The 243,793-nt window shown below is 50.6% G+C and overlaps 4 protein-coding genes and 1 non-coding gene across 13 annotated transcripts; 2 read left to right on the plus strand and 3 right to left on the minus strand.

The window, feature by feature from the left end:
- The first annotated feature begins 8,876 nt into the window (after positions 1 to 8,876).
- On the plus strand, positions 8,877 to 8,949 carry TRNAR-CCG (transfer RNA arginine (anticodon CCG)). The gene has a single exon. It is a non-coding gene; the product is annotated as a tRNA-Arg (tRNA).
- Positions 8,950 to 37,640: 28,691 nt separating this feature from the next.
- On the plus strand, positions 37,641 to 56,452 carry CUNH17orf58 (chromosome unknown C17orf58 homolog). Of its 3 annotated transcripts, XM_073579804.1 has the most exons (5): positions 37,650 to 37,838; positions 46,695 to 47,048; positions 47,250 to 47,327; positions 50,448 to 50,621; positions 51,556 to 56,452. In XM_073579804.1, exons 1-5 carry the CDS (start codon positions 37,733 to 37,735, stop codon positions 51,744 to 51,746), a joined length of 903 nt encoding a protein of 300 aa, XP_073435905.1. In that variant the 5' UTR covers positions 37,650 to 37,732; the 3' UTR covers positions 51,747 to 56,452. The 3 variants fall into 3 exon arrangements, with proteins under 3 accessions (XP_073435904.1, XP_073435905.1, XP_073435906.1); XM_073579803.1 differs by lacking the exons at positions 50,448 to 50,621; positions 51,556 to 56,452 and having other exon boundaries at positions 37,641 to 37,838; positions 47,250 to 48,731; XM_073579805.1 differs by lacking the exons at positions 37,650 to 37,838; positions 50,448 to 50,621; positions 51,556 to 56,452 and adding an exon at positions 41,629 to 43,099 and having other exon boundaries at positions 47,250 to 48,731.
- A 3,696-nt stretch (positions 56,453 to 60,148) lies between these two features.
- BPTF (bromodomain PHD finger transcription factor) lies at positions 60,149 to 108,545 on the minus strand. Of its 7 annotated transcripts, none has more exons than XM_073579797.1 (32): positions 107,948 to 108,545; positions 84,668 to 85,490; positions 84,229 to 84,446; positions 84,017 to 84,136; positions 83,816 to 83,944; positions 81,287 to 81,391; positions 81,025 to 81,209; positions 80,405 to 80,760; positions 79,844 to 79,975; positions 79,635 to 79,764; positions 79,414 to 79,546; positions 79,175 to 79,327; positions 77,464 to 78,976; positions 77,144 to 77,268; positions 76,938 to 77,066; positions 76,698 to 76,848; positions 76,508 to 76,625; positions 76,026 to 76,263; positions 75,738 to 75,899; positions 75,517 to 75,650; positions 75,312 to 75,441; positions 75,027 to 75,241; positions 74,752 to 74,953; positions 73,524 to 74,347; positions 72,191 to 72,273; positions 71,732 to 71,957; positions 70,702 to 71,009; positions 66,067 to 66,240; positions 65,486 to 65,678; positions 62,846 to 62,930; positions 61,016 to 61,202; positions 60,149 to 60,940 (listed from the first exon to the last, which is right to left on the minus strand). In XM_073579797.1, exons 1-32 carry the CDS (start codon positions 108,363 to 108,365, stop codon positions 60,907 to 60,909), a joined length of 8,133 nt encoding a protein of 2,710 aa, XP_073435898.1. In that variant the 5' UTR covers positions 108,366 to 108,545; the 3' UTR covers positions 60,149 to 60,906. The 7 variants fall into 7 exon arrangements, with proteins under 7 accessions (XP_073435898.1, XP_073435897.1, XP_073435899.1 ...); XM_073579796.1 differs by having other exon boundaries at positions 76,011 to 76,263; XM_073579798.1 differs by having other exon boundaries at positions 76,011 to 76,263; positions 81,100 to 81,209; positions 107,948 to 108,544.
- A 10,046-nt stretch (positions 108,546 to 118,591) lies between these two features.
- On the minus strand, positions 118,592 to 127,819 carry NOL11 (nucleolar protein 11). Its single transcript, XM_073579806.1, has 18 exons — positions 126,646 to 127,819; positions 125,435 to 125,548; positions 125,281 to 125,337; positions 124,980 to 125,128; positions 122,397 to 122,454; positions 122,181 to 122,322; positions 121,919 to 122,098; positions 121,622 to 121,698; positions 121,416 to 121,527; positions 120,940 to 121,022; positions 120,731 to 120,793; positions 120,452 to 120,636; positions 120,227 to 120,352; positions 119,844 to 120,062; positions 119,621 to 119,699; positions 119,452 to 119,544; positions 119,207 to 119,314; positions 118,592 to 119,117 (listed from the first exon to the last, which is right to left on the minus strand). Exons 1-18 carry the CDS (start codon positions 126,808 to 126,810, stop codon positions 119,001 to 119,003), a joined length of 2,127 nt encoding a protein of 708 aa, XP_073435907.1. The 5' UTR covers positions 126,811 to 127,819; the 3' UTR covers positions 118,592 to 119,000.
- A 16,818-nt stretch (positions 127,820 to 144,637) lies between these two features.
- Positions 144,638 to 233,464, minus strand: PITPNC1 (phosphatidylinositol transfer protein cytoplasmic 1). The gene is made up of 10 exons (XM_073579807.1): positions 233,216 to 233,464; positions 177,842 to 177,990; positions 164,495 to 164,583; positions 162,324 to 162,331; positions 158,779 to 158,850; positions 158,414 to 158,509; positions 154,417 to 154,572; positions 154,275 to 154,338; positions 149,886 to 150,008; positions 144,638 to 148,530 (listed from the first exon to the last, which is right to left on the minus strand). The coding sequence occupies exons 1-10, from the start codon at positions 233,261 to 233,263 to the stop codon at positions 148,229 to 148,231; spliced, it is 1,107 nt and encodes a 368-aa protein (XP_073435908.1). The 5' UTR covers positions 233,264 to 233,464; the 3' UTR covers positions 144,638 to 148,228.
- Between the last annotated feature and the right edge of the window lie 10,329 nt (positions 233,465 to 243,793).

Here is a 243,793-nt window from a genome sequence, read left to right on the forward strand (position 1 = left end):
TTCCTCCGGCCCTGATCACACGTGAGGTCTGACCTTCCTCCGGCCCTGATCACACGTGAGGTCTGACCTTCCTCCGGCCCTGATCACACGTGAGGTCTGACCTTCCTCCGGCCCTGATCACACGTGAGGTCTGACCTTCCTCCGGCCCTGATCACACGTGAGGTCTGACCTTCCTCCGGCCCTGATCACACGTGAGGTCTGATCTTCCTCCGGCCCTGATCACACGTGAGGTCTGACCTTCCTCCGGCCCTGATCACACGTGAGGTCTGACCTTCCTCCGGCCCTGATCACACGTGAGGTCTGATCTTCCTCCGGCCCTGATCACACGTGAGGTCTGACCTTCCTCCGGCCCTGATCACACGTGAAGTCTGACCTTCCTCCGGCCCTGATCACACGTGAGGTCTGACCTTCCTCCGGCCCTGATCACACGTGAGGTCTGATCTTCCTCCGGCCCTGATCACACGTGAGGTCTGACCTTCCTCCGGCCCTGATCACACGTGAGGTCTGACCTTCCTCCGGCCCTGATCACACGTGAGGTCTGACCTTCCTCCGGCCCTGATCACACGTGAGGTCTGATCTTCCTCCGGCCCTGATCACACGTGAGGTCTGACCTTCCTCCGGCCCTGATCACACGTGAGGTCTGACCTTCCTCCGGCCCTGATCACACGTGAGGTCTGATCTTCCTCCGGCCCTGATCACACGTGAAGTCTGACCTTCCTCCGGCCCTGATCACACGTGAAGTCTGACCTTCCTCCGGCCCTGATCACACGTGAGGTCTGACCTTCCTCCGGCCCTGATCACACGTGAGGTCTGACCTTCCTCCGGCCCTGATCACACGTGAGGTCTGATCTTCCTCCGGCCCTGATCACACGTGAGGTCTGACCTTCCTCCGGCCCTGATCACACGTGAGGTCTGACCTTCCTCCGGCCCTGATCACACGTGAGGTCTGACCATCCTCCGGCCCTGATCACACGTGAGGTCTGACCTTCCTCCGGCCCTGATCACACGTGAGGTCTGACCTTCCTCCGGCCCTGATCACACGTGAGGTCTGATCTTCCTCCGGCCCTGATCACAAGTGAGGTCTGACCTTCCTCCGGCCCTGATCACACGTGAGGTCTGACCTTCCTCCGGCCCTGATCACACGTGAAGTCTGACCTTCCTCCGGCCCTGATCACACGTGAGGTCTGACCTTCCTCCGGCCCTGATCACACGTGAGGTCTGACCTTCCTCCGGCCCTGATCACACGTGAGGTCTGACCATCCTCCGGCCCTGATCACACGTGAGGTCTGACCTTCCTCCGGCCCTGATCACACGTGAGGTCTGACCTTCCTCCGGCCCTGATCACACGTGAGGTCTGATCTTCCTCCGGCCCTGATCACACGTGAGGTCTGACCTTCCTCCGGCCCTGATCACACGTGAGGTCTGATCTTCCTCCGGCCCTGATCACACGTGAGGTCTGACCTTCCTCCGGCCCTGATCACACGTGAGGTCTGATCTTCCTCCGGCCCTGATCACACGTGAGGTCTGATCTTCCTCCGGCCCTGATCACACGTGAGGTCTGACCATCCTCCGGCCCTGATCACACGTGAGGTCTGACCATCCTCCGGCCCTGATCACACGTGAGGTCTGACCATCCTCCGGCCCTGATCACACGTGAGGTCTGACCTTCCTCCGGCCGTGATCACACGTGAGGTCTGACCTTCCTCCGGCCGTGATCACACGTGAGGTCTGACCTTCCTCCGGCCCTGATCACACGTGAAGTCTGACTATCCTCCAACCGTGATCACACGTGAGGTCTGACCTTCCTCCGGCCCTGATCACACGTGAGGTCTGATCTTCCTCCGGCCCTGATCACACGTGAGGTCTGACCTTCCTCCGGCCCTGATCACACGTGAGGTCTGATCTTCCTCCGGCCCTGATCACACGTGAGGTCTGACCTTCCTCCGGCCCTGATCACACGTGAGGTCTGACCTTCCTCCGGCCCTGATCACACGTGAGGTCTGATCTTCCTCCGGCCCTGATCACACGTGAGGTCTGACCTTCCTCCGGCCCTGATCACACGTGAGGTCTGACCTTCCTCCGGCCCTGATCACACGTGAGGTCTGACCTTCCTCCGGCCCTGATCACACTTGAGGTCTGACCTTCCTCCGGCCCTGATCACACGTGAGGTCTGACCTTCCTCCGGCCCTGATCACACGTGAGGTCTGACCTTCCTCCGGCCCTGATCACACGTGAGGTCTGACCTTCCTCCGGCCCTGATCACACGTGAGGTCTGACCTTCCTCCGGCCCTGATCACACGTGAGGTCTGATCTTCCTCCGGCCCTGATCACACGTGAGGTCTGACCTTCCTCCGGCCCTGATCACACGTGAGGTCTGACCTTCCTCCGGCCCTGATCACACGTGAGGTCTGACCTTCCTCCGGCCCTGATCACACGTGAGGTCTGACCTTCCTCCGGCCCTGATCACACGTGATGTCTGACCTTCCTCCGGCCCTGATCACACGTGAGGTCTGACCTTCCTCCGGCCCTGATCACACGTGAGGTCTGACCTTCCTCCGGCCCTGATCACACGTGAGGTCTGACCTTCCTCCGGCCCTGATCACACGTGAGGTCTGATCTTCCTCCGGCCCTGATCACACGTGAGGTCTGACCTTCCTCCGGCCCTGATCACACGTGAGGTCTGATCTTCCTCCGGCCCTGATCACACGTGAGGTCTGACCTTCCTCCGGCCCTGATCACACGTGAGGTCTGACCTTCCTCCGGCCCTGATCACACGTGAGGTCTGACCATCCTCCGGCCCTGATCACACGTGAGGTCTGACCATCCTCCGGCCCTGATCACACGTGAGGTCTGACCTTCCTCCGGCCGTGATCACACGTGAGGTCTGACCTTCCTCCGGCCGTGATCACACGTGAGGTCTGACCTTCCTCCGGCCCTGATCACACGTGAGGTCTGACCATCCTCCATCACACGTGAGGTCTGACCTTCCTCCGGCCCTGATCACACGTGAGGTCTGACCTTCCTCCGGCCCTGATCACACGTGAGGTCTGATCTTCCTCCGGCCCTGATCACACGTGAGGTCTGACCTTCCTCCGGCCCTGATCACACGTGAGGTCTGACCTTCCTCCGGCCCTGATCACACGTGAGGTCTGACCATCCTCCGGCCCTGATCACACGTGAGGTCTGACCATCCTCCGGCCCTGATCACACGTGAGGTCTGACCTTCCTCCGGCCGTGATCACACGTGAGGTCTGACCTTCCTCCGGCCGTGATCACACGTGAGGTCTGACCTTCCTCCGGCCCTGATCACACGTGAGGTCTGACCATCCTCCATCACACGTGAGGTCTGACCTTCCTCCGGCCCTGATCACACGTGAGGTCTGACCATCCTCCGGCCCTGATCACACGTGAGGTCTGACCATCCTCCGGCCCTGATCACACGTGAGGTCTGACCTTCCTCCGGCCCTGATCACACGTGAGGTCTGACCTTCCTCCGGCCGTGATCACACGTGAGGTCTGACCTTCCTCCGGCCCTGATCACACGTGAGGTCTGACCATCCTCCATCACACGTGAGGTCTGACCTTCCTCCGGCCCTGATCACACGTGAGGTCTGACCTTCCTCCGGCCCTGATCACACGTGAGGTCTGATCTTCCTCCGGCCCTGATCACACGTGAGGTCTGACCTTCCTCCGGCCCTGATCACACGTGAGGTCTGACCTTCCTCCGGCCCTGATCACACGTGAGGTCTGATCTTCCTCCGGCCCTGATCACACGTGAGGTCTGACCTTCCTCCGGCCCTGATCACACGTGAGGTCTGACCTTCCTCCGGCCCTGATCACACGTGAGGTCTGACCTTCCTCCGGCCCTGATCACACGTGAGGTCTGACCTTCCTCCGGCCCTGATCACACGTGAGGTCTGACCTTCCTCCGGCCCTGATCACACGTGAGGTCTGACCTTCCTCCGGCCCTGATCACACGTGAGGTCTGACCTTCCTCCGGCCCTGATCACACGTGATGTCTGACCTTCCTCCGGCCCTGATCACACGTGAGGTCTGACCTTCCTCCGGCCCTGATCACACGTGAGGTCTGACCTTCCTCCGGCCCTGATCACACGTGAGGTCTGACCTTCCTCCGGCCCTGATCACACGTGAGGTCTGATCTTCCTCCGGCCCTGATCACACGTGAGGTCTGACCTTCCTCCGGCCCTGATCACACGTGAGGTCTGATCTTCCTCCGGCCCTGATCACACGTGAGGTCTGACCTTCCTCCGGCCCTGATCACACGTGAGGTCTGACCTTCCTCCGGCCCTGATCACACGTGAGGTCTGACCATCCTCCGGCCCTGATCACACGTGAGGTCTGACCATCCTCCGGCCCTGATCACACGTGAGGTCTGACCTTCCTCCGGCCGTGATCACACGTGAGGTCTGACCTTCCTCCGGCCGTGATCACACGTGAGGTCTGACCTTCCTCCGGCCGTGATCACACGTGAGGTCTGACCTTCCTCCGGCCGTGATCACACGTGAGGTCTGACCTTCCTCCGGCCCTGATCACACGTGAGGTCTGACCTTCCTCCGGCCCTGATCACACGTGAGGTCTGACCTTCCTCCGGCCCTGATCACACGTGAGGTCTGACCATCCTCCGGCCCTGATCACACGTGAGGTCTGACCATCCTCCGGCCCTGATCACACGTGAGGTCTGACCTTCCTCCGGCCGTGATCACACGTGAGGTCTGACCTTCCTCCGGCCCTGATCACACGTGAGGTCTGACCTTCCTCCGGCCCTGATCACACGTGAGGTCTGACCTTCCTCCGGCCCTGATCACACGTGAGGTCTGATCTTCCTCCGGCCCTGATCACACGTGAGGTCTGACCTTCCTCCGGCCCTGATCACACGTGAGGTCTGATCTTCCTCCGGCCCTGATCACACGTGAGGTCTGACCTTCCTCCGGCCCTGATCACACGTGAGGTCTGACCTTCCTCCGGCCCTGATCACACGTGAGGTCTGACCATCCTCCGGCCCTGATCACACGTGAGGTCTGACCATCCTCCGGCCCTGATCACACGTGAGGTCTGACCTTCCTCCGGCCGTGATCACACGTGAGGTCTGACCTTCCTCCGGCCGTGATCACACGTGAGGTCTGACCTTCCTCCGGCCCTGATCACACGTGAGGTCTGACCATCCTCCATCACACGTGAGGTCTGACCTTCCTCCGGCCCTGATCACACGTGAGGTCTGACCATCCTCCGGCCCTGATCACACGTGAGGTCTGACCATCCTCCGGCCCTGATCACACGTGAGGTCTGACCTTCCTCCGGCCCTGATCACACGTGAGGTCTGACCTTCCTCCGGCCCTGATCACACGTGAGGTCTGACCATCCTCCGGCCCTGATCACACGTGAGGTCTGACCTTCCTCCGGCCCTGATCACACGTGAGGTCTGACCTTCCTCCGGCCCTGATCACACGTGAGGTCTGACCTTCCTCCGGCCCTGATCACACGTGAGGTCTGACCATCCTCCGGCCCTGATCACACGTGAGGTCTGACCTTCCTCCGGCCGTGATCACACGTGAGGTCTGACCTTCCTCCGGCCGTGATCACACGTGAGGTCTGACCATCCTCCGGCCGTGATCACACGTGAGGTCTGACCTTCCTCCGGCCGTGATCACACGTGAGGTCTGACCTTCCTCCGGCCGTGATCACACGTGAGGTCTGACCTTCCTCCGGCCGTGATCACACGTGAGGTCTGACCTTCCTCCGGCCCTGATCACACGTGAGGTCTGACCTTCCTCCGGCCCTGATCACACGTGAGGTCTGACCTTCCTCCGGCCCTGATCACACGTGAGGTCTGACCATCCTCCGGCCCTGATCACACGTGAGGTCTGACCATCCTCCGGCCCTGATCACACGTGAGGTCTGACCTTCCTCCGGCCGTGATCACACGTGAGGTCTGACCTTCCTCCGGCCCTGATCACACGTGAGGTCTGACCTTCCTCCGGCCCTGATCACACGTGAGGTCTGACCTTCCTCCGGCCCTGATCACACGTGAGGTCTGATCTTCCTCCGGCCCTGATCACACGTGAGGTCTGACCTTCCTCCGGCCCTGATCACACGTGAGGTCTGATCTTCCTCCGGCCCTGATCACACGTGAGGTCTGACCTTCCTCCGGCCCTGATCACACGTGAGGTCTGACCTTCCTCCGGCCCTGATCACACGTGAGGTCTGACCATCCTCCGGCCCTGATCACACGTGAGGTCTGACCATCCTCCGGCCCTGATCACACGTGAGGTCTGACCTTCCTCCGGCCGTGATCACACGTGAGGTCTGACCTTCCTCCGGCCGTGATCACACGTGAGGTCTGACCTTCCTCCGGCCCTGATCACACGTGAGGTCTGACCATCCTCCATCACACGTGAGGTCTGACCTTCCTCCGGCCCTGATCACACGTGAGGTCTGACCATCCTCCGGCCCTGATCACACGTGAGGTCTGACCATCCTCCGGCCCTGATCACACGTGAGGTCTGACCTTCCTCCGGCCCTGATCACACGTGAGGTCTGACCTTCCTCCGGCCCTGATCACACGTGAGGTCTGACCATCCTCCGGCCCTGATCACACGTGATGTCTGACCTTCCTCCGGCCCTGATCACACGTGAGGTCTGACCTTCCTCCGGCCCTGATCACACGTGAGGTCTGACCTTCCTCCGGCCCTGATCACACGTGAGGTCTGACCATCCTCCGGCCCTGATCACACGTGAGGTCTGACCTTCCTCCGGCCGTGATCACACGTGAGGTCTGACCTTCCTCCGGCCGTGATCACACGTGAGGTCTGACCATCCTCCGGCCGTGATCACACGTGAGGTCTGACCTTCCTCCGGCCGTGATCACACGTGAGGTCTGACCTTCCTCCGGCCGTGATCACACGTGAGGTCTGACCTTCCTCCGGCCGTGATCACACGTGAGGTCTGACCTTCCTCCGGCCCTGATCACACGTGAGGTCTGACCTTCCTCCGGCCCTGATCACACGTGAGGTCTGACCTTCCTCCGGCCCTGATCACACGTGAGGTCTGACCATCCTCCGGCCCTGATCACACGTGAGGTCTGACCATCCTCCGGCCCTGATCACACGTGAGGTCTGACCTTCCTCCGGCCGTGATCACACGTGAGGTCTGACCTTCCTCCGGCCCTGATCACACGTGAGGTCTGACCTTCCTCCGGCCCTGATCACACGTGAGGTCTGACCTTCCTCCGGCCCTGATCACACGTGAGGTCTGATCTTCCTCCGGCCCTGATCACACGTGAGGTCTGACCTTCCTCCGGCCCTGATCACACGTGAGGTCTGATCTTCCTCCGGCCCTGATCACACGTGAGGTCTGACCTTCCTCCGGCCCTGATCACACGTGAGGTCTGACCTTCCTCCGGCCCTGATCACACGTGAGGTCTGACCATCCTCCGGCCCTGATCACACGTGAGGTCTGACCATCCTCCGGCCCTGATCACACGTGAGGTCTGACCTTCCTCCGGCCGTGATCACACGTGAGGTCTGACCTTCCTCCGGCCGTGATCACACGTGAGGTCTGACCTTCCTCCGGCCCTGATCACACGTGAGGTCTGACCATCCTCCATCACACGTGAGGTCTGACCTTCCTCCGGCCCTGATCACACGTGAGGTCTGACCATCCTCCGGCCCTGATCACACGTGAGGTCTGACCATCCTCCGGCCCTGATCACACGTGAGGTCTGACCATCCTCCGGCCCTGATCACACGTGAGGTCTGACCATCCTCCGGCCCTGATCACATGTGAGGTCTGACCTTCCTCCGGCCGTGATCACACGTGAGGTCTGACCTTCCTCCGGCCGTGATCACACGTGAGGTCTGACCTTCCTCCGGCCCTGATCACACGTGAGGTCTGACCATCCTCCATCACACGTGAGGTCTGACCTTCCTCCGGCCCTGATCACACGTGAGGTCTGACCATCCTCCGGCCCTGATCACACGTGAGGTCTGACCATCCTCCGGCCCTGATCACACGTGAGGTCTGACCATCCTCCGGCCCTGATCACATGTGAGGTCTGACCTTCCTCCGGCCGTGATCACACGTGAGGTCTGACCTTCCTCCGGCCGTGATCACACGTGAGGTCTGACCTTCCTCCGGCCCTGATCACACGTGAGGTCTGACCATCCTCCATCACACGTGAGGTCTGACCTTCCTCCGGCCCTGATCACACGTGAGGTCTGACCATCCTCCGGCCCTGATCACACGTGAGGTCTGACCATCCTCCGGCCCTGATCACACGTGAGGTCTGACCTTCCTCCGGCCCTGATCACACGTGAGGTCTGACCTTCCTCCGGCCCTGATCACACGTGAAGTCTGACCATCCTCCGGCCCTGATCACACGTGAGGTCTGACCTTCCTCCGGCCCTGATCACACGTGAGGTCTGTGTTGCGTTGCCCATTGTCCTGTGGACACGGTCACACATGATGGCTCCCCTTCTCCTCTTCTGTCTCTTTTCCTCTCATGCACAGGTGACGCGCTCTGTTCTGTGTAGTTGCTTTCTGTCACTTTCCTCTTTTTACACCATGCGTTTTGTTGCAGCATTTTGTTCTTAAGTATAAACGCATTGTGTGAACACGGTGTAGAGCGCAGGACTTTGCCTTGTCTGCCTGCGCCGTCTATGGTCCTCTTTACATGTGTGTCTGCTAGATGTCGCCGCACTCCCAGCTTTGCAACGTTCACTCTGTTGTGAGGTAAACCATGTCATGGCTCCGCCTTCTCCTGGTGATGCTCCGCTGTGATTGGTGTCAGTCACCACAGGGGCGGGAGTTCTGCTGTCGTCAGACGTAAGAAACGTGTGTGAGGCTGGCAGACGAGTAGTGACCCAGTGGCCTAATGGATAAGGCATCAGCCTCCGGAGCTGGGGATTGTGGGTTCGAGTCCCATCTGGGTCGCTCCAGAATCACGTTTTGACTAAAAAAAATAAAAACAGAAGAAAACTCATTGTGCGGAAGAAGCTGCGACCTGCTGCGGTGTGAGGTGATCAGCGACCCCTCCGCGCCGCCGCCTCACAGGAGAAGTTTTACCTCAGCGCCCGGCGGTCAGTAGTGCGCATGTGCAGCCGTGAGCAGCGCCGGTAACACGGGAGCATTAACCCCTCACTCTAGCGAGCCTCTAGTGGTCAACTACAGCACGGAAATTACAACCATTACCACAAAAAGATGCCTGATTACAGTCCATATCCCCAGACCCCCCACTGCTGTGCTGTAGGCAGCCCCCAAATCTAAGAAGCCTCATTGTCAGAAGCCCCCTGCCCTCCCCACAGCTGCAGGAACCTCTCTCTGTCCGCCCTTCAGGTGTTGTATTCTTCCGTGCCTGGTGAAGAGACCTGGAGTCTGGGAAGCTTACAGGCCGACACACAGCGTAGAGGAATACGCTCCATGTTACACGGACCCGAATCGCAGCAATGTTCCCTGATCAGTGCTCCGTGTGACAGCCGTGAGGTGAGAGATTCTCCCCGGCGTGTAAAATGGACATATAATGGGTCCATGGCCTGAAATATCCGTGAAAACACATATACAGCCTCTCTCTATATGTCTTTATATTTCATACAGAGCTAGATAGCAGAATAGCCGATAATTCAATTGTCGGCTTCTGTAAAATCATTACAGAACCCGACAGGATATGAGACATGGTTACATACAGTGAAACATTACATATCCGTTAGATTTACACTAGCTATGAACCCGTTCTACGCCCGGGTGGCGGGCAGTTTTATTGGTATATGGTCTCCCATCCTGGCATGTGCTGCCCTCTCCTATCCTGGTATGCATGGCACCCCTCATCCCTATAATGGTATGCATGGTCCCCTCACCCCCCAATCCTGGTATGCCTGGCACCCCATTCTGGAATGTAAGGTCCTCTCACCCCCCCTATCCTGGTATGCATGCTACCCCTCACCCCCCTACCCTGCTATGCATGGTCCCCTCACCCCCCTTTCATGGTATGCATGGTCCCCTCACCCCCCTACCCTGCTAGGCATGGTCCCCTCACCCCCTATACTGGTATGCATGGTCTTCTCACCCCCCCAATCTTGGTATGCATGGTCCCCTCACCCCCCTTTCATGGTATGCATGGTCCTCTCACCCCCCCTCCCAATCCTGGTATGCATGGTCTCCTCACCCCCCAATCCTGGTATGCCTGGCACCCCATTCTGGAATGTAAGGTCCTCTCACCCCCCCTATCCTGGTATGCATGCTACCCCTCACCCCCCTACCCTGCTATGCATGGTCCCCTCACCCCCCTTTCATGGTATGCATGGTCCCCTCACCCCCCTTTCATGGTATGCATGGTCCCCTCACCCCCCTACCCTGCTATGCATGGTCCCCTCACCCCCTATACTGGTATGCATGGTCTTCTCACCCCCCCAATCTTGGTATGCATGGTCCCCTCACCCCCCTTTCATGGTATGCATGGTCCTCTCACCCCCCCTCCCAATCCTGGTATGCATGGTCTCCTCACCCCCCAATCCTGGTATGCCTGGCACCCCATTCTGGAATGTAAGGTCCTCTCACCCCCCCTATCCTGGTATGCATGCTACCCCTCACCCCCCTACCCTGCTATGCATGGTCCCCTCACCCCCCTTTCATGGTATGCATGGTCCCCTCACCCCCCTACCCTGCTATGCATGGTCCCCTCACCCCCTATACTGGTATGCATGGTCTTCTCACCCCCCCCAATCTTGGTATGCATGGTCCCCTCACCCCCTATACTGGTATGCATGGTCTTCTCACCCCCCCAATCTTGGTATGCATGGTCCCCTCACCCCCCTTTCATGGTATGCATGGTCCTCTCTCCCCCCCAATCCTGGTATGCATGGTCCTCTTACCCCCCTTTTGGGGTATGCATGGTCCTCTCACCCCCCAATCCTGGTATGCATGGTCCTCTCATCCCCCAATCCTGGTATGCATGGTCCCCTCACCCCCCCAATCTTGGTATGCATGGTCCCCTCACCCCCCTTTCATGGTATGCATGGTCCTCTCACCCCCCCTCCCAATCCTGGTATGCATGGTCTCCTCACCCCCCTACCCTGCTATGCATGGTCCCCTCACCCCCTATACTGGTATGCATGGTCTTCTCACCCCCCCCAATCTTGGTATGCATGGTCCCCTCACCCCCTATACTGGTATGCATGGTCTTCTCACCCCCCCAATCTTGGTATGCATGGTCCCCTAACCCCCCTTTCATGGTATGCATGGTCCTCTCTCCCCCCCAATCCTGGTATGCATGGTCCTCTCACCCCCCAATCCTGGTATGCATGGTCCTCTCATCCCCCAATCCTGGTATGCATGGTCCCCTCACCCCCCCAATCTTGGTATGCATGGTCCCCTCACCCCCCTTTCATGGTATGCATGGTCCTCTCACCCCCCCTCCCAATCCTGGTATGCATGGTCTCCTCACCCCCCAATCCTGGCATGCATGGTCCCCTCACCCCCTAATCCTGGTATGCATGGCCTTCTCACCCCCCTATCCTGGTATGTATGGTCCCCCTCATCCCCTATCCTGGTATGTATGGTCCCCCTCATCCCCCTATCCTGGTATGTATGGTCCCCCTCATCCCCCTATCCTGGTATGTATGGTCCCCCTCATCCCCCTATCCTGGTATGTATGGTCCCCCTCATCCCCCTATCCTGGTATGTATGGTCCCCCTCACCCCCAATCCTGGTATGCATGGCCCTCTCACCCCCCAATCCTGGTATGCATGGCCCTCTCACCCCCCTATCCTGGCATGTATGGTCCCCCTCATCCCCCTATCCTGGTATGTATGGTCCCCCTCATCCCCCTATCCTGGTATGCATGGTCCCCTCACCCCCAATCCTGGTATGCATGGTCCCCTCACCCCCCAATCCTGGCATGCATGGTCCTCTCACCCCCCTATCCTGGCATGTATGGTCCCCCTCATCCCCCTATCCTGGCATGTATGGTCCCCCTCATCCCCCTATCCTGGCATGTATGGTCCCCCTCATCCCCCTATCCTGGCATGTATGGTCCCCCTCACCCCCCTATCCTGGTATGCATGGTCCCCTCACCCCCCAATCCTGGTATGCATGGTCCCCTCACCCCCCAATCCTGGTATGCATGGTCCCCTCACCCCCCAATCCTGGTATGCATGGTCCTCTCACCCCCCTATCCTGGCATGTATGGTCCCCCTCATCCCCCTATCCTGGCATGTATGGTCCCCCTCATCCCCCTATCCTGGCATGTATGGTCCCCCTCATCCCCCTATCCTGGTATGCATGGTCCCTCACCCCCAATCCTGGTATGCATGGTCCCCTCACCCCCCAATCCTGGTATGCATGGCCCTCTCACCCCCCTATCCTGGTATGCATGGTCCCCTCACCCCCCTTTCCTGGTATGCATGATCCCCCTCACCCCCCAATCCTGGTATGCATGGCCCTTTCACCCCTCTTTCCTGGTATGCATGGTCCCCTCACCCCCTTTTCCTGGTATGCATGGTCCCCTCACCCCCTTTTCCTGGTATGCTTGGTCCCCTCACCCCTCTTTCGTGGTATGCATGGTCTCCTCACCCCCCAATCCTGATATGAATGGTTCCCCTCACCCCTATTAAACTGCACACATTAAAAGAAAAAAACATTTATACTCACCTTTCTTCCCTGTGTCCAGCGCTGTCCTGTTCTGGGCGTGTTGTGGTGCCGGACTCGGCGCCTGCGCAGTCCTTGCTTTCCTCCGCCATGTTCTTGAAGACACACTGCAGTGTGTGTTCAACAAAATGGCGGCGGTAAGCGCGGACTGCGCAGGCGCTGATTCTGGCGCTACAACACGCCCACTCCAGACACCTGAAGACGCAAGACCCCACCGGCAACAGCAACACCGGGTTTGGTAAGGTGTTGCGGAGATGGCGGTATGCGTTCAGTGCTTACGCATACCGCGATCTCTTGGGGGAATGCGTCACTCTGTGGGATGCGTCACTCTGGGTCCAGACTGCGCAGGCGTGTCGCGCTTGCGCAGTCTATAAAGGCTTCAGACAGAGTGACGCTCCCCCGGTTATATTATAGACATGTCTCTCACTAATAATGCTAGTAGTGTGTGTGTAAAATATTGGAGCTGTAGGTGTTAAATTAAAGAATTCACGGAAAAAACTGGCCTGTGCTCCCGCTCTATTTTCTCCGCCAGAGTGGGCAAGCCAGTGACTAAGGGCAGATATTAATAGCCTAGAGAGGGACCATGGCTATTGACCCCCCTGGTTAAAAACATCTGCCCCACAACAACCCAGAAAAGGCACATCTGTTAAATGCCCAATTTCAGCACTTACCCTCTTTCTTCCGATTGCCCTGTAGCGGGTGGCGTATGGGCTAATAAAGGGTTAATGTCACCTTGCTATTGTAAGGTGACATTAAGCCTGGTTAATAATGGAGAGGTGTCAATAAGACACATCCATTATTAATCCAATAGTATGAAAGGGTTAAAAAAAACCCACACAGATATTAATAATAAAGACTTTTAATGAAATAAATAAACACACATTTTTTCATCTTTATTGCACACCCAATCCAATCAAAGCCATCGTTCTCCTGTAAAAAATCCAAAATAAAAAAGCAACAATATCCCATACCTGTCTGCCGTACTGTCATGTCCCAATCCATCTCAAGGGGTTAAATAGTTTACAACCAGGACCGGTGCTAATGCAACCGGCCCAGCTGTAAACCACGGAGGAATGAAGGAAAAGCTGCCTGCGCAGCCTCCCCGCCTGACCGGAGATGAACTGATTAGCGTGGGAACGTTTCTGAACATTTTCCCACCGTGTCAGTTCACCGTGGGTCAGGCGGGGAGTCTGTGCAGCCTAAATAATGTCAGCGGTAGTCACTGAGGCTGCACAGACTCCCCGCCTGACCTGAGGTGAACTCACCAGCCTGGGAAAATGTTCAGAAGCTTAAATAACAAAAATCACCTGTAAAGGCTTCCTTAGAGTTTAACCCCTTAACACCCAGAGCTATTTTTGCTTTTGCGTTTTTCGCTCCCCTTCTTCCCAGAGCCATATCTTTTTTATTTTTCCACCAATATGGCCATGTGAGGGCTTGTTTTTTTTTGTGGGACGAATTGTACTTTTGAATGACACCATTGGTTTTACCATGTCCGTGTAACAAAAAACGGGAAAAAAAATTCCAAGTGCGGTGAAATTGCAAAATTAGTGCATTCCCACACTTTATTTTTTGTTTGGCTTTTTTTACTAGGTTCACTGAACAATAAAACTGAGCTGCCATTATATATCCCCCTGCGCCCAGCGAGAAAAATAGCTCTCTGGACTTGGTGTATATACAGTATGTCCCCCTCACTATAGAACATTGCTCTCTGGACGCAGTGTATATATGTCCCCCCCGCGCTCAATATAGAACATTGCTCTCTGGACTTGTTATATATACAGTTAGGTCCATATATATTTGGACAGAGACAACATTTTTCTAATTTTGGTTCTAGACATTACCACAATGAATTTTAAACAAAACAATTCAGATGCAGTTGAAGTTCAGACTTTCAGCTTTTATTTGAGGGTATCCACATTAACATTGGATGAAGGGTTTAGGAGTTTCAGCTCCTTAACATGTGCCACCCTATTTTTAAAGGGACCAAAAGTAATTGGACAATTGACTCCAAGGCTATTTCATGGACAGGTGTGGGCAATCCCTTCATTATGTCATTCTCAGTTAAGCAGATAAGAGGCCTGGAGTTGATTTGAGGTGTGGTGCTTGCATTTGGAAGGTTTTGCTGTGAAGGAAACATCGGTCAAAGGAGCTCTCCATGCAGGTGAAACAAGCCATCCTTAAGATGCAAGAACAGAAAAAACCCATCCGAGAAATTGCTACAACATTAGGAGTGGCAAAATCTACAGTTTGGTACATTCTGAGAAAGAAAGCACTGGTGAACTCATCAATGCCAAAAGACCTGGGCGCCCACGGAAGACAACAGTGGTGGATGATCGCAGAATAATCTCCATGGTGAAGAGAAACCAAGTGACCAACACTCTCCAGGAGGTAGGCATATCAATATCCAAATCTACCATAAAGAGAAGACTGCATGAAAGTAAATACAGAGGGTTCACTACACGGTGCAAGCCACTCATAAGCATCAAGAATCAAAAGGCTAGACTGGACTTTGCTAAAAAACATCTAAAAAAGCCAGCACAGTTCTGGAAGAACATTCTTTGGACAGATGAAACCAAGATCAACCTCTACCAGAACGATGGAAAGAGAAAGTATGGCGAAGGCGTGGTACAGCTCATGATCCAAAGCATACCACATCATCTGTAAAACACGGCGGAGGCAGTGTGATGGCTTGGGCATGCATGGCTGCCAGTGGCACTGGGTCACTAGTGTTTATTGATGATGTGACACAGGACAGAAGCAGCCGAATGAATTCTGAGGTATTCAGAGCCATACTGTGTGCTCAGATCCAGCCAAATGCAGCCAAACTGATTGGTCGTCGTTTCATACTACAGATGGACAATGACCCAAAACATAAAGCCAAAGCAACCCAGGAGTTTATTAAAGCAAAGAAGTGGAATATTCTTGAATGGCCAAGTCTGTCACCTGATCTCAGCCCAATTGAGCATGCATTTCACTTGTTAAAGACTAAACTTCAGACAGAAAGGCCCAAAACAAACAGCAACTGAAAACCACCGCAGTGAAGGCCTGAAAACCACCGCAGTGAAGGCCTGGCAGAGCATCAAAAAGGAGGAAACACAGCGTCTGGTGATGTCCATGAGTTCAAGACTTCAGGCAGTCATTGCCAACAAAGGGTTTTCAACCAAGCACAAGAAATGAACATTTTATTTACAATAATTGAATCTGTCCAATTACTTTTGGTCCCTTTAAAAACAGGGGGGCACATGTTAAGGAGCTGAAACTCCTAAACCCTTCATCCAATTTTAATGTGGATACCCTCAAATGAAAGCTGAAAGACTGAACTTTTGAAAACTGAATTGTTTTGTTTAAAATTCATTGTGGTAATGTCTAGAACCAAAAATAGAAAATTGTTGTCTCTGTCCAAATATATATGGACCTAACTGTATATTTCCCTCCGCACTCAGTATAGAACATTGCTCTCTGGACTCAGTGTATATATGTCCCCCCAGTGCTCAGTATTGAACATTGCGCCCTGGACTCAGTGGATCATCGCTGCATTGTACTGATCGCAGGTAGATCCACTGTGATCACCGACCCATTACCAGATCCATTACATCCTATTGGTGACATTTCTGTTGCAGGCCCTGGCACCTGCTCTGCAGATAATGGACGCTCCGCATGTCAGTGTCCGCATGTCATTGTCTGGGTAGTCCGCATGTCAGTGTCCGGGTGGTCCTCATGTCAGTGTCCGGTGGTCCTCATGTTAGTGTCCGGGTGGTAAGCATGTCAGTGTCCGGGTGGTCCGCATTTCAGTGTCCGGGTGGTCCTCATGTCAGTGTCCGGGTGGTCCTCATGTCAGTGTCCGGGTGGTCCGCATGTCAGTGTCCGGGTGGTCCGCATGTCAGTGTCCGGGTGGTCCGCATGTCAGTGTCCGGGTGGTCCGCAGGCGCACCCATCGTGGACATTACTAGAAATCCCATGCACTACTCTGTAACATTCGGCCGCTGCATACTGTAAATACGCAGCAATTTCTGACAGAGGCTGCAGACCCTCACTTGCATAGGCGGACATATCGCCTGTGCAGCCTATGAGGCTGCATCGGGGCCCAGAGGCTCCAGGGGCCCCTGCAGGATGGCTAATGAGGGCAATCTGGCCTGTTTATCCGGGCCGCGAGGCTCCGGGGGGGGCCCTGGCCAGATTGCCCTCGTGCAGTGGGCAGGGAGCAATCCCAGCAGCTCCGCTGCCTACAAGAGAAAATTGCAGCAGAATGGAGCTGCAGGGATCCATCTTGCCCAGCGCCCGTACTTCCTGTCTCTGACACAGACAGCAGCGCCGCTGGATGACGTCGTTGGATAACGTCATTGTTCAGCGGCCGGCTGTGCCAGAGAGAGGAAGCAGCCCAAGGCGGTGATGTTGAGGCTGCGTGATAGCGTGCAGACAGGTGTGAGGTGCTGTGTGTGTGTTTTTGTTTTTTTTTAATGTACGGCAATGATGGGGGTGATGGGGAGAAGGCAGTGATGGGGGTGATGGGGAGAAGGCAATGATGGGGGTGATGGGGAGAAGGCAATGATGGGGTGATGGGGAGAAGGCAATGATAGGGGTGATGGAGAAGGCAATGATGGGGGTGATGGGGAGAAGGCAATAATGGGGGTGATGGGGAGAAGGCAATAATGGGGGTGATGGGGAGAAGGCAATGATGGGGGTGATGGAGAGAAGGCAATAATGGGGGTGATGGGGAGAAGGCAATGATGGGGGTGATGGGGAGAAGGCAATGATGGGGGTGATGAGGAGAAGGCAATGATAGGGTGATGGAGAGGGCAATGATGGGGGTGATGGGGAGAAGGCAATGATGGGGGTGATGAGGAGAAGGCAATGATAGGGTGATGGAGAAGGCAATGATGGGGGTGATGGGGAGAAGGCAATGATGGGGTGATCGGGAGAAAGCAATGATGGGGATGATGAGGAGAAGGCAATGATGGGGATGGTGGAGGAGGAAATGATGGAAGTGGTGGAATGGGCAACGATGGGGATGTGGGGGAGGAGGAAATGATGGAGGTGGTGGAAAGGGCAATGAAGATGGTAGTGGAAAAGACAATGATGGGAGTGGTAGGGAAGGAGGCAATGATGGGGGTGGAGGAGGAGAAGGCAATGATGGAGGTGGTGAAAAGGGCAATGATGGGGGTGATGGAGAGGGCAATGATGGGGTGGTAGGGGAGACGGCAATTATGGAGGTGGTGGAAAGGGCAATGATGGGGGTGGGGGAGAAGGCAATGATGGAGATGGGGAGAAGGGAATGATGGTGGTAGTGGAAAAGACAATGATGGGAGTGGTGGGGAAGGAGGCAATGATGGGGATGGAGGAGGAGAAGGCAATGATGGAGGTGGTGGAAAGGGCAATGATGGGGTGGTAGGGGAGACGGCAGTGATGGAGGTGGTGGAAAGGGCAATAATGGGGGTGGGTGGGGGAGGAGGAAATTATGGAGGTGGTGGAATGGGCAATGATGGGAGTGTTGGAGGAAGAGACAATGATGGGGGTGGTGGTGGAATAGGCAATGATGGGGTGGCAGGGGAGAAAGCAATGATAGTGGTGGGGGAGAAGGCAATGATGGAGGTGGTGAAGAGATCAATGATGGGTTGGGGAGAAGACAATAATGGGAGGTGGTGGGAGGAGGACAATGAGGGGTGTGGGGGATTAGGATGGGAGGAAGGGGGACTTATAATGGACTTAGGAACAGGGGGAGGTGGAGGAAGACTTAATTATCGCTTATTATGTCTAACACAGTCCCTTAGTATATAGTGTACATACTTATTATGTACAGTGCCTTGCGAAAGTATTCAGCCCCCTGGAACTTTTCAACCTTTTCCCACATATCATGCTTCAAACATAAAGATACCAAATGTAAATTTTTGGTGAAGAATCAACAACAAGTGGGACACAATTGTGAAGTTGAACTAAATTTATTGGTTGTTTTGCATTTTTTGTGGAAATTCAAAACTGAAAAGTGGGGCGTGCAATATTATTCGGCCCCTTTACTTTCAGTGCAGCAAACTCACTCCAAAAGTTCATTGTGGATCTCTGAATGATCCAATGTTGTCCTAAATGACTAATGATGATAAATATAATCCACCTGTGTGTAATCAAGTCTCCGTATAAATGCACCTGCTCTGTGATAGTCTCAGGGTTCTGTTTGAAGCACAGAGAGCATCATGAAGACCAAGGAACACAACAGGCAGGTCCGTGATACTGTTGTGGAGAAGTTCAAAGCCAGATTTGGATACAAAATTATTTCCAAAACTTTAAACATCCCAAGGAGCACTGTGCAAGCGATCATATTGAAATGGGAGTATCATACCACTGCAAATCTACCAAGACCCGGCCGTCCCTCTAAACTTTCATCTCAAACAAGGAGAAGACTGATCAGAGATGCAGCCAAGAGGCCCATGATCACTCTGGATGAACTGCAGAGATCTACAGCTGAGGTGGGACAGTCTGTCCATAGGACAACAATCAGTCGTACACTGCACAAATCTGGCCTTTATGGAAGAGTGGCAAGAAGAAAGCCATTTCTCAAAGATATCCATAAAAAGTGTCGTTTAAAGTTTGCAACAAGCCACCTGGGAGACACACCAAACATGTGGAAGAAGGTGCTCTGGTCAGATGAAACCAAAATTGAACTTTTTGGCAACGATGCCAAACGATATGTTTGGCGTAAAGGCAACACAGCTCATCACCCTGAACACACCATCCCCACTGTCAAACATGGTGGTGGCAGCATCATGGTTTGGGCCTGCTTTTCTTCAGCAGGGACAGGGAAGATGGTTAAAATTGATGGGAAGATGGATGGAGCCAAATACAGGACCATTCTTGAAGAAAACCTGTTGGAGTCTGCAAAAGACCTGAGACTGGGACAGAGATTTGTCTTCCAACAAGACAATGATCCCAAACATAAAGCAAAATCTATAATGGAATGATTCACAAATAAACGTATCCAGGTGTTAGAATGGCCAAGTCACAGTCCAGACCTGAATCCAATCGAGAATCTGTGGAAAGAGCTGAAAACTGCTGTTCACAAACGATCTCCATCCAACCTCACTGAGCTCGAGCTGTTTGCCAAGGAAGAATGGGCAAGAATTTCAGTCTCTCGATGTGCAAAACTGATAGAGACATACCCCAAGTGACTGCATCTGTAATCGCAGCAAAAGGTGGCACAACAAAGTATTAAGCTACAGGGGCCGAATAATATTGCACGCCCCACTTTTCAGTTTTTGAATTTCAGCAAAAATTTAAAATAACCAATAAATTTCGTTCAACTTCACAATTGTGTCCCACTTGTTGTTGATTCTTCACCAAAAATTTACATTTGGTATCTTTATGATTGAAGCATGATATGTGGGGAAAGGTTGAAAATTTCCAGGGGGCCGAATACTTTCACAAGGCACTGTATAACACAGTCCCTTAGCATATAGTATATGTACTTATTATGTATAACACAGCCCCTTACTATATAGTGTACTCACTAATTCTGTATAACACCATCCTTAGTTACATAGTTTCCTCTTTTATTATGTACTAGCTGAAGAGCCCGGCGCTGCCCGGGCATAGTAACTAACTGTGGTTAGTTACAGCAAATTATAATTATCCTCCATCCCATAGTCCCGTGCCCATATACCCATCATACATATCCTCCATCCCATAGTCGAGTGCCCATATACCCATCACACATCCTCCATCCCATAGCCCCGTGCCCATATACCCGCTATACATATCCTCCATCCCATAGTCCCGTGCCCATATACCCATCATACATATCCTCCATCCCATAGTCCAGTGCCCATATACCCGTCATACATATCCTCCATCCCATAGTCCAGTGCCCATATACCCATCATACATCCTTCATCTCATAGTCCCATGCCCATATACCCATCACACATCCTCCATCCCATAGTCCCGTGCCCATATACCCGTCATATATATCCTCCATCCCATAGTCCCGTGCCCATATACCCATCATACATATCCTCCATCCCATAGTCCCGTGCCCTTATACCCATCATACATATCCTCCATCCCATAGTCCCGGGCCCATATACCCATCATACATATCCTCCATCCCATAGTCGAGTGCCCATATACCCCTCATACATATCCTCCATCCCATAGTCCCGTACCCATATACCCATCATACATATCCTCCATCCCATAGTCCCGTGCCCATATACCCATCATACATATCCTCCATCCCATAATCCCGTGCCCATATACCCATCATACATATCCTCCATCTCATAGTCCCGTGCCCATATACCCATCATACATATCCTCCATCCCATGGTCCAGTGCCCATATACCCATCACACATCCTCCATCCCATAGTCCTGTGCCCATATACCCATCATACATCCTTCATCTCATAGTCCCATGCCCATATACCCATCATACATATCCTCCATCCCATAGTCCAGTGCCCATATACCCATCATACATCCTTCATCTCATAGTCCCATGCCCATATACCCACCATGCATATCCTCCATCCCATAGTCCAGTGCCCATATACCCATCACACATCCTCCATCCCATAGTCCTGTGCCCATATACCCATCATACATCCTTCATCCCATAGTCCCGTGCCCATATACCCATCATACATATCCTCCGTCCCATAGTCCCATGCCCATATACCCACCATGCATATCCTCCATCCCATAGTCAACCATTATGACATCATAATGTGCGGCGGGGCTTGCAACCTATGATGACATCAGCGTCGCCATGGCAACCATTATGACATCATAATGAGGGGCGGGGCTTGACACACACACACTTTTTCCCTATTATGTAGATAGGGGCAAAATTGTTTGGTGAATTGGAATGCGCGGGGTTAAAATTTTGCCTCACAACATAGCTTAGGACGCTCTCGGGGTCCAGACGTGTGACTGTGCCAAATTTTATGGCTGTAGCTGCGACGGTGCAGATGCCTATCCCGGACATACACACACTTGAGCTTTATATACAGTCATATGTTAAAGTTTGGGCACCCCTATTAATGTTAACCTTTTTTCTTTATAACAATTTTGGTTTTTGCAACAGCTATTTCAGTTTCATATATCTAATAACGGATGGACTCAGTTATATTTCTGGATTCAAATGAGGTTTATTGTACTACCAGAAAATGTGCAATCTGCATTTATACAAAATTTGACCGGTGCAAAAGTATGGGCACCTCAACATAAAAGTGACATTAATATTTCGTAGATCCTCCTTTTGCAAAAATAACAGCCTCTAGTCGCTTCCTGTAGCTATTAATGAGTTCCTGGATCCTGGATGAAGGTATTTGTGACCATTCCTGTTTACAAAACAATTCCAGTTCAGTTTAGTTTGATGGCCGCCGAGCATGGACAGCCCGCTTCAAATCATCCCACAGATGTTCAGTGATATTCAGGTCTGGGGACTGGGATGGCCATTCCAGAACATTGTAATTGTTCCTCTGCATGAATGCCGGAGTAGATTTGGAGCGGTGTTTTGGATCATTGTCTTGCTGAAATATCCATCCCCTGCGTAACTTCAACTTCGTCACTGATTCTTGCACATTATTGTCAAGAATCTGCTGATACTGAGTTGAATCCATGCGACCCTCAACTTTATCAAGATTCCCGGTGCCGGCATTGGCCACACAGCCCCAAAGCATGATGGAACCTCCACCAAATTTTACTGTGGGTAGCAAGTGTTTTTCTTGGAATGCTGTGTTTTTTAGCCTCCATGCATAACGCCTTTTTGTATGACCAAACAACTCAATCTTTGTTTCATCAGTCCACAGGACCTTCTTCCAAAATGTAACTGGCTTGTCCAAATGTGCTTTTGCAGACCTCAGGCGACTCTGTTTGTGGCGTGCTTGCAGAAACGGCTTCTTTCGCATCACTCTCCCATACAGCTTCTCCTTGTGCAAAGTGCGCTGTATTGTTGACGGATGCACAGTGACACCATCTGCAGCAAGATGATGCTGCAGGTCTTTGGAGGTGGTCTGTGGATTGTCCTTGACTGTTCTCACCATTCTTCTTCTCTGCCTTTCTGATATTTTTCTTGGCCTGCCACTTCTGGGCTTAACAAGAACTGTACCTGTGTTCTTCCATTTCCTTACTATGTTCCTCACAGTGGAAACTGACAGGTTAAATCTCTGAGACAACTTTTTGTATCCTTCCCCTGAAAAGCTATGTTGAATAATCTTTGTTTTCAGATCATTTGAGAGTTGTTTTGAGGAGCCCATGATGCCACTCTTCATAGGAGAATCAAATAGGAGAACTACTTGCAAGTGGCCACCTTAAATACCTTTTCTCATGATTTGATACACCTGGCTATGAAGTTCAAAGCTCAATGAGGTCACAAAACCAATTTAGTGCTTCAGGAAGTCAGTAAAAAGTAGTTAGGAGTGTTCAAATCAAGAAAATGATAAGGGTGCCCATACTTTTGCACCGGTCACATTTTGTTTAAATGCAGATTGCACATTTTCAGTTAATACAATAAACCTCATTTGAATCCAGAAATATAACTGAGTCCATCAGTTATTAGATATATGAAACTGAAATAGCTGTTGCAAAAACCAAAATTGTTATAAAGAAAAAAGGTTAACATTAATAGGGGTGCCCAAACTTTTACATAAGACTGTAATAGATAACACCGTCCCTTATTACGTACCATCCTCTCTAGTTATATATGGTGCCGTCACTTATTATATAGCTTCCTCTGCTATGTACAGTGCTGTCTCTTGCATAGTGTATTCTTGTTATTTTTGGTCTTCACAGCCCCCTCTTTTATTACATAGTCCCCTCTCTTTTTTTAGATATAAAATGACTGATGATCGAGGAGCCGGTGACCAAACTACCAGCCCATCAGCTCCTCCATTAGAAAGGAAGCTTTCCCATGCTCCATCAGCCATCACTGCATTATGCAGCTAACAAGACAGGACGGTATGTAATAAGAAACAGGGCTCTATATAATCCAATATGTAAGGGACGGTACTGTACATAACAAGAGAGGGCACTGTATAATAGGGAATGGCAATATACATAATAAAGGAGACTATGTAATATATATACATGTATGTGTGTGTGGATATATATATATATATATATATATATATATATAGCTTTGTCACCAAAAAAGGAAGGGGGCCCCGACACATTTCTTGCACAGGGGCCCCAAGCTGTCAGTGCCCGCCCCTGCTCACGTGTATCTTTACGACTGACCGCCTGTACAATAATAATAGCTGCAAATGATGAGTTATTGTCCAATCCTCCCGCTGTTATCTGCCATCATCTAGGATAGCTACTGTTACGTGTTACAGAACCACTTAGCACCCAGAATATGTTGTGCAGTTATATGTATGTATAATAGGTTCTATGTAAGATGCATGTCCCTAATGCATCAGCATTCCCCTTTTGTCCGCCCTCCCCCACCTTTGTAATTTCCACAGTAAACATCGGCAGGCTCCGCCCACCTGCGGCTTTTGTAATGCATGTCTGTCCTGCCGCTTTTCTATTGGCCTGCCCTCTGTGTGATATATTCTGTGTCCGGTGAGTAAAGTGTGGTCAGACTGGAAATACGTGGAGAAGCAGTGATCTTTTATATGCGCCCACGTAACCCAGGGATTCCAGCCAGCGTCATTCATTCAGACTCCAGCCAACGCAGAGCGGACCTCCGAAAACACGGGGTGGTACTGAAAGAGGTACCCCAGCTTGGTAGACCCCGTTACACTGGTGGCAGACAGCGGGATTTGATACCCCTTCTACAGGAGGAAAGGAATGAATGGAAAACAACTACCAGAAGTTAAAGAGGACTACATTAAAAGATCTGGTGGAAGCCTGAGGGTTGATCGCAAGCAACAAAACAAAAGCGGATTTGATAGCAGCCATCATGGAACACGACAGTGCAGCGCCCCCCAATGTGAACATGGAGGAGACCGAATTCCAGAGGGAGATAAAGAACAGACTGGCGTTCTATGGCCCAAACCCTGCGGTAGAGATCATACGAGAGGTGATGGCTGATGTGTGTACTGATCTGAAGGAAAAGATGGCCGAGCGGACCAGGATAGAGCTAGCCAAGATGGAGATGGCAGAGCAGACCAAAGTGGAGCTGGCCAAGATGGAGATGGCAGAGTGGAGAGAGGAGAGTCAGTGAGCAGGGGGAGCTCTAGCCTTCAATCAGGTACCTTCAACAGTAAGCCACAAAAAGATCCAGTATAATGCCTTCCGACAGTTGGGGGAGGCAGAGGAAGACATTGATGGCTTTCTGCAGGACTTTGAGCGGCAGTGTGCCCTTCATCAAGTGAAGCCGGAGGAACGGGTTCAGATTCTGGCCAGCAAGCTGACAGGCCGGGCAGCGGACGCCTATCGCACGGTACCTGATGAGGACTGTATGGACTATAAGCAGATCAAAGAAGTGATCTTGGCCCGGTATGCGCTGACACCAGAGGCCTATCGCCAAAAGTTCCGCGGACTTATAAAACGCGTAACCGATACCCACGCTGAATGGGTGTTGTGAGTTCATTTTCTCCTTCACCATTGAGGTCTGATGAACTCCCTCTTCTGGTGAAGGAAGGTAGTGAGGCTGATTACCAAGCACCTGGGTATGATGATGATGACTGGGTGACGGGAATTGCTGACTGGATATAAGGCAGCCGACGCCCTTCTGCCTTGCTGGTGATCTCTCGGAGGGATTCTAGGAGACCAGTCTGATTCCTGCTCCTCAAAAGCTAAGTTTTCTGCACTGCTTTTTGCATTTGTGTTTTGTTTTGCCTTGTTTTTCTGAATTTCTGCCATTCCCTGCTGGGGTGAGTTGAATTCCTTTTTGCTCTGTCTTCAGAAAATACCTGAGTGCTGATATAGTCTTTTTGAAGCCTAGCGTCTTCAGGGCCTTTTTCCCTATCAGCCTGTTGGCCCGTTTTTTGATAGGGTTTTTGGCGGATTGCAGACAGCAGCTTTCCTATCCTGTCCTATTTAGTTAGCTTGGGCCCCATCATTTGCTCAGCCTATCTTTCTATCTGTGTGAGTGTTTTTTCATCTTGCTTCACCGTCATATGTTGGGGGCTGCCTATTGCTTTGGGGTCTGCTCTGGGGCAGTTTAGATTTCCCTTTCTGTCTTTAGGCTATGTAGTTCTCCGGCTGTGATCGAGGGGTCTAGGGCACCGTAGGAACCCCCCACGGCTACTGCTAGTTGCTGTTGATAGGTTCAGGGGTCTGCAATCCGATAGCTGCCAACTTCTCTGGTTTTCTGGACTTAGCTAGCATATCTGTTTTTGCCTCCTACGGTGACTCATTCATAACAGAATCACCAGCCATACCGCAGATCCTAGGGTACTCAATAGCAGGAAAGAATTGTAAAAAAAAAAAAAAAAAAAAAACCAGTGTGTATATTCTTTCCTCTATATCTCTGAGGCCGTAGGGGGAATTTTTTTTTTCTCTCAATGGAGATAAAGCAATTGTCTGATCGTGTGGAGCAGCTCGCTGCGGAAGTGCGGGGAATTTCCGCCTACCTTGCTCATTCACATGCTGCTGAACCAAAGATCCCTACTCCTGATGTGTTTTTTGGGGATCGGTCTAAATTTTTGAATTTCAAAAATAATTGTAAATTATTTTTTGCCTTGAAGCCCAACTCGTCAGGGAGCTCCGCGCAGCAGGTTAAAATTGTCATCTCTTTGCTGCGTGGCGATCCCCAGGATTGGGCGTTTTCTTTGAAACCAGATGTTCCTATTCTGACTAATGTGAACGCTTTTTTTCAAGCCTTGGGGTTGTTGTATGACGGACCTAATGCTATTGATCAGGCTGAAAAGACTCTGTTGGCATTGAGCCAGGGTCGAGATTCTGCAGAATTGTACTGTCAAAAATTCTGAAAGTGGGTGGTCCTTACTACCTGGAATGATAATGCCTTTGCAGCTCTCTTTCGGAAGGGTTTGTCAGAAGCTGTAAAAGATACTATGGTGGGATTTCCTGTTCCCTCTGGTCTGGACGATTCTATGTCATTAGCCATTCAGGTTGATCGGCGTTTACGTGAACGCAGGACTGCACGAGAGGTGTTGCCACCTGTTGAACTAGTGTCTGAACCTATGCAATGTGATAGAGTTTTGTCCAGGGAGCAACGTCAGGAGTTCAGAAGGCGTAATAAGCTGTGTTTTTTTTGTGGAGATGCCTCGCATATTATTTCTGTCTGTCCTATACAAGAGAAACGTTTTGCACACACGTTTTCTGTGGGTGGTGTTCAACCTAAGTTTCTTCTGGCAATTACTCTGATCTGCTCCCTGTCTACATTTTCCACCAAGGCTTTTGTGGATTCGGGAGCAGCCCTGAACCTAATGGACTTGGATTTTGCTAAACGTTGTGGATTTCCGATGACACCTCTGCGGATGCCTATCCCTTTGAGAGGAATTGATGCCACTCCTTTGGCGAAAAATAAACGTCAGTTTTGGACCAAGGTGGTAATGCGGGTCGCCCCAGACCATCAAGAGAATTGCAGATTTTTGGTGTTGCATAATTTGCATGATACCATTGTTCTGGGGTTTCCCTGGTTGCAAATTCATAATCCAGTTTTGGATTGGAAATCTGTGTCTGTGGTGAGTTGGGGTTGTCGGTGTGCCCTTAGTGAGGCTCCGGTTTTTTCCACCTCTCCTCAGTCACATGATGTTCCTGACTATTTGGCGGACTTTTATGATGTATTTAGTGAGAATGAGTCTGCGTCTTTGCCTCCTCATAGGAGTTATGACTGTGCAATTGAACTGAGCCCGGGGTGTAAATTTCCCAAGGGTCAGCTCTTCAATTTATCTGTACCCGAGCACGAGGCTATGCGATCCTATATTAGGGAGGCGTTGGAGAAGGGTCATATTAGACCATCCTCTTCACCCTTAGGTGCTGTTTTTTTTTTCGTGGCCAAAAAGGATGGTTCATTAAGGCCTTGTATTGATTATCGTGCCCTCAACAAAATTACTGTTAAATATCAGTGTCCGTTACCCCTGATTTCGGATCTATTCTCCAGAGTTAAAGGTGCTTGCTGGTTTACCAAGCTTGACCTCAGAGGGGCGTATAATCTTATCCGCATTAAACATGGGGATGAATGGAAGACGGCGTTTAATACTCCGGAGGGACATTTTGAGTACCTGGTGATGCCTTTTGGGCTCACTAATGCCCCTTCTGTCTTCCAGTGCTTCATGAACGACATTTTCCGAGACTTTGTGGATAAATTTTTGATTATCTATCTGGATGATATTTTGATCTTCTCCAAGGATTGGCATTCTCATGTGGAACATGTTCGGACTGTGTTCCGGATCTTGAGGGAGAATTCCCTGTATGTCAAAGGATCGAAATGCCTTTTTGGGGTATAGAGGATTTCTTTTTTGGGATTTATTTTGTCTCCGTCAACTATTGAAATGGACCCGGCCAAGGTACAGGCCATTTATGATTGGGTTCAGCCCACTTCTTTGAAGGCCCTCCAGAAGTTTTTGGGTTTTGCTAATTTTTATCGGAAATTTAAAGCAAAATTTTCTAGTATTGCCAAGCTATTGACTGATCTGACTAAGAAGGGTGCTGATGTGCTGAATTGGTCTCCGGAGGCTGTTTCTTCCTTTCAGGAGCTGAAGCGAAGATTCACTTCTGCCCCGGTTTTGCGGCAACCTGATGTCTCACTCCCGTTCCAGGTAGAGGTGGACGCTTCTGAGATTGGTGCAGGAGCTGTTTTGTCCCAAAAGGATCCTGTAACATCTAAAATGAATCCCTGTGCTTTCTTTTCCCGAAAGTTCTCTCCATCTGAACGTAACTATGATGTGGGAAATCGGGAACTGTTAGCCATGAAATGGGCATTTGAGGAGTGGAGACATTGGTTGGAGGGAGCTAAACATCAAGTCGTGGTCCTCACTGACCACAAGAATTTGATTTACCTGGAGTCGGCCAAACGCTTGAACCCTAGACAGGCTAGGTGGGCCTTGTTTTTTACACGTTTTGATTTTGTGGTCTCTTTTCTTCCTGGCACTAAGAATGTCAAGGCTGACGCTCTCTCTAGGAGCTTCTTTGCTGATTCTCCTGTGGTGACCAAGCCTGCTACCATCTTAGGCGAAGGGGTAGTTCTTTTTGCCATCTCGCCCGATTTGAGACGTGCTCTGGAAGAGTTCCAGGAGGACAAACCTGAGCATTGTCCCAGGGGAAAGTTGTATGTTCCTGACCAGTGGAAGAAGAGGGTGATGTCTGAAGTTCATTGCTCTGCATTGGCTGGTCATCCAGGTATTTTTGGTACTAGAGATCTGGTGAGTCGGTCTTTTTGGTGGCCCGCCTTGTCTCGTGATGTCAGGAATTTTGTGCAGTCCTGTGGGACTTGCTCCCGGTCTAAACCTTGTTCTCGCTCTAGTGGGTTGTTGATGCCTTTGCAGGTCCCCAGGAGGCCATGGACCCATATTTCAATGGATTTCATCTCTGATATGCCTGTCTCTCAGAGAATGACTGTTATTTGGGTGATTTGTGATAGGTTCTCTAAGATGGTTCATCTTGTACCACTCCCTAAGTTGCCATCTTCCTCTGAGTTGGTGCCCTTGTTTTTGCAACAGGTGGTTCGCTTGCACGGGATTCCTGAGAACATTGTATCTGACAGAGGAGTTCAGTTTGTGTCTAGATTTTGGAGGACTTTCTGGTCCAAGCTGGGAATTCAGTTGTCCTTCTCCTCTGCTTTTCACCCTCAGACCAATGGGCAGACAGAGAGAACAAACCAGACCTTGGAGTCGTATTTGAGATGTTTTATTTCTGCTGATCAGGATGATTGGGTTTCATTTTTGCCCTTGCCCGAATTTGCTTTATATAATAGAGCTAGTTCTGCCACTTTGATGTCACCTTTTTTTTGTAACTTTGGGTTTCATCCTCGATTTTCCTCAGGGCAGGTGGAGCCTTCTGCCTGCCCAGGTGTTGACACTGTGGTGGAGAGAATGCACCAGATCTGGGAGCAAGTGGTGGATAAGTTATCTCTCTCCCAGGAAAAGGCCCAGCGGTTTTCCAACCGACATAGGACCATTGGTCCCCAATTTAAGGTTGGTGATATGGTTTGGTTATCATCAAAAAATATCGCTATGAAGGTGGCTTCTCCTAAGTTTAAGCCTAGATTTATTGGACCTTACAAGATTTTGGAGAGTATTAATCTGGTCTCTTTTCGTTTGGCTCTTCCTGTCACATTTAAAATCCATAATGTGTTTCATAAGTCCTTGTTGAAGAGGTTTGTTGAACCAGTAGTTCCTGGGGTGGCACCTCCGGACCCTGTATTGGTTGAAGGTAACATGGAATATGAGGTAGAGAAGATACTGGATTCCCGTCTGGCTAGACGGAGACTCCAGTATTTGGTTAAGTGGAAGGGTTATGGTCAGGAGGATAATTCCTGGGTCTGTGCCTCTGATATTCATGCCAAAAGATTGGTGCGTGCCTTTCATCGGGCTCACCCTGATCGCCCTGGTGGCGTGGATGAGGGTTCGGTGACCCCTCCTCAAGGGGGAGGTACTGTTGTGAGTTCATTTTCCCCTTCACCATTGAGGTCTGATGAACTCCCTCTTCTGGTGAAGGAAGGTAGTGAGGCTGATTACCAAGCACCTGGGTATGATGATGATGACTGGGTGACGGGAATTGCTGACTGGATATAAGGCAGCCGACGCCCTTCTGCCTTGCTGGTGATCTCTCGGAGGGATTCTAGGAGACCAGTCTGATTCCTGCTCCTCAAAAGCTACGTTTTCTGCACTGCTTTTTGCATTTGTTTTGTTTTGCCTTTTTTTCTGACTTTCTGCCATTCCCTGCTGGGGTGAGTTGAATTCCTTTTTGCTCTGTCTTCAGAAAATACCTGAGTGCTGATATAGTCTTTTTGAAGCCTAGCGTCTTCAGGGCCTTTTTCCCTATCAGCCTGTTGGCCCTTTTTTTGATAGGGTTTTTGGCGGATGGCAGACAGCAGCTTTCCTATCCTGTCCTATTTAGTTAGCTTGGGCCCCATCATTTGCTCAGCCTATCTTTCTATCTGTGTGAGTGTTTTTTCATCTTGCTTCACCGTCATTATATGTTGGGGGCTGCCTATTGCTTTGGGGTCTGCTCTGGGGCAGTTTAGATTTCCCTTTCTGTCTTTAGGCTATGTAGTTCTCCGGCTGTGATCGAGGGGTCTAGGGCACCGTAGGAACCCCCCACGGCTACTGCTAGTTGTTGTAGATAGGTTCAGGGGTCTGCAATCCGATAGCTGCCAACTTCTCTGGTTTTCTGGACTTAGCTAGTATTTCTGTTTTTGCCTCCTACGGTGACTCATTCATAACAATGGGCCTGTAAATTACGGCGGTCACTGCTACAGTGGGTACAAGGGAGCCAAGCAACCACTAAGGAGGACGTCCTCCAGCTCTTCCTGTTAGAACGATTCTTTAATGGACTAAACCCCGAGACACAGGAATGGCTTCGGGACAGGCGGCCAACGACTCTTGAGGAAGCCACTCATCTGGCCGATGAACATCATGATGCCAGGAGGCCGCAGTTCTCCGGATCAAAGGTGGTCACTAGGGGCCCGCCCATGGACCTGGAGGGCTACGACTAACCAAGGGGTGGAAGAGATGGAGGAAGTGCTGCATGAAGTAGACCCCGTGCAGGCAGCCTGGGCAGATAATCGACAACAGCATCGACAGGTCGTGTGGGTTAATGGGAAATGTATGCAGGGACTAAGAGATTCCGGAGCAACTTTGACCCATGTAAAGCCTCATCTCGTCCGGGACCAAGAGAAGACGGACCGGACAGTGGCAGTCCGTGTAGCAGGGGGAGCTATACATCGACTACCCACTGCCAGGATTCACCTGAACTGGGGAGTCGGGGATGGCCTTGTTGAGGTCGGCTTGATGGAGGATTTGCCTGCAGACGTCTTGCTGGGAAATGACTTGGGGCCCATGTTGTCTGCATTCTCCGTTGCCCCTCTGGCTGAGACATATCCTGTGACCACCCAGAGACAAGCTCGAGCTGCGGAGGCGGAATCACACTCAGAGGAGGCCCAGGTAAGACATCCCAGGCCTACACGTATTCCCATAGCCAGACACATTTCTTGGGCCACCCCATATGAATTTAAGAGGGAGTTACTTGAGGATCCTTCATTAGAGGGATATCGTGGGAAGGCACAGGAGGGGAGAGGAGTACTGGAAGGGGAACAGTTTGTATGGAAGCAGGGACTCCTCTACCGGATGACAGAGCAGCACCACACAGGGACGAGCCCCACTATAAAACAACAGCTGGTAGTTCCCAAGAAGTATAGGCAGGAGCTACTGCGAATCTCTCATGATATACCCTTGGCCGGGCACTTCGGCGTCAGTCGCACCAGGCATCGTCTGACACAAAGCTTCTTTTGGCCGGGGTAACCTATGCTGTTCGTCAGTACTGCCAGACCTGTGACAGTTGCCGGCGCATTGGCAAGAGGGGGGATCGATGCAAAGCCAAATTACGCCCCCTCCCCATTGTGGAGGAACCATTTAGCCGAGTAGCGGTCGATCTGATAGGGCCGTTAGCCAAACCCAGTCAAAAGTATATATTGACAGTGGTAGATTATGCCACACGGTATCCAGAAGCGGTTGCGTTACCTAACATACTGGCAGAGACGGTGGCGGCCGCCCTACTCCAGGTTTTCTCACGGGTTGGATTTCCCCGGGAGATTATCTCGGACCAGGGTACCCAGTTTACAGCAGAGGTGACCAACCAACTGTGGAAGCTGTGCGGCGTAAAGTCCATTAGAAGCGCCCGTACCACCCGCAAACCAATGGGTTGTGTGAAAGCTTTAACGGGACATTAAAACAGCTCATTGGGACTTTTACCAGGACCTACAGGGACTGGGAGAAATTCTTGCCACACCTCCTGTTTGCCTATTGGGAGGTGCCCCAAGAATCCACGGGGTTCTCCCCGTTCGAGCTGGTTTACGGGAGACGGGTAAGGGGACCACTAGACTTAGTGCTGGAACACTGGGAAGGGGAGGGCCTCATAGAAGGGATACCTATTGTACCCTATGTGCTGGAATTCCGGGAACGCCTACAGGAGCTGACTCAGGCTGTACGTGAGAACATGCAGGCGACCCAGCGGCACCAGCGCATATGGTACGATCGGAGGGCCAGAGAGCGCACCATGGAAATTGGACAGAAGGTCCTGGTGTTAGAGCCCACTAAGCAGAACAAGTTCCAAGCTGCATGGCAGGGGCCCTACCAGGTAGTGGGGAAAATAGCCGACACAACCTATAATGTCGCCGATTGTGAGGACCCCAGGGTTATCCGCATGTTCCACGTGAATATGCTGAAGCCCTACCGGGAGTGCCCTGGAGGTAGTGGCCATCTGTGCACCTGAAGCAGAGGATTTATCTGGACTTCCCTTGCCGGATGTCTTAGGGGAAAGGACTCAGTCTAAAACATGGGACCAGGTACACTTGGGTGAAGACCTAGGCCCCCGGGAGAGACAGCAGGCGGAGGCGTTGTTGAGGCTGCGACAGAGGATGTTTTCAGAGAGACCAGGGTACACTCGCCTGGCACAACACAAGGTTGAGACCCAGGATCAGACCCCCCTGCGACAAAACCCCTTCCGCGTCCCTGAGTCTGTACGAGAGGGGATGCGACAAGAGATACAAGAGATGCTGAGTTTAGGGGTCATTGAAGAGTCAGATAGTCCGTAGTGTTAGTGCCCAAGAAGGATGGGACTACACGGTTTTGTGTAGACTATCGTAAGCTCAATGAGAAAACAGTGACGGATGCATACCCCATGCCGCGTGTGGATGAGTTGTTAGACCGGCTGGCGGGGGCAAAGTATTTGACCACCATCGATCTATGCAAAGGCTACTGGCAGATTCCCCTTAGTCCTGATGCTATTCCCAAGTCGGCATTTGTCACCCCGTTCGGCTTATTCCAGTTTCGAGTTATGCCATTCGGGATGAAGAATGCTCCGGCGACCTTCCAAAGGCTGGCTGACCGGCTTCTGGATGGTCTCCAGGACTATGCTTGTGCCTACCTGGACGACATCGCCATCTACAGTGCGACATAGGAAGAGCATCTAAATCACCTAGAGACAGTATTGGACAGGATCCATCAGGCCGGAATCACCCTGAACCCAAACAAGTGTCACGTGGGCAAAGCAGAGGTTCAGTATTTAGGGCATTGGGTGGGAAGTGGGAAACAGCCAAGATTGAGGCCATAGCCAAATGGCCCATCCCACGCACTAAAACCCAGGTCATGGCGTTTCTATGGGCAGCGGGGTATTACAGGAAATTCGTTCCCAATCACAGCAGCGTAGCCAAGCCCCTCACTGATCTGACCCATAAGAACCAACCACGCCAGGAAACCTGGACCCCAGAGTGTGAGGAAGCCTTCCACCAACTAAAGGACGCCCTCACCAATACCCCTGTATTGGCCGCACCTGATCCAACTAAACGTTTCCTGGTTCACACAGACGCTTCTATGTTTGGATTGGGGGCAGTACTGAGCCAAGTCGGGCCGGGCGGCCAAGAACACCCGGTAGCTTACCTGAGTCGGAAACTACTGCCCCGTGAAGTAAGCTATGCGGCCATCGAGAAGGAGTGCCTGGCGGTAGTATGGGCACTCAAGAAGTTGCAACCATATTTGTATGGACGACAGTTTTCCCTCCTAATGGACCATAATCCCCTAGTCTGGCTTCATCGGGTCTCCGGAGACAACGCCAGATTGCTGCCGTGGAGTTTAGCCCTACAACCTCTGGACTTCACCATCCCCCACAGACCCGGCAAACAAAATGGTCACGCCGATGGACAAACGGAACTTGTACCAACCCCATAAACTTCGGTCATCCCTAAACTGTGTATGCCGATCGCGTCGCTGAAAAGGGGGAGCCGTGTTACGTGTTACAGAACCACTTAGCACCCAGAATATATTGTGCAGTTATATGTATGGAGAATAGGTTCCATGTGAGATGCATGTCCCTAATGTATCAGCAGTGTCCGCCCTCCCCCCACCTTTGTAATTCCCACAGTAAACATTGGCAGGCTCCGGCCACCTGTGGCTTTTGTAATGCATATCTGGCCTGACACTTGTCTATTGGCCTGCCCTCTGTATCTGTGCGATATATTCTGTGTCCTGTGAGTAAAGTGTTGTGAGACTGGAAATACATGGAGAAGCAGTGATCTTTTATATGCGCCCATGTAACCCAGGGATTCCAGCCAGCGTCATTCATTCAGACTCCAGCCAACGCAGAGCGGACCTCCGAAAACACGGGGTGGTACTGAAAGAGGTACCCCAGCTTGGTAGACCCCGTTACAGCTACCAATCCCCAAATTGTCACCCTACCCAGAGTATAACGAGCCCCCCCATAATATAATGCCCACTAATAATATAACGCCCCCCAGATTATATCGCTTCCCCCATAGTATAAACCCCCACTGGAGTATGGGATCAGGGAGAGCGGGGATGTAGCCAGCAAGAGCGGGGGAAGGATGGGGTCAGACATAGTGGGGGCAGGATGAGGGGGGAGGGTGCAGGGTCAGGATGGGGCCGGGGGAGTGGTGGCAAGATGGGGGGTGCAGGGCCAGGATGAGGCTGAAGGGAGTGGGGGCAGGATGGGGGGTGCAGGGACAGAATGGGGCAGGTGGAGAGTTGAGGCAGGATGGGGGGTGCAGGTCCAGGGGGAGCGAGGCAGGATGGGGGGGTGCAGGTCCAGGATGGGGCTGGGAGGAACAGGCACTGGATGGGGTCGGGGAGAGCGGTGGGGTCAGGATGGGGCTAGGGAGAGCAAGGGCAGGATGGGGGAGGTCCAGGGTCAGGATGCGGCCGGGGTGAGTGGGGCAGAATGTGGCCAGGGTAGAGTGGGGGGGCAGGATGGAGCCAGGGGGAGCGGGGACAGGATGGGGGAGGGTGAAGGGTCAGGATGGGGGTGGAGTGAGTAGGGGCAGGATGGGGCCTGGGGGCTGGAGCAGGCTGAGGGGGGCGTGATGGGGCTGGGGGGGGCAGGATGGAGCCAGGGAGAGTGGCAGGGGCAGGATGAGGCAAGGGGGAGTGAGAGCAGGATGGAGATCGGGGAGAGCGGCGGGGGCAGGATGGATCCGGGGAGAGCGGCGGGGGCAGGATGGGGCCGGGGAAGCGGGGGCAGGATGGAGTCGGGGAGAGCGGCGGGGGCAGGATGGAGCCGGGGAGAGCGGCGGGGGCAGGATGGAGCCGCGGAGAGCGGCGGGGGCAGGATGGAGCCAGGGAGAGCGGCGGGGGCAGGAAGGAGTCGCGGAGAGCGGCGAGGGCAGGATGGAGCCGGGGAGAGCGGCGGGGGCAGGATGGAGATCGGGGAGAGCGGCGGGGGCAGGAAGGAGTCGGGGAGAGCGGCGGGGGCAGGATGGAGCCGGGGAGAGCGGCGGGGGCAGGATGGAGATCGGGGAGAGCGGCGGGGGCAGGATGGAGCCGGGGAGAGCGGCGGGGGCAGGATGGAGATCGGGGAGAGCGGCGGGGGCAGGATGGAGCCGGGGAGAGCGACGGGGGCAGGATGGAGCCGGGGAGAGCGGCGGGGGCAGGATGGAGCCGGGGAGAGCGGCGGGGGCAGGATGGAGCCGGGGAGAGCGGCAGGGGCAGGAAGGAGTCGGGGAGAGCTGCGGGGGCAGGAAGGAGTCGGGGAGAGCTGCGAGGGCAGGATGGAGCCGGGGAGAGCGGTGGGGGCAGGATGGAGCCGGAGAGAGCGGCGGGGGCAGGATGGAGCCGGGGAGAGCGGCGGGGGCAGGATGGAGCCGGGGAGAGCGGCGGGGGCAGGATGGAGCCGGGGAGAGCGGCGGGGGCAGGAAGGAGTCGGGGAGAGCTGCGGGGGCAGGATGGAGCCGGGGAGAGCGGTGGGGGCAGGATGGAGCCGGAGAGAGCGGCGGGGGCAGGATGGAGCCGGGGAGAGCGGCGGGGGCAGGATGGAGCCGGAGAGAGCGGCGGGGGCAGGATGGAGCCGGGGAGAGCGGCGGGGGCAGGATGGAGATCGGGGAGAGCGGCGGGGGCAGGATGGAGCCAGGGGGAGCGGGGACAGGATGGGGGAGGGTGAAGGGTCAGGATGGGGGTGGAGTGAGTAGGGGCAGGATGGGGCCTGGGGGCTGGAGCAGGCTGAGGGGGGCGTGATGGGGCTGGGGGGGCAGGATGGAGCCGGGGAGAGCGGCGGGGGCAGGATGGAGCCGGGGAGAGCGGCAGGGGCAGGAAGGAGTCGGGGAGAGCTGCGGGGGCAGGATGGAGCCGGGGAGAGCGGTGGGGGCAGGATGGAGCCGGGGAGAGCGGCGGGGGCAGGATGGAGCCGGGGAGAGCGGCGGGGGCAGGATGGAGCCGGGGAGAGCGGCGGGGGCAGGATGGAGCCGGGGAGAGCGGCGGGGGCAGGAAGGAGTCGGGGAGAGCTGCGGGGGCAGGATGGAGCCGGAGAGAGCGGCGGGGGCAGGATGGAGCCGGAGAGAGCGGCGGGGGCAGGATGGAGCCAGAGAGAGCTGCGGGGGCAGGATGGAGCCGGAGAGAGCGGCGGGGGCAGGATGGAGCCGGGGAGAGCGGCGGGGGCAGGATGGAGATCGGGGAGAGCGGCGGGGGCAGGATGGAGCCAGGGGGAGCGGGGACAGGATGGGGGAGGGTGAAGGGTCAGGATGGGGGTGGAGTGAGTAGGGGCAGGATGGGGCCTGGAGCAGGCTGAGGGGGGCGTGATGGGGCTGGGGGGGCAGGATGGAGCCAGGGAGAGTGGCAGGGGCAGGATGAGGCAAGGGGGAGTGAGAGCAGGATGGATCCGGGGAGAGCGGCGGGGGCAGGAAGGAGTCGGGGAGAGCGGCGGGGGGGCAGGATGGGAATGGGGGCAGGATGGAGCCGGGGGAGTGGGGGCAGGATGGGGCCGGGGGAGTGGGGGCAGGATGGGGCCGGGGGAGTGGGGGCAGGATGGGGCCGGGGGAGTGAGAGCAGGATGGAGCCGGGGAGAGCGGCGGGGGCAGGAAGGAGTCGGGGAGAGCGGCGGGGGGGCAGGATGGGAATGGGGGCAGGATGGAGCCGGGGGAGTGGGGGCAGGATGGGGCCGGGGGAGTGGGGGCAGGATGGGTGCAGGACTGTGGTCTCTGTGTCCGCCCCCCATGGACGCCCCTCATTAGCATGAGGCTTCAGGCGGCAGAGCAGCAGCACAGGATGACCCCCGGGGCCGGCGGGCGCACTCGTCCCATCCTCCTCCTCCTCCTCATCACGTCTGGCGCCCGCAGAGGTGAGTGTCGCCCCACAGATCTGTAGCGATGCCCGGGGCTGGGGTGAGCCCCCCACGCCTCTGCCCACCGATAGGAAGACCCCAAACCTGATGTCCATTGATGGAGAGAAATTTGTGATAGAATCTCTGATTTGGTTGATATTTCGAGGTTCGTGTGCTGCGGAGATCACAACCACAGCATGTGAGGGGGCAGCGAGAGCGGGGGAGATGCTCTGCAGCACATCACTATCTGCGGGGGGAGATGCTCTGCAGCACATCACTATCTGCGGGGGGAGATGCTCTGCAGCACATCACTATCTGCGGGGGGGAGATGCTCTGCAGCACATCACTATCTGCGGGGGGAGATGCTCTGCAGCACATCACTATCTGCGGGGGGAGATGCTCTGCAGCACATCACTATCTGCGGGGGGAGATGCTCTGCAGCACGTCACTATCTGCGGGGGGAGATGCTCTGCAGCACATCACTATCTGCGGGGGGGAGATGCTCTGCAGCACATCACTATCTGCGGGGGAGATGCTCTGCAGCACATCTCTATCTGCGGGGGGAGATGCTCTGCAGCACATCACTATCTGCGGGGGGAGATGCTCTGCAGCACATCACTATCTGCGGGGGGAGATGCTCTGCAGCACATCACTATCTGCGGGGGGAGATGCTCTGCAGCACGTCACTATCTGCGGGGGGAGATGCTCTGCAGCACATCACTATCTGCGGGGGGGAGATGCTCTGCAGCACATCACTATCTGCGGGGGGAGATGCTCTGCAGCACATCACTATCTGCGGGGGGAGATGCTCTGCAGCACATCACTATCTGCGGGGGGGAGATGCTCTGCAGCACGTCACTATCTGCGGGGGGAGATGCTCTGCAGCACATCACTATCTGCGGGGGGAGATGCTCTGCAGCACATCACTATCTGCGGGGGGGAGATGCTCTGCAGCACGTCACTATCTGCGGGGGGAGATGCTCTGCAGCACATCACTATCTGCGGGGGGAGATGCTCTGCAGCACATCACTATCTGTGGGGGGAGATGCTCTGCAGCACATTACTATCTGGGGGGGAGATGCTCTGCAGCACATCACTATCTGCGGGGGGAGATGCTCTGCAGCACATCACTATCTGCGGGGGGAGATGCTCTGCAGCACATCACTATCTGCGGGGGGAGATGCTCTGCAGCACATCACTATCTGCGGGGGGAGATGCTCTGCAGCACATCACTATCTGTGGGGGGAGATGCTCTGCAGCACATCACTATCTGCGGGGGGAGATGCTCTGCAGCACATTACTATCTGGGGGGGGAGATGCTCTGCAGCACATCACTATCTGCCGGGGAGATGCTCTGCAGCACATTACTATCTGCGGGGGAGATGCTCTGCAGAACATCACTATCTGTGGGGGGAGATGCTCTGCAGCACATCACTATCTGTGGGGGGAGATGCTCTGCAGCACATCACTATCTGCTGGGGTAGATGCTCTGCAGCACATCACTATCTGCGGGGGGAGATGCTCTGCAGCACATCACTATCTGCGGGGGGAGATGCTCTGCAGAACATCACTATCTGCGGGGGGAGATGCTCTGCAGCACATTACTATCTGGGGGGGAGATGCTCTGCAGCACATCACTATCTGTGGGGGGAGATGCTCTGCAGCACATCACTATCTGCCGGGGAGATGCTCTGCAGCACATCACTATCTGCGGGGGTAGATGCTCTGCAGCACATCACTATCTGCGGGGGAGATGCTCTGCAGAACATCACTATCTGTGGGGGGAGATGCTCTGCAGCACATCACTATCTGTGGGGGGAGATGCTCTGCAGCACATCACTATCTGCTGGGGTAGATGCTCTGCAGCACATCACTATCTGTGGGGGAGATGCTCTGCAGAACATCACTATCTGTGGGGGGAGATGCTCTGCAGCACATCACTATCTGCGGGGGAGATGCTCTGCAGCACAACCCTATCTGCGGGGGAGATGCTCTGCAGAACATCACTATCTGTGGGGGGAGATGCTCTGCAGCACATCACTATCTGCGGGGGAGATGCTCTGCAGAACATCACTATCTGTGGGGGGAGATGCTCTGCAGTACATCACTATCTGCGGGGGGAGATGCTCTGCAGCACATCACTATCTGGGGGGAGATGCTCTGCAGCACATCACTATCTGCGGGGGAGATGCTCTGCAGAACATCACTATCTGTGGGGGGAGATGCTCTGCAGCACATCACTATCTGCGGGGGAGATGCTCTGCAGCACATCACTATCTGCGGGGGTAGATCCTCTGCAGCACATCACTATCTGCGGGGGGAGATGCTCTGCAGCACATCACTATCTGCGGGGGAGATGATCTGCAGAACATCACTATCTGTGGGGGGAGATGCTCTGCAGCACATCACTATCTGTGGGGGGAGATGCTCTGCAGCACATCACTATCTGCGGGGGAGATGCTCTGCAGAACATCACTCTGTGGGGGAGATGCTCTGCAGCACATCACTATCTGCGGGGGAGATGCTCTGCAGGACATCACTATCTGCGGGGGTAGATGCTCTGCAGCACATCACTATCTGCGGGGGGAGATGCTCTGCAGCACATCACTATCTGCGGGGGTAGATGCTCTGCAGCACATCACTATCTGCGGGGGAGATGCTCTGCAGAACATCACTATCTGTGGGGGGAGATGCTCTGCAGCACATCACTATCTGTGGGGGGAGATGCTCTGCAGCACATCACTATCTGCGGGGGTAGATGCTCTGCAGCACATCACTATCTGCGGGGGAGATGCTCTGCAGAACATCACTATCTGTGCGGGAAGATGCTCTGCAGCACATCACTATCTGCGGGGGGAGATGCTCTGCAGCACATCACTATCTGCGGGGGTAGATGCTCTGCAGCACATCACTATCTGCGGGGGAGATGCTCTGCAGAACATCACTATCTGTGGGGGGAGATGCTCTGCAGCACATCACTATCTGCGAGAGAGATGCTCTGCAGCACATCACTATCTGCGGGGGAGATGCTCTGCAGCACATCACTATCTGTGGGGGAGATGCTCTGCAGCACATCACTATCTACGGGGGAGATGCTCTGCAGCACATCACTATCTGCGGGGGGAGATGCTCTGCAGCACATCACTATCTGCCGGGGAGATGCTCTGCAGCACATCACTATCTGCGGGGGGAGATGCTCTGCAGCAGATCACTATCTGCCGGGGATATGCTCTGCAGCACATCATTATCTGCCGGGGAGATGCTCTGCAGCACATCACTATCTACGGGGGAGATGCTCTGCAGCACATCACTATCTGCCGGGGAGATGCTCTGCAGCACATCACTATCTGCGGGGGGAGATGCTCTGCAGCACATCACTATCTGCGGGGGAGATGCTCTGCAGCACAACCCTATCTGTGGGGGCGATACTCTGCAGCACATCACGATCTGCGGGGAGATGATCTGCAGCACATCACTATCTGCCGGGGAGATGCTCTGCAGCACATCACTATCTGCCGGGGAGATGCTCTGCAGCACATCACTATCTGCCGGGGAGATGCTCTGCAGCACATCACTATCTGCGGGGGAGATGCTCTGCAGCACATCACTATCTACGGGGGAGATGCTCTGCAGCACATCACTATCTGCGGGGGGAGATGCTCTGCAGCAAATCACTATCTGCGGGGGGAGATGCTCTGCAGCACATCACTATCTGCCGGGAGAGATGCTCTGCAGCACATCACTATCTGCGGGGGAGATGCTCTGCAGCACATCACTATCTGCGGGGGGAGATGCTCTGCAGCACATCACTATCTGCGGGGGGAGATGCTCTGCAGCACATCACTATCTGCCGGGAGAGATGCTCTGCAGCACATCACTATCTGCGGGGAGATACTCTGCAGCACATCACGATCTGCGGGGAGATGCTCTGCAGCACATCACTATCTGCGGGGGGAGATGCTCTGCAGCACATCACTATCTGCCGGGGAGATGCTCTGCAGCACATCACTATCTGCGGGGGGAGATGCTCTGCAGCACATCACTATCTGCCGGGGAGATGCTCTGCAGCACATCACTATCTGCCGGGGAGATGCTCTGCAGCACATCACTATCTGCCGGGAGAGATGCTCTGCAACACTCACTATCTGCCGGGGAGATGCTCTGCAGCACATCACTATCTGCCGGGGAGATGCTCTGCAGCACATCACTATCTGCCGGGAGAGATGCTCTGCAGCACATCACTATCTGCGGGGGAGATGCTCTGCAGCACATCTCTATCTGCGGGGGGAGATGCTCTGCAGCACATCACTATCTGCCGGGGAAATGCTCTGCAGCACATCACTATCTGCGGGGGGAGATGCTCTGCAGCACATCACTATCTGCGGGGGGAGATGCTCTGCAGCACATCACTATCTGCCGGGGAGATGCTCTGCAGCACATCACTATCTGCCGGGGAAATGCTCTGCAGCACATCACTATCTGCTGGGGGAGATGCTCTGCAGCACATCACTGTCTGCGGGGGGAGATGCTCTGCAGCAAATCACTATCTGCGGGGGGAGATGCTCTGCAGCACATCACTATCTGCGGGGGGAGATGCTCTGCAGCACATCACTATCTGCCGGGGAGATGCTCTGCAGCACATCACTATCTGCCGGGAGAGATGCTCTGCAGCACATCACTATCTGCGGGGGGAGATGCTCTGCAGCACATCACTATCTGCCGGGAGAGATGCTCTGCAGCACATCACTATCTGCGGGGGAGATGCTCTGCAGCACATCACTATCTGCGGGGGGAGATGCTCTGCAGCACATCACTATCTGCCGGGAGAGATGCTCTGCAGAACATCACTATCTGCGGGGGAGATGCTCTGCAGCACATCACTATCTGCAGGAGAGATGCTCTGCAGCACATCACTATCTGCGGGAGAGATGCTCTGCAGCACATCACTATCTGCGGGAGAGATGCTCTGCAGCACATCACTATCTGTGGGGGGAGATGCTCTGCAGCACATCACTATCTGCGGGGGAGATGCTCTGCAGCACATCACTATCTGCGGGGGAGATGCTGCAGCACATCACTATGTGCGGGGGTAGATGCTCTGCAGCACATCACTATCTGCGGGGGGAGATGCTCTGCAGCACATCACTATCTGCCGGGAGAGATGCTCTGCAGTGAGGGTCAGAGTTATATTTCGGGGCTCCCGTGACCCAGGAGATTCCTGCGCATAACTGCCTGATAACAGAGAGCACTAGCATGTTACATCTCACCTGCCCTGCCAGGTAATTAATAGTGCAGCTCTGGATGTGACTGGAGTATAATCCTCGGTGGTGCAGCTCTGGATGTGACTGGAGTATAATCCTCGGTGGTGCAGCTCTGGATGTGACTGGAGTATAATCCTCGGTGGTGCAGGTCTGGATGTGGATGGAGTATAATCCTTGGTGCAGCTATGGATGTGACTGGAGTATAATCCTTGGTGATGCAGCTCTGGGTGTGACTGGAGTATAAATATTGGTGATGCAGCTCTGGATGTGACTGGAGTATAATCCTCAGTGCAGCTCTGGATGTGACTGGAGTATATTCCTCGGTGGTGCAGCTCTGGATGTGACTGGTTGTTTAATCCTCGGTGGTGCAGCTCTGGATGTGATTGGAGTATAATCTTCGGTGGTGCAGGTCTGGATGTGACTGGAGTATAATCCTCGGTGGTGCAACTCTGGATGTGACTGGAGTATAATCCTTGGTGATGCAGGTCTGGATGTGACGGGAGTATTATCCTTGGTGATGCAGCTCTGAATGTGACTGGAGTATAATCCTCAGTGGTGCAGGTCTGGATGTGACTGGAGTATAATCCTCGGTGGTGCAGGTCTGGATGTGACTGGAGTATAATCCTCGGTGGGGCAGCTCGGGATGTGACTGGAGTATAATCCTCGGTGGTGCAGCTCTAGATGTGGCTGGAGTATAATCCTCGGTGGTGCAAGTCTGGATGTGACTGGAATATAATCCTCGGTGGTGCAGCTCTGGATCTGACTGGAGTATAAATCCTCGCTGATGCAGGTCTGGATGTGACTGGAGTATAATCCTCGGTGGTGCAGCTCTGGATCTGACTGGAGTATAAATCCTCGCTGATGCAGCTCTGGATGTGACTGGAGTATAATACTCGGTGGTGTAGGTCTGGAAGTGAATGGAGTATAATCCTCGGTGGTGCAGGTCTGGATGTGACTGGAGTATAATCCTCGGTGGTGTAGGTCTGGCTGTGACTGGAGTATAAATCCTCGCTGGTGCAGGTCTGGATGTGACTGGAGTATAATCCTCGGTGGTGCAGGTCTGGATGTGGCTGGAGTTTAATCCTCTGTGGTGCAGCTCTGGATGTGACTGGAGTATAAATCCTCGCTGGTGCAGGTCTGGATGTGACTGGAGTATAATCCTCGGTGGTGCAGGTCTGGATGTGGCTGGAGTATAATCCTCGGTGGTGCAGCTCTGGATGTGACTGGAGTTTAATCCTCGGTGGTGCAGGTCTGGATGTGACTGGAGTATAATCCTCGATGGTGCAGGTCTGGATGTGACTGGAGTATAATCCTCGGTGGTGCAGGTCTGCATGTGACTGGAGTATAATCCTCGGTGTTGCAGCTCAGGATGAGACTGCAGTATAACCCTCGGTGATGCAGCTCTGGATGTGACTGGAGTATAATCCTCCGTGGTGCAGCTCTGGATGTGACTGGAGTATAATCCTCGGTGGTGCAGCTCTGGATGTCAATGGCGTATAATCCTCGGTGGTGCAGCTCTGGATGTGAATGGAGTATAATCCTCAGTGGTACAGTTCTGGATGTGACTGGAGTATAATCCTCTGTGGTGCAGCTCTGCATGTGACTGGAGTATAATCCTCCGTGGTGCTGGTCTGGATATGAATGGAGTATGATCCTTGGTGGTGCAGCTCTGGATGTGAATGGAGTATAATCCTCGGTGGTGCAGCTCTGGATGTGACTGAAGTATAATCCTCGGTGGTGCAGGTCTGGATATGAATAGAATCATAGAATCATAGAATCGTAGAGTTGGAAGGGACCTCCTGGGCCATCTGGTCCAACCCCCTGCTCAAAGCAGGATTCGCTAAATCATCCCAGTCAGATGTCTGTCCAGCCTCTGTTTGAAGACTTCCATTGAAGGAGAACTCACCACTTCTCGTGGCAGCCTGTTCCACTCATTGATCACTCTAACTGTCAAAAAGTTTTTTCTAATATCTAATCTGTGTCTCCTCCCATTCAGTTTCATCCCATTGCTTCTAGTCTTTCCTTGTGCAAATGAGAATAAAGTTGATCCTTCTACAATGTGACAGCCCTTTAGATATTTGTAGACAGCTATTAAGTCTCCTCTCAGTCTTCTCTTTTGCAAACTAAACATTCCCAAATCCTGCAACCTTTCCTCATAAGACAGGGTTTGCAGACCGGTCACCATTCTGGTCGCTCTTTTCTGAACTTGCTCCAGTTTGTTGATGTCTTTTTTAAAATGTGGTGCCCAAAACTGGACACAATATTCCAGATGAGGTCTGACCAAAGAGGAGTAGAGGGAAATAATGACTTCACGTGATCTAGACTGTATGCTTCTGTTAATACATCCTAGAATTGCATTTGCCTTTTTTGCTGCTGCATCACACTGTTGACTCATATTCAGTCTGTGATCTATTAGTATACCCAAGTCTTTTTCACATGTGCTGTCACTTAGCCCTATTCCTCCCATTCTATATATGCTTTTTTCATTTTTATTGCCCAGATGTAGTACTTTGCATTTTTCCCTGTTAAAAACCATACTGTTAGTTGCTGCCCACTTCTCCAGTTTATTTAAATCTTTTTGAATCCTCTCTCTCTCTTCTCTAGTATTAGCTATCCCTCCTAGCTTTGTGTCATCAGCAAATTTAATCAGTTTACCCTCAATTCCTTCATCTAAATCGTTGATAAAGATGTTGAACAATACAGGGCCCAGGACAGAGCCCTGTGGTACCCCACTTGAGACATTCTTCCAACTGGATGTGCAGCCATTTACGACCACTCTTTGGGTTCGATCACTAAGCCAGCTATGAATCCACCTAACAGTTGCCTTGTCCATTCCATACTTAGTCATTTTTTCAATAAGGATTGTATGAGAGACTTTGTCAAATGCTTTGCTGAAGTCAAGATATACTATATCTACAGCATTTCCTTGATCCACCCAATCAGTGATACCGTCATAGAAGGAAATTAAGTTAGTCTGACATGACTTATTAGTTACAAACCCATGCTGACTCTGTTTGATCACTTCATTCTTATCCAGGTATTGACTTAAATGTTGTTTAATAATTTGTTCAAAGATCTTTCCTGGTATAGAAGTCAGACTCACCGGCCTATAGTTGCCTGGGTCCACCTTCTTCCCCTTTTTGAAGATAGGAACAACATTTGCTCTTCTCCAGTCTTCTGGCACTTCTCCTGTTCTCCAAGAATTTTCAAAGATTATGGAGAGTGGTTCAGAAATTTCTTCTGCTATCTCCTTCAGTACTCTGGGGTGTAATTCATCTGGACCTGGAGACTTGAATTCATTTAGGTTAGCTAAGTGTTTCCTCACTATCTTTCTGTTTATAGATATCCTGGATTCTTCTATTCCCTTAATAGGACAGTGAATAACAGTTGGTGTTACATTTCCTTTCTGAGAGAAAACAGATGCAAAATAGGAATTTAAAAGTTCAGCCTTCTCAACATCCTGTGTGAATGGAGTATTTTCCTCGGTGGTGCAGGTCTGGATGTGAATGGAGTATAATCCTTGGTGGTGCAGTTCTGGATGTGACTGGAGTATAATCCTTGGTGATGCAGCTCTGGATGTGACTGGAGGATACAGTAGTGTTTGATTCCTCAGATGGTGTGGACGGTCGGACCCTGGACCCATATCTAGAGGTGAGAGTCCGTCCTGCCAGCGCACTCCGGTCTGGTTTCTCCATGTCGAAGGGTGGAAAGATGATGACATCTAAGCTGCCGCTGGACAATCACACTGGCCTGAGGAAGGCGGACCCCCGGCACCATGACAGCCCCACTGCCCACCGGAACTACCAGCTGGACTCCGTCCTCACGGCCCCCCATAATCACACCAAAGGGGTCCCACACCACGAGAGCAATCGGCCCGGGAAAAGCCGTCCACAAGCCTGGGAGGCCACCCAGCTGACTAACCGGCACCCGATGGGCCCGCTCCCCCACCGCAGGGTCTTCAGGAAAGGTATGGGCCTCCTGACAGAGCACCTCTCACAGCAGCGGCCTCGTCACAATGTATCAGGGCAGGCAATCTGTCAGGACGGGATACAATTGTAACAACCCCTCAGCTGTGAGACAGAGATAGAAATAATGGATGTTCACTGACAGTAAACAGTGATCTTTACCGTACAACGCTGCACTACATCCCACTCCTTCTGTCTTCTAGATGGTGCCGAGAGGACGTGTGCTGCGGAGTGTCACCGAGAGCGCGAGGAGCGGGAGGTGTTCTGCCACAGCGACTTCGGTGAGTACCTGCCTGGACTAAGGCACAGCTACCGGTACCAAGACCACCCGGTACCAAGACCACCCATTACCAAGACCACCCAAGACCGCTCAATGCCAAAACCTTCCAGTACCATTAACTCCCGGTACCAAGACCTCAGGTACCTTGACCTCCCAGTACCAAGACGTCCTGGTACCAAGACCGCCCAATACCAAGACCATCTAACACCAACCCCGCCCAATATCAAGGCTTCCCAGTACCAAGACCGCCCAATACCAAGACCATCCAATACCAAGACTTCCCGGTACCAAGACCGCCCAATACCAAGACCATCTAATACCAATCCCGCCCAATACCAAGGCTTCCCAGTACCAAGACCGCCCAATACGAAGACTTCACGGTACCAAGACCAACCAATACCAAGACTTCTCGGTACCAAGACCGCACGGTACGAAGACTGCCCAATACCAAGACCACCCGGTACAAAGGTTTCCCAGTACCTAGACTTCCCTGTACCAAGACCGCCCAATACCAAGACCTCTCGGTAACAAGACCGCCCAATACCAAGACTGCCCGATACCAAGACCACCCCTTAACAATACCACCAAATAATAAGACCTCCTGGTACCAAGACCGCCCATTACCTTGACCTCCCAGTACAAAGGCTGCCCAATACCATGACCACCTGGTACCAAGACCGCCTGGTGCCAAGACTGCCCAATACCAAAACCACCCAATACTAAGCCTGCCCAGTACCAAGACTGCCCAATTCCAGGACCGCCCGGTACCAAGATTTCCCAATACCAAGACCGCCCAATACGAAGACCTCCCGGTACCAAGACCGCCCAATACCAACACCACCTGGTACCAAGACTTCTCAGTACCAGGACCGCCCAATACCAAGACCACCCGGTACCAAGCCCACCCAATACCAGGCGTCAGGGAAATAACCCAAACTTTTGTTTCCACTTTCAGTTCCGGTTAGGAACTTGCAGCTCTCTGGCGCCCTCCTTACCCTTAGGTCAGTCAGGGAACTGCACCTAGGATAAGTAGTTGCCGGAAAGGCTGCCTTGTAACCTACTGGCTATCGGGCACTCTGTAGTGAGGTTGGTGTATATATCACCAGTCTCAGGCAGGAAATACACACATAAACCTCCGATCCATCACTGCCAGGGTTCTCCAATACCACCAGGACACCACGCTGCCAGCAGTTCCTCATTTGATACTAAAGCCTATATTGGGTCAGGAACCCACCAACCGGTCGCGTGGTTTGGCGCGGGAGTACATGTCGGTTCGGTCATAGAGCAAGAAGAACGAAACTAGTAAATTTATAAGTTTACTCCAGAAAATATCGGCAGTGTTTACAAAAATACAAAAGATATTACAAAAGGAGACAAAACACAGTAGGTACAAACAGTTACAAATAAAAGGGATTAAAATAAGAAACTTACTCTGTCAGTCACCGGTATGAAGTGTCGATAAAGGGGAGGAGCGCCGTCCCAAGGACAATATTCAGTCCACAGCATGGATGGCAGCTATCTTCCCCAGGTCTGAACGGCTCTGAAAATGGTTGCTCCGGTTCTATGGTTTGCCCATAAACTTAGGCTCTCCCACCTTTGTTGACCTCACATGTGGGCTGTCCCCTGGAGGACCACCTATATTAAAAGCTTGTGCTTACCATATCTTTGGCTGGGAAGCTCACAGGGTGACGACAGGGACATTATATTGTCCCCTGCGAATTTACCTTTCTTTTGAGACCAAACATGGCCTGTCTGCGTGTTACTGGGGGGCAGAAACTCATTTCCCAAGTTTCTGATGGCCCTATGGGCTGCCGGGCGTAGCCCCAATTATCCTGATCCTGGAAATCTACTCCTGTTTCTAGGTTTAGCGGGAGTTATTACATTTGAGTCTGAGCATTTTAGGATTAGGACAATGGAAATCTTGAAGGGAAAGAGAACCCACACTTAACTGGCCAGTAAAAGTGACCCTCTGCTGAAGAGAGGGGGGAGTGGATAGAATTTCACAGAGGCAGACTGAGGGGGCTCGAAGCTGTGTGTCTGGACATGGAGCTTAGTGTAACACAAACCAAATGGGGGATGGAAGGACAGTGATTCCGCTCTGGTGGGGTAGCTCGGACATTAGAAAATGATTCATATTTTCCTGACACCAGGATCGCCCAATACCAAGACTGCCTGGTACCAAAACCACCCAATACCAAGAACTCCCGGTACTATTACTTCAAAGTACCAAGACAGCCCAATACCTGTCACGGGTGTGTCAGATGCTGCAGACTGTCGCTCTGCATCTGGCTGCAGAACGTCTCTGCGTTTGGCATTACAGACTCATTAATCCTTCTGACTCTTAGACCCAGTGGTAACCTCCCTCTGGCTCTAATTGACACACCTGGACCTGGGTGTTTATAGACTCCCAGCCTGCTGCAGAGAGTTGCTGGTGATTGTCACATTTTCCTTTGTGAAGGCTTAGGGCTATAGCAGTCGGCTTACTTCCTCTCTCGAGCTGTTTGAGGACGTTTGGTGTTCCCTCTCTGAGTCTGCTCAAGCTAAGTTCATTTTGACTGTCTGTCTACCTTTTTGTCTTTAGTTTACAGGGGGAATGACCAGTGCTCATCCCACCTCCCTATACAGGGCCTAGCTCTAGGGATATACAGGTTCCTGCTTGGCAATTGGTGAAGAGCCAATTTAGGGACAGTAGGGGAGGCAGGGTACTATTAGATCAACCTAGTGGGTTTCCTTCCCCTCATTCCTTCGAGTTGTACTTCCCACACTGTGCGTGACTATACCATGACTGCCCGGAACCAAGACTGCCAAATACCTGGACTGCCCAATACGAAGACCAACCAGTACCAGGACCACCCAATACCAAGACCGTCCGGTACCAAGACTGCCCAATACCACAACCGCCCGGTACTAAGGCCGCCTGGTACCAAGACTGACGAATACCAAGACCGCCCGGTACCAAAACCGCCCGGTACCAAGACTGAGCAATACCATAACCGCCCGGTACCAAGACCGCAAAATACCAGGACTGCTCAGTACAAAGACCACCCAGTACCAGGACCACCCAATACCAAGACTGCCCGGTACCAAGACTGACGAATACCACGACCTTCCTCCCTCACAGCTGTGAACGGGATCATCCATGATGTGGAAGTGGTTGGTGGAGGAGCCCGGATCTTGACTGTCCTGGTGAGCAGTGGAGGATCGTACAAGACAGGACAACTGTACCTCACCCCCGACAGCGGAGTCTTCTCCAGAGTCACTGTCCTCGCCCTGCACACCCCACACCTCCAGCTAGGTGAGTAGTGAACCGCCACCAAGGATTACATACACAGCTCAGCAGTCAGTATCACACAGGATAGGATTAGATACAGGGCTCAGCAGTCAGCATCACACAGGATAGGATTAGATACACGGCTCAGCAGTCAGTATCACACAGGATAGGATTAGATACACAGCTCAGCAGACAGTATCACACAGGAGGATTAGATACACGGCTCAGCAGTCAGTGTCACACAGGATAGGATTAGATACACGGCTCAGCAGTCAGTATCACACAGGATAGGATTAGATATATGGCTCAGCAGTCAGTATCACACAGGAGAGGATTAGATACAGGGCTCAGCAGTCAGCATCACACAGGATAGGATTAGATACACGGCTCAGCAGTCAGTATCACACAGGAGAGGATTAGATACACAGCTCAGCAGTCAGTATCACACAGGAGAGGATTAGATACACAGCTCAGCAGTCAGTATCGCACAGGATAGGATTAGATACACACCTCAGCAGTCAGTATCGCACAGGATAGGATTAGATACACAGCTCAGCAGTCCGTATCACACAGAATAGGATTAGATACACACCTCAGCAGACAGTATCACACAGGATAGGATTAGATACACGGCTCAGCAGTCAGTATCACACAGGAGGGGATTAGATACACGTATCAGCAGTCAGTATCACACAGGAGAGGATTAGATACACACCTCAGCAGACAGTATCACACAGGAGAGGATTAGATACATGGATCAGCAGTCAGTATCACACAGGAGAGGATTAGATACACACGTCAGCAGACAGTATCACACAGGAGAGGATTAGATACACGGATCAGCAGACAGTATCACACAGGAGAGGATTGGATACACGGCTCAGCAGTCAGTATCAGACAGGAGAGGATTGGATACACTGTACCACACTGCTCAGTCCTGACTTTTCTCCCGCTGTAGGGGGCCGTTACATTATGATGGGGCAGATCTACCGTCGGGGGATGCAGTTACCGCCGGCGGTGCTGCGCGTTGTCAGCGGCCGGTTGCGCGCTGGTGACGGGTTGGTGACGAGTGGCAGCAGCATCATCAGGAGATTCAACCGGAGGAAGGATGGCCGGGGACTGTGGGCCGCCCTCTCCAAGTGTACATAACCCCGAGACCCCAGATCTGGGACACAGAACAGCCTTAGGGCCGGGACACAACGTGCACAAATCTCCCCAACACTGTGACATGAGGGGAAAAAAGGTATTGGGGTCCCGGACCATCCTCCGGCAGATGACGTCTGGAGCTGATGTGACAGGATAAACCAGAGGTGGGCAGATACTTTTACGAGGGGCCACGAGACTGACTGCTGTGGAGCCCATCCGAACTCTGCCCATTATTATATCACTGAATATTGAGCAGAATCAGGTCTATAGTCTTCCCTACAGCATAAGATGGCCCCCCGCACAATGTAATGGCATCACGGAAGAAGAAATGATCCATCATCTTCTCGCCCAACCACTTGCACCAGTGACCCATTTCCGTCACATCTCCTCCAGTCCCTTTCCCCTGCTGTCACCACTCACCTAACAAAAATATTCAACCTCCCTCTCTCTTCCAGTATCTTTCCTTCCTCATTTAAGCATGCCATCATACATCCATTACCTAAAAAACCGTCCCTCGACCAAAACTGTGCCGCTAACGATAGACCTGTCTCTAATCTTCCCTTCATCTCTAAACTCCTGGAACGCCTGGTCCACTTTTGTCTTATCCGCTATCTCTCTGATAACTCTCTTCTCGACCCTCTACAATCGGGTTTCCGCTCTTTACACTCTACTGAAACTGCCCTCACTAAAGTCTCTAATGATCTACTAACAGCTAAATCAAATGGTCATTACTCCATGGTAATTCTCTTGGATCTCTCTGCAGCATCTGACACTGTGGATCATCAGCTCCTCCTCACTATGCTCCGCTCTATCGGGCTCAATAACATCGTTCTCTCCTTGTTTTCCTAACTCTCTGACAACTTCTTCACTGTGTCTTTTGCTGGCTCTACTTCCTCTCCTTACTGTCGGGGTTCCTCAAGGAACAGACCTAGGTCCCCTCCCCTTACTGTTGGGGTTCCTCAAGGATCAGTCCTAGGCCCCCTCCTCTTCTTTGTACACTGCCCGTATTGAACAAACAATCAGTAGATTTGGTTTCCAGTACCATCTCTATGCTGATGACACCCAATTATACGCTTCCTCTCCTGACATCACGTCAGCCTTTCTAGAAAACACCGGCGATTGTCTAAACGCTGTGTCTAACATCATGTCCTCACTATATCTGAAACTGAACCAGTCAAAAACTGAACTTGCGTTTCCTCCCTCCGCTAAGCTACCTATGCCCGACATTGCCATCTCCATGTGTGATTTTATCATTACTCCCCAGCAGCATGCCCACTGTCTTGTGGTCAAACTTCATTCAGATCTTTCCTTCACTCCCCCCCCATCCGATCACTGGCTCGCTCTTGTTATCTGCACCTCAAAAACATTTCTAGAATTCGACCCTTTCTTACTTTCGACTCTGAAAGACCTCTTACTGTTTCTCTTATTTATTCTCGTCTGGACTATTGTAACTCTCTACTAATCGGTCTCCCTCTTACCAAACTCTCATCTCTCCAATCCGTCCTGAATGCTGCAGCCACGATCATATTTCTCACCAACCGTTACACCGATGCCTCTACCCTGTGCCAGTCATTACACTAGTTACCCATCCGATACAAAGTTCAATATAAACTTATCACTCTCACCTACAAAGCGCTCCATGGCTCAGCACCCCCCTACCTCTCCTCCCTCGCCTCAGTCTACCACCCTACATCTCCCACGCCTCAGTCTACCACCCTTACCCGTCCTCTCCACTGCTCAGCACCACTCTACATCACCCTTGTCTCGTCTACCACCCTTCCCGTCCTCTCCATGGCTCATCACCACTCTACATCTCACTCGTCTCAATCAACCACCCTACCTCTGCTCTCCATTCTGCCAATGACCTGAGGTTAACATCCTCAATAACCAGAACTTCCCACTCCTGTCTCCAGGACTTGACCAGTTCAGCCGATGGCTGAGTGGTTAAGCTATTGGCTTATGGAATAGAAAGCTTGAGTTTGAGCCCAGTGAAAGTATAAACTTTGTTTTTAACTTATTTCTTGAGAAGAAATTTGACGTGCACCTGAAGAAACTGAGGAACTGAAGCATGTGACCCAGGGAAGCAAGAGCATTGGGAGGCAGTCAGCACCCAAACTGCTCAGGAATCAGAAAACAAGGGGAACTGCTACCTTGGATCTAATCCCTATAAACAGGAAGGAAATAGTTGAGGAGGTAAAAGTGGCTGGGACCCTAGGAGGTAGCGACCATGCTATTTTAGAATTTTGGATAACTAGAGGAGGAAGACCTGTGAAGACTCAGACGTCAAGGTTAGATTTCAGAAAGGCAGATTTTAAGGGATTCAGAAAGAGAATTGGAGGGATCCAATGGCTGGATATCCTTAAAGACAAAAATGTCCAGGAAGGATGGGAAATCTTGAAAAATGAAATTCTCAAAGCACAATTGTTAACAATTCCGAAAAGAGGGAAGAATAGGAAGCATTTAAGGAGGCCAGGATGGATGAACACAGAACTTAAGCACATGCTAAAAAGGAAGAAAGAAATGTTTATAAATTGGAAAGAGGGAGGCATATCTAAAGAAGAATATAATGCTGTCTGCAGAACCTGCAGGGCACAAATCAGATTATCTAAAGCTGACAATAAATTGAGGCTTGCAAGAGACATCAAAAGCAATGCAGTAATAAAGGATTTTGGGGATATGTCAAAAGTAAAAGAAAAGTAAAAGATGCTATAGGATTTTTACAGGATGAAAATGATGAAATGGTAAGACCGGATGTTGAGAAGGCCGAACTTTTAAATTCCTATTTTGCATCTATTTTCTCTCAGAAAGGAAATGTAACAAACTGTTCTTCACTGTCCTATTAAAGGAATAGAAGAATCCAGGATATCTATAAACAGAAAGATAGTGAGGAAACACTTAGCTAAACTAAACAAATTCAAGTCTCCAGGTCCAGATGAATTACACCCCAAAGTATTGAAGGAGATAGCAGAAGAAATTTTTGAACCGCTCTCCATAATCTTTGAAAATTCTTGGAGAACAGGAGAAGTCCCAGAAGACTGGAGAAGAGCAAATGTTGTTCCTATCTTCAAAAAGGGGAAGGTGGACCCAGGCAACTATAGGCCGGTGAGTCTGACTTTAATACCAGGAAAGATCTTTGAACAAATTATTAAACAACATGTATGTCAGTACCTGGATAAGAATGAAGTGATTAAACAGAGTCAGCATGGGTTTGTAACTAATAAGTCATGTCAGACTAACTTAATTTCCTTCTATGACGGAATCACTGACTGGGTGGATCAGGGAAATGCTGTAGATATAGTATATCTTGACTTCAGCAAAGCATTTGACAAAGTATCTCATACAATCCTTATTGAAAAAATGACTAGGTATGGAATGGACAAAGCAACTGTTAGGTGGATTCATAACTGGCTTAGTGATCGGACCCAAAGAGTGGTCGTAAATGGCTGCACATCCAGTTGGAAGAATGTCTCAAGTGGGGTACCACAGGGCTCTGTCCTGGGCCCTGTATTGTTCATCATCCTTATCAACGATTTAGATGAAGGAATTGAGGGTAAACTGATTAAATTTGCTGATGACACAAAGCTAGGAGGGATAGCTAATACTAGAGAAGAGAGAGAGAGAGGATTCAAAAAGATATAAATAAACTGGAGAAGTGGGCAGCAACTAACAGAATGGTTTTTAACAGGGAGAAGTGCAAAGTACTACATCTGGGCAATAAAAATGAAACAAACATATACAGAATGGGAGGAATAGGGCTAAGCAACAGCACATGTGAAAAAGACTTGGGTATACTAATAGATCACAGACTGAATATGAGTCAACAGTGTGATGCAGCAAAAAAAAAAAGGCAAATGCAATTCTGGGATGTATTAACAGATGCAAGTTGAGAAAAGAGCGACCAGAATGGTGACCGGTCTGCAAACCCTGTCTTATGAGGAAAGGTTGCAGGATTTGGGATTGTTTAGTTTGCAAAAGAGAAGACTGAGAGGAGACTTAATAGCTGTCTACAAATATCTAAAGGGCTGTCACATTGTAGAAGGATCAACTTTATTCTCATTTGCACAAGGAAAGACTAGAAGCAATGGGATGAAACTGAATGGGCGGAGACACAGATTAGATATTAGAAAAAACTTTTTGAGAGGGTGATCAATGAGTGGATTGACCAGATGGCCCAGGAGGTCCCTTCCAACTCTACCATTCTATGATTTCTCACGTGTTGTGCCAATTCTTTGGAATGCACTACCCAGGATAATTCAATTAATCCCCAATCAGCAGTTTTAAGTTTGCCCTAAAAACGCATTTCTTCAGACTGGCCTGCCGCCTCAACACATTTATCTATCCCTGTGTTGCCCATTCAAAATTTTCTTCTTAATCAGGTTCCTGGCATCATGTTCCCACATGCTTTATGCATTGAATAGCCCTCTGTGTCTGTACTGTTACATACCTAGGCTGATAACCAGCTCATGCAGCATCACATGAACACCTGATTTATTACATTGATGGTCGGACCGTACAATGAAAGCAATGGTTACCATCCACCTCTCGAGTCTCCCCATTTCCTCATAGATTGTAAGCTCTTGTGGTCAGGTCCCTCACGGCTCCTGTATCTGGTGATTTATGTCTTTTATTGTCTGTACATGTCCCCTCCAAAATGTAAAGTGCTGCGGAATGTGTTGGTGCTATAGAAATAAATTATTAGATCCCCCCCACAGCATAATGCAGACCATGCAGTGCACCCCCCCAGCACGCCATCTAGTGGCATTATCACACACCTGCTGTGCTGAGACTCAAGACACAATCTCAGGACAGCAGGAGGACGACGAGAGGGGAGAGCCCAGAGGGAGGAGGATGACGACGACAGAGGGGAGAGCCCAGAGGGAGGAGGACGACGACAGAGGGGAGAACCCAGAGGGAGGAGGACGACGACAGAGGGGAGAACCCAGAGGGAGGAGGACGACGACAGAGGGGAGAACCCAGAGGGAGGAGGACGACGACAGAGGGGAGAACCCAGAGGGAGGAGGACGACGACAGAGGGGAGAGCCCAGAGGGAGGAGGTCGACGACAGAGGGGAGAGAGCCCAGAGGACGACAGAGGGGAGAACCCAAAGGAAGGACGACGACGACAGAGGGGAGAACCCAGAGGGAGAACGACAGAGGGGAGAACCCAGAGGGAGGAGAACGACAGAGGGGAGAACCCAGAGGGAGGAGAACGACAGAGGGGAGAGCCCAGAGGGAGAACGACAGAGGGGAGAGCCCAGAGGGAGGAGAACGACAAAGGGGAGAGCCTAGAGGGAGAACGACAGAGGGGAGAGCCCAGAGGGAGGAGAACGACAGAGGGGAGAGCCCAGAGGGAGGAGAACGACAGAGGGGAGAGCCCAGAGGGAGGAGAACGACAGAGGGGAGAGCCCAGAGGGAGGACGACGACAGAGGGGAGAACCCAGAGGGAGGACGACGACGACAGAGGGGAGAACCCAGAGGGAGGACGACGACGACAGAGGGGAGAACCCAGAGGGAGGACGACGACGACAGAGGGGAGAACCCAGAGGGAGGACGACGACGACAGAGGGGAGAACCCAGAGGGAGGACGACGACGACAGAGGGGAGAGCCCAGAGGGAGGACGACGACAGAGGGGAGAGCCCAGAGGGAGGATGACGACGACAGAGGGAGGAGAACGACAGAGGGGAGAGCCCAGAGGGAGGAGAACGACAGAGGGGAGAGCCCAGAGGGAGAACGACAGAGGGGAGAGCCCAGAGGGAGGAGAACGACAGAGGGGAGAGCCCAGAGGGAGAACGACAGAGGGGAGAGCCCAGAGGGAGGAGAACGACAGAGGGGAGAGCCCAGAGGGAGAACGACAGAGGGGAGAGCCCAGAGGGAGGAGAACGACAGAGGGGAGAGCCCAGAGGGAGGAGAACGACAGAGGGGAGAGCCCAGAGGGAGGAGAATGACAGAGGGGAGAGCCCAGAGGGAGGACGACGACAGAGGGGAGAGCCCAGAGGGAGGACGACGACAGAGGGGAGAGCCCAGAGGGAGGACGACGACAGGGGAGAGCCCAGAGGGAGGACGACGACGACGACAGAGGGGAGAGCCCAGAGGGAGGACGACGACGACAGAGGGGAGAGCCCAGAGGGAGGACGACGACGACAGAGGGGAGAGCCCAGAGGGAGGACGACGACGACAGAGGACGACGACGACAGAAGGGAGAGCCCAGAGGGAGGACGACGACGACAGAGGGGAGAGCCCAGAGGGAGGACGACGACGACGACAGAGGGGAGAGCCCAGAGGGAGGACGACGACGACGACAGAGGGGAGAGCCCAGAGGGAGGACGACGACAGATGGGAGAGCCCAGAGGGAGGACGACGACGACAGATGGGAGAGCCCAGAGGGAGGACGACAGTGGGGAGAGCCCAGAGGGAGGACGACGACGACAGAGGGGAGAGCCCAGAGGGAGGACGACGACGACAGAGGGGAGAGCCCAGAGGGAGGAGGACGACGACGACGACAGAGGGGAGAGCCCAGAGGGAGGAGGACGACGACGACGACAGAGGGGAGAGCCCAGAGGGAGGAGGACGACGACAAAGGGGAGAGCCCAGAGGGAGGACGACGACAGAGGGGAGAGCCCAGAGGGAGGACGACGACAGAGGGGAGAGCCCAGAGGGAGGACGACGACGACAGAGGGGAGAGCCCAGAGGGAGGACGACAGAGGGGAGAGCCCAGAGGGAGGACGACGACGACAGAGGGGAGAGCCCAGAGGGAGCACGACGACAGAGGGGAGAGCCCAGAGGGAGCGGAGGACGACGACAGAGGGGAGAGCCCAGAGGGAGCGGAGGACGACGACAGAGGGGAGAGCCCAGAGGGAGGACGACAGAGGGGAGAGCCCAGAGGGAGGACGACGACGACAGAGGGGAGAGCCCAGAGGGAGGACGACGACGACGACAGAGGGGAGAGCCCAGAGGGAGGACGACGACGACAGAGGGGAGAGCCCAGAGGGAGGACGACAGAGGGGAGAGCCCAGAGGGAGGACGACAGAGGGGAGAGCCCAGAGGGAGGACGACAGAGGGGAGAGCCCAGAGGGAGGACGACGACGACAGAGGGGAGAGCCCAGAGGGAGGACGACGACGACGACAGAGGGGAGAGCCCAGAGGGAGGACGACGACGACGACAGAGGGGAGAGCCCAGAGGGAGGACGACGACGACAGAGGGGAGAGCCCAGAGGGAGGACGACGACGACAGAGGGGAGAGCCCAGAGGGAGGACGACGACGACAGAGGGGAGAGCCCAGAGGGAGGACGACGACGACAGAGGGGAGAGCCCAGAGGGAGCGGAGGACGACGACAGAGGGGAGAGCCCAGAGGGAGCGGAGGACGACGACAGAGGGGAGAGCCCAGAGGGAGCGGAGGACGACGACAGAGGGGAGAGCCCAGAGGGAGGAGGTCGACGACAGAGGGGAGAGCCCAGAGGGAGGAGGTCGACGACAGAGGGGAGAGCCCAGAGGGAGGAGGTCGACGACAGAGGGGAGAGCCCAGAGGGAGGTCGACGACGACAGAGGGGAGAGCCCAGAGGGAGGAGGAGGACGACGACAGAGGGGAGAGCCCAGAGGGAGCAGGAGGACGACGACAGAGGGGAGAGCCCAGAGGGAGCAGGAGGACGACGACAGAGGGGAGAGCCCAGAGGGAGCAGGAGGACGACGACAGAGGGGAGAGCCCAGAGGGAGCAGGAGGACGACGACGACAGAGGGGAGAGCCCAGAGGGAGCAGGAGGACGACGACAGAGGGGAGAGCCCAGAGGGAGCAGGAGGACGACGACAGGGGAGAGCCCAGAGGGAGCAGGAGGACGACAGACAGAGGGGAGAGCCCAGAGGGAGGAGGAGGACGACAGAGGGGAGAGCCCAGAGGGAGCAGGAGGACGACGACAGAGGGGAGAGCCCAGAGGGAGCAGGAGGATGACGACAGAGGGGAGAGCCCAGAGGGAGCAGGAGGACGACAGACAGAGGGGAGAGCCCAGAGGGAGGAGGACGACGACAAAGGGGAGAGCCCAGAGGGAGCAGGAGGACGACAGACAGAGGGGAGAGCCCAGAGGGAGGACGACAGACAGAGGGGAGAGCCCAGAGGGAGGAGGACGACGACAAAGGGGAGAGCCCAGAGGAAGGAGGACGACGACAGAGGGGAGAGCCCAGAGGAAGGACAACAGATTGAAGAGCCCAGAGGGAAGAGGATGCCAACAGAGGTGAGAGTCCGGAGGGAGGAGAATAGAGGAGTCCAGGCGGTCCAGCACTGATGCCCCCTGTAATTGTCTTTTCAAGTAGTGGAGATTTCGGAGTAGCGTGGCACAGATGAGGGGTTTAGACTCCACGCCGTGTGTTTCGTGACACCAGGCTGTGACGGTCACTCAGCACAGACAATGCGGGCGATGATCGAGGAGATGTGTTGTCCCCATTTATTGTGTCATTTACATCCAGGACTTTTAATTTTACATAGAAAACAAATGAAAATTCAAATTGACAATTTACAAAGAATCCCGAAAATGAATATTCCAGAGTGGGGCAGGGGACCCCCGCCTCGCCCACCCAACAGTCACCAGTCCTAACAGTCCACCCGGCGGTGCTCAGTGTCTGGTCGCTGCAGTCACACGTCCGGTAGCCTCTCCTTTCATAGAAAGAAACGACTTTTTTAGGATTTTATGGTTTTTGCTTTTTTTTTCCATTTAATTACAGGAATCGTGTTAAAACACAGAACAGGTTTAACGCGTCGGGTCCGAACTGCGTCCGTCCGGAGCGGCTGGGATGTTGTTGTTTTCTTTCTGTTTTAGAAAAAAAAATTTTCTGTTTTAGAAATTTTTTTTTTTTTTTTCAATTTTGTAAGAAAAAATAATTAGTCAACAAATGAGCAGGAATAAAAAAAGGTCTCTGAGCAATAAATAAATACGTCAAAGAGTCTCTGAACGCTAAACCGCTTCTTCACTGAAGAACATGCGACGTGATGCACGGAGCGAGCGCTGCTCCATCGCGGGAAACTCCAGGTCCACCGCCCCAATCCCGGCAGACTTCTCCGGTGAGGACGCAGTCCGGCCTCCTCTGTCCGCTCGCCATTTCTCGGCTTCTGTCGCTGTTGTCCTTTGGACAAATTAATTAGACTCCTCAGAGTTCTGCGCCTTCCTGCGCCGCGGTCTAGGAGGAGGACTGCAGCTTGTTGTTATGGGACCTGCGCGGTACAGAAAACAGGTGACACCCCCAGTACAAGTAATATGTGGAGGATGGGGGTCCGGCTGAGGCTCACCTGCTCGCCTTGAAAGCCTTTAGCTTCTGCACGAAGAAGGACTCAAGGACCTCGGCGCTCTGGCAGAACGTGGACTCGCTAGGGTTGTAGTAGCGGCAGTTGTCAAATATTTTGGTCATGTCGGCCACGAACTCCGTCAGCTTCTTGTAGCATCGGCCGCGAATTCTGTCCTCCATGGTGGCCAGGTCTGCGAGACGGAAGAGAGGGGGTGAGACAGCGGCGGCACAGAGGGGGTGAGACAGCGGCGGCACAGAGGGGCTGAGACAGCGGCGGCACAGAGGGGCTGAGACAGCGGCGGCACAGAGGGGCTGAGACAGCGGCGGCACAGAGGGGCTGAGACAGCGGCGGCACAGAGGGGCTGAGACAGCGGCGGCACAGAGGGGCTGAGACAGCGGCGGCACAGAGGGGCTGAGACAGCGGCGGCACAGAGGGGCTGAGACAGCGGCGGCACAGAGGGGCTGAGACAGCGGCGGCACAGAGGGGCTGAGACAGCGGCGGCACAGAGGGGTTGAGACAGCGGCGGCACAGAGGGGCTGAGACAGCGGCGGCACAGAGGGGCTGAGACAGCGGCGGCACAGAGGGGCTGAGACAGCGGCGGCACAGAGGGGCTGAGACAGCGGCGGAAGAGAGGGGCTGAGACAGCGGCGGAAGAGAGGGGCTGAGACAGCGGCGGAAGAGGGGGTGAGACAGCGGCAGAAGAGAGGGGGTGAGACAGCGGCAGAAGAGAGGGGGGTGAGACAGCGGCAGATGAGAGGGGGGTGAGACAGCAGCAGATGAGAGGGGGTGAGAGTGGCAGAGTGAGGCAGATGAGACAGCGGCGGCACAGAGGGGGTGAGACAGCGGCGGCACAGAGGGGGTGAGACAGCGGCGGCACAGAGGGGCTGAGACAGCGGCGGCACAGAGGGGCTGAGACAGCGGCGGCACAGAGGGGCTGAGACAGCGGCGGCACAGAGGGGCTGAGACAGCGGCGGCACAGAGGGGCTGAGACAGCGGCGGCACAGAGGGGCTGAGACAGCGGCGGCACAGAGGGGCTGAGACAGCGGCGGCACAGAGGGGCTGAGACAGCGGCGGCACAGAGGGGCTGAGACAGCGGCGGCACAGAGGGGCTGAGACAGCGGCGGCACAGAGGGGCTGAGACAGCGGCGGCACAGAGGGGCTGAGACAGCGGCGGCACAGAGGGGCTGAGACAGCGGCGGAAGAGAGGGGGTGAGACAGTGGCAGAAGAGAGGAAGTGACAAAGCGGTAGAAGAGAGGGGGTGAGACAGCGGCAGAAGAGAGGGGGTGAGACAGTGGCAGAGCGTGGCAGATGAGACAGCGGCGGAATGCAGTGAATGGCGCCTGGGAAACCTCTGCAGAAAACCAGGATCAGAATTGCTTCGTCCTGACGTTTTGTCACAATGTATCAAGAGATAAGCCTCGGATGGATACACTGTAACAAAGCCTCAGCTGTGAGTAAGATGAGACAGGCACACGATTGTGAGGATTGTCTCCGCTGCCTCGTTATTTACGCTCAGTGGATGATGAGGGCGTCAGTGACTGGTGCCAAATGGTTTCTCTCACCGGGGAGAACCGCAGCTCTGGAGAACAAAACCCTTCAAGAGGCCAATGGTGAAATCAGTAACCGTGGCAGCAGTGCGGGAACCTTCTGTCTCCTGATTCTCCACCGTTTTCAGCTTCCCTCCCCCACCAAGTCCCTGTGATGTGAAGTGCTGGACCGTGACAGCAGCTCTCGGACCCCAGCGGGGTCCTGGACCCTCACTATTCACAGTGTTACCCCGGAGCAAGAACTGACATCACACAAAGGATCACAACCCTCATCATCTCACTCACCCATTGGCTCCTTGATCACCGCATAATAATCCGGAGCGTCCCCTGGGTCCACGGCTTCAAGGAACGGCCACGCCATCTTATGTGCCTGCACGAGACAGAAGCGTCAGTGAACCCCCCTGTACAACAGTGAGCGCAGCTCCGAAGCATAATACTGGAGAAGTCATGCATGTCCATAGTGACTGTACCAGCAGAATAGTGAGGGCAGCTCTGGAGTATAATACAGGATGTAACTCAGGATCAGTAATGTAATGTATGTAAATAGTGACTGCGCCAGCAGAATAGTGAGTGCAGCTCTGGAGTATAATACAGGATGTAACTCAGGATCAGTAATGTAATGTATGTACACAGTGACTGCACCAGCAGAATAGTGAGTGCAGCTCTGGAGTATAATACAGGATGTAACTCAGGATCAGTAATGTAATGTATGTACACAGTGACTGCACCAGAAGAATAGTGAGTGCAGCTCTGGGGTATAATACAGGATGTAACTCAGGATCAGTAATGTATGTACACAGTGACTGCAGCAGCAGAATAGTGAGTGCAGCTCTGGAGTATAATACAGGATGTAACTCAGGATCAGTAATGTGATGTATGTACACAGTGACTGCACCAGCACAATAGTGAGGGCAGCTCTGGAGCATAATACAGGATGTAACTCAGGATCAGTAATGTAATGTACAATATGTACACAGTGACTGCACCAGCAGAATAGTGAGTGCAGCTCTGGAGTATAATACAGGATGTAACTCAGGATCAGTAATGTGATGTATGTACACAGTAACTGCACCAGCAGAATAGTGAGCGCAGCTCTGGAGTATAATACAGGATGTAACTCAGGATCAGTAATGTAATGTATGTACACAGTGACTGCACCCGCAGAATAGTGAGTGCAGCTCTGGGGTATCATACAGGATGTAACTCAGGATCAGTAATGTATGTACACAGTGACTGCACCAGCAGAATAGTGAGTGCAGCTCTGGAGTATAATACAGGATGTAACTCAGGATCAGTAATGTAATGTATGTACACAGTGACTGCACCAGCAGAATAGTGAGTGCAGCTCTGGGGTATAATACAGGATGTAACTCAGGATCAGTAATGTAATGTATGTACATAGTGACTGCGCCAGCAGAATAGTGAGTGCAGCTCTGGAGTATAATACAGGATGTAACTCAGGATCAGTAATGTAATGTATGTACACAGTGACTGCACCAGCAGAATAGTGAGTGCAGCTCTGGAGTATAATACAGGATGTAACTCAGGATCAGTAATGTAATGTATGTACACAGTGACTGCACCAGAAGAATAGTGAGTGCAGCTCTGGGGTATAATACAGGATGTAACTCAGGATCAGTAATGTAATGTATGTCCATAGTGACTGTACCAGCAGAATAGTGAGGGCAGCTCTGGAGTATAATACAGGATGTAACTCAGGATCAGTAATGTAATGTATGTACATAGTGACTGCGCCAGCAGAATAGTGAGTGCAGCTCTGGAGTATAATACAGGATGTAACTCAGGATCAGTAATGTAATGTATGTACACAGTGACTGCACCAGAAGAATAGTGAGTGCAGCTCTGGGGTATAATACAGGATGTAACTCAGGATCAGTAATGTATGTACACAGTGACTGCAGCAGCAGAATAGTGAGTGCAGCTCTGGAGTATAATACAGGATGTAACTCAGGATCAGTAATGTGATGTATGTACACAGTGACTGCACCAGCACAATAGTGAGGGCAGCTCTGGAGCATAATACAGGATGTAACTCAGGATCAGTAATGTAATGTACAATATGTACACAGTGACTGCACCAGCAGAATAGTGAGTGCAGCTCTGGAGTATAATACAGGATGTAACTCAGGATCAGTAATGTGATGTATGTACACAGTAACTGCACCAGCAGAATAGTGAGCGCAGCTCTGGAGTATAATACAGGATGTAACTCAGGATCAGTAATGTAATGTATGTACACAGTGACTGCACCAGCAGAATAGTGAGTGCAGCTCTGGGGTATAATACAGGATGTAACTCAGGATCAGTAATGTAATGTATGTACACAGTGACTGCACCAGCAGAATAGTGAGTGCAGCTCTGGGGTATAATACAGGATGTAACTCAGGATCAGTAATGTAATGTATGGACACAGTGACTGCACCAGCAGAATAGTGAGTGCAGCTCTGGAGTATAATATAGGATGTAACTCAGGATCAGTAATGTAATGTATGTACACAGTGACTGCACCAGCAGAATAGTGAGTGCAGCTCTGGAGTATAATATAGGATGTAACTCAGGATCAGTAATGTAATGTATGGACACAGTGACTGCACCAGCAGAATAGTGAGTGCAGCTCTGGAGTATAATATAGGATGTAACTCAGGATCAGTAATGTAATGTATGTACACAGTGACTGCACCAGCAGAATAGTGAGTGCAGCTCTGGGGTATAATACAGGATGTAACTCAGGATCAGTAATGTATGTACACAGTGACTGCACCAGCAGAATAGTGAGTGTAGCTCTGGAGTATAATACAGGATGTAACTCAGGATCAGTAATGTAATGTGTGTACACAGTGACTGCACCAGCAGAATAGTGAGTGCAGCTCTGGAGTATGACTTTACAGGTAGAAGCTTTCATACCTGCAATGACCTGAGAACTCGCTTCAGTCCTTCATAGTCCTTGTCGGTCAGGGGGCTCAGCACCGTCATGGCGTCCTCCGTGGACTGACACTCGGGACACACGTACTCATCTATATATTCGGCTTCACTCTGTAAAATCCCGACGCAGCGGCCGTGGAACCAGTTCTGGCAGCGATCACATCCGATGTAAAATCTGCAGTGTCCAACACAAGAGCAGGGGGTGAGAGGAGGCCGGAGACGTTGCACAGGACGAGCGGAGATGTCGCACAGAACGAGTGCCAGACGTGATCTCATGGCTGCCGACACCAAACATCCCTAAAGCAGAAGCTGCAGAGTCTAGGAGCCCTGTGCAGGGCACATCAATATCCAGGTGTGAAGCAGAGAGAGGCGCTGCTCGCAGTTATCCGTCCGGAGGACATGCATCACATGGTGCACAGAGGTCATGGTGACATTTACGGGGGGCACCAGACAGTCCACCCCATCGAGGGGCAGCATGCTCTGCTCAGGTTAATGAGGACACTACAGAAACGGGAAGCAGCAAACATCCAACGAGCTCGTTAGTAGTAAAGACCCCGACTCACTGTGAATCATCATAGGGCGTCCTGCAGATACAATACAACTCCTCACTGCTGCCCTCTTGGGAGCGTTTACACTCATTACAGATGTACACATCCACTTTCTTGGCCTCCGTCTCTGTGATGCCAACACATTGTCCGTGATACCAATTAGCACAAAGCTCACAGCCAATATAGAACCTGCAACAATTCACAGCAGACACCCGACCGTCAGAAGAGGGCGACACGCACCACGCCCTCAGCTTCCTCTGTGGATCCGCAGGCCCAAGGGCGACAAGGCTGCATCGAGAGCAGGTGGCGGATCCCAGGGGCGGTGACATGGACCAGGCGATGAATGGCAAACCATGACTGGGGTCTGTGCAGAGGGGGAGACTATCTGTGGATCCTGCCCCCTCCCCCGAAATCTCAGCTCATCTCCCCCCTCCGCCGAAATGTCAGCTCACCTCCCCCCCTGCCCCGAAATCCCAGCTCATCTACCCCCAAAACCTCTGCTCACCTACCTCCCACTCCCGAAATCTCAGTTCATCTCCCCCATCCACCGAAATGTCAGCTCACCTACCCCGACCCCGAAATCTCAGCTCACATACCCCTCTCCCTCGAAATGTCAGCTCACCTCCCCCCTCCCCGAAATCTCAGCTCATCAACCCCCAAAACCTTAGCTCACCCACCCCCAAAACCTCAGCTCACCTCCTCCCTGTCTCGCCAAAATCTCAGCTCATCCACCCCCAAAACCTCAGCTCACCTACCCCCACCCCTGAAATCTCAGCTCATCTATCCCCCCCACCCCCCAAAATCTCAACTCATCCACCCCCGAAACCTCAGCTCACCTACCCCCCACCCCTGAAATCTCAGCTCATCCCCCACCCCCGGAATCTCAGCTCATCCGCCCCCGAAACCTCAGCTCAGCCACCCCCACCCCAAAACCTCAGCTCAGCCATCCCCACCCCAAAACCTCAGCTCATCTATCCCCACACCTCCGAAATCTCAGCTCATCTATCCCACAGCTTATCCACCCCCCCAAAATCTCAGCTCACCTATCCCCCAACCCCCGAAATCTCAGCTCACCTATCCCCCACCCCTGAAATCTCAGCTCATCCATCCCCCCACCCCCGAAATCTCAGCTCATCTATCCCCCCATGACCAAAATCTTAGCTCATCCTCCCCCAAAACCTCAGTTCATCCACCCCATCCCTGAAATCTCAGCTCACCTAACCCCCACCTCCGAAATTTCAACTTCTCTATCCCCCCATTGCATTCTTTTAATGGTGACCCCTTTTATATTCCATACATTTTTATGCTTTATTTATTGGACAGACTTGGGGGCCGTTTTTACTTCCTTTGCACTTTACTTGCACTGGGCACTTTTTTGGCATGTATGTTTTCTGGCCAATTTGTTAAGGTACGTTAGCCGAACCCGCACTGCTACAAGAGGGTTTTGTGTCCTTCATACATGAGCTGTGTATATGTTTTTGGTCTGAGTCTGTTTATTATGTGTCAGTAATTTGGTTATTAATAAATTTTACATTTTTTACATAATTTTGGATTTTTGACTCGGTGGTTTATCTGTAGGATTATGCCTGTTGGAGTGTCCATAGGGGCTTTTTGTCCATGAGAGAGCAATATGGCCGTTTAAATTTAGTGATATGTATGAGTGGAATTTGTTCTTCCTCTATCCCCCACCCCCAAATCTCTGCTCCTCTATAACTCCACTCCCAAAGTCTCAGCTCCTCTATCCCCACCACCAAAATCTCAGCTCCTCTATAACCCCACTCCCGAAGTCTCAGCTCCTGTATAACCCCACCCCCTAAGTCTCAGCTCCTCTATCCCCCCTTCCCCGAAATCTCAGCTCCTCTATCCCCCCTTCCCCGAAATCTCAGCTCCTCTATCCCCACCACCAAAATCTCAGCTCCTCTATAACCCCACTCCCGAAGTCTCAGCTCCTCTATAACCCCACCCCCTAAGTCTCAGCTCCTCTATCCCCCCTTCCCCGAAATCTCAGCTCCTCTATCCCCCCTTCCCCGAAATCTCAGCTCCTCTATCCCCCCTTCCCCGAAATCTCAGCTCCTCTATCCCCACCACCAAAATCTCAGCTCCTCTATAACCCCATCCCCAAAGTCTCAGCTCCTGTATAACCCCACCCCCTAAGTCTCAGCTCCTCTATCCCCCCTTCCCCGAAATCTCAGCTCCTCTATCCCCCCTTCCCCGAAATCTCAGCTCCTCTATCCCCACCACCAAAATCTCAGCTCCTCTATAACCCCATCCCCAAAGTCTCAGCTCCTCTATAACCCCATCCCCGAAGTCTCAGCTCCTCTATCCCCCCATCCCCACCACTGAAATCTCAGCTCTATCACCCACCCCCGAAATCTCAGTTCATCTATCCCCTCATCCCCAAAATCTAAGCTCATCAATCTCCCCACCCCCGAAGTCTTAGCTCCTCTTTATCCCCCACCCCAAAAATCTCAACTGCTCTATTCCCCCCCTACTCCCCAAAATCTCAGCTCCTCTATCCCCCAGCTCATCCACCCCACCCCAAAATCTCAGCTCATCCTCACCCAAAATCTCAGTTCACCTATCCCCTCAACCACGGAATTCTCAGCTCATCTATCCTCCCCACCCCCGAAATCTCAGCTCATCCACCCCCGAAATCTCAGCTCATCTATCCCCAGTACATCCACCCCCCCCCCTAAAATCTCAGGTCATCTATCTGCTCACTCACCCCCTATCCCCCCCACCACCGAAATCTCCGTTCATCCACGCCCCCACAATCTCAGCTCACCTACATCAGCTCATCCACGCCCCCATCCCCAAAATCTCAGCTCATCTAACCCCCCACCCCCGAAATCTCAGCTCAATCCCCCACCTCCAAAATCTCAGCTCATCTACCCCCACCCCCGAAATCTCAGCTCATATATCCCCCCACACCCAAAATCTCAGCCCACCTGCCCCCGCCCTCCCTTGAAGTAAAGATAATTTGGATTATTTGCCCCCCCACCCCCACATTTTCTATGATCGCTTACTCCTCCCGGACTGAGTACACTATCGCGCTCCACAGCTGCACTCCCCATTCCGCTGGTTGTTAGCGGAGACAGTCAGCAAGCTGGTGGACAGTGGGGGCCCTGCAAGTAGGGAGTGCTGGAAGATATGTGCAGTACAGTGAGCGCAGCTCTGGGGCACAGTGCTGTGTAATCTGTGCACTGTGGGTGGTCCGGGGGCGTCCCACTGCTTCCCTCCGTTTGGAGCCCCCAACTTTCTGCATAAGATCCGACCTCCTGGAGTACGCCCGCGGCCCCCTCTGCATAGAACCGGAAACCATGAAGGCGATCAGAGCACAAACACATGCACAACACAGTGATGGGGCCTGACGGGAGCCCCGAGACTGGGGGGGACGGGAGCCCCGAGACTGGAGGGGACGGGAGCCCCGAGACTGGAGGGGACGGGAGCCCCGAGACTGGAGGGGACATCACTTCCTCCACTTGAATCCTCACAACAACACGACCCTACAACAATGACTTGCTGGGGGGGGGGGGGGGGGCACCGTACAACACAATGACCGGACCACCACAGTAAATGAGCGGGACACAGAGGATGAGCGGAAACACACAACATCCCCACTTACCTGCCGGCCCCTGCACTGCGAGGGGAGGAGACCCTGCGTACACACACTGACACAGTGGTTGGAGGTCACTTAGTGACAAACACAAGCCTGCAAATGAAGCGGCCCCCCGAGGGGTCAGTCCTCCCTGGTGATGACCATGCAACAAACTGCACTCCACCTGCACAGCGCAGCTCCAGCGAGCGCCCAAATCCGGGCCTGATGGCGATCCACAAAGGAAGCTGGGCCCACAGGACAAGACAAAAACACGGACACTGTGTGCGCTGTCTGAGAGTGCCGGTCTATGGGAATTGGGGTGTACAGAGCCCAGAGCGAGGGGAGGGGAGACGGACACGAGCCCGGAGGGAGGGGAGGAGAGACGGACACGAGCCCGGAGGGAGGGGAGGGGAGAGGGACACGAGCCCGGAGCGAGGGGAGGGGAGACGGACACGAGCCCGGAGCGAGGGGAGGGGAGACGGACACGAGCCCGGAGCGAGGGGAGGGGAGGGGAGACGGACACGAGCCCGGAGCGAGGGGAGGGGAGGGGAGACGGACACGAGCCCGGAGCGAGGGGAGGGGAGGGGAGACGGACACGAGCCCGGAGGGAGGGGAGGGGAGACGGACACGAGCCTGGAGGGAGGGGAGGGGAGACGGACACGAGCCCGGAGGGAGGGGAGGGGAGACGGACACGAGCCCGGAGGGAGGGGAGGGGAGACGGACACGAGCCCAGAAGGAGGGGAGGGGAGACGGACACAAGCCCAGAAGGAGGAGAGGGGAGACGGACACGAGCCCAGAAGGAGGGGAGGGGAGACGGACACGAGCTCAGAGCCCAGGGGGAGAGGGATGGCATGAGCAGGGGGGGGGGCCTTATCTTTGGAATGCAGGGCACACTGAGCCCATCACACAGTGCTGCTCCCCATCACCACTGACCAAGTCCCGTGTCCTCCGGGCGCTCACTCGTGTGTTGTGTGGACACGGTCTCCCTCCGCCCTGAGTGTATATATGTACACGTGTGTGTTTATGTGTGTGTGTAACACGGGGTCACTCACTTGGACTCGTCGTAGGGAGTCTTGCAGATGCAGTAGAGTTTGTTGTCCTTCTTGTCCTTTGAGGTAGCGGAGATTATCTTCTTCTTTTTCGGCTTGGAAGGATGATGATGAGGATGATGATGATGATCCTCCTCCTCCCTCTTACGTTTGTGCGAGGAGGTTGTGCTCGGGGAAGTGGGCAATGGTCGGTGCACTGGTGGGGGTGGTGGTGGTGAGGGCAGTGGGGGTGGTGGAGGAGGTGGTGTGGCAGCAGCCTGGGCGCGCTCCTTCTCCTTCTTGATCTTGTGCAGGTCCTTCTTCAGCTCCTCCTGTCAAGGGGATACAGGTTACAGTACACATGGCAGTCTTGCTCCTCCTCCCACCCCTGCCCTCTCCAACAGTCCCGCTCCCCCACCCCAGCGGTCTTGCTCCTCCTCCCTCTCTCCTCAGCGGTCCCGCTCCCCTCACCTCAGGGGTCTACCTCCCCTTCACACCAGCAATCTTGCTCATCCTTCCGCTCACCTCAGTGGTCTTGCTGCTCTTCATCCCCCCCAACCAAGCAGTCTTGCTCCTCCCCAGCGGTCCTGCTGCTCTTCCCACACCTCCTCCTCAGCGGTCTTGCTCCTGCTCCTCCCCAGCAGTCTTGCTCCTCCTCTCCCTCCCCAGCGGTCCTGCTGCTCTTCACACACCTCCTCCTCAGCGGTCTTGCTCCTCCTCCTCCCCAGCAGCCCCACTCCCCAGCAGTCCCTCCCCAGGGGTCTTGCTGCTCCTCCTCTCCCTCCCCAGCAGTCCTGCTGCTCTTCACACACACCCTCCCCAGCCGGCTTGCTCCTCCTCCTCCCCATCAGTCCCTCCCCTCCTCTCCAGCGGTCTTGCTGCTTCTCCTCTCCCTCCCCAGTCCCTCCCCTCCTCCCCAGAGGTTTTGCTTCTCCTCCTCTCTAGCAGTCCTACTCTCCAGCAGTACCCCCCCTCCCCAGCGGTCTTGCTGTTCTTCACCCCCCCCCCCCCAGTAGTCTTGCTCCTCCTCCCCATCAGCCCCGCCTGGACGTACCTGCACCTGGATCTGCAGCTCCTTGTCCAGCAGCGCCCTTTTCTTCAGGATCTCGGCCTTCAGCTGCTCCTTGTGCTTGTAGAGAAGGGCGGAGAGCTTGCTGGCGTTCTGCCGACTTCTCTTCTGCTCCACGCTCTCCTCCCGCTTGCGCTTCTTTGCCGCCTGCTTCTCCTCCTTGTCGATCTTGTCCAGGATGTATTTCATTACCTGGTTACACACGATCATCCTGAACGGCAGAGACACATCTGTTACCGCCCCGACTGCTCTGCCCGACCACCGCTGCTCACAAGGTTTGGGTGACAACCTAGTGCCAGACTACATCCTTAACAACTAGGCTGTCAGACAGGACCCTGTGCTGCCATCAGCAGCCATGTCAGGCTGCAATAATCATTACATCTGTGGGTAGACGACGCCTTTATCCACAGTTACCCACAAGCCTTTGCACCAGGGGGTCTGTACCTCTGATTTTCTTCTCTTTCCGTCGGTGTCATGGTCTTCTTCTGCTTCAGGTGCTCAATGACTGCGTTCTGCTTCATTACGAGCTGCCGGGCAGAGACAGCAACAGTCAGACCCAGACTCCGCGTAGTAATCCCTCAAAGACCCCTAGCGTACATTCCTGGCATAGTTCGCTGGCGGCTGCCAGGAGAGCGAGTGAGCTCGGGAGACGGCGGGATGGACAGACAGAGAGCGAGCGAGCTCAGGAGGCGGTGGGACGGACAGAGAGCGAGCGAGCTCAGCAGGCGGCGGGACGGACAGAGAGCGAGCGAGCTCAGCAGGCGGCGGGACGGACAGAGAGCGAGCGGGCGAGCTCGGGAGGCGGCGGGACGGACAAAGAGCGAGCGAGCTCGGGAGGCGGCGAGACGGACAAAGAGTGAGCGAGCTTGGGAGGCGGCGGGACGGACAAAGAGCGAGCGAGCTCGGGAGGCGGCGGGACGGACAAAGAGCGAGCGAGCTCGGGAGGCGGCGGGACGGACAAAGAGCGAGCGAACTCGGGAGGCGGCGGGACGGACAAAGAGCGAGCGAGCTCGGGAGGCGGCGGGACGGACAAAGAGCAAGCGAGCTCGGGAGGCGGCGGGACGGACAAAGAACGAGCGAGCTCGTGAGGCGGCGGGACGGACAAAGAACGAGCGAGCTCGTGAGGCGGCGGGAAGGACATACAGAGCGAGCTCGGGAGGCGGCGGGACGGACAGAGAGCAAGCTCGGGAGGCGGCGGGACGGACAGAGCAAGCTCGGGAGGCGGCGGGACGGACAGAGCAAGCGAGCTCGAGAGGCGGCGGGACGGACAGACAGAGAGCGAGCTCGAGAGGCGGCGGGACGGACAGACAGAGAGCGAGCTCGAGAGGCGGCGGGACGGACAGAGAGCGAGCTCGAGAGGCGGCGGGACGGACAGAGCAAGCGAGCTCGAGAGGCGGCGGGACGCACAGAGGGCGAGAGGCGGCAGGACGCACAGAGGGCGCGATAGAGAGAACTCAGGAGACACTGGGAGAGAGATCAGGAGCCACCGGGATAGCGCGCTCAATAGAGAGCTCAGCAGTCACTGGGAGAGCTGGGGAGCCGACGGGACAGAGCGCTCAGTAGGGAGAGAGCTCAGGAGCTGCCCATATTTTCCCCCACTTCTCAGCCCTCTTTCTGTACATTATATAGTAATGTACGGTTGAGGACAGAAAGCTCAGAAAAAAATATTGGTGTTCTTAAATTGTTACTAAGTGCAGGGCTGTTACTCTGTGCCACAGACAATAGTGACTGAGCCCCCTTAGTGGGTGCCGCGGACCCCTGCACACAGGACGATCACCTGCTTCTGGATAATGTCGCTCTGGCTGCTTCCCTGCACGGTCTGCTCCTTCTTAAGCTCCTGTTGCTTCTTCTTGCTCTGCTGTTCCTGGATCTGCTTTATCCGCTGCAGATGCTCCTGGACGCTGGACGCCTGCACCGTCACCACATTCTGGATCTGGTGGGCCTGGGCTGGCCCGGCCGGCTGGATCTGGAAGGGCAGCTGCAGCTTGATTTGCTGGGGGATTCCGCCTTGCTGGATCTGGGCCATCACCTGTGGGGGCAGGTGGGACAGGACCTGCACTTGCTGGTGAAGCTGGGGTACGGTGATCACCTGCGTCTGGGCCGGCTTGATCTGCACTTGCCCCCGGGGTGGGGACTGCACAGTCACTTGGTTCACCGGCTGAATGTGCTGCGGAGGCTTCGTCTGGAGCGGGGGTGACTGGATGTGGAATGAAGCCGGGAGGGTCATCTGGATGGACGGGTGCGCCTGGCCGGGACTGGGGGCTAAGGTCTGTATTTGGGGGCAACTCAGCTGTGTTGATGGCTGTGACGACACCTGGACAGAGACTGGGGGGATGTGAGCTGCAGTAGTTGCTTCAGTGGTCACCGGATGCCGATCTGACTCGGATGTTGCAGACTGTTGCGGCTGCCCATCCCCTGAGGTCCCGGCAGGGTGACATGCCTGTGATGGGAGCAGGGTCTGATCCGAGGTCTGCGGTGGAAGCATTGGAGGGTCGGTGCTCTGAGGCTGGGTCTGTGAGGACTGAGCAGGGGTGAGTGGTGGAGGAGCGGACTGGCTGCTGGGAATCTGGGCTGCAGACTTCTGTTCACATGATGAAGATGCTGAGGAGAGAGAACAAATCTGTAAGCGACAGCACAAAGCAGGCAGAGGGCCGACGGCGTACAGCGGGTGGGAGGGCCGACGGCGCACAGTGGGTGGAGGGGGGGCCGACAGCGGTGCAACGTAGGCGAGGGACGACGGCGCAACGCAGGCGAGGGACGACGGCGCAACGCAGGCGAGGGACGACGGCGCAAAGCACGCTGAGATCGCAAAGCTGGCTGAGGGCGCAAATCTGGCTGAGTGCACAAAGCAGAAGAGAGACGTCGCCACGCACACGAGGGACAATGGCGCAACGCAAACAAGGGATGACTGCGCAAAGCGGGCAGAGGGAGCAAAGCAGGTTGAGGGGGCAAAGCAAGCCGAATACACAAAGCGAGCAAGGGACAACTGCCAGGCAGGCGCGTACCAGCTGTGGAGGTGGTAGCCGGAGTGGAGCCCGGTGGCAGCGGAGTAAACAGGAACCTCTGGATGGTACCATTCGGCATGGCGGCTTGCATCAGCTGCTGCCCGGGGGTGGGAATGACGGTCATTCCTTGAGGAATGAGCTGCAGCTGTCCAGTGGTCTGTCCTTGACCTTGGACCACGACCGTGAGGCTCTGGTTTCCCCCCTACATACAGACAAGCATTAGCTGAGCCCCGATACCCCCGCAGTGGGCCGAACCCATCACATCTGACACTTACCTGCTGCTGCGTGAGCTGTGTGAGCTGCGCCATGGTCAGCTTCACCTGTCCCTGCTGTGGTGGTCTGGTGGTCTGCGGGGTGGTGGCCTGCGGCTGAGCTTGTTGTACTGGGGTGCCCACCTTCAGCCCCCCACTGGAAACTGCTGTCCCCAAGGGCACAGTGGTGGTGACGGGCTGCCCCCTTATGATCTGCGTTACAACCTGCTGCGGCTGACCTGTGGGAATACATTATACCATTACACCCCCTGCACACCGCGGCAGTGCAGTTGCACAGGAGACACTTACTGGTCTGCAGGATCCCCTGTTGCACCACGAGGGGGGTGCGCATAATGTGCTTCCCAACAGACGACTGCGGCAAGGAAGGTGCCCGAATCACCGTCACAGCGGGGCGGATCTGAGTGCCGGCTGTGATCACCTAGGACAGGAGCGGGGTCATTAGTATGGGACTATTTCATGCAGCGGCCGGGGATCCCTGATCCAATGTCCACACCTGCTGGGTGGTCCCAATGTTATTGGGCCGGATGGAGACAGTCGCCGTCCTCGGCTGGAACGTGGTGTATGTTTGCTGCACGCCCGTGGTGGACGGTAAGATACCCAGCACCTTCTGCTGCACCTGGACCACACCTGTATGGGAGAATAAGGGTGATGACACCAGGCCGGCCCCTGACTAGGGGTGGAGGGGGTGTGCAGCGCTGCCGGCGGCCTCCCTACCTCCCGGGGACGAGGGCATGTTCACGGCTAATATCTTGCTATTAGCGGGAAGAGGCAGCTTAGTGAGGACCTTCCCGGCCATAGACCCTGGACCTCCACTTATTTGGAAGGTTTGGCCTGAGGTGGTGACAGAAGTGGCCGAAGACACCTCTGTGCTGGAGGCTACAAGACACAAGGCAGGGGGCCGTGTGAGCGCCCAGGTGATCTCACCCTACGCTGGGGCTCTGACCCTTCTCCCGCCCGTCCTGCCTGGGACCATCACCCCCCCCTTACCGGTGGTCGGCTGACCTTGCTTCACCCACGTGGCGAAGGTCTGGTGGAAGTTCTTATTCTGCTGGAAGGAGACGGTGGTCGGGGGGCCGATCTTGGTGGCCAACATTACTTTTGCACCTGGGGCGACAGAGGTGGATAAGGAGCCCATGACGACTTTGTGTGGCGTGGCGAGCGTGGTCAGGGTGGTGCTGGTGGTGGCCACAATGGTGGTGCCAGCCGGGAGCGGTAACTGCTTCTGCTGCTCCAAGCGTTTCTGAAAGAAGAGGTACTCCGCATTAACCTGTTACACGCCATCAATGAAGTACGGGGGGTGTACAAACTTATCCTCGCTGGCGGACACCGAGTCCCTTATTCCGCAAACTCTGTACCTAAGCCAAGTATGACGGCCGCGGTACCCTCAGCATGTTGGAGCTCCCTGCCCTCCATTATGTGGCCCAACTTCCAACAAGCTGAGTAAGAGTGCTGGGGCATGCTGAGAGTTGTAGTGCTGCCCGTACCTGCTGGGCGGAGAGACGCTGCTGCTTCAGCTGAGGGTCCGTCTGGGATTTCCCATCTTCTCCCTTCTTCAGGTCCCCGGCTTTACTCTCTCCGGACTGGATTTTCTCCTTCTCCAATCTACAGAGATGATGGGAGTTATAGTGCAGCTGGATGGCTCCAGGGGGCCGCAGCGCAGGACGTGGCACTTACCGCTCCGAGAAGCACTTGATCTCCCACAGCTCCAGCTCGTCCTCGGTCACCCAGGTCTCCAGGATGATTGGACCAGTCTGTTTGGGGGTCTCGGGTCTTTTGGGGCGCAGCGCGCTGGATCGCAGCCCCTTCCTCTGCGGTGTTGGGGTCTCTGTAACAGATTAGGGTCACTGTTTGAGGTCTCTGTTCGGAGCCACCTGCTACCAGGGGTGCTCGGCTTTTGGGGGGGGGGGTTCTCACCTTTCGGAGCCTCCGGGACGCCAATGGGACAAATTATCTTTCTGACGCAGTACTCGGAGCGGATCCCATAGGGGCCGACGTCGCGCCTCTTGATGATCTCCGTGGTGGTGATTTCCGTTTCAGAAGACTCTGGAAATACAGACCTGCATTACATCAGGACGGACAAGGTGGCCGAGCAGGAGCGGCCATGGGAGGGCACTGCGTACCTGTGCGCGTGATGCCCCCACCGGGAGGGGGCTTGGCGATCATGTCGTCCCACCGCAGGCTCGCCCACAGGAGCCGCAGCATGAGGCTGACGCCGGCCAGGGACTTCACGGTCTGCAGGCGGTACCTGTACGGGGTGGAACGGACATACTGTATTACTGCTGCACAGGAGTAATAGTGGCTCCGTCTAGGCTTTGTAGTGCCTAATGTGGTGTTAGCGCTGCTTCTCTTGGACTCCATGACAACACTTCCTGCTTCAGGACATTAGAGGGATACAGATCTCTGAAAGGAAGTGTTGTCATGGGGCCCGAAGCCAACGTACCTCCAAGTTATTCCGAAGGTGGGGCGCGGAGATGGGTACGGCCAGATATCGTGCACCGGTTTGGCGTTGTAGCTGAAGAACGGCACTTCCCGGATCCCCCCTCTCCGCGACAGCTTCTTTAGGTCGTCCAGGGGCAACACAAAGATGCTCTTCTTGTTGCTCTTGGTGACGAATTTCCGGTAAGACGGGAGCGCCGTCCCTGACCGGGATTTCTTGGGTTTGGAGAACTTGCTGAGCCGCACGCGGTCCTTGGTGGTGTACTCTTTGCTGATGGTCATGAGCGATGAGACTGTGCCAGCTGGCGTGCTGCCGGAGTCGCTGGAGGTCAACGTGGTCCTGATGCGTTCGCTGACAGACAGGAACCCTTGGTCACTCGGAGAGGTGATTTTGGTCACGGTGGTCGTGGTGGTGCTGGAAACACAAGTTTTCTCTGAGGACACCTCCTGCATGGGGGACTTGCTGGAGACCTCCACAACGGTTCTGGAGGTGGACATGGTGGTGGTGGTCGTGGTCACCTTCGTGACAACCGTTTGTGCGTTCGTCTCCCCGTTCACAGTGTCGGAGGGTAAACCATTCTGCTGTATGGAGTCGTTGCTGAGGCTGGACTCCTCGGCGGTCAGGGGGGACGTGGCGCTCTTCTCCGGCATGCAGTTCTCTGAATCTTTCCTTGCAGAGACCCCATTCTCGTCCTCTTCCTCCATGCTGACATCTCCATTCATGAAGGTTTTAGGTGCGGCGTCCGTGGCTTTGGTGCTGTGCGGAGACGTTGGGACGTTCTTCACGTCGGTTTCATGTCCGCAGCATTTCTTCAGGAATTTCCCGTTGACCTGCCGGGTGATGACAGCGGCGGTCTCGCCCTCCTCGTGGTGGTCTGTGCAGGTATGGGAGGAGTCCTCTCGGTCTCCGTCCATGCACCGATCTTCCGGGGTCTCGCTGACACTGCCTTGGTCCATGCTTTCTTCTGCCGGCTCAGGATTTCTTCCGTCGTTGGGGGGCACAGATTTATCACTGACCGCATCTGAACACTCACCCTCCGTGGACTTGTCAGGCGGACAACTGGAAGGATGGTGGTCTTGCCCAGTGTCTGCGCTGGAGGGGATCGCCTCTTTGGTCTCTTTTTCTGCCTTCTCAGTAGAGTCCTCCCTGGGGGTCGGGCTGCTGAATGTAGTCGTATCCTGACTGGTGCCGTCCAGGTCCAGTTTCCGGGCTGCGCCTCTGCCACCACTGTCACTCACAGCTTTGTCGCAGTTCTGTAATCCTCTGTGCTGCTGTGAGGCGCTGCCAAGTTTCAGTCTCTCTAGTCGCAGCTTTTCCTCATAAGCAAACTGCCGCTCCCTCCGCTCCAGCAGCACATCCAAGCGGGACGACTTCACCACCTTCTTGTACCACGTCCTCCTCTGGAAGCCCAGGCTGACATTGATGAGATCGGCATCCGGGAAGGGCCCCTCACCCGCGCTGCAGGCTGCGTCCACCTCCATAGCCTCGTCCTTCACGGATACTGCGTCTTCAAATCCTGGATGAAGAAAGGCAGAAAAATAAAAGGTTTCTAGTCCCGGTATGCACGCACCGCTCCGAGTGGGAGCCCCAGTATACACACAGTGCTCAGCGCAGAGTGGGAGTCCCAGTATAAACGAAACCGCTCCGCGCAGAGCTGGAGTGCCGGTAAACATGCACCGCTCCATGCAGAGCAGGAGTCTAGGTATACACCCACCTCTCTCTGCAGAGTTCTCCTCCTCAACCGTCGTCTCAGTCGCTTTGCTTTGGTCCTTACGCTCATCCTCCTCTGCGGTTCTGTCTCCGGCAGGTTCTGCCTTGATCTTCTTGCTGCCACTTTCTTCCTCCATGGCACTTTCTGTTTTCTCAGCTGTACAGAGATGAAGGTTAGGCCGTTAGCGCCCCACGTGGTACATAGAGGTCACGGCAGTGTATGGCGTACACTCGGTCACTCACCCAGCTTCTTCCGGTAGTTGACGTTAGTGTTTCCCGGAAGCCGCGGCAGGAAACGATGGACGTGCGTCTTACTGATCCAACTCCAGCCCCCATAACCAGTGACCCGGTACTCCTCCCCCTTCTGCTTCCAGACCTGAAACAAGCAGCAGACGGTCACTTGTCTCTGGTGGTGGGGGGGGGGGGTCGGACCGCTGGGAGGGAGGGGGCCAGGACCGCCATACCTGGTGCTTTATGGGGAAGGTGTACTTCACCCAGGTGGCCTGCTGCATGGTCTCCTCCTCCTCCTGCTTCCGCTCCTTCTTCTTCACTTTGTCTTTTTCTTCTCTTTCCATGGAGGTCATTCTCCGTAACCTGAGAACGAGTGTTAGTCAGTCAGGGCCGCAGACCACAAATATGAGAGCGCGTCACCAGCGGGGTCCGGCGGTCTGACCTCGTGTGCCCCAGAGAATCCTTCCAGATAGGCAGCATGACCACAGGCTTAATGGCGCACTCCAGGATGGCCAGCGCCAGCGCGAACTCCCGGGGCTTGCTGCACATCTGCACCGCCTTGATCCAATTTGACCTGTAGAAGACAGTGCCGTCATATCACCAGCATGATTACCTGCTACCAGCACAACATGCCCGTGACCAGCCTGAGGCCCTATCACCCACCCGAGGCTCGTTAACCTGGGCGAGACCCCCGTTACCCGCCCGAGGCACCGTCATCTGCCTGAGGCCCGTTAACCTGGGCGAGAACCCCGTTACCCGCCCGAGGCACCGTCATCTGCCTGAGGCCTGTTAACCTGGCCGAGACCCGGTTACCTGTGCGAGGCCCCCAGTCCGAGGCCCGTTAACCTGGGTGAGACTCCGCTACCCGCCCGAGGCCCCCATTACCTGTGCGAGGCCGCCGTCAGCTGCACGAGGCCCGCTAACCTGTGCGAGACCCCGTTACCTGTGCAAGGCCCCTTTTCTGAGTCAGGCCCCCCCGTCAGCCGCCCAAGGCCACTGTTACCTGTGTGAGGCCCAGTTTGGGTGTAGGAAGGGTGCGGGCACGCTGTTCTCCAGCTGGACGATGGTCAGCCTCAGGGTGGAGATGGTCAGCACCTTGGAGCCGTGGACAGAGCCGTTCCACTTGAACTCCCCGGTGGGCGAGAGGCAGAACTTGTGTGCCAGATGGCGCCTCTTGTCGTGGTCCTCACGGTGCTGGTGCTTGTTCAGAGCGTACGTATTGGTGGAGTACTGGTTGTGGTACGTGCGGTACTTGCCCTCTTGCCCCAACTTGAAGTGACCGCTGGAGAAGCCCCTCATGACTACGTCCTTTCTGGTGCTGAGTCGGGAGATCTCGCCCTGAGAATTCACTACCAACACCTGTAGGGGCAAAGCAAGGGCGAGTTATTAAGGTGAGTGGGCTGGTGGGCAGTCGGAGCCATGGTGGCTCCGGCACCCCAGTGGCCCGTCTTGGGGAACTCAGACCTTAATAAGTAGAAAAATACAAAAAGCATCATCCTAGTGTTGTAGGACACTGCCCACGCAACGAAGGCAGCAAACATCGGGGTCCACAAGTTCCGTCACCACAGAGAGAAGAAAGCGCAGAGCCGCAGGTGTCCACGGGGGTCGGCGCAAAACACAAACCTCGCTGCCTTCCTTATAAATCTTATTAGCCTCCTGGACGGCGGCTCCGCACCGGAGACTCCTCAGCAGACTTAACTTGCTGTCGGGGTTCCGCAGCCGCGTCACGATCCTGGAAGGGGTCCGCCCCGTACACTGGGGGTCCGCCGCCTCCGGAGAGTTCTTCTCCAACTTACAGTCCCCGGGTTCTAAAGATACATAAGTAGAGCTGCAGCGATATACAGGATATATCTGGGGGGGACCGGGACCCCGTCCACACACTCACCGGTGTCCTCCTGCTTCAGGGGTCTATCCCCTGGCTCATCAGGTGCAGGTCCATCGTCAGACTGTGGCGCCGGTGCAGTGGGACAAACTGCAGCTTCTGAGGGGTCTGTGAAGGCAGGACAACAAAGGTGACCACCCAGTATACTCACTCACATACAGTCATGGTCTGAAAGTGCCCCAAAAGATGACGTCTCCCCCAGAACATTATCACTCACAGTTCCCCAAGTTTCTTATTCTCAGGTTGATTTCCTTTGTGTTTATTGGAACAACACAAAAAACAAAAACAAAGAAAAACTGGAGATAATTTCACACAAACCCAAAAATGGTCCGGACAGAATTGTTGTCCCTTTCCAGAACAGTGGGTAACATCTTTGTTTCCAGCCTGTGATGCTCGCTCTCACTCACCAGTGGCAAGTAACAGGTGTGGGCAATATGAGAATCACCCCCGAGAGCAGATATAAGGGGAGACATTGCCCCAATCTTTGCATTGTGTCTGTGTGTGCGGCACTAAGCATGGAGAATACCGAGAGGAGAAGAGAACTGTCTGAGGATTGAGATCACCAATCTCAGAGTTACAAGTCCATTTCCGGTTCTCTGTCCACAACATAGTTCAGAAGTTTACAACCCCTGGCGCTGCAGCTAATCTCCATGGACGGCAGATAAATGATGATAGGCTGTAATGCAGGATAGTCTGATGGTGATTAAGCCCCAGTAAGGGCCAAAGAAATCCAATCTGTCTGCAGACTCAGGGGGCATTAGTGTCAGCGACAAGTGTCTGTCCACATGTGAATGAAACACTATGGCCAGAGACCCCGGAGGACCCCACTGCTGAAGCAGGGAACTGTGATCATGTTCTGAGGCGATACGTCATTCTCTCACCCAAGACTGCATGTACACAGTTTCCTCCCCTGTAGTGCAAAAGTGTATATGTGTCCTCTCCTGTAGCATAGGGGTGTATATACCTATATACACACACAAATATATATATTATATACACATATACACAGCTCTGGCAAAAATTAAGAGACCACTGCACAGTTTTATAAAAATCATCTTCTCTACATGTCTGACAGCCATTCCATTCCAGTGTTAGGTGAATTCCAGCCAAAGTCCACCTCATTCTACTTAATGAGCTTCTGATCAGGGGATCACCTGAACCAAAGGAAGGAAAGTATAAAAAACCCTGCTGTGGTGTTCAAAATCTTATTGCAATAGGACAAGCTGGATGGCAAAACAAGTGCTAGTAATATCCCAAAAGGAATAGGAAAAAATAACTTTTAACCATGCCAAAGGAGTTGAAAAGAAAAGTCTTGAGTGAGGAAAAGAAGGGCTCAATTCTGGCTTTACTAGCAGAGGGACACAGTGAGTGTCATGTTGCCTCCATCCTTAACATTTCTAAGACGGCAGTCCATTACAACAAGGTCAAGCAGCAGACATTGGGGACATCAAAGCTACAGAACGGCAGAGGGCGAAAACGACTCTCCACTGACCGGGATGATGGTCATCTTATTCGAATGTCACTCAGCAACCGCTGGATGATATCAAGTGACCTACAAAAGGAATGGCAAATGGCAGCTGGGGTGAAGTGCACGGCAAGAACTGTTTGTAACAGGTTCCTAGAGGCAGGGCTCAAGACAAGTCATGTAAAGCCTTTCATCAATGAGAAGCAAAGGAGAGCCAGGCTGAAGTTTGCCAAAGACCATAAGGATTGGACCATAGAGGACAGGAGTAAGGTAATCTTCTCTGATGAGTCTAATTTTCAGCTTTGCCCAACACCTGGCCGTCTACTGGTTAGACGGTGACCTGGAGAGGTGTACAAGCCACAGTGTTTTGCACCCACTGTGACATTTGGTGGAGGATCGGTGATGATCTGGGGATGCTTCATAAAGGCTGGAATTGGGCAGGTTAATCTTTGTGAAGGACGTATGAATCAAGCCGCATACAAGGTTATCCTGGAAAAACAGCTGATTCCTTCTGCTCAGGCAATGTTCCCCAACCCTGAGGATTGTTTTTTTCCAGCAGGACAATGTGCCATGCCACACAGCTAGGTCAATCAATGTGTGGATGAAGGACCACCACATTGAGCTCTGCATTTGTTATTTTGACCATTTCTCATTTTCTGAAAAAAAATACAAAATTTATTGGTTGGAAATTCAGAGCCATGTTGTCAGTGGTTTATAGAATAAAAGAGCAACTTACATTTTACTCAAAAATATAAAGAGAAGAATCAGATAAACTGAACATTTTGCAGTGGTCTCTTAATTTTTGCCAGAGCTGTATATAGACACACAGTGTCCTCCTCTGTAGAATGTGTACATACACACACACACAGTGTCCTCCCCTGTAGTATAGGAGTAAACATATATACATTGTACCCTATAGACATCAGTGCAGCAGTACCTGCAGGAGGGCAGAGGTGACCACACATACACATACACAGCCCCCACGTGTGCCACAAGTTCCTGCAGGAGAACAGACATGACCACACATATACACAGACCCCCCCCCCCCCCCCATGTAGGACACGTACCTGCAGACGCTGCTGGCTCCGCGGACTTCTCTTCCACGGCCGTAGACTTCTCGGGGTCTTCATCTGTGACTTTGCAGTCCTCAGTGGTTGCCGAATCCTCTGTACTGCTGTTTTTGGCCTCAGTGCCCCCTGTAATAAAAGCGGCACACTATGAGCACATGTAGGTCAGACCTCACACTGCCCCCACCATTTGAGTCTCACCTCCGGGCAGACTCTTCTCTTCAGTCTCGGTGGCCTCCATGCTCTCCTCCTTGGCGGCAATTTCCGGCTTCTCTCCGTCTGCCACATCAAGTTTAGGTTTCAGCCGCGCCATAATTTCCTCTAAAGAAACAGAAGTGAGACGACTGGTCGGAGACCCCAGACTCCCATCCCTGGGTGACCCTCCACCCCGACCACACGGTGCCGGCCCTCACCATTCACCACGGACAGGTAGGAGCGGTTGCTGCCCCGGGCTTTGCTGGTCAGTTCCTCAGTGATGTCCATGTGTCGGTGGATTTCTTCCCGCAGGTCGTCCAGGGTCTTGCACAGGTCGGCCTCGTACTGGGTCCGGTCCAGCTGCTCCAGTAACTCCTCCAGCTGGGGCCGCGAGCTGTAATACCAGATCTTCTTCTCCTTCTCTGAATTTTCTTCTCTGCAGACAGAAGACGTGCAGTCCCATATAAGCCGCGGTACCGAGGACGGCCACTACACAGTGTACAGAGCAGTCACTGACAGGCAGCAGAGACTGCCGCCACCAGGGGCGCCCCTCGGAGGCCGCCACCACCAGACCACACTCGGAGGCCGCCACCGCCACCAGGGGAGCCCCTCGGAGGCCGCCACCAGGGGAGCCCCTCGGAGGCCATCGCCACTTACATGATGATCCGTCTGTTGAGGAACCAGTACTTCCTCCGGTGCCGGTCGTATCCGATGGGCTCGTGTCTTATGTACGGCTTGTTCTTCTGGATCTCGGCGACGCAGTCGTTGACGCCGGACACCTTGTGGACCACGCACACCTCACATTGCCACTCGTCCTCCGGTACCTCCTCCAGGGGCGGCTTCACGCACTCCAGGTGGTAGACTGCTGAGCATGTCTCGCAGCAAAGCAAGTCGCCCAGTTTATGACACACCCGGCAGTGGTCGTCGTACTGGATGACGCCCTCTGTCATTAACTCCTCGCGCGCCATGTTCGTGGTTAGAAACTGATCCACCAGAAAGAGCAGGACCTGCACCTTGCTCTGGATGGGTCCATAGGGGTAGTCATCCGCCTCCTGGCAAGGCAGCACGTGCTGGAACTCCTGGTCGCTCTCGCAGTACACCCGCAGCACCTCCGGCCAGGTCATGCCGTCTATGAAGTACAAGGTGGAGTTCACACTGTCCTTCAGGTCAGCCGGGCCGAAGGTGGTATTAGAGGTGTCCTCCTCCCGCAGGATGGCCTTCAGGAGGGCGATGTGCATCTCGGCCATCAGGGTGCACTGCTCTTGGCTCATCAGAGCCGCGCAGAAGTCCTCAAAGCGGAAAGGCGAGAGTCGCAGCACCGTCCCGAAGGTCCTCAGCACCTCGTACACGGCGATCGCGTCCATCAGGAGCTCGCTCGGCAGCAGCAGGTCTTCTGAAGACTTAGGCAACGTCAGCGGGGGAAGGTCCTTCTCCTCAAAGATTGGCGAGCGCGGTCGGTGCACACGGGTTTTCCTTCGCCCTGTGAAAAAAGGAAGAAAATAAGTCACGAAAAGAAAACACAAGAGAAAATACTGATCTGCTGCGAGGAGTTACAGCTCCGGTGTACGGCGGTCATCACGTAGAGAGCGCACGGGGAGGAGGGAGATGGGGCGAGCGACAGAGGAGGAGGAGGGCGAGGACGCCAGAGCGAGGAGAACGAGGGCGAGGACGAGGACGCAAGAGCGAGGAGGAGGAGGAGGGCGAGGACGCAAGAGCGAGGAGGAGGACGAGGACGAGGACGCAAGAGCGAGGAGGACGACGAGGACGAGGACGCAAGAGCGAGGAGGAGGACGAGGACGCAAGAGCGAGGAGGAGGAGGAGGACGAGGACGCAAGAGCGAGGAGGAGGAGGAGGACGAGGACGCAAGAGCGAGGAGGAGGAGGAGGACGAGGACGCAAGAGCGAGGAGGAGGAGGAGGACGAGGACGCAAGAGCGAGGAGGAGGACGAGGACGCAAGAGCGAGGAGGAGGACGAGGACGCAAGAGCGAGGAGGAGGACGAGGACGCAAGAGCGAGGAGGAGGACGAGGACGCAAGAGCGAGGAGGAGGACGAGGACGCAAGAGCGAGGAGGAGGACGAGGACGCAAGAGCGAGGAGGAGGACGAGGACGCAAGAGCGAGGAGGAGGACGAGGACGCAAGAGCGAGGAGGAGGACGAGGACGCAAGAGCGAGGAGGAGGACGAGGACGCAAGAGCGAGGAGGAGGACGAGGACGCAAGAGCGAGGAGGAGGACGAGGACGCAAGAGCGAGGAGGAGGACGAGGACGCAAGAGCGAGGAGGAGGACGAGGACGCAAGAGCGAGGAGGAGGACGAGGACGCAAGAGCGAGGAGGAGGACGAGGACGCAAGAGCGAGGAGGAGGACGAGGACGCAAGAGCGAGGAGGAGGACGAGGACGCAAGAGCGAGGAGGAGGACGAGGACGCAAGAGCGAGGAGGAGGACGAGGACGCAAGAGCGAGGAGGAGGACGAGGACGCAAGAGCGAGGAGGAGGACGAGGACGCAAGAGCGAGGAGGAGGACGAGGACGCAAGAGCGAGGAGGAGGACGAGGACGCAAGAGCGAGGAGGAGGACGAGGACGCAAGAGCGAGGAGGAGGACGAGGACGCAAGAGCGAGGAGGAGGACGAGGACGCAAGAGCGAGGAGGAGGACGAGGACGCAAGAGCGAGGAGGAGGACGAGGACGCAAGAGCGAGGAGGAGGACGAGGACGCAAGAGCGAGGAGGAGGACGAGGACGCAAGAGCGAGGAGGAGGACGAGGACGCAAGAGCGAGGAGGAGGACGAGGACGCAAGAGCGAGGAGGAGGACGAGGACGCAAGAGCGAGGAGGAGGACGAGGACGCAAGAGCGAGGAGGAGGACGAGGACGCAAGAGCGAGGAGGAGGACGAGGACGCAAGAGCGAGGAGGAGGACGAGGACGCAAGAGCGAGGAGGAGGACGAGGACGCAAGAGCGAGGAGGAGGACGAGGACGCAAGAGCGAGGAGGAGGACGAGGACGCAAGAGCGAGGAGGAGGACGAGGACGCAAGAGCGAGGAGGAGGACGAGGACGCAAGAGCGAGGAGGAGGACGAGGACGCAAGAGCGAGGAGGAGGACGAGGACGCAAGAGCGAGGAGGAGGACGAGGACGCAAGAGCGAGGAGGAGGACGAGGACGCAAGAGCGAGGAGGAGGACGAGGACGCAAGAGCGAGGAGGAGGACGAGGTCGCAAGAGCGAGGAGGAGGACGAGGTCGCAAGAGCGAGGAGGAGGACGAGGTCGCAAGAGCGAGGAGGAGGACGAGGTCGCAAGAGCGAGGAGGAGGACGAGGACGCAAGAGCGAGGAGGAGGACGAGGACGCAAGAGCGAGGAGGACAGCAGAGAAAGGAGGAGGACAGCAGAGAAAGGAGGAGGACAGCAGAGAAAGGAGGACGACGAGGAGGACGCCAGAGCGAGGAGGAGGAGTACAGAGCAAAGAGGAAGAACAAGCCCATCTTTCCAGTACAGGGGTGTGATGTGTATATCTCACAGATGATTGGGTACAACAGCAGGACGCACAATTTCTAAAAACAACAAAGGATTTCAACCGCATCAAATTAGTAACAGAACTTCAGAGGATGTGACAATGGCCCTGAAGGGTGGGAGCTCTAGGATTTATGAGGCGTTTCCTTAAACCATCTTGGATAAAACCATTTTTAGAAATGGTGAAGCAATGGGTAAGTGCACACCGAGACTGACGCTCGGGGCGGGAGAGTTTGTGATTACCGACTTGGCAATCAGGCAGGAACCCACCGATGTCTGACGGAGCCATTAATATCTCCTGATGACAACAGGGAAAAGCAATATCATCAAGGACTAAGACCTAGAAATGCCAGAGGCCGCCAGCCCCATAATGACACATTCTCCAGAGGGAAAACCAGTCCAAGAGGGTCAAAATACAGGACCAGACACTGAACCAAGACTGAAGAAAGGACCGAGGGGCAGAATTCATATAATACAGATGACGAGCAGTAACAATGATATTACCGCCCCTCAACTGAAGGATAATACTAATATAACCGCCCCTCACCCGGAGAATAATAATACTAATATTACCACCCCTCACCCGGAGGATAATAATACTAATATTACCGCCCCTCACCCGGAGAATAATAATAATACTAATATTACCACCCCTCACCCGGAGGATAATAATACTAATATTACCGCCCCTCACCCGGAGAATAATAATAATACTAATATTACCGCCCCTCACCCGGAGAATAATAATACTAATATTACCACCCCTCACCCGGAGAATAATAATAATAATACTAATATTACCACCCCTCACCCGGAGGATAATAATACTAACATTACCGCCCCTCACCCGGAGAATAATAATAATACTAATATTACCACCCCTCACCCGGAGGATAATAATACTAATATTACCGCCCCTCACCCGGAGAATAATAATAATACTAATATTACCACCCCTCACCCGGAGGATAATAATACTAATATTACCGCCCCTCACCCGGAGAATAATAATAATACTAATATTACCGCCCCTCACCCGGAGAATAATAATAATACTAATATTACCGCCCCTCACCTGGAGAATAATAATAATACTAATATTACCACCCCTCACCCGGAGGATAATAATAATACTAATATTACCGCCCCTCACCCGGAGGATAATACTACTAATATTACCGCCCCTCACCCGGAGGATAATAATAATACTAATATTACCGCCCCTCACCTGGAGAATAATAATAATACTAATATTACCACCCCTCACCCGGAGGATAATAATAATACTAATATTACCTCCCCTCACCCGGAGAATAATAATAATACTAATATTACCGCCCCTCACCCGGAGGATAATAATAATACTAATATTACCGCCCCTCACCCGGAGAATAATAATAATACTAATATTACCGCCCCTCACCCGGAGAATAATAATAATACTAATATTACCGCCCCTCACCCGGAGGATAATAATACTAATATTACCGCCCCTCACCTGGAGGATAATAATACTAATATTACCACCCCTCACCCGGAGAATAATAATAATACTAATATTACCACCCCTCACCCGGAGAATAATAATACTAATATTACAACCCCTCACCCGGAGGATAATAATACAAATATTACCGCCCCTCACCCGGAGAATAATAATACTAATATTACCACCCCTCACCCGGAGAATAATAATAATACTAATATTACCACCCCTCACCCGGAGGATAATAATACTAACATTACCGCCCCTCACCCGGAGAATAATAATAATACTAATATTACCACCCCTCACCCGGAGGATAATAATACTAATATTACCGCCCCTCACCCGGAGAATAATAATAATACTAATATTACCGCCCCTCACCCGGAGGATAATACTAATATTGCCGCCCCTCACCCGGAGAATAATAATAATACTAATATTACCACCCCTCACCCGGAGAATAATAATATTACCACCCCTCACCCGGAGAATAATAATAATACTAATATTACCACCCCTCACCCGGAGAATAATAATAATACTAATATTACCGCCCCTCACCCGGAGAATAATAATAATACTAATATTACCACCCCTCAACCGGAGGATAATAATAATACTAATATTACCGCCCCTCACCCGGAGGATAATACTACTAATATTACCGCCCCTCACCCGGAGGATAATAATAATACTAATATTACCGCCCCTCACCTGGGGAATAATAATAATACTAATATTACCACCCCTCACCCGGAGGATAATAATAATACTAATATTACCGCCCCTCACCCGGAGAATAATAATAATACTAATATTACCGCCCCTCACCCGGAGGATAATAATAATACTAATATTACCGCCCCTCACCCGGAGAATAATAATAATACTAATATTACCGCCACTCACCCGGAGAATAATAATAATACTAATATTACCGCCCCTCACCCGGAGGATAATAATACTAATATTACCGCCCCTCACCTGGAGGATAATAATACTAATATTACCACCCCTCACCCGGAGAATAATAATAATAATACTAATATTACCACCCCTCACCCGGAGGATAATAATAATACTAATATTACCACCCCTCACCCGGAGAATAATAATAATACTAATATTACCGCCCCTCACCCGGAGAATAATAATAATACTAATATTACCACCCCTCAACCGGAGGATAATAATAATACTAATATTACCGCCCCTCACCCGGAGGATAATACTACTAATATTACCGCCCCTCACCCGGAGGATAATAATAATACTAATATTACCGCCCCTCACCTGGGGAATAATAATAATACTAATATTACCACCCCTCACCCGGAGGATAATAATAATACTAATATTACCGCCCCTCACCCGGAGAATAATAATAATACTAATATTACCACCCCTCAACCGGAGGATAATAATAATACTAATATTACCGCCCCTCACCCGGAGGATAATACTACTAATATTACCGCCCCTCACCCGGAGGATAATAATAATACTAATATTACCGCCCCTCACCTGGGGAATAATAATAATACTAATATTACCGCCCCTCACCCGGAGGATAATAATAATACTAATATTACCGCCCCTCACCCGGAGAATAATAATAATACTAATATTACCGCCCCTCACCCGGAGGATAATAATAATACTAATATTACCGCCCCTCACCCGGAGAATAATAATAATACTAATATTACCGCCCCTCACCCGGAGAATAATAATAATACTAATATTACCGCCCCTCACCCGGAGGATAATAATACTAATATTACCGCCCCTCACCTGGAGGATAATAATACTAATATTACCACCCCTCACCCGGAGAATAATAATAATAATACTAATATTACCACCCCTCACCCGGAGGATAATAATAATACTAATATTACCACCCCTCACCCGGAGAATAATAATAATACTAATATTACCGCCCCTCACCCGGAGAATAATAATAATACTAATATTACCACCCCTCAACCGGAGGATAATAATAATACTAATATTACCGCCCCTCACCCGGAGGATAATACTACTAATATTACCGCCCCTCACCCGGAGGATAATAATAATACTAATATTACCGCCCCTCACCTGGGGAATAATAATAATACTAATATTACCACCCCTCACCCGGAGGATAATAATAATACTAATATTACCGCCCCTCACCCGGAGAATAATACTAATATTACCGCCCCTCACCCGGAGGATAATAATAATACTAATATTACCGCCCCTCACCCGGAGAATAATAATAATAATAATATTACCGCCCCTCACCCGGAGAATAATAATAATACTAATATTACCGCCCCTCACCCGGAGGATAATAATACTAATATTACCGCCCCTCACCTGGAGGATAATAATACTAATATTACCACCCCTCACCCGGAGAATAATAATAATAATACTAATATTACCACCCCTCACCCGGAGGATAATAATAATACTAATATTACCACCCCTCACCCGGAGAATAATAATAATACTAATATTACCACCCCTCACCTGGAGGATAATAATACTAATATTACCGCCCCTCACCCGGAGAATAATAATAATACTAATATTACCACCCCTCACCCGGAGGATAATAATACTAATATTACCGCCCCTCACCCGGAGAATAATAATAATACTAATATTACCACCCCTCACCCGGAGGATAATAATACTAATATTACCGCCCCTCACCCGGAGAATAATAATAATACTAATATTACCACCCCTCACCCAGAGAATACTAATATTACCACCCCTCACCCGGAGAATAATAATAATACTAATATTACCACCCCTCACCCGGAGAATAATAATAATACTAATATTACCGCCCCTCACCCGGAGAATAATAATAATACTAATATTACCGCCCCTCACCTGGAGAATAATAATAATACTAATATTACCACCCCTCACCCGGAGGATAATAATAATACTAATATTACCACCCCTCACCCGGAGGATAATAATACTAATATTACCGCCCCTCACCCGGAGAATAATAATACTAATATTACCGCCCCTCACCCGGAGAATAGTAATAATACTAATATTACCGCCCCTCACCCGGAGGATAATAATAATACTAATATTACCGCCCCTCACCCGGAGAATAATAATAATACTAATATTACCACCCCTCACCCGGAGAATAATAATAATAATACTAATATTACCACCCCTCACCCGGAGGATAATAATAATACTAATATTACCACCCCTCACCCGGAGAATAATAATAATACTAATATTACCGCCCCTCACCCGGAGAATAATAATAATACTAATATTACCACCCCTCAACCGGAGGATAATAATAATACTAATATTACCGCCCCTCACCCGGAGGATAATACTACTAATATTACCGCCCCTCACCCGGAGGATAATAATAATACTAATATTACCGCCCCTCACCTGGGGAATAATAATAATACTAATATTACCACCCCTCACCCGGAGGATAATAATAATACTAATATTACCGCCCCTCACCCGGAGAATAATACTAATATTACCGCCCCTCACCCGGAGGATAATAATAATACTAATATTACCGCCCCTCACCCGGAGAATAATAATAATAATAATATTACCGCCCCTCACCCGGAGAATAATAATAATACTAATATTACCGCCCCTCACCCGGAGGATAATAATACTAATATTACCGCCCCTCACCTGGAGGATAATAATACTAATATTACCACCCCTCACCCGGAGAATAATAATAATAATACTAATATTACCACCCCTCACCCGGAGGATAATAATAATACTAATATTACCACCCCTCACCCGGAGAATAATAATAATACTAATATTACCACCCCTCACCTGGAGGATAATAATACTAATATTACCGCCCCTCACCCGGAGAATAATAATAATACTAATATTACCACCCCTCACCCGGAGGATAATAATACTAATATTACCGCCCCTCACCCGGAGAATAATAATAATACTAATATTACCACCCCTCACCCGGAGGATAATAATACTAATATTACCGCCCCTCACCCGGAGAATAATAATAATACTAATATTACCACCCCTCACCCAGAGAATACTAATATTACCACCCCTCACCCGGAGAATAATAATAATACTAATATTACCACCCCTCACCCGGAGAATAATAATAATACTAATATTACCGCCCCTCACCCGGAGAATAATAATAATACTAATATTACCGCCCCTCACCTGGAGAATAATAATAATACTAATATTACCACCCCTCACCCGGAGGATAATAATAATACTAATATTACCACCCCTCACCCGGAGGATAATAATACTAATATTACCGCCCCTCACCCGGAGAATAATAATACTAATATTACCGCCCCTCACCCGGAGAATAGTAATAATACTAATATTACCGCCCCTCACCCGGAGGATAATAATAATACTAATATTACCGCCCCTCACCCGGAGAATAATAATAATACTAATATTACCGCCCCTCACCCGGAGGATAATAATACTAATATTACCGCCCCTCACCTGGAGGATAATAATACTAATATTACCACCCCTCACCCGGAGAATAATAATAATAATACTAATATTACCACCCCTCACCCGGAGGATAATAATAATACTAATATTACCACCCCTCACCCGGAGAATAATAATAATACTAATATTACCACCCCTCACCTGGAGGATAATAATACTAATATTACCGCCCCTCACCCGGAGAATAATAATAATACTAATATTACCACCCCTCACCCGGAGGATAATAATACTAATATTACCGCCCCTCACCCGGAGAATAATAATAATACTAATATTACCACCCCTCACCCGGAGGATAATAATACTAATATTACCGCCCCTCACCCGGAGAATAATAATACTAATATTACCGCCCCTCACCCGGAGAATAATAATAATACTAATATTACCACCCCTCACCCGGAGGATAATAATACTAATATTACCGCCCCTCACCCGGAGAATAATAATAATACTAATATTACCACCCCTCACCCAGAGAATAATAATATTACCACCCCTCACCCGGAGAATAATAATAATACTAATATTACCACCCCTCACCCGGAGAATAATAATAATACTAATATTACCGCCCCTCACCCGGAGAATAATAATAATACTAATATTACCGCCCCTCACCTGGAGAATAATAATAATACTAATATTACCACCCCTCACCCGGAGGATAATAATAATACTAATATTACCACCCCTCACCCGGAGGATAATAATACTAATATTACCGCCCCTCACCCGGAGAATAATAATACTAATATTACCGCCCCTCACCCGGAGAATAATAATAATACTAATATTACCACCCCTCACCTGGAGAATAATAATACTAATATTACCACCCCTCACCCGGAGGATAATAATAATACTAATATTACCGCCCCTCACCCGGAGGATAATACTACTAATATTACCGCCCCTCACCCGGAGGATAATAATAATACTAATATTACCGCCCCTCACCTGGAGAATAATAATAATAATACTAATATTACCACCCCTCACCCGGAGGATAATACTACTAATATTACCGCCCCTCACCTGGAGAATAATAATAATACTAATATTACCGACCCTCACCCGGAGGATAATAATAATACTAATATTACCGCCCCTCACCCGGAGAATAATAATAATACTAATATTACCGCCCCTCACCCGGAGAATAATAATAATACTAATATTACCGCCCCTCACCCGGAGGATAATAATACTAATATTACCACCCCTCACCCGGAGGATAATACTAATATTACCGCCCCTCACCCGGAGAATAATAATAATACTAATATTACCACCCCTCACCCGCAGGATGATAATAATAATAATAATAATAATAATAATATTACCGCCCCTCACCTGGAGGATAATAATAATATTACCATCCCGCACCTGGAGGATAATAATACTAATAGTACCGCCCCTCACCCTGAGGATAATAATACTAATAGTACCGCCCCTCACCTGGAGGATAATAATAATACTAATATTACCACCCCTCACCTGGAGGATAAAAATAATACTAATATTACCGCCCGTCACCCGGAGGATAATACTAATATTACCGCCCCTCACCTGGAGGATAATAATACTAATATTACCACCCCTCACCCGGAGGATAATAATAATACTAATATTACCACCCCTCACCCGGAGAATAATAATAATACTAATATTACCGCCCCTCACCTGGAGGATAATAATACTAATATTACCACCCCTCACCCGGAGAATAATAATAATACTAATATTACCGCCCCTCACCCGGAGAATAATAATAATACTAATATTACCTCCCCTCACCCGGAGAATAATAATAATACTAATATTACCACCCCTCACCCGGAGGATAATAATAATACTAATATTACCGCTCCTCAAATGGAGGATAATAATACTATTACCACCCCTCACCCGGAGGATAATAATAATACTAATATTACCACCCCTCACCCGGAGGATAAAAATAATACTAATATTACCTCCCCTCACCTGGAGGATAATAATACTAATAGTACCGCCCCTCACCCGGAGGATAATAATAATACTAATATTACCACCCCTCACCCGGAGGATAAAAATAATACTAATATTACCGCCCCTCACTTGGAGGATAATAATAATATTACCGTTCCTCACCTGGACGATAATAATACTAATAGTACCGCCCCTCACCCGGAGGATAATAATATTACCGCCCCTCACCTGGAGGATAATAATATTACCATCCCTCACCTGGAGGATAATAATATAATAGTACCGCCCCTCACCCTGAGGATAATAATATTACCGCCCCTCACCTGGAGGATAATAATATTACCGTCCCTCACCTGGAGGATAATAATACTAATAGTACCGCCCCTCACCCTGAGGATAATAATAATATTACCGCACCTCACCTGGAGGATAATAATATTACCGTTCCTCACCTGGAGGATAATAATACTAATAGTACTGCCCCTCACCCGGAGGATAATAATAATATTACCTCCCCGCACCTGGAGGATAATAATATTACCATCCCTCACCTGGAGGATAATAATACTAATAGTACCGCCCCTCATCCTGAGGATAATAATAATATTACCGCACCTCACCTGGAGGATAATAATAATAATAATACCGGCCCTCACCTGGAGGATAATAATATTACCGCCCCTCACCCGGAGGATAATAATATTACTGTCCCTCACCTGGAGGATAATAATACTAATATTACCTCCCCTCACCCAGAGGAGGATAATAATACTAATATTACCGCCCCTCACCTGGAGGATGATAATATTACCGCCCCTCACCTGAAGGAGGATAATAATATTACCGCCCCTCATCTGGAGGTTAATAATACGAATATTACCGCCCCTCACCTGGAGAAAAATAATAACGTTACCGCCCCTCACCCGGAGGATAAAAATAATACTAATATTACCACCCCTCACCAGGAGGATAATAATAATATTACCGCCCCTCACCTGGAGGATAATAATACTAATATTACCACCACTCACCCGGAGGAGGATAATAATACTAATATTACCACCCATCACCCAGAGGATAATAATAATACCACCCCTCACCTGGAGGATGATAATAATAATAATAATAATAATAATAATACCGCCCCTCACCTGGAGGATAATAATAATAATAATACCGCCCCCCACCTGGAGGATAATAGTAATACCGCCCCTCACCTGGAAGATCATGATAATAACATTACCACCCCTCACCCGGAGGATAATAACATTACTGCCCCTCATTCGGAGGATAATAATATTACTGTCCCTCACCTGGAGGATAATAATACTAATATTACCACCCCTCACCTGGAGGATAATAATAATAATATTACCGCCACTCACCTGGAGGATGATAATAATATTATTATTATTATTAATAATCTCGCCCCTCACCTGGACGACAATAATAATAATCCCGCCCCTCACCTGTAAGATAATACTAATATTACCACCCCTCACCCGAAGGATATTAATACTAATATTACCGCCCCTCACCTGGAGGATAATAATACTAATATTACCACCCCTCACCTGGAGGATAATACTACTAATATTACCACCCCTCACCCGGAGGATAATAATAATAATATTACCGCCCCTCATCTGGAGGATAATAATACTATTACCATCCCTCACCCAGAGGATAATAATAATATTACCGCCCCTCACCTGGAGGATAATACTACTAATATTACCACCCCTCACCCGGAGGATGATAATAATAATAATAATAATAATAATAATACTACCGCCCCTCACCTGGAGGATAATAATAATACCGCCCCTCACCTGGAAGATCATGATAATAACATTACCACCCCTCACCCGGAGGATAATAATAACATTACTGCCCCTCACCCGAAGGATAATGGTAATAATATTACCGCCCTTCACTGGAAGATAATAATAACCTTACCGCCCCTCACCTGGAGGATAATAATACCGCCCCTCACCTGGAGGATGATAATACTAATAGTACCGCCCCTCACCTGGAGGATAATAATAAAACCGCCCCTCACCTGGAGGATCATGATACTAATATTACCGCCCCTCACCTGGAGGATCATGATGCTAATATTACCGCCCCTCACCTGGAGGAAAATAATAACGCTACCACCCCTCACCTGGAGGTTAATAATACTAATATTACCGCCCCTCACCTGGAGGATCATGATACTAATATTACCACCCCTCACCTGGAGGATCATGATACTAATATTACCGCACCTCACCTGGAGGAAAATAATAATAACGTTACCGCCCCTCACCTGGAGGTTGATAATACTACTATTACCGCCCCTCACCTGGAGGATAATACTAATATTTCCGCCCCTCACCTGGAGGATAATAATACTAATATTACTGCCCCTCACCTGAAGGATAATACTAATATTACCGCCCCTGACCCGGAGGATAATAATATTACCGCCCGCCCCTCACCTGGAGGATAATAATATTACCACCCCTCACCTGGAGGATGAGGATAATAATATTACTGCCCCTCACATGGAGGATAATGGCAATATTACCGCCCCTCACCTGGAAGATAATAATATTACCACCCCTCACCTGGAGAATAATATTACCGCCCTTCACCTGGAGGATAATACTACTGATAGTACTGCCCCTCACCTGGAGAATAATACTAACATTACCACCCCTCACCCGGAGGATAATAATAATACTAATATTACCGCCCCTCACCTGGAGGATAACAATACTAATATTACCACCCCTCACCCGGAGGATAATAATACTAATATTACCGCCCCTCCGTTGGAGGATAATACTAATAGTACCGGCCCTCACCCGGAGGATAATAATATTACTGTCCCTCACCAGGAGGATACTACTACTAATATTACCACCCCTCACCGGGAGGATCATGATACTAATATTACCACCCCTCACCCGGAGGATAATAATAATACTAATATTACCGTCCCTCACCTGGAGAATAATACTAATAGTACCGCCTCTCACCCGGAGGATAATTTTACCGCCCCTCACCTGGAGGAGGATAATAATATTACCATCCCTCACCTGGAGGATAATAATACTAATAGTACCGCCCCTCACCCGAAGGATAATAATAATAGTACCGCCCCTCACCCGGAGGATAATAATAATAGTACCGCCCCTCACCCGAAGGATAATAATAATAATACTGCCCCTCACCTGGAGGATAATAATATTACCGTCCCTCACCTGGAAGATAATATTACCGCCCCTAACCTGGAGGATAATAAAACTAATAGTAAAGCCCCCCACCTGGAGGATAATAATATTACCTCCCCTCACCTGGAGGATAATAATAATACCGCCCCTCACCTGGAGGATAATACTAATATTACCGCCGCTCACCTGGAGGATCATGAAACTAATATTACCGCAACACACCTGGAAGATAATATTACTACCGCCCTTCACCCCGAGGATAATAGTATTACCGCCCTTCACCTGGAGGATCATGATACTAATATTACCGCCCCTCACCTGGAGGAAAATAATAATAACGCTACCACCCTTCACCTGGAGGTTAATAATACTAATATTACCGCCCCTCACCTGGAGGATAATAATACCGCCCATCACCCGGAGGATAATATTACCTCCCCTCACCTGGAGGATGATAATACTAATATTACCGCCCCTCACCTGGAGGATCATGATACTAATATTACCGCTTCTCACCTGGAGGATCATGATACTAATATTACCGCCCCTCACCTGGAGGATCATGATACTAATATTACCGCCCCTCACCTGGAGGAAAATAATGTTACCGCCCCTCACCTGGAGGATAATAATACTAATATTACTGCCCCTCACCTGAAGGATAATACTAATTACCGCCCCTCACCTGGAGGATGATAATACTAATAGTACCGCCCCCTCACCTGGAGGATAATAATAACAATATTACCGCCCCTCACCTGGAAGATTATGATAATTTTACTGCACCTCACCTGGAGGATAATAATATTACCGCCCCACACCTGGAGGATAAAGGTAATAATATTACCGCCCCTCACCTGGCGGATAATAATACTAATATTACTGCCCCTCACCTGGAGGATAATAATATTACCGCCCCTCACCCGGAGGATAATAATATTACCGCCCCTCACCCGGAGGATAATAATATTACCGCCCCTCACCCGGAGGATAATAATATTACCGCCCCTCACCCGGAGGATAATAATATTACCGCCCCTCACCTGGAGGATGATAATACTAATAGTACCGCCCCCTCACCTGGAGGATAATAATATTACCGCCCCTCACCTGGAGGATAATGGTAATATTACCGCCCCTCACCTGGAAGATAATAATATTACCGCCCCTCACCTGGAGGATGATAATAATAATACCGCCCCTCACCCAGAGGATAATTATAATATTACCACCCCTCACCTGGAGGATCATGATACTAATATTACCGCCCCTCACCCGTAGGATAATAATAACAATATTACCGCCCCTCACCTGGAAGATTATGATAATTTTACTGCACCTCACCTGGAGGATAATAATATTACCGCCCCACACCTGGAGGATAAAGGTAATAATATTACCGCCCCTCACCTGGCGGATAATAATACTAATATTACTGCCCCTCACCCGGAGGATAATAATATTACCGCCCCTCACCCGGAGGATAATAATATTACCGCCCCTCACCCGGAGGATAATAATATTACCGCCCCTCACCCGGAGGATAATAATATTACCGCCCCTCACCCGGAGGATAATAATATTACCGCCCCTCACCCGGAGGATAATAATATTACCGCCCCTCACCCGGAGGATAATAATATTACCGCCCCTCACCTGGCGGATAATAATACTAATATTACCGCCCCTCACCTGGAGGATAATACTAATATTACCGCCCCTCACCTGGAGGATAATATTACCGCCCCTCACCTGGAGGATAATGGTAATAATATTAACGCCCCTCACCTGGCGGATAATAATACTAATATTACTGCCCCTCACCTGGAGGATAATAATACTAATATTACAGCCCCTCATCTGGAGGATAATAATACTAATAGTACCGCCCCTCACCTGGAGGACAATAATACTGCCCCTCACCTGGAGGATAATAATACTAATATTATAAACAGGGAGGAAATGGTTGAGGAGGTAAAAGTGGCTTGAACCCTAGGAGGTAGCGACCATGCTATTTTAGAATTTTGGATAACTAGAGGCGGAAGACCTGTGAAGACTCAGACGTCAAGGTTAGATTTCAGAAAGGCAGATTTTAAGGGATTCAGAAAGATAATTGGAGGGATCCAATGGCTGGATATCCTTAAAGACAAAAATGTCCAGGAAGGATGGGAAATCTTGAAAAATGAAATTCTCAAAGCACAGTTGTTAACAATTCCGAAAAGAGGGAAGAATAGGAAGCATTTAAGGAAACCAGGATGGGTGAACACAGAACTTAAGCACATGCTAAAAAGGAAGAAAAAAATGTTTATAAAATGGAAAGAGGGAGGCATATCTAAAGAAGAATATAATGCTGTCTGCAGAATCTGCAGGGCACAAATCAGATTAGCTAAAGCTGAAAATGAATTGAGGCTTGCAAGAGATGTCAAAAGCAATAATAAAGGATTTTGGGGATATGTCAAAAGTAAAAGAAAAGTCAAAGATGCTATAGGATTTTTACAGGATGAAAATAATGAAATGGTAAGACAGGATGTTGAGAAGGCTGAACTTTTAAATTCCTATTTTGCATCTGTTTTCTCTCAGAAAGGAAATGTAACACCAACTGTTATTCACTGTCCTATTAAGGGAATAGAAGAATCCAGGATATCTATAAACAGAAAGATAGTGAGGAAACACTTAGCTAACCTAAATGAATTCAAGTCTCCAGGTCCAGATGAATTACACCCCAGAGTACTGAAGGAGATAGCAGAAGAAATTTCTGAACCACTCTCCATAATCTTTGAAAATTCTTGGAGAACAGGAGAAGTGCCAGAAGACTGGAGAAGAGCAAATGTTGTTCCTATCTTCAAAAAGGGGAAGAAGGTGGACCCAGGCAACTATAGGCCGGTGAGTCTGACTTCTATACCAGGAAAGATCTTTGAACAAATTATTAAACAACATGTAAGTCAATACCTGGATAAGAATGAAGTGATCAAACAGAGTCAGCATGGGTTTGTAACTAATAAGTCATGTCAGACTAACTTAATTTCCTTCTATGACGGTATCACTGATTGGGTGGATCAAGGAAATGCTGTAGATATAGTATATCTTGACTTCAGCAAAGCATTTGACAAAGTCTCTCATACAATCCTTATTGAAAAAATGACTAAGTATGGAATGGACAAGGCAACTGTTAGGTGGATTCATAACTGGCTTAGTGATCGGACCCAAAGAGTGGTCGTAAATGGCTGCACATCCAGTTGGAAGAATGTCTCAAGTGGGGTACCACAGGGCTCTGTCCTGGGCCCTGTATTGTTCAACATCTTTATCAACGATTTAGATGAAGGAATTGAGGGTAAACTGATTAAATTTGCTGATGACACAAAGCTAGGAGGGATAGCTAATACTAGAGAAGAGAGAGAGAGGATTCAAAAAGATTTAAATAAACTGGAGAAGTGGGCAGCAACTAACAGAATGGTTTTTAACAGGGAGAAATGCAAAGTACTACATCTGGGCAATAAAAATGAAAAAAGCATATATAGAATGGGAGGAATAGGGCTAAGTGACAGCACATGTGAAAAAGACTTGGGTATACTAATAGATCACAGACTGAATATGAGTCAACAGTGTGATGCAGCAGCAAAAAAGACAAATGCAGTTCTAGGATGTATTAACAGAAGCATACAGTCTAGATCACGTGAAGTCATTATTTCCCTCTACTCCTCTTTGGTCAGACCTCATCTGGAATATTGTGTCCAGTTTTGGGCACCACATTTTAAAAAAGACATCAACAAACTGGAGCAAGTTCAGAAAAGAGCGACCAGAATGGTGACCGGTCTGCAAACCCTGTCTTATGAGGAAAGGTTGCAGGATTTGGGAATGTTTAGTTTGCAAAAGAGAAGACTGAGAGGAGACTTAATTGCTGTCTACAAATATCTAAAGGGCTGTCACATTGTAGAAGGATCAACTTTATTCTCATTTGCACAAGGAAAGACTAGAAGCAATGGGATGAAACTGAATGGGAGGAGACACAGATTAGATATTAGAAAAAACTTTTTGACAGTTAGAGTGATCAATGAGTGGAACAGGCTGCCACGAGAAGTGGTGAGTTCTCCTTCAATGGAAGTCTTCAAACAGAGGCTGGACAGACATCTGACTGGGATGATTTAGCGAATCCTGCTTTGAGCAGGGGGTTGGACCAGATGGCCCAGGAGGTCCCTTCCAACTCTACGATTCTATGATTCTAATATTACCACCCCTCACCCGGAGGATAATAATAATACTGTCCCTCACCTGGACGATAATAATACCGTCCCTCACCTGAAAGATAATAATAATATTACCGTCCTCACCTGGAGGATAATAATAATATTATCGCCCCTCATCCGGAGGATAATAATAATATTACTGTCCCTCACCTGGAGGCTAATAATACTAATATTACCACCCCTCACCTGGAGAATAATAATAATATTACTGCCCCTCACCTGGAGGAGGATAATAATAATATTACCGCCCCTCAACTGGGGGAGGATAATAATATTACCGCCCCTCACCTGCAGGATAAAAATAATTTTACCATCCCTCACCTGGAGGAGGATAATACTAATAGTACCGCCCCTCACCTGGAGGATAATAATAATACTGCCCCTCACCTGGAGGATAATAATATTACCGCCCCTCACCTGGAGGATAATAATAATATTAACGTCCCTCACCTGGAGGATAATAATAATAATATTACCGCCCCTCACCCGGAGGATAACAACAATAATATTACCGCCCCTCACCCGGAGGATAATAACAATAATATTACCGCCCCTCACCCGGAGGATAATAAAATTACTGTCCCTCACCTGGAGGATAATAATACTAATATTACCACCCCTCATCCCGGAGGATAATAATAATATTACCGCCACTCACCTGGAGGATAATAATAATACCGCCCCTCACCTGGAGGATAATACTAATATTACCACCCCTCACCCGGAGGATAATAATATTATTACAGTCCCTCACCTGGAGGATAATAATACTAATAGTACCGCCCCTCACCCGGAGGATAATAATAATAATAATAATAATATTACCGCCCCTCACCTGGAGGATAATAATACCGCCCCTCACCTGGAGGATAATAATAATAATACCGCCCCTCACCCGGAGGATAATAATAACATTACCGTCCGTCACCCGGAGGATAATGGTAATAATATTACCGCCCCTCACCTGGAGGATAATAATACTAATAGTACCGCCCCACACCTGGAGGATAATAATAATATTACCGCCCCTCACCCGGAGGATAATTATATTACCACCCCTCACCTGGAGGATCATGATACTAATATTACTTCCCCTCACCCAGAGGATAATAATAACAATATTACCGCCCCTCACCTGGAAGATTATGATAATTTTACCCAGGGCTGTGGAGTCGGAGTCGTGGAGTCGGAGTCGGTGCTCATTTTGGTGGAGTCGGAGTTGGAGTCGGTATAAAATGGACCGACTCCTAAAATATATAATAAATTGGGTACAGTAATTCAATGCAGGATGTGCTGAATATTTTTTCATAGGAATTTGGGAAAGTTATGAAATGTACTATAAATGGCTGTTCTATTCCTGATCTAAGGCTACATTCACACACAGCGTTTTTCCTGTGTTTTTAGAGGATACGTTTTTCAGATGCAAAAGCTGATCATCTTTTTAAAAAACCGCATCACCTGAAAGGTTTTTGAGCTCATAGATAATGTTTTCAATAGCAAAAGCAGATTAGAAATCTGCTCTATCTATCCATTTATCCATATCTGTCTATCCATATCGTATCTGTACCAAAAAGAATGAAAACCGGGTAGTACACCAATATATATTCTGTTCTATCTAAATATCTTGATTATTGGATCATAAAAATGATTAAATGTCTGAGGTTCACATTGTACTACAATAAATTTTTCACTTAAATATAAGCAATATGTGTGGGAGTCGGAGTCGGAGTCGGAGTCGGTGTAAGGGAAATTGAGGAGTCGGAGTTGCAGGTTTGGCTTACCGACTCCACAGCCCTGATTTTACCGCACCTCACCTGGAGGATAATGGTAATAATATTACCGCCCCTCACCTGGCGGATAATAATACTAATATTACTGCCCCTCACCTGGAGGATAATAATATTACCGCCCCTCACCCGGAGGATAATAATATTACCGCCCCTCACCTGGCGGATAATAATACTAATATTACCGCCCCTCACCGGAAGGATAATAATATTACCGCTCCTCACCTGGCGGATAATAATACTAATATTACCGCCCCTCACCGGAAGGATAATAATATTACCGCTCCTCACCTGGAGGATAATGGTAATAATATTAACGCCCCTCACCTGGCGGAATATAATACTAATATTAGTGCCCCTCACCTGGAGGATAATAATACTAATATTACAGCCCCTCATCTGGAGGATAATAATACTAATAGTACCGCCCCTCACCTGGAGGATCATGATACTAATATTACCGCCCCTCACCTGGAGGAAAATAATAATAACACTACCACCCCTCACCTGGAGGATAATAATATTACCACCCCTCACCTGGAGGATAATAATATTACCGCCCCTCACCTGGAGGATGATGATAATAATACCGCCCCTCACCTGGAGGATAATAATATATTACCTCCCCTCACCTGGAGAATAATAATAATAATAATAATATTACCGCTCTTACTCTCTCTCCCCCCCTCCCCCCTCCGGCTAGCAGTGATCTGTCACTCTCTCCCCCTCTTTCCCCAAGGCAGGCGGCACTCTCTCCCCGGTAGGTGCCGGTCTCTTCCCCCGGTAGACGGCGCTTTCTCTCCCTCCGGTAGGCGGCACTCTCTCCCCCTGGTAGGCAGTGCTCTCTCCCCGGCAGGCGGCGCTCTCTCTCCCTCTCCCCCCGGCAGGCGACGCCCTCACCCTCTCTCCCCGGCAGGCGACGCTCTCTCTCCCCCTGGTAGGCGGTGCTCTCTCTCCCCCTGAAAGGCGGCGCTCTCTCCCCGGCAGTTGGCGCTCTCTCTCCCTGGTAGGCGGCGCTCTAACCCCCCCTCTCCCCTCGGCAGGCGGCGCTCTCTCTCCCCCCGGCAGGCGGCGCGCTCTCTCTACCCCTCTCCCCCGGCAGGCGGCGCGCTCTCTCTCCCCCTCACCCACCCCCCCGGTAGGCGGCGCTCTCTCCCCCTCTTCCCCGGCAGGCGGCTCTCTCCCCCCCTCTCCCCCGGCAGGCGGCTCTCTCCCCCCCTCTCCCTCTCCGCCCGGCAGGCGGCGCTCTCACCCTCTCCACCCGGCAGGCGGCGCTCTCACCCTCTCCACCCGGCAGGCGGCGCTCTCACCCTCTCCACCCGGCAGGCGGCGCTCTCACCCTCTCCACCCGGCAGGCGGCGCTCTCACTCCCTCTCCCCCCGGCAGGCGGCGCTCTCACTCCCTCTCCCCCCGGCAGGCGGCGCTCTCTCCCCCACGCAGGCGGCGCTCTCCCTCCCTCTCCCCCCGGCAGGCGGCGCTCTCTCTCCCTCTCCCCCCGGCAGGCGGCGCTCTCTCTCCCCCTCTCCCCTCGGTAGGCGGCGCTCTCTTTCCCCCTCACCCCCCCCCGGCAGGCGGCGCTCTCACCCCGCGGCAGGCAGCGCTCTCTCTCCCTCTCCCCTTGACAGGCGGCGCTCTCTCCCCCTCACCCCCCGGATAGGCGGCGCTCTCTCCCCCTCACCCCCCCCCGGCAGGCGGCGCTCTCTCCCCCTCACCCCCCCGGCAGGCGGCGCTCTCTCCCCCCCTCCCCCCGGCTGGCGGCGCTCTCACCCCCCCTCCCCCCGGCTGGCGGCGCTCTCACCCCCTCTCCCCCCGGCAGGCGGCGCCCTCTCCCCCTCTCCCCCCGGCAGGCGGCGCTCTCTCCCCCTCTCCCCCCCGGCAGGCGGCGTTCTCTCCCCCTCTCCCCCCCGGCAGGCGGCGCTCTCACCCCCCCTCCCCCCCGGCAGGCGGCGCTCTCTCCCCCTCTCCCCCCCGGCAGGCGGCGCTCTCTCCCCCTCTCCCCCCCGGCAGGCGGCGCTCTCTCCCCCTCTCCCCCCCCGGCAGGCGGCGCTCTCTCCCCCTCTCCCCCCCGGCAGGCGGCGCTCTCACCCCCCCTCCCCCCCGGCAGGCGGCGCTCTCTCCCCCTCTCCCCCCCCGGCAGGCGGCGCTCTCTCCCCCTCTCCCCCCCCGGCAGGCGGCGCTCTCTCCCCCTCTCCCCCCCCGGCAGGCGGCGCTCTCTCCCCCTCTCCCCCCCGGCAGGCGGCGCTCTCTCCCCCTCTCCCCCCCGGCAGGCGGCGCTCTCTCCCCCCCTCCCCCCGGCAGGCGGCGCTCTCTCCCCCTCTCCCCCCGGCAGGCGGCGCTCTCTCCCCCCGGCAGGCGGCGCTCTCACCCTCTCTCCCCCCCGGCAGGCGGCGCTCTCACCCTCTCTCCCCCCCGGCAGGCGGCGCTCTCACCCTCTCTCCCCCCCGGCAGGCGGCGCTCTCACCCTCTCTCCCCCCCGGCAGGCGGCGCTCTCACCCTCTCTCCCCCCGGCAGGCGGCGCTCTCACCCTCTCTCCCCCCGGCAGGCGGCACTCTTTCCCCCTCTCCCCCCGGCAGGCGGCGCTCTCTCCCTCGGCAGGCGGCGCTCTCTCCCTCGGCAGGCGGCGCTCTCTCCCTATCTCCCCCGGCAGGCGGCGCTCTCTCCCTCTCCCCCCGGCAGGCGGCGCTCTCTCCCTCTCCCCCCGGCAGGCGGCGCTCTCTCCCTCGGCAGGCGGCGCTCTCTCCCTCTCTCCCCCGGCAGGCGGCGCTCTCTCCCTCTCCCCCCGGCAGGCGGCGCTCTCTCCCTCTCCCCCCGGCAGGCGGCGCTCTCTCCCTCGGCAGGCGGCGCTCTCTCCCTCGGCAGGCGGCGCTCTCTCCCTCTCTCCCCCGGCAGGCGGCGCTCTCTCCCTCTCCCCCCGGCAGGCGGCGCTCTCTCCCTCGGCAGGCGGCGCTCTCTCCCTCTCTCCCCCGGCAGGCGGCGCTCTCTCCCTCTCCCCCCGGCAGGCGGCGCTCTCTCCCTCTCTCCCCCGGCAGGCGGCGCTCTCTCCCTCTCCCCCCGGCAGGCGGCGCTCTCTCCCTCGGCAGGCGGCGCTCTCTCCCTCTCTCCCCCGGCAGGCGGCGCTCTCTCCCTCTCCCCCCGGCAGGCGGCGCTCTCTCCCTCTCCCCCCGGCAGGCGGCGCTCTCACCCGGGGTGCTGCTGCTGTACGTGCTGTGGCTCCTGAAGCTGCTGTCTGTGCAGTAACTGGCGTCGTCGTCGTCCTCGATCTCGTCGTCCAGATCGTGTCGGTAGTCGTCGTCGTCGATGTCGTCCGCCTCCTCGGGGAAGTCCTCCAGGTCGCGGCGCTCGTCGTCGCTCTCGTGGTCGTCGTACACCACCTTGCTGGGGGCGCGGCCTCCTCGTCCTCTGCGGCCCCGGGAGCCCGGTGCGGCCTTCCTCCTCCTGCGGCGGCCGCGGGCCGGAGGGGACGCGTCTCCGTGCAGCGCCCAGCGGCCTCGGCTGCTCACGCCCCGCAGTCTGGAGCGCAGCCCGGCCGTGGGGCCCGGGGACGACTCTGCAAGAGGCAGCGCTGGGGTCTTCGGCGGCCTCCCCCTCCGCCCCCTCATGGTGCGGCCGTGGGAGCTGCTGGGGAGATGCGGAGCGGCGAGGACCGGGGGAGACTGACGGGGCCCGGGAGGCTCAGTCACAGGTGGCGGCGCCAGGCTCCGGATCCGCCGCCATCTTACCCTCTCCCTAGACTGGAAGAGCCAGGCCGGAGTCACGTGACGGCGAGCAGGCGGCGGAGAGCTCCCCCTGGTGGCGGCAGCGCTGGAACTGCAGCGCCACTGAGGAGCAGTGAGAATCCGGGGACCCCCAAATGTGTGACTAATGGTATCACCCGGGGACTCCCTAATATGTGACTAATGGTATCACCCGGGGACCCCCTAATGTGTGACCAGTGTCACCCGGGCACCCCCAAATGTGTGACTAGTGGAGTCACCGGGGACCCCCCCAAATGTGTGACTAGTGGTGTCACCGGGGACCCCCCAAATGTGTGACTAGTGGTGTCACCCGGGGACCCCCTAATGTGTGACTAATAGTATCATCAGGGGACCCCCAAATGTGTGACTAGTGGCGTCACCCGGGGACCCCCCAAATGTGTGACTAGTGGTGTCACCGGGGACCCCCAAATGTGTGACTAGTGGTGTCACCCGGGGAACCCAAAATGTGTGACTAGTGGTGTCACCCGGGGAACCCCTGTGTGACTAATGGTGTCATCAGGGAACCCCCAAATGTGTGACTAGTGGCGTCACCCGGGGAACCCCAAATGTGTGACTAGTGGCATCACCCGGGGACCCCCAAATGTGTGACTAGTGGTGTCACCCGGGGAACCCCAAATGTGTGACTAGTGGTGTCACCCGGGGAACCCCAAATGTGTGACTAGTGGTGTCACCCGGGGACCCCCTAATGTGTGACTAATAGTATCATCAGGGGACCCCCAAATGTGTGACTAGTGGCGTCACCCGGGGAACCCCAAATGTGTGACTAGTGGTGTCACCCGGGGACCCCCTAATGTGTGTCTAGTGGTGTCACCCGAGTACCCCCAAATGTGTGACTTGTGGAGTCACCCGGGGACCCCCAAATGTGTGACTAGTGGCGTCACCCGGGGACCCCCAAATGTGTGACTAGTGGTGTCACTCGGGGACCCACTAATGTGTGTCTAGTGGAGTCATCCAGGGACCCCCTAATGTGTTGACTAGTGGTGTCACCCGGGGAACCCCAAATGTGTGACTAGTGGAGTCACCCCCTAATGTGTGTCTAGTGGTGTCACCCGAGTACCCCCAAATGTGTGACTAGTGGTGTCACCCGGGGAACCCCAAATGTGTGACTAGTGGTGTCACCCGGGGAACCCCAAATGTGTGACTAGTGGTATCACCCGGGGACCCCCTAATGTGTCTAGTGGTGGCATCGGGGGACCCCCTAATGTGTGACTAGTGGAGTCACCCGGGGACCCCCTAATATGTGTCTAGTGGTGTCACCCGGGGACCCCCAAATGTGTGACTAGTGGTGTCACCCGGGGACCCCCTAATGTGTCTAGTGGTGTCACTCGGGGACCCCCTAATGTGTGACTAATGGTATCATCAGGGGACCCCCAAATGTGTGACTAGTGGCGTCACTCGGGGACCCCCTAATGTGTTGACTAGTGGTGTCACCCGGGGAACCCCAAATGTGTGACTAGTGGAGTCACCCCCTAATGTGTGTCTAGTGGTGGCACCCGGGGACCCCCAAATGTGTGACTAATGGAGTCACCCGCGGACCCCCAAATGTGACTAATGGAGCCACCCAGGGACCCCCAAATGTGACTAATGGAGCCACCCGGGGACCCCCAAATGTGTGACTAATGGAGTCACCCGGAGACCCCCAAATGTGTGACTAGTGGAACCAACCTGAACTCCAATATTTAGGCTGAGTTCACACGTGGCGTTTTTTTCGCTTTTCCGCGGCGGTTTTAACCGCGCGATTTTGCAGCGAAAACGCGAAAAATAAGCATCCCATGCATTCCTATGGGATTCCGCAATGCTGTGCTAATGCTGCGGTTTTTACCGCAGCGGAATCGCTTCGCGGTAAAAACCGCAGCATGCTCATTAATTTGCGGAATCGCGGCGATCCCGCACCCATAGGAATGCATTGTTCCGCTTATTTCCCGCATGTGGCTGTGCACACCATGCGGAAAGTAAGCAGAACATTTGCGGATGGTACCCACGGTCCGGAGGAGAGGAGACTGTCCTCCGGGCTTTGGGTACCATATCCCTGTAAAAAAAAGAATTTAAAAATAAAAAATATTGTTATTCTCACCCTCCGACGTCCCGCGCAGCCTTCCCGCTTCTCTTCATGCTCTCGTTCCCAGTAATCCTTTGCGAAAATGCCCGCGATGACGTCCGTTCTCGCGGGATCGTGAAGTCTCGCGGTCATTCGCGCGACATCATCGCGAATTACCGTGAGACGTCGCGATCCCGCGAGAACTGACGTCATCGCGGGCATTTTCGCAAAGGATTACTGGGAACGGATGCGAGGGACGTCGGAGGGTAAGAATAACACTATTTTTTATTTTTTTTTACATCCTATCTTTTACTACTGATGCCGCATAGGCGGCCTCAGTAGTAAAAAGTTGGTCACACTCGTCAAACACTGTGTTTGACGAGTGTGACCAACCTGTCAATCAGTTCTCCAAGCGATGCTACAGATCGCTTGGAAAACGCTAGCATTCTGCAAGCTAATTACGCTTGCAAAATGCTAGTTTTTCCGCGGGAAAATCGCAGGAATTTAAAATGCGATTTTCCCGCGGACTGGAATTCCGGAATTCTAGCGGTAATTTCCGCGAGAGTTCCGTTACGTGTGCATTTAGCCTAATACCTGCCTTCGTTGACCACTGCCTCCTACTACAGATCCTCTCCTCCTTTGGCATCAAAGACCTCGCCCTGTCCTGGATCTCCTCATACCTCTCCATCCGCACATTCAGCGTCTCCCACTCCCACACCACCTCCTCATCTCTCTGTTGGAGTCCCCCAAGGCTCTGTTCTAGGACCCCTACTCTTCTCAATCTATACACTTGGTCTGGGGCAACTCATAAAGTCCCACGGATTCCAGTACCACCTTTATGCTGATGACACTCAGATCTACCTCTCTGGCCCAGACGTCACCTCTCTGCTGCCCAGAATCCCCGAGTGTCTATCAGCCATATCCTCCTTCTCTCGCTTCCTCAAACTCAATGTGGACAAATCTGAACTCATCATCTTTCCTCCATCTCACAGATCTTCCTTACCCGACCGAGCTATAACAATTAATGACATCACACTTTCCCCAGTACCAGAGGTCCGCTGCCTCGGAGTATCCCTTGACTCTGCCCTGTCCTTCACACCGCACATCCAAGCTCTCTCCACCTCCTGTCGTCTCCAGCTCAAAAATATTTCCAGAATCCGTCCCTTCTTCAACCCTCAATCTGCATTGTGCATGCCCTCATCATCTCCTGCCTCGACTACTGCAACATCCTTTTCTGTGGTCTCCCTGCTAACACCCTCGCACCTCTCCAGTCCATCCTCAACTCTGCCGCCCAACTAATTCATCTCTCTCCTCGCTACTCCTCCGCTTCTCCCTTCTGCAAATCTCTTCACTGGCTCCCATTCCGTCATTGTATCCAGTTCACATTACTAATACTGACCTACAAGGCCACCTATAACCTATCTCCCCCATATGTCTCTGAGCTAATCTCCCGATACCTTCCCTCACGTAATCTCCGGTCCTCCCAAGACCTCCTCTCCTCCACACTTATTCGCTCCTCACCCAACCGCCTCCAAGACTTCTCCCGAATAGCCCCTATTCTCTGGAATTCTTTGCCCCAACAAGTCCGACTATCAACCACACTCTGATCCTTCAGACGGAACCTGAAAACCCACCTCTTCAGGAAAGCTTACAGCCTGCAATGACCCCGCTGCCGCCTCACCACTACTGGAGCTGCTGAAGCCCACCAACCTACTGTCTCCTTCCCCACCATCCTGTAGAATGTAAGCCTGAAAGGGCAGGGTCCTCTCTCCCCTCAGTATCAGTCTGTGATTGTTAGTTTACTGTCAGTGATATCAGTAATCTGTATGTCACCCCTTCTCATGTACCGCACCATGGAATCAGTGGCGCTATAGAAACAAATAATAAACCTATGCTACAGGGGAGGACACTATGTGTATATACGGGTGCCGCTCACAAAATTAGAATATCACCAAAAAGTGAATTTATTTAAGTTTTTGATCTATTTCAACTTGAAACTTCACAACCGACCATAGAAATCGCGATCCCAGAGTGTTGAGGAAGAGGGGAGAGGCCACAATCCAAGCTGCTGGAGGTCTGGTGTGAAGTGTCCACCATCAGTGATGGTTTGGGGAGCCATGTCATCTGCTGGTGTAGGTCCACTGTGTTTTATCAAGACCAAAGTCAGCGCTTCATGCTTCCCTCTGCTGACAAGCTTATAGGAGATGGAAATGTCATTCTCCAGCAGGACTTGTCACCTGCCCACACTGCCAAAAGCACCAATACCTGGTTTATAACAACAGTATGTATGTAATAACCCCTATACAGGACAGCGGGGGGGGGGGTGTAATAACCCTCGTACAGAACAGCGGGGTGCGTGTGTAATAACCCCCGTACAGGACAGCGGGGTGTGTGTGTTATAACCCCGTACAGGACAGCGGCGTGTGTGTAATAACCCCCGTACAGGACAGCGGGGTGTGTGTGTTATAACCCCGTACAGGACAGCGGCGTGTGTGTAATAACCCCCGTACACGACAGCGGCGTGTAATAACCCCCATACAGGACAGCGGCGTGTGTGTAATAACCCCCGTACAGGACAGCGGCGTGTGTGTAATAACCCCCATACATCACAGCGGCGTGTGTAATAACCCCCATATAGGACAGCGGTGTGTGTAATAACCCCCGTACCGGACAGCGGCGTAATAACCCCCGTACATCACAGCATGTGTGTAATAACCCCCGTACCGGACAGCGGCGTGTGTGTAATAACCCCCGTACCGGACAGCGGCGTGTGTGTAATAACCCCCGTACCGGACAGCGGCGTGTGTGTAATAACCCCCGTACCGGACAGCGGCGTGTGTGTAATGTCCCCCGTACATCATAGCGGCGTGTGTGTAATAACATCCGTACAGGACAGCGGCGCGTGTGTGTAATAACCCCCGCACAGGACAGCGGCGTATGTAATAACCCCGTACAGGACAGCGGCGTGTGTGTGTGTAATAACCCCCGTACAGGACAGCGGCGTGTGTGTGTAATAACCCCCGTACAGGACAGCGGCGTGTGTGTGTAATAACCCCCGTACAGGACAGCGGCGTGTGTGTGTAATAACCCCCGTACAGGACAGCGGCGTGTGTGTGTGTGTAATAACCCCCGTACAGGACAGCGGCGTGTGTGTGTGTGTGTGTAATAACCCCAGTACAGGACAGCGGCGTGTGTAATAACTGCCGTACAGGACAGCGGCATGTGTGTAATAACCCCCGTACAGGACAGCGGCGTGTGTAATAACCCCCGTACAGGACAGCGGCGTGTGTGTAATAACTCCCGTACAGGACAGCGGCGTGTGTGTAATAACTCCCGTACAGGACAGCGGCATGTGTGTAATAACCCCATACATGACAGCGGCGTGTGTGTAATAACCCCCGTACAGGACAGCGGCGTGTGTGTGTGTAATAACCCCATACATGACAGCGGCGTGTGTGTGTAATAACTTCGTACATGGCAGCGGCGTGTGTGTGTAATGACCCCCGTACAGGACAGCGGCGTGTGTGTAATAACCGCCGTACAGGACAGCGGCGTGTGTGTAATAACCGCCGTACAGGACAGCGGCGTGTGTGTAATAACCCCCGTACAGGACAGCGGCGTGTGTGTAATAACCCCGTACAGGACAGCGGCGTGTGTGTGTGTGTGTGTAATAACCCCCGTACAGGACAGCGGCGTGTGTGTGTGTATTAACCCCCGTACATGACAGCGGCGTGTGTGTAATAACCCCCGTACATGACAGCGGCGTGTGTGTAATAACCCCCGTACAGGACAGCGGCGTGTGTGTAATAACCCCCGTACCGGACAGCGGCGTGTGTGTAATAACCCCCGTACCGGACAGCGGCGTGTGTGTAATGTCCCCCGTACCGGACAGCGGCGTGTGTGTAATGTCCCCCGTAAATCATAGCGGCGTGTGTGTAATAACCCCCGTACATGACAGCGGCGTGTGTGTAATAACCCCCGTACATGACAGCGGCGTGTGTGTAATAACCGCCGTACAGGACAGCGGCATGTGTGTAATAACCCCCGTATAGGACAGCGGCGTGTGTGTGTGTGTAATAACTCCCGTACAGGACAGCGGCGTGTGTGTAATAACCCCCGTACATGATAACGGCGTGTGTGTAATAACCCCATACATGACCGGCGTGTGTGTGTAATAACCCCATACATGACAGCGGCGTGTGTGTGTGTGTGTAATAACCCCATACATGACAGCGGCGTGTGTGTAATAACCCCATACATGACAGCGGCGTGTGTGTAATAACCCCATACATGACAGCGGCGTGTGTGTGTAATAACCCCCGTACAGGACAGCGGCGTGTGTGTAATAACCCCCGTACATGACAGCGGCGTGTGTGTGTGTAATAACCCCCGTACATGACAGCGGCGTGTGTGTGTAATAACCCCCGTACATGACAGCGGCGTGTGTGTGTAATGACCCCCGTACAGGACAGCGGCGTGTGTGTAATAACCCCCGTACAGGACAGCGGCGTGTGTGTGTAATGACCCCCGTACAGGACAGCGGCGTGTGTGTAATAACCCCCGTACAGGACAGCGGCGTGTGTAATAACCCCCGTACAGGTCAGCGGCGTGTGTAATAACCCCCGTACAGGACAGCGGCGTGTGTGTAATAACCCCCGTACAGGAGAGCGGCGTGTATGTAATAACCCCCGTACAGGACAGCGGCGTGTGTGTAATAACCTCCCACATGACAGCGGCGTGTGTGTAATAACCTCCCACATGACAGCGGCGTGTGTGTAATAACCCCCGTACAGGACAGCGGCGTGTGTGTAATAACCCCCGTACAGGACAGCGGCGTGTGTGTAATAACCCCCGTACAGGACAGCGGCGTGTGTGTAATAACCCCCGTACAGGACAGCGGCGTGTGTGTAATAACCCCCGTACAGGAGAGCGGCGTGTGTGTAATAACCCCCGTACAGGAGAGCGGCGTGTGTGTAATAACCTCCCACATGACAGCGGCGTGTGTGTAATAACCTCCCACATGACAGCGGCGTGTGTGTAATAACCCCCGTACAGGACAGCAGCGTGTGTGTAATAACCCCCGTACAGGACAGCGGCGTGTATGTAATAACCCCCGTACAGGACAGCGGCGTGTGTGTAATAACCCCCGTACAGGACAGCGGCGTGTGTGTAATAACCTCCCACATGACAGCGGCGTGTGTGAATTCATGTACGGGGGTTATTAAAGTCAAAAACACGAGGTGCGTGTGTAATAACCCCCGTACAGGACAGCGGGGTGTGTGTGTTATAACCCCGTACAGGACAGCGGTGTGTGTGTAATAACCCCCGTACAGGACAGCGGCGTGTGTATAATAACCCCCATATAGGACAGCGGTGTGTGTGTGTATGTAATAACCCCCGTACATCACAGCGGCGTGTGTAATAACCCCCGTATAGGACAGCGGCGTGTGTGTAATAACCCCCGTACACGACAGCGGCGTGTAATAACCCCCGTACAGGACAGCGGCGTGTGTGTGTAATAACCCCCATACATCACGGCGGCGTGTGTAATAACCCCCATATAGGACAGCGGTGTGTGTATGTAATAACCCCCGTACCGGACAGCGGCGTAATAACCCCCGTACATCACAGCAGCATGTGTGTAATAACCCCCGTACCGGACAGCGGCGTGTGTGTAATAACCCCCGTACCGGACAGCGGCGTGTGTGTAATGTCCCCCGTACATCATAGCGGCGTGTGTGTAATAACCCCCATATAGGACAGCGGTGTGTGTATGTAATAACCCCCGTACCGGACAGCGGCGTAATAACCCCCGTACATCACAGCGGCGTGTGTAATAACCCCCGTACCGGACAGCGGCGTGTGTAATAACCCCCGTACCGGACAGCGGCGTGTGTGTAATGTCCCCCGTACATCATAGCGGCGTGTGTGTAATAACCCCCGTACAGGACAGCGGCGCGTGTGTGTGTAATAACCCCCGTACATGACAGCGGCGTGTGTGTGTGTAATAACCCCCGTACATGACAGCGGCGTCTGTGTGTGTAATAACCCCCGTACATGACAGCGGCGTGTGTGTGTGTAATAACCCCCGTACATGACAGCGGCGTGTGTGTGTAATAACCCCCGTACATGACAGTGGCGTGTGTGTAATAACCCCCGTACATGACAGCGGCGTGTGTGTAATAACCCCCGTACATGACAGCGGCGTGTGTGTGTAATAACCCCCGTACATGACAGCGGCGTGTGTGTGTAATAACCCCCATACATGACAGCGGCGTGTAATAACTTCGTACATGACAGTGGCGTGTGTGTAATAACCCCCGTACATAACAGCGGCGTGTGTGTAATAACCCCCGTACATGACAGCGGCGTGTGTGTAATAACCCCCCGTACATGACAGCGGCGTGTGTGTAATAACCCCCGTACATGACAGCGGCGTGTGTGTAATAACCCCCGTACATGACAGCGGCGTGTGTGTAATAACCCCCGTACATGACAGCGGCGTGTGTGTAATAACCCCCGTACATGACAGCGGCGTGTAATAACCCCCGTACAGGACAGCGGCGTGTGTGTGTAATAACCCCCGTACAGGACAGCGGCGTGTGTGTGTAATAACCCCCGTACAGGACAGCGGCGTGTGTGTGTAATAACCCCCGTACAGGACAGCGGCGTGTGTGTAATAACCCCCGTACAGGACAGCGGCGTGTGTGTGTGTAATAACCCCCGTACAGGACAGCGGCGTGTGTGTGTGTAATAACCCCCGTACAGGACAGCGGCGTGTGTAATAACCCCCGTACAGGTCAGCGGCGTGTGTAATAACCCCCGTACAGGACAGCGGCGTGTGTGTGTAATAACCCCCGTACAGGACAGCGGCGTGTGTGTGTAATAACCCCCGTACAGGACAGCGGCGTGTGTGTAATAACCCCCGTACAGGACAGCGGCGTGTGTAATAACCCCCGTACAGGACAGCGGCGTGTGTAATAACCCCCGTACAGGACAGCGGCGTGTGTAATAACCCCCGTACAGGACAGCGGCGTGTGTGTAATAACCCCCGTACAGGACAGCGGCGTGTGTGTAATAACCCCCGTACAGGACAGCGGCGTGTGTGTAATAACCCCCGTACAGGACAGCGGCGTGTGTGTAATAACCCCCGTACAGGACAGCGGCGTGTGTGTAATAACCCCCGTACAGGACAGCGGCGTGTGTGTAATAACCCCCGTACAGGACAGCGGCGTGTGTGTAATAACCCCCGTACAGGACAGCGGCGTGTGTGTAATAACCCCCCTACAGGACAGCGGCGTGTGTGTGTGTAATAACCTCCCACATGACAGCGGCGTGTGTGTGTGAATTCATGTACGAGGGTTATTAAAGTAAAAAACACGAGATTATAATCCGGGGGCAGGAGCGGAGAAATCCACAAGCCACTTACAGATCGGGGTTCTTATCAGATGCGCCTTTTGGGTAACTGTAGTAACGAGCCCCTCGGTCCTGGTCACACTGAATTCAGGAGTGGTCCTAACTCGTGTGCAGCCCCCAATAACACATTAGTTGTAACCCCTCTTGTGCAGCACATAGTACATCCCAGCCACATGCCGCACATGGAGAGGAAGGCACCACACCTGGAAAGTAGGGGGTGTTCTGCTGCTGACGGCAGGGTGTTGGGGGCTTCTGGGCAGCAGACACGAGGTGGTAGAGCTCAGGTGAGGAGACCCCCAGCCACCACTGCATGCACTCCATTATTCACAGCTGTGCTCAGTGCAGAGGCACAGACAGACATCAGGGGCTGCAGGACATGAGGCCGCTTCTACTTCACACTCAACCCACTTCCCTCTTAGTGTTTCCTCTCTGGACGCTGCAACATACAGGGGAGCACAGGCTGCAGGTGCACTACAAGTGCCATGTCGCCCTCTTAGTGATCCTCCAGATGATTGGGCATTTGTAGTAAGCTCATGTCAGTGCTCACTGCCGCCCTGACGTTATAGGTCATGCACCAGGCAGCCCTGGATGAGCAGAGAGGACTGAAGACAAAACAGATAGGAAACAGGGATTTAATAAACGCAGCAGAAAGGTGGTCACTATACACGGGGGGGTCCAAGCGTTGGAGCAGACAACAACCACATAATCCCTCCCCCCACAGGGGTTCAACTGGCAGAGCCGACGACCGCCACACACAAATGTTTATCTACAGATAAAGCGCACAGATATTGTGCAGAAGTGTCCTTTCAAAGCCCCCCCCACCAGCCCACACACAGGGGTCTTTACAGAAATATTACACGTCCGAGACACCACAGTCCCCCCGCGAGCAGCCTCCGGTGGGCACCACACTCCCCCCGCGAGCAGCCTCCGGTGGGCACCACACTCCCCCCGCGAGCAGCCTCCGGTGGGCACCACACTCCCCCCGCGAGCAGCCTCCGGTGGGACCAGCCTCTGGGGGGGCGCCATCAGTAAAGCTCCAGCACCTCGATGCAGTAGCGCCCGCGGCTCCGCTGAGGCGTTTGTAACTTTTGCAGTTCTGATAAACTTCCCTCTATTGTGCTCAACTCCGAGAAAAACTTCACCTACAGGAGAAAACACAATCATCCATCAGGTGGCGACTGTCTCATGACGCCTATTACCCCCTGTTATCAGCCAGGCAGCGAGCACTCACCTGGCAGCGCACGTACTTCTGCAAAGAGCGCAGCAGGGTTTTGGCTTTGGGCAGGAGAACCAGGACGGTGAAGTTGGCATCAAGGATCAGATTCATCCAGTCCAGGATCTGTGAGGAGCAGGACGGATCAGTAACACACACACACACACACACCCATGACGGAGTAGTGACGCCACACACACACACACACACACACACACACACACATCTATGTGGAGCATGAAGGGGTTAAGCGGGGGTCTCACCTGCGTGACAGACAGGCGCCCCTCTCCTGGCAGGCTCAGCTCCAGGTTCTCGCTGCATTTCTTGTACAGGTAATGGAGGTATCGCAGGAGGAGCTGCGGAGGAATGGAAGATGCATTACTACAGGGCGACCACAGCGGCCACTGCAAGCAGACGCGTGCTCGAACGTACAATCACTTGCTCGGAGGTGAGGTCCTTCAGGTGCGGCAGGAGGAAGCTCTCGCTGAACGGCGACATGAGAACCGAATTTCTGAACACAGGCATTAAGGAAAAAAAAAAAAAAACTACTGGAAACCATCACCAAGCTGGAAACCATAATCATGAGGACACAAATTATTAAACTGCAATATGGGCTGTCAGCAGCAGCGTGCTGTTTCCGTGAACAGAAGGATACAGGAGAACGGCTCGTCTCAGGCTGACCGGGCAGTGCTGCGCCTCAGCTCTGGGGAGGACCTTCACGTGGACATCATCCCCGTCCTCCTCCACCACGGGCGAGCTGAAGCCATTCTGGGTGACCGGGTCCATGGCCGCCGGGCAGGGGCCAGTCTCCTGCACGTAGGAGGCCGCAGACTGGGTGCTGAGGACAGCGGCACTAAGGACATCTTCACCCACACTGGAAAACAAAGGGGCCATCAACTCGCCGAAATTACCAGACCTCTGCTTCATGTCATTGACCAGAAGACATTACCATCCATTCCAGACTGGTCAGAGGAGGCCCCGTAGCCCCCCCAGGCGGCCGAGGAGGCCACCGTAGCGCCCCAGACGGGAAGCACTCACCTGAGGAAAGACTTCAGACAGGAGCAGAGGACGCCTTCAGGGACATCCACCAGCTGCTCCAGGCACAGCTGTGCCCCCCGGATGTCCTGCTTCTCCAGGCACAGGGGCAGCAATCCCGGACACAGGCTGCAAAGAAACCAGAAAATGAGGAGATCCGGGCAGAATCCACAAGGATGCCCCATATCCAGAGCTACGCTCCCAATGCTGCTGCACCGCTCTGCGTACCTGTAGGACAACATGCCGGACTCGATCAGTTTGATGAAGGCGCTCTGCGGGTAGAAGTTGGGCTCATTCTTGCAGCGGGTGACCAGTCTCTGTGCGGCGCTGCTGACGGCCTCCTGGAATCGCCCCAGCTCCTTCACCGCCCAGATCCGCTGCACCAGGGAAGGGATCTGGTGTTCTGGGGCCGTCTGAGAAGTGGACAGATGATTGACAGGTAGTAAATGGAACGGGATCATAAGGACGAGAGAGAAGGGGGTGCTCCGTCCAGCACTAATCTCCTACCTGCAGGACCTCCAAGGATGGAGCCGGCTCCTTCTCGCTGCTCAGGGTCTTTTTTGCTCTGGGCTGGAGGTGAGAAAAACAACATAGCTGAGCCCATCTCTTGTGGCCTCCAGCCTGACACACTGTAACAGCCCCTCAGCTGTATGAGTCGGACTGGTTCAGGGTAGATCGTCCCCGCACCGGTGGGGCTGGGCACTCACATCACTCACCGTTTCTCTGCCGGTGGCCGGTTTAAGCGACTCTGTAGTCCCAGTCAATGCTTCCCAGTTCACTATGGACACGGCCCCCGGGGCTGAGGACAGAAGACCAGAGGTTACATACAGAGCGGAGCACCTCGCCCAAGTGTGAACGAGGACAAGGCAGCTGATATATAAGAGCAGACTGGAGCCGGGGTTTTATGTCACTATCTCATGGTTTCCCCATCCAAGGAAACACATGCAGCCATCACTGCTCTGCAACAAAAAGGCTTTACAGGCAAGGACTTCGCTGCTTGAAAAAAAAAAAAAAAAAAAAGCTGTGTGGCATGTTAGGGCAGGATGGGTTTTCTGCCTCTGCATGTGACTCATGCTCCCATTCACATACAGTAAGCAGAGCACTTGACAACGGTGACCTCAGCGAGCATGTGTGTGATGCATGGGGCGCATCTCAGTGCTGCAGTCTCAGGCTTTGGGCCTGGAACGGTTACCTGATTTGCCTTTGCCAAGTGCAGACGCCAGACTGGAGGCCTCGCAGGTGAAGCGTATCACTAGCAGGGAGCTGGCGTGCGGGATGTACAGCTTACCGTCCTGACTCCAGAGCTGGAAGCAAGGTGCAAGAGCGTGAGCGCAATACACAAAAGGGTATAACCTCCATCACGCACAGAGCGGACCCTCCACTCTATCTGCTCATTACCTGCAGCCATGTTTTCCGGGAGAACGCTTTACAATCCTGTAAGGTCTGGAAGGAAGTATTCCATATACAGAGGCGATCTGTAAGAGGGGGAGCAAGTGCCACCATTATTAGTAACCCCACAGGGCTGGGGAGAAACGTCGGCCGCCCACCGGTCACAGGGTCTCACAGCACCCATGCATGACCAATGGAGGATATGCAGCCAGCAGACCCAGGATGGGTGGTCTCACGTGTGCACTGTGGCCTCTAGGATAGGTGGTGGGCTCCCACTAATCCAGAAGGGATATGGGGCATCGTTACCTTTCAGCTCTGCGGCGGAGGGTGTGAGCGTCGCTATGTACGAGTCATGGAGGATGACAACCGCTCCGCTGTCCACGGCTTCCGGCAGCTGCAGCAGGGGAGACAGGAGCAGCTCTGGCACCCCCTCCTGGTCCGATGGTGAGAGGGGAACCTCACAATGACGCACGTGTCCGCTGGAGTCTGGTGAAAGGGAATAAAGTGGTTAACGCACCTGCGGACACCACGCCTCGCAGGACACCACACCCTGCACCCCGACACTTACACAGCAACACCAGAGACACCAGGTTGTTTTTTATCACCGCCGAATAATCCAACAGTCTGGAGCAGTCCATGGCTGGTGGCAGCCTCCACCGCTGACAGGCACTGAACGCAGGACGCCATGTGTACACAAACCAATCCGGAGGCTGAAACAGAGACACACAGTCACAGCGGGGGCTGGGCACCATCACACCAGATGAAGACACAGGATGTCACTTACCTTCTCCGTGATGAAGATGATCAGCGGCTGCCCACCACCAGACAACGCCCGGGACCAGCTGCAGAGAGGAAAAATGATGCTGGGGGTTATGGGGTCACCATCGTACCGATTCCCCCACCACATTCCCCCAACAACCTGCCCAGTCACTCCTACCCCACCGCATTCCCCCGACAACCTGCCCAGTCACTCCTACCCCACCGCATTCCCCCGACAACCTGCCCAGTCACTCCTACCCCAGCATCCCCCGACAACCTGCCCAGTCACTCCTACCCCAGCATCCCCCGACAACCTGCCCAGTCACTCCTACCCCAGCATCCCCCGACAACCTGCCCAGTCACTCCTACCCCAGCATCCCCCGACAACCTGCCCAGTCACTCCTACCCCAGCATCCCCCGACAACCTGCCCAGTCACTCCTACCCCAGCATCCCCCGACAACCTGCCCAGTCACTCCTACCCCAGCATCCCCCGACAACCTGCCCAGTCACTCCTACCCCAGCATCCCCCGACAACCTGCCCAGTCACTCCTACCCCAGCATCCCCCGACAACCTGCCCAGTCACTCCTACCCCAGCATCCCCCGACAACCTGCCCAGTCACTCCTACCCCAGCATCCCCCGACAACCTGCCCAGTCACTCCTACCCCAGCATCCCCCGACAACCTCCCCAGTCACTCCTACCCCAGCATCCCCCGACAACCTCCCCAGTCACTCCTACCCCAGCATCCCCCGACAACCTCCCCAGTCACTCCTACCCCAGCATCTCCCGACAACCTCCCCAGTCACTCCTACCCCAGCATCCCCCGGCAACCTGCCCAGTCACTCCTACCCCAGCATCCCCCGACAACCTGCCCAATCACTCCTACCCCAGCATCCCCCGGCAACCTGCCCAGTCACTCCTACCCCAGCATCCCCCGACAACCTGCCCAGTCACTCCTACCCCAGCATCCCCCGGCAACCTGCCCAGTCACTCCTACCCCAGCATCCCCCGACAACCTGCCCAGTCACTCCTACCCCAGCATCCCCCGACAACCTGCCCAGTCACTCCTACCCCAGCATCCCCCGACAACCTGCCCAGTCACTCCTACCCCAGCATCCCCCGACAACCTGCCCAGTCACTCCTACCCCAGCATCCCCCGACAACCTGCCCAGTCACTCCTACCCCAGCATCCCCCGACAACCTGCCCAGTCACTCCTACCCCAGCATCCCCCGACAACCTGCCCAGTCACTCCTACCCCAGCATCCCCCGACAACCTGCCCAGTCACTCCTACCCCAGCATCCCCCGACAACCTGCCCAGTCACTCCTACCCCAGCATCCCCCGACAACCTGCCCAGTCACTCCTACCCCAGCATCCCCCGACAACCTGCCCAGTCACTCCTACCCCAGCATCCCCCGACAACCTGCCCAGTCACTCCTACCCCAGCATCCCCCGACAACCTGCCCAGTCACTCCTACCCCAGCATCCCCCGACAACCTGCCCAGTCACTCCTACCCCAGCATCCCCCGACAACCTGCCCAGTCACTCCTACCCCAGCATCCCCCGACAACCTGCCCAGTCACTCCTACCCCAGCATCCCCCGACAACCTCCCCAGTCACTCCTACCCCTGCATCCCCCGACAACCTCCCCAGTCACTCCTACCCCAGCATCCCCCGACAACCTCCCCAGTCACTCCTACCCCAGCATCTCCCGACAACCTCCCCAGTCACTCCTACCCCAGCATCCCCCGGCAACCTGCCCAGTCACTCCTACCCCAGCATCCCCCGACAACCTGCCCAATCACTCCTACCCCAGCATCCCCCGGCAACCTGCCCAGTCACTCCTACCCCAGCATCCCCCGACAACCTGCCCAGTCACTCCTACCCCAGCATCCCCCGACAACCTGCCCAGTCACTCCTACCCCAGCATCCCCCGACAACCTGCCCAGTCACTCCTACCCCAGCATCCCCCGACAACCTGCCCAGTCACTCCTACCCCAGCATCCCCCGACAACCTGCCCAGTCACTCCTACCCCAGCATCCCCCGACAACCTGCCCAGTCACTCCTACCCCAGCATCCCCCGACAACCTGCCCAGTCACTCCTACCCCAGCATCCCCCGACAACCTGCCCAGTCACTCCTACCCCAGCATCCCCCCGACAACCTGCCCAGTCACTCCTACCCCAGCATCCCCCGACAACCTGCCCAGTCACTCCTACCCCAGAATCCCCCGACAACCTGCCCAGTCACTCCTACCCCAGCATCCCCCGACAACCTGCCCAGTCACTCCTACCCCAGCATCCCCCGACAACCTGCCCAGTCACTCCTACCCCAGCATCCCCCGACAACCTGCCCAGTCACTCCTACCCCAGCATCCCCCGACAACCTGCCCAGTCACTCCTACCCCAGCATCCCCCGACAACCTGCCCAGTCACTCCTACCCCAGCATCCCCCGACAACCTGCCCAGTCACTCCTACCCCAGCATCCCCCGACAACCTCCCCAGTCACTCCTACCCCAGCATCCCCCGACAACCTGCCCAGTCACTACTACCCCAGCATCCCCCGACAACCTGCCCAGTCACTCCTACCCCCAGCAGCTTACGTACATGATGTTCTCGCCTTCGGTTACAATTGTCTCAATTTCTTGTTGTGGATTTGCGAGTAAAGCGTCCAGATATCGCAGCGCTCCCCCCCGAAACAAGACCAGGGGCTCATCATCCGGGAGACTGAGGACCCGACAGACGTCAGCAGAGAGCTGCGGGGAGAGAGACAGCATATAGGGGGGCTTACAGAGGGATCCGGCTGCTCGGCCTCTGCACCTCCCAGGGTCCCATTCATTATAATGACATTCTGCGAGCAGCGACCGGACCCTGAAGAGACCCCTATGCCCCCGACATCAGGACGTACCGTGGCTTTAAACACCTTATCGAGGCTGACGTCATCGGCCCTCCACACCCTGACGACCTGAGGACAAAACACAGAAGTTCAGTGGCGCCAAGTAACCCCCCCCCTCTGCAGAGATCTGATGACCCCTTTCCCCGATGTCCACAGCACCAGTTACCTTCTCATCGTATACGACCACAAACTCCCCGCTGCTGTGATTGTAAACGGCCGGGCATGTGATGCGCTGACCCTGCCGGACCGCCCAACTGCCCAGCGGCCTCTGGTCCGACACCTGGAGGGAGAGAAAGGATTACACCCGACATCAAGATGACCACTCCACAGTGGGACCCCCCCAGGCTCACACACACACACACGGTCCCGGGGACCCCCCCCAGGCTCACACACACAGTCCCGGGGACCCCCCCCAGGCTCACACACACAGTCCCGGGGACCCCCCCAGGCTCACACACACACACGGTCCCAGGGACCCCCCCCAGGCTCACACACACACGGTCCCGGGGACCCCCCCCAGGCTCACACACACACGGTCCCGGGGACCCCCCCCAGGCTCACACACACACGGTCCCGGGGACCCCCCCCAGGCTCACACACACACACATAGTCCCGGGCACCCCCCCAGGCTCACACACACATGGTCCCGGGCACCCCCCCAGGCTCACACACACACACACACACGGTCCCGGGGACCCCCCCCAGGCTCACACACACACGGTCCCGGGGACCCCCCCCAGGCTCACACACACACGGTCCCGGGGACCCCCCCCAGGCTCACACACACACACATAGTCCCGGGCACCCCCCCAGGCTCACACACACATGGTCCCGGGCACCCCCCCAGGCTCACACACACAGGGTCCCGGGGACCCCCCCAGGCTCACACACACACAGGGTCCCGGGGACCCCCCCAGGCTCACACACACACAGGGTCCCGGGGACCCCCCAGGCTCACACACACACAGGGTCCCGGGGACCCCCCCAGGCTCACACACACAGGGTCCCGGGGACCCCCCCAGGCTCTCTCACACATGGTCCCGGGGACCCCCCCAGGCTCACACACACAGGGTCCCGGGGACCCCCCAGGCTCTCACACACATGGTCCCGGGGTCCCCCCAGGCTCACACACACAGGGTCCCGGGGACCCCCCAGGCTCACACACACAGGATCCCGGGGACCCCCCAGGCTCACACACACAGGATCCCGGGGACCCCCCAGGCTCACACACACAGGATCCCGGGGACCCCCCAGGCTCACACACACAGGATCCCGGGGACCCCCCAGGCTCACACACACAGGGTCCCAGGGACCCCCCAGGCTCACACACACACGGTCCCAGGGACCCCCCAGGCTGACACACACGTGTTTCCGCACCTTGTACACAGTCACCGTCCTGCCGCTGTCCGTCACTAGCACCGTGTCCGGCTCCGCTGCCTCCTCCACCCCCTGCAGTCCGTCCCCCTCCTGCTGATGCTGCCGCCGATCCTCGGTCCCGGAGAGCAGTCCGCACAACGTGAATGCCTCACACAACGCCGCCATGTTGGCAGCACGAGAGTGACGTCACCGCCAAGAGATAGAGCGCGACATCCGGCTGCGATGAACTCACACCACAGCGAGGAGACAGCGGCCCCTGGCGGCCGGAGAACAAGACTGCACCCGCTGAGAGGAGGATGCAGGGGAGGAGCGTTCCCCATAGCGACCAATCAATAGGCGGCCTAACAAGAGTTGTGATAGGTTACTCCGGGGCCACGTGAAAATTAATAGACTAAGGAGAAAGGCGTTATCAGGAATGAGGGGAGCAGGGCAGTGATTGGTTGAATTGAGGACACAGCAGGAATCTGATTGGCTACTCATTAGAACTCAGCTATATGATTGGTTGCTTTGAGAGCACAGCATGAATCTGATTGGTTGCTATGGGGTAATGGGGTTGGCAGGGATGTAATTGGTAGAGTTGAAAAGCCTGCCGAAATATGATTGGTTGCTATGGGGTTTGGCAGGGATGTGATTGGTTGCAAAAAGAGACCTATGTGTGTGTGGGGGGACCCCCTTTAACCCCTTAATGAACGGGCCAATTTTTACAATTCTAACCACTGTCCCTTTATGAGGTAATAACTCTGGTTGTTGTGCGATTTCTCCTGAGCGCACCAATACCCCGTATGTGGGGGAAAACTACTGTGTGGACGCACGGCCGGGCTCAGAAGTGAAGGAGCGCCATAAGTGTCCCCATTTTACACGCTACACCTCTCAATGAATTCCTCTAGGGGTGCAGAGATCATATTGACACCGCGGGTGTGTCACAAAATATTATACCATTGGGCTGTGAAAAAAAACAACTAAATTTTTACCACCAAGATTGTGTTTTCGACCTAAATTTTACATTTTCACACAATAAGTGGGTTAAAAATGGCACTAAAATTTGTCCCTCAATTACAACTGAACGTGGCAATACCCCATATGTGGCTGTACAGTACTACTTGGCCATACGGAGAGACTCGGGAGGGACGGAGCGCTATTTGCCTCCTGGAGCTCAGATTTTCCTAGAATAGTTTGTGGACTCCATATACAGAGCCCCTAAGTATCAGAAGAGCAGAATCCCCCCTCAAGTGACCCCATTTTGGAAATTATACCCCAGTTGTAATGACCAGTATGTTGTAGACACCGGTACGCTGTGTACGTTGTAGTGACTAGCACACTGTAGTGACCATACTGGTAATGACCAGTACGTTGTAGTGACCAGAAAGTTGTAGTGACCAGCACACTGCATTGACCAGTACGTTGTAGTGACCAGTACACTGTAGTGACCATTACGTTGTAGTGAACCATATATTGTAATCACCAGTACACTGTATTGACCAGTACAGTGCCCTGCGAAAGTATTCGGCCCCCTGGAACTTTTCAACCTTTTCCCACACATCATGCTTCAAACATAAATATACCAAATGTAAATTTTTGGTGAAGAATAAACAACAAGTGGGACACAAATGTGAAGATTAATGAAATTTATTGGTTATTTTAAATTTTTGTGGAAATTCAAAAAATGAAAAGTGGGGCGTGCAATATTATTCGGCCCCTTTACTTTCAGTGCAGCAAACTCGCTCCAGAAGTTCATTTTGGATCTCTGAATGATCCAATGTCCTAAATGACTAATGATGATAAATATAATCCACCTGTGTGTAATCAAGTCTCCGTATAAATGCACCTGCTCTGTGATAGACTCAGGGTTCTGTATGAAGCACAGAGAGCATCATGAAGACCAAGGAACACAACAGACAGGTCCCTGATACTGTTGTAGAGAAGTTTAAAGCCGGATTTGGATACAAAATGATTTCCAAAACTTTAAACATCCCAAGGAGCACTGGGCAAGCGATCATATTGAAATGGAGGGAGTATCATACCACTGCAAATCTACCAAGACCCGGCCGTCCCTCTAAACTTTCATCTCAAACAAGGAGAAGACTGATCAGAGATGCAGCCAAGAGGCCCCTGATCTCTCTGGATGAACTGCAGAGATCTACAGCTGAGGTGGGACAGTCTGTCCATAGGACAACAATCAGTCATACACTGCACAAATCTGGCCTTTATGGAAGAGTGGCAAGAAGAAAGCCATTTCTCAAAAATAATAATAATAATAATCTTTATTTATATAGCGCCAACATATTCCGCAGCGCTTTACAGTTGAACAGTTTCAAACACAACAGTCATAAGTAACAACGTTAACAATAGAATAATTAAAGCGAAATAAGACGACCCTGCTCGTGGAGCTTACAATCTACAATGAGGTGGGGGCAATACAAAGCACAGGTTTGTATTTACAATGATGTATTTACAATGACGGTCCAGCCATCTTCAGGTGGTGGGGGATAGATGGAGATAGTGAATGGGCTACACACACACAAACATAAAATGACTTTGATTACTGAATGTGATAGGCCGCTCTGAACAAATGTGTTTTGAGCGAGCGCCTAAAACTATGCAAATTGTGGATGGTCCAAATATCTTGGGGTAGAGCATTCCAGAGGATTGGCGCAGCACGGGAGAAGTCTTGGAGTCGGGAGTGGGAGGTACGGATTAGGGCAGACGTTAGTCGAAAGTCATTTGCAGAGCGCAGCGGTCGGTTAGGCCGATAGACAGAAATGAGGGAGGAGATGTAAGGGGGTGCCGCACTGTGGATAGCTTTGTGGGTGAGAACAAGTACTTTGAATTGTACCCTGTAATGAATTGGCAGCCAGTGTAACGACTGGCGAAGAGCGGACGCGTCTGAGTAACGATTAGCCAGATGGACAACCCTGGCTGCTGCATTAAGGATAGACTGGAGAGGGGAGAGTCGAATGAGGGGGAGGCCAATTAATAGAGCATTACAGTAGTCCAGGCGGGAGTGGATCAGGGCGACAGTGAGAGTTTTCATTGTTTCCATGGTGAGAAAAGGGCGGATTCTAGAGATGTTCTTTAGGTGTAAGTGGCACGAGCGGGCAAGAGATTGTATATGGGAGGTGAAGGAGAGATCGGAGTCAAACATAATGGCCAGACAGCACGCCTGCTGTCGGGGTGTTATTATGGTGCCACCCACAGAGAGGGAAATGTCAGATTTAGGGAGGTTAGTAGATGGCGGGAGCAGAAGAAGTTCAGTTTTGGAGAGGTTGAGTTTCAGATAGAGAGCAGACATGATGTTGGAGACTGCAGACAGACAGTCAGTGGCGTTCTGTAGTACAGCGGGGGTAAGGTCAGGGGATGATGTGTATAGTTGTGTGTCATCAGCATAAAGATGGTACTGAAAACCAAATCTGCTGATGGTCTGTCCAATTGGGGCTGTGTAGAGAGAGAAGGGGGCTAAGGACTGAGCCCTGAGGTACCCCGACAGTGAGAGGAAGAGGAGATGAAGTGGAGCCAGAGAACAGAACACTGAAGGAGCGGTCAGAAAGATAGGAAGAGAAACAGGAGAGAGCAGTGTCCTTAATGCCCAGTGATTGGAGCCTAGAGAGTAGGAGAGGGTGGTCAACAGTGTCGAAAGCTGCAGAAAGGTCGAGAAGAATGAGCAGAGAGTGGTCACCATTACGTTTTGCTGTCAGAAGGTCATTGGTCACTTTGATGAGTGCAGTTTCTGTCGAATGTAGGGGGCGGAAACCGGACTGTGAAGGGTCTAGGAGGGAGTGAGTGGAGAGGTAACGGGTAAGGCGGGAGTATATCAGGCGCTCCAAGAGTTTAGAGATGAAGGGGAGATTGGAGACTTGTCTGTAGTTGTTTGTGCAGGATGGGTCGAGGGTGGGTTTCTTTAGTAATGGAGTAATGATAGAGTGTTTGAAGGAGGAGGGGAAAATGCCAGAGGAGAGGGAGAGATTAAAGATTGTAGTTAGGTGAGTTGTGACGACTGGAGAGAGAGACTGGAGGAGATGTGAGGGAATGGGGTCGGTTGTGCATGTAGTCGGACGAGAAGAGGAGAGGAGCCTGGAGACTTCTTCTGTGATGGGATCGAATGTGGAGAGTGAGCCAGGGGAAATGCAGGGAGGGATGGGAGTCACTGAACTTGGTGATTGGGAGCGGATTTCTATTTTCTCTATAAAGTGGGAGGCCAGGTCATCAGCGCAAATGTCTGTGATAGGGGCTTGTGCTTTTGGCCTGAGGAGGGAGTGAAAGGTGTCAAAAAGTTTCTTGGGGTTGTTGGATAGTGAGGAGATCAGGGTGGTGAAGTAGGTCTGTTTGGCGAGGTGAAGGGCAGAGTTATATGTCCTTAACATGAATTTGAAGTGTATGAAGTCTTCTGGTGTGCGGGTTTTCATCCATAAGCGTTCAGCACACCTAGAGCATCGCTGGAGAAATCGGGTTTGTGATGTGAGCCAGGGCTGTTTCACTCTGTGTTTGGAGGTTCTGAGGGAGAGGGGAGCTACTTGGTCAAGGGTGCTTCTAAGAGTGTCATTGAAGTGATGTACAGCTAGATCTGGACAGGACAAAGAAGAGATTTGGGTCAATGATGAGTGTAGGGAGTCTGAAAGTGTATGAGGGTTAATGGCTTGTAGATTTTTGACTGAATGGTAGGTAGGAGGGTGCTGGGGTGAGCGAGGATTTGTGAGTGTAAAGGAGAGACTGTTGTGGTCAGAGAGGGGAAGCAGTGAGTCATCTAGGTAGGAGATTGAGCAGAGCCGGGCGAAAACCAGGTCCAGGGTGTTACCGTCTTTGTGTGTTTCAGAGGTTGAGAGCTGAGAGAGGCCTAGAGAAGTGGTTAGTGATAGAAGCTGGGATGCAGATGTGGAAGTGGGGCTGTTAATGGGGATGTTGAAGTCTCCCAGGATAAGGGTTGGTAGTTCTGAGGACATGACGTGCGGGAGCCAGGCTGAAAAGTGGTCAAGGAAGTGGGTGGGTGAGCCTGGGGGCCGGTATATGACCGCTACTCTGAGGGAGAGGGGACGAAAGAGCCTGATGGTGTGGACTTCAAAAGAAGGGAATGAGAGTGATGGATCTGGGGGGATGACCTGGAAAGTGCATTGTGGGGACAGGAGTATGCCGACTCCACCACCAGGTCTGTTTGTCGGTCTCGGGGAATGGGAGAATTGTAAGCCACCATGGGAAATGGCAGCAGAAGAGACAGTGTCAGAATCCTGAATCCAGGTTTCCGTGAGGGCCAACAGATTCAGAGAGTTTTTCAGAAAGTAATTGTGTAGGAAAGGAAGCTTGTTGCATACAGACCGTGGATTCCAAAGGGCACAATTGAAAGGAGATGAAGGAGTGCAAATAATATTAGTAAGATTATTAAGGTTTCGATGTGAGGTAGGGTAGGGGTTGAGGTTGGGGGATGGTGGACTGGGGTTGGGGGAGATGTCCCCTGAAATTAGTAGGAGCAGGAAGATAAAGAGCAAGTAGTTTTTGGAATTGTATGAAGATTGTTTGTGCAGTGTGTTTGGGCAAGATGGGTTGAGGTTTTTCAAGAAGGTGAGAAGTGCATGGGAGCTGTACATGGGAGAAGGAAAGAGAGAGGAGCTGATGTATATGAGTCGTGTTGGAGGGGGGATTGGTCGGTGAAAGTGGATTGCAAGAGAACATAGGAGGATAGGAATAAAACACATGGATAAAAGGGACAGCAGAGTGTGGGTTACCTGACTCCTGCCCTGACTAACTGCCATGTAATAACTGCTGTATCCCGACGCTTATCTTCGTGACGCTTTGCTTCTGTGATGCGTGCACCCCCAAGGATGGTTCTACATTTATAGGCCAGACTGCTGGGTCAGAAGAGATGGATTGTGGGAAATGGTTGAGGATAATTTGCCAGTTGGGGTCAGCACACCAGGTTTTTTTTGGGTTTTTTTGGATGATCAAAGACATTCAGCCTGGCAACATCTATTTTAACACCTCCACCAGATAAGATCTACACTGATCCCAGTCATGGAAATGCAACAGTGAGTTTTAAGTACAATGCACCAAATGATTTATAACCATGAATTAGCAGACACACTAAAATATGTTTCTAGATGGTAAAGCAGCAGATGACACAGCAGACAGCAAGCAGAGGTGGGAATTTTTACCATTAGAGTCTATTGCAGCAGATGAGACAGCAATCAGAGGTGGGAAGTTGTACCATTTGAATATGTTGCAGAAGACAGCAAGCAGAGGGAATTTTTACCTGTATGAAGAGAGAAGATGGATTTTAGTTCTGTGCCATGTAATAACTGCTGTATCCCGACGCTTATCTTCGTGACGCTTTGCTTCTGTGATGCGTGCACCCCCACATGTGTGCACCCCTAAGGATGGTTCTAAAATTTATAGTCCAGACTGCTGGGTCAGAATCCATAAAAGGTGTCATTTAAAGTTTGCAACAAGCCACCTGGGAGACACACCAAACATGTGGAAGAAGGTGCTCTGGTCAGATGAAACCAAAATCAAACTTTTTGGCAACAATGCCAAACGATATGTTTGGCGTAAAGGCAACACAGCTCATCACCCTGAACACACCATCCCCACTGTCAAACATGGTGGTGGTAGCATCATGGTTTGGGCCTGCTTTTCTTCAGCAGGGACAGGGAAGATGGATACAATTGATGCGAAGATGGATGGAGCCAAATACAGGACCATTCTTGAAGAAAACCTGTTGGGAGTCTGCAAAAGACCTGAGACTGGGACGGAGATTTGTCTTCCAACAAGACAATGATCCCAAACATAAAGGAAAATCTACAATGGAATGTGTGATGAAGGAGTTAACTGCCATATTGAAGAAAGCAGGATTTTGTGCTCCAATGTTGAATAGCAAGGTCTTTTAGTATGATAATGAGATAAGGCCCAAAACAGAACTTCAAAGCTTGACTAGGAGCCACGCCAGCATGGGGCAGGAAGGGGCCTGGGGGCTTCAATTAGAATATACCTGCCAGCTGGACACAGAAATACACATCCATTGTCTCTCCCAGCCTCTTCGACTCCATCCTAGGATCATGGATTATGAGCACACCTTTCGATTTATAGACTCCTAAATAATATCCAAGTGACCCTGAGGGAATCGCGCATCTGGCAGTGCAACTCCTGAGTCGGTGAGGGCTCTGGGACCTGAGATATAGAGATTGGCCCTCCACAGCGACCCAATGGGGCCATGTTTGCTCTCCACACGACAGGCAAAACAAACCGCATTCACTGGTACCTCTCGTGTCCTGATCCAATCATGCTGTAGAAAGTTACCCCCTTTCTTAGATATTGGGAATAATTTCTGCAGGGAGCTAAAGGGTGGAGATTATTAGCCCACTCTCTGACACAGGGGGAGGGACCCAGCATGCTTAAGAACAGCAGCACATAGCAGAGACACACACTCTCTCACAGAAAAAACAGACGATGACGATCTAAGAAGGAACTGTAGACAGATCTGCCAAGGGGAGCAGCGGCCCGCGCTTTGGGTTCTGTCCGGCAACTAAGATTCTTGTGGGTCGCCCTCCCAGGGCTGTGGGGTACTCAGTACTGGGCCGGTGTCAGCGGGATGTGTCACAGCAGCAGTGACCCGGTCCGTGGCCCTGGGCACCCAAGTAATGGGGGAATGGAAATGGTGGATTATAGTTAATGGAATAGTTTGTGACACCACCTGTGGTATTCGGCAAGTGAGATGTTAGGCCGACGCTGCGTGCAAATTCTCTGGGGTTGGTGGTGTGTTGCAGCCAAGATGGTGAAGCTCCCCACAGGTGAAGCTGTAGCCCCAGGGCAGTGTAGATGTAGTGTTAGAGGAGAGGCACAAGCGGTGTAGAAGCTGGTACCCAAATGTAGCAGTGCTGGGTGTGTTGGCGCAAGAATCAATGGAGGACACCAGGGCTTGTAGTTCCAAAGCTTTACTCACAATCTGTAGTACACACAGGTGCCTGCTGTGAAGATCTAGAGTTGTGGGTGTTAGTAATCACCTAGGCAGGTTAACGATACAACAAGTTTTATTTGTATCCATACAAGCATTTCAGTAAGTCCAGGTAGATGACCCCAATGTAATGCCCCAAGTCCACGGGATCAGCAACAAGTCAGTAAAAATAGTCCATGGGATAATTCCTAGGGGAATATAGATCTCACGACCGAAGCCCGAGAAAACTTAGTTCCAAGTTCGATAGTCCATTCATGGGTTCCAGGAGCGGCCTTAACTCTGCTCCTTTCGCTTCAGATCCCCAGACACAACTGCACTCCCCCATCAAGTCTCTCAACTCTACTCCCAACCCCCATCACCAATGTACATTGAATTCACAGCCAGTGAAGTCTCCGGCCAGTCTGGAGTGGTGTGAACCCAAGTGGCCCCCCTGCCGAGAGAAAGAAAGGCACATATTCCCCCACCAGATAAGGTCATTGCATGTAAATACAACATAAATTGAGGTAACTAGTCATCTGTGCTGGGAAAGTATTTCAGTTCCTCACACCTGCCTCCGTACTGTGTCCTCCGGGTCAGAGGCTCAATCAACCTCCAGGTCAGATGGAATGCTCCCTTCCAACGCTCCGCCAACATGTGCCTTTCTGAACGTCTCCTCTATAGCGCCTTTAAGTGTGAAGATCTCCCAGTACTGAGTTACACTGGAGTTCCTCCTGACTAATGTTCCCAAGAACTTTACTTGTACGGCAGACAGCTGTAGCCTGCTTCGGGGACTCCTGACTCCTGAGTCCCGGCTCACTAATCAAGTTGCTGTTGTGCCCCAAAGTCTTAGATGGGAGTAGTGCATTTACTGCCCACTACTCCACCGGTGTCTGCTGCAGGACCTTCAGTGTCCATACAACCTTGGGATCGGGCCCTGGCCTTGCGCTTAGAACTTCTAGGCAGGGTTCTCTCCTAACCCACGTCCTCTGTTCCCTTTTACTCCTTCGTTCTGTACTAATCTCTCTCTCCTATGGAAGATCAGGTTTCAGTTCAATGTTTCTCCTTCTTTCCTTTCCCGTGCCAGCAGACCCAGGTCACTGAGGTCTGCTGCAGCACCTCCTTCCTCCATCCCTCTCTCAGGGATCTTCTTTCCTCACTCCTCTCTGAGTGGCTTCCTCTCCCAGACTGACCTGTAATTCTAAACCTCCCCGCTCTTTTATGTATTCTCAACTCCACCCGCCTCCCAGCACGTTTCGTGTTCCAAGCAGGGAGCCACCAAAGGTGCTCTGCTACACTCCAAGCAGGGAGCCGTAATGTGGCTTTGCTGAACTTTTGTGTTGGGTGGGGAGCGAGTGTTGGAGCGTGGTCAGGAGCCTCCAACTTACCTGGATGGTGGGGCACCACACCTTAGGAGAAGGTGCAGTACCTCTGTGGCGACTGAGCCTCAGGGGCGCCACACTTGTACCTGTGGACTGCAGAGCTCCCGGCACCCACATGCAACCTACAACCTGGTAAATTGACTTCCAGCTTAATATCTCTAAGTCTTGTACCCTTATTGTTATATTTTACTCTGACTGCAAATCCACTGTAATTCCATTGTATAGCTTACTGTATATTTCTGTAATTATCTAGTGCGCCCTTAAGGCAATTAAACCATAAAATTAATCTTGGGCTGATGCTTTTACTTTGATTACGAATCTTAGAATACCCAGCGGGTAACAGGACATCCTCCCCGGCGGCCATTTGCTCTAGGTGCAGTTCCCTTACTGACCCGAGACAAAGGGGGCGCCGGAAAGCTGTGCCTGTGTAGTTACTTCGCATTGGTGACGTGGGAGGAACTGGTCTTTCCTCCACAGAATGGTTCACAAATAAACGTATCCAGGTGTTAGAATGGCCAAGTCAAAGTCCAGACCTGAATCCAATCGAGAATCTGTGGAAAGAGCTGAAAACTGCTGTTCACAAACAATCTCCATCCAACCTCATTGAGCGCGAGCTGTTTGCCAAGGAAGAATGGGCAAGTGTTGTGAACTCATTTTCTGGTTTACCTCTGGCTTCTGGTGAGGGTGCTGGAGCTGGCTGTGTTGACAGAGGAGTCGTGAGTTCTCCATCCGGGCTCCCTCTGGTGGTGACAGTAGGTAATGAAGCTGATCTAAATGGCAGAGACCTGCCACCTGAGGAGGAGGACTGTGAGTGGACATCAGGAGTCTCTGACTGGATTTAAGACAGCCGCCTCCCTAATTTTGTGCTGGTGATTTTTCCTGCCCTGAGGTTCTGGTTTCCAGTTCTGTTCCTGCCTTCTCAAGCTAAGTGTGCTCTGCTATTTTTACACATGAGATTTGGTCTGGTTTACTCAGTTTTTGTGGTCAGCCAGCCCCAGCTGGGGATGTGCTGAATTTCCATTCTTATGTCTCTGTTTATGCCAGTTTGTTTTTTGTCCCTGATCAGATTGCTCTTTTTGCTCTGTCTTCAGAATATACCAGAGTGCTGATATAGGGAATTGAAGTCTAGCGACTTCAGGGTTTTTGTTATCAGAAAGTGTTGGACATTTTTTGGCAGGGTTTTTGTGCGTGATTGCAGATAGCATCTTTCCTTTCCTGTCCTTTCTAGTTAGTTTGGGCCCCATCGTTTGCTCAGCCTATTTTTCTATCTGTGTTTGTATTTTCATCTTGTCTCACCGACAATACGGTTGGGGGCTGTCTATTGCTTTGGGGTCTGCTCTGGGGCAGTTTAGATTTCCCCTTTTCTTGCTTTAGGCTTATTTAGTTCTCTGGCTGTGACAAGGCGTCTAGGATCATCGTAGGTACGCTCCACGGCTACTGCTAGTTGTGTGGATAGGATCAGGGGTCTGCAATCTGCTTAGTTACCAACCTCTCTGCTTTTCTGTGGCTTAGCTTGTTTTTCCTCCTCGGTGACTCATTCATAACAGAATCACAAGCCATACCGCAGTGTTATGAATGAGTCAGCGGAGGAGGAGAAAACAAAAATACAAGCTAAGTCCAGAAAACCGGAGAGGTTGGTAGGTATCGGATTGCAGACCTCTGATCCTATACACCACAACTAACAGTAGCCGTGGGGGGGGTCCTACGGTGCCCTAGACTCCTCGTCACAGCCGGAGAACTACATAAGCCTAAAGAAGGAAAGGGGAAATCTAAACTGCCCCAGAGCAGACCCCAAAGCAATAGACAGCCCCCAACATGTATTGTCGTTGAAATACAGATGAAAACACAAACACAGACAGAAAGACAGGCTGAGCAAATGATGGGGCCCAACTAACTAGATAGGAAAGGACAAAAAAGATGCTGTCTGCAATCCGCAAAAAACCCTGCCAAAAATGTCCCAACTGTCTGATAGGGAAAAAGGCCATGAAGTCGCTAGACTTCAAAATCACTATATCAGCACTCAGGTATATTCTGAAAACAGAGCAAAGAGATCAACTGATCAGAGACAAAAATGGAATTCAGCCAGTCCCAACCAGGGCAGGCTGAATACAAACACTAAGGAAACCAGACAAAATCTCATGGAATAATAGCAGGGCAAAAACTTAGCTTTTAGTAGACAGGAACTAAACTGGATGCAAGAGCTCAGAGCAGAAAGGATCACCAGCAGCCCTGCAGGGCGTCGGCTGCCTTATATCCACTAAGAAATTCCAGATGTCCAATCACACTCCGCCTGTTCAGATGACAGGTTTTTCCCATCCCAATCAATTTCACTACCTCTCTTCACCAGCAGAGGGAGTTCATCAGACATCAAAGGTGAAGGGGAGAATGAACTGACAACACCACAGACTCTAGGGTACTCAAAAGCAGGAAAAAAAAAATAGTAAAAAAAAAAAGTGTCAGAATTTTTTTTTTATATGTATTTTTTCCTCTTTTTCTCTGGGGCCGTAGAAGGATTTTTTCCTTAATGGAGATTAAGCAATTGTCTGATCGTGTGGAGCAGCTTGCTGTTGAAGTGCGGGGAATTTCCGCCTGTCTCGCTCAATCACATGCTGTTGAACCAAAAATCCCTACTCCTGATGTGTTTTCTGGGGATCGGTCTAAATTTTTGAATTTTAAGAATAATTGTAAATTATTTCTTGCCTTGAAGCCTAACTCATCGGGGAGCTCTGCGCAGCAGGTTAAAATTGTCATCTCCTTGCTGCACGGCGATCCCCAGGATTGGGAGTTTTCTTTGACAACTGAAAATCCTATTCTGACTAATGTGGATGCATTTTTTCAAGCCTTGGGGTTGTTGTATGACAGACCTAATGCTATTGATCAAGGTGAGAAAGCCCTATTGGCATTGAACCAGGGTGAGGATTCTGCAGAGTTATAATGTCAGAAATTCCGAAAGTGGGCGGTCCTTACTACATGGAATGATGGTGCATTGGCGGCTCTCTTTCGGAAAGGATTGTCAGAGACCGTAAAAGATGTTATGGTGGGATTTCCTGTTCCTTCTGGTCTGGATGGCTCCATGTCATTAGCCATTCAAGTTGATCGGCGTTTACGTGAACGTAAAACTACACGAGAGGTGTTGCCACCTGTTGAACAAATGTCTGAACCTATGCAATGTGATAGTTTTGTATAGGGCGCAACGTCGGGAGTTTAGAAGGCGTAATAAGCTGAGATTTTTCTGTGGAGATGCCTCTCATACTATTTCTGTCTGCCCTAAACGAGAGAAACGTTTTGCACACACATTTGCTGTGGGCAGTATACAACCTAAGTATCTTTTGGCAGTTACTCTGATCTGCTCCTTATCCACATTTTCCGCCAAGGCTTTTGTGGATTCAGGAGCAGCGTTGAATTTGATGGATTTGGATTTTGCTAAACATTGTGGTTTTCCTATGACACCTCTGCGGACGCCTATCCCTTTGAGGGCTATTGATGCTACTCCTTTGGCGGAGAATAAACCTCAGTTTTGGACCCAGGTGGTAATGCGGGTCGCCCCAGACCACCAAGAAAATTGTAGATTTGTGGTGCTGCATAATTTGCATGATACCATTGTTCCCTGGTTTAAATCCATAATCCAGTTTTGGATTGGAAATCTGTGTCTGTGGTGAGTTGGGGTTGTCGGTGTGCCCTTAGTGACACTCCTGTTTTCTCCACCTCTCCCCAGTCGCATGATGTTCCTGATTATCTGGCTGATTTCTCTGATGTATTTAGTGAGAGTAAGTCTGCGTCTTTGCCTCCTCATAGGAGTTATGACTGTGCAATTGAGCTGAGCCCTGGGTGTAAATTTCCCAAGGGTCGGCTTTTCAATTTATCTGTACCCGAACACGAGGCTATGCGATCTTATATTAAGGAGTCATTGGAGAAGGGTCATATTAGACCATCCTCTTCACCCTTGGGTGCTGGTTTTTTTCGTGGCCAATAAAGATGGTTCATTAAGACCTTGTATTGATTATCGTGCCCTCAACAAAATTACTGTTAAATATCAGTATCCGTTACCCCTGATTTCTGATCTATTCTCCAGAGTTAAAGGTGCTTGCTGGTTTACCAAGCTTGACCTCTGGGGGGCGTATAATCTTATTCGCATTAAGCATGGGGATGAATGGAAGACGGCGTTTAATACTCCGGAGGGACATTTTGAGTACCTGGTGATGCCTTTTGGGCTCACTAATGCCCCTTCTGTCTTCCAGTGCTTCATGAATGATATTTTCCGGGACTTTGTGGATATGTTTTTGATCATTTATCTGGATGATATTTTGATCTTTTCCAGTGATTGGAATTCTCATGTGGAACATGTTCGGACTGTGTTCCGGATTTTGAGGGAGAATTCCCTGTATGTTAAGGGATCAAAATGCCTTTTTGGTGTACAGAGGATTTCATGTTTGGGATTTATTTTGTCTCCGTCAACTATTGAAATGGACCCGGCCAAGGTACAGGCCATTTATGATTGGGTTCAGCCCACTTCTTTGAAGGCTCTCCAGAAGTTTTTGGGTTTTGCTAATTTCTATCGTAAATTTATAGCTAATTTTTCTGGTATTGACAAACCACTGACTGATCTGACCAAGAAGGGCACTGATGTGCTGAATTGGTCTCCAGAGGCTGTTTTGGCATTTCAGGAGCTGAAGCGGAGGTTTACTTCTGCTCCGGTTTTACGGCAACCTGATGTCTCACTTCCATTTCAAGTGGAGGTAGACGCTTCGGAGATTGGTGCAGGAGCTGTTTTGTCCCAAAAAGATCCGGTGACTTCTAAAATGAATCCCTGTGCCTTCTTTTCCCGAAAGTTCTCCCCATCCGAACGCAACTATGATGTGGGGAATCGGGAATTGTTGGCCATGAAGTGGGCATTCGAGGAGTGGAGACATTGGTTGGAGGGAGCTAGACATCAAGTTGTGGTCCTCACTGACCACAAGAATTTGATTTATCTGGAGTCGGCCAAATGCTTGAACCCTAGACAGTCTAGGTGGGCCTTGTTTTTCACGCGTTTTGATTTTGTGGTCTCCTTTCTTCCGGGCACTAAGAATGTTAAGGCAGACGCCCTTTCTATGAGTTTCTTTGCTGATTCTCCTATTGTGACCAAACCTACTACCATTCTAGGTGAGGGGGTAGTTCTTTCTGCCATCTCGCCCGATTTGAGACGTGCCCTGGAAGAATTTCAGGAGGACAAACCTGAGCGTTGTCCTATGGGAAAATTGTATGTTCCTGACCAGTGGAGGAAGAGAGTGATGTCTGAAGTTCATTGCTCTGCGTTGGCTGGTCATCCAGGTATTTTTGGTACCAGAGATTTGGTGAGTCAGTCTTTTTGGTGGCCCGCCTTATCTCGTGATGTCAGGAATTTTGTGCAGTCTTGTGGGACTTGTTCCCGGTCTAAACCCTGTTCTCATTCTAGTGGGTTGTTGATGCCCTTGCCGGTGCCCAAGAGGCCACGGACCAATATCTCAATGGATTTTATTTCTGATCTTCCTGTCTCTCAGAGAATGACTTATCTGGGTGATTTGTGATAGATTCTCTAAGATGGTCCATCTTGTACCACTCCCTAAGTTGCCGTCTTCCTCAGAGTTGGTGCCCTTGTTTTTACAACAGGTGGTTCGGTTGCATGGGATTCCTGAGAACATTGTGTTGGACAGAGGAGTCCAGTTTGTCTCCAGATTTTGGAAAGCTTTTTATTCCAAGCTGGGAGTTCAGCTATCCTTCTCCTCTGCGTTTCACCCACAGACCAATGAGCAGACTGAAAGAACAAACCAGACTTTGGAGTCCTATTTGAGATGTTTTATGTCTGCTGATCAGGATGATTGGGTCTCATTTTTGCCCTTTGCCAAATTCGCTCTAAATAATAGAGCTAGTTCTGCCACATTGATGTCCCCCTTTTTCTGTAACTTTGGGTTTCATCCTCGATTTTCTTCAGGGCAAGTGGAATCTTCAGCCTGCCCAGGTGTTGACACTGTGGTAGAGAGAATGCAGCAGATTTGGGACCAAGTGGTGGATAAGTTGTCCCTCTCTCAAGAAAAGGCCCAGCGGTTTTCCAACCGGCATAGGACCATAGGTCCCCGGTTTAAAGTGGGTGATATGGTTTGGCTGTCGTCAAAAAATATCTCTATGAAGGTTGCGTCTCCAAAGTTCAAACCAAGATTTTTTGGACCTTATAAGATTTTGGAGATTCTTAACCTGGTTTCTTTTCGATTGGCTCTTCCAGTTAGGTTTAAGATCCATAACGTGCTTCATAAGTCTCTGTTGAAGAGGTTTGTTGAGCCAGTAGTTCCTATGGCGGCACCTCCTGACCCTGTATTGGTTAAAGGTAATGTGGAATATGAGGTAGAGAAAATACTGGATTCTCGTCTGGGCAGATGGAGACTCCAGTATTTGGTCAAGTGGAAGGGTTATGGCCAGGAGGACAATTCTTGGGTCTCTGCCTCTGACATTCATGCCGATAGATTGGTTCGTACTTTTCACCGGGCCCATCCTGATCGGCCTGGTGGCGTGGATGAGGGTTCGGTGACCCCTCCTCAAGGGGGGGGAACTGTTGTGAACTCATTTTCTGGTTTACTTCTGGCTTCTGGTGAGGGTGGCGGAGCTGGCTGTGTTGACAGAGGAGTCATGAGTTCTCCATCAGGGCTCCCTCTGGTGGTGACAGTAGGTAATGAAGCTGATCTAAATGGCAGAGACCTGCCACCTGAGGAGGAGGACTGTGAGTGGACATCAGGAGTCTCTGACTGGATTTAAGACAGCCGACTCCCTAATTTTGTGCTGGTGATTTTTCCTGCCCGGAAGTTCTGGTTTCCAGTTCTGTTCCTGCCTTCTCAAGCTAAGTGTGCTCTGCTATTTTTTCCACATGAGATTTGGTCTGGTTTACTCAGTTTTTGTGGTCAGCCAGCCCCTGCTGGGGCTGTGCTGAATTTCCATTCTTATGTCTCTGTTTATGCCAGTTTGTTTTTTGTCCCTGATCAGATTGCTCTTTTTGCTCTGTCTTCAGAATATACCAGAGTGCTAATATAGGGAATTGAAGTCTAGCAACTTCAGGGTTTTTGTTTTCAGAAAGTGTTGGACATTTTTTGGCAGGGTTTTTGTGCGTGATTGCAGACAGCATCTTTCCTTTCCTGTCCTTTCTAGTTAGTTTGGGCCCCATCGTTTGCTCAGCCTATTTTTCTATCTGTGTTTGTGTTTTCATCTTGTCTCACCGACAATATATGTTTGGGGGCTGTCTATTCCTTTGGGGTCTGCTCTGGGGCAGTTTAGATTTCCCCTTTTCTTGCTTTACGCTTATTTAGTTCTCCGTCTGTGATGAGGCGTCTAGGATCATCGTAGGTACGCTCCACTGCTACTGCTAGTTGTGTGGATAGGATCAGGGGTCTGCAATCCACTTAGTTACCAACCTCTCTGGTTTTCTGTGGCTTAGCTTGTTTTTGTTTTTTCTCCTCGGTGACTCATTCATCACAGGCAAGAATTTCATTCTCTCGATGTACAAAACTGATAGAGACATACCCCAAGCGACCTGCAGCTGTAATCGCAGCAAAAGGTGGCATAACAAAGTATTAAGTTAAAGGGGCCAAATAATATTGCACGCCCCACTTTTCAGTTTTTGAATTTCCACAAAAATGTAAAATAACCAATAAATTTCGTTCAACTTCACCATTGTGTCCCACTTGTTGTTGATTCTTCACCAAAAATTTACATTTGGTATCTTTATGTTTGAAGCATGATATGTGGGAAAAGGTTGAAAAGTTTCAAGGGGCTGAATACTTTTGCAAGGCACTGTATGTTGTAGTGACCAGTACATTGCAGTGACCAGCACGTTGTAGTCTTCACTACGCTGTATTGACCAGTATATTGTAGTCACCAGTACACTGTATTGACCTGTACATTGTAGTGACCAGTACATTGCAGTGACCAGCACGTTGTAGTCATCAGTACGCTGTATTAACCAGTGTGCTGTAGTCACCGGTATGTTATGCCCAGCCCGTGCTTCTGGAGACACGCACCTGTATATTAGGCGTTCTCTCATCACTTCAGAAATGCCAAACATGGACACAATATGTGGTTTAGGTACACTGTGGGGCTCAGAAGGGAGGGGGGAGCATTTTGATTTCGGAGTGGAGAATTTGCTGAATTTCTTTTGGTGGGTGAAGAGCCATTTCACTTTTCCAGAGCCTTTGTGCTACTAGTAATGTGGAAGCCACCTATATTTCCGTTAACAGATGATGGACCTGAGTGGGGACTTGCTTTTTTGTGGATTGACTTGAAGCTTTTATTGGGAACATTTTTCATAACGTTTGGGATCACATTTATCCTGTGCTCTACGCTGAGCACTTACTTTGGGGTTTCCATCTAAATCTCGGAGTGACGTGATTCAGATGACACCTCCTAGGGATCCATTCACTATAGTGAGGCAGCAGAGTTAACTTGGACTTTGTCTGGCCTCTGTTCAGCGGTGTCCTTGTATTTGGGAACCTTTATGTCTATTGGCCCCTTCCCAGAATATTAACATCAGCCCTCAGCTGTCAGCTTTCCCTCAGCTGGTTATGAAAATGAAGGGGGACCCTATGACTTAGAGGGAGGGTCAGATATATGTGAGGGGGCGTCATATTTATGATGATGAGGAGGGGGTCGTACGCATATAAATGAGGGGGGAGGAGTCGGATTTAAAAGAAGACACAAACCCTTGTAAAGATTTTTTGGAACTTTATTTACAAGACGACATAAGGAGAAAGGAAAGAGAAGACAATAAATAGGCGAGAAGATGGCAGTCGTGCGGATTATCATGCGCTGGTTTCACAGTCGGCGGGGGATGGGACGAGCCCCTCGCCCCGTCACCTATTTGTACAGACAGTGGACGCCCGAACACATTTCTAATAATGAAATGTTTCTTTCTATTCATTGACAGCAAGCCGAGTCAGAGAGAAAGGTGAGGAATCAATACACAAAAATGTATTCTTTTATGGGACTTATTTCTCTTGCTGTTTTTTTTAACCTTTTCTTTGCTTTTTGGCGCCGTTATACAGTTAAAAAAAAAAAAAAACTAAAAAAATGTACAAATAGAAAGTAAATTAGATTTTGTGTTCAGTTGGGTCCCGGAGAGAAAACTGTTAACAGAGAAAATAATAAAAAAACTGAAATTAAATCATGAACGAGGCACAAACAACAGTCGCTGCTAGAACCAATCGGGGCCCAAGTCTAATAATAACACAAAAGTTTCCAAATATCTAAAGTTTTTGTAAAATTTTTTTTTTATTATTATATTGGTCCTGAAAAATGTCACAGTCCGACAGAAGAATATCATCCCAGGACAAGGGAGCCACAGAACGGGAAAAAATAAGTGACCCCCTATACCAGAAAACGGAAGTGCCGGATCAGCGGCGTCGGGGATGAAAGTCGCACGGCTTTTCACACTCCCTGAGCTTGTAGATTGGTACGAGCTAAGAACATGGCGACTGTGGCCTCCTCCAATACACGGGCAGATCTACCTGAGGGTCCCGGGCACTAGATTCAGACACTTGCCCAAATTACACTGAAAGGTAATTATTGTCGGCCAATCGGATTGTACAATCGGTTGAGACTTGAGAAGGATAGCCAATCCTAACCCTAATCTGAGATTCGTGTTGTTCATTGACCCCCTGACCGGCCCGGATTTTGCTAATTGAATGATCACCAGTTGGGGAAGATAATGGGACGAAGCCTTGGCTAAATCTGACCCTCGTCGGACATTAAAAAAAAAAGCATCTTTGTTTGTTGCCTTCAGATCATGGCCAACGTCTTTACTGCTACCTTACTGGCATTGGGCAGCCATCTACCAATGTCATCGGTGGTGACTAGACATTAGAAAGGTGTTCAGAAGCAAACCTCCTTGGGTGGAGGCTGGAGATCCCCTTGGTTGGAGGCTAGAGACCCCCCTGGGGTGGAGGCTGGAGACCCCTTTAGGTACAGGCTGGTGCTCACTAATCTCCAGCATGTGACCGGTGGCCAGAAGAAGGTGCATCCATAAGAAATTGACCTCATGGCTTCCAGGACGGAAAACTATGAGATCTCTCTCCACGTTTTTTTTTTTCTTATTTATTTTTTCAAAAAACATTTACAAAAATTCTGTAAAACATTCCAAAAATCTCCCGTTCTCATAGTCCATAGGACATATCCCAAAGATGGTGGTTACCTGACAACGTTAGGTCAATATCTGGAGAGACACTCTGCCGAAATCTGGCTCAGGGCAGATGCGATTACAGCGTATCCCTAACCGTTAATGGCGCCGGTATTATCTGAAAGATTTAGAATTTTTATATATATATATACACTGTAAATTGTGGGGCCGATCAGGTGATCGTGGTGGATCAGTTCTTCTGATCGTCTCATCGATTGTTCCACTGTATCAGATCATTTTTCTTTCCTTTACAAAAACTATTCTGGAGCCAAATCTGTTCCATCCGGGTCACAAAATGAATAACCTAATTAGCAGACAGCGATATTCTTGGCCGCCATATAACGAGTGTAAATACGATGCAAAAAACACAAGAAATACGTAAATGATGATATTAATAAAACACTGAAAACAGAGAAAATATTTTTAAAAAATATGGCCAAATGCCATAAAGTATAAGCACCCCTTCTAGACGTCTAATTATAATAGGTGCTGCCCTCTTGTTCTAATACACAAAAACGAGAAAAAAGCAGAACTAAGATGTGAAGAAATAAAAAGACCTCGATCGTCTGATCTAAAGTGAGAGACCTGTGATGGCTATGTACACATGGCTCCTTATTGACATCTGTGGTTTCCCTGCTGTCCTGAGCCCAGCAATGTGTTGTCATGCTACATCTGTATGGAGGATGCGCGTACCCGTTAATCTAGAATACAATTATAACGTCTAACATGCAACCAAGCAGAAAGGCACTCCCCTGAGGAAATAAAGCCCCACCCCCAAGGAGTGAAAGACACACCCAAGAGGAAGTGAAAGCCTCTCACCTGAAGTGTCAAAGCTCTGACCAAAGGAGTGAAAGCCTCATCCCCCCCCCAGGAGAATAAAAACACACCTATGAGGAGTAAAAGCCCCACCCTGAAGGAGTGAAAGACACCCCATGAGGCAGTGAAAGACCCACCTGACATGTCAAAGCTCTGATCAAAAGGGTGAAAGTCCCACCCCCAGGGAGGGAAAGATACCCCCATGAGGAAGTGAATGCTTTGCATATGATGAGTCAAAACTCCGACCCAAAAGAAGTGAAAGCCCCACCCTCCAAGGAGAAGAAAACCACACCCATGAGGAGTGAAATATCTCACCTGAGGAGTGAAAGCCCCACCCTCAAGGAGTAAAGGACACCAAAAGGCTCTCACCTGAGGAGTCAAAGGAGTAAAAGACACTCCCCCATGAGAAGTGAAAACCTTACACCTGAATAGTCAAAGCTTTGACTCAAAAGAGTGAAAGCCCCACCCTACAAGGAGAAGAAAAACACCTAGGAGGAGTGAAACTCTCACCTGAGGAGTGAAAGCCCCACCCCCAAGGAGTGAAAGCTACACCCTCGAGGAGCGGCATTTAACTGTTCTATTTCCAGGAATAAGAAGACAAAGACTTCCAGCAATCAAAGTGGTAGCTAAATATTACTAACTAACCGTCTCTGAGCTAAACTACAACTTCCCTATGCTCAGCAGAAGCGGCACCGGTAACAACATGGCTCATAAATTGCGAACTTTGAGCGACAGGAGACAACCATACCGCCTCGCATTCAATGGACACTGATGCCGTTGCGCAGTAATAGTGCAACACTTCCAATGGGGGAACCATTGCGTTACTTTCCCATCCCCCATGTTTAGTAATGGGCACCTATATCTGTCACTGGGGCTCCTGGACGAGGTATCACAGCATCCCTGCAAGCTCAGTCTGCTCCTGTCATAACCGTTAGTAAAGATCAATACATGCAGATTGTTTCTCCGTAATGTGTATGCAGCTCCACACTGAGAAGCAGATTCTGGGCTGAGCGAAACGCGTCAGCCAGTTTATACTCCCTGTCTACCAAGGGGTTAAAGCTTTCAGTCTGGAGCGCCCATAAAAAAAACAAAAAACAAACTTTCTTCTAGAAGAATACAATATGCGAATGGTCGGACCACCGAAGTCACAGTCTGAATGTCGAAGAACAAGCAACGGTATAAATGAAGGGGGGAGCGCCCCGGCCAGAGGAGGTTGGAGGACATGGCTGTGGAACGCGTCGGAAATTCCTTGCTCCTCGTTTTAGGATTGCCACACCCCCTTTTTGGAAGGGGAAATCGGACCAGTTACTCGGGCTCGGGATAAGCGGATTTGTTACTCTTAAACATGCTTTGTGCGCTAAGGGCGGGGTCCGGCAGCGTTAACGTTTCCGGGGCGGATTTCTTCCGGGGTCGGTCTTTGGGAACGGTCAGAAATTCTGGAGCCTCTGTGGTCAGAGGGGTGGAAGGTGCGCTGGATGGTCCGCTACGGGAACAGGAAGGCAGCGCAATGTCAGTGATTGATATGGCTGGCGGGAAGATCCCAATTTTCCTGTTTGTGGCTTCCTGAGTCGTCCGCTCGTACTCCCGCACTTCATCCATCGTCATGTCTGCAAAAGACAAGGAAAGGAGATTCAGGGCAAAGCGACACCTGTGACATCATCTGATGACATCACACTATCGCATCGCTCCTCCTGGCTGTATGATGTCATCAGCACCGACCACTTATATCAACACGTCAAGTGGAAGCAAAACCGCCGATGACGGGCGGTCACCGTATTCTCCGGCAAGGATTTATCCAAGAAGCATTACCCCTCCAACGCTGCCGTGACGAGACTGACGGCGTCACCGTCACAGCCAAAAACACCGGGCAGATAAAAAAAGGCGCAATGCGGCAGAAATCAGTGATGTCATCACCAGAGGGCGGGCTGATGTCTGATCACATGTTATACAAGTGATGTCATCACCAGGGGGCGGGCTGATGTCTGATCACATGTTATATGAGTGATGTCATCACCAGGGGGCGGGCTGATGTCTGATCACGTTATACAAGTGATGTCATCACCAGGGGGCGGGCTGATGTCTGATAACATGTCATATGGATGATGTCATCACAAGGAGGCGGGCTGATGTCTGATCACATGTCATATGGGTGATTTCATCACCAGGGGGCGGCTGATGTCTGATGACGTAATACAAGTGATGTCATCACCAGGGGGCGGGCTGATGTCTGATAACATGTCATATGGACGATGTCATCACCAAGCGGCGGGCTGATGTCTGATCACATGTCATATGGATGATGTCATCACAAGGAGGCGGGCTGATGTCTGATCACATGTCATATGGGTGATTTCATCACCAGGGGGCGGGCTGATGTCTGATCACATGTCATATGGGTGATTTCATCACCAGGGGGAGGGCTGATGTCTGATCACATGTTATATGGGTGATTTCATCACCAGGGGGCGGGCTGATGTCTGATCACATGTCATATGGGTGATTTCATCACCAGGGGGCGGGCTGATGTCTGATGATGTAATACAAGTAATTTCATCACCAGGGGGTGAGCTGATGTCTGATGACGTAATACAAGTGATGTCATCACCAGGGGGCAGGCTGATCACATGTTATATGAGTGATGTCATCACCAGGGGGCAGGCTATTGTCTGATCACATCATATGGGTGATGTCATCTCCAGGGGGTGGGCTGATGTCTGATCACATGTCATTATAGGAGTGGTCATCACCAGGGGGCGGGCTGATGTCTGATCACTTGTCATATGAGTCATCACCAGGGGGCGGGGCTGACAACCTCTCACACATGGTATACAGCTGGTTGTCAGCAGTAGTAGATGAGGAGCTGGGGCTGTAGTTGGTGGGAGCGCCCCTCATCACCAGAAGCCCCTTTCCCTCCATTACCACTGGTGACCATATTTCGGGTGTGATAGTAACAGACCAGCACCTACACTTTCCCGGGCGGTGCTGCCTATCTCGTCTGTTGCCGGCGCGGGTTGGCTGCACACTTTTATGTTCGTTTTGAATTGCATATTTTTCTCGAAATGTCGGACGTCCTCCAACGTCATATCTGCAAAGAGTCCAAAGTGACAGATGTGGTGATCGGAGGACAGGGAGCAGAAGAGTCGGTGGAGGATAGGCGTGCGGGCGAGCAAGAGGGCAGGGATCGGAACGCCGCTAGCTTTATTGAGCGTGTGTCTCATAAAGTTAGTGTGAATCAGAAGAGGATTAGGCAGCGGTGATACAGGAGGAGCAGGAGAGGGGAAGGGGAAGATGGCAGCCAGGGATCTCTTAGAAAAGGATTTAAGAGATCACGACGGAAAGAAGGAAAGTTCTGCAAATTTCTACTTACCTGGAGGGAAAGAAACAGGAAGAAAATACTAAATTATTACAAGATTTCTCTCACCTGGAGCGCTCGCCTGAAGACTATAACCTGGGGATACGCTAGAGACTAATGACATCATGGAGGCTCCACGCAGGATAGATCAGCCATGCCTGCTCGGTATAGTCAGGATAGGGATTGATTAGCCAGGACTGCTCTGTATGGTCAGGATAGGGATTGATTAGCCGTGCCTGCTCTGTATGCTCAGGATAGGGACTGATTAGCTGTACCTGCTCTGTATGGTCAGGATAGGGATTGATTCGCCGTGCCTGCTCAGTATGGTCAGAATAGGGATTTATTAGCTGTGCCTGCTTGGTATAGTCAGGATAGGGATTGATTCGCCGTGCCTGCTCGGTATGGTCAGAATAGGGATTGATTAGCCGTGCCTGCTCTGGATGGTCAGAATAGGGATTGATTAGCTGTACCTGCTCTGTATGGTCAGGATAGGGATTGATTCGCCGTGCCTGCTTGGTATAGTCAGGATAGGGATTGATTCGCCGTGCCTGCTCAGTATGGTCAGGATAGGGATAAATTAGCCGTGCCTGCTCTAGATGGTCAGAATAGGGATTTATTGGCCGTGCCTGCTCTAGATGGTCAGAATAGGGAGTGATGGCCGTGCCTGCTCTAGATGGTCAGGATAGGGATTGATTCGCCGTGCCTGCTCAGTATGGTCAAGATAGGGATAAATTAGCCGTGCCTGCTCTAGATGGTCAGAATAGGGAGTGATTGGCCGTGCCTGTTCTAGATGGTCAGAATAGGGAGTGATTGGCCGTGCCTGCTTGGTATGGTCAGGATAGGGATAGATTAGCCATGCCTGCTCTAGATGGTCAGAATAGGGATTGATTGGCCGTGCCTGCTCTAGATGGTCAGGATAGGGATAAATTAACCGTGCCTGCTCTAGATGGTCAGAATAGGGATTGATTCGCCGTGCCTGCTCTGTATGGTCAGGATAGGGATAGATTAGCTGTGCCTGCTCTAGATGGTCAGGATAGGGATAGATTAGCCGTGTCTGCTCTAGATGGTCAGAATAGGGATTGATTGGCCGTGCCTGCTCTGGATCGTCAGAATAGGGATTGATTGGCCGTGCCTGCTCTGGATGGTCAGAATAGGGATTGATTGGCCGTGCCTGCTCTGTATGGTCAGAATAGGGATTGATTGGCCGTGCCTGCTCTGTATGGTCAGAATAGGGATTGATTGGCCGTGCCTGATCTGGATGGTCAGAATAGGGATTGACTGGCCGTGCCTGCTCTGGATGGTCAGAATAGGGATTGATTGGCCGTGCCTGCTCTGGATGGTCAGAATAGGGATTGATTGGCCGTGCCTGCTCTGGATGGTCAGAATAGGGATTGATTGGCCGTGCCTGCTCTGTATGGTCAGAATAGGGATTGATTGGCCGTGCCTGCTCTGTATGGTCAGAATAGGGATTGATTGGCCGTGCCTGATCTGGATGGTCAGAATAGGGATTGACTGGCCGTGCCTGCGCTGGATGGTCAGAATAGGGATTGATTGGCCGTGCCTACTCTGGATGGTCAGAATAGGGATTGATTGGCCGTGCCTGCTCTGGATGGTCAGAATAGGGATTGATTGGCCGTGCCTGCTCTGGATGGTCAGGATAGGGATAAATTAGCCATGCCTGCTCTAGGTGGTCAGAATAGGGATTGATTGGCCGTGCCTGCTCTAGATGGTCAGGATAGGGATTGATTCGCCGTGCCTGCTCTGTATGGTCAGGATAGGGATAGATTAGCCGTGCCTGCTCTAGATGGTCAGGATAGGGATAAATTAGCCGTGCCTGCTCTAGATGGTCAGAATAGGGATTGATTGGCCGTGCCTGCTCTAGATGGTCAGAATAGGGATTGATTGGCCGTGCCTGCTCGGTATGGTCAGGATAGGGATAGATTAGCCATGCCTGCTCTAGATGGTCAGGATAGGGATTGATTTGCCGTGCCTGCTCTGTATGGTCAGGATAGGGATAGAATAGCCGTGCCTGCTCTAGATGGTCAGGATAGGGATAGATTAGCCGTGCCTGCTCTAGATGGTCAGGATAGGGATAGACTAGCCGTGCCTGCTCTAGATGGTCAGAATAGGGAATGACTGGATTTTCCTGATAGACTGGCTAAGCTGTGCACACATTGATTGCCTGATTTCTATGACTATGGTACATATTGATTAACCTTGCCCAATCCTTCTGCTTGGACTTGGTCCAAAAATTCATTGGTCATGCCAGTTCTTTATGGCTAGCGCATATACAGTTAGGTCCATATATATTTAAAAACAGGGTGGCACATGTTAAGGAGCTGAAACTCCTAAACCCTTCATCCAATGTTAATGTGGATACCCTCAAATGAAAGCTGAAAGTCTGAACTTCAACTGCATCTGAACTGTTTTTTTTTTAATTCATTGTGGTAATGTCTAGAACCAAAATTAGAAAAATGTTGTCTCTGTCCAAATATATATGGACCTAACTGTAGATGGATTAGTCATGCCTGATCCTTCTGATTAGACTGGATTAATAGGCACATTTGGCTGTACTGGAGCTACATGAGCCAACCACGGACATGGCTAATTGGTCATGTTTGTTATGCAGCACTAAAATAGATTAATTGGCCACACCTGATCTGTATTACCAGTCACTGGATTAAATAGCAATTTCTGTCAAATATATTGATTGTCCATGGCTGTTTTGGATATATAAATGGATTGTGGCGCAGAAATTCTTTACGCACCCTGCTTGGTTTTCAGGGGGCTTATACAGGGGTTGATTGAGCACCCTGCTCTGTTTTCAGGAGGTTTATACATGGGTTGATTGAGCACCCTGGTATTCTTCGTATGGCTATTGTGCATGGATTGATTGAGCACCCTGTTCTGTTTGGTTGGGCTGGGATGGATTGAGCACCCTGCTCTGTTTTCAGGGGGCTTACACTGGAGTTGAGTGACTAAACATTTAGCGCAGACAGAATATACCCAGCACTCTCTATAGAGATATCCTATTTAGCTTGTATGCACAGAGCAGACATGAATTATCGATCCTACGAAGAGTCCATGTATAGCCTAGTATACAATATATCATCACATAGGACAGCTTGTAAGTGAATATGTAGTTCAGTAAAACTCATGCACTGTGGATTATGCCTCCATCTAAACCCCCACCCATCCTGACAGCATCATACAAGGCAAGCAACAGAGATGACACCGATGCTGGGAAGCAAAGAGTTAATAACATTAAAACAGTCAGTCCGACATAACAGACTGAGCTGTGGAGCTCCCCTTTAAGTACACCATAGTTTAGGACTGCTGCTCCAGCAATCACCACTAGAGGGCAGCAGTCCATAATCTATACAATCCTCAGCCGGGATCGACACCCTCCCTTCCCGAGCCCGACCATGGCTCCTCCAGGCAGATTTCCGATCCCCCCAACACAGCCATTCCGGTAAATACTCAGATCCCAAACAGTCCAGTCATTCCAGAGCATCAAGTTCGTTTTCCTGGAAATATAGCTGCTGAGATGTTGCCATTCACATTATCCATTCACTTTGTTCCTGTACCGTCTAATTGGTCAGTGTCACATTATGTAGGGACACAACCCACAACTGAAAGAACCCAGTTGTCGATTTATCCATACATTTCCAGGAGCAATAACAGAGGAAGTGCACAACCCACGGAGTTCTATTATGATGAATAAAACCTTTATATGCTTAAACAGTCAGTTTATCAAAGCCATAAGTCCTCTATGAACGGTCGCAGATAGGAGTAACAGGGACCGTGATGGGTCTCTCATTTAGGCCTAGTGATGCTCGATCTGGGAATTACAGAAAATTCTATTCTCATTTATAGTAATATAGGATCAGTCTTTACTTTCTGTCTCAGCACATGAACCCATTATCCTATCCCTCCCATTTGCAGATCACCTATTATTTTCTTTGATTTAACCATTTTTGAACCACACTGATTACTTACCATACCACTCATCCACCCAGGCGAAGGCTTGCCGGTGTCCGATGAGTAAGACATCTTTCACCACCTACACAGAAGAGGATTTGTCATTCCGTTGGATGGAGCCATCGCATGAAGATTCACCCCCCAGGACGACCACACTCACCTTGTGCACAAACTGCTCCACCCGTGTTTGCAGCCCCCAAACTTCAAACTTTACTGCAACCAACTTATACGAGCACATGATGGGCTGCTGCGACTCCCTCCAGCCGTCCCGGAGAAGCCCCCGTCCTGTCTTCTCAGATTTGAAGGATTTGGGGTCCTGAAACAATAAAAATAAAAACTGAATGTGATGTCATCAGCTGCTGGAGAGACTGACAAACTCTCACACACGAATACAGGCTGGCTGTCAGAAGTGATCAATGAGGAGCGGTTTCTGTGTGTGGATCTGATTATACTAGATTCTATATGCAGCTTTGGATGTGACTAGAGTATCACAGATTTCTAGATGTTGCTGGATTATCGGCGGCCTCAGTCCTGGCAGTGCACGGAGAGAAGCTTCTTAATTTGCAGCACAACTGCCTTATTCCGGAGCAATCCTCGTGTCATTTGTCAGACGGCGATATAGAGGAATAAGACACTGTGGTGGCCGTGATTGCTGCCGCTCCAGAGACCTGTCTGAGTTTGTACATTTTCACCTTCCTTGTCCGACCGTGGTGGGAGGGGCGCAGGATCTGATACAAAAAACCTGTACCACAAGTACCAGAAAAAATTGTCACGGAGCCTCCGATAGGCACCAAGACTTTTACCAGTTCTATTCACTGTGAAATGCTTTTAATCAGAGGAGGGGGATGTGTTATTTGGGGGGAAGGTGGGATGTGCATCACCTATAATGTGTGTCCTGGGTCATGGAGCGGAGACACAAGAGTTAATCTCTAAAGAGGACATGAACTAGCTGGGTCCATCAATAACTTCATCATAGGCTCCTCCCCCTCAATTCTGGCACCAGCTCCTCTCCTGTATTGCTAGCTCCTCCTCTGCATTGTTAGCTACTCCCCTTGTTAGTATCTCCAGCTCCTTCCCCTTGTTTGAAACACCAGCTCCTCACCCTTTTCTGGCAACTCTCCTTTGTTTATATCTCCAGCTTCTCACTCATTTCCTGCTCTAGCTCCACCCCCTTGTTTATATCTCCAGCTCCTCACCCTCTTTTCTGGATCATACGCCACTGGCTCTTTTTTGGTCCCACCCTCTCTTTTCTAGTTCCTCCCTCTTATTTGCATATCTGGCACCCTTCTTTTCTGGCTCCTTCCACTTGATTGTATATCTGACCCCCTTCTTTTCTGGCTCCTTCCACTTCTTTGCATATCTGGCACCCTTCTTTTCTGGCTCCTTCCACTTTGTAAATCTGACCCCCTTCTTTTCTGGCTCCTTCCACTTGTTTGTATATCTGGCCCCCTTCTTTTCTGGCTCCTTCCACTTGTTTGTATATCTGACCCCCTTCTTTTCTAGCTCCTTCCACTTGTTTGTATATCTGGCCCCCTTCTTTTCTGGCTCCTTCCACTTGTTTGTATATCTGGCTCCCTTCTTTTCTGGCTCCTTCCACTTCTTTGCATATCTGGCACCCTTCTTTTCTGGCTCCTTCCACTTTGTATATCTGACCCCCTTCTTTTCTGGCTCCTTCCACTTGTTTGTATATCCAGTCCCCTTCTTTTCTGACTCCTTCCACTTGTTTGTATATCTGGCCCCCTTCTTTTCTGGCTCCTTCCACTTATTTGTATTTCTGACCCCCTTCTTGTCTGGCTCCTTCCACTTGTTTGTATATCCAGCCCCCTTCTTTTCTGGCTCCTTCCACTTGTTTGTATATCTGGCTCCCTTCTTTTCTGGCTCCTTCCACTTGTTTGTATATCTGACCCCCTTCTTTTCTGGCTCCTTCCACTTGTTTGTATATCCAGTCCCCTTCTTTTCTGACTCCTTCCACTTGTTTGTATATCCAGCCCCCTTCTTTTCTGGCTCCTTCCACTTGTTTGTATATCTGGCCCCCTTCTTTTCTGGCTCCTTCCACTTATTTGTATATCTGACCCCCTTCTTTTCTGGCTGCTTCCACTTGTTTGTATATGTGGCCCCCTTCTTTTCTGGCTCCTTCCACTTATTTGTATATCTGACCCCCTTCTTTTCTGGCTCCTTCCACTTGTTTGTGTATCCGGCCCCCTTCTTTTCTGACTCCTTCCACTTGTTTGTGTATCCGGCCCCCTTCTTTTCTGACTCCTTCCACTTGTTTGTGTATCCGGCCCCCTTCTTTTCTGACTCCTTCCACTTGTTTGTGTATCCGGCCCCCTTCTTTTCTGACTCCTTCCACTTGTTTGTGTATCCGGCCCCCTTCTTTTCTGGCTTCTTCTACTTGTTTGTGTATCCGGCCCCCTTCTTTTCTGGCTCCTCTGCTTTTTTTATATATTCAGCTTCTCAAATTTATTTCCTGCTCTGACTCCTCCTCATTGTTTGTACCTCCCACTTCTCACCCTCTTTTCTGGCTCCTCTCCTTGTTTATATCTCCAGCTCCTCCCTCTTGTCTACAGCTCAGGCTACTCAAACTCTTTTCCTTGTTTATATCTCAAGCTCCTCATGCTAGTTTCCTGCTGTGGCTCACTATCCCTGTTTATATCCCCAGCTCATCCCTCTCTTTTGTGGATGCTTCTCCTTGCTCTGGCTCCTCACCCTTGCTTATATATCTAGCTCCTCCTCCTCTTTTTTGAATCCTCTTGTTTATCACCAGCTCCTCCCCCTCTTCTCTAGATTATTCACTTTGCCTCTCTGGCTTCTTACTCTTGTTTGTATCTCTGGATTCTTATACTAGTTTCCTGCTCTGGCTTCTCCACTACTTTTCTGGCTCCTCACCCTTGTTTATAGCTCATGCCCCTCCCCCTTTTTTCTGGATTTTCCCCTTTGTTTGAATCTCTGGCTCCTCATACTTGCTTCCTGCTCTGGTCCCTTCCCCTTGTTTATATATCTGGCTCCTTCCTATCTTTCTGGCCCATCCCCTTGTTTATATCCCTGGCTCATCCCCCCTTGCTCTCTGCAGCCTATGTGGGATGCAGTTGGCTGTGCCCCTCCCCCTTGTGTCATGCTGTGACGGTCTTCGATAAGGAAGGGGGCCCTCAAAATGTCCCTGGGACCCTTACTTTCAAGAGTACCGTAACTGCCCCAGGGGTTCTCTTGAAGGTAGATAGACCCGAGTCTCTGACCATACTATGTATTTGTTAAACGCTGATCTATCCCCTCCCCCACCCCATGAGGCCTAGGACAGAAATGTAATATAAACAAGACACAAAGATATAACATGGTAACAGAAAAAACAGTAACATACAAAAGCACTAACCAACAATAGGGAGGAGGATAAAGACTGGGAGGAATAAACTAAATGGGAACAGGGACCAGGAGATAGACACCCACGTACCACAGAACACTACTACAACTCTACTCCAAACACTTAGCTTTAGCACGCCGCACAGGAAGACAAATCTTTCACCGGAAGGGACAAGTAGGTCTGACCAGTTTTACAGGAAGAGGTAATGACCAGATCAGAAGCAGCTGAAATAGAGCTGCATGTTTCTGACCAGCATAGAAAGGGTCCTCATACATGTTTCCTGCTCTAACTCCTCCCCCTTGTTTTTATATATATATATATATATATATATATATAGCTCCTCTCCCTGCTTATTCCCTCGGCTCCTTTTCACCGTCGCGCTCTCTGCAGCCTGTGTGGGATACAGTTGGCTGCACCCCCTCCTGTGCTCCCTCGCCCCATGGCGCTGGCTGAGCAGCTGGACCAGAGAAGAGCTGATGCCAGGTGCTGTGAATATGAAGCGATTACCCGGCGGAGCGTGGTCAGGGGTGGTCAGGGGTGAAGCGTTGTCGGCGGTGGAGCTTGGTCCGGCAGTGGGGTGTGAGCATGTGGTATTACATAACACGGAGGTGGATGCTCATCACACCTGGGGAGGTAGTGCGGAGGCAGCATTAACCCCTCACCTCCTACATGGAAGCACTCCACTGTTTATGAGGTATAGCTCTCCCTGGGAGGGCTGGGGGCCACCAATATGTACCGTCATCTGTAACTACCACTGATGACATCACAGCTCACCAATTCTGAGACTTCTGGGGCCACTCACCTCCGACTCCTTGTAGTATCTCTCCGGCACCTCGTCACACGCGATATCGATGAAGCAGACCTCACGTTCCAGGTCCTTCAGCTCATTGTGAAATATCTGCAGTGATAGAAGACCGGGTAACGCCATATACACATAATCCAGTATGTTTGATAACCCGCCACATTCATTGGACCAAGGCCTGAACTTCCTGCGTTGACCACTAGATGGCAGCACGGTGATACATTCATCCTCCCATGGGTTTACATTGAATAGATGTTTTTTCTGTGGTTCACTAAAGGGTTCACTGTAGTCATGGGAATTTATGCTTTCGGGGGGGGGCAGATTATATCCCCTCACATTACAGGAGGCTCTCCGGTCATACTCACATCATCATTACTCCCTTTATTGTCCTCGTACTTCGTCTCTATGTGGATGGAGAATTTAGGAAGGAATGAACACTGGAAAGAAAAGAAAAAACTGAAAATAATACTAATCCTGCAATAGAAGAGTTAAATGGCAATCCCACCAGAATGACCAGAAGCCAGACATACAGATAGGAGGATGTAAGAGTCTCTGCCAAATGTGTAGTCCTCAGGGGCGCTGTATCAAAGGAATAACCCCGCCCCCACGGAGCTACAAGCTGGTGGATGGGGTTCTGCTGGATTCTTACCAGACATTTCCTCCAGCAGTTTGGGGATGTCAGGGTTAGCAAGTCATCCAATCTACAAACATATTCCAGCGTCCATTAATTATCTCTATGTTAGTGATCTCTTCCAGAAGACTGGATGGCGTTACCTGGTAATCCTTTAACAGTGAGTGTATATCACTAGATTTCAGCTCCTAGGACAGGATCTGATCATAATCGTATAACTAGATTGTCAGCTTCTCGGGAGAAAGGCCTGATCATTATATTACCACATTGTCAGCTCCTCGGGGGAAGGGCCTGATCATTATATCACCACATTGTCAGCTTCTCGGGAGAAAGGCCTGATCATTATATCACCACATTGTCAGCTCCTCAGGGGAAGTACCTGATCATTATATCACCACATTGTCAGCGCCTCAGGGGGAAGGGTCTGATCATTATATCACCACATTGTCAGCGCCTCAGGGGAAGGGTCTGATCATTATATCACCACATTGTCAGCGCCTCAGGGGGAAGGGCCTGATCATTATATCACCACATTGTCAGCTCCTCAGGGGAAGGGCCTGATCATTATGTCACCACATTGTCAGTGCCTCAGGGGGAAGGGCCTGATCATTATATCACCACATTGTCAGCGCCTCAGGGGGAAGTACCTGATCATTATATCACCACATTGTCAGCTCCTCAGGGGAAGGGCCTGATCATTATGTCACCACATTGTCAGCGCCTCAGGGGAAGTACCTGATCATTATATCACCACATTGTCAGCGCCTCAGGGGGAAGGGTCTGATCATTATATCACCACATTGTCAGCGCCTCAGGGGGAAGGGTCTGATCATTATATCACCACATTGTCAGCACCTCAGGGGGAAGGGCCTGATCATTATATCACCACATTGTCAGTGCCTCAGGGGAAGGGTCTGATCATTATATCACCACATTGTCAGCGCCTCAGGGGGAAGGGCCTGATCATTATATCACCACTTTGTCAGCGCCTCAGGGGGAAGGGCCTGATCATTATATCACCACATTGTCAGCGCCTCAGGGGGAAGGGCCTGATCATTATATCACCACATTGTCAGCGCCTCAGGGGGAAGGGCCTGATCATTATATCACCACATTGTCAGCTCCTCGGGGGAAGGGTCTGATCATTATATCACCACATTGTCAGCGCCTCAGGGGGAAGGGTCTGATCATTATATCACCACATTGTCAGCTCCTCAGGGGAAGGGTCTGATCATTATATCACCACATTGTCAGCGCCTCAGGGGGAAGGGCCTGATCATTATATCACCACATTGTCAGCTCCTCAGGGGAAGGGCCTGATCATTATATCACCACATTGTCAGCTCCACAGGGGAAGGGCCTGATCTTTATATCAATACACTGGCAGCTCCTCAAGAAAAGGGTCAGATCATTATATCACTAGCTTTACAGCTCCTCGTGGTAAGGTTGTGATCATTATATCACTACATTGTCAGCACCTGGTGGTAAGGGCCTGATCATTATATCACCACATTGTCAGCTCCTTAGGGGAAGGTGTTATGATTAGGAGGATAGCCGGGGAATAAGCTAGGAAACCAGATAACCAGAAACGTTGGTAACTTAGCGGATTGCAAACCCCTAAAACTAACAACACAACTAGAATTAGCCGTGGGACGTACCTACGATGCCCTAGACGCCTCGGCACAGCCAAAGAATTAACTAAGCCTAAAGCAAGAAAGAGGAAAGCTAAACTGCCCCGGAGCAGAACCCCAAAGGAATAGATAGCCCCCAAACATATATGTCCGGTGAGACAAGATGAGGCACAAACACAAGCAGAGAATAGAGTAAGCAAATGATGGGGCCCAAACTGACTAGATAGAACAGGACAGGAAAGATACTGTCTGCAATCACGCAAAAAACCCTAAGAAAAATCCAGCACGTCTGATATGCAAAAATACAGAGGCCACACGACCTCTCACCCACTAAATCAGAACTCTGGTGTGAACTGGAAGCAAAACAAAAGACACTGCTATAACAGGGGATTAGCAATACTGAACAGACTGATAAGCTGTGGCATATGGAACAGGGTCCAGCACCGGTCCCAGCAGGGAACAATGCTGAACCCACACAGCAAAGCAGAAAGCAGAGAAATGCAAAAACTATATCAAATGCAAAAAGATTCCAGCAAACAAATAACTTATCTGACCGATGCAGGGCCAAGCAGGGGACAAGCAGACTTCAAAATGCACAGGAAGAAAACCAAATCACCGGCAACAACTGAGGGAAGCTTGCTGACTTAAATCTCTCCAGTCTGTAACACCTGACCTCCAATCATCCTCTTCAGGTGATTGACTTCTGTCAACCCGACCAGCAGCAACCACCAGAGGGAGCCCAAACTCAGAAATCAGGTCCAAAGTGTTCACAACAGGAAGGGCCTGATCATTACATAACTAGTTTGTCAGCTCCTCAGGAGAAGGGCCTGATCACTATATATCAGGATATCAATGGATTATCAGATCTTTACGGTAGTCTTGTGTCTTCCCCTTTAATATTGATAATTCTCATAAAACACTGCAGGTCTCCTCAGGCTCTGATTAGGGCCCGGTGACATTGCTGACATGACTACAATTATAGGTTGCCATTCACAACCGTGATTGTTGTATCAGGCAGCCATATTGGATGACACTGGAGCCGCCGACGCTGCAAGTTTTATATGGCAAAATGTTTTCTCTCTTCTCGTCGCAGAAGCTGAAGGGTCACGAAAAATGTATTTTTAGGCCCCGGGAAGATGTCATAGCACAAGATATTAAAAGTCGGGATTTTTATCTGGTTGCTAGGCAACCATTTTCAGATTTCTTTTCCTGACGTTTCCTTTGTTGGACGATGATTTACAGAACGTCTCCCCCTAAAATCACAACTTTCCCCCTCATAAATATATGTCTTGGTGACGTCCGCCCACTATGCCACTCAATATGGCCGCCACCGGCTTCTCCCACAACAGTCATCCCGTATCTGGTACAGTGATATTTCCCTCCCTCATGTCCAGAAAATTCGGAATTTCTTGTTTTGGTGGCATTCCCCTCCAAATATGCACAGCACAGGCGGCCCGCCCCCGAGGAACCGTCATCAGTACGCACGCTTCACAGATATTAATAGAGGTGCCAGTTATAGGGTTAAATATCACCAATTGTTCACACCCTGATGCTATGAGGGGCAGCGGACCGGCAGACCAAGACGGCGGCCATATTGTGTGTGGCGCTCATCCCTCCCCCAACACACAAGTCACAGAACCAGACTTACCGTATATTCTACCGACGGGAAAGGACCACCGAGAAAAGGAAAGAAAATACACATCATTAATGAGCAGCAACCGGGGGCCACAGGGGCCCAACAAGAGACCACCAACATGGCTACACTGTCACATCAGCGTGGTACTGACTGCTGAGCCGTGTATCTAATCCTCTCCTGTGCGATACTGACTGCTGAGCTGTGTATCTAATCCTCTCCTGTGCGATACTGACTGATGAGCCGTGTATCTATTCCTCTCCTGTGCGATACTGACTGCTGAGCTGTGTATCTAATCCTCTCCTGTGCGATACTGACTGCTGAGCCGTGTATCTAATCCTCTCCTGTGTGATACTGACTGCTGAGCTGTGTATCTAATCCTCTCCTGTGCGATACTGACTGCTGAGCCGTGTATCTAATCCTCTCCTGTGCGATACTGACTGCTGAGCCGTGTATCTAATCCTCTCCTGTGCGATACTGACTGCTGAGCCGTGTATCTATTCCTCTCCTGTGCGATACTGACTGCTGAGCTGTGTATCTAATCCTCTCCTGTGTGATACTGACTGCTGAGCCGTGTATCTAATCCTCTCCTGTGTGATACTGACTGCTGAGCCGTGTATCTAATACTATCCTGTGTGATACTGTCTGCTGAGCTGCGTATCTAATCCTCTCCTGTGTGATACTGACTGCTGAGCCGTGTATCTAATCCTATCCTGTGTGATACTGACTGCTGAGCCGTGTATCTAATCCTATCCTGTGTGATACTGACTGCTGAGCCGTGTATCTAATCCTATCCTGTGTGATACTGACTCCTGAGCAGTGTATCTAATCCTCTCCTGTGCGATACTGACTGCTGAGCTGTGTATCTAATCCTCTCCTGTGTGATACTGACTGCTGAGCTGTGTATCTAATCCTCTCCTGTGTGATACTGACTGCTGAGCCGTGTATCTAATACTATCCTGTGTGATACTGTCTGCTGAGCTGCGTATCTAATCCTCTCCTGTGTGATACTGACTGCTGAGCCGTGTATCTAATCCTATCCTTTGTGATACTGACTGCTGAGCCGTGTATCTAATCCTATCCTGTGTGATACTGACTCCTGAGCAGTGTATCTAATCCTCTCCTGTGTGATTCTGACTGCTGAGCTGTGTATTTAATCCTCTCCTGTGTGATACTGACTCCTGAGCAGTGTAGCTAATCCTCTCCTGTGTGATACTGTCTGCTGAGCCGCGTATCTAATCCTCTCCTGTGTGATACTGACTGCTGAGCCGTGTATCTAATCCTATCCTGTGTGATACTGACTGCTGAGCCGTGTATCTAATCCTATCCTGTGTGATACTGACTGCTGAGCCATGTATCTAATCCTCTCCTGTGTGATACTGACTGCTGAGCCGTGTATCTAATCCTCTCCTGTGTGATTCTGACTGCTGAGCCGTGTATCTAATCCTCTCCTGTGTGATACTGACTCCTGAGCAGTGTATCTAATCCTCTCCTGTGTGATACTGTCTGCTGAGCCGCGTATCTAATCCTCTCCTGTGTGATACTGACTGCTGAGCCGTGTATCTAATCCTATCCTGTGTGATACTGACTGCTGAGCCGTGTATCTAATCCTATCCTGTGTGATACTGACTGCTGAGCTGTGTATCTAATCCTATCCTGTGTGATACTGACTCCTGAGCAGTGTATCTAATCCTCTCCTGTGTGATACTGACTGCTGAGCCATGTATCTAATCTTATCCTGTGTGATACTGTCTGCTGAGCCGTGTATCTAATCCTCTCCTGTGTGATACTGACTGCTGAGCCGTGTATCTAATCCTATCCTGTGTGATACTGTCTGCTGAGCTGTGTATCTAATCCTCTCCTGTGTGATACTGACTGCTGAGCCGTGTATCTAATCCTTTCCTGTGTGATACTGACTGCTAAGCCGTGTATCTAATCCTCTCCTGTGTGATACTGACTGCTGAGCCGTGTATCTAATACTATCCTGTGTGATACTGTCTGCTGAGCCGTGTATCTAATCCTCTCCTGTGTGATACTGTCTGCTGAGCCGCGTATCTAATCCTCTCCTGTGTGGTACTGACTGCACCGTGTATTTAATCCTATCCTGTGTGGTACTGACTGCACCGTGTATCTAATCCTATCCTGTGTGGTACTGACTGCACCGTGTATCTCATCCACTCCCCTACCTGTGATTGTATAGGGGTAGTAGTTCCAGGCTTTCTCGGTGACGTAGAAGATCTTCGGGACCACGGCGCGCGCCCAACTTGGGAGTTTGCTGGAAAAGATACAGAAGTCACATTAACCTCGTAGTGACCAGTGTCATCACACCCCAGAGATTCTTCGATTGTTGTTTTGTGACACATTATATTTTATGATCATGGTAAATTTAGTGTTCATTTATAAATATCAGAAATAGAACAAATTTCTAAAAATTAGCAAGTGTTAAAATTTGAATGATTATCACGTTTATTTCCTTTGTGTGTATTACAACACAATAAAACTGAATAAAATGCAAATTGGACACAATTGCTAACAAAACCCCCAAAATGGGACGGACAAAAATGTTGGCACCCTCAGGTCAATATTTGGTTGCACACAGTTAACGCACCCAATACAAGAAGCAGCAAAACATCTGTGACCCTCCACCATGTCTGACTGTAGGCACTGTGATCTTATCTGTGACCCTCCACCATGTCTGACTGTAGGTACTGTGTTCTAATCTTTACAGCCTTATTTTGTCTTCAGTAAACAGTAGAATGTTGCGCTTTACCAAAAAACTCTATCTTGTCTCATCTGTCCACAAGACACTTTCCCAGAAGGCTTTTGGTTACTCTGTAGATTTGGCAAACTGCAGTCTAGCTTTCATTAATTATCTGCTGTCCACATCTATAGAGATTAGCTGCAGCGCCAGGGGTTGTAAACTTCTGGTCTACATTGTACACCATGCACAGAGGACCATCCACATCTCTGGAGATGGACTTGTAACCCTGAGATTAGTGATCTCAATCCTCAGACAGATCTCTTCTCCTCTCGTTATTCTCCATGCTTTGTGCGGCACACACAGACACAATGCAAAGATTGCAGCAATGTCTCCCCTTATATCTGCTCTCAGGGGTGACTTCCATATTGCCCACACCTGTTACTTGCCACAGGTGAGTGTGAGCGAGTATCACAGGCTGGAAACAAAGGTGTTACCCACAGGGGGCAGTATTATAGTAGTTATATTCTTGTACATAGGAGCAGTATTATAGTAGTTATATTCTTGTACATAGGGGGCAGTATTATAGTAGTTATATACTTGTACATAGGGGGCAGTATTATAGTAGTTATATTCTTGTACATAGGGAGCAGTATTATAGTAGTTATATTCTTGTACATAGGAACAGTATTATAGTAGTTATATTCTTGTACATAGGGGCAGTATTATAGTAGTTATATTCTTGTACATAGGGGGCAGTATTATAATAGTTATATTCTTGTACATAGGGGGCAGTATTATAGTAGTTATATTCTTGTACATAGGGGCAGTATTATAGTAGTTATATTCTTGTACATAGGGGGCAGTATTATAATAGTTATATTCTTGTATATAGGAGCAGTATTATAGTAGTTATATTCTTGTACATAGGGGGCAGTATTATAGTAGTTATATTCTTGTACATAGGGAGCAGTATTATAGTAGTTATATTCTTGTATATAGGAGCAGTATTATAGTAGTTATATTCTTGTAAATAGGAGCAGTATTATAGTAGTTATATTCTTGTACATAGGAGCAGTATTATAGTAGTTATATTCTTGTACATAGGGGGCAGTATTATAATAGTTATATTCTTGTACATAGGGGGCAGTATTATAGTAGTTATATTCTTGTACATAGGGGCAGTATTATAGTAGTTATATTCTTGTACATAGGGGGCAGTATTATAATAGTTATATTCTTGTATATAGGAGCAGTATTATAGTAGTTATATTCTTGTACATAGGGGGCAGTATTATAGTAGTTATATTCTTGTACATAGGAGCAGTATTATAGTAGTTATATTCTTGTACATAGGGGGCAGTATTATAATAGTTATATTCTTGTACATAGGGGGCAGTATTATAGTAGTTATATTCTTGTACATAGGGGCAGTATTATAGTAGTTATATTCTTGTACATAGGGGGCAGTATTATAATAGTTATATTCTTGTATATAGGAGCAGTATTATAGTAGTTATATTCTTGTACATAGGGGGCAGTATTATAGTAGTTATATTCTTGTACATAGGGAGCAGTATTATAGTAGTTATATTCTTGTATATAGGAGCAGTATTATAGTAGTTATATTCTTGTATATAGGAGCAGTATTATAGTAGTTATATTCTTGTACATAGGAGCAGTATTATAGTAGTTATATTCTTGTACATAGGGGGCAGTATTATAATAGTTATATTCTTGTACATAGGGGGCAGTATTATAGTAGTTATATTCTTGTACATAGGGGCAGTATTATAGTAGTTATATTCTTGTACATAGGGGGCAGTATTATAATAGTTATATTCTTGTATATAGGAGCAGTATTATAGTAGTTATATTCTTGTACATAGGGGGCAGTATTATAGTAGTTATATTCTTGTACATAGGGAGCAGTATTATAGTAGTTATATTCTTGTATATAGGAGCAGTATTATAGTAGTTATATTCTTGTAAATAGGAGCAGTATTATAGTAGTTATATTCTTGTACATAGGGGCAGTATTATAGTAGTTATATTCTTGTACATAGAGGGCAGTATTATAGTAGTTATATTCTTGTATATAGGGGGCAGTATTATAGTAGTTAAATTCTTGTAAATAGGAGCAGTATTATAGTAGTTATATTCTTGTATATAGGAGCAGTATTATAATAGTTATATTCTTGTATATAGGGGGCAGTATTATAGTAGTTATATTCTTGTATATAGGAGCAGTATTATAATAGTTATATTCTTGTACATAGGGGGCAGTATTATAGTAGTTATATTCTTGTACATAGGGGCAGTATTATAGTAATTATATTCTTGTAAATAGGAGCAGTATTATAGTAGTTATATTCTTGTAAATAGGAGCTGTATTATAGTAGTTATATTCTTGTACATAGGGGCAGTATTATAGTAGTTATATTATTGTACATAGGAGCAGTATTATAGTAGTTATATTCTTGTACATAGGGGCAGTATTATAGTAGTTATATTCTTGTACATAGGGGCAGTATTATAGTAGTTATATTCTTGTAAATAGGAGCAGTATTATAGTAGTTATATTCTTGTACATAGGGGCAGTATTATAGTAGTTATATTCTTGTACATAGGAGCAGTATTATAGTAATTATATTCTTGTACATAGGAGCAGTATTATAGCAGTTATATTCTTGCACATAGGGGCAGTATTATAGTAGTTATATTCTTGTACATAGGAGCAGTATTATAGTAATTATATTCTTGTACAAAGGAGCAGTATTATAGCAGTTATATTCTTGTACGTAGGAGCAGTATTATAATAGTTATATTCTTGTACATAGGGGGCAGTATTATAGTAGTTATATTCTTGTACATAGGAGCAGTATTATAGTAGCTATATTCCTGTACATAGGAGCAGTATTATAGTAATTATATTCTTGTACATAGGAGCAGTATTATAGTAGTTATATTCTTGTAAATAGGAGCAGTATTATAGTAGTTATATTCTTGTACATAGGGGGCAGTATTATAGTAGTTATATTCTTGTACATAGGGGGCAGTATTACAGTAGTTATATTCTTGCACATAGGGGCAGTATTATAGTAGCTATATTCTTGTACATAGGGGCAGTATTATAGTAGTTATATTCTTGTACATAGGAGCAGTATTATAGTAATTATATTCTTGTACATAGGAGCAGTATTATAGTAGTTATATTCTTGTACATAGGAGCAGTATTATAATAGTTATATTCTTGTACATAGGGGGCAGTATTATAGTAGTTATATTCTTGTACATAGGAGCAGTATTATAGTAGTTATATTCTTGTACATAGGAGCAGTATTATAGTAGTTATATTCTTGTACATAGGGGGCAGTATTATAGTAGTTATATTCTTGTACATAGGAGCAGTATTATAGTAGTTATATTCTTGTACACAGGAGCAGTATTACAGTAGTTATATTCTTGTACATAGGGTGCAGTATTATAGTAGTTATATTCTTGTACATAGGGGGCAGTATTATAGTAGTTATATTCTTGAATATAGGGGCAGTATTACAGTATAGTCTTATATACAGGGGGCAGTATTATTGTATAGTCTTGTATAGAGGTGCAGTACTATAGTATAGTCTTGTATATAGGGGGCAGTATTATAGTACAGTCTTTTATATAGGGGCAGAATTATAGTATAGTCTTGTATATAGGAGCAGTATTATAGTATAGTCTTGTATATAGGGGGGCAGTATTATAGTATAGTCTTGAATATAGGGGCAGTATTATAGTATAGTCTTGAATATAGGGGCAGTATTATAGTATAGTCTTGTATATGGGGGCAGTATTATAGTATAGTCTTGTATACGGGGGCAGTATTATAGTATAGTCTTGTATACAGGGGCAGTACTATAGTATAGTCTTGTATACAGGGGCGGTACCATAGTATAGTCTTGTATACAGGGGCGGTATTATAGTATAGTCTTGTATACAGGGGCAGTACTACAGTATAGTCTTGTATACAGGGGCGGTACCATAGTATAGTCTTGTATACGGGGGCAGTATTATAGTATAGTCTTGTATACAGGGGCAGTACTACAGTATAGTCTTGTATACAGGGGCAGTACTATAGTATAGTCTTGTATACAGGGGCGGTACCATAGTATAGTCTTGTATACGGGGGCAGTATTATAGTATAGTCTTGTATACAGGGGCAGTACTACAGTATAGTCTTGTATACAGGGGCGGTACCATAGTATAGTCTTGTATACAGGGGCGGTATTATAGTATAGTCTTGTATACAGGGGCAGTATTATAGTATAGTCTTGTATATAGGGGCAGTATTATAGCATAGTCTTGTATACAGGGGCAGTATTATAGTATAGTCTTGTATATAGGGGCGGTATTATAGTATAGTCTTGTATACAGGGGCAGTACTATAGTATAGTCTTGTATATAGGGGCAGTATTATAGTATAGTCTTGTATACAGGGGGCAGTACTATAGTATAGTCTTGTATATAGGGGCGGTATTATAGCATAGTCTTGAATATAGGGGCAGTATTATAGTATAGTCTTGTATATGGGGGCAGTATTATAGTATAGTCTTGTATACGGGGGCAGTATTATAGTATAGTCTTGTATACAGGGGCAGTACTACAGTATAGTCTTGTATACAGGGGCGGTACCATAGTATAGTCTTGTATACAGGGGCGGTATTATAGTATAGTCTTGTATACAGGGGCAGTATTATAGTATAGTCTTGTATATAGGGGCAGTATTATAGCATAGTCTTGTATACAGGGGCAGTATTATAGTATAGTCTTGTATATAGGGGCGGTATTATAGTATAGTCTTGTATACAGGGGCAGTACTATAGTATAGTCTTGTATATAGGGGCAGTATTATAGTATAGTCTTGTATACAGGGGGCAGTACTATAGTATAGTCTTGTATATAGGGGCGGTATTATAGCATAGTCTTGTATACAGGGGGCAGTATTATAGTATAGTCTTGTATATAGGGGCAGTATTATAGTATAGTCTTGTATACAGGGGGCAGTACTATAGTATAGTCTTGTATATAGGGGGCGGTATTATAGTATAGTCTTGTATACAGGGGGCGGTATTATAGTATAGTCTTGTATACAGGGGCAGTATTACGGTAGTTTTAGCTAATCCTGAGTCATTATGGCGCACTTGTTGTGAGTGGCGGGTCTTCTGACACACGAGTCATCTGTATACTCTTCTCCGTACAGTTGGGTATATAGGGCCAGAGCCGGGAGTTTGTTGGCTGTGACAGATGGAGACGCAGCCGCTTCTTCAGAATACGAGATGTAAACACGACAGATCTTGGGGCGAGCGGGGGCGCCGTGCTGAGAGTTACTGTGGAAATATCGCTCAGCGCTCTGCCAAGAAAACCTGACCGTGTGAGTGCGGCCAATTTCAACAGTTGCAGAATTGTTGTTTTCCACAGAGATCACATGACTCTTCCCCGCGGCAGCCGTCCCTCATTATTTACAGTGCTGCCGTCCTCTCCAGCAGCCCAGATACCACAGTGATGGGTCCAGAGCCGGAGATTCAGCAGTTCTGTCTCCTCAAAGAAAACTTGAGGAGACAACCGCGGCCCCGGAGGGAATGTGCAGGGAGAAAATGTCCGTATGAATCCATTACCCCCAGTACTGGTGACGTGTGAGGCCTCCAGGGTCACCCCCGTCCTCCAGCACAGCCCTGCTGTGTCAGCACCGCAGCGGCCAAAACTGCAAACCGCAATGTACTCCTCCGAAGGTGGGGAGGTGGTCTGCAGAAAACCAGCCCGGCGAGCAGAGGAAGCACGGAGGGAAACATTGTATCCGAGCTACACTGCACACTGACACAGCTGAGGGGTCGTTACACTGTATCCAGGATAACCTCCTATACACTGCACACTGACACAGCTGAGGGGTCGTTACACTGTATCCAGGATAACCTCCTATACACTGCACACTGACACAGCTGAGGGGTCGTTACACTGTATCCAGGATAACCTCCTATACACTGCACACTGACACAGCTGAGGGGCCGTTACACTGTATCCAGGATAACCTCCTATACACTGCACACTGACACAGCTGAGGGGTTGTTACACTGCATCCAGGATAACCTCCTATACACTGCACACTGACACAGCTGAGGGGCCGTTACACTGTATCCAGGATAACCTCCTATACACTGCACACTGACACAGCTGAGGGGTCGTTACACTGCATCCAGGATAACCTCCTATATACTGCTCACTGACACAGCTGAGGGGCCGTTACACTGTATCCAGGATAACCTCCTATACACTGCACACTGACACAGCTGAGGGGCTGTTACACTGTATCCAGGATAACCTCCTATACACTGCACACTGACACAGCTGAGGGGTCGTTACACTGTATCCAGGATAACCTCTTATATACTGCACACTGACACAGCTGAGGGGTCGTTACACTGTATCCAGGATAACCTCCTATATACCGCACACTGACACAGCTGAGGGGCTGTTACACTGTACACAGGATAACCTCCTATATACTGCACACTGACACAGCTGAGGGGTCGTTACACTGTATCCAGGATAACCTCCTATATACTGCACACTGACACAGCTGAGGGTCTGTTACACAGTATCCAGGATAACCTCCTATACACTGCACACTGACACAGCTGAGGGGTTGTTACACTGTATCCAGGATAACCTCCTATACACTGCACACTGACACAGCTTAGGGGTCGTTACACTGTATCCAGGATAACCTCCTATATACTGCACACAGACACAGCTGAGGGGCTGTTACACTGTATCCAGGATAACCTCCTATACACTGCACACTGACACAGCTGAGGGGTCGTTACAGTGTATACAGGATAACCTCCTATATACCGCACACTGACACAGCTGAGGGGCTGTTACACTGCACACTGACACAGCTGAGGGGTCGTTACACTGTATCCAGGATATCCACCTATATACCGCACACTGACACAGCTGAGGGGCCGTTACACTGTATTCAGGATAACCTCCTATACACCGCACACTGACACAGCTGAGGGATCCTTACACTGTATCCAGGATAACCTCCTATATACCGCACACTGACACAGCTGAGGGGTCGTTACACTGTATCCAGGATAACCTCCTATACATCGCACACTGACACAGCTGAGGGGTCGTTACACTGTATCCAGGATAACCTCCTATATACCACACACTGACACAGCTGAGGGGTCGTTACTCTGTATCCAGGATAACCTCCTATACACTGCACACTGACACAGCTGAGGGGTCGTTACACTGTATCCAGGATAACCTCCTATACACTGCACACTGACACAGCTGAGGGGCCGTTACACTGTATCCAGGATAACCTTCTATACACTGCACACTGACACAGCTGAGGGGTTGTTACACTGCATCCAGGATAACCTCCTATACACTGCACACTGACACAGCTGAGGGGCCGTTACACTGTATCCAGGATAACCTCCTATACACTGCACACTGACACAGCTGAGGGGTCGTTACACTGCATCCAGGATAACCTCCTATATACTGCTCACTGACACAGCTGAGGGGCCGTTACACTGTATCCAGGATAACCTCCTATACACTGCACACTGACACAGCTGAGGGGCTGTTACACTGTATCCAGGATAACCTCCTATACACTGCACACTGACACAGCTGAGGGGTCGTTACACTGTATCCAGGATAACCTCTTATATACTGCACACTGACACAGCTGAGGGGTCGTTACACTGTATCCAGGATAACCTCCTATATACCGCACACTGACACAGCTGAGGGGCTGTTACACTGTACACAGGATAACCTCCTATATACTGCACACTGACACAGCTGAGGGGTCGTTACACTGTATCCAGGATAACCTCCTATATACTGCACACTGACACAGCTGAGGGTCTGTTACACAGTATCCAGGATAACCTCCTATACACTGCACACTGACACAGCTGAGGGGTTGTTACACTGTATCCAGGATAACCTCCTATACACTGCACACTGACACAGCTTAGGGGTCGTTACACTGTATCCAGGATAACCTCCTATATACTGCACACAGACACAGCTGAGGGGTCGTTACACTGTATACAGGATAACCTCCTATATACCGCACACTGACACAGCTGAGGGGCTGTTACACTGCACACTGACACAGCTGAGGGGTCGTTACACTGTATCCAGGATATCCACCTATATACCGCACACTGACACAGCTGAGGGGCCGTTACACTGTATTCAGGATAACCTCCTATACACCGCACACTGACACAGCTGAGGGATCCTTACACTGTATCCAGGATAACCTCCTATATACCGCACACTGACACAGCTGAGGGGTCGTTACACTGTATCCAGGATAACCTCCTATACATCGCACACTGACACAGCTGAGGGGTCGTTACACTGTATCCAGGATAACCTCCTATATACCACACACTGACACAGCTGAGGGGTCGTTACTCTGTATCCAGGATATCCACCTATATACCGCACACTGACACAGCTGAGGGGCCGTTACACTGTATCCAGGATAACCTCCTATACACTGCACACTGACACAGCTGAGGGGTCGTTACACTGTATTCAGGATAACCTCCTATATACCGCACACTGACACAGCTGAGGGGCTGTTACACTGCACACTGACACAGCTGAGGGGTCGTTACACTGTATCCAGGATATCCACCTATATACCGCACACTGACACAGCTGAGGGGCCGTTACACTGTATTCAGGATAACCTCCTATACACCGCACACTGACACAGCTGAGGGATCCTTACACTGTATCCAGGATAACCTCCTATATACCGCACACTGACACAGCTGAGGGGTCGTTACACTGTATCCAGGATAACCTCCTATACATCGCACACTGACACAGCTGAGGGGTCGTTACACTGTATCCAGGATAACCTCCTATATACCACACACTGACACAGCTGAGGGGTCGTTACTCTGTATCCAGGATAACCTCCTATATACCGTACACTGACACAGCTGAGGGGTCGTTACACTGTATCCAGGATAACCTCCTATACACTGCACACTGACACAGCTGAGGGGTCGTTACACTGTATCCAGGATAACCTCCTATATACAGCACACTGACACAGCTGAGGGGTCGTTACACTGTATCCAGGATAACCTCCTATATACTGCACACTGACACAGCTGAGGGGTCGTTACATTGTATCCAGGATAACCTCCTATACACTGCACACTGACACAGCTGAGGGGTCGTTACACTGTATCCAGGATAACCTCCTATACACTGCACACTGAAACAGCTGAGGGGTCGTTACACTGTATCCAGGATAACCTCCTATACACTGCACACTGACACAGCTGAGGGGTCGTTACACTGTATCCAGGATAACCTCCTATATACTGCACACTGACACAGCTGAGGGGCTGTTACACTGTATCCAGGATAACCTCCTATACACTGCACACTGACACAGCTGAGGGTCTGTTACACAGTATCCAGGATAACCTCCTATACACTACACAATGACACAGCTGAGGGGTCGTTACACTGTATCCAGGATAACCTCCTATACACTGCACACTGACACAGCTGAGGGGTCGTTACACTGTATCCAGGATAACCTCCTATATACTGCACACAGACACAGCTGAGGGGCTGTTACACTGTATCCAGGATAACCTCCTGTACACTGCACACTGACACAGCTGAGGGGTCGTTACACTGTATCCAGGATAACCTCCTATATACTGCACACTGACAAAGCTGAGGGGCTGTTACACTGCACACTGACACAGCTGAGGGGTCGTTACACTGTATCCAGGATATCCACCTATATACCGCACACTGACACAGCTGAGGGGCCGTTACACTGTATCCAGGATAACCTCCTATACACCGCACACTGACACAGCTGAGGGGTCGTTACACTGTATCCAGGATAACCTCCTATATACCGCATACTGACACAGCTGAGGGGTCGTTACACTGTATCCAGGATAACCTCCTATACATCGCACACTGACACAGCTGAGGGGTCGTTACACTGTATCCAGGATAACCTCCTATACAGTGCACACTGACACAGCTGAGGGGCCGTTACACTGTATCCAGGATAACCTCCTATACACTGCACACTGACACAGCTGAGGGGCTGTTACACTGTATCCAGGATAACCTCCTATACACTGCACACTGACACAGCTGAGGGGTCGTTACACTGTATGCAGGATAACCTCCTATATACCGCACACTGACACAGCTGAGGGGCTGTTACACTGTATCCAGGATAACCTCCTATACACTGCACACTGACACAGCTGAGGGGCTGTTACACTGTATCCAGGATAACCTCCTATACACTGCACACTGACACAGCTGAGGGGTCGTTACACTGTATGCAGGATAACCTCCTATATACCGCACACTGACACAGCTGAGGGGCTGTTACACTGTATCCAGGATAACCTCCTATACACTGCACACTGACACAGCTGAGGGGCTGTTACACTGTATCCAGGATAACCTCCTATACACTGCACACTGACACAGCTGAGGGGTCGTTACACTGTATGCAGGATAACCTCCTATATACCGCACACTGACACAGCTGAGAGGCTGTTACACTGCACACTGACACAGCTGAGGGGCCGTTACACTGTATCCAGGATAACCACCTATATACCGCACACTGACACAGCTGAGGGGCCGTTACACTGTATCCAGGATAACCTCCTATACACCGCACACTGACACAGCTGAGGGGTCGTTACACTGTATCCAGGATAACCTCCTATATACAGCACACTGACACAGCTGAGGGGTCGTTACACTGTATCCAGGATAACCTCCTATATACCGCACACTGACAGAGCTGAGGGGTCGTTACACTGTATTCAAGATAACCTCCTATATACTGCACACTGACACAGCTGAGGTGTCGTTACACTGTATCCAGGATAACCTCCTATACACTGCACACTGAAACAGCTGAGGGGTCGTTACACTGTATCCAGGATAACCTCCTATACACTGCACACTGACACAGCTGAGGGGTCGTTACACTGTATCCAGGATAACCTCCTATATACTGCACACTGACACAGCTGAGGGGCTGTTACACTGTATCCAGGATAACCTCCTATACACTGCACACTGACACAGCTGAGGGTCTGTTACACAGTATCCAGGATAACCTCCTATACACTACACAATGACACAGCTGAGGGGTCGTTACACTGTATCCAGGATAACCTCCTATACACTGCACACTGACACAGCTTAGGGGTCGTTACACTGTATCCAGGATAACCTCCTATATACTGCACACAGACACAGCTGAGGGGCTGTTACACTGTATCCAGGATAACCTCCTGTACACTGCACACTGACACAGCTGAGGGGTCGTTACACTGTATCCAGGATAACCTCCTATATACTGCACACTGACACAGCTGAGGGGCTGTTACACTGCACACTGACACAGCTGAGGGGTCGTTACACTGTATCCAGGATATCCACCTATATACCGCACACTGACACAGCTGAGGGGCCGTTACACTGTATCCAGGATAACCTCCTATACACCGCACACTGACACAGCTGAGGGGTCGTTACACTGTATCCAGGATAACCTCCTATATACCGCACACTGACACAGCTGAGGGGTCGTTACACTGTATCCAGGATAACCTCCTATACATCGCACACTGACACAGCTGAGGGGTCGTTACACTGTATCCAGGATAACCTCCTATACAGTGCACACTGACACAGCTGAGGGGCCGTTACACTGTATCCAGGATAACCTCCTATACACTGCACACTGACACAGCTGAGGGGCTGTTACACTGTATCCAGGATAACCTCCTATACACTGCACACTGACACAGCTGAGGGGTCGTTACACTGTATGCAGGATAACCTCCTATATACCGCACACTGACACAGCTGAGGGGCTGTTACACTGTATCCAGGATAACCTCCTATACACTGCCCACTGACACAGCTGAGGGGCTGTTACACTGTATCCAGGATAACCTCCTATACACTGCACACTGACACAGCTGAGGGGTCATTACACTGTATGCAGGATAACCTCCTATATACCGCACACTGACACAGCTGAGAGGCTGTTACACTGCACACTGACACAGCTGAGGGGCCGTTACACTGTATCCAGGATAACCACCTATATACCGCACACTGACACAGCTGAGGGGCCGTTACACTGTATCCAGGATAACCTCCTATACACCGCACACTCACACAGCTGAGGGGTCGTTACACTGTATCCAGGATAACCTCCTATATACAGCACACTGACACAGCTGAGGGGTCGTTACACTGTATCCAGGATAACCTCCTATATACCGCACACTGACAGAGCTGAGGGGTCGTTACACTGTATTCAAGATAACCTCCTATATACTGCACACTGACACAGCTGAGGTGTCGTTACACTGTATCCAGGATAACCTCCTATACACTGCACACTGACACAGCTGAGGGGTTGTTACACTGTATCCAGGATAACCTCCTATACACTGCACACTGACACAGCTGAGGGGTCGTTACACTGTATCCAGGATAAATTCCTTCTGTTGAGAGCATAAAAAACACCTGTAAAAAGATACTGATGGTAAGGAGCTGTCAATCGTGGATCAGGGTTTGATCAGGTCACGTTTTCCACTTTCCATTTACTGACAACAAGCAGAACCTGAATCTACGAGAAAGTGTCTGAAATGCTGCAGCGGCCTGTAACCTGCACGTGCGACTGCTCTCTGTTATCAGCGCAGGACTCTGGCTGTACCTGTTCAGGTAGACCCTCTTCTCGGTCAGCTGTCCTGGGCCGTGCAGCGGGTCCTCGTAGGGCTCGTTCTGGACGACCTCCACGCCTTCTCCGCGGTCGCTCTGCTCGTGGCTGTGCTTGCTGATCATGTAGAGCTGCCCGATTCTGTACTGCAAAAGGGACGGAAAACGGTGAGCAACATCAGGGCACCCCTCCGGTCACTACACAACAGAGAGGGCGTGCAGACTTTATGGCAGGGCAGATGAAGACGCGATTATATATACACCCCTCTTCTATACATCGTTCCCCCATCATGCTCTGAATCACTGATCCTTGGTGATCACCCGTGATCTGGAGGACGGCATGGGTTCAATCTCCCTGCAGTGCCCCCAGAGGAGAAGTAAGGTATTACACATTATTAGAATAAATGTTTTTTCTGGGCCGGGTCCTTCACCACTTCGTAGTCATACAGACGGGCGGACATAGCATTGGTGCAGCCGCACAGGGGCCCATTAATACCTCCAAAACAGGTGAAATTTTGCATTTTTAGGAGCTCTTGGCCTACAAACAGTCCATATAACATTCTTGAACAGAGGCATTTTCTGCCTGTGTCTGCCAGTGGCCACACATATGCTGGGACTTGTAGTTCTACTGATGATATAACGGACCTTTGCTTAACAGCAGGCTCTGTGTGCAGCTAACAGTTGGAGTGAGACTGATTGCCACTCTGGGACCCTCGACATCGATGTCGCCAGCTGCGATCATTCCCACGTTTAATCAGACGGGGCATAGAGAGAACAGCAAGTGGGGTAGGGATAATGGCGGCTATATTGGTCGTCACCCAGCTTTCCCAGGAAGAGATTACAAATACCTGGAGTTGCCCTTTAAGGCTTCTTTATAAATGTTAGGCCAGAATTTAGAGGGTTAAGCCTTCTGAATATTTAATGGTCGACATTTAATAAAAGCGTCTCGTGTCGGAATTGCTGCCATATCTCAGGCCTGATGGTCAACTATTGATCCGGAAATCTATAAGTATGCAGCGGCCGCGCTGAATGATGGGGGTCCCCTGTGCTGAGTCAGCGGAAAATGGCGCAATGAATCAGGACGGCGGACAGCAACACGTCGGGATGCAGAAACGACGTCCATTACAGAGACTGACGGGACTGATAACCAATGAGGACGTTCACGGCAACGCCACCGTCTGAGCCGGACAGAGGAGCCCTGACAACCTCACACACCACATACAGGTTGTCAGCACATATACATGGAGTCGCCTTATTTCAGAGCAGTCGGTTCAGATTTCCGCTTGTTACACAACCGCGGGGATCACGTGACACCCCCCGTATCATGTGCCGCGTCGAGGACTTGTGCAGATGTTATCTGCGGGAATCTTTCCATGTCAGCTGGAGACTAAACTTTTCCGAGTTCACATGTCGGTGCGTGTAGCGTGTGCCCTGGCGCCAAGAAACTTAACCCAGAAAATACCTAACGGAACTGCGAGAAGGCGAAAAGTTCCCCCGGTAATAATGAGGTGGAGGCAATGATACTATAGGAGGTGACACTGATTACGGAGACAAGGACTAATATTAGGGGTGCGCCACTGATTCTGTTTTTCCAGCTATTGTGTGGTCTCATGGCAACTGGCGAGTCTCCTGTCAGTGTTTTTCCTCAGAGCCGCACATTCTCCACGTCCATTGTAAAGTAAGATGCCTGGAGATTATTGCAAAGGCGTCCAGGAATGACAAGAATGCCGAAAATGTCCCGATTCTGCCCGGAAAATACAAGGTTTTCCATAGTCCATATCTCACAGGGACAGGGAGGGTCCCACAGACCGAGCCAGGTGGATACAATGGCCGCTACATCTGTGGTGATGGACGGGACGTTCTCGAGTGATTAACGCGGGATTAACGAGGTGGCGATGGTAACGTCAAGTCATTCACACATCGTCAGCGCGGGGAGCGAGCGTGACAACTGGAGGGATGAGAACAGTAAGATCGCAAGAATGGGACCGGAAGGAGAAATGCGTCTGTACGAGCGGCCGAGACCTTATAGTGCAAAGAAGTCACAAACTTGTCTCCAGAGTCACGCGACGTAAGCCGATCAAAGTTCTGATCTGGACTCCCGATGGGAAGGTGAAGTCTAAAAAAGATCCAAAAGGTGGGATCCAAAACCCAAAGCAGCAGGACTCAAGATAGGATTTTGTCCCAGTCCTGAAGACAATCTGCCCCCCCCTTCCCCATTACTACAGGGCTTGTTTCACCCTGTGGACAGGAATGGCATATGGGTCCTCGAATGTCACCACTGAAGATATGAAGACCCTAAACGACCCCCTAATTTCTAGGGTCCTTCCGTAACGGGGGCTCGTAAGTGGTAAGTCCATAACTCATAGAAAGAGTAAAGTTTTCCAGACCCTAAGGCCAGAGATGACATGGGACTTTCTCCACTAAGTGATCACCAATGAATATCTAAAGCCCCTAAATGGCTCTCTAATATCTAGAGTCTTCTCCTAACTGGGGCTTGTAAGTGGTAAGTCCATAACTCAAAGAAAGAGTAAAGTTTCATAGACCCTAAGGCAAGAGATGACATGGGACTTTCTCCACTAAGTGATCACCAATGAATATCTGAAGACCCTAAATGATCTTCTAATATCTAGGGTCTTCCCCTAACGGGGGCTTGTAAGTGGTAAGTCCATAAATCAAAGAAAGAGTAAAGTCTTGTAAACCCTAAGGCCAGAGATGACATGGGACCTCCTCTTTCTCTACTAAGTGATCACCAATGAATATCTGAAGCCCCTAAATGACCTTCGAATATCTGAAGCTGTCCATAACTAAGAGTCAAATCTTGCAGACCACATAGGCCCTCTTCTTTATCCACTATCTGAGAATGTGAAGACCCCAAATAACTCTCTCATCCCTGCAGCCTAAACCTAACGGGGGGCTTCTGAGCAAAAACAATCCATAACTCAAGGAAAGAGTAAAGCCTTGGAGACCCTAAGGGCAGATATGACTTAGGCACTCCTCTTTACCCACCATGTGAGTATGTGAATACCCCAAAAAACCCTCTCATTCCTGTTGCCTTAACCTTATGGGGGGTTATGAGCGGAAATGGTCCAAAACTCACCAAAAAAGTAAATTCTCATAGACCCTAAGGGCAGAGATTACATGGACCATGTTCTTCTAAAATCTTGTAGACCCTAAGGCCAGAGATGACATGGGACTTTCTCCATTTAGTGATCATGAAAGAATATCTGAAGACCCTAAATGACCCTCTAGTATCTAGGGTCTTCACTCTTTGGGGTCTTGATGGAGGTTATGACCCATAACTAACAAAAAGAGTTCTTAAAAAAAGTTTCGGAAAAAGTCTGCAATAATCTTGAACTTCAGTGTGAGCAGTGGTGTGAGAACGTTGAGCATCTATTGACACAAGAGACGATCAGGGGGCAACTGTCGCAACTCTCAGACCTCCGTTATCTCAAATATCTGCCCCTTAAATAATGGATCAACGCATGTGATCGGCCCTCATGCTCTAACATGAGATGTGACAAAGTCTGGCAGCCCTTCAGGGTTTTCCCAAATGCCTAATAATTGCTGCTTTCCTCGCCCGCTCCGGCACATGCGGCACGGCTGTTCTAGCGCAGAGGCGGAGAGCTGACAGTGCAGATGTACACAGGGTATTGTGGACGTGACACTTTCCTTTCTTCAGCTTTTTTTTCCTATATCCATCTGTCCGAGGAAAGAAAAATCCCTAAAGGTGATAACCCTTTACAGTAGCGCTATTTGTGCAGATCTTTCAGCTTGTCCTCCTTAGTGGGAGATGCTAATTTGGTGTGGGGTCACTTCAGGGTAAGCCTGCCCCTGTGAGTGAGGCATCTGCTGACCTCTGTAGGAAAAGCCAAAGACATCATCTGTTAGGCGTCAGATTTCTGTCACTGCACAGAGAGAATCCCGAGTCATACTTCCAGCGGTCTCCCATTCCTCTTCAGCCGCAGAGGAGGTTGCTCAGCATACTCATCGGTCCTGGCGCTCTGTCCAGTCCAGCTCCGTGGGTTTGCTTGCTGTTGCTACCTCTGGCACAGCTATGCCAATACATGCTGCTCAGCAGCGAGATTCTCCAGGGACTAAGTCCCCATGTCGGGCCACTGAGCATGCCCGTGGAGTGATCTCCCATTGGAGATCGAGGGTCACGTGCTCAGGTCCTGCTCGTATTCGGATTGGCCCATCCGAGAAGCCAGGAGCCAGGAAGGTCCCGGACGCTCGCGGCTATGAAAGGTTCGCACGGCCGCTCGCCCATGCGCTAGTATAGACTGTATTTACAGACTATGTGGAGTGAGTGATGTATGCACGTATGAATGTCTCTGGTGAATGACTCATTAAGAAACCCCTACCCTTGGTACGCATGTGTTGTGCAGCCTAGCCTGCTGGCGCCCAGGCTTAGGCGTAGGTAGGACAGAGTGCTGTGAGTTCATTTTCCCCTTCGTCACTGGATTCTGGTGAACTCCCTATTCTGGTGAAGGAAGGTGATGAGCCTGATTATCAGGCACCTGAGTCTAATGAGGATGACTGGCTGAGTGGAGTCACAGACTGAATATAAGGCTGCCGACGCCCTTCTGCCCTGCGGGTGATTTCTCTGTGGACTCCTAGGACACCAGTCTGATTCCTACTCCTAAAGCTAAGTTTTCTGTTTTGGCTGTTAGCCTTTTTGTTTTGTTTTTTGTTTTCCTTGCTTTTCAGTATTCTGCCATTCCCTGCTGGGGTGAGCTGAATCTCCTTTTGCCTGTAGCTCTGTCTTCAGTATATTCCTGAGTGCTGACATAGTTTTTTGAAGCCTAGCGTCTTCAGGGCCTTTTTCACTGTCAGTTTGTTGGCTCTTATTTTCATAGGGTTTTTCACGGATTGCAGACAGCAGCCTTCCTGTCCTTTCCTATGTAGTTAGCTTGGGCCCCTCTTTGCTCTGTCTATCTTTCTGTCTGTGTTAGTATTTTCATCTTGCTTCACCGTCATTATATGTTGGGGGCTGCCTATTGCTTTGGGGTCTGCTCTGGGGCAGTTTAGATTTCCCCTTTCTTTCTTTAGGCCTATTTAATTCTCCGGCTGTGATCGAGGGGTCTAGGGCATCGTAGGAACCCCCCACGGCTACTGCTAGTTGTGTTGATAGGTTCAGGGGTCTGCAATCCGATAGCTGCCAACTTCTCTGGTTTTCTGGACTTAGCTAGCATTTCTGTTTTTGCCTCCTACGGTGACTCAATCATAACAGAATCACCAGCCATACCGCAGATCCTAGGGTACTCAATAGCAGGAAAGAATTGTGTTTAAAAAAAAAAAAAAAAAAAAGGGTGTGTATATTCTTTCCTCTATATCTCTGAGGCCGTAGGGGGAATTTTTTTTTTTTCTCTCAATGGAGATAAAGCAATTGTCTGATCATGTGGAGCAGCTCGCTGTGGAAGTGCGGGGAATTTCCGCCTACCTTGCTCGTTCGCATGCTGTTGAACCAAAGATCCCTACACCTGATGTATTTTTTGGGGATCGATCTAAATTTTTGAGTTTCAAAAATAATTGTAAATTATTTTTTGCCTTGAAGCCTAACTCGTCAGGGAGCTCCGCGCAGCAGGTTAAAATTGTCATCTCTTTGCTGCATGGCGATCCCCAGGATTGGGCGTTTTCTTTGAAACCAGATGATCCTATTGTGACTAATGTGAACGCATTCTTTCAAGCTTTGGGGTTGTTGTATGACGAACCTAATGGTATTGATCAGGCTGAAAAGACCCTGTTGGCATTGAACCAGGGTCGAGATTCTGCAGAGTTGTACTGTCAAAAGTTCCAAAAGTGGGCGGTCCTTACTACCTGGAATGATAATGCCTTGGCTGCTCTCTTTCGGAAGGGTTTGTCAGAAGCCGTAAAAGATACTATGGTGGGATTTCCTGTTCCCTCTGGTCTGGACGATTCTATGTCATTAGCCATTCAGGTTGATCGGCGATTACGTGAACGCAGGATTGCACGAGAGGTGTTGCCACCGGTTGAACAGACGTCTGAACCTATGCAATGTGATAGAGTATTGTCTAAGGCGCAGCGTCAGGAGTTCAGAAGGCGTAATAAGCTGTGTTTTTTCTGTGGAGATGCCTCGCATATTATTTCTGTTTGCCCTAAACGAGATAAACGCTTTGAACCACGTTTTCTGTTGGTGGTGTTCAGCCTAAGTTTCTTCTGGCAATTACTCTGATCTGCTCCCTGTCCACATTTTCCGCCAAGGCTTTTGTGGATTCAGGAGCAGCACTAAACCTAATGGACTTGGATTTTGCTAAACGTTGTGGATTTCCGATGACACCTCTGCAGATGCCTATCCCTTTGAGGGGGATTGATGCTACTCCTTTGGCTAAAAATAAACCTCAGTTTTGGACCCAGGTGGTCATGCGGGTCGCCCCAGACCATCAAGAAAATTGCAGATTTTTGATATTGCATGGTCTGCATGATGCCGTTGTTCTGGGGTTTCCCTGGTTGCAAATTCATAATCCAGTTTTGGATTGGAAATCTGTGTCTGTGGTGAGTTGGGGTTGTCGGTGTGCCTTTAGTGAGGCTCCGGTTTTTTCCACCTCTCCTCAGTCGCATGATGTTCCTGACTATTTGGCGGACTTTTATGATGTATTTAGTGAGAATGAGTCTGCGTCCTTGCCTCCTCATAGGAGTTATGACTGTGCAATTGAACTAAGCCCGGGGTGTAAATTTCCCAAGGGTCGGCTCTTCAATTTATCTGTACCCGAGCACGAGGCTATGCGGTCCTATATTAAGGAGGCGTTGGAGAAGGGTCATATTAGACCATCCTCTTCACCCTTAGGTGCCGGGTTTTTTTTTGTGGCCAAAAAGGATGGTTCTTTAAGGCCTTGTATTGATTATCGTGCCCTCAATAAAATTACTATTAAATATCAGTATCCGTTACCCCTGATTTCGGATCTATTCTCTAGAGTTAGAGGTGCTTGCTGGTTTACCAAGCTTGACCTCAGGGGGGCGTATAATCTTATCTGCATTAAGCAGGGAGATGAATGGAAGACGGCGTTTAATACTCCGGAGGGACATTTTGAGTACCTGGTGATGCCTTTTGGGCTCACTAATGCCCCTTCTGTCTTCCAGTGCTTCATGAACGATATTTTCCGAGACTTTGTCGATAAATTTTTGATTATTTACCTGGATGATATTTTGATCTTCTCCAAGGATTGGGATTCTCATGTGGAACATATTCGGACTGTGTTCCGGATCTTGAGGGAGAATTCCCTGTATGTCAAAGGATCGAAATGCCTTTTTGGAGTACAGAGGATTTCATTTTTGGGATTTATTTTGTCTCCGTCAACTATTGAAATGGACCCGGCCAAGGTACAGGCCATTTATGATTGGGTTCAGCCCACTTCTTTGAAGGCCCTCCAGAAGTTTTTGGGTTTTGCTAATTTTTATCGGAAATTTATAGCAAAATTTTCTAGTATTGCCAAGCCATTGACTGATCTGACTAAGAAGGGTGCTGATGTGTTGAATTGGTCTCCTGAGGCTGTTGCTTCCTTTCAGGAGCTGAAGCGAAGATTTACCTCCGCCCCGGTTTTGCGGCAACCTGATGTCTCACTCCCGTTCCAGGTAGAGGTGGATGCTTCTGAGATTGGTGCAGGAGCTGTTTTGTCCCAAAAGGATCCTGTAACATCTAAAATGAATCCCTGTGCTTTCGTTTCCCAAAAGTTCTCTCCATCTGAACGTAACTATGATGTGGGGAATCGGGAACTGTTGGCCATGAAATGGGCATTTGAGGAGTGGAGACATTGGTTGGAGGGAGCTAAACATCAAGTTGTGGTCCTCACTGACCACAAGAATTTGATTTACCTAGAGTTGGCTAAACGCTTGAACCCTAGACAGGCTAGGTGGGCCTTGTTTTTTACACGCTTTGATTTTGTGGTCTCTTTTCTTCCTGGAACTAAGAATGTAAAGGCAGACGCCCTCTCTAGGAGTTTCTTTGCTGATTCTCCTGTGGTAACCAAGCCTGCTACCATCTTAGGCGAAGGGGTAGTTCTTTCTGCCATCTCGCCCGATTTGAGACTTGCTCTGCAAGAGTTCCAGGAGGACAAACCTGAGCGTTGTCCCAGTGGAAAGTTGTATGTTCCTGACCAGTGGAAGAAGAGAGTGATGTCTGAAGTTCATTGCTCTGCATTGGCTGGTCATCCAGGTATTTTTGGTACTAGAGATCTGGTGAGTCGCTCTTTTTGGTGGCCCACCTTGTCTCATGATGTCAGGAATTTTGTGCAGTCCTGTGGGACTTGCTCCCGGTCTAAATCTTGTTCTCGTTCTAGTGGGTTGTTGATGCCTTTGCCGGTCCCCAGGAGGCCATGGACCCATATTTCAATGGATTTCATCTCCGATATGCCGGTCTCTCAAAGAATGACTGTTATTTGGGTGATTTGTGATAGGTTCTCTAAGATGGTTCATCTTGTACCACTCCCTAAGTTGCCATCTTCCTCTGAGTTGGTGCCCCTGTTTTTGCAACAGGTGGTTCGCTTGCACGGGATTCCTGAGAACATTGTATCTGACAGAGGAGTTCAGTTTGTGTCTAGATTTTGGAGGACTTTCTGTTCCAAACTGGGAATTCAGTTGTCCTTCTCTGCTTTTCACCCTCAGACCAATGGGCAGACAGAGAAAACAAACCAGACCTTGGAGTCGTATTTGAGATGTTTTATTTCCGCTGATCAGGATGATTGGGTTTCATTTTTGCCCTTGGCCGAATTTGCTTTAAATAATAGAGCTAGTTCTGCCACTTTGATGTCACCTTTTTTTGTAACTTTGGGTTTCATCCTTGATTTTCTTCAGGGCAGGTGGAGCCTTCTGCCTGCCCAGGTGTTGACACTGTGGTGGAGAGAATGCACCAGATCTGGGACCAAGTGGTGGATAAGTTATCTCTCTCCCAGGAAAAGGCCCAGCGGTTTTCCAATCGACATAGGACCATTGGTCCCCAGTTTAAGATTGGTGATATGGTGTGGTTATCATCAAAAAATATTGCTATGAAGGTAGCTTCTCCTAAGTTTAAGCCTAGATTTATTGGACCTTACAAGATTTTGGAGATTATTATTCCGGTCTCTTTTCGTTTGGCTCTCCCTGTCACATTTAAAATCCATAATGTGTTCCATAAGTCCTTATTGAAGAGGTTTGTTGAACCAGTTGTTCCTGGGGTGGCACCTCCAGACCCTGTATTGGTTGAAGGTAACATGGAATATGAGGTAGAGAAAATACTGGATTCCCGTCTGGCTAGACGGAGACTCCAGTATTTGGTTAAGTGGAAGGGTTATGGTCAGGAGGATAATTCCTGGGTCTCTGCCTCTGATATTCATGCCAAAAGATTGGTGCGTGCATTTCATCGGGCTCACCCTGATCGCCCTGGTGGCGTGGTTGAGGGTTCGGTGACCCCTCCTCAAGGGGGAGGTACTGTTGTGAGTTCATTTTCCCCTTCGTCACTGGATTCTGGTGAACTCCCTATTCTGGTGAAGGAAGGTGATGAGCCTGATTATCAGGCACCTGAGTCTAATGAGGATGACTGGCTGAGTGGAGTCACAGACTGGATATAAGGCTGCCGACGCCCTTCTGCCCTGCGGGTGATTTCTCTGTGGACTCCTAGGACACCAATCTGATTCCTGCTCCTAAAGCTAAGTTTTCTGTTTTGGCTGTTAGCCTTTTTGTTTTGTTTTTTGTTTTCCTTGCTTTTCAGTATTCTGCCATCCCCTGCTGGGGTGAGCTGAATCTCCTTTTGCCTGTAGCTCTGTCTTCAGTATATTCCTGAGTGCTGACATAGTTTTTTGAAGCCTAGCGTCTTCAGGGCCTTTTTCACTGTCAGTTTGTTGGCTCTTATTTTCATAGGGTTTTTCACGGATTGCAGACAGCAGCCTTCCTGTCCTTTCCTATGTAGTTAGCTTGGGCCCCTCTTTGCTCTGTCTATCTTTCTGTCTGTGTTAGTATTTTCATCTTGCTTCACCGTCATTATATGTTGGGGGCTGCCTATTGCTTTGGGGTCTGCTCTTGGGCAGTTTAGATTTCCCCTTTCTTTCTTTAGGCCTATTTATTTCTCCGGCTGTGAGGGACTCTCACCCCGTGTCCTTGGGGTAGAGTTCTGTGGCCGTACACTGTGCGCTCTTTTGGCCGGGCTCTGTGAGGTAACAGGCTCCGGCATCTACTTTCAGCGGTGGTGCGACTCTGTGCAGTAACAGAGTTCGCCCTGTTCACATTGGGTGACGTAACCCACGTGTGACTGGTTTCACACCGCTTAATTCTTCCGCCATTACTTAGCAGCAGTGTACCACCTCTACACGGTGGACCCCGGACTGCGAACGCACCTACTATTATTTTATAATTTGGTGCGTTCCGCCAGCTCTAACATCGTCTATGGACACCAATACGGGGTAATGGACATTAGATGAAAGATGTCTGAACTCATGGAAGTTGGCAGGACTGGCCGAACATATTCCAGGAATGGGGCCACCTGATTCTCAACCCGACACATCATCATCTTAGAATATCAATGCCCGATCCCTAGTTTTCACGGGCAGTAAAGCCGCTGCCAGAAGTGTTCCGTACTGACTTTCTTGCCTCTCCTCGCTGAAAATACATGAACGCTCATCAGAACTGAAGGCTCATGTGTAAGGGGGAATCGGGAGAGAAAGACGAAAACGGAAAAAAGGTTTGCCAGGCGCCATCTCATGGAAACGCCCAGCCTAGGAGATCCACCTCTACTAGTTTTTTTTACCTAGTGAAAGTTTCCTTCTATTGCACCTCAAACATTTATCCCTTCACTTCATTTATCCCTTACTTCACCGCCTACACAATAACTATTCCTCCTCTTCCGCCATATTGACCAAGACTCTCTACTTGCCCTTCATTTTGGCTAAGACCATCTTACTTAACCTTCATATTGACCAAGGTTTCTTCATAATCCTTTATATTGACCAAGACTATCCTCCTCCACATTGGCTAACACTCTCTTCTTCGGTCTTCGTATTGACCAAAAGTCTCTTCTTGCTCTTCATATTGACAAAGACTCTTTTCTTTAGCCTTCATATTGACCAAGGAAGAATCAAATCAGCTAAGACTCTCTTTCTCACCCTTCATAGTGATCAACGGTCTTCCTTTACCTTCATATTGACCAAGATTCTCTTCCTCATCCATCAGATTGACTAGACCCTCTTCTTGCCCATTTTATTAACCAGGATTCTCTCCTCTTCCTCCATAATGACCAAGGCTTTCTTCTTACCCTTCATATTGGCTAAGACACTCTTTTTCGACCATCATATTGACCAAGATTTATTCCTCATCCTTCATCTTGGCCAAGACACTCTTCGTCTTCCTCCATTTTGGCTAAGACTCTCTTCTTTGTCCTTCATATTGAAAAAGACTTTCTTCTTTACTCTTCATATTGACCACGGAAGAAGCCTCGCCTTCCTCCTCCTCCATATTGTCTAAGACTCTCTTCCTCACCTTCATAAAGACCAGGACTCTCTTCTGGCTCTTCATAAAGACCAGGACTCTCTTCTTGCTCTTCATAAAGACCAGGACTCTCTTCTTGCTCTTCATAAAGCCCAAGACTCTCTTCTTGCTCTTCATAAAGCCCAAGACTCTCTTCTTTCTCTTCATAAAGACCAGGACTCTCTTCTTGCTCTTCATAAACACCAGGACTCTCTTCTTGCTCTTCATAAAGCCCAAGACTCTCTTCTTTCTCTTCATAAAGACCAAGACTCTCTTCTTTCTCATCATAAAGCCCAAGACTCTCTTCTTTCTCTTCATAAAGACCAAGACTCTCTTCTTTCTCTTCATAAAGCCCAAGACTCTCTTCTTTCTCTTCATAAAGCCCAAGACTCTCTTCTTTCTCTTCATAAAGACCAAGACTCTCTTCTTGCTCTTCATAAAGCCCAAGACTCTCTTCTTTCTCTTCATAAAGACCAGGACTCTCTTCTTGTTCTTCATAAAGACCAGGACTCTACTTGCTCTTCATAAAGACCAGGACTCTCTTCTTGCTCTTCATAAAGCCCAAGACTCTCTTCTTTCTCTTCATAAAGACCAAGACTCTCTTCTTGCTCTTCATAAAGACCAGGACTCTCTTCTTGTTCTTCATAAAGACCAAGACTCTCTTTTTGCTCTTCCTATTAACCAAGGCTCTGTTTCTTGCCTTTCCTGCTCATCCGTAATATCAACCAGGAAACTCCTGATCCTCATATTGTCCAATACTTTTCCCACATCTTTCATATTGACTAAGACCCCTCCAGCTCCCCCCTTATTGACCTGTACTATGGAGCCTGTAGGACATTAGTTCTCTGCATTGGTTCCTACTATACATAAGGGCACGGATGGAGTCAAGCTGTGGCCATCCATAGCCTCCTATGTGCGCTCTTCTCATCCCATCGCCTCGCCATTCACATCTCCCAATCCGATCCTCTACCTGTAGGAAAGATGAATCCCCCATAAGTCTGAAGAAAATGTAAGGTCCCATATTTCTACCTCATCTACTATTCTTCTAATAATAATTTGGATAGGTAAGATTATTTTTCTCCAAGTACAGTCCCCGTATTAGGCACATCTGGCCCAGGTCTCGTTCTTCCACTCTACTTTTAGAGGAGAGGGAACTGGTCATCATAATATTTACCCCCAAACCGGGTATTTACCCAAAAAAGCCCCTCTCTGTCCACTGCCATCAACACATGGCTCACAGATGGCAGAGATGCCTTTATATAACTACATGAAATGAGGGAGAGGGGAGAACTCCCACATCAAAGACAGACACGGCCCCCCACTGCTACAGCTCTCACAGCCAGGATCTCCTCTACAGAAAGGAAACACAGGTGGCTGCTGGGAGCAGAAAGAACACCAAATTATCTGCTAATCACAGCAAGGAAGGAGGGGGGCCACAAATTACTCATCTGCAGGGGTCTGCATGGGCATCCAAGAGGAGTGGTACTGTGCAGTGTATATATACAGGAGGAGTGGTACTGTGCAGTGTATATATACAGGAGGAGTGGCACTGTGCAGTGTATATATACAGGACAGGAGTGGTACTGTGCAGTGTATATATACAGGACAGGAGGAGTGGTACTGTGCAGTGTATATATACAGGACAGGAGGAGTGGTGCTGTGCAGTGTATATATACAGGAGGAGTGGTGCTGTGCAGTGTATATATACAGGACAGGAGGAGTGGTACTGTGCAGTGTATATATACAGGAGGAGTGGTACTGTGCAGTGTATATATACAGGAGGAGTGGCACTGTGCAGTGTATATATACAGGACAGGAGGAGTGGTACTGTGCAGTGTATATATACAGGAGGAGTGGTACTGTGCAGTGTATAAATACAGGAGGAGTGGCACTGTGCAGTGTATATATACAGGACAGGAGTGGTACTGTGCAGTGTATATATACAGGACAGGAGGAGTGGTACTGTGCATTGTATATATACAGGACAGGAGGAGTGGTACTGTGCAGTGTATATATACAGGACAGGAGGAGTGGTGCTGTGCAGTGTATATATACAGGAGGAGTGGTACTGTGCAGTGTATATATACAGGAGGAGTGGCACTGTGCAGTGTATATATACAGGACAGGAGTGGTACTGTGCAGTGTATATATACAGGACAGGAGGAGTGGTACTGTGCAGTGTATATATACAGGACAGGAGGAGTGGTGCTGTGCAGTGTATATATACAGGAGGAGTGGTGCTGTGCAGTGTATATATACAGGACAGGAGGAGTGGTACTGTGCAGTGTATATATACAGGACAGGAGGAGTGGTGCTGTGCAGTGTATATATACAGGAGGAGTGGTGCTGTGCAGTGTATATATACAGGACAGGAGGAGTGGTACTGTGCAGTGTATATATACAGGAGGAGTGGTACTGTGCAGTGTATAAATACAGGAGGAGTGTTACTGTGCAGTGTATATATACAGGAGGAGTGGGACTGTGCAGTGTATATATACAGGAGGAGTGGTACTGTGCAGTGTATATATATAGGAGTGGTACTGTGCAGTGTATATATATAGGAGTGGTACTGTGCAGTGTGTATATATACAGGAGGAGTGGTACTGTGCAGAGTATATATACAGGACAGGAGGAGTGGTACTGTGCAGTGTATATACACAGGAGGAGTGGTGCTGTGCAGTGTATATATACAGGACAGGAGGAGTGGTACTGTGCAGTGTATATATACAGGAGGAGTGGTGCTGTGCAATGTATATATACAGGAGGAGTGGTGCTGTGCAGTGTATATATACAGGAGGAGTGGTACTGTGCAGTGTATATATACAGGACAGGAGTGGTACTGTGCGGTGTATATATACAGGACGAGTGGTGCTGTGCAGTGTATATATACAGGACAGGAGGAGTGGTACTGTGCAGTGTATATATACAGGAGGAGTGGTGCTGTGCAGTGTATATATACAGGAGGAGTGGTACTGTGCAGTGTATATATACAGGAGGAGTGGTGCTGTGCAGAGTATATATACAGGACAGGAGGAGTGGTACTGTGCAGTGTATATATACAGGAGGAGTGGTGCTGTGCAGTGTATATATACAGGAGGAGAGGTACTGTGCAGTGTATATATACAGGACAGGAGGAGTGGTACTGTGCAGTGTATATATACAGGAGGAGTGGTGCTGTGCAGTGTATATATACAGGACAGGAGGAGTGGTACTGTGCAGTGTATATATACAGGAGGAGTGGTGCTGTGCAGTGTATATATACAGGAGAAGTGGTGCTGTGCAGTGTATATATACAGGAGGAGTGGTACTGTGCAGTGTATATATACAGGACAGGAGTGGTACTGTGCGGTGTATATATACAGGACGAGTGGTGCTGTGCAGTGTATATATACAGGACAGGAGGAGTGGTACTGTGCAGTGTATATATACAGGAGGAGTGGTGCTGTGCAGTGTATATATACAGGAGGAGTGGTACTGTGCAGTGTATATATACAGGAGGAGTGGTGCTGTGCAGAGTATATATACAGGACAGGAGGAGTGGTACTGTGCAGTGTATATATACAGGAGGAGTGGTGCTGTGCAGAGTATATATACAGGAGGAGTGGTGCTGTGCAGTGTATATATACAGGAGGAGTGGTACTGTGCGGTGTATATATACAGGACAGGAGTGGTACTGTGCGGTGTATATATACAGGACGAGTGGTGCTGTGTAGTGTATATATACAGGAGGAGTGGTGCTGTGCAGTGTATATATACAGGAGGAGTGGTACTGTGCGGTGTATATATACAGGACAGGAGTGGTACTGTGCGGTGTATATATACAGGACGAGTGGTGCTGTGCAGTGTATATATACAGGACAGGAGGAGTGGTACTGTGCGGTGTATATATACATGAGGAGTGGTGCTGTGCAGTGTATATATACAGGAGGAGTGGTGCTGTGCAGTGTATATATACAGGAGGAGTGGTACTGTGCAGTGTATATATACAGGACAGGAGTGGTACTGTGCGGTGTATATATACAGGACGAGTGGTACTGTGCGGTGTATATATACAGGAGGAGTGGTACTGTGCGATGTATATATACAGGAGGAGTGGTGCTGTGCGGTGTATATATACAGGAGGAGTGGTACTGTGCGGTGTATATATACAGGAGGAGTGGTACTGTGCAGTGTATATATACAGGAGGAGTGGTACTGTGCGGTGTATATATACAGGAGGAGTGGTACTGTGCGGTGTATATATACAGGAGGAGTGGTACTGTGCGATGTATATATACAGGAGGAGTGGTGCTGTGCGGTGTATATATACAGGAGGAGTGGTACTGTGCGGTGTATATATACAGGAGGAGTGGTACTGTGCAGTGTATATATACAGGAGGAGTGGTACTGTGCGGTGTATATATACAGGAGGAGTGGTACTGTGCGGTGTATATATACAGGAGGAGTGGTGCTGTGCGGTGTATATATACAGGAGGAGTGGTGCTGTGCAGTGTAGATATACAGGACAGTAGTAATGGTCAGGGGCTCAGTGTGTGTGTTTGGGGGTCCTCCTTAGTGGGGGCCGTCGTTGCTTCAGGCCCCGGGTGACGCACACATGGAGTGTTACTGCGTTCTGGGCGCTTAGTTGTCGGCTACTAGATCCGCTGAGAGACCCTGGGACTGACGTCAGCCATGAGCCGCACAGCTATAGATGGAGGTGGAAGAGTCGCCCTTCCTGAGTTTGGGAGGAGACCTTTTCATGGATTTACAGGCATAGTTTCTGCCTTTTCTATTTCTTTTTTCTGATGGAGTGATGACAATGAAGCAATGAGGCGTCAAACATTTGGCAGTGATGTTTTTGCGGTTTTGCTTTTTCGTGTCTTTTTACAGTGAAACGTTGCACAACCCTTTCAGTAAGTCGAAAAATGGGTGAAAATGGAGATTTTGTTCTCCAGTAAAGAAGCAATGTGAAAAAAAGATCAATTAGCCAAAAATAATTGGAGCATGAAAACCGCGGCCACGTTGTCGAGCGCACCTGGAAAGTGACGAGGACGGAAAAGAAGCAAGCAGAAGAATGCTACGAAGGCGGAAATGATCAATGCCCCCGTTATAAGGGGCACATCACGCCCGTCAATCGAGGGCGGGGGTGGGGTGATTTTTAGGGTCTGATTGGTTGGTATCTGTGGAGGGTTACTGTCCCGTTTTCCTCCCCGAGGGCGGACCGGCTTGTATGTCAGGAGGATCATCCCGTATAACAGTCCCGATCCTGACATAATCTGCAATTAAGGAGCTTTCTGGCGAAGCATCGGTATAATGTCCACATGTCACCACCTTCACTGCAACATAGACAGCCTGGACTGACACATTGTAACAAACTCCCTGCATCGAGCTCACAGAGCACTGCCATCAATTCACTGACGGCTTCCAGAATTTTGGAAACCTTTGGAAAGTTGTGAAATGTAGTTATTCTCTTACAGCCTAAAGTGTTTATTACGAGAAAGCGCGCTACTAGGGGTGATACACCATGACATACAAGACCGCACGCTACCAGGGATGAGCCACCATGACATACAAGACTGCGCGCTACCAGGGATGAGCCACCATGACATACAAGACCGCGCGCTACCAGGGATGAGCCACCATGACATACAAGACCGCACGCTACCAGGGATGAGCCACCATGACATACAAGACCGCACGCTACCAGGGATGAGCCACCATGACATACAAGACCGCACGCTACTAGGGGTGATACACCATGACATACAAGACCGCACGCTACCAGGGATGAGCCACCATGACATACAAGACTGCGCGCTACCAGGGATGAGCCACCATGACATACAAGACCGCGCGCTACCAGGGATGAGCCACCATGACATACAAGACCGCACGCTACCAGGGATGAGCCACCATGACATACAAGACCGCACGCTACCAGGGATGAGCCACCATGACATACAAGACCGCACGCTACTAGGGGTGATACACCATGACATACAAGACCGCACGCTACTAGGGGTGATACACCATGACATACAAGACCGCACGCTACCAGGGATGAGCCACCATGACATACAAGACTGCGCGCTACCAGGGATGAGCCACCATGACATACAAGACCGCACGCTACTAGGGGTGATACACCATGACCTACAAGACTGCGCGCTACCAGGGATGAGCCACCATGACATACAAGACTGCGCGCTACCAGGGATGAGCCACCATGACATACAAGACCGCACGCTACTAGGGGTGATACACCATGACATACAAGACTGCGCGCTACCAGGGATGAGCCACCATGACATACAAGACTGAGCGCTACCAGGGATGAGCCACCATGACATACAAGACCGCACGCTACTAGGGGTGATACACCATGACATACAAGACCGCACGCTACCAGGGATGAGCCACCATGACATACAAGACTGCGCGCTACCAGGGATGAGCCACCATGACATACAAGACCGCACGCTACTAGGGGTGATACACCATGACATACAAGACTGCGCGCTACCAGGGATGAGCCACCATGACATACAAGACTGCACGCTACTAGGGGTGATACACCATGACATACAAGACCGCGCGCTACCAGGGATGAGCCACCATGACATACAAGACTGCGCGCTACCAGGGATGAGCCACCATGACATACAAGACCGCACGCTACCAGGGATGAGCCACCATGACATACAAGACCGCACGCTACCAGGGATGAGCCACCATGACATACAAGACCATGCGCTACCAGCGATGAGCCACCATGACATACAAGACTGCACGCTACTAGGGGTGATACACCATGACATACAAGACCGCACGCTACCAGGGATGAGCCACCATGACATACAAGACTGCGCGCTACCAGGGATGAGCCACCATGACATACAAGACCGCACGCTACTAGGGGTGATACACCATGACATACAAGACTGCGCGCTACCAGGGATGAGCCACCATGACATACAAGACTGCGCGCTACCAGGGATGAGCCACCATGACATACAAGACCGCACGCTACTAGGGGTGATACACCATGACATACAAGACCGCACGCTACCAGGGATGAGCCACCATGACATACAAGACTGCGCGCTACCAGGGATGAGCCACCATGACATACAAGACCGCACGCTACTAGGGGTGATACACCATGACATACAAGACTGCGCGCTACCAGGGATGAGCCACCATGACATACAAGACTGCACGCTACTAGGGGTGATACACCATGACATACAAGACCGCGCGCTACCAGGGATGAGCCACCATGACATACAAGACTGCGCGCTACCAGGGATGAGCCACCATGACATACAAGACCGCACGCTACCAGGGATGAGCCACCATGACATACAAGACCACGTGCTACCAGCGATGAGCCACCATGACATACAAGACTGCACGCTACTAGGGGTGAAACACCATGACATACAACACTGCACGCTACTAGGGGTGATACACCATGACATACAAGACCGCACGCTACCAGGGATGAGCCACCATGACATACAACACTGCACGCTACTAGGGGTGATACACCATGACATACAAGACCGCACGCTACCAGGGATGAGCCACCATGACATACAAGACCGCGCTACCAGGGATGAGCCACCATGACATACAAGACCGCACGCTACCAGGGATGAGCCACCATGACATACAAGACCGCACGCTACCAGGGATGAGCCACCAAGACATACAAGACCGCACGCTACCAGGGATGAGCCACCATGACATACAAGACCGCACGCTACCAGGGATGAGCCACCATGACATACAAGACCGCACGCTATCAGGGATGAGCCACCATGACATACAAGACCGCACGCTACTAGGGATGATACACCATGACATACAAGACCGCACGCTACCAGGGATGAGCCACCATGACATACAGTACAAGACCGCGCGCTACTAGGGGTGATACACCATGACATACAAGACCGCACGCTACCAGGGATGAGCCACCATGACATACAAGACCGCACACTACCAGAGATGAGCCACCATGACATACAGGAACGCACGCTACCAGGGATGAGCCACCATGACATACAAGACCGCACGCTACCAGGGATGAGCCACCATGACATACAGGAACGCGCTACCAGGGATGAGCCACCATGACATACAAGACCGCACACTACCAGGGATGAGCCACCATGACATACAAGACCGCACGCTACCAGGGATGAGCCACCATGACATACAGGAACGCGCTACCAGGGATGAGCCACCATGACATACAAGACCGCACGCTACCAGGGATGATACACCATGACATACAAGACCGCACGCTACCACGGATGAGCCACCATGACATACAAGACCGCACGCTACCAGGGATGAGCCACCATGACATACAGGAACGCGCAACCAGGGATGAGCCACCCTGACATACAAGACCGCACGCTACCAGGGGTGATACACCATGACATACAAGACCGCACGCTACCAGGCATGAGCCACCATGACATACAAGACCGCGCGCTACCAGGGATGAGCCACCCTAACATACAAGACCGCACGCTACCAGGGATGAGCCACCATGACATACAAGACTGCACGCTACCAGGGATGAGCCACCATGACATACAAGACTGCACGCTACCAGGGATGAGCCACCATGACATACAAGACCGCGCTACCACAGATGAGCCACCCTGACATACAAGACCGCACGCTACCAGGCATGAGCCACCATGACATACAAGACCGCGCCTTACTAGGGATGAGCCACCATGACATACAAGACCGTGCACTACCAGGGAAGAAACACCATGACATACAAGACCATGCGGTACCAGAGATGAGCCACCATGACATACAAGACCGCACGCTACCAGGGATGAGCCACCATGACATACAAGACCGCACGCTACCAGAGATGAGCCACCATGACATACAAGGCCATGCGTTACCAGGGATGAGCCAACATGACATATAGGACAGCGTACTGCCAGCATAAAATGCAAGTGAGCGCACAGAGATAATAAAACATGTAATTGAATGAAGCGCGCTTCTGGGCCACTATAAAATATAGAGTGCACTAACAAGAATAGAGCAGTCTGACAGGAAGAGACCACTAAAAGGAACCAACAAGACCCCCTAATGCCCAGTACAGACTACAGGTCACATTTCAATTTCTACCTGGAGTTTAACTTTACATTTCTGCTGTGACATCACTAATCCTGACCAATAGGCTTAGAATCTGAGTGCCTGCCCCTGAGGAGCTTACACCTGTATGCGCCCCTGAGGAGCTTACACCTGTATGTGCCCCTGAGAAGCTTACACCTGTATGCGCCCCTGAGGAGCTTACACCTGTATACGCCCCTGAGGAGCTTACACCTGTATGCGCCCCTGAGGAGCTTACACCTGTATGCGCCCCTGAGGAGCTATCACCTGTATACGTCCCTGAGGAGCTTACACCTGTATACGCCCCTGAGGAGCTTACACCTGTATGCGCCCCTGAGGAGCTTCCACTTGTATACGCCCCTGAGGAGCTTACTCCTATGCATGGCACATATTTTTTATATATACACAGTTGTGGCCAATGTGGTGATGATGATTGTTCCCCCATAAAGGAGACCAGGTCATGATATTTAAGAAATTTGATTTTGAGTAACAATAATTTAGGGCCGGCACCTTCAAGATGTGAAATTGTAGTCACAGGTCCTGAAGAAAGTGTGGAAAGCAAAAAAAGATGCTGAGAAGTAAAAAGTTAATTACAAGTAAGTGAGTAAATGCCCCCTTGAAGCCTCATAATCTTTACACTGTGGAGCGGATCTGCCATAGGAAGTGAGGGGTTAACGAGAGCCGAGAGTCTGCTGAGAGGTGTGAGGCACGGCACAGGCTGCACCCAGAGACCGGCGGTGGGCACAAGACCAGAGCTGTCCAGATTGAGGAGCAGCAGTGCCATGCGAGAGCGTCAGTACCCCATATGTTGTGTGATGTGATAGCCAGGATGGGAAATGTACCCGAATGTGTGCACCACGTACCTCAGCCTGCAAGACACTACCTGTATTATACCCCAGAGCTGCGCTCACTGTTCTCCAGGCTTCAGAGATGGAATCTCTCAGCTTCAACTGCCTGTCCAGTGTCTGCTTAAAGCTTAAAGGGTTATTGTTGATACATGAGGATAGGTTTCTAGATCAGTGAGGCTCCAACCACGGGGCAGAATGCAGCGACGCAGAATAGTGAGTGCAGCTCTGGGGTATAATACAGGATGTAACTCAGGATCAGTAATGTAATGTATGTACACAGTGACTGCACCAGCAGAACAGTGAGCGCAGCTCTGGGGTATATACAGTATGTAACTCAGGATCAGTAATGTAATGTATGTACACAGTGACTGCACCAGCAGAATAGTGAGTGCAGCTCTGGGGTATAATACAGGCTGTAACTCAGGATCAGTAATGTAATGTATGTACACAGTGACTGCACCAGCAGAATAGTGAGTGCAGCTCTGGGGTATAATACAGGCTGTAACTCAGGATCAGTAATGTAATGTATGTACACAGTGACTGCACCAGCAGAATAGTGAGTGCAGCTCTGGGGTATAATACAGGATGTAACTCAGGATCAGTAATGTAATGTATGTACACAGTGACTGCACCAGCAGAATAGTGAGTGCAGCTCTGGGGTATAATACAGGGTGTAACTCAGGATCAGTAATGTATGTACACAGTGACTGTACCAGCAGAATAGCGAGTGCAGCTCTGGAGTATAATACAGGAGGTAACTCAGGATTAGTAATGTATGTACACAGTGACTGCACCAGCAGAATAGTGAGTGCAGCTCTGGAGTATAATACAGGAGGTAACTCAGGATCAGTAATGTAATGTATGTACACAGTGACTGCACCAGCAGAATAGTGAGTGCAGCTCTGGAGTATAATACAGGATGTAACCCAGGATCAGTAATGTATTGGACACAGTGACTGCACCAGCAGAATAGTGAGTGCAGCTCTGGAGTATAATACAGGAGGTAACTCAGGATCAGTAATGTAATGTATGTACACAGTGACTGCACCAGAAAAATAGTGAGTGCAGCTCTGGAGTATAATACAGGATGTAACCCAGGATCAGTAATGTATGTACACAGTGACTGCACCAGCAGAATAGTGAGTGCAGCTCTGGGGTACAATACAGGATGTAAGTCAGGATCAGTAATGTAATGTATGTACACAGTGACTGCACCAGCAGAATAGTGAGTGCAGCTCTGGGGTATAATACAGGGTGTAACTCATATGCTATGGGAATGGGGAATAGATAGTGGCTGAGAGGTAAGTTGTGGAGCTGATGGGGGATCTATTAACCTCTTCTTCTCTGCAGGTCTATGATATGTTCCTGTTGCTGTGACTCATGTTGGGGTCTATTAGATGGAGACTGGGGCTTGTGCTTGTGTCCGGGGAGGGATGTTCTGTCCTGGAACACTCCGTCCTTCCAAACACAACAGTTCAGCCCTGAACCTCGGCCAAGGTCGCCCTGTGTTGTAGATCCCACAGAATACTGAGACCCCGAGGAGCTCAGGTGCCCAAGAAGTAACCCACACAGGAGAGGAGGGAGATTGGTGCTGATGTCTTTACCTGACACACTGTAACACACAGGAGAGGAGGGAGATTGGTGCTGATGTCTTTACCTGACACACTGTAACACACAGGAGAGGAGGGAGATTGGTGCTGATGTCTTTACCTGACACACTGTAACACACAGGAGAGGAGGGAGATTGGTGCTGATGCCTTTACCTGACACACTGTAACACACAGGCCAGGAGGGAGATTGGTGCTGATGTCTTTACCTGACACACTGTAACACACAGGCCAGGAGGGAGATTGGTGCTGATGTCTTTACCTGACACACTGTAACACACAGGAGAGGAGGGAGATTGGTGCTGATGTCTTTACCTGACACACTGTAACACACAGGCCAGGAGGGAGATTGGTGCTGATGTCTTTACCTGACACACTGTAACACACAGGAGAGGAGGGAGATTGGTGCTGATGTCTTTACCTGACACACTGTAACACACAGGCCAGGAGGGAGATTGGTGCTGATGTCTTTACCTGACACACTGTATCACACAGGAGAGGAGGGAGATTGGTGCTGATGTCTTTACCTGACACACTGTAACACACAGGAGAGGAGGGAGATTGGTGCTGATGTCTTTACCTGACACACTGTAACACACAGGAGAGGAGGGAGATTGGTGCTGATCTTTACCTGACACACTGTATCACACAGGAGAGGAGGGAGATTGGTGCTGATGTCTTTACCTGACACACTGTAACACACAGGCCAGGAGGGAGATTGGTGCTGATGTCTTTACCTGACACACTGTATCACACAGGAGAGGAGGGAGATTGGTGCTGATGTCTTTACCTGACACACTAACACACAGGCCAGTAGGGAGATTGGTGCTGATGTCTTTACCTGACACACTGTAACACACAGGCCAGGAGGGAGATTGGTGCTGATGTCTTTACCTGACACAGTGTAACACACAGGAGAGGAGGGAGATTGGTGCTGATGTCTTTACCTGACACACTGTAACACACAGGCCAGGAGGGAGATTGGTGCTGATGTCTTTACCTGACACACTGTAACATACAGGCCAGGAGGGAGATTGGTGCTGATGTCTTTACCTGACACACTGTATCACACAGGAGAGGAGGGAGATTGGTGCTGATGTCTTTACCTGACACACTGTAACACAAAGGAGAGGAGGGAGATTGGTGCTGATGTCTTTACCTGACACACTGTAACACACAGGAGAGGAGGGAGATTGGTGCTGATGTCTTTAACTGACACACTGTAACACACAGGAGAGGAGGGAGATTGGTGCTGATGTCTTTACCTGACACACTGTATCACACAGGAGGAGGGAGATTGGTGCTGATGTCTTTACCTGACACACTGTAACACACAGGCCAGGAGGGAGATTGGTGCTGATGTCTTTACCTGACACACTGTATCACACAGGAGAGGAGGGAGATTGGTGCTGATGTCTTTACCTGACACACTGTAACACAAAGGAGAGGAGGGAGATTGGTGCTGGTGTCTTTACCTGACACACTGTAACACACAGGAGAGGAGGGAGATTGGTGCTGATGTCTTTACCTGACACACTGTAACACACAGGAGAGGAGGGAGATTGGTGCTGATGTCTTTACCTGACACACTGTAACACACAGGAGAGGAGGGAGATTGGTGCTGATGTCTTTACCTGACACACTGTAACACACAGGAGAGGAGGGAGATTGGTGCTGATGTCTTTACCTGACACAGTGTAACACATAGGAGAGGAGGGAGATTGGTGCTGATGTGTTATCTGACACACTGTAACACACAGGCCAGGAGGGAGATTGGTGCTGATGTCTTTACCTGACACACTGTAACACACAGGAGAGGAGGGAGATTGGTGCTGATGTCTTTACCTGACACAGTGTAACACACAGGAGAGGAGGGAGATTGGTGCTGATGTCTTACCTGACACAGTGTAACACACAGGAGAGGAGGTAGATTGGTGCTGATGTGTTATCTGACACACTGAAACAAACCCTCCTCCTGGTGGCAATCACCTGATCACATGACGATTACGCGCTGTGAATAGCGGCCTGTGACACTTGGGTGATTACGATTCTCGGACGCCGTCGGTGACAATTCTTCCTGGCACGGAGTGTATGGAAAGGACATAGTGACACTTGTGGCCGGGAAGCTGAGAGGCCACGGGGGCAGCTGCTAGAGTGTCATTCCAGTAATGGGGGGCATTAGTTTCATTGGGCAGCCCGGGAACCCACCCTGGACATATGTCCGTCGTCGCCATGGTGACATCCAAACAATGGCGGGGGGCCCGGGTGTGTAAACTTATTAATAGCCGGCTGTAATCTGCAGGTATCTCCACAAGCAGATAGCGTTACCTCGCTGAAGGACGCCACGCTCATAATACACACAGCCACTACCCAGCTTTCTCGGAGTCCTGAGTGGGAAGAGCTTGAGACTTATTACTCATATGTCCGGAGCCTGGGGAAGCTGGGTGACAGCCCTGTAAGATAGCAGCAGGCCTTTTAGTCACTCAGTAACTAAGCAGACACTTGGGAAAGCTGGGTGAAAACCTTGTAATGCTAAAAGCTGGAAATTTATCGTAGTGTCACTCTAAATCTTGGTAAAGTTGAGTGGCAATATATATTAAAGGTGCTAGATGTGTGATTAACACAGACAAGGGCCTAGGAAAGCTGGGTGACCAGTAGTGTGCCATATTTACCCAGCCATGTTATGAAGCGATCTGTCATCACTGATCAGGGCCTGGTAAAGCTGGGTGACCAGTAGTGTGTCATATTTACCCAGCCTCGTTATGAAGCAATCTATCATCAATGATCAGGGCCTGGGAAAGCTGGGTGACCAGTAGGGTGCCATATTTACCCAGTCTCGTTATGAAGCGATCTATCACCACTGAACAGGGCCTAGGTAAGCTGGGTGACCAGTAGTGTGCCATATTTACACAACATCGTTATGAAGAGATCTATCATGACTGATCAGGGTCTGGGAAAGCTGGGTGCCATCTACAATGAGATCTGTACCGCTGCTCACCCAGCTTTCCCAGGGGCAGACAGCACGGCAGCAGTGAGGGTTTGGTATCTGATCTCGTCCCAGGAGCTTACAACTGAAAATGAGTTTAGTTCTCGGAGAAGATTACCGCGTTTCACCCCAGATCCACTATAAGTCGCGGGGAAGTAATTACCGGCTGCACGCCGAGGGTCATGCGACACCGTGTCCTTATGTACACACCAAGGTAAGGCTCTGTGTTATCAGCCAAGTATGGGATAAGGAGAAATCCAGAGGTGCTGACCTAACTGCATTCACAGCTGAGGGGTTGTCACAATGTATCCGCCCTGACAATCCCCTGTGGATCCCGGACTGATACATGGTAACAATTAGGACTTGTGATGTTGTTTACCTGGCAGAGGACTGTCTGCACTCACACACTGTAACAACCCCTCAGCTGTGTGAGCAGGACTAGGCCCTGGATGGCGTGTCAGCCTCTGCTTGCTGTCAGTGAATGGACACCTCCTTCATTACGTGGTGCGATGATTTGGCACACTATTGCTCCGGCGTGGTTACGTATTTCGCCGTCTCCATCATCATCGATATCAGGTCAGGTCGATGCGTCTAATAATAAATGGCTCCATAATTGACCCGCCTGGCAGCGATGGCGGAAACACTGACACGGACTGAGCAGGCTGATGGGGAGTCACCACCGACACAAGGTGCCCACCTTTCCTAGACATCGCACATGGCGCGGATGATGCCAGGACCCCAGTAATAAACAGAGGGACTGAATACACAGCTTCCTGGACTAGGGGGGAGCGACTCCTCTACCTACCCTGGACTTTGGGGGAGCGACACCTCTACCTACCCTGGACTATGGGGGAAGCGACCCCTCTACCTACCCTGGACTATGGGGGAAGCGACCCCTCTTCCTACCCTGGACTATGGGGGAAGCGACCCCTCTACCTACCCTGGACTATGGGGGGAGCGACCCCTCTTCCTACCCAGGACTATGGGGGGAGCGACCCCTCTTCCTACCCTAGACTATGGGGGGGAGCGACCCCTCTTCCTACCCTGGACTATGGGGGGGAGCGACCCCTCTTCCTACCCTGGACTATGGGGGGAGCGACCCCTCTTCCTACCCTGGACTATGGGGGGAGCGACCCCTCTACCTACCCTGGACTATGGGGGAAGCGACCCCTCTACCTACCCTGGACTATGGGGGGGAGCGACCCCTCTTCCTACCCTGGACTATGGGGGAAGCGACCCCTCTACCTACCCTGGACTATGGGGGGAGCGACCCCTCTTCCTACCCAGGACTATGGGGGGAGCGACCCCTCTTCCTACCCTAGACTATGGGGGGGAGCGACCCCTCTTCCTACCCTGGACTATGGGGGAGCGACCCCTCTTCCTACCCTGGACTATGGGGGGAGCGACCCCTCTTCCTACCCTGGACTATGGGGGGAGCGACCCCTCTACCTACCCTGGACTATGGGGGAAGCGACCCCTCTACCTACCCTGGACTATGGGGGAAGCGACCCCTCTACCTACCCTGGACTATGGGTGGAGCGACCCCTCTACCTACCCTGGACTATGGGGGAAGCGACCCCTCTACCTACCCTGGACTATGGGGGAAGAGACCCCTCTACCTACCCTGGACTATGGGGGAAGCGACCCCTCTACCTAGCCTGGACTATGGGGGAAACGACCCCTCTACCTAGCCTGGACTTTGGGGGAAACGACCCCTCTACCTACCCTGGACTATGGGGGAAACGACCCCTCTACCTACCCTGGACTATGGGGGAAGCGACCCCTCTACCTACCCTGGACTATGGGGGAAGCGACCCCTCTACCTACCCTGGACTATGGGTGGAGCGACCCCTCTACCTACCCTGGACTATGGGGGAAGCGAGCCCTCTACCTACCCTGCCCCCTCCTCATTCTCACTCCCATCCTCCACTGGGCCTCTCCTTCCTGCTGACCCCATACTGACCTCTTGCCCCCTAAATTCCCTAAATAAGAATTGTGGTATACATAATGTGTATGGGGCCAAAAAGAGCCACAATAAATCACATGGCAGATAGAATAAGCCAATACACATATACATAGAGGACAATTGATGAAGACAACTGCAATCACAGAATTCAAATATAAGAGAACGAAAGGCCAGCAGTCAAAATGTCATATAAAATGCAATATTTTATTAATAATATATGTAATATAATAAGACATAGGTACATGAAAGAGGGGGGGGGAGGACACACAAATGGCTGAAAAGAGGGCCTAGTATGGCACCCTCATCTCCCAGGAATACAATCCCATGTGGTCATACCGCAAGACAATACATATAAGAGTCATATATAATTAAGTAATTGTAATATATATCTACATACTGAACCGAGACTCAAAGAGCTCACTGTTAATAAAGGTATCTAGAACAAATGTTCATAATGACTAGACCTACAAGGGGTCTGTAGTATTACCTGGACAGAGTGGGGGTAAACCATGCAGCGGCCGGACCCCGACGCGCGTTTCGGAGCGTACTGCTCCTTCCTCAGGGGGCTCCTGAGGAAGGAGCAGTATGCTCCGAAACGCGCGTCGGGGTCCGGCCGCTGCATGGTTTACCCCCACTCTGTCCAGGTAATACTACAGACCCCTTGTAGGTCTAGTCATTATGAACATTTGTTCTAGATACCTTTATTAACAGTGAGCTCTTTGAGTCTCGGTTCAGTATGTAGATATATATTACAATTACTTAATTATATATGACTCTTATATGTATTGTCTTGCGGTATGACCACATGGGATTGTATTCCTGGGAGATGAGGGTGCCATACTAGGCCCTCTTTTCAGCCATTTGTGTGTCCTCCCCCCCCTCTTTCATGTACCTATGTCTTATTATATTACATATATTATTAATAAAATATTGCATTTTATATGACATTTTGACTGCTGGCCTTTCGTTCTCTTATATTTGAATCCCCAAAATTCCCTGCCTACCTGATCTCTCTCTCTGCTGCCCCCTGTAGCTTTCTCCCATCCCCCACTTCCTTTTCTGTCTCTGTGCCTTTCTGATCTCAGTTGTTGCCCCTGTGCCATCTATTGCCCCCATTTTTCCTAGTTGTGCCTCTACTTCCTCCTCTTCCTCTCTTATCCCCCTCTTCTTCTACCTTGTGCCCTGCTGTCCACTTTACCTGTTGCCCCCTGTACTACCCGTTCTTTAACCACTTAACCTCTCTCCTGCCCCCTCTTTCTTGTTGCCCCCTGTCCTCTTTAATCTTGTTGCCCCCTGATTCTGCTCCTCCATCCCCTATTTGCTCCAGTCTTCATCTTCCTCTCCATCTTCCTGTTACCTGCTTTTCACCCTTGTACCCCTTTATCCCTTGTTGTCTTCATCTTCTCTTTATCTTGTCTCAACTTCCCCTACATTCCCCCACACAAACCTCCCTGATCACCCCTTCCTCCTCGTTTTCTTTGTTGCCCCCTAGCCCTTCCTTGCTTGGCCTCTGATTTGACCTCAAACCAGCTCTTCCTGCTTTTACTCATCTTTATCCCAATCATTCTTTGCCCCAATTTTACCATCATCTCACTTTCCTCATTTTAATCCTTGTTGCACTTTCTCTCTATTAAGCCCCTACTTGCCCCCTGTCCTCCAACCTTCTTCCTTGATACCCAATACCCTCCTTCCTTTGCCCCTTTTTCCCCTCGTTTTCCTTTTTACCTCATCTCCTCTTCTATGCCTCCTTTTCCTTTGTTACCCCATCTCCTTCTTCATTTGCCCCTTTTTTCCTCCTCATCATCCTTGTTATCCCCATCTTCTCCTTCATTTATCCTTTTTCCTCATCTACCTTGTTACCCCATTTCCTCCTCTTCTTTGCCCCCTTTTCGCTTCCTTTTTCTTTGTTACCCCTTCTCCTGCTTCCTTTGCCCCTTTTCCCCCTCCTTCCTTGTAATCCCCATCTCCTCCTTCCTTTGCCCCTTTTTCTTCCTCATCTTCCTTGTTACCCCATTTCCTACTTTTTTGCACCCCTTTCCCTTTTTCCTTGTTACCCCATCTCCTCCACTTTTGCCCCATTTTCCCTCCTCTCCTTCCTTGTTATCCCCATCTCCAACTTCCGTTGTCCCTTTTTCCTCCTCATCTTCCTTGTTACCCCATCTCCTCCTCTTTGCCCTTTTACTTTGTTACCTCCATCTTCTCCACTTCTTGCACCCTTTTCCCTCCTCTCCTTCCTTGTTATCCCCATCTCCACTACCTTTGCCCCTTTTTCCTCCTCTCATTTGTTATCCCATCTCCTCCTCCCTTGTTATCCCCATCTCCTCCTTCCTTTACCCCTTTTTCCTCATCGTCTTCCATGTTATCCCCATCTCTTCCTTCCTTTGCCAATTTTTCTTTCTCTCCTTCCTTTATCCCATCTCCTTCTTTTGCCCATTTTTCCTCCTCTCCTTCCTTATCCCCATCTCCTCCTTTGTTTCCCCCTTTTCCTCTTCTCCTTCCTTGTTATACCTAAGTCATCCTTCCTTTGCCCATTTTCCTCCTCTACCTTCTTGTTATCCCCATCTTCTCCTTCCTTTAACCCCTTTTCCTTCTCTCCTTCCTAGTTATTCCCATCTCCTCCTTCCTTTGCCCCTTTTTCCTCCACTACTTCCTTATTATCCCCATCTGCTCCTTCCTTTGCCCCCCTTTTCCTCCTCTTTTCATTGTTATCCCCATCTCCTCCTCTTCTTTGCCCCCTTTTCCCTTGCAACCCCATCTCTTCCACTTCTTTGCCCCCTTTTCCTCCTCTTCCTTGTTATCCCCATCTCCTCCTTCCTTTGGCCCTTTTTTTCTCTCCTTCCGTATTATCCCCATCTTCTCCTTCCTTTGCCCCTTTTTCCTCCTTTCCTTTCTTGCTATCACAATTGCCTCCTTCCTTTGCCCCTTTCCTTTCCTCTCCTTCCTTTTTATCCCCATCTCCTCCGTTTGCCCCTTTTTCCTTCTCTCCTTCCTTATCCCCATCTCCTCCTTCGCTTGCTCCTTTTTCCTCCTCTCCTTCCTTGTTATACCCATCCCGTTCCTTTGCCCCTTTTCCTCCTCTCCTTCCTTATTATCCCTATCTCCTCCTTCTTTTTGTCATGATACCAGTGCTGGGTGACCGGCACTGCTGGGGTTAATGTTCTGACCTCAGTGCAGACTCTCACCTGCACACCTGGGACCTATTATGGTGGCCTCTCATTGGTTCTGGGGAGGCTTCTTATAGCCTCAGGAAGCTCCCATCCCCCGTCAGTTATACTTTCGCCCTTGGCATTGTGTGGTGACCCCTGAGTGTGTTTGTGCTGTGTTCTGGTTGCATGATTCCCTGTGTATGACTCGGTCTGTTCTCTGGATATTGCTTTGGATTCTGCTTGGTACCTTCTACGTCTGTTTGGTTTTGATCTCTGCTTGGCCCTGACTATCCGTTCTGTCTCATCCCTGGTACTTTACTGATATCTTGTGTATGACCTTTGGCTTTGTCTGACCTCCCGTCTGTTTATCCCTCCTGTACCTCGCATGCCTGTACTGTGCATGACCCCGCTTTGCCTGACTTTGAGTTTTCTACCTTCTTTGAAAGCAGGACGCTAAGCCCCGCCCCCTTGCAGTCACATGACCGTTCACAAGACCGTAGGTCCTGTGCCGGCATGCTAAACTTCTACATTCAGGTCCTGTGCATCTTTATTTTCCGGCTGTTCTTGTCCCCAGGGGTCCCTACGGTGCGGGTGAGTCCCTGCTTAGCGGAGGCTGTACGCCGGCGCTGTCAGGACCCTGACACTTTTGCCCCTTTTCCTTGCTATACCCATCTCCTTCCTTTGCCCCTTTTTCCTCCTCTCCTTCCTTATTATCCCCATCTCCTCCTTCCTTTGCCCCTTTTCCTCCTCTCCCTCCTTATCTCCACCTGCTCCTTTCTTTGCCCCATTTTCCTCCGCTTTTCTTTGTTATCACATCTTCTCCACTTCTTTGCCCCCTTTTTCCTACTCTCCTTCTTTGATATCACCATCTCCTCCTACTCTTTGCCCCCTTTTCCCTTGTTACCCCATCTCCTCCACTTCTTTGCCCCCTTTTTCCTCATCTGCTTCCTTGTTATCCCCATCTCCTCTTTCCTTTGCCCCCTTTTTCCTCATCTGCTTCCTTGTTATCCCCATCTCCTCTTTCCTTTGCCCCTTTTTCCTCCTCTCCTTCCTTATTATCCCATCTCATCCTTCCTTTGCCCCTTTTTCCTCATTTCCTTACATGTTATCCCCATCTCCTCCTTCCTTTGCCCCTATTTCTCCTCTCTTTCCTTGTTATCCCCATATCTTCCTTCTTTTGCCCCTTTTACTCCTCTCCTTCCTTGTTACCCCTATCTCCTCCTTCTTTTGCCTCTTTTCCTCCTCTCCTTCCTTGTTATCCCCATCTTCTCCTTCTCTTGCCCCTTTCCTCCTCTCCTTCCTTGTTATCCACATCTCCCCCTTCCTTAGCCCCTTTTTCCCGCTCTTCTTCCTTGTTTTCTCCACCTCCTCCTTCTTTGTTAGCCCCATCTTCTCCTCTCCTTCCTTATTATCCCCATCTCCTCCTTTCTTTGCCCCTTTTTCTTCCTCTCTTCCTTGTTATCCCCATCTCCTCCTTCCTTTGCCCTTTTTCCTCCTCTCCTTCCTTGGTATCCCCATCTCCCCCTTCCTTATCCCCTTTTTCCTTCTCTCCTTCCTTGTTTTCTCCATCTTCTCCTTCCTTATTATCCCCATCTCCTCCTTTATTTGCCCCTTTTTCTTCCTCTCTCCCTTGTTATCCCCATCTCCTCCTTCCTTCCTTTGCCCTTTTTCCTCCTCTCCTTCCTTGTTATCCCCATCTCCCCCTTCCTTATCCCCTTTTTCCTTCTCTCCTTCCTTGTTTTCTCCATCTTCTCCTTCCTTATTATCCCCATCTCCTCCATCGTTTGCCCCTTTTTCTTCCTCTCTTCCTTGTTATCCCCATCTCCTCCTTCCTTCCTTTGCCCTTTTTCCTCCTCTCCATCCTTGTTATCCCCATCTCCCCCTTCCTTATCCCCTTTTTCCTTCTCTCCTTCCTTGTTTTCTCCATCTTCTCCTTCCTTATTATCCCCATCTCCTCCATCGTTTGCCCCTTTTTCTTCCTCTCTTCCTTGTTATCCCCATCTCCTCCTTCCTTCCTTTGCCCTTTTTCCTCCTCTCCTTCCTTGTTATCCCCATCTCCCCCTTCCTTATCCCCTTTTTCCTTCTCTCCTTCCTTGTTTTCTCCATCTTCTCCTTCCTTATTATCCCCATCTCCTCCATCGTTTGCCCCTTTTTCTTCCTCTCTTCCTTGTTATCCCCATCTCCTCCTTCCTTCCTTTGCCCTTTTTCCTCCTCTCCATCCTTGTTATCCCCATCTCCCCCTTCCTTATTCCCTTTTTCCTTCTCTCCTTCCTTGTTTTCTCCATCTTCTCCTTCCTTATTATCCCCATCTGCTCCTTCGTTTGCCCCTTTTTCTTCCTCTCTTCCTTGTTATCCCCATCTCCTCCTTCCTTTGCCCCTTTTTTCGTCCTCTCCTTCCTTGTTACCCCATGTTCTTCTTCTTCCTTTGCCCCCTCATCTTACTTGTTATCCCCATCTTTTCCTTCCTTTGCCCCCAATTTCCTCCTCGTCTTCCTTGTTACCCCCATCTCCACCTTCTTTTTCCCCACACCCCTCCCCATGACCCTGCCATCCTCCATAACCTTTCTCCCTCTTTCGTAACCTTAATTCCGGCCATTTGTAAATCTCATCTGATCCTAAAAAGACAGATGTTCCCTAAGAAGATGAAACACTTACGGGTAAGAAGCGCTGCAATGTCACCCCCTCCCCTGCCAGCCCTTTAATATGTCTCCTGCTTGTTCAATCCCTGAAAGAAATTTAATTTAACACAATAATTGGAAGGCAGGAATTAGCGGGATCCCTGTCTGCCGAATTTGGGGGCAACGCTTTACACAGAATGAGACTTCTCACAACTGAGGGTTTGTTTACAATGTATCATATGTGGTCTCCAGACTGATACAATGTAACAAACTATTGGACAACAGGGTGACTTATGCTGCGGTATTTACTTACACTGTAGCAAATCTTCAGCTCTGTGAGCAGGACAAAGGTCCAGGATGGATTTTCAGAATCTGCTTGCTGTCAGTGAATGAGAACATTGTCGGTTGCATCTTGCCATTCTCAGTTCACCACAAGCTATCTACATCCATACATTGTAACAGATCCTCAGCTGTGAGAAGTATGGGGTTCAGTAGGTTTGCAGCCACTGGATGTCGGTCACTGACAGCAAGCAGAGATATGAAACTGCTGAATAACTGAAGCATAGTCTCAGAGAAGGATACATCTATCAGTCTATGGATGATTCTGCGAGTTACCGGATGACCGTGCCGCCCTACACCCCACTCACAGGAAATGAAAGTTGCTTATGAGCAGCAGGTTACATTGTCACTTCCATGTATGAGAAAGGGTAATTTCTCGTTTACTGGTGAGCGTCGTTCTGCGACATTGTATGGTGACTTGTGAGTGTCAACAAAGTATCAATAACAGGAAATAGTAAGAGAGTTGCCACGACCACGAGGAGAGGACCACACAATCCCCCCGACCATGAGGAGAGGACGCCACAATCCCCTGACCACGAAGAGAGGACCACAAAATCCCCCGACCATGAGGAGAGGACCACACAATCCCCCCGACCATGAGGAGAGGACGCCACAATCCCCTGACAACGAAGAGAGGACCACACAATCCCCCGACCATGAGGAGAGGACCACACAATCCCCCCGACCATGAGGAGAGGACGCCACAATCCCCTGACCACGAAGAGAGGACCACAAAATCCCCCGACCATGAGGAGAGGACCACACAATCCCCCCGACCATGAGGAGAGGACGCCACAATCCCCTGACAACGAAGAGAGGACCACACAATCCCCCGACCATGAGGAGAGGACCACACAATCCCCCCGACCATGAGGAGAGGACGCCACAATCCCTCGACCTCGAGGTGAGGACCCCATAATCCCCTGCCCACAAAGAGAGGACCCTACAATCCCCCGACTACGAAGAGAGGACCCAACAATCCCTCAACCATGAGGAGAGAACCCCACAATCTCCCGACCATGAGGAGAGGACTCCACAATCCCTCGACCATGAGGAGTACCCCATAATTCACCAACCATGAGGAATGGACCCCACAATCCCCCCGACCACGAGGATCTCCCGACCATGAGGAGAGGACTCCACAATCCCCCCGACCATCAGGAGAGGACGCCACAATCCCCCTGAGCAAGAGGAGAGGACCCCATAATCCCCTGATGACAGAGGACCCCACAATCCCCACGACCATCAGGAGAGGACGCCACAATCCATCGACCTAAAGGAGAGGACCCCATAATCCCCTGACCACAAAGAGAGGACCCCACAATCCCCCGTCTATGTAGAGACGACCCTACAATCCCCCGACCATGAGGAGAGAACCCCACAATCCGTCGACCTTGAAGAGAGTACCCCATAATCCACCAACCATGAGGAGAGGACCCTACAATCCCCCGACCACGAGTAGAGGTCCCCAAAATCTCCCGACCATGAGGGGAGAACTCCACAATCCCTCGACCATGAGGAGAGTACCCCACAATCCCCCGACCATGAGGAGAGGACTCCACAATCCCTCGACCATGACGAGAGTACCTCACAATCCCACGGAATGAGGAGAGGAACCCACAATAACCCAATCACGATGGGAGGACCCCACAATACCCCAACCATGAGGAGAGGAACCCATGATCTCCCGATCACAAGGAGAGGACTCCACAATCCCCGACAACGAGGAGAGGACCACACCATCCCCTGACCATGAGGAGAAGATCCCACAATCCCTCAAACACGAGAAGACCTCAGGATCCTCCAACCACGAGGCGTGGATCCCACAATTCCCCGTCCATGAGGAAAGGACCACACAATTCCTCAACCAAGAGGACAGGACCACACAATCCCCTGACCATGAATAGAGGACCTCATGATTTCCCAATCACGAGGAGAAAACCCTACAATCCCCTAACCATGAGGAGAGGACCCTATAATCCTACGAACATTAAGATCACCCCACAACCTCCCGATCATGAGGTGAGGACCCCACAATCCCCCAACCACTGCGCAGTACCACCTCTCCTGTCCTGAATACAGTATATACTGCTTCAGACCATGATCCTGCAGGAAGTTACCACTCCTGACCCTGGTCCTGCAGGAAATCACCGCTCCTGACCCTGATCCGCTAGAAAGTTAGTACACCTGTAAAAAATCTTGTGGAGAAAGTTACTACTCTTGATATGGCTGCTGAAACTGATTGTCACCTCACTTGATCCTGCTGAAAGCTACTGCTCCTGGCACTGATCCTTCAAACATTCTTCAATCACATCCATACTCAAAAAGCTCTCCCTCGACCCATTCTCTGTATCTAGCTATCGCTGATATCTCTTCTCCCTTATGCCTCAAAACTACTGGAACAGCAAGTATATCATGAACTGTCCTCCCACCTCTCCTCCTGCTCCCTCTTTGACCGGTTACATTCTGGCTTCTGACTGCATCATTCAACTGAAACTGCCCGAACTAAAGTCACCAACGACTTACTAACCGCCAAGAGCGAGCGACACTACTCTGTCCTCCTTCTCCTGGACCTGTCTTCTGCCTTCGACACCGTAGACCATTACCTCCTGCTACAGACTCTCTCATCTCTTGGCATCACTTATATGGCCCTATCCTGGATCTCATCATACCTAACAGACCGGACATTCAGTGTCTTCCTCTCCCACACCACCTCCTCACCTCGCCCCCTGTCTGTTGGTGTTCCTCAAGGCTCAGTTCTAGGACCCCTACTCTTCTCCATCTACACCTTCGGGCTGGGACAGCTCATAGAATCCCACGGTTTGCATTATCACCTCTATGCCGATGACACGCAGATCAACCTATCTGGACCCAACCTCGCCTCCTTACTGACTGAAATTCCACAATGTCTGTCCACTATTTCAGCTTTCTTCTCTGCTCGCTTTCCCAAACTGAACATGGACAAAATAGAATTCATCATCTTTCCCCCATCTTACTCTACCCCTCCTCCAGACCTATCCTTCAATGTCAATGGCTGCTCACTTTCCCCAGTCCCGAATGCTCGGTGCCTCGAGGTGATCCTCGACTCTGCCCTCTCTTTCAAGCCACATATCCAAGCCCTCGCCTCCTCCTGCCGCCTCAAACTCAAAAATATTTCCCGGATCCGTGCATTCCTTGACCATGACACCACAAAAACACTAGTGCATGCCCTTATCATCTCCCACCTCCACTACTGCAACCTCCTACTCTCTGGCCTCCCCTCCAGCACTCTGGCTCCGCTCCAATCCATCCTACACTCTGCTGCCCGACTAATCCACCTGTCTCCCCGCTATTCCTCAGCCTCCCCCCTATGCCAGGCCCTTCATTGACTTCCTATCGTCCAGAGGCTCCAGTTTAAAACCCTAACTATGACATAAAAAGCGATCCACAACCTGTCTCCTCCATACATCTGTGACATGGTCTCCCGGTATTTACCTACACGCAACCTTCGATCATCTCAAGATCCTCTTCTCTACTCCCCTCTTATCTCCTCTTCCCACAACCGCATACAAGACTTCTCCCGGCTTCCCACATACTCTGGAATTCTCTACCACACCACATCAGACTCTCGCTTACCATGGAAATCTTTAAGAAGAACCTGAAGACCCACCTCTTCCGACAAGCCTACAGTCTGCAGTGATCCTGAGTCTACTGAACCACCGCTCGATCAGCTCTACCCTTTCCTAGTGTATCCTCACCCATCCCCTGCAGACTGTGAGCCCTCGCGGGCAGGGTCCTCTCTCCTTCTGTACTTATGTGTATCTTGTATTGCTCATGTTTATTGTACTTGTCTATATTTGCCCCTTTACACATGTAAAGAGCCATGGAATAAATGGCGCTATAAAAATGTACAATAATAATACTGTAGAAAGTTACTGCTCCTGACCCTAATACTGTAGAATGATATTGTTCCTGACCCTACTACTGTAGAAATATACTGCTCCTGACCCTACTACTGTAGAAAGTTACTGCTCCTGACCCTACTACTCTAGAAATATACTGCTCCTGACCCTACTACTGTAGAAATATACTGCTCCTGACCCTAATACTGTAGAATGATATTGCTCCTGACCCTACTACTGTAGAAATATACTGCTCCTGATCCTACTATTGTAGAAATATACTGCTCCTGACCCTAATACTGAAGAAAGTTACTGATCCTGACCCTAATCCTGTAGAATGATATTGCTCCTGACCCTACTACTGTAGAAATATACTGCTCCTGACCCTACTATTGTAGAAATATACTGCTCCTGACCCTAATACTGAAGAAAGTTACTGCTCCTGACCCTAATACTGTAGAAAGTTACTGCTCCTGACCCTACTACTGTAGAATGATATTGCTCCTGACCCTAATACTGAAGAAATATATTGCTCCTGACCCTGATACTGAAGAAAGTTACTGATCCTGACCCTGATACTGTAGAAAGTTACTGCTCCTGACCCTGATACTGTAGAAAGTTACTGCTCCTGACCCTGATACTGTAGAAAGTTACTGCTCCTGACCCTACTACTGTAGAAATATACTGCTCCTGACCCTAATACTGTAGAAAGTTACTGCTCCTGACCCTAATACTGTAGAAATATACTGCTCCTGACCCTAATACTGTAGAAAGTTACTGCTCCTGTCCCTAATACTGTAGAAAGTTACTGCTCCTGACCCTACTACTGTAGAAATATACTGCTCCTGACTCTAATACTGAAGAAAGTTACTGATCCTGACCCTGATACTGTAGAAAGTTACTGCTCCTGACCCTAATACTGAAGAAAGTTACTGATCCTGACCCTGATACTGTAGAAAGTTACTGCTCCTGACCCTGATACTGTAGAAAGTTACTGCTCCTGACCCTAATGCTGTAGAAAGTTACTGCTCCTGACCCTAATACTGTAGAAAGTTACTGCTCCTGACCCTACTACTGTAGAAATATACTGCTCCTGACCCTAATACTGAAGAAAGTTACTGATCCTGACCCTGATACTGTAGAAAGTTACTGCTCCTGACCCTAATACTGTAGAATGATATTGCTCCTGACCCTAATACTGAAGAAATATATTGCTCCTGACCCTGATACTGAAGAAAGTTACTACTCCTGACCCTGATACTGTAGAAAGTTACTGCTCCTGACCCTGATACTGTAGAAAGTTACTGCTCCTGACCCTGATACTGTAGAAAGTTACTGCTCCTGACCCTGATACTGTAGAATGATATTGCTCCTGACCCTGATACTGTAGAAAGTTACTGCTCCTGACCCTGATACCGTAGAAAGTTACTGCTCCTGACCCTGATACTGTAGAAAGTTACTGCTCCTGACCCTGATACTGTAGAAAGTTACTGCTCCTGACCCTGATACTGTAGAAAGTTACTGCTCCTGACCCTACTACTGTAGAAATATACTGCTCCTGACCCTAATACTTTAGAAAGTTACTGCTCCTGACCCTAATACTGTAGAAATATACTGCTCCTGACCCTAATACTGTAGAAAGTTACTGCTCCTGACCCTAATACTGTAGAAAGTTACTGCTCCTGACCCTACTACTATAGAAACATACTGCTCCTGACCCTAATACTGTAGAAAGTTACTGCTCCTGACCCTACTACTGTAGAAACATACTGCTCCTGACCCTAATACTGAAGAAATATACTGCTCCTGACCCTGATACTGAAGAAAGTTACTGCTCCTGACCCTGATACTGTAGAAAGTTACTGCTCCTGACCCTGATACTGTAGAAAGTTACTGCTCCTGACCCTAATACTGTAGAAAGTTACTGCTCCTGACCCTGATACTGTAGAAAGTTACTACTCCTGACCCTGATACGGTAGAAAGTTACTGCTCCTGACCCTACTACTGTAGAAAGTTACTGCTCCTGACCCTAATACTGAAGAATTATATTGCTCCTGACCATAATACCGTAGAAAGTTACTGCTCCTGACCCTGATACTGTAAAAAGTTACTGCTCCTGACCCTGATACTGTAGAAAGTTACTGCTCCTGACCCTGATACTGTAGAAAGTTACTGCTCCTGACCCTGATACTGTAGAATGATATTGCTCCTGACCCTGATACTGTAGAAAGTTACTGCTCCTGACCCTGATACTGTAGAAAGTTACTGCTCCTGACCCTGATACTGTAGGAAGTTACTGCTCCTGACCCTACTACTGTAGAAAGTTACTGCTCCTGACCCTGATACTGTAGAATGATATTGCTCCTGACCATAATACTGTAGAAAGTTACAGGTCCTGACTCTCATCCTGAAGAAAGTTACTGCTCCTGACCCAGATCTTGCAAGAATTCACTACTTCTGGCCTCAATCCTGCAGGTAAACACCAACTACTGACATTGATCCTGCGGAAAGCTTACTGCTTCTTGACACCGATAGCAGGGCATTAACACTCATGACACCGCAGACAAACGTAATTCCTCCCTGTTCACACAAGCAGTGCTATACTGCTTTCATACAAGAGAAGCACATGGAACCGTACACACATACAGGTGTACAGGAGAAAGGAATATACTGAGCAGTACAGTGCATCCATACACACAGGGAGCAGTGAGCGGGACTGTCCATCCATACACACAGGGAGCAGTGAGCGGTACTGTGCATCCATACATACAGGGAGCAGTGAGCGGGACTGTGCATCCATACATACAGGGAGCAGTGAGCGGTACTCTGCATCCATACACACAGGGAGCATTGAGCGGGACTGTGCATCCATACACACAGGGAGCAGTGAGCGGTACTGTGCATCCATACATACAGGGAGCAGTGAGCGGTACTGTGCATCCATACACACAGGGAGCAGTGAGCGGTACTGTGCATCCATACACACAGGTAGCAGTGAGCGGTACTGTGCATCCATACACACAGGGAGCAGTGAGCGGGACTGTGCATCCATACATACAGGGAGCAGTGAGCGGCACTGTGCATCCATACATACAGGGAGCAGTGAGCGGGACTGTGCATCCATACATACAGGGAGCAGTGAGCGGGACTGTGCATCCATACATACAGGGAGCAGTGAGCGGTACTGTGCATCCATACATACAGGGAGCAGTGAGTTATACTGTGCATCCATACATACAGGGAGCAGTGAGCGGGACTGTCCATCCATACACACAGGGAGCAGTGAGCGGTACTGTGCATCCATACATACAGGGAGCAGTGAGTGGGACTGTGCATCCATACATACAGGGAGCAGTGAGCGGGACTGTGCATCCATACATACAGGGAGCAGTGAGCGGGACTGTGCATCCATACATACAGGGAGCAGTGAGCGGTACAGTGCATCCATACATACAGGGAGCAGTGAGCGGTACTGTGCATTCATACATACAGGGAGCAGTGAGCCGTACTGTGCATCCATACACACAGGGAGCAGTGAGCGGGACTGTGCATCCATACATACAGGGAGCAGTGAGCGGTACTGTGCATCCATACATACAGGGAGCAGTCAGCGGTACTGTGCATCCTTACACACAGGGAGCAGAGAGCGGGACTGTGCATCCATACATACAGGGAGCAGTGTGCGGGACTGTGCATCCATACATACAGGGAGCAGTGAGCTGTACTGTGCATCCATACATACAGGGAGCAGTGAGCGGTACTGTGCATCCATACATACAGGGAGCGGCACTGTGCATCCATACATACAGGGAGCAGTGAGCGGGACTGTGCATCCATACATACAGGGAGCAGTGAGCGGCACTGTGCATCCAGACATACAGGGAGCAGTGAGCGGGACTGTGCATCCATACATACAGGGAGCAGTGAGCGGGAATGTGCATCCATACATACAGGGAGCAGTGAGCGGTACTGTGCATCCATACACACAGGGAGCAGTGAGCTGGACTGTGCATCCATACACACAGGGAGCAGTGAGCTGTACTGTGCATCCATACATACAGGGAGCAGTGAGCGGGACTGTGCATCCATACATACAGAGAGCAGTGAGCGGGACTGTGCATTCATACATACAGGGAGCAGTGAGCGGTACTGTGCATCCATACATACAGGGAGCAGTGAGCGGGACTGTGCATCCATACATACAGGGAGCAGTGAGCGGGACTGTGCATCCATACATACAGGGAGCAGTGAGCGGTACTGTGCATCCATACATTAAGGGAGCAGTGAGCGGTACTGTGCATCCATACATACAGGGAGCAGTGAGCGGCACTGTGCATCCATACATACAGGGAGCAGAGAGCGATACTGTGCATCCATACATACAGGGAGCAGAGAGCGGGACTGTGCATCCATACATACAGGGAGCAGTGAGCGGGACTGTGCATCCATACACACAGGGAGCAGTGAGCGATACTGTGCATCCATACATACAGGGAGCAGTGAGCGGTACTGTGCATCCATACATACAGGGAGCAGTGAGCGGTACAGTGCATCCATACATACAGGGAGCAGTGAGCGGTACAGTGCATCCATACATATAGGGAGCAGTGAGCGGGACTGTGCATCCATACATACAGGGAGCAGTGAGCGATACTGTGCATCCATACAAACAGGGAGCAGTGAGCTGTACTGTGCATCCATACAGGGAGCAGTGAGCGGGACTGTGCATCCATACATACAGGGAGCAGTGAGCGGTACTGTGCATCCATACATACAGGGAGCAGTGAGCTGTACTGTGCATCCATACAGGGAGCAGTGAGCGGGACTGTGCATCCATACATACAGGGAGCAGTGAGCGGTACTGTGCATCCATACATACAGGGAGCAGTGAGCGGTACTGTGCATCCATACATACAGGGAGCAGTGAGCGGTACAGTGCATCCATACATACAGGGAGCAGTGAGCGGTACAGTGCATCCATACATATAGGGAGCAGTGAGCGGGACTGTGCATCCATACATACAGGGAGCAGTGAGCGATACTGTGCATCCATACAAACAGGGAGCAGTGAGCGGTACTGTGCATCCATACATACAGGGAGCAGTGAGCGGGACTGTGCATCCATACATACAGGGAGCAGGGAGCGGTACTGTGCATACATACAGGGAGCAGTGAGCGGGACTGTGCATCCATACATACAGGGAGCAGTGAGCTGTACTGTGCATCCATACAGGGAGCAGTGAGCGGGACTGTGCATCCATACATACAGGGAGCAGTGAGCGGTACTGTGCATCCATACATACAGGGAGCAGTGAGCGGTACTGTGCATCCATACATACAGGGAGCAGTGAGCGGTACTGTGCATCCATACATACAGGGAGCAGTGAGCGGTACAGTGCATCCATACATACAGGGAGCAGTGAGCGGTACAGTGCATCCATACATATAGGGAGCAGTGAGCGGGACTGTGCATCCATACATACAGGGAGCAGTGAGCGATACTGTGCATCCATACAAACAGGGAGCAGTGAGCGGTACTGTGCATCCATACATACAGGGAGCAGTGAGCGGGACTGTGCATCCATACATACAGGGAGCAGGGAGCGGTACTGTGCATACATACAGGGAGCAGTGAGCGGGACTGTGCATCCATACATACAGGGAGTAGTGAGCTGTACTGTGCATCCATACAGGGAGCAGTGAGCGGGACTGTGCATCCATACATACAGGGAGCAGTGAGCGGTACTGTGCATCCATACATACAGGGAGCAGTGAGCGGTACTGTGCATCCATACATACAGGGAGCAGAGAGCGGGACTGTGCATCCATACACACAGGGAGCAGAGAGCGGGACTGTGCATCCATACATACAGGGAGCAGCGAGCGGCACTGTGCATCCATACACACAGGGAGCAGTGAGCTGTACTGTGCATCCATACATACAGGGAGCAGTGAGCGATACTATGCATCCATACATACAGGGAGCAGTGAGCGGTACTGTGCATCCATACACACAGGGAGCAGTGAGCGGGACTGTGCATCCATACCTACAGGGAGCAGTGAGCGGTACTGTGCATCCATACACACAGGGAGCAGTGAGCTGTAGTGTGCATCCATACATACAGGGAGCAGTGAGCGGTACAGTGCATCCATACATACAGGGAGCAGTGAGCGGTACAGTGCATCCATACATGTAGGGAGCAGTGAGCGGGACTGTGCATCCATACATACAGGGAGCAGTGAGCGGTACTGTGCATCCATACATACAGGGAGCAGTGAGCGGTACTGTGCATCCATACATACAGGGAGCAGTGAGCGGTACTGTGCATCCATACACAGGGAGCAGTGAGCGGCACTGTGCATCCATACATACAGGGAGCAGTGAGCGGTACTGTGCATCCATACATACAGGGAGCAGTGAGCGGTACTGTGCATCCATACATACAGGGAGCAGTGAGCGGTACTGTGCATCCATACATACAGGGAGCAGTGAGCGGGACTGTGCATCCATACACACGGGGAGCAGTAAGCGGGACTGTGCATCCATACATGCAGAGAGCGGGACTGTGCATCCATACATACAGGGAGCAGTGAGCGGTACTGTGCATCCATACATACAGGGAGCAGGGAGCGGTACTGTGCATCCATACATACAGGGAGCAGAGAGCGGTACTGTGCATCCATACATACAGGGAGCAGTGAGCGGTACTGTGCATCCATACATACAGGGAGCAGAGAGCGGTACTGTGCATCCATACATACAGGGAGCAGTGAGCGGAACTGTGCATCCATACATTAAGGGAGCAGTGAGCGGTACTGTGGATCCATACATACAGGGAGCAGTGAGCGGTACAGTGCATCCATACATACAGGGAGCAGGGAGCGGTACTGTGCATCCATACATACAGGGAGCAGGGAGCGGTACTGTGCATCCATACATACAGGGAGCAGAGAGCGATACTGTGCATCCATACATACAGGGAGCAGTGAGCGGGACTGTGCATCCATACACACAGGGAGCAGTGAGCGGGACTGTGCATCCATACATACAGGGAGCAGAGAGCGGGACTGTGCATCCATACATACAGGGAGCAGAGAGCGGGACTGTGCATCCATACATACAGGGAGCAGTGAGCGGTACTGTGCATCCATACACACAGGGAGCAGTGAGCGATACTGTGCATACATACATACAGGGAGCAGTGAGCGGTACTATGCATCCATACATACAGGGAGCACTGAGCGGTACAGTGCATCCATACATACAGGGAGCAGTGAGCGGGACTGTGCATCCATACATACAGGGAGCAGTGAGCGGTACTGTGCATCCATACATACAGGGAGCAGTGAGCGGTACTGTGCATCCATACATACAGGGAGCAGTGAGCGGGACTGTGCATCCATACATACAGGGAGCAGGGAGCGGTACTGTGCATACATACAGGGAGCAGTGAGCGGGACTGTGCATCCATACATACAGGGAGCAGTGAGCTGTACTGTGCATCCATACAGGGAGCAGTGAGCGGGACTGTGCATCCATACATACAGGGAGCAGTGAGCGGTACTGTGCATCCATACATACAGGGAGCAGAGAGCGGGACTGTGCATCCATACATACAGGGAGCAGAGAGCGGGACTGTGCATCCATACATACAGGGAGCAGGGAGCGGTACTGTGCATCCATACATACAGGGAGCAGTGAGCGGTACTGTGCATCCATACATACAGGGAGCAGTGAGCGGTACTGTGCATCCATACATACAGGGAGCAGTGAGCGGTACTGTGCATCCATACACACAGGGAGCAGTGAGCGGTACTGTGCATCCATACATACAGGGAGCAGGGAGCGGTACTGTGCATCCATACATACAGGGAGCAGTGAGCGGTACTGTGCATCCATACACACAGGGAGCAGTGAGCGGTACTGTGCATCCATACACACAAGGAGCAGAGAGCGATACTGTGCATCCATACATACAGGGAGCAGTGAGCGATACTGTGCATACATACAGGGAGCAGGGAGCGGTACTGTGCATCCATACATACAGGGAGCAGTGAGCGGTACTGTGCATCCATACATACAGTGAGCAGTGAGCGGTACTGTGCATCCATACACACAGGGAGCAGTGAGCGGTACTGTGCATCCATACATATAGGGAGCAGTGAGCGGGACTGTGCATCCATACATACAGGGAGCAGGGAGCGGTACTGTGCATCCATACACACAGGGAGCAGTGAGCGGTACTGTGCATCCATACACACAGGGAGCAGAAAGCGATACTGTGCATCCATACATACAGGGAGCAGCGAGCGATACTGTGCATCCATACATACAGGGAGCAGGGAGCGGGACTGTGCATCCATACATACAGGGAGCAGTGAGCGGTACTGTGCATCCATACATACAGGGAGCAGTGAGCGGGACTGTGCATCCATACATACAGGGAGCAGTGAGCGGTACTGTGCATCCATACATTAAGGGAGCAGTGAGCGGTACTGTGCATCCATACATACAGGGAGCAGTGAGCGGGACTGTGCATCCATACATACAGGGAGCAGTGAGCGGTACTGTGCATCCATACATACAGGGAGCAGTGAGCGGGACTGTGCATCCATACATACAGGGAGCAGTGAGCGGTACTGTGCATCCATACATTAAGGGAGCAGTGAGCGGTACTGTGCATCCATACATACAGGGAGCAGTGAGCGGCACTGTGCATCCATACATACAGGGAGCAGAGAGCGATACTGTGCATCCATACATACAGGGAGCAGAGAGCGGGACTGTGCATCCATACATACAGGGAGCAGTGAGCGGGACTGTGCATCCATACACACAGGGAGCAGTGAGCGATACTGTGCATCCATACATACAGGGAGCAGTGAGCGGTACTGTGCATCCATACATACAGGGAGCAGTGAGCGGTACAGTGCATCCATACATACAGGGAGCAGTGAGCAATACAGTGCATCCATACATACAGGGAGCAGTGAGCGGTACAGTGCATCCATACATATAGGGAGCAGTGAGCGGGACTGTGCATCCATACATACAGGGAGCAGTGAGCGATACTGTGCATCCATACAAACAGGGAGCAGTGAGCGGTACTGTGCATCCATACATACAGGGAGCAGTGAGCGAGACTGTGCATCCATACATACAGGGAGCAGGGAGCGGTACTGTGCATACATACAGGGAGCAGTGAGCGGGACTGTGCATCCATACATACAGGGAGCAGTGAGCTGTACTGTGCATCCATACAGGGAGCAGTGAGCGGGACTGTGCATCCATACATACAGGGAGCAGTGAGCGGTACTGTGCATCCATACATACAGGGAGCAGTGAGCGGGACTGTGCATCCATACATACAGGGAGCAGTGAGCGGTACTGTGCATCCATACATACAGGGAGCAGAGAGCGGGACTGTGCATCCATACATACAGGGAGCAGGGAGCGGTACTGTGCATCCATACATACAGGGAGCAGGGAGCGGTACTGTGCATCCATACATACAGGGAGCAGTGAGCGGTACTGTGCATCCATACACACAGGGAGCAGTGAGCGGTACTGTGCATCCATACACACAGGGAGCAGAGAGCGATACTGTGCATCCATACATACAGGGAGCAGTGAGCGATACTGTGCATCCATACATACAGGGAGCAGTGAGCGATACTGTGCATCCATACATACAGGGAGCAGAGAGCGGGACTGTGCATCCATACATACAGGGAGCAGTGAGCGGTACTGTGCATCCATACATACAGGGAGCAGAGAGCGGGACTGTGCATCTATACATACAGGGAGCAGTGAGCGGTACTGTGCATCCATACATACCGGGAGCAGTGAGCGGTACTGTGCATCCATACATACAGGGAGCAGTGAGCGGTACAGTGCATGCATACATACAGGGAACAGTGAGCGGTACTGTGCATCCATACACACAGGGAGCAGGGAGCGGTACTGTGCATCCATACATACAGGGAGCAGTGAGCGGTACAGTGCATCCATACATACAGGGAACAGGGAGCGGGACTGTGCATCCATACATACAGGGAGCAGAGAGCGATACTGTGCATCCATACATACAGGGAGCAGTGAGCGGTACTGTGCATCCATACACACAGGGAGCAGTGAGCGGTACTGTGCATCCATACATACAGGGAGCAGAGAGCGGGACTGTGCATCCATACATACAGGGAGCAGTGAGCGGTACTGTGCATCTATACACACAGGGAGCAGTGAGCGGGACTGTGCATCCATACACACAGGGAGCAGAGAGCGGGACTGTGCATCCATACACACAGGGAGCATTGAGCGGGACTGTGCATCCATACATACAGGCAGGGCTGTGGAGTCGGAGTCGTGGAGTCGGAGTCGGTGCTCATTTTGGTGGAGTCGGAGTCGGAGTTGGAGTCGGTATAAAATGGACCGACTCCGACTCCTAAAATATATAATAAATTGGGTACAGTAATTCAATGCAGAATGTGCTGAATATTTTTTCATAGGAATTTGGGAAAGTTATGAAATGTCCTATAAATGGCTGTTCTATTCCTGATCTAAGGCTACATTCACACACAGCGTTTTTCCTGTGTTTTTTGAGGATACGTTTTTCAGCTGCAAAAGCTGATCATCTTTTTAAAAAACCGCATCACCTGAAAGGTTTTTGAGCTCATAGATAATGTTTTCAATAGCAAAAGCAGATTAGAAATCTGCTCTATCTATCCATTTATCCATATCTGTCTATCCATATCGTATCTGTACCAAAAAGAATGAAAAACGGGTAGTACACCAATATATATTCTGTTCTATCTAAATATCTTGATTATGGGATCATAAAAATGATTAAATGTCTGAGGTTCACATTGTACTACAATAAATTTTTCACTTAAATATAAGCAATATGTGTGGGAGTCGGAGTCGGAGTCGTGGAGTCGGAGTTGGAGTCGGTGTAAGGGAAATTGAGGAGTCGGAGTCGGAGTCGCAGGTTTGGCTTACCGACTCCACAGCCCTGCATACAGGGAGCATTGAGCGGTACTGTGCATCCATACATACAGGGAGCAGTGAGCGGTACTGTGCATCCATACACACAGGGAGCAGTGAGCGGGACTGTGCATCCATACACACAGGGAGCAGAGAGCGGGACTGTGCATCCATACATACAGGGAGCAGTGAGCGGGACTGTGCATCCATACATACAGGGAGCAGTGAGCGGTACTGTGCATCCATACACACAGGGAGCAGAGAGCGGGACTGTGCATCCATACATACAGGGAGCAGTGAGCGGCACTGTGCATCCATACACACAGGGAGCAGAGAGCGGTACTGTGCATCCATACACACAGGGAGCAGTGAGCGGTACTGTGCATCCATACATACAGGGAGCAGTGAGCGGTAATGTGCATCCATACATACAGGGAGCAGTGAGCGGTACAGTGCATCCATACATACAGGGAGCAGTGAGCTGTACTGTGCATCCATACACACAGGGAGCAGAGAGCGGTACTGTGCATCCATACACACAGGGAGCAGTGAGCGGTACTGTGCATCCATACATACAGGGAGCAGTGAGCGGTAATGTGCATCCATACATACAGGGAGCAGTGAGCTGTACTGTGCATCCATACAGGGAGCAGTGAGCGGTACTGTGCATCCATACATACAGGGAGCAGTGAGCGGTACTGTGCATCCATACATACAGGGAGCAGTGAGCGGTAATAATAATAATAATAATAATAATAATAATCTTTATTTATATAGCGCCAACATATTCCGCAGCGCTTTACAGTTGAACAGTTTCAAACACAACAGTCATAAGTAACAACGTTAACAATACAATAATTAAAGCGAAATAAGATGACCCTGCTTGTGGAGCTTACAATCTACAATGAGGTGGGGGAGATACAAAGCACAGGTTTGTATTTACAATGATGTATTTACAATGACGGTCCAGCCATCTTCAGGGGGTGGAGGTTAGATGGATATAGTGAATGGGCTACACACACACAAACATAACATGACTTTGATTACTGAATGTGATAGGCCGCTCTGAACAAATGCGTTTTGAGCGAGCGCCTAAAACTATGCAAATTGTGGATGATCCTAATATCTTGGGGTAGAGCGGTACTGTGCATCCATACACACAGGGAGCAGTGAGCGGTACTGTGCATCCATAAACACAGGGAGCAGTGAGCGGTACTGTGCATCCATACATACAGGGAGCAGTGAGCGGGACTGTGCATCCATACACACAGGGAGCAGTGAGCGGGACTGTGCATCCATACATACAGGGAGCAGTGAGCGGGACTGTGCATCCATACATACAGAAAGCAGAGAGCGGGACTGTGCATCCATACACACAGGGAGCAGTGAGCGGGACTGTGCATCCATACATACAGGTAGCAGAGAGCGGGACTGTGCATCCATACATACAGGGAGCAGTGAGCTGTACTGTGCATCCATACAGGGAGCAGTGAGCGGGACTGTGCATCCATACATACAGGGAGCAGTGAGCGGTACTGTGCATCCATACATACAGGGAGCAGAGAGCGGGACTGTGCATCCATACATACAGGGAGCAGTGAGAGGGACTGTGCATCCATACATACAGGGAGCAGAGAGCGGGACTGTGCATCCATACATACAGGGAGCAGTGAGCGGTACTGTGCATCCATACATACAGGGAGCAGTGAGCGGTACTGTGCATCCATACATACAGGGAGCAGAGAGCGGGACTGTGCATCCATACATACAGGGAGCAGTGAGCGGTACTGTGCATCCATACATACAGGGAGCAGTGAGCGGTACAGTGCATCCATACATACAGGGAGCAGTGAGCGGTACTGTGCATCCATACACACAGGGAGCAGGAGCAGTGAGCGGTACTGTGCATCCATACATACAGGGAGCAGTGAGCGGTACTGTGCATCCATACATACAGGGAGCAGTGAGCGGTACAGTGCATCCATACATACAGGGAGCAGTGAGCGGTACTGTGCATCCATACATACAGGGAGCAGTGAGCGGTACTGTGCATCCATACATACAGGGAGCAGGAGCAGTGAGCGGTACTGTGCATCCATACATACAGGGAGCAGTGAGCGGTACTGTGCATCCATACATATAGGGAGCAGTGAGCGGGACTGTGCATCCATACATACAGGGAGCAGTGAGCGGTACTGTGCATCCATACATACAGGGAGCAGTGAGCGGTACTGTGCATCCATACATACAGGGAGCAGTGAGCGGTACTGTGCATCCATACATACAGGGAGCAGGAGCAGTGAGCGGTACTGTGCATCCATACATACAGGGAGCAGTGAGCGGTACTGTGCATCCATACATATAGGGAGCAGTGAGCGGGACTGTGCATCCATACATATAGGGAGCAGTGAGCGGGACTGTGCATCCATACATACAGGGAGCAGTGAGCGGTACTGTGCATCCATACATACAGGGAGCAGTGAGCGGTACAGTGCATCCATACATACAGGGAGCAGTGAGCGGTACTGTGCATCCATACATACAGGGAGCAGTGAGCGGTACAGTGCATCCATACATACAGGGAGCAGTGAGCGGTACTGTGCATCCATACATACAGGGAGCAGTGAGCGGTACTGTGCATCCATACATACAGGGAGCAGGAGCAGTGAGCGGTACTGTGCATCCATACATACAGGGAGCAGTGAGCGGTACTGTGCATCCATACATATAGGGAGCAGTGAGCGGGACTGTGCATCCATACATACAGGGAGCAGTGAGCGGTACTGTGCATCCATACATACAGGGAGCAGTGAGCGGTACTGTGCATCCATACATACAGGGAGCAGTGAGCGGTACTGTGCATCCATACATACAGGGAGCAGGAGCAGTGAGCGGTACTGTGCATCCATACATACAGGGAGCAGTGAGCGGTACTGTGCATCCATACATACAGGGAGCAGTGAGCGGTACTGTGCATCCATACATACAGGGAGCAGTGTGCGGTACTGTGCATCCATACATACAGGGAGCAGGAGCAGTGAGCGGTACTGTGCATCCATACATACAGGGAGCAGTGAGCGGTACTGTGCATCCATACATACAGGGAGCAGTGAGCGGTACTGTGCATCCATACATACAGGGAGCAGTGTGCGGTACTGTGCATCCATACATACAGGGAGCAGGAGCAGTGAGCGGTACTGTGCATCCATACATACAGGGAGCAGTGAGCGGTACTGTGCATCCATACATACAGGGAGCAGTGAGCGGTACTGTGCATCCATACATACAGGGAGCAGTGAGCGGTACTGTGCATCCATACATACAGGGAGCAGTGAGCGGTACTGTGCATCCATACATACAGGGAGCAGTGAGCGGTACTGTGCATCCATACATACAGGGATGAGGTTTCTCCGCTCAGACTCGTCACTTTAATGAATGATTTGTTCCATTAATGTTTTCTGCTCAGATTTCTGAACGGCTGAGTGACGGGTGAATGAGCGGTGAATGAATGAGCGGTGAATGAATGTGCGGCGGCTGATTGTACTGGGAGCCTCCGCTCATTCCCATTCACAGACAGAGCAGTACAAAGACCCTCGTACTTAGAGACCTCCCTACTACGAGACATTGACGCCCCCCCAAACATCTGTACACGGCAATATGTGGCTGTATAACAGCTGGTTGACCCTTTCATCACCAGACACGACAAGCGGCGCGACATCATACAGGGGAGATTATATGGAGAGCACAGACGGCAGGTGCAGCAGTGTGCACTGCGCTGTATACGTCTGATAGGAAACAGCACAAAGGTAGAGGGAAATGTCAGGTCAACACTGACCAGAGACCTGACAACCTCACACATAAAGGTGGGTTGTCAGCACTGGAAGATGAGGAGCTGGGGCTGTAGTATAATGGGTGGTCTGAACATTGGGGAGTGTCAGGGGGGTTCTGGTTGGGGCCTATTGAAATATTTCTGTACATATTTCAGTCTCCCTCCCCTATTCTTGTGTATGAGGAGACTGGTGCAGCTTCTGGTACAATGTGTCGGGTGTCTGTGATCATACACTGTGGAGGATGGATTTGAGCTGGGAGAGCGCCATCCTGTGGTCAGGAGCGACAATAACTCTGAATACATCAGTATAACAACCAGTAGAGGATACGATGTGACAACGCAGCGGTTACAGCCTATGCCCCACACTGTACAGGAAAGGGTTAACATCTCAGCGTCAGAGTTCCCAGAGAGAAGGAGCCAAGAGGGTTAATCACTGACCCAGCACTGAAAGGGTTACTGGTAAAGGGGCACCACAATGTAGTTCCAGAGCCCCAGGAATGGATTATAGTGGTTGCTAAGCTCCAATGTGATGGCATCATGATGGCCCAGCTATCTTGTAATGACTCCATGATGGTCCAACTCCAATGTGATGGTCCCATGAAGGCCCAGCTCCAATGTGATGGTTCCATGATGGCACAGCTCCAATGTGATGGTCCTATGATGGCCCAGCTCCAATGTGATGGTCCCATCATGGCCCAGTTCCAACGTGATGGCCTCATGATGGCCCAGCTATCCTGTAATGACTCCATGATGCTCCAACTCAAATATGATAGTCCCATAATGGCCCAGCTCCAATGTGATGGTCTAATGATGGCCCAGCTCCAGTGTGATTCCCCATGATGGCCCAAATACCCTGTAACGGCTCAGCTTACATGTGATGGCCCCATGATGGTCCAGCTCCCCCCGTGATACCCCCCATGATAGCCCAGCTCCAATGTGATTGCCCAGTGATAACCCCATAATGGCCCACTTCACCGTGATGGCCCAACTCCAGCGTAATAGCACCATATTGGCCCAGGGTCCAATGTGATGGCCCAACTTCCCTGTGATGGCCCCATGAAAGCTCAGCTCCACTGTGATGCTCCAATGATGGCCCAACTCCCCTGTGACGGTGCCATAATGGCCCAGCTCTACTGTGATGGCTTTCTGATGTTCCAACTCTCCTGTCATGCTACTCTCATGGCTCAACTTCGCTGTGAGGGCCCTATGATGTCCTAGCTTCCCTGTGATGCCCAATTATGGCCCAACTGCCCCGTAATGGTTTCACGATAGTCCAGCTCTGTTTTGATGGGCCTACGATGCTCCAGCTCCACCGTGATGGCCCCAGGATCGCTCAAGTCCCCTGTGATGGTCCGGCTCCCCTTTGATGGCTCCGTGTTGGTCGAATTCTCATGCCCATTGTGATGATGACTCATCTCTTCTGTGATGGCCCCATGATGGTCCAACTCCCCTGTGATGGCCCCAACTCCCACATGATGGCCCAGTTCTAATGTGATGGTACTATGTTGGCCCAGCTCCAGTGTGATGGCTCCATGATGGCTTAACCCCCCAGTGATGGCTCTGCTCTCCTGTGATGGTCCAACTCTAATATGATGGCTCAATGATGGCCCAGCTCCACTGTGGTTTCTCCATGATGGCCCAAATACCCCATGATGACCCAACTCCCCGTGATGACCCAGCTCCTCTGTGATGGCCAAAATTCCCCTGGCCCAACTGCAACCTAATAGCCCCATATTGGCCCAGGGTCCAATGTGATGGCTCTGTGATGGCCCGAGAGCTCAGCTCCACTGTGATGCCCCAATGATGGCCTAATTCCTCTGTGACGATCCCATGATGGCCCAGCTCTACTGTGATGGCTCTCTCATAGTCCAACTCTCCTGTCATGCTACTCTCATGGCTCAACTTCGCTTTGAGGGCCCTATAATGTCCCAGCTTCCCTGTGATGCCCCAATGATGGCCCAACTGTCCCATGATGGTTCAGCTCTCCTGTGATGGTCCAACTCCAATATGATGGCTCAATGATGGCCCAGCTCCACTGTGATTTCTCCATGATGGCCCAACTAGCCCGTGATTGTCCCATGATGACCCAACTCGCCGTGATGGCCCAGCTCCTCTGTGACGGCCAAAACTTCCCTGTGATGGCCCAGCTCCAATGTGATAGCCCCATAATGGCCAAATTCCTCTTTGATGGCCTTATGAAGGTCCAACTTCCCTGTAATAGCTCCATGATGACCCTGGATAGCAAACCTCCTATCCTAAAAGACCCCCATCCTAAACTACTGTACATGTGGGTGTGAAAGTTGGAAAAGTATCACATAATAAATACAACACAAGCAGAGAGAATTCACCAATCCTGGCACTGAAAGGGTTACTGTGGAGGAATGTATGGCGCCGTGAAGGGGTTACTGGAGGGGTCTGGGCTCCTTCCAGGTGGGAAGAGCTTACTTTTGGAGGAATGCATTCCCTACAGCAGTGAAGGGGTTAACGGGTCTAACCAGCAGGACACACCAATGAAGGGGTCAATACAGTAAAGGGTTAACAGCCCAGGGATAACCCCTCCCTCCATTATTAACCCTTCCTACAGCACCTACCTCCTCCACGGTGAGAGGCATACAGATCCTGTACTCCTTCAGCAGCATGGTCAGACTGGGGTATGTCGGAGACAAGGCGCTTCTCTAGGTCCCCGGGATGATGCGCTGCACCGCAAAGCCTCAGGCTGGAAGCATTCTCCTCCTGCACACAGATCCACGCGTGGAAATGATGATCACTGCTCTGCAGCCATCAATAAGCTTCTGTCCTGCAGCCCCCCCCACCTCAGCTCCCTGCCCTACAGCCCCTCCCGACCTCAGCTCCCTGCCCTGCAGCCCCCCGAACTGAGCTCCCAGTCCCCCGACCTCAGCTCCCTGTCTTGCAGCCCCCCGACCTCAACTCCCTGTCCTGCAGCCCCCTGATCTCAGCTCCTTGCCCTGCAGCCCCTCAGACCTCAGCCCCTTGCCTTGCAGCCCCCGACCTCAGCTTCTACCACACTGATCTCAGTTCAGTCTCAGTCCTGCAGCCCCCCGATCTCCGCTCCCTGCAGCCCCCCGATCTCCGCTCCCTGCAGCCCCCCGATCTCCGCTCCCTGCAGCCCGAGCCGTGGCCCCAGCAGCAGATGATGCAGCCTGCGCTCAGTTCCTGCTACATGAGTGGTAGTGACATCAGCAGAGGAAGGATGCACAGTGCAGACCAATGGGAGATCCTCACACAGGAGCCTGGTGTGGGGGCTGCAGCCTGGAGGGAGGGGGCGCTCATCTGCTGCTGCTGCCGGGGGTCAGCTGGTGTCAGGGCTGCAGAAGCGGGAGCACCAAGGAACCCCCTGTGTATAACACTGCACCCCCTATACATTACACTGCACCCCCTATACATTACACTGCACCCCCTATATATTACACTGCACCCCCTATATATATTACACTGCACCCCCTATATATATTACACTGCACCCCCTATATATATTACACTGCACCCCCTGTGTATTACACTGCACTCCCTGTGTATTACACTGCACCCCCTATATATATATTACACTGCACCCCCTGTGTATTACACTGCACCCCCTGTATATTACACTGCACCCCCTGTGTATTACACTGCACCCCCTATACATTACACTGCACCCCCTATATATTACACTGCACCCCCTATATATATTACACTGCACCCCCTGTGTATTACACTGCACCCCCTATATATATTACACTGCACCCCCTGTGTATTACACTGCACCCCCTATATATATTACACTGCACCCCCTGTGTATTACACTGCACCCCCTGTATATTACACTGCACCCCCTGTGTATTACACTGCACCCCATATATATTACACTGCACCCCCTGTGTATTACACTGCACCCCATATATATTACACTGCACTCCCTGTGTATTACACTGCACCCCCTATATATATTACACTGCACCCCCTGTGTATTACACTGCACCCCCTGTATATTACACTGCACCCCCTATATATATTACACTGCACCCCCTATATATATTACACTGCACCCCCTGTGTATTACACTGCACCCCCTATATATATATTACACTGCACCCCCTGTGTATTACACTGCACCCCCTGTGTATTACACTGCACCCCATATATTACACTGCACCCCCTGTGTATTACACTGCACCCCCTATATATATATTACACTGCACCCCCTGTGTATTACACTGCACCCCCTGTATATTACACTGCACCCCCTGTGTATTACACTGCACCCCATATATATTACACTGCACCCCCTGTGTATTACACTGCACCCCCTATATATATTACACTGCACCCCCTGTGTATTACACTGCACCCCCTGTATATTACACTGCACCCCCTGTGTATTACACTGCACCCCCCCTATACATTACACTGCACCCCCTATATATTACACTGCACCCCCTATATATATTACACTGCACCCCCTGTGTATTACACTGCACCCCCTATATATTACACTGCACCCCCTGTGTATTGCACTGCACCCCCTGTATATTACACTGCACCCCCTGTGTATTACACTGCACCCCATATATATTACACTGCACCCCCTGTGTATTACACTGCACCCCCTATATATATATTACACTGCACCCCCTGTGTATTACACTGCACCCCCTGTATATTACACTGCACCCCCTGTGTATTACACTGCACCCCATATATATTACACTGCACCCCTTGTGTATTACACTGCACCCCCTATATATATTACACTGCACCCCCTGTGTATTACACTGCACCCCCTGTATATTACACTGCACCCCCTGTGTATTACACTGCACCCCCTATATATTGCACTGCACCCCCTATATATTACACTGCACCCCCTATATATATTACACTGCACCCCCTGTGTATTACACTGCACCCCCTGTATATTACACTGCACCCCCTGTGTATTACACTGCACCCCCTATACATTACACTGCACCCCCTATATATTACACTGCACCCCCTATATATATTACACTGCACCCCCTATGTATTACACTGCACCCCCTATATATATTACACTGCACCCCCTGTGTATTACACTGCACCCCCTGTATATTACACTGCACCCCCTGTGTATTACACTGCACGCCCTATATATTACACTGCACCCCCTATATATTACACTGCACCCCCTGTGTATAACACTGCACCCCCTATACATTACACTGCACCCCCTGTATATTACACTGCACCCCCTATATATTACACTGCACCCCCTATATATATACACTGCACCCCCTGTGTATTACACTGCACCCCCTGTATATTACACTGCACCCCCTGTGTATTACACTGCACCCCCTATATATATTACACTGCACCCCCTGTGTATTACACTGCACCCCCTGTATATTACACTGCACCCCCTGTGTATTACACTGCACCCCCTATACATTACACTGCACCCCCTATATATTACACTGCACCCCTATATATATTACACTGCACCCCCTGTGTATTACACTGCACCCCCTATATATATTACACTGCACCCCCTGTGTATTACACTGCACCCCCTGTATATTACACTGCACCCCCTGTGTATTACACTGCACCCCATATATATTACACTGCACCCCCTGTGTATTACACTGCACCCCCTATATATTACACTGCACCCCCTGTGTATTACACTGCACCCCCTGTATATTACACTGCACCCCCTGTGTATTACACTGCACCCCATATATATTACACTGCACCCCCTGTGTATTACACTGCACCCCATATATATTACACTGCACTCCCTGTGTATTACACTGCACCCCCTATATATATTACACTGCACCCCCTGTATATTACACTGCACCCCCTGTGTATTACACTGCACCCCCTATACATTACACTGCACCCCCTATATATTACACTGCACCCCCTATATATATTACACTGCACCCCCTGTGTATTACACTGCACCCCCTATATATTACACTGCACCCCCTGTGTATTACACTGCACCCCCTGTGTATTACACTGCACCCCCTATATATTACACTGCACCCCCTATATATATTACACTGCACCCCCTGTGTATTACACTGCACCCCCTGTGTATTACACTGCACCCCCTATATATATTACACTGCACCCCCTGTGTATTACACTGCACCCCCTGTATATTACACTGCACCCCCTGTGTATTACACTGCACACCCTCTATATTACACTGCACCCCCTATATATATTACACTGCACCCCTATATATTACACTGCACCCCCTGTGTATTACACTGCACCCCCTATATATATTACACTGCACCCCCTGTGTATAACACTGCACCGCCTATATATTACACTGCACGCCCTATATATTACACTGCACCCCCTGTGTATTACACTGCACCCCCTATACATTACACTGCACCCCCTATATATTACATTGCACCCCCTGTATATATTACACTGCACCCCCTGTGTATTACACTGCACCCCCTGTATATTACACTGCACCCCCTGTGTATTACACTGCACCCCCTGTGTATTACACTGCACCCCCTATATATTACACTGCACCCCCTATATATATTACACTGCACCCCCAGTGTATAACACTGCACCCCCTATACATTACACTGCACCCCCTATATATTACACTGCACCCCTTGTGTATTACACTGCACCCCCTGTACATTACATTGCACCCCCTGTGTATTACACTGCACACCCTCTATATTACACTGCACCCCCTATATATATTACACTGCACCCCCTGTGTATTACACTGCACCCCCTGTATATTACACTGCACCCCCTGTGTATTACACTGCACCCCCTATATATTACTCTGCACCCCCTGTGTATAACACTGCACCCCCTATACATTACACTGCACCCCCTATATATTACACTGCACCCCCTATATATATTACACTGCACCCCTGTGTATTACACTGCACCCCCTATATATTACACTGCACCCCTATATATATTACACTGCACCCCCTGTGTATTACACTGCACCCCCTGTATATTACACTGCACCCCCTGTGTATTACACTGCACCCCCTATATATTACACTGCACCCCCTATATATATTACACTGCACCCCCTGTGTATAACACTGCACCCCCTATACATTACACTGCACCCCCTATATATTACACTGCACCCCTATATATATTACACTGCACCCCCTGTGTATTACACTGCACCCCCTGTGTATTACACTGCACACCCTCTATATTACACTGCACCCCCTATATATAACACTGCACCCCCTGTATATTACACTGCACCCCCTGTGTATTACACTGCACCCCCTATATATATTACACTGCACCCCCGTGTATTACACTGCACCCCCTGTATATTACACTGCACCCCCTGTGTATTACACTGCACAACCTCTATATTACACTGCACCCCTATATATATTACACTGCACCCCCTGTATATTACACTGCACCCCCTGTGTATTACACTGCACCCCCTATATATATTACACTGCACCCCCTGTGTATAACACTGCACTCCCTATACATTACACTGCACCCCCTATATATTACACTGCACCCCTATATATATTACACTGCACCCCCTGTGTATTACACTGCACCCCCTGTATATTACACTGCACCCCCTGTGTATTACACTGCACCTCCTATATATTACACTGCACCCCCTATATATATTACACTGCACCCCCTGTGTATAACACTGCACCCCCTATACATTACACTGCACCCCCTATATATTACACTGCACCCCCTATATATTACACTGCACCCCCTGTGTATTACACTGCACCCCTATATATATTACACTGCACCCCCTGTGTATTACACTGCACCCCCTGTGTATTACACTGCACCCCCTATATATTACACTGCACCCCCTATATATATTACACTGCACCCCCTGTGTATTACACTGCACCCCCTGTGTATTACACTGCACCCCCTATATATATTACACTGCACCCCCTGTGTATAACACTGCACCGCCTATATATTACACTGCACCCCCTATATATTACACTGCACCCCCTGTGTATTACACTGCACCCCCTATACATTACACTGCACCCCCTATATATTACATTGCACCCCCTGTATATATTACACTGCACCCCCTGTGTATTACACTGCACCCCCTGTATATTACACTGCACCCCCTGTGTATTACACTGCACCCCCTGTGTATTACACTGCACCCCCTATATATTACACTGCACCCCCTATATATATTACACTGCACCCCCAGTGTATAACACTGCACCCCCTATACATTACACTGCACCCCCTATATATTACACTGCACCCCCTGTGTATTACACTGCACCCCCTGTACATTACATTGCACCCCCTGTGTATTACACTGCACACCCTCTATATTACACTGCACCCCCTATATATATTACACTGCACCCCCTGTGTATTACACTGCACCCCCTGTATATTACACTGCACCCCCTGTGTATTACACTGCACCCCCTGTGTATTACACTGCACCCCCTATACATTACACTGCACCCCCTATATATTACACTGCACCCCCTATATATATTACACTGCACCCCTGTGTATTACACTGCACCCCCTATATATTACACTGCACCCCTATATATTACACTGCACCCCCTGTGTATTACACTGCACCCCCTGTGTATTACACTGCACCCCCTATATATTACACTGCACCCCCTATATATATTACACTGCACCCCCTGTGTATAACACTGCACCCCCTATACATTACACTGCACCCCTATATATTACACTGCACCCCCTGTGTATTACACTGCACCCCCTGTATATTACACTGCACCCCCTGTGTATTACACTGCACACCCTCTATATTACACTGCACCCCCTATATATAACACTGCACCCCCTGTATATTACACTGCACCCCCTGTGTATTACACTGCACCCCCTATATATATTACACTGCACCCCCGTGTATTACACTGCACCCCCTGTATATTACACTGCACCCCCTGTGTATTACACTGCACACCCTCTATATTACACTGCACCCCCTATATATATTACACTGCACCCCCTGTATATTACACTGCACCCCCTGTGTATTACACTGCACTCCCTATACATTACACTGCACCCCCTATATATTACACTGCACCCCTATATATATTACACTGCACCCCCTGTGTATTACACTGCACCCCCTGTATATTACACTGCACCCCCTGTGTATTACACTGCACCCCCTCTGTATTACACTGCACCTCCTATATATTACACTGCACCCCCTATATATATTACACTGCACCCCCTGTGTATAACACTGCACCCCCTATACATTACACTGCACCCCCTATATATTACACTGCACCACCTATATATTACACTGCACCCCCTGTGTATTACACTGCACCCCCTGTATATTACACTGCACCCCCTGTATATTACACTGCACCCCCTCTATATTACACTGCACCCCCTCTATATTACAGTGCATCTCCTCTATATATTACACTGCACCCCCTATATATATTACACTGCACCCCCTGTGTATTACACTGCACCCCCTATATATATTACACTGCATCCCCTATATACACTCACTGGCCACTTTATTAGGTACACCATGCTAGTAACGGGTTGGACCCCCTTTTGCCTTCAGAACTGCCTCAATTCTTCGTGGCAGAGATTCAACAAGGTGCTGGAAGCATTCCTCAGAGATTTTGGACCATATTGACATGATGGCATCATACAGTTGGCGCAGATTTGTCGGCTGCACATCCCTGATGCGAATCTCCCGTTCCACCACATCCCAAAGATGCTCTATTGGATTGAGATCTGGTGACTGAGGAGGCCATTTGAGTACAGTGAACTCATTGTCATGTTCAAGAAACCAATCTGAGATGATTCGAGCTTTATGACATGGCGCATTATCCTGCTGAAAGTAGCCATCAGATGTTGGGTACATTGTGGTCATAAAGGGATGGACATGGTCAGCAACAATACTCAGGTAGGCTGTGGCATTGCAACGATGCTCAATTGGTACCAAGGGGCCCAAAGAGTGCCCAGAAAAAATTCCCCACACCATGACACCACCACCAGCCTGAACCGTTGATACAAGGCAGGATGGATCCATGCTTTCATGTTGTTTATGCCAAATTCTGACCCTACCATCCGAATGTCGCAGCAGAAATCGAGACTCATCAGACCAGGCAACGTTTTTCAAATCTTCTACTGTCCAATTTCGATGAGCTTGTGCAAATTGTAGCCTCAGTTTCCTGTTCTTAGCTGAGAGGAGTGGTACCCAGTGTGGTCTTCTGCTGCTGTAGCCCATCTGCCTCAAAGTTCGACGCACTGTGCGTTCAGAGATGCTCTTCTGCCTACCTTGGTTGTAACGGGTGGCAATTTGAGTCACTGTTGCCTTTCTATCAGCTCGAACCAGTCTGCCCATTCTCCTCTGACCTCTGGCATCAACATGGCATTTCCGGCCACAGAACTGCCGCTCACTGGATTTTTTTTCTTTTTCGGACCATTCTCTGTAAACCCTAGAGATGGTTGTGCGTGAAAATCCCAGTAGATCAGCAGTTTCTGAAATACTCAGACCAGCCCTTCTGGCACCAACAATCATGCCACGTTCAAAGGCACTCAAATCACCTTTCTTCCCCATATTGATGCTCGGTTTGAACTGCAGGAGATTGTCTTGACCATGTCTACATGCCTAAATGCACTGAGTTGCTGCCATGTGATTGGCTGATTAGAAATTAAGTCTTAACACACAGTTGGACAGGTGTACCTAATAAAGTGGCCAGTGAGTGTATATTACACTGCACCCCCTATATACAGTGGGGAAAAAAGTATTTAGTCAGTCAGCAATAGTGCAAGTTCCACCACTTAAAAAGATGAGAGGCGTCTGTAATTTACATCATAGGTAGACCTCAACTATGGGAGACAAACTGAGAAAAAAAAATCCAGAAAATCACATTGTCTGTTTTTTTTCATTTTATTTGCATATTATGGTGGAAAATAAGTATTTGGTCAGAAACAAAATTTCATCTCAATACTTTGTGATATATCCTTTGTTGGCAATGACAGAGGTCAAACGTTTTCCGTAAGTCTTCACAAGGTTGCCACACACTGTTGTTGGCATGTTGGCCCATTCCTCCATGCAGATCTCCTCTAGAGCAGTGATGTTTTTGGCTTTTCGCTTGGCAACACGGACTTTCAACTCCCTCCAAAGGTTTTCTATAGGGTTGAGATCTGGAGACTGGCTAGGCCACTCCAGGACCTTGAAATGCTTCTTACGAAGCCACTCCTTCGTTGCCCTGGCGGTGTGCTTTGGATCATTGTCATGTTGAAAGACCCAGCCACGTTTCATCTTCAATGCCCTTGCTGGTGGAAGGAGGTTTGCACTCAAAATCTCACGATACATGGCCCCATTCATTCTTTCATGTACCCGGATCAGTCGTCCTGGCCCCTTTGCAGAGAAACAGTCCCAAAGCATGATGTTTCCACCACCATGCTTTACAGTAGGTATGGTGTTTGATGGATGCAACTCAGTATTCTTTTTCCTCCAAACACGACAAGTTGTGTTTCTACCAAACAGTTCCAGTTTGGTTTCATCAGACCATAGGACATTCTCCCAAAACTCCTCTGGATCATCGAAATGCTCTCTAGCAAACTTCAGACGGGCCCGGACATGTACAGGCTTAAACAGTGGGACACGTCTGGCACTGCAGGATCTGAGTCCATGGTGGCGTAGTGTGTTACTTATGGTAGGCCTTGTTACATTGGTCCCAGCTCTCTGCAGTTCATTCACTAGGTCCCCCCGCGTGGTTCTGGGATTTTTGCTCACCGTTCTTGTGATCATTCTGACCCCACGGGGTGGGATTTTGCGTGGAGCACCAGATCGAGGGAGATTATCAGTGGTCTTGTATGTCTTCCATTTTCTTATTATTGCTCCCACAGCTAATTTCTTCACTCCAAGCTGGTTGTCTATTGCAGATTCAGTCTTCCCAGCCTGGTACAGGGCTACAATTTTGTTTCTGGTGTCCTTTGACAGCTCTTTGGTCTTCACCATAGTGGAGTTTGGAGTCAGACTGTTTGAGGGTGTGCACAGGTGTCTTTTTATACTGATAACAAGTTTAAACAGGTGCCATTACTACAGGTAATGAGTGGAGGAAAGAGGAGACTCTTAAAGAAGAAGTTACAGGTCTGTGAGAGCCAGAAGTCTTGATTGCTTGTTTCTGACCAAATACTTATTTTCCACCATAATATGCAAATAAAATGAAAAAAAAACAGACAATGTGATTTTCTGGATTTTTTATTCTCAGTTTGTCTCCCATAGTTGAGGTCTACCTATGATGTAAATTACAGACGCCTCTCATCTTTTTAAGTGGTGGAACTTGCACTATTGCTGACTGACTAAATACTTTTTTTCCCCACTGTATATTACACTGCACCCCCTGTGTATTACACTGCACCCCCTATATATATTACACTGCACCCCCTGTGTATAACACTGCACCCCCTATACATTACACTGCACCCCCTATATATTACACTGCACCCCCTATATATATTACACTGCACCCCCTGTGTATTACACTGCACCCCCTCTATATTACACTGCACCCCCTCTATACTACACTGCACCCCCTATATATTACACTGCACCCCCTGTGCATAACACTGCACCCCCTATACATTACACTGCACCCCCTATATATTACACTGCACCCTCTATATATATTACACTGCACCCCCTGTGTATTACACTGCACCCCCTGTATATTACACGGCACCCCCTGTGTATTACACTGCACCCCCTCTATATTACACTGCACCCCCTATATATATTACACTGCACCCCCTGTGTATAACACTGCACCCCCTGTGTATTACACTGCACCCCCTATATATTACACTGCACCCCTATATATATTACACTGCACCCCCTATATATTACACTGCACCCCCTGTGTATTACAATGCTCCCCCATATATTACACTGCACCCCCTGTATATTACACTGCACCACCTCTATATTACACTGCACCCCCTATATATATTACACTGCACCCCCTATATATACTACACTGCTCCCCCTATATATATTACACTGCACCCCCTGTGTATTACAATGCTCCCCCATATATATTACACTGCACCCCCTCTATATTACACTGCACCCCCTCTATATTACACTGCAC

Source organism: Dendrobates tinctorius, unplaced genomic scaffold (assembly GCF_039654945.1).
Source record: "Dendrobates tinctorius isolate UK_male_01 unplaced genomic scaffold, ASM3965494v1 ptg000063l, whole genome shotgun sequence".
Taxonomy (NCBI): Eukaryota; Metazoa; Chordata; class Amphibia; order Anura; family Dendrobatidae; genus Dendrobates; species Dendrobates tinctorius.

What these genes read in the sequence shown, in the direction of transcription:
- CUNH17orf58 (XM_073579803.1), top strand. Translation starts at nt 37,733, where the DNA reads ATGAGGCTTCAGGCGGCAGAGCAGCAGCACAGGATGACCCCCGGGGCC. An exon ending in CACGTCTGGCGCCCGCAGAG is followed by an intron (nt 37,839 to 46,694) that starts GTGAGTGTCGCC and finishes TTGATTCCTCAG; the next exon opens with ATGGTGTGGACGGTCGGACC. An exon ending in CCGCAGGGTCTTCAGGAAAG is followed by an intron (nt 47,049 to 47,249) that starts GTATGGGCCTCC and finishes TCTGTCTTCTAG; the next exon opens with ATGGTGCCGAGAGGACGTGT.
- BPTF (XM_073579796.1), bottom strand. Translation starts at nt 108,365, where the DNA reads ATGAGGGGGCGGAGGGGGAGGCCGCCGAAGACCCCAGCGCTGCCTCTT. An exon ending in CTCAACAGACGGATCATCAT is followed by an intron (nt 84,447 to 84,667) that starts GTAAGTGGCGAT and finishes TTCTGTCTGCAG; the next exon opens with AGAAGAAAATTCAGAGAAGG. An exon ending in CACAGCTCACGCAGCAGCAG is followed by an intron (nt 74,954 to 75,026) that starts GTAAGTGTCAGA and finishes GTCTGTATGTAG; the next exon opens with GGGGGAAACCAGAGCCTCAC.
- NOL11 (XM_073579806.1), bottom strand. Translation starts at nt 126,810, where the DNA reads ATGGCGGCGTTGTGTGAGGCATTCACGTTGTGCGGACTGCTCTCCGGG. An exon ending in GGACGGTGACTGTGTACAAG is followed by an intron (nt 125,549 to 126,645) that starts GTGCGGAAACAC and finishes CTCTCCCTCCAG; the next exon opens with GTGTCGGACCAGAGGCCGCT. An exon ending in TCACCTCCGAGCAAGTGATT is followed by an intron (nt 119,545 to 119,620) that starts GTACGTTCGAGC and finishes ATTCCTCCGCAG; the next exon opens with CTCCTCCTGCGATACCTCCA.
- PITPNC1 (XM_073579807.1), bottom strand. Translation starts at nt 233,263, where the DNA reads ATGCTGCTGAAGGAGTACAGGATCTGTATGCCTCTCACCGTGGAGGAG. An exon ending in AAGAGGGTCTACCTGAACAG is followed by an intron (nt 164,584 to 177,841) that starts GTACAGCCAGAG and finishes TATCTTTTCCAG; the next exon opens with CAAACTCCCAAGTTGGGCGC. An exon ending in ATAAAGGGAGTAATGATGAT is followed by an intron (nt 158,510 to 158,778) that starts GTGAGTATGACC and finishes CTATCACTGCAG; the next exon opens with ATATTTCACAATGAGCTGAA.